The sequence below is a fragment of the Centruroides vittatus genome, unplaced genomic scaffold (assembly GCF_030686945.1).
Source record: "Centruroides vittatus isolate TY-2023 unplaced genomic scaffold, ASM3068694v2 contig_1113, whole genome shotgun sequence".
Classification (NCBI taxonomy): Eukaryota; Metazoa; Arthropoda; class Arachnida; order Scorpiones; family Buthidae; genus Centruroides; species Centruroides vittatus.
The window spans coordinates 1-231,607 of record NW_027120715.1 but is presented as its reverse complement, the minus strand read 5'-3'; the positions used below and the strand labels follow the sequence as shown (position 1 = coordinate 231,607).

The window sequence follows — 231,607 nt, the reverse complement described above, 5'->3', positions numbered from 1 at the left end:
GGCGCGAACACAAAAACTGGTTAAAACTTTGTTTTAAATTAAAATGAACTTTTTGGCTTTAATATTTAATAACAAGTTAAATTTTCAAGCGTTTTTTTTCCCGAAACAGGACACTAAATCGGTTAACCAATTTTCATCCTCACCTCTCGTACCGGAAATTCGATAACAATATTTTTTTCAATACGTTGTATACAGAGTCGCATAATAACACGGAAAAGAAAAATTGTCCATACAAACAGCTCTAAAAGTTGAAAATTCAGTAACTTCTGAACTTTTAACTTTTCAGAATAGTCGCGTTAGTCGTTCCTACTACTTTCCTGTGTAAATAACAAAAGTAGTGAAACTTCAATGACAATTTCTCGAATTTCGATAGAATAGTATTAATACATTTTTTAAGTAATGACAAAAATCTTTTGAGGTATTTGATTAGAAATCTTCTGTCATGATAATTAATTGTCCATTCAGGATAATTTCAATGTTGCTTGGCTTTGACGACGGTTATCAGCACAACTCGCTATACTATGGAAGAAGAAGGTGATGAATGAAACGTCGGGCCTAGAATATGTTCAACTTCTTTAACAATAAAAAAAAAGAAAACAATTAAAAAAATATTGTGACAGTAAAAAAAATCTTCAATAAAGTCAATTGAAAATAAACAGTTGAAATGTAGGTCGTAACACTTGAGTCACAAAATACGCTAGAAAAGCAAATAAACATAAAAATTTCATTGTTATTTCTTTTTTTTTCATTTTCTGCACAAAATTTAACCAATGGTTGTTGATATTTTATTTTATTTTTCTAAAGAATAGTTTGATCCAAAAACTTCTCCATCTTAATCGTTTTCCCTAATACAGGATATTCTTCATTCGATACATAGCTAATACAGATGTATTAAAATTTAATCGTAAATATATTTCCAGGTGGTAGTCTGTCAGAAATAAAGATAAGAAAAACATGTATAAGGATTTGGAATTTCTAGATGCATTAGAGCAATGTTTTTCAATTGGTGGTCTGTGGACCGGTGCTGGCCACGAAAATTTTCTGCCGGTCGGTGAGAAATTAGCAGTGTCGTGGCTATAATTTGGCTATGGGAGGGCGGCAAATACATCGCGGATACATCTCTGCTGAGAGGGCGTCTTGGTAGCTTTGGAGCACGAGGTGTGCTTACTTTCCATGTAGAGCTTCTGAAACCTTTGTAGTTAACAATAAAGTTCTTGTGTTGTTAAAGGCTTAGATTAATTGTGAATATAGATATCCTATCATGCGAGAATAACGCAAAGCAGTCACTATATTCAATGTCGCTTTTTTGGAAGACAATTTTCAATATTTTACGCTTTTAAATGACAAAATAATTATATCTATACCCACAACTGCAGTAAATTATCGGGTTATAGTTTGAATATACCTTTGGATATACAGGTACACCTCGCTTACGTCGGTAATTGGTTCCAGGAGAAGCGACGTAAGTCGAAACTACGGTGGAAAACGCCAATAATGAGCACTTAAAGACCGCTAAATAAGACGGCAACACATAAACAAAGATGTTTTCGTGTTTCGTTTTCTAGGATTTATGATGATTATATTAACATTTACTGTAAATGTACATATTTTAATATGATTTTATGTGCTTTTATCGCTTTTTTAGTGATATTACGACTTCAATGTTTGTAGCGGACGGATGTAAAGTCGAATAAAATTACTTAAACTTGATTTTCATTTTTCCATATAATTTTTTGACAAACGATGTATAATCGAGAACGACGTAACTCGAGGTATACCTGTAGTTTGAATCCAGATTTCTTTTTATATGAACAATTTGCTAGAAAACTAATTGGTCCTAGTAGTTCATACGGTAGTGTAATTATTGCAGTATTTTATAAATTAGATTTTTTGAATCCGTAATTATTTTAGAACGTCTGTTTCGGTTTTTCTGTTTATATATGTTCAACAGGTAAAATCTATTTTCATAAACATAGTGAACCATTGTGCAAAAATGAATACGTAGACATAGTACAGTATAGCGTCGTTTATCCGAATCAAATGGGGACTGGGTTTGTTCGGATAACCGATTATGTACCAAAAAATATATTAACCTATCCCATGTTAAAATTTTTCTCTGTTGCGTGTCGCTTCGCGTTGAATTTTCGTCGATTTTAAGCCTAACGAAAATTTTTATAATAATCGTGGATATTGTATCGTTAAAAATTATTTCTTTATTTTGTACAAACAAAATAAATATATTAAAAATATAAAAACAAAAAATACATATATATGTTAGGCTCAAAGACCGAAATCGCTCAGTGAGCGAAAAAAACGACCACAACGCGTTGTGGATAATTCAAAACGACCACGAAGCGAAATTTGTGTCGTGGCTTTCATGATATTTGACAATTATGCGTTGTGGTGATTAAGAAAAGCCATAACACGTTCTGAGCGTTAACTGATGCAACCACGATACGAAGGATAGGTTGTAAGTTGTCAACGGGCGAATTGCAAACACTAACCTAACCTAACCTATTGTAATAAATTACCTCTATTCTAATAATTTTGTTGGAAATAATTATGGTAATTTATTAGAATAGGTTAGGTTAGGTTAGAACGTGTGTCTCTACTGTTCCTTCTATTTGCTGGAATCAGAGATGAGCCGCCATTTTGCCACCATAGGTAAATTTAACCAAATAAATAAACTTGGCGTTATCTCTAGCTTATCATATAAGTACTTCTTACGTTGATGATTTGTTTTTTTCTCATTTCACGAAACCAGTTTAGAGATTTGATCAAATCACCTCATTTAATTAGGGAAATGTCAATATCGAACCTTTATTTTAACATCTTCAGTGAATTGATCAAATCCCCACTTTTATCATATTCCTGCAACCAGTGATGATATTCGAAATAGTTAACAAAGGGTTCGCTAGCAGAAAATATTTCCTTGAAAATCAACGACAAACGAAATGGAAGTTTTGACTAGAAATAAATACAATACCTTTTCTTGCGATATATCTAATAATCAGTGGCGTATTTGGAACGTAAGGGGCCCTGGGCGAAGACCAGGTAACAATAGTATATTAGTGCTGTCGACCTTTTTTTTTTCTTCTTTTTCTTTTAGGCAGAGAAATTTTTCACCCCGAATGGCACTGCTGATAATAGACAGATGTCATCATCTCTCGAAATACAATATCCTTTTTATTTTGCTGTCCATAGCCCGACACGTGTTCCACAGCCATCTTGTATTATCTCGCGCGCGTGGGATTGTGGGATCTCTCTTATAACTGGATCTAGTTTCAAGAACTCTCTTGAATCGATCGCGATTAAACCTCGTTTCGGTCGAGATTGAAACGATCGAGAGAGATCACACCAAGACATAGTCCCTGACCTTGCTCACAATCTAGATTGAAATGCTCGGTGCGAACGGGGTATAAGGCTCTAGTTTAGTAGTATTACAGAGTATAATACGTATATTCTAATATGTTTTTTTAAAAAAAACAAAACCACTGAGAAATGTTACGTGTGTTTAACAAGGTTCAGAAAACTGAAAATTTTAACAATGGGTTCGGCCGAATCTGTGCAAACCCGCTGAATATCACCACTGCCTGCAACATATAAACAGATCAGATTTATTTATTTATTTTTTACTTATATATATCTTATATTTTGTTTATTTTTACAGTTATATATACTTATTATTCTTCTTTGTTGTTATTTTATATACACAAATTTCGTTTCGTGGTCGTTTTGAATTAGCCACAACGCGTTGTGGTCGTTTTTCGCTCAATGAGTGATTTCTGTCTTTGAGCCTAACACATATATACTTTAGAAGTTAATTAATCTAGTATCAAACACGTTCGATTCAGCACGACAGCTGACTGGAAAGCTTTCGGTTAACCGACGTTTCGACTGATCGACTTTCAAATAAACGACGCTTTACCGTATAATGTTTTATTTTACAATACAGTTGAAATAAATATTTTTTTCATTTTTCTTAATATTTCTTTTATTTGTTATTACAACGAATCGTCATAATTTGTCTTTTTAGACTGGATTTTTTAAAAATATTCTCGTTTTCTCATTATTTCATTAAACAATGCAATTTTAATAATTACATTTTAACAATAATAACAAACTTTGTCGTCTTTTTCAAACAACAAATTGTCACAGTTCAAGCGAATGGTAAGTGTCATTACTGAAATTTTTTCAACTTGAAAAGATCTTTCGTATTCTTAAATTATGCTTCTTCAAATAATGGAGAATAAAAAATTTCACAAATATTGTTAAGCCTAACCAATTTCTATTGATCTGGATATTCTAACACAAAAATATAAATATATGTGATTATATTGATGTATTTGTTTATAAGGACGTCGCTTCAAGTGACAAAAACGGCACCATTAAATGCGAGCTTTGCAAAAGTGAGTTTTCAACCAAAGTGCAGTTCGATAAGCATCTGAAGGCGAATTCGAAATGCGAAAAGTTGACTTGTAACGTGTGTCGGGAACAGTTTAAATGGATCTCCGAGTTGAATGTTCACAAGTTAATACATTCAAATGAAAAGAAATTTGAATGCGACGAATGTGATTATTCTACTAGGTATAGAACACATTTGAAGAGACACAAGAATAAACATTCAAAAAAAGAACTTTTTAAATGTAGCTATTGTGATTTTTCAACTATATGGAAAGATAATTTGAACAATCATATGTTAACACATTCTAAAGAATTGCATTCTACTGAAAAAGTATGTATTTAAAGAACATTTTCTAAAGGAATTTATATCTAGAATTGCACAAATAAATAACTGTTAAAATAACTATCCGAAAATTTGAAATTAATATTATATTATTATAACAATTTACTTTTTAAGTGTTTAGATTATTTTTGTTTGTCAGATATTTTTATTGTTTTTCCATTAATTTAGAAACAATCATTAAAACTCTGTTGCTTGAAAATTAATTATTCTACTAATGTTTGTATAAACGAATGCATATTAATTATATATTTATAAGTTATAAATTTTTTTTATTGTTTTATCTGAAATTAGTACAGTTTTTAAAATCATTTCTGTGGTTAGCTTCCACAGAGATATCAGAATTTGGAGAAGTATCGATGCAAATTTTGCCAGAAACTTTGTTTATGTCCAAGTCGTTTAAAAGTGCACGAAAGAAGTCATACGAGGGAAAAACCTTTCCAGTGTGATTATTGCCCTAAAAGATTTACAGAACAACGTCATTTAAATAATCACAAGCGAAGGTTTCATTCAACACAAGAAAAACAATCTTCGTTTCAGGTGAATAAACGTATATCTAAATAAGAAATATATCGTATTTTAATCGTTTGATAAATAATAGTTTATAAATATGTTATGGTTTTCGACAGTAACATATACAAGGATGTAGAAAGTACTGTAATTGCAGAGGTGTTTATTTTGTAACAATATTCTTCAAATATATTCTATTATAATAACGTTGCGCTTGACATTAATATACACTTTTAAATTTATTCAACTGATATATCATAATTCCGTTTACTTCTGAATATTTTAGGGTAGTTAATATCCACATAACTAATTAACTAGATATTTGACATTGAGAAACTCGAGACGATGTTTATCGATGTAGTTAGCCTGCGCGAGCAGTTTGAGCTCGGATATGTCACAAATGAAAGATAATAAATGATTTATTGTTGAGAAAAGAAGAAAATATGATGAAAAGTAAAGATAAAAAGAGAAGTGTAATATAGAAATTAAAGTAAACGAAAAAACAAAAAATAAAAGAATAATAAAGTAAAATCAGTTGGAATTTCAGTGGGACAAGTCTTCCATAAATTAGAGGAGTTCGTTAAAAGCAGCCGCAACTGAGACTTTGTCCAGTCTCCACTGCGTCTGGAACATAAAGTCGGTGAGTTGCTTGACACGAGTAAAAAACATGTATTTTAAATACTTACATAAAAGTTAAAAATTTCCGATGGGACAACAGAAAGGAGTTGTGCTGGTTTAATCCGGAGTAGGGTCAGTAACTCATGTTCAGTTCCCGGTGTGACCCACTATGTGCCAATATGCTGATTCATTGTGGTAAAACCGAATCTCCCGAGCAAAAGACGAAATTGCTTTGTCTCTGCCCTGTTGCTTTGTTTCTGTCTGTGCTCTACAGTTAGACCTGCAGGACATTAGTGCTGTGATCTCCAAATGGGATAAGCAAAGCGATACTTAAGGGTACGTCAAGTTTCCGTAATATAATATAATATATCACATTATGGCTCTCCGAGTTGAATGTTCACAAGTTAATACATTCAAATGAAAAGAAATTTGAATGCGACGAATGTGATTATTCTACTAGGTATAGAACACATTTGATGAGACACAAGAATAAACATTCAAAAACAGAACTTTTTAAATGTAGCTATTGTGATTATATTACTTTATGGAAAGAATGTTTGAACAAGGATATGTTAACACATTCTAAAGAATTGCATTCTACTGAAAAAGTTATAATTATTTTCGCTTAGAGGTACGAGTTCAAACATGTTCGAAAATCACTGAATTAGTATATACGTGGAGTTGACCTATATTCGGAAGATCCCTCAAATATGTCAAAAATTGTTAAATTCCTTTTCTGCTACTGTCTCATATAAGCGAAATATTGTCCCAATTAAGCGTTCAAATTATTTATTTCTGTTGTTAGAGCTAGTTAACGTGGCGATTTCTAGTGAGAATGAAGGTTGTTTTTTTTTTGAATTCTTACAACTATTCTGTAGTTCGACCGAAATTCACAAAACTGAAAAAATATCGAGAAACTCAATACTCCAGAAAACAGCACCAAAAAATGTCAAAATGCTTTTTTGATATTAAGAGTGAAATTGGAGAGAGTCTGCACTTTCGTTTTTTGAACATATCTTTTTTTCAGAGTGGATTTTATTTAATAAAAAGTTTTTTGCACGAAGGCAGCGTCATCCTAAGCATTTTCACACAAATATTGCGAAAATTTAACATGGGAACTATTTTTGAAAACTCGGACAAGAAAGTGAAATTGATACCCCTGTAACTTTTGCTTCACCCAGGAAATTATTTTTCATTAAATAATTTCTATTGAGTGAGCGCAGAAAGATGTACACGAAATTGCATAATTAACAATATTTTTGAATTGTTTAGCAAGTTGGAAAAGAAGCTATGTCAATGACTTTTGAAATCTCTGAACAAACTATTAAGCACTCTTCTGACATGTCGACCTCACAATCAATGCAAGAAAAGCATCTTAACGGGAACGAAAAAGACATAACTTCGCAATCTTCTGAACCATTACGGCAATGTTCTCAATGTCGCTTCACCGCAAACTCCAAGCAAGAATGGTGTCTACATAAACAGACACATATTGATGAAGCCCCATCTACATCGATGGTATTTATTTATTGTATTCTGTTTAAAATTCACTGTTGCATGAAAATATTCAGTTTAACGTTTGAAAATATAAATTTTTAATTATGTTGAATATTACAGTATTTTATTTAGGAATTAACGTAACATTTAGTTCTGTATTCATAATTGCTTAAAATCAAAGACAGAAGTTAATTTTGTTTAAATACACATTTGAAAGACGAAATTTAAATTTTTTGTTCGTATAATAGAATTTTTCACAATTTTTAGAAAAATCTCCGAAGATGGTAAATTGCTATTGTTATTGAAAACATGTCTAGGATTTATTAATGAACGGCAAAATTAATTTTATTTGCTTTGAACATTGATTGACATATTTATTCCTAAGTATAAAATTAATAATTTATTAAAGGATATTCATCATTGCAGGAAACGGAAGAAACAGACCCAGAAGTGTTGAGAGCAGCCGAAATTCTCGTCGACATTAGAAGGAAAAGATTGGAGATTATAAAAGATGAAAAGAAATGTCCTGATCGCGATACACCGCCAAATTCACAATAACCTGCAAATATTCAATATTGATTGTTATCTAATCCATTTTTTTTTTCAAAATTGCAAAGATGAGATTTTCAAACTAGAATATTTTTATGCGAAATTCATACGATTGTCTTCTAAATTCTAATCTTTGAACAATTAAATTTTTTAATGTCTACAATATTTTGACAAAAAATTTTCGTCAGTGACAAGAATTTATTAAAATGTAAATTTCATTTTTTACCTATTAAAGAATATTTTCAATCGTGATAATCGCTAGATTGCATTGTATAATATTCTTATATCATTAGAACGTTAATGAACGTGAATTTGCTGAAAGTTTTATTGCTATTTACTCTTTAATTTGTTTTGTAATTCGTGTTTTAGTACGGAAGAGGATACAGGTGTAAAAGTAGACAGTGATAATAAGTTTTTTTTAAGTTCATCTTGTTTTCACATCTAGAACAAAAAACGTATGAATGTTTTATGATGCTATCGTTGAAAAATGTAAACAAGAATGAAATTTTACAAATTTTCTGCTTAATGTTCGTAAGTTTCCCACAAGAAACAGATCTAAAAGTGTTGAGAGCAGCCGAAATTATCGTCAACGTGAAAAACAAAAATTGGAGATAATAAAGGAAGAAAATGAATCTTCTGATCACCATTCTCTAATTCATTTTTTTTTTTTTAATTGTAAACGGAGATTTTCAAACTGTATTTCGTTCATGTGAAATTCATATGAATGTCCTCTAAATTCCAAGCCATATGTCATGGACTATGTGATTCATACGGGCATTATTCAAAATGCCCGTCATTGTGTATATTGACAAACAAAATCGGACATTGTAATAAATTTTAGTTGTTTTAACATAATTTATCAAATTGATTGTCATTATAAATACTGCTATCACCTGATTGGGCAAAGTGATAACAATATGTTGAGGAGTTATCATCCAAAATACGCTAGCCAATCACCACTCGCATCCGAAATTCGCTTGTGCCACTAAATATAGGTTGCGTATAAGTCGACCAAAATGGCTGCCACAAAGGGTATAGCGTGCTTGACAACGTACGAGAGTTACTTGTGTGTTGTCTTTTTAATAACTTTTCTCTCTGTAGTCAAAATGTTTTATTCGCATTTGTATCCGACATTAATCCTAGTTGATTTCGTAGTTGTTTAAGTCACGATGATTACACTTTGTGACATTTTAGAATATGTGGCTGATCGAAAATGATGTCTTACAGAAGGAGAGGAAATACTAAAACTGATAACTTCACATCTATCCAGCTCTTTCTCAGCAAACAATTCACTTCAGTTTCACCACAACTAATTTTACTGAGTTTAAAATTCTTTTATACAAATGTTTTCACTCTATCTAATATAGGCCATCGTCAGGTTTAATGTTATAAATATTCCAAAATGGAACGTACCGTTTTCGAATATTTTACATATTTAAAATTCAAAAAAATAATTTAACTTTAAAATAAATTGAAAGAAGTGTGTATATTAAATAAATAAACAAACAAATAAAACAGAAAACAAAGCTAAGTAGAAAGAAATGATTTAAAGGTTTTCAAGTGCCATTCTTTTTTCTAATATATATTTCCACGCTGTTGGAAGCGCATTAGCATCCATAGCATTTAGGCAACGGTGTTTAATTTTACTTTTATAAATTTCCACCTTTTCCATCTCCAACGCAATGGATGGAGAGTGCACCGTTTAAATGATTTTAGCCTCTTCCCATTTTACAATCGTTCCTTCAGTCTGTGCCATAATTGCTAGTAGTGTTGTGTCCTTTGTCAAAATTGTATGTGTGTTCTCGCAGACGTACCGCCAGGTTTCTTCTAGTCACACCCACATTATCTTTTTCGATTCCTAACTGTTGATTTTCAAATGGAATTTTATATACCCCTGCTTTACCTTCCTTTTTTACGCTGTCTTTATCGTTCCGTAGCAAGCTACAGATATTAGCTGCTCTTTTATAGATCATTCTCGATTTTTATAAAAAAAAAAGAGCATTTGATACAACGTTGACAAACGACACAACACAATATTATCAATTATAGCACAGACTGAAGGAACGATTGTAAAATGGGAAGAGGCTAAAGTCATTTAAACGGTGCACTCTCCATCCATTCCGTTGGAGATGGAAAAGGTGGAAATTTATAAAAGTAGAATGAAAAACCGTTGCGTAAATGCTATGGATGCTAATGCGCTTCCAACAGTATGGAAATATATAATAGAAAAAAGAATGGCACTTAAAAACATTTAAATCATTTCTTTCTACTTAGCTTTGTTTTCTATGTTTTATTTGTTTATTTATTTATTTAATATACACACTTCTATCAATTTATTTTAAAGTTAAATTAATTTTTTAAATTTTAAATATGTAAAATATTCGAAAACGGTACGTTCCATTTTGGAACATTTATAACATTAAACCTGACGATGGCCTATATTAGATAGGATGAACACTTTCTATTCTAACAAACTACTTTATACCCATAGCAGCCGCCATTATGTAGTTCGCGCTAATACCGCTAGATGTCAGATCTATCGTTGGCACAAGCGAATTGCGCGTGCGTATTGCGTTTAGTACCGAGTTTGGCGGCGATGTAACTATCTGTGCTTCCGACTGATTGCTCCCGGAGGGGAGTAGCCGACAGGACGCCGATTGTTTAACGTTACTAGTTATTGATACATACAGGTTATTGATATGTGTACAAGAACTATCTTGAATCAATAAATAGTGACGTTAAACAATCGGCGGCCTGCCGGCTGCTCCCCTTCGGGAGGAATCGGTTGGGAGCACAAACAGTCGCCGCCGCCGCCGCCGCCGCCGCCATGATGGTGCACATAGGTAAAATTTACCGGTTTAATTAATATAATTGATAGTACTTAGTTTTCAAAGATTATATGTTCTTTTTAAAATGCTTTGAAATAATTCACAAAAAATAAATAAAAACTAATATAATATGTATCACAAATTAATAGTATTAAAAAATTATTTTAAAAAAAATATTCATTGCAACAATCACAAACTTTATTATACATTTCAAAATGCGAAAATAGAAATAAAAACTTATGCTGCCGATTAAACAATGCAGATTAATAAATGTTGAGCAGTCAGTCAATGATAGTGGGGATACCATTATGCGTAATTAGTGATTATGCTACGGACTTTTGATGGTGGTTACCGTTATTATTATTATCATCTCTCAACAATATCTCCACGTGTTGTTTCAAAAAAGTATTTTTTTTTTATAAAAAGTATTTTTTATTGTTAGCAAGGAAAGGACATAGCTAGTTTCTCCAGATTTTCTCTACAAGCGGTAATTTTTTTCATTATTTATTCAGTATTTTTATTAATTTTTTATTGACAAGATTATGTCTTGTTTATAAAATCCTACTGTCTGCTGTGTTACCAGTTTACAGGTATGAAGAAGTACATGTCAAAAGTTGCAATTTGGCACAAAGTATTAAGTGCTCAAATCATGAGCGCATTAAAAAAACCAGACCTGTAGGTACTGAGGGGACCGAGAACAGTCAAAATATAATTCAAAATGGAGACACTCTACAAACAGGCAGTGCGAGATTTGCGCATGTTTTGCTCGTTAGTTAGTTGGAAATACCACAGGGTACGCTAATGAAAATAGGTTGAGAACCGCTGCTTTATGTCAGCACAAATCAAATTTATTTATTTTTAAAAGTTTTTTTGTTTCAATCGTTAAGTGAAATAATCAAAAATTGTACATGACACTATTTATTTACACTTTGATTTATTAGTTAAATTTCGTAATTAACAAAAATATATTTAACATTAATTACACTTTGATTTTTTAAATGGTATTTACACCAAGTACAAAAATAGGACTAAGAATAGAGGTCAATTTTAACATTACAACTTTACAACATAGGATTAATGAAATAACTACAGTTTTAATTCTTAAATATAATATTTAACTTAACATTTCACGCATTCAAATTTATCATTTTCAAACTAAATATGCACTAATGTTACTTTTTAGAAATGACACCGAAATAATTGCTGAGATCTTCCGAGAGTACTCACTCCAACACAAACAATTCACTACAAAATTGAACTAATGTTAAAACATAATTTAGCCCATTTCAGAAGAATGTACATTGATGCAAAATGATTTAATTTGCTTTAAGATAAAAAATATTGCACTCTATTACTAGGTTTTTATTCGTACCATACAAAAATTATTCTTGCAAATTGTGTAACATAAGAACCTACTTCCACACAATCGAAATTGTAGTTTTCGGGTGGGTTTATTATTTCAAATTCAGGAAAATAGGTAAAATCTACAAAGGCAACGAAAGGAAATACTGCTTTGAAGGCATTTAGTATTTCGTTGAACTTGTACTTATCTCCTATATCGTATGAGCGTATCTTACAAAAAATGAATGCAAAACATCTCTTTTGCACCATTTTCGGTTTCAAATATTTTAGTCTCTCTAACTTTTCTTTAACAATATCAACTCCGTTTGTTTTTTTGATAGATAAAGAAACTGCCTGAACTCTCTCACCATAAAAAGCAATGCCTTTTCTTACATTGTTTAGGAGCGAGTACATAGTGTTTGCGCCAGCCCGATTGAAAGCGATCTCATAATTTTTAATTTGGATGACACACTTCAATTCTTTTTCAGGTATATTCATTATGTGATCGTCGATTTTATCTGAAAAATGATGAATGTTGAAGCCTGGAACTGATGGAAACATTGCGATATTTATTTCGATCTCATCTTCAATTGATCCATGCTTATTAAATAGTAGTTGGGCGCATTCTGTAATTGGGTAAATTGTTAAAAATGAATACTTCACCATAGCAGCGATAGTTGTAAAAAATGCAAGTACTTACTGCATATATTTCTGTATAAGAAGGTAACTGGATAGATAAATACTGATTTATCTGTACGTACGTGTCTGGGACAATGTGGACATGGACAATGATAAAAGATATATGGATCCGAATTGAACCAGAAGTATTGAAAGTTATCACCATATCCGACGAAAGCACGTAGTTCTTCAGAATCGTCTGCTAAAGTGTTCAGCATGGAAATTGGTATTTTCTGTTAAAAATAACAAATTAATTAGACAAAAGTTCTATTCATTTATCTAATTTACCACACCAAAAAATGGTATGTTTATCACACCACAAGCACGTTAATTGTTCAAATAGCTGAATAGTTTAAATGGAATAAAGGCAATAAAAAGAGCAATTTAAGTATGCATTTCTTTGTTGTTATTGAATGTAATTTGTTATTTTTATAGTTTGTGTGTGTCTATTATGAATCCTTATTGCAGTCTGGTGAAGGTGAAGCCTATAAACTTCTCGGAATAAAGTGATTTTTATTATGTGATTTTTGTTGGGTTTTCTCTAATAGAAATGACATACTAACTTTCTGCTACTATCATTTCAGTTTGCTGGGTGCATTAGTAATTAAAGAAATATTAAACTTCACACAGGGAATAGTAAAAAATAAAGATGTAGTGTTTCTGAAACTAGTGTCTTCGTGAAGTTTGATGATCTCCAGGTTAACAATATCCTATACTGAAAAGAATAATTTCAGGAAATCCTCGTGTAGGAGACATATAAGGTGTTCCTCAAAATACAGCTCTTATTAAGTGGAAATTAAGCGAATGATTCAGGACACTAAAGAAACAAGAAGATTCGACATAATCTAAACAAAATATAACATCGATTAGACAGCGTATTTTGAGAAAAGCAAAGATCTGTGAGTATTGCACGCAACTTTCGATAGGAGGAGACAACAAGAGTGTATATAACAAACGGAACCAATTTTACAATTAGAAAACCTAAGCTATCGCCTAAGGCACCAACATACGGAAGCACCAGCCTTACTCATATACAAAGAAAAATAGATTGTTGATTACTTTTAATCTAATTTTGTCTAATTTAGTTACATAATAATTCGAAGTCTTGCTGTACTTTAAAAAGTGTATTCGTATTCTTTCCATTAAAGGAGTTAAATTCAATAACCATGTCTGGTGTATTGGTAAAAATGTAAACAATTATTTAACCGATTTTAAAAATAATGTTCCAGAGTACAAATTTAATAAGTAGTATTTCAATTGAATAATTGATTGATGGCATGCCAACATACTTAAATTTTGTGAAACAGTTTAGGGTGGTTTTAGAGGTATTGCATATACGTTTAATATGTTAAAAATATTACTTCCCCGAGAACGAAAAATTGTTAATTTTTTAATATACAAGCTACTATTGATGAAAATCTACCACGTGGCATTAATTATGTGCATGATGACTAGCAAAAATTGACAAAGTTATTCACTATATCGAGTGGTCACTGTGTGAAGACTCTGCTGTATTTAGGTACAAATGGACAGTTCAACTTGTACTCTAAACCGCCTATGCATGTATAAATAGATCCTTGAATAAAGCACACATATTCAAAACTCATTTCATACATTTTCATGTAAATATATAAAATGCTTGATACTCTCGTAAAGTTTTAGTACAAAATATGGAACATACGTCCTGTACAATTTTCTTGGAGTTGCATTCAAATTTTTTCTAACTTTAAGCAGTGGCGTAGCGAGGAGGGTGCAAGGGGGTATATCATGCACCGGGCGCCACTCGCAGAGGGGTGCCCAAATGGCCACTAAGACAAACTATATGTGTATCTGGAGGAGGAATGGAGCGCCAATAAAGTGTCGTGCCCCTGGCGCCAGTTATGTTCGGGCACCACTGACCTTAGGCATATAATTAAATCTATCGTAATAATTAAAATTAAGCAAGTTGTCAGTATATACAATAAAAAGTGTAATAATAATTACATGTATAAAAATTAAAAACATAATTACCTTACGAAACACTGCTATTTTATTATAGAAGATGCCTTCAGTAATGTCTTTCCAGGAAGTACAGACTTGGCCACACTGTCGTAAGTCCTGATCATTTAAATATTTAAATATGTTTAGTACAATTTCTGGTGTTTTCAACACATTAGAGAAAATTTCTTCAGACATTGACGATGTCTCTGTCGATGCATCCTCATTTTTTCTTGTTTTCATTTCAGACGTTTTCTATTAAGAACAATTAATTTTAAACGAATAATGTGTCGTTCTCAATATTTAATTAACTATAAATAACAGTATAATTCTTTAAAATAAAAGCAATTATATACATTTTATACTGGAATATAACAAATCTACAGGGCAGTACTTAATACTATTGGTAACAATGTCAAGTTTATTACTTAAGCTCGTTTACATCGTGGAGTAGCAAAATGAACGGCAAAGGCGCGCAAAACGTGTCACGTGACTACCTAACACTTCACTCACCTCAAACACGTGACGTCTCTGATCTGTTTCTAAGAACATTTCGGACTCCGAAGAGTCCACGGACCACAGTTTGATAGACATTGCATTCGTTACGTTTCCGGTAATACCGTAACATTCTACAACAAAATTCAACAACTTAAGATTTGATAACGACAATTTATTTTTCTGGATTGACTTCGTAAAAACAAAAAATAAATTATTAAATTACTTTTGCAGAAGCCTTTAAACTTTTCTAGAATTTTTAGAATAAGAACTATTAAAATTTTAAGTATCGTGTACGTTTTCCCTAATGAATCCTACTCTTTTCCGGTTTATTCTTGTATTATTACACAATATTTTTGCATATACAGTTTTATTTTAACTTGTTGGATAAACGTGTCAGCCTTAAAGAGAAAATAAAGTTATTTTAAGTTCTTTAATTAAAGTTTTTGAATCAGTACCCAAATGACATAATGTTCGAATCACAAGGTAAACTGCTCTATCACGAAACTCTACCGTGTCTATATACGCTTATTTTATTCGTGTTGAATTCTAATTCTGGTGCGTTATCTGTGTAATAAGTAAATTTCGCCGATGTTATTTAATGTTTTCATGTTATAAAAATACCATAAGTAATTGTATAATATTCAAAGATAAGTGGAAACAGAGTGTTAACACTATTCATTATTTTAACTGTTCACTACGAAAAGATTTTAACACAGTACATACACTATGAAAATTAATAATTCATTAAAAACGCCGATACTCTTTACCTGGGACCGACTGAACTTCGCTTTCTGTGTGCTCTAACACAAGTGCCACTCAAACTGTGGTCTGAAGACCGGCGCCGATGCGTTTTATGCAGTATTTTTATTTAATTTCACAAAAGCACCGGTCCGTGAACATAAAAAATTTCAAAACAGCTTCTCAAACACACCTTATATCTACTGTTTCGAACGAAACATTTCATTTCCAAACAGAAAAGTCTTTATATTATATAAATTATTGCAAGACATTCATAGACTATTGAGTGTGGATGAAGAACGAGGGAGTTTGCATTGCGTTGTGTGCAAGACCATAGAAAGGTATATCCAGATTGCAAAAATAAAGAAATATCGAAGAGAAATTATGTCTAGCAGATTCTAATATTGTAATTGAATGTTAGAGATAACTATTTTATTTAAAAAACTTTAATATTTCTTCTGATCGAATGCAAAAACTTTAGTAGATGGGCGAAAACGTTTGATAAAACTTTTTTCGTCAAAATAAATGAAACCCTAATATACAGTATTTATATACTATAAACATTAACAATAACTATATACTATATATATAACAATAAACTGTACATATAACAATAAATTATATACTAATATGTAATTTATTGTTACATAACTTTACCTTAGACTTTAAAATAAAATGGTTAAGACAAATACAAGACATATATATTTGTATTGATAAATTTACACAACAAATCTATAATTATTTATTGTTTTTTCGAAGTTAATCGTCACGAAATCTCAAGTCGATAGGTTTTGTTGAAGGATGGTACGGTATTACCGAAAACGTAAAAATGCTGTGTTTATCAAACGGGTGCGCTGACTCTTCGGAGACGTCACGTACTTGACGTGAGCGAAGTTTCGAGGTAGTGTCACGTGACACGTTTTGTATGCCTCAGCCAAGGCCACTTGATGGCTTTACTAGTAAGGCCGATTGGTCAGAAAAGGCTAAGCTCGTTTCTGTCGTGGAGTGTGACAATGGATAGCTGAAGCAAGGCCGCTTGATCGCTTTGCTAGTAAGGCTGTCCGCCGTAAAGAAACTTGCCGTATTCACACAGTTTCCATTTTTCGCCTCTGCAAAAAATTTTGGCGCTAGTTATCGGTGAAAATCACATGTTGAGTAAATTGGTCGTTTCATGTGCAGATATAACTATTTTATGCAATTGTAATAGTTACATAAAGTTATAGTTGTATATAGTTATACTTATTCGCGAGTTATATACGGTTGACAGGACTTTCTCTTCAACAGCAGCTTGGGGTTGTATGGATATAAATACATTTATTGTATAGTTCAAACATTATGCCTAAAAATTGTTGCGTTCCTTTTTTGCACATCGTATGCTGGATCTAAAACTTTTCCTGAAGGATTAAAAATTACATTTCATGACATTCCATCAAATGAAGCACTGAGACAGAAGTGGTTAAGTAATGGTGGCTGGAACATTAAAGAGTCCGTAATTACTTTTACAATTTTTCTGTTTATAGCGCTTTTTGTATCGGTCGGCACCAAATAGTTGTATCTGTTTTAGAAATTTCTATTGAATATATGTCTGTTAAAACAAAAATTCAGGAGAAAAGCCATAATGGTAAGAAACTATAGTTTTACCGAAATTCCTATCAAATGTGTGTCTTATATTAAAAAAAAAACAAACAAACAGAAAAAGCGTAATTCTAACAAAGTATAATTTTACCGCATTTTTCTCTAAGTGTTTAATCTATTACGATTTGAACAATAAATGACATGTCCACTGTACTTATCGTTCGAATTATTAAGCGTTAGATATAGAACAGAAAATGAAAATTTCGCGATATATAATTACATTACGTACATAAATTCCCTTATAAAGTTTAGTAAACATTTCTATCTATAAAATGTTAAAAACACACGTACTTACCGAGAGTAACGAGCAAACGTCTGATCCAAAAGAATGACAAATCCAAACTGAACCCCAACTCGTTGGTCACTCACTATTCGACCCACCTGAGTTTCTCACTGAATTTCGGGAAATCGACTGGCCCAGTTTTAATGGTTCCTTAAGCTCTTATCACTTAAACAAATATGTATCTTATGTTCAAATTATATTCGGTCCTTAGACCTTCCAAATAAACAACATTCACTTAAAACAACAAAAATTCCACAGCACGTTTACTCATCGCCCGCAATCTTTAACGGGAATGATTAATAAATTTTAAATAACAACATTATTTAAACATTACAAAGTTTAAGTATACGCTTAAAGGAAAAAACTTCATCTTTACACGTGAAAGAAAACTTCTCTGAACAGCTAAAAGAACAATACATACAAAAATTATCCTAAAGTTTAAATTAAAACGTGTAAAATCATTTGAAGTAAATAAAAATATTTTAAACATTATGTTTAAATATACGGTTTACTTTTAATATTAATTTTACCCCAGAGGGCACCTAATAAACGGGTACAGAACAAGGCGATTGACAATTCGCATTTTTCACCGGATGCTCGCCCTCTGGTGTTTAAAAACATAACTATTCTATCTGGGTGGTTTGATTAATTCTTGTGTATTATCAGCAGTAAATATGAATATCAATAGAAAAAGCAAAGGTTTCTGTTGCGTTCCAAATTGCAATTTCAAATATTTACGGGAGCCTAATATAAGTTTTCTTATATCCCTATTCTCACACGAAAAACAGATGATTATTCGGAAATCGTTCGGTTATATTTATGAGCTTCTCCGAATTGTGAAAGAGTGAATTAGACTTAAGAATTGGCAGTTTCCCGATTGTCCAATTTTACACGAACAAGTTATGCTGTCAATTTTAAAAGATATTTTCTTAAAGTTAAAATGCCAGTTATTTTGTGTGGGACACAGGGTCGGATTTAAGCATTTCGAAGCCTTAAGCTGAATGTAAGTCCCCTTACCAACCCTTCACAATTTTAGAAGTCAATCATAAAAAGAAAAAAATTAAATCAGACTATCTCTCTGATTCAATACGGTTATTGGAAGAAAAAGATGTGAGGTTTCACTAGTCTTCTGTTTTATAACTGAATTTAATTAAATTTTTATATCAATTCCTTTAAAAATCTTTTTTAAAATTGATTTTATCATTTTTTTTTAAAAAGACCTTACGTTAATTCTTAGAAAAAAAATTAACGAAATACTACACAAAATAAAAAGTAAAGTATGTTTTGTTGGTTTGTAAAAAAATGTTTATTACAAAATTCGACTTTAATTTTTTTTATTTTTTTTTTTTTTTTTGTACAAATGTTTGAGGCTCCTTGAAAGTCGAAGCCTAAGCAACAATTTACATAGCTTTTTACTTGTAAATCTAACCCTGATAGGACAATGTCAAAGCTGATGTTTTTAACACAAAGGGCACAAATATGCATAGAACGATCTCGCTCACTTGCTTCGATACCACATAATGACGTATCCCGCTAGCAATAATTCTTCTGCTACTATAAAATTTCTCGATAAACAGCTACAAGCAGCATATATCATTATATTGAGCAGTAATATATAATTAATTTTACATTACTAGTTACAAGCGACCCAGATAAAGTAGCCATTTTGTAAAAATTCAGCGCCCTCTATAGTTCATGAAAAACGCGAATAGCATAATGGGCGATAGATAACTGGGAACAGAAAGTTTGAAATTTTTGCACGCTCAGCAAGATATGATTTTGCGGATATTTATTATTTATTTATTGTAATTATTGGTAAGATAATATATATAAATATAACTATGTTTAAGAATTACGAGGTACAAGTTATAAGCTATGAACTACCAGTTACGAATTATTTTCAACTTAGAAATGGAAATGTTTTCGCACAACGTTAATTATTTTTTACAAAAACGGTTAACAAAAGGCATCAAAGAAAAGCATTTCTTCGAAAAACTTTAAATATAATATATATTAAAACAAAAAAGTATCAATGTATAACGCAAATGTCGTCTTTGTTTTTATGTACAGGTATATCTGTTAATTTTGTAGTGGATATCAACTGTCCTTTGCAACGTTTTTATTTACTTGTAAGGGACTTTCCGTATATCACGTCCACGTTTTTCTGTCCGCTATTCGGAAGTGTCCGTTAATGGAGGTTTCACTGTATTTTTATTTACATTTAATGATTTTATAGTTTTTAAAATTTAATCTTTGTGTTTTTTTTAATGAAATTAACAATTCTAAAAATCAAGTTTTATTTTACAAAGTAATGTTTCTCTTATCCCATCTGAGAACCTAAGTACAGAGATAAAGCTTATCCCTACAGGGTACAATTAGACGCCCGGTGAGAGGTATTGTCCTGACTAATCTTAATGTTTTTCCAGATATAGATCACTTTGTCAACTAATTATTCATTTAAAATCTTAGCATCAGTCTAATGAGATGTTGCTGGAAGTGACACTCTTGCAACATAAAGAACCGCAGTCGTCTGGGCAAAGGGTATAAAATAAAAGTCCGAATGTAATTCGACCACGAAGAGCTGAAGTAGGATTTCAAGCTACACAAGCCATAAGTGCTCTCTGATTCTAACACTGGGCGAGTTCATTTTCTAAGTACCAATTAAGAACAGAAGTGGGCATTAATACGTCAGCGAGCTTATTGTCTAGCTTTCTTCTGTTCTTGATTCTAGTCAGACATTTCTTCTCTTGGTAAGTACTATTTGCTTTGAAAATTTTATAAATACAAATTTATAAGTAAATTTTCCAGTCATTTTCGAAGAGCAATCAGTTTCGTTGACAGCAATAATATTCGACCCGATTATGTCGCGCTGATAACGTCACTATAAGAGAAATTTTGAGGAATAAATTAAGTACTGTACATACATTGAATTCCAGTCATTGCATGACTGAAATTCTTATTTTGATCAGTTGAAACGGTCACATTTCTTCTATTTTTGTAAACAATATTTACGTTAAAGTTGAAAGCATTGATGTTTCGATTTATTTCCGGTTCGATTATACTGTTAAAAATCATTGTAATTTGTATTTTTGAATTGTATTTAAATAATGTCGTACTTATGTAATGATGCTGATCAAGAATGATTTGATATAAAACTCTAGAGCAATGTTTCTTTTAGTGGTTCCAACTGACCCCTGTGGTTCTTGGAATCGCTGATTGGACCCGTGGCAACTTAAAATTAAAATGTGAGTGCGTGGACAACGTCAGCGAGGTTTAATAAAATGTTAAAATGGACTCTGAACTACATAAATTGCATACATTATGACACTTTAGAATTTATTTTGTTTGTTCATAAAATTTTATACATTTAATTTTTCTTTTTAGAACAGTGATAATTGCTGGTTGTTTTACATAATTATACAAACTATTTAATGAGAAAAAAATACAAATAATTCATTTATTTTGATCAAAAGTAATACTTTTTTGTGAAAATTCTATAGATAAAATAGAAAAATTTATGAATTTTATATTTTTGTAAAGTAATTTATCACCCAATTAGGAATAAATCATACATTTTGTTGTTTTTACTATATTATACCCAGTTTTTAAAAAAATGGGCAAGCTTTAGCTAGTAATTTCAATAAATATTACTTTAAATATCAAAAGTTTTTATTTATTTTTTATTCATACGTCACCATTCACCATTCAATACATCAAAGTTAAATTTCTACTTTTGCTATTCGCATTTTTCACCGGATGCTCGCCCTCTGGTGTTTAAAAACAAAACTATTCTATCTGGGTCGTTTGCTTAACTCTTGTGTATTATCAGCAGTAAAGATGAATAGAAAAAGCAAAGCTTTCTGTTATGTTCCAAATTACAATTTCAAAGACTTACGGGAGCCTAATATAAGTTTTCGTCTATTCCCACACGAAAAATAGATGATTATTCGGAAATCGGTCGGTTATAATTATGAGCTTCTCCGAATTCTGAAAGAGTGGATTACTGTTAATAATTGGCGGTGTCCCGATTGTCCAACTTTACATGAACAAGTTATGCTGTCAATTTTAAAAGATATTTTCTTAAAGTTAAAATGCCAGTAATTTTATGTGGGACAAAGGATCGAATTTAAGCATTTCGAAGCCCTAAGCTGAACTCTAACGGCCGATTGCAGAGACAGCGTTTACGTTAAACCACATTTAACAGCGAACGGCCTATAGACGTCGGCTGGCTGAACTGCGGTTTAAAATACGTTGCAAAGACGACGATCGTCTATTTCTGAACGTCATCTAAACAAATTTCGGCAAAACGTTGACTCTTACTTTCTTCACCATTACTCCCTTGTTTTAGGAGTCTTTCAGCCAATCAGATTATTCGTGTGACGTCAGAAACATGGCGACTGTGTCGAAAACGTGTAGGAATTTTTCGGAAGAAGAAAAGAACGTCCTGGCGGAAATTATTAAAAATTATCTCGTAGTTGAAGAGAAGGGGTATGATAATCGTACTCTAGCGTAAAAAAAACCGCATGGGAGAAGATTCAAAACAAATTCTCCTCGTCATTTCCCTGTGGAGCAGCTCGTACAGCCATGGTTCATTAGACTTTTTTTGTTCCTATCAGTATGCTCTACAGCTCTGTTAAAGTCCCAACCGCGTCATTCGGACCTGTAATTGTGTCAAAATTACTTTGTACAATCTATATTTATGTGAAAGAGTAAGGAGAAAAAAGCCCTAATTGTAGAACTCTATTCTGAATAAAGATTTCATATCCTACTAATCCCTACTTCTATTTATTAGCTTAATAGATTATGTAAATATACAAATATTAAAATAACATATTTAATTTAAGAAAAGTATAGCTTATGACTTATGTTATAGGTTGCTGGAAGCGATTAAAAATAGATGCCAAAAAAGAGACAGATAATAACCGACGTGCTGCACATATAACAGGTGGAGGACCAGCACCGTTATCATTGAATCCCTCCACACAAGTGGTTTTATCTGTTTTGGGTGACAGTATTAAACCGTCACCAGTTATCGTTACATATGAAAATATTGAATTACTTACAGCTACAAAATACTCTAATTCAGGAATATTTTTACCTGTAATGATAAGTGATGTAGCTGTCAGGGAAAATATGGAAGTGGCAGATGATCCACCACCACCCAAAAGACAATTGTAAATAATATCCAGATAAAATAATACTAAATATTAATAATTACTTTCTAAAAAATAATTATTCATATTATATTTATAGCATTAACTCATTAGAGAAAGCCCAAATCCAGCTAATAGAGGAGGGCATAAAAACAGAGAAAATGAAACAAGATACAGAAAGGAAAAAGCAAGAAGCAGAACAACTTAACATAGAGTTATTAAGGTTAAAAAAGTTGAAACTTCTGCAAGAACTAAAATTATCAGAAAATAAATAAATGTATTTATTATAAATATTAAAACGGCCCTTTTCAGGGCCAACAACTTTAGTTAAGAGTGGTCATATCGTATTAATAAACGATTAAATGATGGAAGAATATCAAAGAAAAAATATAAGAAAATAAAGATTATAATTATCATTACTAGGGTGAGATGTCATCATTTTTAACTGTCATGGTGGCTTTTTTGGCTATTTCGAATATTATGTACAATTAACTAATTATAATTTAATGTCAGTTTTTTCAAATATAATAGTAAACTTCAATATAATAGACTTTTCTTATAGACAGAAAGTACTAATTCGTGTATCGCCATCTAGTGAAGAGAGAGACAAATAGACAGACAAAAATCCGTTGCAGTTTTATTTAATTACGATAATGGAATTATGATAACTGCATGTTTATATCCTATAAAAAGGAAATTAAATGTAATCTGATTTAACAGACTAAACTGTTTAATCTTAAACAATATTTCACCGAGTAGAACAATAAAATCGTAATTTGAGTGACTTCTGATAGCACCGGCAATGTGGGTCACGGCTCCGCTGACAACCTCCGGCTGAAATAGTAGTTAAAAATCTATTTTTCTTTGTATATAAGCAAGGCTGGTGCCTCCGTATGTTGGTGCCTTCAGGCGATAGCTTAGGTTTTCTAATTGTAAAATTGGCCCTGTCTGTTAGGATAGGATAGGAAGAAACGACACTCGTGTTGTCTTCTCCTATCCTATCCTATCCTATAAAAATGAACAGGTTGAGACAATTAATAATTAATAAAATGAACAGGTTGAGACAATTAATTTAAACGGAAATTATCGGACAACGTAACAAATTCTTGTAAAAGAATAATCTCAGTGACTAATCAAATGAATAATGCAAAATCGTTCAATCGTTAATAATTGCTTGTTTCTTTTATTTATATAGAGCAGCGGTTCCCAACCAGTGGTCCGCAAGAGCTAAAATATGGTCCGCGAAAGATTTAAAACTTTTATTTATTTTAAATTATTATTTCCATATTGATACAAACTGAATTTAATTTTTACTAAAAATGTTATGTTTTCTATTATAATGGTACTGTTAAAGCAAAAGTCTTGAGTTTAACGATTACTTATATTAAAAGTTTTGATTAAAGTTTATTTTTCTTAAACCTTGTGGTCCTTGCTAACAACAATGAAATCAAAGTGGTCCCTGGTCAAAAGAAGGTTGGGAACCACTGATATAGAGTAACATAGACATCGCCATAGATGGGAGAGGTTCCCAGGAGATGAATCTCAGTAGGACTCGATGTAGGTAATGATGAAAACTTATAAAACTCCAGCTGAACATTTCATTGGCTAGCTGCAAACGAAGATGGTTTTACCTCCCGGAGTGAGTAAACCACAGGTGTGCCATTAATAACGAGGCCCACTCGAAATACACTTTCAATAATCACGAATAATGTTATCATTCTCATATTGTTTACAAAACAGTCGGTCCCAAAACATTGCATATAAATATTTGAAAGAATAATCTGCCTATTTATAATTTAACTCTTGTTATTGTTGTTAACTGTGATGATTACACTCGAAGATAAACAATAGGTTAAAGTTCACAGGATTTTTCCATTGTTATTACTCTTCTGTCCTTAATTTTATGCTTCTAAGGAATAAATCGCTTTGAAAGGAATGATTTTCATTGAAAATTTTATCCAGAATAACCAAAGCTAAAATTTTTGCCAATTAAAACCTTTTATAGCGATTTTACTAAATGACGTATCGAAAACGTTTGTTCGGCGGTTGCTGTCAAGTACGTAATGATTTTAGATCATGGTTTAATAACACAATCATTAGCCAAATATAATTGATATTCAAAGATTATGCTAATTTGAATGAACTACGCAAACGAGGATGTAGTATTAATACAAACATCGTTAAATACGACTTCTTTTAAAGATGGGTGTAATTTACGAACTATTTCATAAAATATTTTCTATTTTAACAAACCATCGCTTTAGTTGCCACATGAAGATGATTTTATATAAGGATTGGATTCCTCTGTTTCCTCGAAGTAAGTATGAAGTGTTTCTATAAATTATAATTTTCAGCACTCTGAATAATAAAAATAATAATAATCTGAATCATTTGGATTCATGTTGTTGAATATTTAAAACCTTTTTGTCACCAGATTGTGGTCATTTTCCTGTTTTTTCACTGGGAATTCCGATTATATTCTTGTGCGTTTTGATGTGTTATTTGAAGAAATCTGACGGAATTCTACCTGATGAACAAAATAAGAAATCCATGGTCTGGGAAAGTAACAAATCTTCCAATAAGCGGAAGAATGGTAAGAAGGGAAAGAAAAATAAAATTGCTATGAATCTGTCTTATTTCTTCGTAAACAAATTAATTACATCTAACTTTAACAATTTGAGATAATTTATTATCGAATCTTCGACTTAATTTTAATTGACTTTCCGGTAATTAGTTAATATAATCAATCAGTGACTTTTTTTACTTGGCGGGAAGTGACTCCTGATAGTTATTAACAGTAATTACTTCCTTTGTTTATAATTTGTTTGCGTTTAATTTAACTTAACGAATGTTCTAATTAGAATTTTAATAATATTTATAATTTAATAACAGGAAATTTATGAAAATTTAATAATTTATAATAGATCATTATACGCATGTAATGTTTATATTTTATCCAAGAGAAAAAGTTTTAAGAATTTGATATTATTGTTAGATTTTTGTTTTTCCGTACCCAATGCGTGTGTGTCGACTTTATACCTTCTATTTCGTCAACTTTCTACTGTTTAGGACTTGAATTCGAATAAAAGTCAGGAACCTTGAAATAGAGTATGTTCTAATATCATTCCTATCTGACTGTTCAAAATACACTGAGATGGCACATCCATTACAGACTTGACTTAGCCTAATCCATTATGGGTAGGATTAAGAGTAACACTATATTATTAATCCTGCTATAGTGATGGTCGTATAGGGTAGAAGTTAAAGTGGCAGCTTACTGTTCTGGACTACCCGGAATCCAATCCTCCAGGACTCGTCCGTTATATTGTAGGGTCTCGTCGAATCCATAACGGGCTGGCTAAAAAGAAACTTCTTTAGTGTCCTCGGGATAGAGAGAGTTAAAAAAAAAAACCTTGTTACGATACTGCTTTTAATAAATGGTGTGTCAGAATAAGATGCTAATAACGTGATTCTGGATTTAAAAATATAATAATAATTTTTATGTTGTCATAAAGTCTTGAACGGATACTTCTAACGGAGAACGGAATATGTTCAATTCAAAGAATTCTTTTAGTTTAGAGAAAAAGATATGTAGAAATAATGTATAGCGGAATTTACAATAGCTATTCGGAATAGAACCCCTATGATCGACAGAATTGTACAAGAAGGTCATAATCCAAACAAAAACATCTGAAATGTAAAGCAATTACGCCAAGTAAAAATTTGACAATTTAGACGAGGGTAAAAATTTTTCTTAGCAGTTTTTATTTGGTAAAAATAAGCTCGGCGCTTGAAGGCGAAATGTAAGGTAAATGCAGGTAAAAATCTTGTGGATATCGCTTCCAAGCGCCCAGCTTATCTTTACCAAAGAAAAGTTTTGACCATCGTCTAAATCTGCAGGGTTCTCAAACTTTTTTAAGATTTCTTGCGTGATCTCTTTGCAATTTTATATTGTTCGCGGACCCTTTAAAATTAACTACAATTAACGTATAGGCTACTGTCACCAAACCATTTTTTGACAAAATTATTTACTCAGAAAATGGCAAATCTTAGCCACCTGGGATGGGTGCATCTACTTTGCCTGAAGTGACCCCTTCACGGTCCCCCAGAAACAGCTTCCAGTTTCCTAGAGAACCGCGGACTCCAGTTTGAGAACCACTGGTCTAAATTGTGATAAATTTTTACTTTCCGAAATTTTTCTTATATCTTACATGTTTGTGTGTTGATATCAATTGTTTTTTGTTTAATAATTGTATTATTACGTCAAGACATAAGACGATGACGTACAATTCTGCGAGTGAATGCGCCGTAGATAGTACGATCCACAAAAGCGAATCAAATATTTTTAAAATAAATTTATTACAATAATTATTATTAAATTAAATTTATTAGAAAATTTAATTTAATACAATATACTAACCGGCGGTAATTTTTACAATATACTACAACACAAATCATAAAGGAAGGAAGTAATATCTCTATATCGCAGTAAATTAATTAGAGGAAATTCAATTAAAATTAAGTCGAAAATTTGATTTCTTTCATCGATAACACGGCTATAAATACATAAACTTAGACTATACAATTAACTAAGACGACAAATCTACTCGAAAGATGAATTCTTTAATTATATTTCCAGTGATTTTCTCTATTATTATAGGAGATATTTATGGAAAAAGTTTCGATTTCGAACAATTGCGGAGTAAGTATATTTTATAATTTCTCTTCTAATTAATTTTATATTGGAAAGGTAAAATAGTATTATTTTCATTAATTAATTATTTAAATTTTATAAATTTTTAAGAATAATACTAGAATTTTGTCTTCTACAAAGATTAGAAGCGAACTTATTATGTAAAAAAGTGATTGACCCTTGTACAAGATTCTGTTAATCATCGGACGAGGAGAGAAAGGATTTATATTAATTCAAGAATAATATAATTAATCCGTCGTGCCATTAGATTAAGACATTCAAAAGTTGACATCCTTATATTAATTGACATTTATTAAAAAAAAATTAAGTTATGCTAAAATGACTGATGAATTACTTTGCATATTCCTTGCTCAATGCTTGCTCCCCCACATAACGTATATTTATATCTTTGTATATTATTGAATGATTGATAAATACTAAAGAACGAAGTAACAAATATTGCCGTTTCCTAACTTATTATTTATAGTTTACATTTATAAAATTCTTGAAAGTGCAATTAAAGCCATTTTGTGTATTATACTATTTTGATTTTTGAAGTAATTTTAAAGAAGTATCCGTTTTAATTGTAATAAATCTTAATTATTTGTCAGATTAAGCTGGCACAGTTTATCTATATAAGATTTCGATCGAAGACTTTGTTCATTTCTTCCTCCTAAGAATATTAACAACATTTTAACAATAACTATAAATATAAAAATAATAAGATTTAATATACTTTGGCAGAATTATCTATGATTAAGAAGAGAACTGCAGAAGATGTGGTGGAAAATCAATTAGATTCCACACCATGCCCCGTTATTGAATGTCTGATATTGACAGATAGTGCCTTCTCACCAAGATTTGATTACGAAGAAGAAATTATCGATTATATAAATGACATAATTAGTGCAGTAAGCTTTAAAATCTTATTTTCTTGCGTAATCGTACACATTCAATTGTTTATTATATTAATTGTATTGCGTTTCAGACACAGGATCGTTTCGATGGATTAGAACTTAATATAACAGTTCGTTTGATTGGACGTATCTCGTATACAGTAAGTTAAACAATGTGTTGAAAAGTACAATTTATTTTTCTCTTTGTTTTTGTTTATGTGTATTAACATTTCAGAAAGAAACCGAACCAGATTTCATTAAAGCGGGTCTGGATTCAGAAAAGCCCAATATCATCTATGCTAACGAAGTCATTTTTAATATGCGTTATATGGAGAAGACTCCCCTTGTAGAAAAAGCCGATATTATTGTTGTGATTACTGGGTAAGAATGAATAAAAAATGTCTGCTGTATTTTAACGGCAGAACTCAAACGTAAAAGTTACGGAAACATTGATTTCTTAATTGTTTAATATTACTGTTTATTGCGTAGAAAATCTTTACGATCTACTGTTCTGAATGTAACATGCTATTGTTACGTAAAATACTGTAAAGCATACATTCGAGCCGAATTGTTGCTATATTTTCATTTATTGCAATATGCTTTTCAACAATATGAATGATTTTTAATACGGTGTATGATCTCTCTGTCAACAGTCAAAAGTGCTGTACTGTACATCTGTGTGTCAAGGTATAGATGAAGTTTTCAACGAGGTATTGAAAAACTTTTTGCCATACCTCAATAAGAGCACTCACGTACTCTCCTAATTGTTTTGAGTAGTGTAGTTAAATATATAGAAAGGTAAAATATATTATTAATTTTAATATATTTCAATATTAGGAGAGTGTATTTATTAAATTTCAAAAAATATATTTTTATTCTGACGTTCTATTTTCTCTGTTTTCTTAAGAAATATATTTTTGTTGCAGACGTAAATTATTTGCAGCTCCTCGAAAACCAGGAGAACGAGAAGAAGATTATGCAGAAATCAATGGTAGTAAATTTAGCATTTTTTTAATTACGTTATTCACTTCAAGAAGATTTCTAATTTCATGTCCTTTAAAAAATTCTTTGAAGGCATGGCTTGGGGGACAGGTGGTTGTAATCCGGTCTTAAAATTTGCGATTGCGAGCGATGACCGTCATCTGTCTTGGACAATTGATACGTTTGTTCACGAAGTAGGACATCTGTAAGTAATTTCTCGAAGTTGTTTGCAATCCCGACAACATTTTTTAATAAACAAATGATGTTTTTAGAATCAATATTTATCATTCCGATGCGGAAGAAAAATTCGAAAATTGCTCCGCCGTGGTATTACCTGGAGAAAAATATTCTTCTTGCTCTAAGAAAACCGCGAAAGAATTTTTATAGTAAATTTTATAATTTTATTAAATTTGAAATTAATTTATCATAAACAAGTTAACACTTGGATTTTGTTTTTTACAGCTCACCATCTGGTGCTTGTATGTTCAATAACTGTGACAATAGCCACAAATGAGCAGCGAATTCTTATATAAATTTACTACGTTCATCGATCCATAATAAGTGTTTTCTATATTAAAATAAAATTGCAATTAATTCAACGGATTTTATGTATTAAATATAAACATTTCATAATTGATTGAACTGTAATGTTATATAGATTCAATTAAAATAAAATAAAATCTAGTTAATCATTTTATTTAGTAGTAACAATGTAATAACTTTACGCACGGGCATTTAAATAAAACAATAATAATACAACCAATGTTAGAGAAGTAGCCTACAAATATAAATTTTAAAACGACTAAGCAGAAGGTCTTACGATTTTCGAAGACAAATTTTATATGAAACATTAAAGATTAGGTCGTAATTTGGTGCCCTTTAATACATAGGTTATGTAACGAATTTCGGTTATAAAGAATGACTTAGGACGTCCTTCATAATTTTACGACACATAATTTCACTTCAAAATCGCGCTATATTCGATCTGTTTTCTGTGTTTGATTAAAAACATATTACAGTTTACGATTGTTTAATTTTTAGTTTAATACAAGTTTAAAATAATATTAAAATTTGAAGTTTACGAACAAAAGAAAAAAAAATTAATTTACAGACATTCGCTGAACTTTGTATATCTGTTAGTTAGACACATCTGTCTTCTTTTATACAAAATAAACCGCAGCTTTCTATCTATAGCGGGGGAGAAGTTATTGCCATTATTTACACTACGTCTCAAATTACTTAGCCGGAGAGGAGTCGATTGTTATTGTGAAGCGAAGAGTCAAAGTTTATCAACATATATTTCTGCTTCAAATAGTGAATATTTGACACTTTTTACATATTTTTTCAACGCTTTATACAATAATACACTATAATAAGCGATTAGTTAATTTTTTCCTGCGATTACGCAATATCCGGAAGTAATGAGTTTCCCGGTAAATTTTTCAGCTGGAAGCTTTTCATACGAAATCTTCTTGTCTAAGTAGAGTCAAATAACATGAAAACTAGTAGAATTACGCTGTAAAATAAAGAATATAGCTATTTTTTAACGTTTGTTTACATTATGACTTCAATCACGTGGATTGGTTCTTCGCAGGAAAATCCAGACCAGACGGTTCTGATAAACTCTCATTCGTCGAAGTTGATTCAGTCATAATATAAATGACCAATTAGAGCGTAATAGGCGTATAAAACAAGAATTTTAAAGCCAATTAACAGCAAGATCATCTTCCATAGACTTAGTGTAGGGAGGTAGAGTTTTCCGGGAATATTTATTGCTAGATAGTTTTAAAAACATATTTACTTGCCTAAATATTATCGAATTAGCTAATTTAATGTCTAAGAACGTTAAATTAGTTAATTAGAGCTAAAAAACGATTTAAAAAGCTAATTTATTGCGATTGTTTACATTTTACTTCCAAGGTTGGAGGCGGGGATTTTCGCAGCAATTTTTTCCTTTCACAAGTCTGTGATTAGTTAAAGTATTGTCAACAAAGAGAAAAGATACCCAATAAAACTTTAGAAAGAGTTTCCCTTTGATTGTTTTCAGCCAACTGTATAGTTAACTGCGAAGATTTAGGGGATGTATTTACCGAAATATTTATGGCCTAGGGGTGGTAACAAAACACTTATTGGCTTAAACAAAGTCAATCGACCTACAGAAGAGCGAATCAAAGCTACGATAGCTGGAAAACTAACGTAAATTAATCGAATTTTTTAATTAATTCTTTAAGCATCCCATAAAGAAAAACAAAGTAAAGCTCCGAGAAAACATTTAAATAAAGAAAACTATTAAAAGTTGTGGCATAAGAGTGGTAATTGCCTAAAATCACATAATTCTATTTTAATGTGACAGATACGTGATAGCCTGCAGTACGTTACGTGAGTGATAATTGAATGACTAATAATATGCCAAATGTTAAAAATAGACTATTATTTATAAATATTCAGTATTAAAAGGTCACATAGGAGGCTGTTAGCTCTAGAATGGGCTATTAATTGAGCTTTTTGCCATTTTGTGAATGGAGATGATTTTTGTAATAAAAATAAAATTGTAAAGACTAATAACGAGTAAAATCGTCATTACAGCCCGACCCAACTCGAGATATAACACACGACTCCCCTTTATTTCCCCACCCCCTCGACCTTAACCACCAAAATTTACTAACACCAATCCCCTAATACATAAAACTTCCTGCAAAATTTCAGAAATTAACGATGAAAAGCACGGGAATTATTAAGCTTCAAAGTGAGTGAAGAAACATCCATACATACAGGAAAAAAATCCCTGACATGTAGTGCAACCAGCTTAAAACTGAGAATCGGCCCGTAGACTTTACGTGGTGAACTTTGACCTGGAATATTTCAACCCGGGGAAAGAATTTTCCTGGGTCTGGATTGATAGGGTTCGGATATCATCCCGCAACTTGATTTTTACGCGCTATTGTAATATAAAATGCTTAACAATAACTATTGTTGTTTATTTTGTAAAGAAGTTCGTAAGAAGACTGAAAATTAGATTTTAAGTGATTTGTTTACTTGGACCTATGTAATTTTTTTTGGGGGGGGGTTTGTGGACGTCTGTCGACTCCCGTGACCACAGACACTGATGGCAGTGGCGTGCCGTGACATTTGATGATAGGGAAGCTGTGTTTCTGTAAAAAGCCGACTTTCAGGGGCAATCAGTTAACTGTGCGTCAGTGATGGCCTAGGGTCCATTCGTACGTGCGTGGTGGCAGGAGAGACGTACAGTACCTGACAAAAACCGACAAAAAAGAAACATAAAATAAACATATACTATGTACAAAATAGTTTGCTTTAGGACAATCAGCCGTTCGGACATCCTGGGCGTCGATGTGGTTCTTCGATGGTCGATCGAAGGTGGCCCCGAGACAGTGGCGTTGACAAGTCTGTAGGGCACAGGGAGACTTCCTTTGTTGGCGTCGGGGACACGGTCTAAGTCCGAAGTGGCACGGGTTACAGGTTGGCACAATAGACGAGAAATTATTTTTTTCTTTTTGCGCGTTGACACACGGCGTTTTGGTTATTCGGAACGTTAACCGAGTGCTAGGTGTCCTCGATTGTCGGGGATTATATCAATCTCCGTTCTTTCTTTCGTCCATTTGATTGGTCGTTCTCCCCCAATCACGCTTCCCGAGTGGTTGGTACCTGGTTACTAAACGTAACGAGACTTACCTGGAGCGGGAGAAAAGTCAAAATCGAAGACAAATTCGATCTTCCACCGATCATAGGACGACTTCCTTCCGCGATTTATGGTTTCTGCCTGGCAGTTTGATATAAACAATGGGTGTCCGACTATAAACGACTTTTACCTATGTTTTTTTAAACTAATAATTTTTTCTCTAAATTAATCGTTTTTTCGCGTCTTTCGTGACGGGTCAGACCCGTCCGGTAACAAGACATTTCCATAAAAGTTTTAAACAAATACTGGAAATGACAAAAATAAACAATTTATGTATTTTAGTTCTAAAATACAAATAATACATACATAGTACAAATTGATACGATACAAACAATGATAGGAAAACTTGTTTTTTTAATTTTTTTATAAACTAACTCTATTCGCGATTTTTTCCGCAAAGTCGTTAATTATTATACTTTATCATAAAAGTCGTTGGTCGTCGACTCCATCAGCGTATTTAAAAGCTCTTTTTCTATCGGAAGCAACGCTAGCGCCACAATTTTTCCTCTGACCGAGTGTTCCTGGCCAATGTATGAATTCGCTCCGTGGTCGAAAAACTGCGCTCAATAGACGCACTGGTAGAAGGTACCGTAAAAATTAATGATATTAAATCATATAATTCTTTTAGTACGTCTTTGTTCCGATCGACATTAATTATAATATGTTTTATGTCTAAGAGTTACTTGTCAATGTAGTCCGGACACAAATATAAATATTGCGATTCGCTACGTAATTTAGATAAATCAAAAAATTTTCCATAACATTTACTTAATTTATAGAATTAAAACACGCTTGGTAAAATTGTTTTTCATAATATTAAAATTATTAACATCTAAAAGTGAAAAAAATTCTAAAGATTTTATGTCTGAAAATCTGTCAATATAATTATAATTTTCTTTTAATTATACTGTAATTAAATATAACTTTGCAAAAAACGTACATAAAAATAACATTGAATACTCTTTACTTTTTAAATCTTAAACAATTCACTTAGCCAGATAGCTCCCTACCCAGTGGCTAAGGGATAGAATCGTTGGAAGCGTTACACTTATGTAGCTTCCACCAGCTAAACCGGCTGAGGTTGGTGCTCTGTAAAGCGCATGCGCCAATGCCCTCTGGCTGCTTTACCCCATTCAGTTATTCTCGCCGTGGAAGCTGTCTCGTAAGCGCTTCCATTCCGCCACTGATATTCGAATATACAATAGCAATCTTATCGTTTTTTTCACATGTAGTATAGAAATTTGTAATAAGATACATAATGCAGTTATAATAAAATATCAATTTTAATTAATTCAAAGTACGTTAAAATATGAAAATTTATATTTTAGAAACTACAAGGGAAGGTCATTGGAAGGTGGAAGCGGCGCTCCACCGCTTCCAATGACGGCATGCCACTGACTGATGGCATAAAGGAAAGAAAACCTGCATCCTCCTGTGTTGTTGCCTTTTTCAACAAGGCTACAGAAAGCTACTTGCTATAATATTGTGATTAGTTATTACCTCAGTTAATTGTCTCATTACATTACTAATAAACTTCCATTCGACTTCAACGCATGTTTTTTAATACGTACCTTTTTGTCAATGAGTGTTTATTTAAACAGTGTATTTCCCTTAGTAAATTGTCATTATACAGTATTGCCAAATTGTGTTAATTATCTTCAAAATACAGGATAATTATATAGACTTAATCCATTTTGGTGAAAATGGTAATAAAATCATTTGTATGCAGGTCGTGTGAATCATGCTGACACAAGAAGAGAGAATCGCTATTCTTTGTCCATGTTTTAGTGGATTAAAATAGACAGAAATACCATCAAATCCTTCTGTTGCATAGTCTTCAAGGGAGCGGTGAGTGGGTGACAATGGTTGACACTAGGGTTTCTCAAACGGGATCCCGGGAAACAGTTCACTTTTATCTCGGAATCCCGGGACAAGCAAAAGACCGGGAAATGAGAAACCCTACTACTAATGTAGAAAAGCAAGAATGGATGAATAAATTGATAATTAATCTCACAAACGTCGAGATACCACGTGATTACTTGCGGCTGTTGTCCTGGGGGCATAATATGAATCTCCCAGTGTATTCAAAATCGTTTCCGACAGTAGCTGAAATTGAAAACGCAATACGGAAATAATGAAGAAAAAGTGAAATTAAGAACTGCTTTATTAGGTAAAGACTTGGCAAAATACAAAGGTAAAAATGTTATTAAAAGTGGTTATATAGTAGATAAAAAAGCAACTAAAGTAATTAATAAATCAAAAAGACTAAAAAGAATAATCTTTCATTAGTTAAAGCAGATAAATCGCATCAATTAGTTATATTACAAAGAGAAGAATTATTGTCCAAGAAAATGGATATAGTGTCATCTGAGCAATACGAACTTCTACCAACAGATCCCGTGAACAGTCTTCTAAACTAATGAAGAAGTACAAGAAGGAACTTTCAAGCCAACAAATAAAGAATATCTTAGTCTTTAATAATGTAAGAGAGCCTAAATTAAACATAAGACTCAAAGCACACAAACCGGGAAACAAAACCAAGAATTTTCTAGACGTTATTATAAAAAGAGAAGATACATTACATAGGAGAAACGGGAAGAAAATTGGAAATACGATTAAAAGAACACGAAGCTGCTATTAGGTTAAAAAATACAAGAATCGCCGTGGTATTTACATTGTAACAAATTAAATTGTATAATAGAAATAACGTTAAAATATTATATAAAGTAAAGCACGAAAAACGTTAACGGATTTATTAAAACACAACATACAATAGAAGTAAATACAGCACTTAATTTAAAACAAGAAAACATTGTGGAAGAAGGTAATGGTAAACAAATTAACACATGTATTAGACAGAAGTATGGTATGGGATTATAGCTACTTAGTTTTTCTACAGGAGCAAAGTAGAGTTACCATATCAACTATGTTGCATACACCTGATCCAATATAACCATGATTATCTTCTGAATATTTTTATGTAGCACATCTTTCTCTTCTACATGGATACAGAAGTCTTTATATGTGTTTTTTTTTTATTTTGTTACATATTTAGCCATTACACAAATAATATATGAAAACTAAAGTAATACAGTACCTGGGCAATGGCACATTATCCTGGGGTCCCCACCAATGGGGGTCCCAAATCAATCTTTTTATAAACTCATTACTGTAGTTGAAGTATCAAAATTAAAATTTAGGCCATGTCTGGGGACCATAGATTGCCGGTGTAGCACAGAACTTGACCCACAAAAAGTCACGTTAAAAAACAAACAAGGATATTGGGGAATTTTTCCTGAAAATTCCCCAAAGAAAACTGCTTGAAGTCAACACTTTACCCACTAATTCAAATTTGTCTGGTCCCATAAAACAATATGTCACTGTTCCTGGTGGAATACATGGGCAATCTGCCAAGGGGATGCCTCCTGGGAGGATATTTCTATGGGAAACCAGTCACGTTTAGGTGTTAGACACATGAAGAAAAATCAGAAACTTCACATAGCCAGCCCGTCGGTTGGGTGCAAACCGACGGGCTGGCTATGTGATGTTTCTACAACCAACTACCAGTGTTTTCGGTGATTTTATCTATTTGGTCACTTGTGGGCCATTTTTGGTTAAGGATTTCTAGGTTAATTTGTAGAAAAATTTACATCTGACAACATAAAATCATTTAAATTCAGTTTATTTAAAATTTACAAAGTAAATAGTTAAATACAAATTTCTCTCAACTGAAATATTGTTAACAAATTAAAAAACAAAAAGTCATTTGCAACAGAAAAAAAACCGATTTTATGGAATGTTCAATACAAATCTGATTATACAGATTTTTATGTAGCTATATTTTGCAAATGTAATACCTTAAATTGTCATTTTAACATTAGTATAATTAAGGGATGGCACTTCATCGTGGATGATTCGTAGGAACATAAAAATATGACTCGAGGATAACTTCCTTTAACATAAAAACACATATTAATAATTTGTTTATTTACAAATGTTTGCATGTGTTCTATTACTAATTTTCTTTCAAATAAGGTTTTATTAAACTATATAAAATAACAGGAAACAGATCACAGTTTTGTGTAAAATCAGAATTTTTGGCTCGTTTTTCAATTACTTTTTGCACTGAAGAGTACTATCGACACACAACTGTATGATGGGATTTTTTGATATATGGTTGTGATCTAACCCTAAACAAATCATTTAGCTCTCCAAACAATAAAAAATTCCTTCTTAAACTGACAAATTAAATATTTAAAATACAATAAATTACATTTAATGATATTTGTAAGAAGTTATTATTCTGTGCTGCAAAGCCAGCAAATGTGTCTTAAGGAAAAAGCTAATAATTACTGATCAGAAGTAGTACTGTGTTTTCGGGTGATCCACAAGACCTTTGATATAGCAGCATTCCTGGTGACAAGAATGTAAAATTTTCTTTATTTTTTTTATTTAGTTACAAACTGGGTTTTCTCCTTTAATTTGGTATGGGTTGTTCTTAGTTTTTGCTTATATATGTTCATACATACAATTAATATGCACATATTTAAATATCTTCAATGTAGCAGTGCAAATGACTATTATGTCAAAAGATCCTTGGATCATCCAGTATATTAAAACACATTTTAAATGTCTTAAAATAAAAATTTGTTTTTCTTTTTAGTGTTTTTGGCCTCAACAGAGTGGATATTTATGAAGGACCTGTGAAGTCCTTTAGGAAAAAGAATAATGAGTAGGCAACAAAAAAATAGGAACGTGGACTAGTATAATTTGAGTTTGATGTTATTAGAATGGCTACTATATAAAGGTGCTACCTTAATACGGTTAAGAAGAAGGTTGACTCTGTACTCCTATTTGTTCTAAGCTGGAAAATCTTGATATATCTGCGGAAATTATTTTGACAGTGCCGATTGAGAGGACCTGGTAACGTATAACAATATTTTTTTTGTTGCTTTTTATCATTTAATTTGCAAAAAATCCAAAAAACTTTACTTTGGAAACAGTAAACAGTTCACATAAATTTAACAATCACAAAAACATATATAAAATCCCATGATAAATCTGTGCCAGTAGCACGCTTTAATATTGTTCTAATATGACAATTTTACTGCTATTCCCACAAATGAATTTAATAATATTTTTTCTTTTGCACAGAGATGAATGACACTACAACCTCTGTATAAATATAAACTATATTAATTACAAACTGTGTAATTTTTTTCTATATTAAACTATATACTAGATTTCTTAATCGTATGAATTTATACATTTGCTGCATACGTTGACCTTTGCAGAATATTCGCATATGAATAACAAACTTCATTGGACTAGATTGCACTATGTAAATTTTTGTACACGTGCCATCCCTAAGATGTCATAAAAAACAATTACCTTAAATTTGGAATATTTAAAAATTATAATATAACAAAGTATAAATTGAAGATATTGACATGTTTGTAAAACATCTTGGCAAATATAAGTATTTACTACTGTATATTAAAATATATATACAGTAAAATTAGGGTGTACTTTTCAATAATTATATCAAACAGATTAATAACTAACACGTAAGTTTATAATTTCTATGATAAAAACTAAAATATAAAGGTAAACAACATTTAAAACGAAAAGTTCATCTCTAATTCAGACCTTATATTAAATTATGATTTAAATTTTAAAAAATTCATTCTTAAAAAGTATTCAGACAACAAAAACTCGAATGGTCCGAAAACAAAAGAAAACAAAGATACAAAACGTTCGAAATTCCAAGGATGTTCAATAATCACAATTTGTTTATGTAATGTCCCGATACTTAAGCAGTTACTTTGTTTAGATCTTTAACTAATCCGTTAATCGGTTTTGTGTGTCCATTGGCAATATTCGAAAATGATGGCTTTCGCCGGAGATCAAACAATGCGTCGGATTCGGAATCCGACATCAACAAACTCGATCTTTGGGTTTTAACTGAAAATTTAATGTTTGTGAAATTAGAAAAGATCGTGTTGACAGGCAAAAATTTATTTACGTTAAAAAATAATAACGGTTCTTACCTTGCGGTAGAAGTTCACGGTTATCTTTATCACTAAGTTCTTCCAATAACATATATTTATGTTTCTTTTTAGGTTTTCTGAACGACATTCTGTTTAAAATAAAAATAAATATTTTAATGTGGTATTTATGACATCAAAACGTAACTGCATATTCAATGTGAAACAATTTTCATATTGAACATAATTATTTTATTAAGGAAGCTTATTGCAAAATTTATTTATTAACTTTGACAATAAAATAATGCTAAAATTATAAATCTTTTATATTAATACTCTGAAATTACTGAGTAAAAGATTGTTGCTGATTTTGTAGTAAATCTTCAATTCAGAATATGTGTGTCTTCATTATTCTTTTATAATTCTGTCCATCAATCAGATAACTAGCAAATGTATATGATACAATTTACGAGAACCTTAAATTTAGAATGTAAAAAAAATGTCCTTATAAACCTTTTTAATCATACTAATTATGTGTTCAGCCAGGTACAAAATGTGGGGCAGCTGGATGTGATGAATGGGTCCTTACAGGGGCAGATCTAGGGATCTAGGGGCAGATCATTTTTAGAACCTAGGACTTATTGAAGTTCAACAGAATCCCATTTTTTGTTAATACAAACAATACTATGAATTATCATTATTATTATATTATTAATATTAACTATTTTTACTATAAGATAAGTGCTCATTGTTAATGTAAAATTATTAAAAATTTATTATGATAATTCAATTTTTGTGGGCCCAGGGCTTAAGCCCTATTAGTCCCTACATAGATCTGCCTGTGTCCTTATATATCTGGGACAGACCACCTCCAAAAAATTTTTGACTATCTGCATTCAGTCTGGGTTCCCAGAGCAATAGGCTGATCCCATAACCACCTTGCATAGGTGGGCATTTTTGTCAATCATAAAAATATTTGATTAATTTATAACTGTTATAAATTAATCAAGTATCTGGTTTCATTGATTAACATAAAAGAATGCATTTGTGATTCTATATTTTTGCTATATTTTTTGGAAATTCAGAGTTCAGCATTGATAAACACACATCATTTACTGTAAATAAAAGATTATTTTTCTGTAAAGTTTTATTTCTTTAAGGACTAGTTGTACAAGTTACTGTTTATACTATCAAATAACTATCCACGGAATAAATGTAAACCCTGTCACTCATTGCACAAATTACTTTAACTTGACAGATAGCTGAAACATCCTTCCAGTTGGGTTAGTACAAGCAACAGTAAAAAGATAGAAGAGAGAAATGCAGTGGCATGTGGTGACATTTGATGATAGAGAAGCTGTGCCAGCTCTGGATAGAATCATTGGAAGTGTTATACAATATTTTGGTGTTTAGCATCTATTAGCTAAACTGCATGAGGTTGGTGCTCTGTAAAGCACCTGCGCAAATGCATATAATCTGGCTGCTTTACACCATTCAAATATTTTTGCCGTGGAAACTATCCCGTATTTGACAATACAGCACTTTCATTCGGAATACGCGTATACAAATTTATATTTGATTATACAATAGCAATCTTATTTTTTTTTACATGTAGTATAGAAATTTGTAATAAGATACATAATGCAGTTATAATAAAATGTTAATTTTAATTAATTCAAAGTATATTAAAATATGAAAATAATCACACAATATGTATTTATATTTTAGAAAACACAAGGGAAACAGCGCTTCCACAGCTTCTATGGATGGCACACCACTGGAGAAATGAGTAAGTTAAAGCACATTCGAATGTAACTGTTCTTGAGAAAGGTTATTAAAAATAACCGAAAACGTTCGAATATTAGCAATAAACGGCTGTGTTTAAAAGGTATACTAGAGTCTATAGTGTAAGTTAAAGCATGGGACAGATTGAAATGTAAATGAAAACACACATCAGTAGATTTGCTAAATATTATCTACAGTATTTTAATATACACACTTTATTATGAAATTGATTAAAAAATTACATTGTATAACGTAAGAGTCATTCAGCTCTTACAATTAATGTAAACCTGCACCTTTTTAAATCAACATCTCTTCTTGAAACTTACAATTGATGTAAATTATACTGTCTTTTTTTTAATAGTCTGCCGATATTAGAATAAACTTCATTTATATAATCTAAATACAGGTTATCTATATTGGAATCAGAACTGATCATTCATCTTATTTCTTTGCTAACCCACAGAAAAATTTAATCATCGAAACTGGCCAGTTATCTAGCAATTTTTCTTTATAATTTACACTCATCAAGGGTAATCTTGCAGATTAAAATGCATTTAACCTTGAGATTAAAACTTGTGCAACTGTCCCTAAAATTTTCAACATTCCTTAATATACTTTTAACATAAATTTTAAAATTATCCATGATTTTAAAATTATCTCAAATACCAACTTGATTTTCTGTATTTAATTTTTGGTTTATTTGTAATTATTTCCCAGAACATAATGATAATAAATATTCATATTTACCTATTGCAAAATGATGCAATTCCCCATAGAACAGCAACTATTGCCATGAGGATAATAATAGGCACAATAATTACATATAAGACACTCCAATCTAAGAAAAACGAATAAATAAATAATTCACTTTTTTATATTTTAAGTAAAATTTAAAAGTATCAAATTAAGAAATTTAAAAACGATACCATAACTTACCACAGTTACTTTCTTTGTCGCCAAAATGAACTCTGAAAAAGTCTTCCATCCAAAACGTTTTACAGATGCAACGTTTAGTGTAAGAATCGCAAGATCCTTTGCCAGAGCATCGATTCTGACAAACTGTTATAAATTAAATAATTAAAGAAATATTTTAAGAAATGGTTGAATAATCAACAAAACAATATGAAGGAATTTTTGATTAATGAAATTATTTTTATTTTGAAATTTCTATACAGAAAAATAGAATTTCTTACTTATACGAGAACATACTTTAATTTATACATTAATCATATAATTTATTAGCTGCATAATAAATTTATAAATCTTGGGTATGGCCAATGCACGAATGGGTATGGCTACTGAAGCAAGATTTTTGGTCAATCTAGAGTTGAGTAAAAAGCAGTGGTGATATTCAGCGGGTTTGCACAGATTCGGCTGAACCCGTTGTTAAAATTTTCAGTTTTCCGAACCTTGTTAAACACACGAAACATTTCTCAGTGGTTTTGTTTTTTTTTTTTAAATATATTAAAATATACATATTATACTCTGTAATACTACTAAACTAGAGCCTTATACCCCGTTTGCACTGAGCATTTCAATCTAGATTGTGAGCAAGGTCAGGGACTATGTCTTGGTGCGATCTCTCTCGACCGTTTCAATCTCGACCGAAACGAGGTTTAATCGCGATTGATTCAAGAGAGTTCTTGAAACTAGATCCAGTCATAAGAGAGATCCCACAATCTCACGCGCGCGAGATAATACAAGATGGCTGTGAAACATGTGTTGGGCTATGGACAGCGAAATAAAAAGGATATTGTATTTCCAGAGATGATGACATCTGTCTATTATCGGCAGTGCTATTTGGGGTGAAAAATTTCTCTGCCTAAAAGAAAAAAGAAGAGAAAAAAAAAGGTCGACAGCACTAATATACTATTGCTACGTGGTATTCGCACAGAGCCCCTTATGTTCCAAATATGCCACTGATTATTAGATATATCGCAAGAAAAGGTATTGTATTTATTTCTAGCCAAAACTTCCATTTCGTTTGTTGGTGATTGTCAGGGAAAAATTTTCTGCTAGCGAACCCTTTGTTAACTATTTTGAATATCACCACTGGTAAAAAGGAAAAAATTCAAATTATTTTGGTGGTGTGGACTATAGTCAGCATAAAGTTGCTGAAGAGTTTCACAGGATGTATCAAGAATCTCCACCAAACATACACTGTGTTCTGAATGCAGTCTGTTAACTCTTCGGCATTCTCTCGCAGACTGGTCTCCACCATCAAAATAACTTGAAGTTTTTCGTCTTCGCATGACACCATGTTAAAAAATACACAAAAATTAACATAATTTCTAAGATTTCAGAGTTATTGGAGAACCTATATACATAATAATAATAAATCAAAATAAAATAGCTATTGTTTAAAATAGAAATGTTATGATTGTAATTTTCAATAAGTGATTTTAATTGGAAGAAAATATATATGTGTATATATATAAATTCTGGTTCATAAAGGAAAATCATAAAAATTCTAAAATAAGAACATATTTTGCTTTTGTGTTCTCGACCAAAATTTGTACATAGATGTTATAATTTTATTAAAAACTTAAAAAGTACTCAAATTATGTTATCTAATTTAATTTTGAATTGTGAAATTAAACGTTTTATCCAAAACATCAAAGCCAATAAATGTTTTAGGACTAAAATATTTTTAAAAAGAGTTAGTAAAAATTATATTAATATATTTTATTATCCTTATGATTTTATTCTATTCTTTTTGTAAGTCATCATCTACAGATCAATCATTTGGTACATTGATAATAAATACATAAATTAAATAACTTACCTACAGTATCAATACTTAGTACTGATGTTTCTAACAAACTATTGTTAGTTTTTAACTTTTTCTTCAATCGACTAACAACTTCTGTGCCAGGAACTAGCAGTGTCTGGCCGCTAGGAGATGTTCTTTCTACCACAAATATCATTGTTACTCTAAAACAAAGTATAAAAATATGCTTTATAATAAAATAAAAATTGTTAAAATTAGGCTTTGAACAATTAACATTTCAAATTCTAAAAAAGTCCAAGATTTTTATTTATTTATTAGTTGAACTGTTTTCAAACATGATAATATAAGTATTTTTAAACATATATATACAAAGTAGCCAAGTCTTGTCATAACAGGAGCTACATATCACCTATCAGAATATACATGACAACGGTATCCTCTATTGCAGGGATGGCCAACACGTGGACCGCGGTCGACCGGTTGACCGCAAAGGTTTTGAAAGTAGCCTTTAGGTGCGTCTTATAGTCCGTAGCATCTTATAGTCCATAAAATACGGTATTATACTAAAATTACAATTTTTAGTTAGTGTGACATCAGTCTATAAAATTTTATGTGGAATGGCAGGAAATTTCTGCGGACCAGTGTTGGTCTGTTGACCAAAGATTGAACAACACTGCTGTAGACAGTTTCAAATTAATGCAATTCAACTTAGAGAGGTTTTACTGTATTATATATATTTTGAAACATATTGTAAAAAATATAAATAATAGACTTATAGAAATATTGAAGTCTTCCTTGTCATCCTTAGTTGAATTATATAATTGAAGTACTGAAGTTATCACTTTTCTATAATAAATCTCACTGTTACTTTAATTTACTATTGCTTTATGTCCAACTAGATAAGTATTTATTTAATTCTCTTGACTTTATGAATGTACACTTAACCTTTAAACAGGCAACTGAAAACTAAGTGCAAGTTACACTTACAATCTGTGTATGCATCACACTACATAATAATTAGCAGACTAACAAAAATTTTACATGTGTAAGTAGTATATACTAAGTTTATACAAAAGGTTGAATGTGCTAAAACAATGTATTTGTGTGTGTGCAACTGTGTAAAATTTAAATTAATCAAAGGACAAACATAATGCATAAAGTAATGAGTTCATTAAAATTTTATGCTTTCATCTCACAACTTATTTATATAATTCATGGTAGAATGTAATATAACATAATATTCTTGACTAAATCGAAATAATACAATTATTTTTATAATAGAAAATTCCTTTTTGCTTTCTTTGCAGCTCACGTTAATAAAGATTTTTAGTAGCTTGTAAATATTTCAAAGAAAAAATAAGCAATAAGAAATTTTATAATAATAAATAATACTTCTAGCCCATGACTTTAATTTTATATTAATAAATTAATTTCTTAAATAGATATTTTGCAAAATAACTCTAATTAAAATCAATTTGAAATAATGACAAATAATTTCATAAATACCTGTTAGATTCTTGTCCGGCATACAATCGTAAGAAACGTACATGAACAGAATCACCTTCTCTTATCAGCAATTCAAGTTGTTTTAAAAGAGTATCCTTTAAAACATAAAATATTCATTTTACAAAACATCAATATACATTCCATATTCAACTTTCAAAATAGCCAGCCTCGATATTGTAAATATGTATCCATTGATTACGTGGAAAATGATCAAAAGTAAATTAAAAAGTATTAAAGTAGAGACAGAAATAATAGAACTGATTGAATTCTCTTACAGCAGTAACTAATTCGAAATAGATGGAAAATACTATACACAGACGGATGGGGTCCGTGATTGGACCAAAACCAGCAGAATTAATAATGGTGGATATAGATGAATTAATTAGCAGATAAATGGAATAAAATTCTACAGGAGGTATGTAGATGACATTTTTATAATATATAAAGAAACAGATATTACAATCGAAGAAATAACTGAGCAAATAAATGACATAAATAATACAATAAAATTTAAAATAGAAGAAAAAGATAACAGTAAGCAAGAAATAAGTTATCTAAATGTCACAATAAAAAGACGAGAAAATAAACTGGAGTTTAGATCCTTCAAAAAATCCTGTCCAATACAAACATCTGTAAAATATAGCTCTAACATACCACTATATATAAAACAGAACATATTTCAAATGGAATATAATAAAATAAAAAAGAAAACCAGTAAAAGCGTTAACATTCACAGGAACAACAGTATAATTGAGCTAAAAAGAAGTTCCTATTGGATGGATACCCAAGAAGATTAATAAAAAGTTGGGAAAGAAAAATAAACACACCGAGGATTCCAGCTGTTACAAAGCTATAAATTTATTAAATTGCCCCTTAATAAACTTTCCATTTTATAAAATATTAACATACTTGAAAAAAATTTAATTGGTAATTTTATTACACTATCAAAATTATTAAAATAAAAATTGAAAAATTATAAATAGTGTCATTTTAAATTATGTTTATCATTTTTTTCACTTGGTTTTCATTTTAAGACTAGTTTATTAACACCTGTCCTCAAATTAAAGGTGTGAAGGTTAACTGTGAGGGAATCGGAAGGAATTAAAATACTATACATCGAAAAATATTTTGTCGATGTTAGCCCGTGTGCTCTCAAATTTATGATATTGCATAACTAACATTTGTAAGACCTCAAAAGTCATGCAATAACATGAAATTTTCAATGTGTGACAAGAGAAAGACACTATGGGCATTGCAATTTAAGTATTTAAACATTAATTAATGAAGTAACATATGACAGCTTTGCGACACAAAAATGTCATTACCCATAACAGCAGAAAAAATAAGAAATAGTGATATATCGCCGAAACAGTTGAGAAAAGTGACTAATTTAAAAACAGTGAGAATAGTAATCTGTTTTGAGGCCTGAATAAATTATAAGATAAAATTACTAATAATTATATCTTAAATAATAATTGTAAATTCTCAATTAAATTGGTCACCTGCTGCCCTTGCGTATAGCTTTTCATGTCTGCATTAAGAACAATTTCTACTTGATCCATTAAATTTGATGGGTCTTTCACTATAAGGGATGCCGTGTCGATGGCAGAGGCACCCTGTGAATCCGTCACAATAAGCCTGAATAAGTATCTTCCGGGTATCATATTGATCAACTTTAAAACTGACTGGTTGTCGGAATTTTCTATAACATCCTAAAAATAACAAGAATAAAAGCTTAATTTGTACATAATAAACATATAATTATGATATACAATGTGAAATAGTTAGACTTACACCTGCTGCAAGAGATGTTTGATCACGAACCCATTTATATGATACTATACCGACATCATCGCTCGACTGATTTCCATTCATTATGACAACATCGCATGGAAGATAAACTGTTCTATCGCCACCCGCATTTGCTTGTGGAGGAGCATTTGCAGCTAAGCATTTCAAATTAAAAAAAATCATTACAATAATTTAATTAAAAATAAAAATTATATAATTTAACTTCTTAATAAACCTAATAATGTACATGTCATACTGTTTTCAAAATAAATTAAATTAAAGCAACTATAGAATAATGTAATTTTATCAAACCCTTAATCTGCATGAAACTGCAGAGTTCTGTAATGTATTGTTTGATTTAAATATAATAGTCACACATTATTATTAATTATATATGCAGTGATCCCTTAATTATGCAAACTCTACCGATGCAAATCTAAATGGAGGATGCTAAGTTTCATTAATTATATCTCAATAAGTGTGAATATTATAAATAAAAAATGTTAAACAGCTATGCCCTTGAACATTCATAGATACTAATTTTTAATCACACTCTTAAAATCTTAGTAATGCTTATTAATAAATTACATTCGGATGTACATTTCAGAAAATGTTGGATGCTTTTAGTACTCAAATCTTATTGAATAGATATTGAAACTACAATATTACAATGAGATAAACTGTCGACTATGAACTCTGTGTGAATTTTTTGACAAAATATGCCCATAGTAAAAAACAGTAAACAATATTGATATTGTAGTGATCCATCACTTAATGTAACCGTATTTCTCTCCGCATTATGGATGTTAGACTTTCTTTTTTTGTCAGGTTGTATTTTTTGTATAATTATTCGCACCCGTTTCGTTTTTTTGTTTTTGTCGAGAGTTCACCTTTTGTGTAACCTCGCGGGTCTCTTACTGGTTATGTGAAAGTTGACGTATGCAAGTTATGACGTCAACAATGGTATAAAAGGGAGGAGCTTCACTGGAAACGACACCTTTTTTGTTGGCCTTCGAACTGAACGTGTTGGATATCGTCGTCTACGATAAGAAGAGAGATTGGAGACCGTTTGAATGTGTGAAGCAATCTGCTTTCATCCAAGGCCTGCCTGAAGACGCGTGTATGAATTGGGTATATATTCCTTATTAACTACAAAAGGACACATGTAAGACTGTTTTGTTAAAGTTTTTGATTTGTGTTGTTATAAAATTTTTTTTTACCCCACAGAGAGGTAATAGAATAGTTTGTAAATTTATGTTCATGTTATCTAGAATTTTGTATGTATATAAATAAGCCTGTAGGGTCCAGGAATAAATTTTTGTTAATACCTCACTGTATGAGAAAGTGTGAAGTCCTTTGTTTTTCTTTATATTGTATCGCCTGTTTCCCAACCTTGTACCCTGTATACCCAGGTATATCAGGATCGTAACAATATCGAAATTTTACATTCAGATATAAACTTCAATGTGAAAGGTTGTGTGGCAAATAATTAATTCGTATAGTCGAATTACACTGAATTGATAAGTGAAGACCTGACTTAAAAATAGTCATTGAAAAAAAAAAAGAAAAAATTTTTCTTTCTGGCCATCTTCAGGTTCTAGAATATGAATAGAATATGAATAAACAGAAGCACATTTGAAATCAAAAACATTCAAAGTTACAGATTTACGTAGCGAGTCACATGTGCACAAGCATAAACATATTAAATAATACATAGAAAGTAGAAATAAATAATTAACAATAAAATATTAAATACATAATGAAATAATTAAATAAATACAGCGATATATACAAATATTGTGAGTAAAAACATAAATATAGAAATATGGTAATACACAAAAGTATATTTTAACTTTAATATTATTCCACTAACGACAGTTAACTTACTTTGTATCACATTAACTTTTGTTTCAGCCGAACTACAAGTTTGTTTCTCGTCACAAACTGTAAGTTTAAATTTATATTCGCCCGGATTCGCTTCTTTTATTTTTGCATAAGATGTATTAGAATCGTCGATCTTTAACAGTTTAGGTCCTCTAAAAATATAAAAACAGAACAAAATATATCAGGTCAGTCCATAAGTCCATGCCCATTTTTATGACCTTGAGAAAAATCTTGTTTTGCTGTTAAAAATGTCAGTCTAATGTGATAATTTTTACACTGAAGTGTTAAATTGGATCTCATTCATATAATACTGTTCAGAATTGTGAACATTTCAGTTGTTTATTTTCGTTAAAATGGAAGTAACCGATGAATATAAAAGACATGTTTTATACTTTTTATTTTTAAGTGGTGAGAATGCTACAAATGCAGCAAAAAAAAATAAATACTGTACATAATCAAATCGTAATTAGTGCAAGAACTGCGCAGAAGTGGTTTGAAAGATTTAGAAACAATGATTTTAGTGTGGAGGATAAGGCTCGTACTGGAAGACCCGTTGACTTTGACGACGATGCTCTCTCTGCACTAGTTGAAGCAGAAGCATCTTTAACAGTTGTTGAAATTGTGGAACGTTTAAATTCATCCCACGGAATCGTTCATAGACACCTACAACAAATTGGAAAAGTTTCAAAGCTAGGAAAATGGAAACCACATGAACTGTCAATAGCTAACCGACAACAACGTGTAAACATTTGCACGTCTCTTTTATCCCGTACTGCTTTAGAACCTTTTCTTGGTAAGCTGGTTACTGGAGACGAAAAATGGATCCTCTATAATAATGTGACAAGAAAAAGACAATGGATGGATCACGACAAGCAGCCAAAACCGACTGCAAAAGGTGGGTTGCATCCAAAAAAAATTCTTTTGTCTGTTTGGTGGGATATGTCAGGTGTAATTCACTTTGAGCTGTTAGAACCTAATCAAACAATTACAGCTCAAATGTATTGTGAGCAATTAGAGCGTTTAAATAAAAAATTGAAAAAAAATCGACCGTCGTTAGTGAACAGAAAGCAGGTTCTCTTGCAGCATAACAATGCCAGACCTCACGCTGCAAAAATAACTGTACAGAAACTTGAAAGCTACAACTGGGAAATTTTACCTCATCCACCATATTCGCCAGATATTGCTCCCAGTGATTATCATCTTTTTCGCAGTTTGCAGAATTTTTTAAAAGGGAAAACTTTTGAGGATGAGAACAATGTAAAAAAGGCTATTTCTGAATATTTTAATTCAAAACCGAAATCATTTTACGAAGACGGGATTAAAAAGCTACCATCAAGATGGCAAGAAATTGTACAAAATAATGGTGAACACATTATAGATTGAAATAAAATTTAATTAAAATTTATTGCTGCTTTTTTTGTAGATAAAAATACGCATGAACTTATGGACTGACCTGATAGTTTTAGAAAGTATTAATTAATGTAATTTAAAAATATGGTAATAATTACTCAATTTGATTCCAATGCCAACTGCTAATTTTTATGTCATCTTTGCTGTTATTTCCATTTAATATTATTGGGTTAGAGAGTGGTAATTTCACTTCTTGATTGGGACCCGCATCAGCCACAGGAGGAGTGTTACTTTCTGGTTTTACGAAAACGTGCACCTCCGTTTCGGACATCTGATCGGCCGTGTCTGTAATTTTCAGGATAAATTTATACACACCCACTTCTAAATGAGATAGGTGTAGATATGGACTAGTAGTTCCCTATTATAAAAGTAAAATTGTATTATTACCTTATACTTATGAAATATTTTGTCTAAATAATTATATTTAACGAACCTCCATGTCGACGGCTTTATCCGTATCAGGGCTTTTGGTCCATTCCCAACTTTTGATGCCTTTATCATCCGTGCTCAAATTACCATTTAAAATAACTGAATTCTGTGGTATGTTGATGATAACATCAGGACCTGCATTTGCAGTTGGCGGATAATCCATTTCTGAAGATATTAAACAATTTCTATATTATATTCTTTCATCATTCTAATAATAATAATTGTTATTATTAACATTTAAATATTAATATAGCTCATAGCTCTATAATATATCTGTATCACAAATTCATTATTTTATACACTTTCTTCAGTTTTATCTAATTACACTGTAAAGGCACAAAATGTTCTGAAAGAAAATTAAAATTTAAAATTGCTCATGTTTCATAACAATAAGACAAACACAATTGTTACAGCAGTTTCAGCAGAATTTCAACTACAGAAAGAGTAAAATCTCCAGGTCAGAGGTCAAACCAATGATAGTAAGAAAATTTTCCCGTTGTCATTTTAAGTGGATATAAAAAAATAAAGTGTACATGTTATGTATAGTGTACCCATTTCTACTCCTAATGTTTGTAGTGTTGTATAAAATAAAAATATATATGTATCTTAAAAAGGGAGACAATCAAGTGGTTCAAAAATATATCTGTCTCTTATGAATTGACACATGTGCACAAAGGAACTATTTTATAAAAAATTTGTATTTTAGTAGTTTACAAAATCTTGATGAATTTTGGTGGATGGATGTGGAGGTACAATACATAATATGTCCAGTTGCATGAGCAAGAATCAGAGAAAATTAAATTAGTTCCAGGAAAATTTGTGGTAGAAAAAGAATAACATGGCAATAGCTGCAAAAATTTTACAATAAAATAGAACAGCATCTTGGCTAAGCCGGTAGAAATTAATTGTGGAAATTTGCCAAAACATAGTAAGATCCTGTACTTTAAAAGTGAAATTTGAATGTTAAATATGCAAATGCAGACTTATGGATACGTGATCATAATTCTCACATGAATTATGAGTGTGAGAAACATGTCAGTATGAGGTTTAGTTCATGGATAGCATTTCATTGATAAATTCCCAACCCTATAGCAGATTTCTGGTAGAGAAAAATGGTGGATGGAGTGTTGCTTACTTTGTTTTTTTATCAATTCAGTCACCTGTTACGTCACTACAACTTGCATGGCTACATGTCTACAGTAGGGATGACTCTGTCTCGGTTACTGAACCACAATTTTGAATTTTACAGAAATAAAAACCAAAGTATTAGAAGAAAGCAAGAAAGAAAACTTGGGTGCATTCGTTAATAGCAGTTGCTCTGCATCTCCACTACTACGGGAGTGCACTGCTGTTTGTAGGCATTTAGGAACGACGGTGAAAGAAAGAAAGATGGCAGCACCCACACTATCGATAATATCGTGATAGAAAAATCTATAATTCTAAAATGTAAGCTTTTAAAGGCAAAAGAAAAGTCCCAATTGTAAAATTTAACCATAAAATGGATTATTTGTTGAAAGAGCATTCAAAATAGCCATGAAAAAAGTAGAATGCCGGCTACCATTTGAAAAAAATTTGAAAAGACACTTACATCACCACATGCACTAACTTGCAGTTTCACAACTTCTAAATTTTCACTCATAAAACCACATAATGGACCCCGAAACAAAACTATCTGAGCCATGGAGGACACCATATTGCTTTCCACCATAAACTGCTGCTACAAGCGACCAGTTTTGCCGTTCAATGGCGCGCACTCTGACTGGAATTTAGGAACATGTTCCGCAGGAATTTTTAAATTGATGTCGCTTGCGCGGAGTTACGCAGAGGAATAAAAGAACGCACCCCCTCATCTTTATTTCAAAATTCTTTTCAACACTATTTAAAGGTTAAAATTGTTTAACGGTCAAATTAAAACAAAATGTTCACTTGTCCCCCATATGGGAAATTTGCAAATTAATAAAATTAATTTTAAAACTTTTTCTAATTTGTCTTTATTAAATAGATAAATAACTTAGACATTGTATTATTTTTTTGTAAACTTCTGTAAGATCCTTTCATTTTCATAATTTTTCATAGATATATTTCAAAGTTAATATTTTTTATTTTATAATAAATTTTAAATAATCATAAAAATATGCTTGCATTTTCAGAGAGAAAAAATAACGTAAAAGTTAGTCAAAAATTCGAAGAGAAATTATTACCTTTTTTGCAAAATATTGGTCCATTTCTTAAATAAATTCTCAGAAAAAAATGACATGACTGTTATTACAAAGAAATTTTGCATTTTTGAACATTATAAAGTTTGTTAATTAGCATTCTGTGCTAAAAATAGGTCATCCACAGCATTAGTGAACATTTGACTTTATTTCCAATGTCCAATGTATTACATCAGGTTTATAATTAGTATATGCTATCCTACAATGATGATATATGCTTAATTTAAATCGGTCTTTTAATCAAAAAATTTTTACATTAATTAATTTAGAAGTTTAGTATTGTGTGGCAAATTATATGATAGGTGTATTTAATTATTTGTACAATTTAATTAAAATATTTCAAACTATGTATTAATTATTATTAATCCTTTTGTAAAATATTGTTTTCTTTTGTGTGCCAATGTGCAAAAATTTTGTTTGCAATAGTCCTATTCTATTATTTGTATGATTATATTTGAATTTTCCAAATTATGTAGTAGTAATTATTTATTTATAAAATGTTTCATCTCATGTGCTAGTGCGCAACAATTTTCAAGGAAATTTTGTATTTATTTCCATTGAAACCATGTCTTTATTTTCGTTTTGCAATTCACAATGAAGTGACATCCTAATACACTATACTTGAGAAAACCCAAAATGCATATTGACAGGAAAATTTACAAAAAAAAAAAACAATTAAATAAATGGCTGTATAGAAATTATAGTGTCTTAGAATAGCACTTCATAATTCAAAAAGAAATTTTGTATGTAAATTTATATTCTGGAGGAATTTTAAATTCTAAAAATATTCTGCACTTCCGGCTGAAGTAGTTATGACAATTAAAAGGTAGTAAATTATTAAAACACTTTTCGTTAAGACATCAACAATACACATTTAGTTTAAACATTCCAGAAGATTTCTTGTAAAAAGGAAATATTCCCTTCGGCACAAAAAGAAAAACAAAGAACAGAAGAAATGTAGTTTATTCAATTCATATACACGTAGCACCAAAAAATATTATATAGGAAAGACTAAACGAAAAACGAAAGTTAGACTTAAGGAACATATAGCGGATCTAAAATAATGCAGGAACAACTCAGTGTTCTATGAACACTGTACACTATATAACTGTAACATAGACAAAGACAATAGATAAATGTTACAAAAAAAAAAGATGCATACAGTATAAAATTTAAAGAAAGCAGAGATTCTGAATAATAAAAACAGTAAAAACAAAATTCTTAGCATCAAAATAAATGAGAACTGATTACAAATATTGTAAAGAAACTGAACAGAAAATTAAATAAGTATAAGCTATAAGTTTTATAAATTGGAAATATTAAAAATCGTAATAAAAAGAACTATTGTAAAAAAGATTATTGTATTTTCATCATAAATGTATTTAAAATAGTTATGTGTTACTAAAAATGACCTGTGAAAATTGGGAAAGAAAAATATTGAAAGATGTTATTAAAAAAAAATAATATCTCTTCATGAATTATAATTTTTTGATAATGAAAAATTCGGAAAACCTAGCTATAGTCTAATCCTCTAAAACTAAAGTAAATTAGAATCTGGAATGTTTACACTATTGTTGATGTTTTAACAAAAATTGTTTTAATAATTTACAACTTCTAATTGTCTTAAAAAAACACAACAGAATGAAAGGAAAAGAAATATCTGTAATCATGCATACACCTAATTTTAATAAACTATGTTAGAATATCATTCAAAATTAACTAATGTGTAATACAGAACAGAAGTTGACTGAAGAGAAGCATTGTGGGCCCAAATGCATATCAACTAAAAAAGAATAAATAAAGGATAAAAAGCTACCCGGTGTCTGAATGAATGCACTTTATTGTGCTTGTGAAACAAAAACAATATCCTATCATTGTTATAAACATCCTAATGAAATAAATTCATTAATTAATCTAATACTATACTACAAAAATAACTGGAATTATACAAACCTTTTAAAACAGTAAGATTAGCAATGGTAGAATTCAAAACACCATCTGAATCTTTTACGGTCAGTCTAATTGAAAATATAATATAAAGATTACAAATCTAAACCATTGTTTTAAATAAGCAATACTAATGATTTCTCTTACTTAAATTTATAAAATCCCGGCATCAAATTTTTTAACTGTAATGTCGGTCCTTCATTGGACTGAACCGCGTAACCAATCGGAGCGACTACAGCCTCCCAGTGATACTGCACAATTTTATCGTCGTCGGTACTGACTAAAACATCAAAATATATTTTAAAACATTTTAATTTTGAATGTAAAATATATTCATGAAAATAATTCTACTTACAGGAACCGTCAAGAACGGTATCTTTATTTGGTAGTTTGACTGTTGCGTTAGCAGGTTGTATAACAGCCACTGGTGGCTTGTTTTTCCTTTTAGCTTTAAAAAACAAAAAAAGATATATTCTTTCATAAATTTGAAAATATTGCTTATTTTATTTTACATAACTGAACATTACATTTACATTTTAAACAATAATATAATGATCTGTTTGATGAAACCGTGTCTTGTTCTATAATTTAGACTTAATAAACACTAGTGTTGCGTGTTTTTTCTCAAAGACACTTGGCAAGTTTTCTATCAAATATCTTTATTCATTCTGGTTGATACGGTACTTTGTCTGTACACGTTTCGGGCTTTGCCCCTCCTCAGTCAACTGTTGGTTACTTTTTATATAGTGTAAAATCTTGTAGACTGTATACATATAATGTACTTCTTACAGTCGATGAACTTCTTAAAATCGTAATGTATACAGTCTACAAGATTTTACACTATATAAAAAGTAACCAACAGTTGACTGAGGAGGAGCAAAGCCCGAAACGTGTACAGACAAAGTACCGTATCAACCAGAATGAATAAAGATATTTGATAGAAAACTTGCCAAGTGTCTTTGAGAAAAAACACACAACACTAGTGTTTATTAAGTCTAATAATATAATGAATAAGTACTATTAATAATATGATACTTGCATAACTTTTAATTAATTTGCAAATAATACTTATCCACAAAATATAATATCCTTTAATACATAACAGTGAAAAACTAAAACTTTTGAATATCCAATTCTTTATTGCTGAACAGTAAACATTTTTTATTTAAAGTTTTCTTAATTCTAATATATGTTACCCTTGATTTAAGCAATAAATATTTAATACCTATTTGTTAAATCAAGTATTTAATAGACAAAAAATTTCGATTCCAAAGTAAAAATTTATAACTAGTGTTTAATTTGTGAATAAAATGTGCTAAAAAGTTGGGTGGAGTTGAGGAGTATAAATTACTCTGTGTACATTTTAATACACATGTATTTTATGCTTCTCCAAACGACCTATGTATTCACATGTATTTTATGCTTTGTCAAGTCATAATTAATCATTTGTTGTTCTCCTTATATAAAATACCCAAAATTTTGATATCCCCAGATTCAGTATTTAGAAAATTTTCCGTATACATACATACATACATACATACATATATATATATATATAATAAAATTGAAAAAAGAAAATAAAATTTGTTATAACCCGTTTTTTCTAGTTAAAACTAGAATTTACTGCTGTACATGTTTTGATATTAGATAAAACTAATTTTAGCTACATAAATATGTTTGGGGGAAATAAATAAAATGATGATTGGGATTAAAACATTTGTATTATTTAATACGATATTTATTGAAAATATTGGTCACACATCTATATTATTAACATTAATTAACCCTTTGTCCCTGAAGGCACCGATCGATCGGTACCCTGGCTTTTTAAGCAAAACTTCGAGGGTACCGATTCATCATTACTTTGGTAAAATTTTTGTAAAATTTATTAACAACAGATATAATCTTGTTCGATACGAAGTGAATAAAGTATAATAATTCATTATATTAGTTAATAGCAGTATAAAATTTTGATTTCAAACAAATGCTTGATATAATGTGCGATAATTTCACAACGAATAAACATACATGCATGTGTTATATCGAATTGTACAAAACAATATTCTGGCTGAGTGCCAGCAAACAACTATGTAACTAGACAATGTTAATTTTCACAAAATGTTACAAATTATCAAGTTTATGTGTCAGTTCTGATATATATATTATTTTTTTCTTATAAATTTTTCTAATAAAATGTATTGAAAAATATCGTATTTAAAACTAAAGATATTAATAAATGTAAGTGATTTTTTTCATATAGATATAATGATAATTTGATTTTTGGTGAACTTTTAAAATAATATGGCCTGACTGACCTATATTGCCTTAGGAGGGATCGCAAAATGAACGTAAACAAGATGTCGGGGAAAAGGGTTAAAGCGATACGAAATTCATCATACACTATAGGAACGTGTTAGCTGAATGACCTTGGTCGAAACAGTTTTTACTAAGCCATTTTGTTAAAACCTATTTTGTCTAGTTAAAACTAGTTTTAACTCAAATTCATTTTTGACTAGCAGTAAATTCTAGTTTTAACAATGACATCCAGTAAAAACTAGTTTCAACTAGTTAAAATGGGTTTTTACTGTAACATATATATAACAATTTTCTTTTCTTTGTATATATTAAATAATTAATTGATATCTAAAAATATATTTTGCTTTCATAGTTATAGAACAGGGGTGGCGAACCTATGGCACATAAGAGAAATCATCTGGCACGTAATATTTCATATGATTTCTGTCCTTTTCAATCATCCTTTCTGTTTATCACCTGATCATCCTTTTTTCAATCAGATTTTTTACATTTATTCGAATTAAAGCATATTCGTTTAATTTCTTTAAATATCATTATTCGAAGTCTAAGACTTTGGCACGCATTAACATCTTTTAAGCTAAGTAGGCTTACAATATGGCACGCGGACTCAAAAAGGTTTGCCATCCCTGTTATAGAATATAGTTTCCTTTCAAACAATTCAGTTCATATAACTAAGACTTTATTACAATGTAACTTACGTGGAAGGACTGTAACATTAACTTGTGCTTCTCCAAGTACTCCAGTACCGGTAACAGTCACTCGAAATGTGTAAACACCAGCTCTAAGCTAAAAACAATTTTATTATTTTTTAAAAAGTTACTACTACTCTTCGCTAGTCAATAAAAGATAAATTTTCATATTAAATTAGACATATACTATGGCTTACAATATTGGTTTTAGAATAGCTGATAAATGGCAGTGGAAGACAAACATGGTGTGTAAAGTGTAGGCTTACTCACAATGCAACATACCAAGTTTAGACTCACATTTCAAGTAGAAATTGATTTTATTTTAATTATTATTTAAAGTATTATTGCTTCGCTTTTTTGCTGGTTGCTTCAGTTCTGGTTAACATTCTACTGTTTTATTTTAATTTTTTTATTCAACATTTCAAGTAATTTTATATAGAACATTTGAAGTAAATTTAACAGAAGTATTGCCATTTTGTTAACTTTAAAACCGTCTGATTTGAAATATTTTCAAAATACAAAAGAACAAAGATAAAATTAAATAATATACTAACTTTTGACAATTTTAAAGTTGGAGTGTTTTGATCTTGCATAATACCAGTTTCATCTCCATCAGGATGAGATAACAAACTCCATTCATAATTATAAGTTTCACCTTCAAAAACACAATAATTTGTAAAAATTGTCAAAATTTTCAAAAAAGCATGAGATATACTAAAAAAATACCTTCTTTAGGTTTGGCAATTGCATAAGCAGAAAGAGTAACTTCATTTTCAGGCAGTTGAATAACTTTATTATCACCAGCAGACACGACTAAATGCTGTATTGGAGGCGTAGTAGAAGAAAGGATTGATGGAGTATCCGTAGAATTTTGTTTAATCTAAACAAAATTAAAAAAACAAAAACAGCAAACTTAATATAATAAGAAAATTTAAACCAAGTTAATAAATTTGTTGTTGTTATTTAAAACATTGCAAATGTAACACAAAAAGAATTAAAGAAATGTCTTAAATTACAGCTTCTAAATTATACTTAATAAGTGTGTTAATTTTTAATAATTCTATATGATCAAATTTAACAAATTTCACAATTGATATCCATTCTGAATATGAATATTTTACAATAATTAAATTTTAATTACATTAGATATTTAACAAATACCTATGACTCTAAGATTTGTTATGATGTGTGGTATTAATTTTTTCTAATTTTAAGAAATTTATATTTGGAATATTTTTACTTACCATGAAGTAATTTGCTGTACAGATAATTATCAGATATAAAATATTCTTTGCAAAAGATATTTTTATTTCCTATTAATCTGTAACCATCGGCCATTTTGTAATATGTATTTTAGTTATATTTTTTTTTTATCTTTATATTTAATTCTTCCCTTTTGTCATAAGTAACTTCTAGAAGCTTCTGTCTTAAATTTCATTGCCTTAAGGAGAGATTACCCCTTCTCAGAACTCTTGGTAGAACAAAAGGGTAGGGGAATTATCGTTTCTCCGAATTTTCAGGGGAAACAAGAGGAAGGTAAGGACCGGAGGCAAAACTGCCAACAGAAGAGTCATTCTTAGTCAAGATCTCAGAGTAGACGTCAGGACAAGGAAGTGCTCCAAACCAGAAAAAGGGACAAAGGGGATTGCAAAACTGAAGTAAACCATAGAGGTCAAAAAGAACAGAAAGACAAGGGTTGTAAAGACAGTGAGTACAACTAGAGATCTACAAGGCAGCGTTTTTTTTTGTTTCGAAGTAAAGAGGCACCCAAAAGCATGATATTGAAGAGACACATTCCACATTGGTACCTACCACTTAAGACGACTCAGATATTTTCTACCTTCCTCTGTCTATCTGATATACTTTCCTAAGTCTCTGTTTCTTCCTTTTCTTTTTTCTTAGATTTAAAATAGGTATAAGCTTAGTTGTAAGTCAGTCGGGTTGATACTATATGTATACGCGCGCGTTACATATATGCTTAAGAGAAGACAATAGACCACCCTTTTGTTAATTAGTAATATTAATATTTGTAAAGTTGGGATCTGTACTAAAAGAACCGGTTCAGAGAGAAATAAAAGAGATTTTGTTTGTATATCTGTTTTATGTATCCCTCCTAGTAACTATCTCCTGCAGGCATTACTATCTCTCAGTACAAACAACCACAAATCAATAGAAAATTTGATCAACAACCCTGTGTTCAGTGACAGTGACAGTAACAGTGACAATGAGGTGAGGATATTGTTGTTTAATTCTATGGTGTATATGTTGTCTGTATCCTGTCATGTTTGTTTTGAGTCGTGTGATAGTGTAGTAAGTATGAATGATAAACTCATTTGTTTCTGATGTCCATTTCATCCATTGGCATTATTTTCCGCCCTTTGTGGTCTGTGGATGCATTGCCACAGAAACACCAAGGCTAGGTTGGTTCCTCACATCTGCCAAGGGCATTGCAGTAGCCATGCTTGGACTGGCACTGCTTTTGCCACTGGTAGCCAAAAGAAATTGTGGCCTATTTTTTGATCATCTGCCTAACTCACGAATGCAGACCTTGTTAACCCAGGCAATGTCCAAACCAGTATCACATTTAGATCTGGTTACTACCATAATAAATATCTCCACTGAATGTGGGTGTGGTCACTCTTAGCTTCATTTCTCCCCATAGACCTTACTGGCATGGGTGTCCCTACCAGGAGCTTGTGCTCCAGCCTGCATTGCTCTATGGATCAGTAAAATTACTGGGCTCTCCCACCACAACCAGATGGTGACCACAGAGAGTTATTATTATTATTATTATTGAATAAATCAGCCAGAATTATCAAAATTAGTACTTATATTTGTTAATTAAATTTGTAATATTTTTGAATAGTATAACAAAGTATATTCTGCTGATTACTGTGAAATAAATTTATTTATTTCTTAAGCTACAGTCACATGCATCTTTTTATAGGATTGTATGGAAAAGTTGCCAATTTTTCACAGCAGTTTTTTGAAAGCCCATGATAAGCAGAGTATAATTTTTTCAAGCAAAATTTTTTATTAAATGGATAGAAAGTAGCATGAGGATATCATGGAAGTACAGTTAAGTAAATCAATATAATGGAAAATGCCTGTGGATGTAGAAAAACTGGTAGGTGCAGAAAATCAATGAACATCATGTGACTGCAGGTTAAAACAGACCACTTAAATTTTTTGTCATAATAAAATGACAAAGAAACGATGTCAACCACTTTATTAACAATAATTAGCAATAGGAATAAAAGGTATAATAATTCAAAAATATCATATTTAATTTTACCTGATTGTTAGAAATATTTGTGGAAGAAGCACTGAAAGGTATACATTTTCCAGAATTTTCATCACGAACAAAACCGTCATCGCAATAACATAAACCTTGGCGAGCTCTGTGATTTTTTGGCTTGCAATGTTCGTGAGTAGGACAATCAATTCCTATACCATATATACAAGTTTTTATTTTTTTTGCAGTTGATTTCAAAGTTTGTGAAGAATCTTCTCTTGAGTTTAAATATTCGGAAGTCTGAGATTTTATATTTCTTGGTGAATTAGTAAATAGAGGTGTTCTGTAATAATAAAAAAACAAAATTAATCAACAGTTATCAAAAATACATTAAATTATATATTAATCATTTTTATAAGATCAATTAATTGACATTGCTATAGTTTTATGTCAAATTAAAATGTTTCTGACAATGTAAACATAGGAATACTGGAGCTTCCCTTACTTACGAACATTCGACTTACAAACTTTCAGACTTACAAACAATTGACCACAATCTAAAATTTAAATTTTGCACAGATTCTGAAGTTCAGTCACGGCATGGTGTCAAAGTCAATCTTTAGCCAGTAATAAATAATTAATGTGAATTTATTTCTATCACATTTTGTCATTTTTTGTTTTCATACAAATGTTGACATTCCATTACCACTCATGAGGTGGGATCAAAGTTGGTAATGTTGAAGTAACAGCATATTTTGCTATTGTTTGCAATTCTTATAATTAGTGCTTCAAAAATACATACAAAATGTAATAGTAAATCTAACAGATGAGATAAATGCAAAAAGTATGGCTCTACTACTGTGGAACTCAACTTGGCATTATAAAACTAAGCACATTAAGTGAAAAAAAAACTGCATTTAAAATAATCACTATTAAACAGTAGCAAGCTGGTAAATGAGCATAATGTATTCTATTAAGTACATCAAAGGATCAAACACTAACAATATGTGATTTTTCTGTATACAAATGTACTTTCTAGATTAGTTTTAGATTTATGACAAAAACTTGAACCTGATTTATTTGTAAGTGATTAATTTTATTTAATGACAGTTGAACTACAGGCGCTCCGCCTGTAGTTCAACTGTCATTAAATAAAATTAATCACTTAAATATCTTATAAATTCCTTTATGTTGGTGATGGATGGCCAAAATGGTTAAGGCAATAGCTTACTGCTTTGTAAATAAAGGACTAAGTCCAAACAGTATAAAAACTCCAGGAATTTTTCAAAGAGAGTCTGACCTTAATATGTCAGACCCCATCCCTCACCCTCTTAGGCTCGGCTGAGCCCATGATGTGCATGAAAAAAAGACAACACTCTTATTGGCTATATGAGGGAAAAAGTTTTAAAAATATATTATTTTATGTAAATAATTTATTTATTTAATTAATTACATAAATTATTAATTATTCACATTACTAATTAAATAATTAATTAATAATGTGAATAATTTATAATTTATATATTATGAAATAAAATTATCAGTATTGATATCATATACTTGCTTTTGTTAATTCTTTTTTCCATCACATTGGTACTAAGAAGCCTTTTTTTTTTTTGAAAATCCAGCTAAGAGTATATAAAAATCATGTCTAAACCTCAAATCACAACATACATAAACATGAACTTAAACTGTTAAAAAATAAGGCTCTTTCAGACTTGTATAAGTCAGAATTATATAATTATTGATAGTAGTCTGTTATATATTTTATAATGAGAAATTGTCGATTGTGTAATTCAGAAGAAGGTTTCAGTAATTCATGTTTTGGTCAAATGTAAAAATATTCACATAAAAGTATTTAAGAAAAAGTATTCATCGGACAGCAGAACTTTGTAAAATTATAATTAGTTGTTAAATACTAAAAATATTAATATTATGTATAACTTTCTGATAAATTACATCAAATATCAAACAATGGATATTAATTTTTATATTGGTTTACATTTTGTTGTAATCGTAGTTTGACCAACTCTGTCACTCCTTTGTAATAGATTTTCTTTAATACGAGAAAAAGTTTATTGTATTGAACTAATGTTTTTTAATACTCACTTTAAAGATCTAAATGATCTGAAATCATCATCATCCCATCTATAGTCTTCATCTGTACTATGCACAGCTGCAATAAATGTTAATCATTATTAAAAAAAGCTAGTCTTTATTGAATTTTTAAAAAATACTCAATTAAACAGAATTAAAATAGTATTTTTGATAGAATCCCAATGAAATAGAAGCATAGATTATTAATATTGATTAATTTTCAATAAACTAGTGATTGAAATATTCATAGCATTATAATTTGATCGCTACCTTGTAATAGTGTTTTGCATTTTCTGAAAATTTCATAAAATCAAAACAATTTGAGTCTAGTTTACACAATACGACCACTGCCAACATTTTGTCACATCTAAAAATACATCAACAAGATTTATCAACAATTCAGATGTTTACACAATGTATTGCAAAATGACTAGCAAGTCATTCATAACACATGCAAAAAAGCATCTATGAAAAATGGTAAGAATGTAATCAAACTCATGTTTCCAATCTTGTTAACGACTGGTTCGACATTGCAACAAAGAACAAAAAATATGAATGATTAGATTTTCTGCAACATAGTTGAGATTTGTTGAGCCGACATCCTTGTCGATAAGTTGTAAGTGTGTACAAACAAAATGTGTCCACTGTATCGCGATTTCAAGAGAAAATATTGGCATAGTCATAACATGTAAATCAGCCTTTAAAATTAATATGTACAAATAAATGAAGCATAATATGATTTAAACATATTCTTTAATGACAATCTTAGCAATAAATGCAAAATTATGCATATTTATAAAGCAATATGATATTTAAACTACAATAAATATTATTATTTTGAAGCATTAAGAAATTTAATGCCACATTTATTCAATAAATATAATTAACCCTTTTACTGACAACTGGTTCTACTGTGCTTGTAGCTTGAAATGCTCAATCACTCAAGCTCACTAGACATATATTATTTAAAAATTTGTTAAAAATTCAACATTTATTGTACTGGTTTGGAATAAATCCTGTATACACCTGTTTGCATAGTTTATGATTATTTGATTTTTATTTGTTAATACAGTAGAGAGTCGTTAATCGGAACCCGATAATCAGAATCGCCAGTAATCGGAACGATTTTCAGTCGGACTGTGTCGTGCCGAATCGAACGTTTTTGATACTAGATTTACTTCTAAAGTATAATTTTCATGTTTTTATATTCTTCAATATATTTATTTTGTTTGTACAAAATGGAGAAATAATTTTTAACGATACAATAGCCTCGATTATTATTATAAAAATTTTCGTTAGGCTTAAAATCGAAGAAAATTCAACACAAAGCGACACGCAACGGAAAAAAATTTCAATATCGGACTAGTTAACATATTTTTTCATACATAATCGGTTATCCGAAAAATCAGTTATCTGAACAACCCCAGTCTGCAATTGATTCGGATAAACGACTCTCTACTGTATCAAAAATTAGTTACAAAAAAATTAGTTTATTGTCACCTATTGTTTGTTTGTAATCTTATACTACACTTTGACAATAGATAAAATAATTTATTTTTATTCATTCAACTTTGTTATTGAGCTAGCTTAAAGCATAAGTTTGTCCTTTACATTTTGGTATAAGATTTATACATATTGACATAATTAATGAAAAGCAATTCTTATTTATATCAAAAAGTTAATGTTTACATATTTTATAAGTCTAAAATTAACTGACACTTTAATGGTTATTGTGAACCTGTTAAATGAGATTGATATTTTAGTATAAAAAGTAGTTTTCATGTATATTATAAAAATAAGCATGTGTTTAAAAAACATAAATAATAAAAATTGATAATTTTCAAAAAAATTTGAGTTTTATACAAAACTTTATAATTTTTCCAAGCAAAGGAAATACGTGTGTTCTTTTATTTTTTCAGGTTTGTTTTATTGTTTTATAATCCTTATGTTTTTTTTTTCTTTTCATAACTCCTAAATATATAAGTTGATTATTTGTTTAATTTTTAGTGTAATTATATTCAGTTATAATTTTTTAAACAAAGAAAAACACGTGCAATGTTTTGTTTTTACTTAGTTTACTTTTGTTTATTTGATGTTTATTACAGTTTTGTTTATTGCTTTATCAATAAAACCTACATATATATATATATTTATTATTTATATAATTTACTGTATTGTTTTTTATTTATTTATAAACAAAACCATAAATTATATAAATAATAAATATTTATGTAGGATTTACAGATATAACAGTAAACAAAAGTATAATGAAATAGCAAAACAGAACTAAAAAAAAATAATAAAATACGAAGAATAAAACAAAAGATTACACGCATTTTCTTTGTTTGAAAAAATTATAAATAGAATTATAAAATATATTACATAAATCTCAAATATATATGTAGGACTTGCCAATTTAGCAGTAAACAGAAGTATAACAAAAAATAAAACAATACTAAAAAATAACATATATATATATTAATTAATGACATTGCCATCTAATTAAAGATATGTGAAACAGAGTGTAATGATATGCATGTACTGTAAAGAGCTGCAATCTAGATAAAGATTTTTCATTAAAATTAAAGAAATTTGATGTTGACGATATATTGTCAAGTTCCGATTTTTGTACAACACTAAGGTGACGAAATATCGTCAAGTGACTGTAAAAAAGTTAAATTTCTTAATTATAAATTAATTATTTCTAAATTATTAATAAAATTTATTAATGTACCTAAACTAAAATTTATTTATTTAATTAAATATTTTACTTTATAAATTTTGACATTTAAATTTTTTAAGTTGCATAAATGAATATTTAATATTTCATTGAATAAGTTTTCGCAATATTTATTAAAATTACAACCACTCTAGTTTATAAATGTTTGTGCTATATAATATTCCTATTTTTTATTTATTGCCTAATGTAATTAGTGAATGACTTTCTAAAACTAGCCATTAACATCTCTTAAAATATTCAATATATCAATTTTAAGCTTTAAGTTTAAAAGATAATTTCCATTTACAATAGAATTCTGATAAACCGAGGCATCTTGTAAGTGAATAAGCTACTGTTCTTCTATTGTAATTCATAAAAGAAAGCTTAAAATGATTGCATGTGATTTGTTTCTGTTACAATTTATCATTTTATTTCAATGTGAGACAGAAAATTCGTAGTAAAACGTAATTACGTTAGTACATATTTTATTCTTATTGTCTGTATTTTTTGTATAATAACTGATGTAAAAATTATTGCTCTAGTTATAGTCAGTCAGAACAAGTAATGTATCATATAAATCTAAATATATAAAATTACTTGTCCTGACTGATTGACTGATTCATCATTGCCCAGAGAAAACCGCTGAACCTTGAGGTGAAATTTGGTACACAGTTAGGGTACTTCATGAGAATGCTCACTAAGAAGGGATTTTTCAAAATTTCCCTGCAGGGGGAGAGGGAGAGCATTAAGGCTTAACCGGAAAAACAATTTCTACTGCACTATTTTAGATGCAATTTTTTGTTTTCAACTATGTAGTTTAGTCTTCATTGAGTACTTAAGTGTATTAAATTGATAACATTTCAGACATTGTTATAAATATTTTTATATATTTCGATTTTTTAAGCAAATGTTTGAACCATTTTAAATTCGAATTTGTTATTGCATATTGGTTCGATTATAGAACGATTGTAAACGTTCCAGAAAATTGATCAAATTGAAAATAGTTTGTTTGATTTTCAGCAATTCTCATCATTCTCAGCGGTAGGTGTTATATAGTTGTTGAAAATATAAATGGTGTTTGCTTGCAAAATCCATGCGGGCAAAGTTGCAAGCAACAGCTAGTCTCTTATATTTGTAACTTATAATATGAAATTGCTGTGGCTGTTTTATTCAACCTTTAGTTTATCTGAGGTAGCATCAATCCACATTACCTGAGATAATTGAAATTCTACTGTATATAAAAACTGCTGTAATTTCTAAGTTTACACACAAATAATCTGAGTGTGCATTTATATATTTCTAAATTATATGTACTGAATATAACACTGTTAATAGCTCTCTCCATTTATTTTAATTTGGTGTTTTATTAACCTATATCATTCATCAATATGTCACATTTAATGCAATTATTATATTAAATCTTTCTAATACAAAAGAAACCAACTCTACCAGATAAATTTCAAACAATTCGAAACAAAAAGTCTCAAATTTTAAATAGTAATAATTTAATGAAAGAAATTTAAATAGTTAACAATTAAACAAGATAGTCTGAACTGGGATATAACATAGATAACTAAGATACCGAGTAATTTGAACTAGAGAGAGGTAGTTAAGACACCTTCTCACATTAAATTTAATTATTAAAAATAATTTAATTTAGAATATTCTGGAAGAAAAGATCAATATGGAGTGAGACTCAAATCTACAAATCTTGCTTCTGTGCAGTTGCAATGCCAGTTATACTACTCAGACCTCCATCTGATTTTCACTTCCAAACCAATTCGAAAGAATAATAAAATAGAACGACACTGATCATTCACCATACTTAGTTAATTTCCACATTTACTTCTTTTTTATCCTTGTTATTTTATTGATTTGTTGTTAATTTTCATATTTATGTTAATATTCAAATGTTTATCTTTGTTCTATCAAACACCTATAAACTGTGCTTTAAGTTATGTTCTAGGACCTAAAGATTGCCATTTAAGTTGGTTGAATATGTTTGTTCATTATATTATTAAGATTTTTTGATTTGAATTGTTACTATATCAATTTTCATAACTATAAATGCTACTATCTAACTATAATTATTAATCATTAAAAAAGTATATTTAAATTGAAATTAACAGTAAAATATAAAGAAAAACTGATATTCAACATTGAAAAAAGTAACATACTTGATGATCTTACTATAACCATATAAGACTCTGAAAATTTTGTTCCGCTTCTTTTCAATGGCTGACAATCCTGTTTGCTATTACATTCTATTAAAAAACATGTTCCATTAAAGAAAAATACAACATTACAGGTATCTTCGACACAACATTCCATAGTGCAAGACGTCAAAGTATTTGCTTCTTTGACTTCGGTGAAGTGACCGGCGGTCGTATTACCCCAAGGAGTAACATGCTTATGTATTTTTAATTCCTCAAAATTTGGACACTGAATATCAACAGTTTCACTTTCTAAATAAATAAATAAAATAAAATTATATTTTAAAAAAATAAATAACTGATATAATCGACTGAAATTTTATAAATTTAATTAGAAAAATTTTATTAATTTTAATTTCAAAAATTAATATTTAAAATTAAAACAAATTTCATAAATTCCACGAGGTTTAAATTTTAATTTTTTTGCCCGCGATATATGTATATCTTTAATGGAATATGTCTGCAAATAAAATATTAAAGAACAACGCCGTAACACACACTATTAATCGCGCACCATTGTATGTTAAGGCACTGTTTCTAATATATAAAACTTAATTCAAACTCTACTTGATCATAACACTTTAATTTACTGCATTTTAATGGGATAACTGTTCAGAGATTAAAGTATACCATAATTTCCTGCAGTTAACCCATAATGGCAAAATGTTGCTAGAATAGAGAAAAATTTTCACATAATCTGCAACATTGTGTATTGTGTGCTGCCTTTAAGTTTACTTTGATTCAGATAACCCACAGGTTATATGCAAAAAATTATGATAATAATTGCAGAAAAACTGAGCTACATTGCAGTTATTCAGAATTAACATAATATTATTTCTTATTTATTAAAAAAGAAATATATTAAAAATAAATTACTTTATATAATGTAAGCCAAAATTTAAACTTAATGATTAATTAATTAATGCAAAGCATCAGCACATTAAAACTATACAATTGGTTAGATGTGTTTGTGTCTACAATAGATGAGTTTGACCTGCAATAAGACCAATACAATCAAACAGCACAAGGAAACTTGAGTGCAATAGTGACAAAAACAAAGTGAAAACGTGGTAGGAAAACTCAGCAAAATAGCAGTAAAAGTTGTTTTTTTTTTCTTTTTTTTTCTGTTATGGTTAAATACATTTTAAAAATTTCTTTGAACTTAATTTCTATTCAGTTTAGAGCTATACAATTCTAATCAAACAAATACAAAAACACTAAAATAGCAAGGTTGAGGCCAAAGTTTTAAACGCAAAAACGTGTATGTCGGATGTTCAGTGCCGATTTCCTGTAAGCCTAGAAGTTTGACAATGGTGTTTGGAAAGTCAGGGGAATCATGCTCGATATTCCAAACTTCTAGGCTTACAGGATATCGGCGCTGAATGTCCGACGTACACGTTTTCACATTTAAAACTTCGGCCTCAACCTCACTATTATTAAGTACTTGAATATTTTAGTGTTTTGTATTTGTTTATACATTCAGTTTAAAAAATTATTAGCAGTTTATTTATTCATTTTATTAATAAAAAATTATTCATCTTGAAAAATCTTTCTATTAATAAATTTAATTGCATAAAAATATCATACGACAATATTTTATCAAGAATGGAGTCACTAAATCGTTCGAGATTTTTGAATTTTTAAATTTTAAGCGCCTAATTAAGTATTCGTCGACAGTATCTATCAAGGAAAAAATCCTCAAAAAACATTTAATACATTAAATGTTCAAGTTTGCGACTTCCTTATTAATGACTGTTGTTTTTACAAGAATGTATTTAATTCAATATATTTAAATAAATTTAACAAAAATAACATACAATAATAATAATAATAATAATAAATAAAACTTACCTGCTAATATATGAACTATAAATGGTAGCAAAATAAAAATTGCCGCATAAAGATAAATCCATTTAATGTTTTCTAACATTTTTTATTCCAAAAACATTGACGAGCAAAATATTCAATTGAGATTCAGGAAAATTGTTCATTCAAACTTTTAGTACTTGATTGTATACAAAGACCTAGAAAGAAGAATAAAATATATTTAATTTTTTATATAAATTATTTATAGCATTTACAATCCACAAAAATAATCTATCACGCAGAGAAAATAATGATTTAAAAACTAATTTATCAGTAAAAAAAATCGGAAACGATATCCAAACATGTAATTCTTTCAAATCATGGCGCTACATTATTAATTATCAGAAAACGCTGAATAAGATCAGCTACATATTTATAATATAAGTGTTATCATTATGAACTTATCAATTTGATAATTCAATTTAAATTAGTGAAATATTACCGGGTTTGGTTTATTTTTAAGTCGAATGCAACAATCTATGTTAAGCATTATTCACGAATTTAATCGTAAACTTGCTATAAAAACTTGCCACTTTAACCTATTTACTTATTTACTACTAGAAACGTGACCCTATTTCACAATTCAATCAATACGTGGTTAAGTATTTTGTACTGAGCCTTGTATTTTTAAATCTATTAATGCTATAAGTAACGCAAAAAATTTATTTAGAAACTACAGCAAAAAATCTTATAAATAAAAGCGAAATTCTTTTTATTTATGGCTTTTACAGACGTGTTTAATTTTGCCTTCTTTACTCTCAAATTGTTCTTCAGAAAATTTATCTTTTATTTTATTTATACACTTTTTTACAAATCCGTTTGATTATACTTTATAGAAAGATTTATAGATTTATAGAGTCCATAAATTTCTTCCAAACGATCATAAAATTCCATTTCACCAAACAAATCCGTGATGATGCTATGGACTGATCTGCATCATAAACACAACACATTTAACTTTTCGCATTCAATTACTTCCAGTTTGAGAAGAGAAAATTAATCAGACAATTTAATGATTAAAATACATGATGTAAAGAAAGACGTCAATTGGCTGAAACTGACTTCACCTGAATAACAGTAATTTATTTTATCACTTCCGACATAAAACCTAATGAGAATTTTGAAAGTATTTTAAAAATTTCATTGATATTATTTTCCATCTACTTTCAATGTTTCTCTGAAATATATCACTTTAAATTGTTTCATTAATTTGTTCATGGCCAATTTAATGGTGGAAAGATACTACAAGAAATACAGTTGACTCCGCATAAGTCGACACCCGGATAACTCAACACCGTAGACAAAAAAGTTAAATACCTTCTAAAACCGATAACCGGTGCGAACTATTTTTCGAAATGGCGAACGTTTTCGCTGCCCCTCCAGGGCTCTTCCTCAGGCCAATTCTGGATTTGATAATCAAACAGCATAAATAAATGGAACGTGTTCCGTAATTTAAACGATCGAGTACATTTGGGCAACCGCGTGCCGTTCTCGTACTCGATCATTTAAATTACGGAACACGTTCCATTTATTTTATGCTGTTCGATTATCAAATCCAGAATTGGCCTGAGGAAGAGCCCAGGAGGGGCAGCGAAAAATAGTTCGCACCGGTTATCGGTTTTAGAAGATATTTAATTTTTTTGTTTATACAACCCGGTGTGGGAGAAGCGTTAGTTCAACACCGTAGGTTAATTAGTCAGTTTTCTGTGGTCCCGGCCGGACTTACATAGGTCAATAATGTTATTAATGTTAAAAAAAACTCGGTTTACTCGACATCGTTTAACTCGTCACCACTGGATAAATCAACATACTTTTTCTGTTTCACACTTTTTAGACGTCTGATAAGTCGACTCCCCTCCTGAAAAAATGAGTTCACACTGTACAATAAACTGTATGGTGTGAACTCATTTTTTGAGGGGGGAGTTGACTTATCAGAATTCTAAAAAGTGTGAAACAGAAAAAGTATGTTGATTTATCCGGTGGTGATGAGTTAAACGATGTCGAGTAAACCGAGTTTTTTTTAACATTAATAACTTTATTGCCTACGTAAGTCGGCTGGGACCACAGAAAACTGACTAATTAACCTACGATGTTGAGTTATCTGGGTGTCGACTTATGCGGAGTCGACTGTATATCATTACATTAGACAAGACTAAATGGTATACTTTATTATTCATATAGACTATACGTAACAATTATAACACAATAATAAGTACCGTACTTATTCTAATAAACAGCATATTGTTTATTTATTAAATTTTTCAGTTTGCAGCTGCACTATTTATTACATAGCATTTACTGTTAGAGGGTGTCTATTATTTCTATTTTTTATAAATTGGGTGTGATTATTATTCAAAGAAAACAATTAATGAAATAAACCCAGCAACTTTTCACCTTATTATTATTTAAACAACAGTGCAACACTCACATTTTAACATAAGGTAAGATTGACAACATTGAACAGAAAATGCAATTTTTCAGTTTGCAGCTGCACTGTTTATTAGGGAGTGCTTACAATTAAATGGCAATGTTTACTAGAATAAATATGATATTTATTTTCTTAAGCGTAAAATAGGCAGAGCAGCCACAAACTTTTCAGCTCCATTACATTCTTATGGGCCTCTATCATATATACAGCCTGTTGTTAAGTGACATGTAACTGTAAATTCAAAATATGCCAAGTTTACAATTTTTAATCGTTTCAAATTAATAATTTTTATTCCGGAAGACTTTCAATACATAATTCACATCCCGATCAGGATAACATCATGGAATTTTCGCATACCAAATAAATTATTAATTCAATAAACAACAACCTTTCATCCAACAGCTAATTAGGTTAATGTTACCTATGGTTCCAAAATGGTGGCTTGTCTCTGATTCCGGCAAATAGAAGAAAGGAAACAGTGGGGATGCACGTTCTAACCTAACCTATTCTAATAATTTTGTTGGTAATAATTATGGTAATTTATTAGAATAGGTTAGGTTAGGTTAGGTTATAACGTGCATCCCCATTGTTTCCTTTCTTCTATTTGCCGGAATCAGAACCACCATTTTGGAACCATAGGTAACATTAACTGCTAATTATAATATCAAAAAAAAAAAAGAAGGCTGGGCTGTATTTATTATCCATCTTCAAGTTTGAAATATAGAACAAAAAACAAAATTAGCCATTGAAAAATGAAAGGTGGTGTGTAAGTTTGATTTAAAACACATTTACATTTAAATGCTTAATTAGGATTAATTTAAATAAATATGAAGACCGAACAGCTGCAAATTGCAGTTGCTATTGTGTGTGCACAGATTAACTGTATACTAATTTTTGTTTGCAAACATTCATTTTTCATTCTATTAATCAATTATAATTAACTGCTGGATTAAAAATTGTCTATTCTATTCTAGTCATACCATTTTATTCTTCTGCAATTTGAGAGGAACAATTTTTAAACTCAAAAATTACACAAAAATAAAGAACTTTAGTGTAATCAAATATATAAGTTAGACAAAGAAAGCAAATGAACAATAACACAACACAAGGTTTAGTGTCTTGATCCGAATATGAGAAAACCACATATTTTACTATATAGATATTATATTCTGTTATAAATGTCATTTAATGCTAATTTATTATTTCAAATTTTAAAATTAAAATTTATATAATTTATAAATATAGTAAATTTTTCTTTGAATGTCTGTATTGGACACAAGAAGGCAAAACCCACGGGCAAGCGAGTGGGCGGTGATTGGATCAAGAGGAAAACGAAGCAAGTGGAGAAATTGGGATGAGAAGGAAGCGAAACAAGTGGGAGTAGAGAGTCGAACTGAGGTTTGGTTTATTTGATTATGGCAACGTGACAAGTGGGTGATCTGCTGAGAGGAATGCTTCATGGGAGGACTTTCGTGAGAAACTGGTCCCTATTTAGGTATTACTAACATGAAAAAAACCTGGAAAATTCTACCTGGCCAGCCCATTGGTGAGGCACGAACCCACAACCAACTACCAGTGTTCAGTGATTTTATCCACTTGGACATTGGTGGATGGTTGAACTGAGGGGAAGAGAATCAATCAAGGGTTGGACCAAGAGGGGAGTGAAGAGGGTTGAATTGAGAAAAACAAGCAAAGAAGTAGAGAGTTGGAACATTAATCTCAATAATTAATACAGGATAATCTGTGATTTAAAAAATATAAATTAAATTAATAACTAACTCAACTTTCTTAGCTATCACACATGTAGAAGAAACACTAAATTAAAAAAATAAAAGTGTCTTCGTATTTTGTCCTTCGTTACACCTTTGAGATCCAAAAATAATCCTATGAGGGCTTTAACAGTATCAATTTTTTCATTAATTACACATTTTTTAATACCGTATATCTCGGCGGATAAGACGACCTTCAGATAAGACGATGTATAAATTTCCATCGAAGTTCTATAGTTTTAGCATATATCTGTCCTATAAGACGACCCCCAAACTATCAACGGCCTATGAATTTAGTTTAGATCAGCAATCATTATCTGAATAATAATACTGTATAGCGTATATGGAATTATGTCTTATTTGTAATTTTTCGAATGAACAAATTTTATTTTCTTGCATCTGGTGATTTTTTGCAAACATTCGCACTAATTTGGGCATTCGAGTAATGACCTTGACTATTTACAAAAACATCCTGTGGGCTATTCTATTTTGTGCAAATACCCTACTCTCTTCTAGTAAATAATTATGGTTTGTCTGTCTTTTTATAATGGTTTTAATTTACATAAATTTCAATCTAATTTTTTTCTATCTGTCCTATAAGACGACGCCGGATTTTCGGGGCCATTTTTTATGGTTCAACTATCGTCTTATCCGCCGAGATATACGGTATTTTTAATTATAATAATTCTCAGACTTCTAAATTATATTAAATCACAAACATCTAAATTATATTGTAAATTTGAAATATATATTAACATTAAAATAGTGCACATCTTCTAGTGATCATCTCCTACATGACTAATGCTGAGCACAACACAAAGAAAATAATATTTGATCTATAACAATTTTACTTTAAATTTCAGCTCCAAAGTATCAATAAGAGACTTTAAAAATATAAATATTTGTTATTAAACTTAAAATACTTTTTAAAATATGACAAAAAAATTGCCAAAACTACATAAAGCAGACATTTTTTAATTCAGTTACAAATGAATGAATCTAACTGAAAGAATCGATGGCTGGACTTTGGAGTGGTTAATTAAGGCATCAGCCTTTCATTCTGGGAATTTCGCATCAAATTCGGGCGGTCAAAAACTTCCAGAAATTTTTCATAGGCAGATCTGTCGATCCCCATGCCTCTCCATTCAATCACCTCCTTGTGGGCTGTTTGTTGACTTTCGTGTACTGAATACGGAAAAAATTCACACAACTGTAGTATGAATATCTAATGGAAACTAAAATACTGAGTACAACTGCAAAAAAACCATTACACTAATAATTCTCAAACACATACTTCTTTTTAAATTTTTAAAATGATAATTGTTACAGACATGCAGTAGTACTTGAAGTACCTATGTGAGCTTGGCCAAACCAACAACAAGTATAGTAATGCTAACAGGATGGGACAACCAAATCTACAAGCATAGAGTGTCTTGTAAATTAAAATCTTTGTAAATAGGTACGGGCTTATCCATAGTTTCTTATGATTAAAATTTATACTCCATTCCAACATAACCCAGTCATCCTATCAGATATTCCCCAAAAATATGAAAGTGCTACAAAACATCTATTTATCTATCTACTGACAATTCTTAATAGAATATAATAAAATAAAAGCCAAACAATTTTCGGATTATATCAAGCTATATTACTGCTACTATTAATAATTAAATGCTAAGTGTTGATTAGGTTATTTATTAATATAAAAGGAACCAATAAGAAATGAGAAAAGGGAATACAACAAATAAATTATCATAATTTCTTTATCCACTAAACAGTACAACAACACTAGATTGAATGGCACTGTCCATGAACATCCAAAGAAAATTTTCCATGGGGACAGAGCTTGGAGACAAGTAATTACATCAATAAATTTTTATTTATTTATTTAATTTTTGGAGAATTCTTTTCACAAGTAGATTATAGAATACGTTATTGCATCAAAGTGCCCTTGGTCGACAGTATAAGGTTACATATCTGAACCACTTTTACAATTTTAATTTATGGAATTTTTTACCCATTCCCAGGAGGCCAAGTGCCCCATTTTGCTATCTGTAGATACCTATGGCAGTATTTCTAATAAACAAATACACTGTGAATGAAGCAAAAAAATATTGGAGATTGGAATATACAAGCTATTTAATCAAAGTTCATGAAAATTTCAATCTTATTGTAATAGTAATTAATTAATTAGACTACTCTGTTCTTATAAATATTAGTTAATGTTCATTGTTGTAAATCAGGGACAGGAATAAAATAAAACAGTTTCTTGTATCAAATTCTTATATTTTGTTATATATATAGTGTGACCCATAAATGAGGGTCACACTGTATATAGAGCATGATAAAATCCTTAAATACTACATAAAAAATTCATTATATATACAAGAAACTAAACTAGATAAATTTCAAATAATTCGAAACAAAAAACCCTTACAATCCAGCAATAGTTTTCACTGAACCAACAATTTAAACCATCTTAAATGGCCATTAAGTTAGATATAAATAATTTTAAATAAAAAACTATACAAGGTATGAGTATGCAGTAAAATTGTTTTAATTATTAATTATATAAATAATTTTTCTTTTTTACTTTAAAAATCTAATTAAATGACATTCAAAAAACGTTCTGATTTATCATTATTATATTTATGTGAAAAATAGGCATTAAAAACAATTAATAAACCACTTTAAATCTTAATTTATTATATTTGTGTTAACATAACTTCTCCTAATTTGACAAATTTGTTTTATTTTCTTGAAATGATATAACACTTTTACTGGAAATATAGAAAACACATTTTTGTATAAAAATAATTATTAATACGAAAATTTACTCAGTTTCCAGCATTAATTCAGTATATCTTTTAATAAAATTATGAAATTTGAACATTGTTACATCTCATGTTATAAAGCATCATAATCACAACTGAAGCAACATTCCTCTCTATACTCCATATAAGGTTAAGAAATTTTGCATGAATAACGTCTGAGGTTTCTGGATACAAACAAAACTAAACAGTCTTTCATTTGTAAAAATGACGGTATTGTTTAAAGAGTGAATGATTCTCTAGTGCAAACAGATCATATCAAGTTACAATTTGATCCGTTAGAGTATTTACTGTGAAAACTAATAGAATTACTAAAGTCCATGAAGCTATCATTAATAATTATTATCAACTTTAAAAAGATTAATATGTATGGAAAGATCCTCTTGTACTGCTTTATAAAACTTTGATATTTATGCTATCCCTATCTCCCACTGTGCCTTTTACTGATTAAATATTAGTGTTCCTGTTAACATGATTTTATCTAGGAAGATAAAATCATGTTTAGAAGAACATTAACATTCCATCAGTAAAAGGCTTGCTCATACAGGACTAGCAAAATATGTTCTAGATGAGTTATTCGGCACATTGAAAAGACATTATGTTAGTTAAGCATGTGTCTGACCCTAAACAAATACTCATTTTGGGAGATATAAATGGTTAAGCAATTGAAACCCATTTATCATCCCACCATACCTGGGTCACTGGTTAATTTTACATGATCTACTAGGTAATAGTTCAGATTTTTAGTAGGCCTATTTATTTTTAATTTTTAATAATTCCATTAAGTAGTGTCATGTTGAAATATGTACTATTGACATTCAAATTTCTTAATTTTATTAAAAGATGCATTTAATTATATCAGAAACTGAGAACTGAGTAAATTTTCTTATTGAAAAAACTGGAAACCTATAATTTCCCACTGTCATCCATCCATCTGTTCTTAATCTTGAGAATGGTGTTAGATAGACCAGATATGGAAAGCTTAGGGACAGGAGGCTCCGATTAACTATATATGAACTTATGGTCTAGACCAAAAGTCACACAAATTCCCCTGAATGGAGTTACAGAGATAAATGGCATGACTGTTGATATCAGGAAAAGTATGATGTACAGGGGCAAGACACCATAACTTTAAGATGGAGAACATACATTTTAAATTAAATAAATTAAGAATATGATTAAAAATGGTAGCCCAGCATTGTCATGATGTCAGAATAAATAAATGCTCATTTTATATACATTGCAGTGTATGCCTTATAAATCAATAAAAAAATAGTGATGAAATATGATGAAAGTTTCAGGCAAGTCATCCTATCATTAATAATTATTATTAATACTGTATTAATATAGGAATGTAAATGATATCAATTATATGTAACTTTCACATATTTTTATTCTAAGTGAATGTCATATCAGATTAACAGTTCAGCTTTCATTAACTACAACATTACTGACAATATAAATTATCTGATGTGATAATTTATATGATCTGTAATTTATTATCATCTTACACACACACATACGTATTCATATATACGGAAAAACTCCCAAATTTTTTTGCATTTCTCAACATTTCAAGGTTTCCTAAGTCCAAAAATGTAAATATCTTAGGGGGGTCATTTTTTGACTGATAACCATACTCTCCCTCTGTTATATATAACAAAAATGGGAAAGTAATAAGATAATTATTGACATAAGTTTATTTAATCAAAATATTGTATCAAATTCATAAAATATACACAAACAAATAGTATAAACAATTGCTATATAAATTCAGAAGTGCATCTATTTATTTCTAATTAAATATTTTTCAACTAATTGTCAGATCAAACACTTAACAGAAGTTTAAATTAGATTTGTGTAAACTCTCTTCTTTTATACTCTAGTCACAATAAGTCTCTTAACAGCAATCAGCAGCTATAACCAATTAATATTTGTAGTCTGAACTTTCTCAGTTAGGTTATGTTCAGAAATACTTACCAGTTATAGTTAGACCTGATGTCATTTAAAAATATCACCTAAAAACTTTCCAATGATATACTGCTTGCTACAATACTCACCGATCTTGAACAGCGTGTTAATGAGTAACCAACCAAATACTGATTACATCTTTTACAGTTGCCAACTAACTAATCAGTAAACATTTCCAAACAGACCTTAGGTTTGCCAAAGTTAGGAAAGCCATTAAGCTATGTGTTGTAGAAAGACGGTTTATGATGGTACAATGCCATTATCCAATTGCAATTCTAGGATTTGTGATATCACATTTGTTAAAATCAATGTTGAAATAAAATGATTATGCTAGAGAAATAAGTAAATTAAAGCAATGTTCATTATTTAAAAACAAATGTACAGTACAACAGACACAGAACAAATTCCTAGTGTGTACAATCCAGAAAACGAACACTGCACAAATGTTTCAAACTCCTTCCGAGTTCTTCTTCAGGTGCAACAGAATGGTCACCCGATGGAACGTTATTGAAACAGACATTAATTTGCAAAATTTTTTAAAACAACATAATTCAAACAACCTTTCGAAACTATAAATATAAATTTAATGCTACATAGGCATCGTCACATGCATAACGATAATTCAGTTAAAGACTATACAGTAATGTTGTGTCGAACAAGGCCTGCCAAGCCATCGACAACACCATTTCCTCCTTAAAATTTATACATGACGACTCAAAGTTAGCTTTAAAAAAACTAACTTTTTTTAAGGTTTGACACAACATTATAGTCATAAATTAATAATTGAATGATCATTATGCACATGACAATACCTACATACCTAACCATTAGCAGATAGTATGATTAGGTATTACATTACATCTAAATATAAATTTTAAAAAAATAAAATTAGTGAAAATGTTTTTGTATCATTTATAGTATTTATTTGTGTTTATTTTGATATTTGATACAATATTTTGATTAACTTAACTTTATTATATCAATATTTACTTTAATATCTATAAAACAATTAATTTAATTCATATTATTTATTTATAAACATTTCAATTTTATTAATTAATCAATAAAAAAAAACTTTAAAAAGTTGTCTGTCTGTCTGCCTTTAAAAATTAAATTACAGGCAGACACTTTTCTAACTCGTAAAGGTAGAATATATCTAGTGAAAGGCAGGATAGGATTTATTTCTCATATTATATTATATTCCTTTAAATGCTACAATTACATCTCTGACTGAGATGGTTGGGACCTTATCAGAGCCATAGACCAAACCCACAAGAGCAAAAAAGTCAAAGAAACCATACCTCTACGCGCAACCCTCGGCAAGATACGGCCCCTGAAACCGACCTACTTTTGGGTCACACACGACCACGAGTCACATAGCTCCACTAAGACTATCGCATTTAACTATTTAACCCAGATGACCATGCCAGCTTTGAGTAGCCCACTCGACCGTTTGTGGACTACTCGACATTATATAGTTTTAGTGGGTGTGGGACCGAGGCAGTTGCCGTCACTTTACATCAAAGTGCACAGCTCCATGCTCCGCATCAGTCAAGGCAAGCAATCGCTCACCTCGACCAACACGGAGTATAGGTGAGTATAGGCAGTATACCAGTTCACGATAAAAATTGACCTTTGGAGGTAAAAGGTCACACATACAGGTATGGTTTCATAGACTTTGTACTCATACAGTGGAGGGTCTATAATTCTGAGGATGGCAAATCTCTCATTCAGAGTTCATACATTACTCAATTCATTTAAAGGAAAACAGATAGACAGACAAACAACCTTTCCAACTCTTTAAAGGTAGAATATATCTAGTAAAAGGCAGGATATATTATTTTTGTGAGGTTTAAATTAATAAACCTAAAAGACTATAAATACCACATACCTAACATATGGGAGACTTTACACGAAATGCTTTACTTCATTCCAATTATAAGTCTAATTATATAAATATAATCTGAATCGATAGAAAAACAAAAACGTCAGAAGCATTCAAAGATCAAGCAAAACATATAAAAAAAAAAGTTTGTTTACCACAGCTTGTGTTTACATAAATAACATCAGTTTCTATTAAAAAAGACAAATTCAATGAGGCACTCTAACCAAATCATGTTCGTTTATGTATTTTGATGCATATTAATATATAAAAGATTGCATTATTTTAATAAGATTTTTTCATAACTCTTATCTTATCTGGAAACAAACGTCAAGTGAAACGCCATTTGCTTTTCCTGTTTTGGAATTTTCCGCCCTCTAATGGTAATTTGACAAATTGATTATTAATCTTATTATAATTTTTTTAAAGTGAATAATTTTTAATTATTTTAATTTACATAATTTTTAATTTTAATAATAATAATTAAAATGCTATAATTATCGGTAAGCACTTTTCGACATAAAACTGTCTCATTCCTGCACGTAGGGAAAGCTTCCCTAATGGCTGGCACGTAACCCGTCTTCTACTGCTCCTTAATAGCGAGAGTTGAGGCCGAAGTTTTAAACGCGAAAACGTGTACGTCGGACGTTCAGCGCCGCTTTCCTGTAAGCCTAGAAGTTTGATAAAGGCGTTTGGATAGTCAGTGGAATCATACTCGACATTCCAAACGCCATTGTCAAACTTCTAGGCTTACAGGAAAGAGGCGCTGAACGTCCGATGTACACGTTTTCGCCTTTAAAACTTCGGCCTCAACCTCGCTATTATCTTACTCCATTGCTCTTGAAGACATTCGCACTAGTGTCCTCCAGTAAAATTTTCTTTAGACACATAAAGAGTTCACATTTCATGTGTCTAACACCTAAATAGGGACCAATTTCTCATAGAAAGTCATTCCTGCATCCCAATGGGTTTGCTAAAAAGGCCCTCTTAATGGGCAAAAGAATAAAGAAAAATAGATAATCTACCAAAATTTGTATTAATTATGAGTATTTATAATAAAAATATAAGGAAAAATATTATTGTTGATATGATTTACAATAAATTAACAATTCAAAATTAAATCAAATATAATTTAATATATACGTTATCTGTTCTGATAGGCGCTAAAACTTTTCTATCGTAACAATTCTTGTTCTCCTTTTATATCATTTAAGATAATAACTAAGATTAACGATTGAATTGATTTTCTGATAGCCGGGAATGAATCATTATCATAAGAATTATATAGAACGGAAATTGTTGCTCGAGGTTACTATACAAGATTTTAATTATGTAAATGTTTCAAATTTATATATATGTATTTACGATAAAGCTGTGTTGTTATATTATTCTAAATCCAATTCGTTGTTTTAAGTTAGTTTCTATGTATTTATAACTTCTTTCATACCGACAAGCAAATTACTTGTAAGATCAGAATGGTAATCGAACTCGGATCCCTTTATGACATTTTTCTTTGTTATAAATATAGAATATGATTTATTCAGAGTTACTAGAAATATCTGCCCCAAACGAAATTCGAATTCGGACCCTATCTTTCTTCTTCTTCTGTTGGGTGTGGACCACAGTGGTCTCATCATCCGTGTTATACCAGGTATAGTGACAGCAGAGAGTGATGAATAGAAGTGAAAGCATATTGGAAAACAGTAGGTAAGGTGTAACTAGGAGCAAAGGGCCAAGCGTAGAGATGGGTACGTATTGAAAGAGAAACTATAGGGAAAGATTGGGGTAAATCAAAAGTTGAGAGAGTGTGGGAGGATGATTAAGATAGAGCTAAATTGTGATTATATTTGAAAAAAATGATCATGGAGATGAAGAAAACGCAAAAGATTTGGAGCACTGGGAGAAAAGTGTAGCAGAAGCCATGGAGATTAAGCCAATGGAAATTGTTTAACTTAAATGTATTGAAGATAAGCTATTTATTAGTACAGTGAATAATATTATTTATTAAAGCACGATCACAAGAGCATTTATCAGAGAAAGAAAGATGGTGATGGCAAAGGAAAGAATTTGTGAGAAGTACTCGAGACGGGCTCTGTTTGACAACTCGGAAACCAGATTTTAGGATAGGTGTTAAGCCAAAAATAGTTAAGGAGGCGCGAACTTGCCACAAACTGTTAGTGTTAGGATGTTTACTCCAATCGACCACTGGCGGGTATATAAGGTAATGTGCAGGAACCCATAGGATGGAAATTCAAAAGAACTGTCTTAAAATAAGAATTTTGTTGCAATTTCCACCACACAAAGAAAGTACTGTTTGAAATAAAATTCTCCATGTTCAATGCATTGGGATAAATTCTCGGTTATTTAGGGCTCCTATATGTTTTCTTTTTCCACACGTCCTCTTTTTAAACATAAAGTTTTCGTTTTGGTAGATATTGTAAATCCTTGTAATATAAAAACAAAAAGCAAAACTGATAATATATGTATTTTTTCATTTTCTTGTTCTTCACTATAAAATAAATCTTGTAAATATTGCTTATTTGTATTATATTATATTGTTTTTTTTAATCAAAACTATTTTACATGTCCTCCTTTTTATAATTTAATTTTTGTTACCCCCTACAGTTACTACATTTTTCTTTTGTATTGATATGAGTTATACAGTCTAAGTTGTGGCTTCTCAGTAGGGTAACTAGAACCAATATTACGTGGAGTCTCGAATTAAAACATGCAACCTACATTCTCCTCTACTTGTATCACTGTGGATGTACTGTAGCTACTAGAGTATTGTACTGTATATATGTGTATAAGTGGTTTGTCATATTAAAATCTTTTTTTTTTTTTATTTTAATTAAATTTTTATTACTTTATCTACTTCCAAAGATAACCTATATTAATATTTTTTCCTCTGAAAGGTTAAACTCTATCTTACTGCGATTATTCATAACAAAATTACAAGGAAAAACATAGAAAAGTTACTCGTTTTACAAGTTTTGAACTTATATTAAATGTTGTTCCAAGCTTAATGATCCGAAGAAATAAATAAATTATGTCCCTGAAAAGTAGTATTTTCTAAGTAATAAAAAAAAATATAAAACACACACACACTAATTAAATAATTACATTAATTAAAGGACATGAATGTGCCACGTATGTATAATATCTAAGAGTTTGCTCTTCGGGCACAGCTGAATGGCTAGGTCCACACTGGTACAGGGGTGGATGTAGGCTTGAACGTTCTAATTCATGCTCCCCTAACATCGCTTCTAGTTACGCTACCGTAAAAAAAAAATATTGCATAATAAAACAGACCAAAGCAAAAACCAATTAGAAATTTTGCAGCTAAAGCTTTAACTAAAATTAAATTAAATTATAACTAAGTTTTTGTTAATGACTTTCCGAATTTTACTCATTGCACGTATGATTATATAATTTACAAATTAATTTCCTAATTTTTATAATAAATCCTTAGCAATATTATAATATCTGTACTTACGAAAAATTATCTTTATTAAGGTTTTAATTATCACTTAAAACATTCCCGTGCACCTCAAAACAAATGCAACACATATAAAAATGTAAATTATAGCTAGAAAGTATGTCAACCGGTTTTAGTTTTTACAGTGCATATAAGTACAAGTTTTAGTAAACAGAATGAAGTTACCATGTTATAATTACTGTTGTAATAAAAATACTTTAATTATTTAAGTTTATTTTATATTTTATATGTACGAAAGAAAGATTACCTCGGAAAATTGCCTTCTTATTGCTTTACCTAATCCAGATAAACAAAAAAATCACGTAGGATCATTTAGCCTACATTTTTATCTGAATAAAACCATTTTTTTTCTTTGCTTAGATAATTTCCTTCCTCCTCGAGAATTATATTTTATATATATTAGGATATCCATTATCTTTATCATCATTATTTACATTTATTATTACTTTCGTTTTTTTTCTGTGGGTGATAAGGGAAACTTTTGCCATGCCCATCTTGTGGTGAAAAATGGGGTTCGACGTATCCGGGAATGATCGTTCCTGAAAATTCCAGGGGAGTTGCTCGCCCAATTCAATTCATGGTTTCCCGGACAGATAGGCTGAAGCTGACACCTAAACCGCCTCGATCCTCTTCAGTTTTTATTAATTTAATGCTGAATACAAGCCTTCTAGGTTTAAGCCATCTCACTTTTGCTTTTCCGCCTGTTATGTATATAACAGGGGGAAAGTATGGCGATCGGTCAAAAAATGACTCCCAAAATTTTTACATTTTTGGGCTCAGGACACCTTGAAACGTCAAAAAAAATGCAAAAAAAAATTGTGGGATTTTTTTCTGTATGTATGAATTTGTAGTGGTACAGGGCCGGTTCTAGTAGGGGTGCAATGCGTGCATGCAGTCCTAGTAAAAATATCATTTTGAAATCACGTTTTATTAGCGCATAATTTCAGATTATATGACATGATATCACTTGTTAAGTGAAAGTATGAAATGACAACACTTGACACTACGTTGCGCTTGATGTCAAGTATGGTACATTACAACATAGTGTCAAATCGTAACTCAGAGGTCTTATTACTGTAATGTTACATAATATCAGAAACGTAACTAATGCAATTATTCTCAAACTTCAGTCCGAGGACTCTTGAAAGTCCGAAAATGTATTGGTTTTGAATAATTAAAATGGAACATATATATACAACTGTACGTCTTTTAACAGAGAGTTCATTGAATCTCTGAAAGTATCAATTATCAGTAATGGTGTGATGGCTGATACGGTAAAGTTTCCAGTTTGCTGTTCTGGGGATCCAAAACAACAGACCAAAAGTACCAAAATTTTATATCCACCCGGATCCACCAGGCCTTCTTCCTCGCCATCTTTTAGAAATTTTCCCGCTGGTTATTTCCGTTAAAATCTCAAATTCTCTTTGGAGCTTCAATGAATTTTTTAAAAAGTCTTTTTGCGGATACCAAAAAGGCCTTTTTTGTTTATAAGGGGTTAGGCCAAATTTACATTAGATATTTTTATTTATTTACTATTATTATTTCTTAACTTCGCCCTGTGGGCACTAAGAGAGTCTCTTTTAGCAAGCCAATTATGGGTTCGGCCAGGCCCACAATGGGGCGGCCGGGTGGTGAGGGACGGAGCCCAACATTTCGGACGCCGAAATCGAACCCGGGTTCCCAAAGCGGAAGGCTGCCACCTTGCTAGCTCGGCCATCCGGCCACGGTTTAATTTTATTTTCAGTTATTATTATTATATTTTGAATTTTATAAAACGTGCTATAAAACAGGTTCTCTACTTATAGAAATGGAAATAATATCCGTTTAATAAAAATCGGACGCCATTTTGAATTCAGATAATTACTGTACAGTATATCGTCTGGGACGGCCGGATGGCCGAGCGGTAAAGGTGGCAGCCTACCGCTCTGGGGGACCCGGGGTCGAATCCGAACGGGTCGAATAATCCCCAGGATTTTTTCGGGGGGTGGTCCGTTCGGATATGTCGGGCCCCGTCCCTCACCACCCGGTTGCCCCATTGTGGGCCTGGCCGAACCCATAATGGGCCTACTAAAAGAGGCCCTCTTAGTGCCCACAGGGCGGAAAGAGTTAAAAAAAAAAAAAAAAAGTATATCGTCTAGTCTTAAATTAAATTAGAAAGATTTTCAAATATTTATTATTTTCTAAATTAATATTTTAATTCAAATTCCCAAGCGACTCCATATATTTTGAAGAATTTTAAAATTTATTTTAATTTAAAAAAGTCGAGAAAATAACTAAACTCTATCGGTAAAATTTAATATTTCGGTCATGTTTCCCAATTTTCCATTTCTAATCGCCAGGGGGCACGAGGGGATGTGACAATGTTTCAGAAGATGGTTTCAAGAGTTGCGAAGTTGTTTAATTTGTATAAAATAATGCCGTGAAACGCTTTTAAATATTTAAATCGTGAATTCTTTTTGAATTATTGAACGTTATACAGATTTATAAGATGGTAAATATATAAAATTCCTTCTTAAACTTTCTCTTTTAAGTATTTGATAAGTCAACATCTATTATATTGTCCAAAGGAATTTATTAAATTATGAATTTTGGGTTTATTATGTGAATTCAATGAGATAAACAGAAAATAGAAGAACATTTAGAGTTTATAAAGGAAAAATTACAATATTAAATCAGTAATTTTTAGATAATTCATGAATATTTTCATATATCAGCTCACATACTGCATGTATAAAGGGGCAAATAGCTTAAAAGTGGGTTGGGTTGAATGTATTATGAGATATCATTCAATAGCATTCTATTGAATGATATCTGATAATACTATTTAAACATTTAAATTTCCATTTAAACAATTTAATTTAACTGAAATCTGGATTGTTGCAATAAAGGCTCACACTTAATTGACCGGTATTTGATTACCAGTTACAATCTCGTAACTTTTATGGGTGCTCTGATTTGAAAAGGCTTCACTCCTTTCCACCTAATCATGTTACATATCAGTTCTGCTATAATAGACAAAATTGAGGTTAATTGTCTAGTTTGTAATGTGTTAGTATTATGTTACAATAAATCGGTTGGTTAGCTAATTAATTTGATTAAGTGTTTCATAATGAATTTATGGGATGCTGTTTTTATGTGAATTAATATTTGTGTATTCACTAGATATAACATCTAGTAGGTAGCTAAGAATTGATAATGATTGAATTTTTTTATTACAGTTTCATCAAAACTATTAATAATTAGTCTTTTTTGGAGTAAGAATGGAGCCAATGTTTATTAGTCTAGGTATGCAAAGGAAAATAGTTGCATGTTCATCATAAAGTAGAATGTATATTATACTATATTATGTTTAAACAGTTAAAATCTACTTGAAATTTCCTGCATTTTTGCAAGATATTTGATAAACTTTGAGAGAATAAAAACAGTTGTCATATGATGCAATGTTTGAATTTTCAAAGTTTTTTCAAAAATCAAAACATCATATTTTGGAAAACCATTGTGGCTTAGTCGTGGAGGAAAAATGAAACATGTTAAAGATCCAGTACACAAAGTTTCATTATTCTTATTCGAGAAAATGTTGTAGAAATAACTCATTGTTATAAGTAATATTTATGGTCAGTAATACAAGTATCCCTTGATTAACATGGTTAAATAATCCCTCGATGCTATCGTGTATATCAAAATTGCATTAATCAAATATGGAGGAACCTGGGTACTCGACTAAACTATCGCCACCCACAACAAAACATTTCGGTTAATAAATATTTTTATTCTAATAAATGAAAATAGAAAATTTATTAACACCTTATTTACCAAGAAAAACATATCTATATTAAGTAAAGATGGTTGTTAAAGCCGTATTAATTAAAATTTTTGCTACATATTTTGCATGTTAAGCAAGAGATACCTGTACTAATCATTCAACTGTGTATAAAATTTTGTTTGAATTGAAAAGTTTATAAACAAGAATAAGGTGAGATTGTCACTTATCAATAGTATGGGTTGTTTTAATAATTGATGATATACTATGTTTGTTGGCTTATAAATACATTGTAAATATATTAAAAGGTTGATGTTAAAGGTGAAAGCTATACAGCACCTACAGAAAACTGAGAATTTGGCATGCAGTTAATGGATCAAAAAGGCAAAATTATATTATTAGATATAAGCTAAAAGTAGGATATACCAAAGAACACAGGAACACAGCAGAACAAAATTTCATATCTCAACTGAGATGATTTATCAATGGAAGAAACAGGAAGTTTCATTACAAGAAGTTGATAAAGCATAATCTTCTTAAATTTTCACATAAATGACAAAATTTGAGAGAACTTATATAGTTGGATAATGAATCATACACAGTGAACTATATTAACAATAAATTTTTTAAAGTTTTGTTTTTTGTTTGTTTTGTTTTGTTTGTTAAATTATTTCTCCAAAGTTAGGGTTTTTGTTCATCGGTGTGTTGTTATAAGTTGTCAAATGTATTAAATAATTACTATTTTTTCTATTATATAACTTAGATTAAATTTAATTACATTAAAAATTGCTTTATTGAAGGAAAATAAAAACATAAGAACCAGTCTGATAGTTTTCCCAAGTAGTTTTCAGCTTGAGTTCATCATTGGGCATTAATTCATAGAAATTCTAAATTTTGTCAATTTAAAAAAAATCCAAAAATCTAATTTAAAAACTGTTATAGCCAAAGAACTCTGATTTGATACAACTCCATCATCTAGACTTTCTCCTTTACTTAAAAATAATATTTTTGCTATAAATCTATTCAAATTTTTATTACTGGGGAGGATTGTTTCTCATTTCCTGTCTCCTACAATCTTCATTGTTCCCACAATGCTTCTAAACTTGTGCTATATTTTATTCTCTAAATTTTCTTATTCTGTTTTACTGTACTGTCAATTTTCATACTTCATGTAGCATTTCTCTATCTTTTGAATTCTTTACTTTCAAATCTAGATTCTTCCTCTAAATCCACACACTTTTTTGCTGTTGCAGTTTGCTTCATCCTTATCGTTTCTAACAGCTGTGTGTCCCTCTTGACTACTAAATCTTTTCCAAGACTGACTCAAGGCAATCATCATTTCTAGCAGTCCTCAAAATGTTCTTTTTAAGCCTTCTTTTTTATGTTCTCTTTGTCATACCTACACAGCATCTCTTCTTTTCTGATGTTTGTTTCACTGAATGAGGCCTGAAGAACATTTTGAGTACTGCATGAAAGGAAGGATGACTACTGCCTTAGCTGAGATTCTCTTGGAGAAGGAAGTAGTGGTCAAGTGGGAGGGGCATATGGCTGTTAGAAAAAATAATGGATGAAGAAAGAGTATTTCAACAACAGAAAAGTGTGTGGATTTGGAGGAAGAGTCTAGATTTGGAAGTAAAGAGTCTAAAAGATAGAGAGATGCTATATGAAACAAGGAAATGAAAAGACACAATAAGTAGGAATAATTAGGGGATAAGATAGTAAAAGTTTAAAAGCATTGTGGGTACTTTTAGAGTTGTAAGAGGTAGGAAATGATAAACATGCCCAGTAATAAAAAAATGAGTAGATTTATACTAAAAACATTAAATGATTGAGTAAATAAGAAGAGTCTAGAACAGTGATTCTCAAACTTTTTCGATCCACTGCCCCCTTTGTCTGTAAAGTTATACCCAATGCCCCCTAACTCATTTTCTCTTGTGTGAGAAAGAATCTCACACTTTGTGCCTTACCGTACATTGTTCTCAACATCTGGAAACCATTAAACGCAATTTTTCCTCTTATCCGTTTAACAGAGGAAAGGGAACGGCTGTCAGTGACCCCGACTTTTGCCTTTGGTCACCGTTCAGTACCCTGCCTCCAGTGCCCCCCTAGATTTACTCACCGCCCACAAGGGGGCATTATCGCCCACTTTGAGAAACGCTGGTCTAGAAGGTAGAGTTCTATCAGAGATCAGAGCTCTTTAGCTATGGCATTTTTCAAATTAGATGCTTTGAATGTTTTTTTATCAACAAAATTTAGAATGCGTTCAAATGATGGTGATCATAAGAAACTTGTGACATTTTACCCAAATACTTTTATTAGTTTTCATTGGTTTTTCCAATAAAGTAATTTTTGTTGTAATGAACACAATATTGATAAAATTTTAAATTTTATTAATATAAGAGATTTTTTTTTTTTAGTGTTTTATCTTTAAAACCATAATAACTATTTTAAAAATTTGATGAATTTTATTCTTTAGACATATTCAGTTTTGTTCATTAACATGTTAACTGCCATGAGGTACCACTTGTGTGATTTGCTAAAAATTTTCTCTGGTGGTTCAAATATAAGGATTGTGTCTTATTGACTGATTACACAATATATTCTGTGGACTGTCTCATGTAACAAACTCTGAGTAAATTGCCTCTGCTCTGCCAAATGGCAGTACAGAATACAAAGAGACTATGTCTTAATCATAGGCCTGGTATGGTATCCAGCAGCTACTGGATGTCTTGGACTCTTTTAAGTCGAACCTGAGATAAATGCTCAGACTCTGGCTCCGGTGTAACAACCCAAGAGGGGACTAACCTTCCTTGCCTTTCTCACTCTCAGTCCAACCCTCTTACTTGGATATATGCTTTGGTGCAGCCTGTACTGCACATAGTTCTCTACCAAAGAGAAACCAGCTCTTAATAATGGTCAGTGGGGTCCCCGCCCCTAGAAAAGGGGGCCCTACCCAGTGCGACCGCTGAGCTTAGGTTGAGGAGACCTATTACTTTTCCCATCAATTCCTTTAGTTTTGATACTAGCTGCAAGCATTTGAAGTACTTGTTCAGATGGCTTAGACCAGTCGACTTTGTGAGTCCCTTGGCGGAAGTCCTCAATAAGAGGACAGTCAAGTACATAGTGCCTCGTGTCGCCGCGGGGACACCCACAGGAGCAGCTACCATCTCCTTGTCTGAACTTGGACTTGAAATGGGGAAACCTCTTGTGTCCAGTCAGTATTTGCATTGTAAGCCAATCACAACACACTGGAGTTTGGTCAACTTCAGGCATGAAGGCATAGATTGACCTACCTACTATACTTTGAGTCCAGCGCTCTTGCCAGTATGTCATCGATCGTTGCAATAGAGTATGTTTTATGTAAGTAGCCAAGGGTTCAACTTTCCTCGTTGTGACTACCAGTAGTACCTCTCAGAACTTTTCTGTAAATGTAGTTTAATTAAAAAAATAATGCAAAACAAACTTGTACCAACCTGCAGATGATGCAACTTGTGGCCTGTACATGTAAATTCGTTAGTCTAATCCTTGAGACAAACATATTTTACCTCAAACAATGCTTTCAAACTTACCATAAATGTTTTCAAAAAATTGATTCAAAAGCATATTTGGATTTTCTGATATGAAAAGAATATAAATATATAGAAAAAAAGAGTTGCCTAGGGAATGCAAAAATTATTTTTAATGATGCGTGGTTAATGTGTTAAAATACATGTCTACTCTTTCATTGCATGGACTATATATGAGTCAACCTGAGCTAGAAGGGTCTGTCGGATGGAAGGAAACATGGGAGTTGACGCATGGATCTGATCTCTTTCAGCTGTTTTGTTTTTTATATTTTTAAAACATTTTTATACTATACGTAAATAATTTTATTGGTTTATTTTTTTTACAAAGTTTCTTACTGTGATCCATATGTCAACTCTCATGTTTCCTTCCATTCCTTTCATCTGACATAGACCCTTCCAGTTCAGGTCTTTCAATGTGTAGACTGCAGTGAATTACTTGATAGTTTTATTTATTTTATTTATTTATTTATTTGATAGTACAAGGAAGGCCCTGTATGTATGGGCAATAAATGAACCAAACAAAAATATATTACAATCACACATAATAGTATAAGAATACAATTACAGTATCTTCTACCAGAGACATGTGGTCACAAATTGTAATTATTAATTTAATCAAGAGATTCCTTCCTCTAGTAACAAATTGCTTTATAATAATCACTTAATTAGCCAAATTCTAGCCATTATTCAGGCAATTGTTTGTTGTATCTAAAAAGTAACAAATGCATAATGCACATATACTATAATCAGTTTCTAATTTAAACTGCCAATGGCATGTGAAAACATCGTTTATATTACTGCATATCTGCAGCTATGGTCATGACGAACTTCCGATTTGTAACGGAAAGTCATGTTATTTCAAATCAAAAATTGCCTCTGAAAGGAGTTAGATAGATGACCAACACGATTCCATTGCTAAAGAAAGATATAATGTACAGGGGCAAGAGTACTAACTTGCTTGAATGTTTTTATTCTGAAGCTGTTTAATGAAAACAGTGCTGATGCTGCAAGTGTGCTTCAAAAGTTAAGAAATTGTGCTGAGTTTTTTTTTTTTTTGGTCACTTGCAACAGAATAAGTAGTTCCATAGTGTTGAGGAACTAAACTTTTTTCTTGAAATATTTTCCATATGTCCGGTGACATCAGGATATAAAATTTGGTTGAGTTTAGACTGCTATATAGCCCACCAGACATCATTAAACAGGGATACAGTAGTCCTGCAAACTTAATGTGGATTGAAAAGGCAACAAGTTACCAGAATAATGAGTTTTGCAGTATAATGGTGATGCTAGTCTAAATTGTGGAATTTTCATAAAGGTATTAATGTGCAAATTCACATATGCATTGTGTGTCCCAATAGTGACTATTTCTATTTGTAGTTAAATTTTAATTTAAAAAAGTACTGGATATTCAGTGGCTACTTTCGAGTTAGTGACATTCACCTTTGGTGGTTTGTAGCGGTACCTTGGAAAAAGGGTTATATTCGTTGTTGGGCTGCAATTTGAAAATATTTTAGGCCTATAAATTCCTACTGTCATTCTTCTGTCTTTCCTTAATCTCAAGAATGGAGTTGGTTAGATAAAATCCAATACCAGATATGGAAACCTTGGACAGGAGACCTCTATTTGCTATATATGAACTTCTGATACAGATCGGAAGTTACATTATTTCAATTCAAAACTTCCCCTGAAAGCAGTTAATAGATGACTGGCACGATTCAATTGTTAAAGGAAAAGTATGATGTACTGTACAGGGCAAGTCACTATTAATATGAGGTGGAGAGCATATATTAATATTTTAAATTAAATAAATTAAAAATATAAAAATTGCAACCTGGCATTGTGGTGATGTCACAATAAATAATTGCTTGTTAACACACAATTTATGTTATCGTGTCACCAGTGAAGAGTGATAACTTACTTGGTCTTAGTGTTAAGTGTTAAATTTTACAAAAAAAATTCTTGTATTGTGAAAACTTATCATGCAAAGTTACAAGTTTTAGTTGGAAATGAAGGATAAAGTTATGGAAAAATTAAATTTCAACTACAGTAGAATCTGCTTATTGTAATTACTTTGAGACTTGTTTATATTGATAATGATCACGTTCATCAATTGATAACATTAAGTGAGATAAGTAATAAAGACTACAATTACAGAACACTGATTTTGTCTCTTATGGGTCTCCAAATTATGGCCTATGGACCAGATGTGACCTCCTGAAACATATTTATCCAGCCTATGTTTTAATTACCATGTTTTATTACCTGAACTAGTTTAAACCATATAAACTTTTGAAACATCAACTAGGATTAATAGAGCTTGCTAGAAATTATTTTATAAAAAGCAGTGTAAAGAAGGGAGTTTGTTTTTTTTTTCTTCTTGTTTACAAATCCCTGCCAGAGGAGAATTTTAAGTCTTAAGGAGTTTGCAATGGGGTTATTTTCTATTATTGCTTCTATATATCTTTGTAAACAAACCTTTTGGATAGTGGAATATATAAAATCAAAATAATCACTCAACTATCAGCCAAATTAATCAGGCAGAAATTATGTAGTAAAATACTATTTGACATATTAGAAATTCTCCTGACGGAATATTTTTTATGAGAAAGTAGAGCTTAAAGAATTGAGAAGAGTTTCAAGTTGAGCTTGACATCAAGCTCAACTTGAAACTCTCTCAATCTGTTTCTGCAGTCCTTGACAAAGCCATTCTTCTCAATGTTGCTCAAGTCGGAGTTCACTACCTTCAGGGATCTCAATTGTTCTTGTTCTTTTAGATCTAGAATTTACCTGACTAATTTTATTCTTATGTTTTCCCCTAGGCATTTTCTTTTCCCAACAAAATAGCTAGTCTTTTTAATTTCACATTGATAAAACAAAGATGAATTGTATGTATGTTAATTAGATGAGCGATAACACTTTAAATAACAGGCTTGTTAGATCGTCACTTCTGATTGGATAATAATAGAATGACACATATGGTCACTATGAAAAGGTTTTCTAAAAAATTTTTTATAGAAGTGACACAATGTGGCTATCATTTTTAAAATTTAAATTTTTTATTTAATGAAGTGAGTTTAAAATAGGCCATTTGCCAAAATTTTTAAAAGTGCAACTTCAGGGAAATTTTCTCATCAAGCATGAACATCACGTAGTCACTGACGTCACTGCGATCACCGATCCAAAATTGATAAACTGTTTATTCCATAGCTAATATTTCCACAAAATAAGTAGCCTATACTTTGTCAGAACATACAAAATTTCATCTGGATTGGACAAAAATTGCAGATGTTATAAGGATTTCGCATGCATGCACATACGCACATGATGGCTTTTATATTAGTAATTATTACTGATTATTAAAGTTACTTGAGAGCTGTTTTTATAATTGAAATGCTGTAATATTAATATTACTAATATAAAAGCCATCAACTGTGTTTGAATGTTCTTAACTCCTGCTATTTTTGTCCAATCCAGATTAAATTTTTGTTCTTTATATTTTGATGGAAAGTATAGGATACTTAATTTACAGAAATATTAGCTGTGTATATAAAAATGTTTTATCTATTATATTGTAAGTAATGTTACTTGGGTTGCAGTGACATTAGTGACATCGTTTACAATTATTATTAATGCAATTTAAGATATTGTGTTGCTTTCACAACAGACTTTTTAAAACCTTTCCATGGTGACTATGTGACATTTAACTTTATCTTAGGAAGTAGTCTGTCATTCTTAAGAGATGAATTCTTAGTATCATATAAAAATTATAACCTATTTCATTATATTAGTATTTCATGTAGTAATAAAAATTTTAAATTAACATTTTCACTACTTTTATGTGTTAAAATATAGAGAATTTGTTCAGAAACTTAATGGGTCAGGTTGAAACTATGCATTAGCAAAGATACCATTGTCGTAAAATAGGTGACAAGTTTAAAGATAGGCAGTGCATCTTAGTTTTCTATGTGATCTGATAAATATACATTGCCATCGTATCGATGATAAAACAAACTAAATGTGATATGTTGGATACTTGTAGATTAAGCAAATAAAAGATACTTTGAAAAGTTACCAGGCCATCATATAAGCTTGCTTACAATGCATTTTTAATTATTAGAACTGTAGGAATTGCCTGGTGCCATTGTGTAGTTAGCCCCATTTGTAACCTGATGGCTCCAGCTGATCCCAAGTCCAGATAAAAGAGAGAGTTGGTGACAGGAAAGATATCTGACCTGTGAAAATGAAACCTAATCAGGATAAAGGTGAATGCATAGAATGTTGAATTAATAATGCTAAAGTAGGAAGAGATTTTAATTAGTTCATTTATTAAATATTAAAGTGTGGAAGAGAATCATTCACAATATTAGTACATTCAATATCTACTAACTAAAAACAATAATTATTTCATATGATAAAACTGTGATATTGTCAGAAAGTTAGTTGTTTTTTTATTGAGTTCACTTACTGAATGTGATAGCTAGAGACACATACTTTGATTACTTTTACTTGTAATGGTTTTTCTTAAAGTAAAACCGTGATTTTGTTTCTGTAGAAATAGAAGTATGAATTTTATTTGTATGTTTTAAATATTCTAATACAATTCTAATAGTTAAAATTTTATTTTTCAAATTCGAGAAGGTATTTTCATTCTAGAATATATCATAATTAATACTTTCTTTTCACATTTTTCTGTTGTGTAGTAGACGTAAAAATGTAGCTTTTTATTTATAAATCTTTGATCGTGAAAAGAAAAATAGTATTCTTTAAATGAATTTACATGCATAATAAGTGCATAGTTTTTATACAGACTATAGAACTTCCAATTTGTTGGAAATTGTAACAAATCCAACGGAAGAATGCGCCAGGTGAGAAATTAGATCATCACCACTGTTTTGATAAGAATCTGATGGGAAAATTGACACATAAGTGCCAACTCAGTGCTGTTGTGTCAACTTTTGACGGTCATGTGACCCCCTTTCCCACGTTAAGGAGATAAAAAGCAAGAGTTGCCGGAACTCTAGGAGAGCGATTCGACGGGAAGTTATATCGGGACATCGTGCCATCCCATCTCCCGGGCCTCCATGCGTCAGACTGGACCCAAGAAGAGGAGAAGACACCCATTGGAAGAACATCCATGACAACAACCCTTCCATACATTGAAGTTTGTCAAGTCGACTCTCTACTATGCATAAGAGAGGTATTTAGGGGGACTAGAAACTTGTAAACTCTCTCCGCGAGCAAATCATTAGAACTTGGAGAATAGAACGAGCACGTGTTTCACAAGCAACGTAGAACTATTTGGCTCTCCTCCCGATAGGAGTATTTGTATTTAATTACATATTTAACCACATGTATTTAACCTGTATATCTTACCTTTAGTTATAGAATAAATGCTGTTGTTATGTTAAGACCTGTCTCCTGTCAATCTAAGGACGCCTGCCAACTTACCGACGACCTCCCCACTCACGTTTTGCCCTCCTAGCCGTCCAACTACACCGAGGTCGGGCTTTACCAGCCCGTGCAGATTAAGTGGTCAGAAGGGATTAACCCCTGACCCCCTGCATATCTCACATATAAATATAAATCTACTTTATGCGTATGATCTGGACTGACAATAGTTGTGTAAGGCTTAAGGTCAAAAACTCTATATTGAGTTTGTGCATGATGCATTTTATATTATAAAAACATCTGTTTATAACTTTATGCATAATGTATTAGTATAAGAAAAGTTTCGCCTTAGAGGTTTATTTCATAAAATTGCAGAACCAATCATATTTGATCTTTTATTAATGTCAATGCATTATCATCGTTATGCACGCCCATGTAAGGTTGTGCTTGGTGTTCGTCAGCCATATTGGTTTTATTTCAGTAGTGTTTTACAATCTTGCTTTTAGTTATGGTCTGTTAATTATTTAATTGTTAATGCGAAGGCATAATCTTTGATATATCTCCAGGAGAAAACAAAGTGAGAGCTTCAATGGTGCTCATGTTTGTTACATTTTTACAATATAATGGACTTAGATGGCATTTGTGCATCCAACGTCATGTGTTTATAATTATAACATCCAGTAAATATAATGTAAGATATGTCACATGCAAACTCTAATATTAATAATAGTGTCTGTAGATAATCTAAAGAAATTATTTGATAAAGTCATAAGAGAATTTTGATGAAAATGGATATTTTATTTTAATTTTCATACACCATTAAAGAGTTCTTGAGATAATGACTTTCCTGCATTCCATATACTAGTGTAATTACAATAATAATTGAATTACAGTGTTACAAAGACATACTTTTAATGAGCAGTTATATATTGTGACATCGTTACAATGCCGGGCTGCAATTTTTAATCATGTATTAAGCAATGTGTTACGAAAAAAATTAAGAGATGATACATAATGGATAGAAAATTGGTAATATTTTATATACAAAAATAAGGTAACAAACAATCATATGTGAGATGGTGTTTTAGTTTTAAATTGGCATATGGTAAGATATGGCAAGATGCCACCGGTATTCCACAAAGTCACTTCTACCTGTCATTCAAATGCCACCACTCATTCATACATACATGCATATTTTGACGTCAAATATTTTATCTCATTTTTCAAACAAACCAAATACTTTTAATGCAAATTCAATAAAATTTCCATCTTATGCTGTTAATTCATAATTAGTATAGAAATAGAAGACACTACACAATAAAAATAAACAAATGAATTGTAATTAGGAAAATATTTTTGGAAAAATTTTTCCTCTTTCACTTTGGAGGATGTCAGGGTCCCTTGGTCTTCCCTCTGGGTGAACCACTGTATAAATTATTATATTTTATAAAGTAATATAATATTTGAGTAAAAATTTTGTTTTTCTGTTTAAATAAATAAAAAAAATGTATATTTTCAGTGTTTAAAGGGTCTTCGTTCAACAATTTCTGAAATTGTAAAAGAATAAACATGATTACATATCCAGATTATAGTCAGAGACCAGAAGATCATCAGGCTCTGTTAATTTTAGTCAAACAAATTGGTGAGTTTATGCTTTGTTTTTCTTTATTATTAAAACATTACCATAGTATTAAATATTGTGTTGTTTGATAACTTTATTACTCAAAGTTCTGGCAAAAATAGTTCTTTAAAAAATAAAATACATGGTGGAAGATAGAAAATGTCTTCACAAATCAGTCTTCTCAATCTTGCAACAAAAAATCCTCACCTGTAGAGACAGTCTTTTAATGTAGGCTACATCTCTGCAAAAAATGGAAATTGATTTTAGGTGAGGATTGTGTCACTCCATTGCCTTATTTGTTATATTGGAATATGTTAAATCATCAGTAAGCTTTAATGTCTTGTTCAAGTAAGAAAGTGAGAGATATTGGATAAGAAGTTACTTAAAACACTGTATTGATTCACTTAAACAGTTCTTTTTTTTTTAAAGTTATAATTTTAGTATAATTTAAACATTTTAAAAGCTGAATTTAACACACACACATTTAATTAGGATGTGTATGAAGTATCAATTAAACTTCCATTGCACTTTTGTTATAAATTTATTTTTGTCCATGTTATCTTGTACTCTATTTTTTCTATAATTTTAATCATTATACTGTAGTTTTAAGCATATGATGTATTATTTGTACATTTACATTGTCATGTTTTAAGTTTCAAAAGACAAAGATTCTGTTATAATGTATAACATTGTTATTTTATGTGGCCGAGTTGATCAGATAATTACCAAACAATTCAGAATATTTAAGTATATCCAGTTGAGTGCAGTAATTGGTTTATGTGAAGGATTTTTTTTAACTTTAAAGAAAAGTTCATAATTTGTTTTATATTTTTGTAAATTTCAGTAATATTTGTGAATGTATTAATAATAGTAAAGAGTTTTTATCTTGAAATGTTAATAGAATTATAAATTTGGTGTATAAAGCAATTACTACAGTTATTCCAGTATGAAATATTTAGTTTATAAAAATGTAAACAATGGAATTGCTATATTTAAAGGTTGCATTTCAAAAAATGGTAAAAGTTAAAAACCATAAAAACTTCTTTAAAAAAACAAACAACCACAAGAAAATATCCTTCTCCAGTCTTTACAGATTTTCGAGGAGACTTAATTAAAAACTATAGACTACAACTTTCTTCTAAAACAGAACAAGTTTTATTTAATATTACCTCCAAATGCATTTTGTCCTGGTTGTAATAGGACCTCTTCAATGGATATAGCGTCCAAGCAATATTTACATTACAAACATCGTGATTTTGAAAGTTTCTATAGTTTTTAACTAAGTCGTCTTGAAAATCTGTAAAGACTGAGAAGGATATTTTCTTGTGGTTGTTTGTTTTTTAAAGAAGTTTCTATGGTTTTTTTAACTTCTCCTGTTTTTTAAAACAACTTCTTAACTTATAAAATATTTAGTAATTTGCTGTGAAGTATTGGATTAAGTAGTCTTCAAATATTTTCATTTAATTATTTGGATGATTTAGCACTGAAACACCTTTCATTATTTTATTTTTAATTTTAATGATTAATTTGTTAATAAAGTCTGGGAAAAAAAAACTTGGAATAGAATTCACCTCTATATTTGTGTGTATTATTTTCTGACTGATGTATGATTTATATAATAATCTAAAATGAATATATTTTTGGAAGAACGCCAACTGGATAATGTAACTGGCAGTGTACTATCCAAAGGTGACGTTTCAGATTCCAGTTCCATTCCAGGTTTTTTCTTTTAGATGTTTACTAATTCATACATTTAATTACGTTTACAAATTTAAATTTATTTTAGATTCATATATATTAGCTTTAATAATAATTAGAATTAACAACAAATAGTAGAGCACTTAATTAATCATTTAATAACTTAGTCAAAATATTAATTATATATCAAAATTATTAAATATTTGGTATATATAGCACCAACTTTTTATGTACATTTTTAAAAATATAATAAATATTTATTATTAAATGCCAGTTTTAGTCTATTAAATGCCACAGTTTGTTTATTCATGTTTGATTTTGCTGTGCAGATTGAATTTATGAGAAAAGTGTTATATTTTCAGGTCCTGAAATTAAACAGAAAACTTTTAATAAAATATTCGAACAAATATCGCGTGTACAATATTTAAAAATTCAAGACCCGAATCAATCTAATAATCACAGAGGAATATGGTTAAGATACAAGAAATCATATCCAACAGAAAATAACGAATGGGGAGATTTTCAAGCACATCGCAAAGTTTTAGGTCTTTTAAGTTTAGGTGAGTATTTTCGAAATTAATACAAAGTTATAAATTTATAAATTAATATTTATGCACAGTTTTAAAATGAAATGTAATTTTTATAAACAGGAAAATGTGTTAATTCTTCAGAAATTGAAGAACTGCACAGACAGCATAATTTAATTCAAGAAAAATACAGTTCCACATTGTTCGATTCTCGCTGCCTTATATTCGGTGTAAATCCTAACAGCCAGACTTCAAAAAATTTAGTCAAAGATAAATCAGAATGCAATAATACTTCAAAACAGTTAACAAATGACTGTACAGATGTGCCTGATTTAGAAAAATGTTCAAATAGTGTTGGAAAAAGTAAATGTGTTAATGACTTAGAATTGAATAAAACTAAGAAGGAAAGTAACGAAAATATTTCTGATGATGAACAAGAAAAGAATGAAATTTCCTCTTCAGATAGTTTGCATGTTCAGTCGGAGAATAAAACCTCACCTATGGGATACCTAAATTTAATGATACCATTAACGGTAAAATCTAGAAGCACACACTGTATCTTGTATTCGGGTATTGACGATTGTGATCAGTTAGAACAGGATTTAATGGAATTTGGCTCTTCGTTGTTTTGGGTTTTAGAATCAAAAAGACTGGATCGTTCATTTGAAAAACAGGATAAAGTAATTTTATTAACTGCTCCTTTTGAAAAGAAAGACTTTGTTGGACTCGATACGGATTCCAGGTTTGCTAGTTGTAATAATAATAATTTCTGATTATAATTAATATCTCGTGTATACTAAAAATTAATGTTTTAATTTTGAATAAGGGTGTATAAGAAAAGATGTATAGGACGTATGAAAAAATACATAGGTGATCTTTCACTTCAAGCCGGAATGCCGGTTGAGGCGCTTGTACATTATTCTTCGGCTATCGACAATTTAAGATCTATCAACGACTGGCTCTGGTTAGCGTCGGCTTACGAAGGCCAGTGTGCCGCATCAATCGTCTTACAGTATCCACCGCAGTTTAGCCCTGCATTGCATCGCAATTCGTCTTTTCCAGTTGGAAATTCAGGAAATGTAAAAATAAGATCAGGTAATTATTTTCAGATTTTTCTTTCTGTTAGATTTTAAATTTGTCTCTTTAATGGCCACATAAAACACATATTTCATAAAAAAAAAAATAAATAAATACATTATGTTCCATAAAATTATTTTTGATGAGTTGAAAAAGCTTCTAAATAAAAATTGAAATAAAAAATTCAGAGTAAAATTAAACTGTTAATCTTGTATAACTAACTAATACTAACAAAGTTTATATTAGTGTGTCTACTAGAGTTGGAGCTGAACATCTTTTTATTGCAGAAATTTTACAAGGAAAACTTAAACTGTCTGAAATATTTATCTTTTATAAATGTTGAATTATTTTCAAACTATAGTGAAGCATCAAAAATCTTGATTTGGTGGTTGAAAAATGGATACTAATACTTTTGATTGTAACTTTGTTATTGGCATTCTTTCATCCTGTATGGAAGGTTTAGCCTGTTTTCTGATCAAACCTTTATCCACATGGGTTAAATTAACACAAAACTTTGTTTAAAATTTATTTTTATAGTATATAGATTATGATATAAAAAGCAAACACCTATCTAAAATATCTTTGTAAGTATACCTACATTCCTTCTTGAAATACTGTCTTGAAGTTAAAACACCTAACTGGAATTATGGTGTATTTGGAGTTTACAGTACATAAAATGCTAAATTAAACATACTCTTCTGGAAATCTGGACAGGGTTCCCTCCCAATTAGCCCTGATTTTTGATTTTTCATTGCACTGTTGTAAAAATAAGAACTGTATAATGGCTACTACTTGAAATGATGATAATAGTTTTGGAGGAGAAGACAACTTCATGTGATTATAAAAGGGATTTAACACACATTGAAATATTATTAAGTACTAAGAGAAAACCCTTTACTAGGTGAAATTTATCTTTCTTACAAGACTGTCTTAACAAAGTTATTTTTGGACTCTGAGCTTTCTTTGCATAGTGGATCTTTAGCGCACTACATATTCAAAGAAATTCCAGTTTATAGATTACTAGCATGCCATGTTGTTATTGGACAGTTCTGAAATATCAGCTATTTTTCAGTGTTTGCTGGAATATGGGATCTTCTGGATTATTGGGTAGCAAATTAACAAACTTTTACTGTATTTATAATTTATCTTACAACTATATCAGTTATAATATAACCATTTTTATAATGTTATCATTCGTTATAATATATATAAAAAAAGGAAGATGTTTAATCATATAATTTCATTTGCCTCAAATAATTTTTAACAAGCAAAAATCAATATTTGCATACTTAGAAGAATTTAATGTTTTAACATTTAAAATATCACACTTTGAATTTTGATCTTTGAACTGTAAAAAGTCTTACTAAGTTAATATTTCAAATAATATAAAAGTAAATTCTACCTTTGCATTATTTTGAAATCAGCTTTAAATGTTACTTATTTATAAAATTTTGAATTTTTATCAGTTATATAAGATATTGAGTCAATGGTGCAAAAAACAATTTGTGTGGATTACTAATAATAGGTTTTCCACTTAAGTGTTTGAAAAAATAATTAGTAACTATAAGGAAAGTTAAGGAAAAATATTTTTCTCTTAACTTTCCTTATATAATAATAATTTATTATTATAAATATTTAAATATTTAATTAATTTTTAGAATGATGAACAATGGTCATGTAGAATGATGAATAATTAAAAAAATTTTATTTTTAAAACTTAATTAAAGCATTTATTGCTTGGGTTTAAAACATAAAGTATAGGAAGTATACATGTTTATTGTATGTGTATACTTTTTATTATTATTAAAATACATACAGATTAAAATACACAGATTAATGAATTTTGATTAGAGAGGATTAAAGATACATTGTGCAATATTCGTGTTAGCATTCACTCATTTTTAGAATTATTAATAATATTTTTACAGGTGTAAAAAATAATTATTAACTATAAAAAATTAATGTTTGTTTTTAAATAATTATCTATTTACTAACTACTATGAAGAACATAAACTTTAAATATTTACATAGAAATAATCCTTCTGATAAGAGTAATGTTCATGAATATGTATATACAAGTAAATATATATTTCATAGGTATTAAAATAGTATAAAATAATAAATGACATACACTAAATTTGTTAAAATTGTTAACATTACCAAACTTTCATTGTTTGTCCATATTATTAAGAAACTAGTGGAAAGGATCAAGTAAATAAGTAATGTTAGTCTAATTTCACATGTATCTGATGCTGGGTCTCCCATTGTTCTTTTAGTTTCACATGTCTCTGATTAACATCCATTTTAAATGCTGGGTTTGATTGTGCAGTGGTGCAGAGCTGTATATTTTTGCTGCTGCCATAATGAGATGTACATAAATTCACTGCAATCTTTCATACAATCCATTCAGTAGTTGGATAGCAATGCTGTGATTCTGTCCAGTTATCTTCAGCAAGATATTTGGTGTCCAGATGCCAGATGAATATATGAAATTCTCTCATAAGATCCCTTGCACTTCGTAATTGAATAGCTGATGCCAAATGGTCTCATCTGGTATGTGTGAAATGGTACTTAGGCTAATTTTAAATGTTCAGTTATGCAGATACTGTCTCTAAAACAATTTAGTGTAAGATAATGACAAGGAATTTTTTAAAGTCATATTTATTTTCTGTTAAACTTTTAAATTGAAAATTACTTTTATTATTGGATGCATAAAAGATCAGCAATTGCAATTAAACCAGCAATAATTGTTGTCTAAACAAAAGTTTTCTGCCTTTTAAACAGTCATCATCAGGTTTCGATGTAAATGGAATTTTACATTCTTTTGCTAACATTCCATTTACATCGAAACCTGACGACGACAGTTTAAAAGGAAGAAAATGTTTGTTTAGAAGACAATTATTGTTGATATAATGGTAATTGCTGATTTTTTATTTAAATATATACCAGTAGCATCGTGGTGATTTTATTGGATGACTTTTAAACATAAGAAAAATAGCCAAAAAAAAGAAACTGTCTTTAAAGAGGTCGAAGGAAAAGAGATACATTTTTTCCAAACAATTATTTTGATAAATTGTAAATGTTTTAATTTAAATAAAAATAAAATTATCAAAAACTAGCAAAGAATGACTAATGTTGCCTGGAGACTCAGGGAGAGGGTTGAGTTGTCCTCATCATAAGGTGGCATATGTTTCCCTCAAGGTGGCAGAGTGTAACTATGCAAAATTTGGTGCAAATCAAAGGTTTGGCAATTTGTGGGGATAAAATTAGGGGAAAGAAGTGAAAACTCAGTTTATATAGAACTCAATGATATCTCATAAAATATAACTAATTCTTATGTTTAAATAAAGGTATGGTAGGATTACTACTAAAACAATGAATACACACAAATACTGTGTGTCTGTGTACAAAAACTTTCCCTTACATGAAGTAAGGGAAATTTTTTCTATACAGACCTATAGTATGTAAATTTGAAGTAAACTTGCTCCTCATAAGTATCTGATAACATAAGAGTATTACAAAAAAAGCAAATGACCAAGAAAATATAAACAAAGCATACACACAACTACCCAAACTACTTGAATTGAAACCAAATAGATAAGATGATAAGTTTAAAAAAGCCCACCAGAATGCAAAGGGGATTGACCTTGAACAAAGCAGACAAATCATGTGATGATGTAAGATGAATGCTGTGGTAGAAACATCTTTATTGTGCATTTTCCTTTTTTAATATGAAAATAGAATGTAACTTATGTTCTTCCGGACAGAATAAGCTTTCTATTAGCAAAACAATTTGAAAATTAGTTTAGAAACATATATACGGTCTTGCTTTATGTATTAGAACAGATTGTTTTTGACTAATTTCCATTATTTAATATAAAACTTAGATATATATATCTATATATATAAGTTTTATATTAAATAATGGTAATTGATTATATATATATATATATCAATATATTATAATTATAGAGTATAAGTGTATAATAATTTTTTTTAAAATCTTGTACTGTATATGATAGTCTCTCATAGCCGAAGTTTGCCCAATTCAGTGGATTCGTCAGATTTCAAGAATTTTGGAAAAAATGTTCTATCTCCCGAAGAAATACTTGAGAAATACAAAGAAGTTATATCTCATTATAATAAGGTAAGTATTAATTTTAATTATTTTTTAATGTTAATTTTTATCTATGTGTAACTATATTAGTAATAAAGTGATGGTTTTTTGCAAGTTGGTTTTTTTATTTTTAATGGCAACAGAGGGAACGGAATACTGAAATATATATATTATATAAGCCACAGATGCACTACCATGTTCACTTTGTTGTTGTGAAATCTTTGTCCTTGCAATGTTTCCTTTTGTCAATGACATTTTAAGGGAACATTGCATGGACAAAGATGGTAATTTGTCAAGATTTTGCAACTCTGCATATGGTTAAATTTGGGTTCATCAGTCAACTATCTCAGCTCTCATCTGGGGTACCAATAGTGATATCGGTTAATGTTACCTATGGTAGCGAACATGGCGGCTTGTCTCTGAAACAGTGGGAATGCACGCTCTAACCTAACCTAACCTAACCTATTCTAATAATTTGGTTGGCAATAATTATGGTAATTTATTAGAATGGGTTAGGTTAGGTTAGGTTAGAATGTGCGTCCCCACTGTTTCAGAGACACGCTGCTATGTTCGCTACTATAGGTAACATTAACCATGATATCTTAGTATCATGAATATGCAGATCCAATGTTTGTATAATTTAGTGACAGTATCCATAGAAATCCTTCCATTCTCACAAATAAGTTCTTCCACACAAGCAATGTTGGCATCACCAATGGTTCTGATGCTCTGAGATGTATAGTGTCTAACCACTCATCACAACAGCTAGGCTTTAATGCCAAATATAAGCTACCATTTGAATAACCATTTGAAGGGAAGACCTCTACTATTTTAATGACAGTTTGGGAAGAGCTACCTGAGTAATGATCAACAATTGATGTTTGGACTTGAAATCCTATCTGCTGGGACACTTTCCTCTCACTTATACAGCTTCCACTATACCTGTGAATTTCCTTTGGTTTCAGTTCTGATCACAAAAATCTTTTACATATGCAGGCAGTTCCTTAATCCAGGCAGACATCTTGCTTTTACTGAATTATGCTTTAACTATCTGAATTCTTATTGCATTGTATTTTTTCTTTTTTTATGCTCATTTATTTCCATGATTCATCCAGTAACCTAAAAAGGTTAATTAATTAATTTTTTATTATTATTAATATCTGTACTTTTTAAAATGAATTTTATTAATGCATCTTTAAGTAGATATATTTATTTAACTTAATGAAGAACATAAAAAGGAAAACATTAAAACAAGTTAATATATCTGTTAAATTTTCCTTGTAAGAATTTATTTAAGTGAAAATAGAAATAAAGGAAAATAACTTACTGAGCTAAGAATATTAAAAACAAAATTTTAACTTTATAACTCAAAACTTGAATTAATCAATTAGTTAAGTTTTGAGTTATAAAGTTAAAATTTTGTTTTTAATATTCTTAGCTCAGTAAGTTATTTTCCTTTATTTCTATTCTCACTTAAATAAATTCTTACAGTTGAGTTGTGTTTATTTAGTTATTGTGCACTAATAAATTATGTATGGAAAATAAATGCATTCTGTGTAAAATTTTTAATATTTTTTAGAACAGTTATAAAAAATATACTAAAAATTTTACACAGAATGCATTTATTTTCCATACAAGTGATTTTGTATATGAATTATTAATTTCTAATTTTATAATGTTCCTTCTTAATTTAGTTCCATAATGCAGCTGTGATTGAATTAGAGTGCAATCTTAAAGCAGCCAGAGTACTTATTTTGCAAGAAGTAAGTTATTTTCATCATCAAAACAGTTTATATAATTTTGAAGCAACTATTATAAGATTATTAATTTAAATTTCATTTAAAGTTTAACTAAAATTAATTTTGATGCTCAGAGTTAAACTCCTGCTTAAAAGCTTTCAGATTTTGTATCTGTCAAATGTCAAAAGACTGATACAAAGACCAAAGTTGAAAAATTTAATTTGTATAAAAGCATTGGAATTAGTTAACATGTTAACTTTTTTTTTTTAAATTTTAATGTTTTTAACATTAGATACAAATTAATTTTATTAATTGTTGGTTTTTCAGAAATATCTTCAAGCATCAGAATTTGTTCATAATGCTCTCAATATTAATCTTCAACAAAGTGAGGATGATAAAGTATGTTGCATGCTTTCAATTACAGTAATTTTGTACTCAATTTTTAATCTGAATATTTTATAAAATATATTTATATATATGTATTTTTTAAACATAGATCAATCAATTTGTTACATTAGCTCAGTTATATGAAGAAATTGGTTTTCATAGGAAATCTGCATTTTTTAAGAGAATGGCTGCTCTCCAGTGTGTTTCTCCACAGAATTCTAAATGCAACTGGAATAAAGTAAAAAAAAAAAATTCTTAAATATGTATTAAAATAATAAAAACTTTATAAATAAATAAATTATATGGATTTATTTAAATTTTTTTTAGTGTTACCATCATCTCCTTCAGACATTGGATGGCTATAAATTAACTCTTGATCCAAAGGATGTTCCTCGAGGTAAACTTATATAGTGATCTTTTTCATATGACAACTCGATTAGTATTGCCGAATGGTCTGCCATATTACTTATTGAATTACATTAATGCTGATTTAATAATTAAATATTAAGCAATTTGGCTAGAGGTAGAGGATTAGGACACCATCCATTTCTTCCAGAATATTTGACGAGACTATGTCTCATCTCTAAAATCATGCTACTGTCAATGGCTGCACACCTTAGAGGTATGAAGGAGTACCTGTCAGGAATTGCAATTTTGCACAGAATATTTGGTGCCTAAATCATGTGCACGTAAAATAAACCAGACCTGTAGGTAGTCAGGGGACTGAGAATCGGGTCAAAAGAAAATACAAAATTCTGAGACTGTTTCTACAAACAGGTGCGAGTGCGAGATTTGCACATGCATTGCTCGCACTCTCCAAGACTTGGTCTCGTCCCAAAAATAGCTTTGCCGTTTTACTTGTTTAAATTAAAAAAGATTTAATAATTATAAATAAATCAAATCATGAAATAATTATCATTGATAACGGTTGTCCTCTTCAATGATATTGAGGCTGTTGATGCAAAAATGACAGCTTAAAAATGTCTGTTTAGCTGAAAAGAAAGATAAGTGTAACTAAAACTGGTTATGATAAACAAAATACAAGGTTGCAAGAATATTTATAAAGCAGTAACTCAAAATCTGTTTGGCTTTGACTATGGAAGATTTGCATGCATCTGCAAACCTAATCTTGAAACATGAAAACAAGATGGTCTACAAGTAATAAAGTTATAATTTTGCTGAAATTATTTCTATTTTTGACAGTTACCTTATGACAGTTTCTTTGCTCATTGATTAAAAAAGAAAATGAGAAAAAGTTATACTCTAAAGTTAAAATTGGGAGCAATAACAAAACAATTCTGCAGAAAATTTATTATTTGTCACTTGCTTTTCTACTTCTTACTTGTCTGCAAAATCTTACTGATGCTTAATTTCTTGTTATAAATTTTGTTTCTTCCTTAACAACAAAAATCTTAAAATAACAGAACACTATATTAATATTTTCATATGCTAACTCCTGTATTATGTGCTCCCCTATAATGTGAATTCATACACCACAATGAAAAAATTCTAACAAGTACTCATACAAAATTCTGAGTCATAACTTTTATATTAAAACGAACTTTCGAAATATTATGTTTTTTGTTTTTATATTTTTCAATATATTTATTTTGTTTGTGCAAAATAAAAAAATAATTTTTAATGATACAGTAACTACGATTATTATTTAAAAAAAAAAAAATTTCATTAGGGTTAACATTGACAAAAATTTAACATGGCAACCACACGCAACGAAGAAAAATTTCAACACGGAATAGGTTAATGTTTTCGATCTACTCTGAAGGTCTTTGTCGGGATATATGATAATGGAATGCTCATTGAACTGCTTGACTAATTTATGAGGTTAGAGAGATTTTATGTAATAAGTTGTTCAGTTACAGCTTGAAGAAGTGTTAATATATTTATGGGAAATGTTTGTAGTGTTGCAAACGTGATCAGTTTGTAAGAATAGAAAAATTTATTTTTAACTCGCAAAATGGATATTTAGCTTTCCCATGTTTGTTAAAAATATTTTTAGATTAACATAATTCATTAATTAAATAATCTCTCTCATAACCATTGAAATTGTATGTCTTTAATAAATCATATAAAAAAAATTTATTTACATAACTGACATTGATTTCCCTTCCAATCAGATCTAAACAGATAAGCAAAAGTATTACTGTGATTGTTGTGTGTGTATAAAATGTGATCATAAAGTTTGAGACTTGGACTACAGAGCTTGTGAAAATCATCTGTATCTTTATCATTCTAATACTGCATTCGCACACAATCCATGACTTATTTTGATCTCAATTTACTCACAATCTCGATTGTAACTGTTGTCAGTCGAACGTTGAGCAGTCCGCTTGAAAAGAACCCGGCTATTACATGTGATGATAAACTGACATAACTATGTGGTAAGTCACGAACACCAACAAACAAAATGAAAGTTTTGGTTCGAAATAAATACTTTTTCTTGCCATATATCTAAGAATAGCCAGTTCTCATTGTTTCCCCAAATATCTTTTTTATTTCTCTGTTGATAGCCTGACACTTGTTCTGCAGCCATCTTGTTTTTTCTTGCGCATGTGGGATTGTGGGAATTCTCTTTATAACTGGATCTAGTTTCAAAAACTCTCTTGAGTCGATTGCAATTGAATCTCGTTTCAGTCGAGATTTAAATGGTCGAGAGAGGTTCACCACAGCATGGTGACCGATCTTATCACAATCTAGATTAAAATGCTCAGTTGTGAATGGGTATATTACTCTATCAATTTCCTGCTACATATTTCTAGACTTTTTCAGTGATTCATCCACTAGTATTTGAGTAACAGTTGATTAATGATTCCATTGATTTTTTGCAATTTTCAGTTTAAGTGTGCGTTGTTAAAGAACAAAGAACCCACATTAAATTTTGTTAGAAACTTGGTAAAAGTGGTGCATTTCAAGTACTGCAGCCTTTAGGACACTGTCATGTCTTTCAAAAGATCATCAGTTAATGAAATGTTTTATTGAAGCATGTTGTAACATAAACATGAAGCAGTTCAGTTGAAGAGACCAGATTTATGAAGAAAGAAAATTCCACCTACAGAACACACTACTAATTCAAGAATTTCTGGTGTATTTACTAGACTTTTCACTAACTGACTTTTTTTCCTTACCTTGAATGAGCCCTAAAGGGATGATATTTTAAGATGTTAAAGGAAATGAGAATGAAATTAAAAGAAGAGCTGAATCGAATTTCTGCATCTGCATACCATGCTGCCTTAAGGATTGGAAAAAAGTTGTTGCGTTGTATAAAGTCTGAAGTAGTCACGTACTTTGAAGGTGATATTATATAAATATTTTAAGTTCAATTTATACCAAAACTCCCCAAACCATACCTGTTGCAGGTTTGGCCAGGTTCACAATGGGAATGGTTGGGTGGTGGTGGACAGTTTGACATACCTGGAAGAGACCATCCTTCAAAAATTTTCTGAAGTGTTTTGGCCATCGAGCTTCAATTCCGATTCTGTATGTCTGGAGAGGTCAACCTCGACTGCCTCGGTTATCTAGTTGTGTAATAAAAATATTAGGAACTCCATCCCGATTGCTTTTAGCAGTCTGATGCTGGAGTTTCGTGTTCGTTTCTTCTACTTTTTTTGAGATTTCTGATTTTCTGGTAACATTGTGTTCTTTCAGCTGTATAATTTGTATAAATTCTGTTTCTACCCAAACATTTCGTGTCAGTGAGTTAACAGTTGAGGCCAATATAGTTTTATTATATTGGATCGTAGTTTGAAATAGATAAGAGAAATTTCATAATTTATCTAATTTTTATCATTTTGAATAATTTGAAAGTTAAATTTATTAGTTTTTATTGTATTTGCATAAATAAAAGATATGTAATTTATTATATTGCAGATATTATGAACGGATGGCCTTGCTTACAGATTCAAACTTTATATGAACTTGTTACGACTGCAACAAGAATGGGTAATCAACCGTTAGCTGTTAGGTAAATATTTTGTACTCGAAATAATAAATGCTACATTTGAATCTGATTAATTTGAACTCAAATAATTTAAATTATTTGATAATTCAAACTCTATTTTCCTTTCAAATTCATATTTAAATTAATATTAAAAAAATAGTTGATTCAAACTTTTCTAGTAAAAACTTACTTATTTTGAAAGCTTCAAATTATTCATCATATTTTGAAAGTGAAATTATAAAAGACAGAGTAACACACAGTTAACTTATTTATAAAATGTGTGATTCAGAGATTCTCCGAAATGCACACATTCTGTAAATCTCGGAGTAGAGAAAATTGTGTATTTGAGTTTTTCTATATTCCAGGAATGGTTTTAATAATAATTGCACTTATTCACACTGTAATATGGTTGCTGTCTATTGGTTCTTGTATGTAAGTGTCTCTTTAATCCAAAAACTTGTTCGGTAGACTATCTCACAGCATTTCGGTTAGAAACATCTTTATTTTAAAAATTGAATTACAATTGCATTTTGGGTTGGTTTACACTTCCGACTTCTCTTCAGTGCTGTATGAAAAAAAAAAAACAATAATATAAGTAGGGTACAACATTATCTAGATATTGTGGAAAGAGTATTTTTATATGACATAATCATTTACATACCATATAAAGGCATAAATTTTCTTTATCACGATTATATCATCCATAAACATACGTAACAGTCTAGTATTTTACATAAAAAAAAACTGTAAAATTTACAATGGTGTAAGATATTTAATTACATAAAAAACACATAATTCCAACATTTATTATTTGTTTTTATAATATCTAAGTATGGAACAGACATGAGTTTATCTTTAGGTAAAATATTGAAGTTATTAAAGGAATGGAAAAGAAAATATGATACTGCCAAACAATAAAGAATATTGACAAATGCTAAATTTACAAACAATATAACTTGAATTATCTGCTTTGGAAAGCTAAAAGTTTTTGGATTAACAGAACTTCCCCGTGTTTAAATTAAACCAATTTGACTGCAGATAAAAATTTAAGATTTGCATCTATAGTCATAAATACAAAATTACTTTGTACGTGTACTACTATAAATTTCAATATTCTTAATACTCTTCTGTACATTAATCATTATAAAAGTCTCTAAACATACTGCTATCTAAACCATTAATTTTCTATTCATTATAGTATTTGCTAATATGAACAGTTGATTTTGTTCGTTCCTTTTTAAATCAAGTTTTTTTTTTTATTAATTTGCAGACATATGACTTTCCTGTTGCACGTTTTACTGGATTATCTAACACCCGCAGAGAAGGAAGAATATTGTTTACAATTAGAATCGCTAACAAGTAATTGCGAAGGGTGTCCTAAACCTCTCGCACTAGACAGTGGTGTAATTATTCCTCCTGTAAATTTGCTCACTTTTCCACAAGTTAGGTATGAATATTTTAAATATTAAAAATTTATTGAATATGAGTTTTCATCTAAAATGTAATTTCTCTTTTGTTAAGATCATTTAAGTTACAGAATTTAGCACCTCATTTACGCCCTGTTAAAGTAAATTTTAAACAGACAACGGAACAGTGTGGTCCTTTTATTTTCTGTCCTATTCAGTTAAATAAAAAACCAAGAGGTAACACTAATAAAATAGGTAAGTGATTTAAAGGGAGATTTTATCAGTTTCGTATGTATTTAAACTTTCAAGCTAAAAATTTAAATATGTTAACTAGATTTTAAGTGGGTAGAAGATGATGTTTGTGAAGTTGCATTACAAGTATTCAATTTATTACCATTTGAATTGAAAGTTACAAATATGGTAAGATTATCTTTTGAATTTTTCTTGTTGTTATGATTTCTGATTATATTAATACGGTCAAATCTCAGTTTTTGAACTTACTTAATTTCTAAAAGTTGTTTGAAAACCAATTTTTGTTTTTCTTTCTCTCTTAAACCAAAAATTTTTTCTATAAGAAACAATATAAAATGGATTAATCTTTCCTGACCCCTAAAACAAAGTTTTTTTTACCTTTTAGCTGTATTTTATGCATAAAAATGCGTACAAATGTAATATAATATCATATGTATCTATCTATATTCATTTTATATATACAGTAAAAGCAAAATGTTCCATCACTACCAACTGAAACCAAAATCATCACTTTACAGATAAGGGCTATAAATAGACACTCAACTGCCTGGATGAAATATAACTCAATCAATCAAGACAGACAATTACTTTATCCACACACTTTCCAAAATATTGTTTCAATTGCTTTAAATTAAATTAATTAATTTTGATTTTATTTTTAATTTTAGTTTGTTTTGGTGTAAAAACCAGAGTTTTAATTAACTAGCTACCTAGGCCAGTTAATACAATTAGCCCAGGATTACTTTAGTTCAATTCAAAATGTGAACTTACAAGGTAATACAAACAAAGTTTGAGTCCTTAAAAATTATTAAAAATCCTTCACAATAGCAGTTTTTAATAATTTTTAATGTATTGTAGATGCCGTAGCCTACAAAAACAGGTCGGCGTCAAGATCGGTTTTAATTGTGTGTTAATCGTTTGATAGTATTACGTGTTTTTAGAAGTGTTTTTTACTTCAAGTTGCCTGCTGTGTTTGTGGTTCCTGGATGGAATAAAGGATAAAAATTGATAAGGACTCAAACTTTGTTTGTATTACCTTGTAAGTTCACATTTTGAATTGGCTACCTAGTATAGTTGTAAGCTTCTTGCCTCTAAAACATCAATTTAATGATCTCAATAGCCAGTTGGTAGAGATATGAGGCTGATCAAGCTGCACTGGTGCCAAGTAATAGAGATCACGTTGAAAAAAGACTTTTAATGGTGGAATGCATTTCGGTCCTAAGTGGACTCTCCTCAGCCACAATATGAATATACAGTAGTTACCTACAACAGTTGCAAAAACCCATATATAACATTTTAGCTTAATTATTACATAAAAATTTTTTTACAAACAGAAAAAACAAACCTGGAATATTTAAAACAGTAGTAACATGTTACATGGTTACACTAACCATTCATATATTCATCCAATTTCATTTCTACTCACTCACTCATTAGTACTTTCCCATGTGTGCATTGAAATCTAATTTGAATAGCAACATCATTGACGATTCATTTCGTGTCGTGACGTTTAATGATCTGAGTCAATCTCTGCGCCACTAACTTCTGAATTGGTAGTCCATTATTGATTGGTCAGGCCATCAACTTTCTTTAACGGGAAGTATAGGGAGTTGACAATTTGTGTCTTACTAATCTGTAGCCGGCTCTTGTCTAGTAGCTTGTTCGGCAACTGGAGCAAATACGGCATTCAAAATTTTTTCAAAAAGCAAGGCATTCGAAACCCGAGGTTTGACTGTACTTTTTCTGTGTAACTTTATATTTTGAGCCATTGCCTATTCTATCACAGTCTTATTTATTATTGACATAATAAAATCATTTGAGTAAAATTCTTAGTAAAACATGTACTGTGCAATTGGATGTTAGAAGTAACTTAACCTTTAATGTCCAGAAAAAGTTTTCAATTTAAACAATTTAAAATCCTCTATTCTTATTTGAAGTTATTGAAAAAAAACCAAATTTTTTCATAGTTTGTTCATGTATGTTGTATCGAAAGGAGTTGAATTTCCACTATAAAAATTACAGAGAATAAATTAAAAGCTGAAAGAGAGAAAAAATATCTGCAAGTGTTTCAAACAACTTGCTGACAATCTCATATTATAGAAGAGTACAGATTTGTATTTGTGGAGACTGCAGTTTATTTTTGTCATCTTATAATGTGATAAGGATTGAATAAGCCGATGCAGCTTCTATCACTAAATAAAGTACTAAATATTAAAACAAATGATTGCCAAATTATATCTAAATATATAAAATTACATGTCCTGACTGACTGATTCATCATCGCCCAGAGCAAACTGCTGAATCTAAAGAGGTGAAATTTGATACACAATTAGGGTACTTCATGAGAATGCACACTAAGAAGGGATTTTTCGAAATTTCCCTGCAGGGGGAGAGGTAGAGGATTAAGGCTTAACCTGAAGAACAGCTTCTACAGTACTGTTTTAGAAGCATTTCTTTTTTTTGTTTTTAACTACGTTTAGTCTTCATTGAGTTTTGTTTTTATTGAGTACTTAAGTGTATTAAATTGATAACATTTCAGACATTGTTATAAATATTTTTATATATTTTGATTTTTTAACCAAGTGTTTGAACCATTTTAAATTCGAATTTGTTTTTGTATATTGGTTCAATTATAGAACGATTGTAAACATTTCAGAAAATTGGTCAGGTTAAAAACATTCTTTGAAGCAGTAAAATGATTCTCAGCAATAAAGGGTATGTGTTATATAACAATTACTATGGTTGTTGAAGATTACCATTGATAGTAATAACTTAATTCCAAACGAATTGTGTAAATTGTGTACAGGTAAAACAGGCAAACAATAATGATTTTTCCTTTTTTCTCTGGATATGTTTCCTCATTTTGCAGGACTTGGGACATCAGTATAATAAGTCCTAGTAATACAATCTGTCCTAGTAGACATTTAAATAATAAAATTCAATGTAAATAGTTTATCATATTTCTTTGCTAGTGATGCCTTTTTCTCTGTAAACCAATTTAGCTGCATTAGACATAATTAAGTACATTTTTGCTCGATTTAGAAAAATTTCTACATTTTTAATGAATTTAATTTTTTTTTTATAAATACATACATGAATTGTTATAATTGAATCTTTAAATAATACTCAAAAATTTTAGGGTTTACTAACAGAGGGAATTCCTTTTGAAAGTTTTCCTGCTTGTCTATCTCTTCCGGCTCATTCGGGCCCATATCCTGTAAATTTATTTGGTACGCCACGTGGAAGAGGTGAATTGCGCATTTTAGGTAAATCTTATCATTTTCTTTGCATTTACATTTTTACATAAATATTTACAATAAAAAATGTTTTCGACAGGATATACAACTCAGGTTTTGGGTGTCAAAAGTAACTGCAAATTGAGAGATCTGAATGGGATCAAGAGACCATTCTATTTTATCGATATCATTCCGGCACTTCCTCAGTTACAAGTTACAACTTCGCTTCCCAAGGCGAGCACTTTTTCTTCACTTGCCAATTCCAGTGCCGTCGTAATGAGTGCCGCGGTCACAATATATGCCGGCGAAAGGTATCGTAGACTCTTTGGTTTCTCGAGTAACAATTAGTTTGTCTTAATTAAATAGTTATTATCTTTCAAAGTCGAGAATGCACGATCACTCTGACCAATACTGGAAAAGAAATGGTTGAACGAATAGACATCAGCGTACAAGTTAAATCAGATAAATGTGAGTATTGTGAATTTTTGTAAATAATAACAGATAAATGATAACAAAGTACAATTAATAAATATATTTATACTTTCAGCTAAAGAATCATCTTTTTTCACTTGGAGCCAAGAAAATTTAGCAATGCAGCTTCCGATCGCTCCGGGAAGTTCGGCTTGTTTTACTTTGTACATAAATGGTCTCGGAGAATTTGTATATCCGACACACAAGAAACCAATAGAAAGAATAGGTAAGTATTATTTAAACAATTAGTTTTCTTTTAGTATAGTTAATAAGATCTGTATCCTCTGTATAAAACAAATAATTGTGATAGGTTAACAAGTAAAGAAATTCATTGTTAAATTTCTTGATTCACTTAGTTTTGGTCATTAATTCACACACAGAATTGTGGGAAGTTTATTTGAATATATGAAATAAACCACCACAATCCTTCATATAGCCAGGACAAGAAGATTAATATATGGTCCTGTATCAGTCCTTTCCAAACTTTTCCATATTAACCAGTAGTTTTCGGTATTTCTTTTGAGACCTTCAGATATAAGTGTTGCATATGTGTGATAGTTTCCGTCATAGCTAACAACAGCTGTGATATCTTGTCAAGATAGATCAGTACAAAGTTCATCATTATTATATAATAATGTAGTTTAAATTAGTAGTAATAAAGTTATAGAAATATTAAATTTGCTTTATTATAAACTTATTTTTGTTTATTTTCTAATTCTTCAGTTTTCCATTGATTGGAATTCTTTCAGGAATGTCATGAACTTCAAATATTCTGATGTTGCTTAGAATTACTTTACGTTTTAGTTGAACTTAAGTAGTTTTCACATGTTAAGTGGATATGACTTTACCTGTTTATTACAGAACCATGACTTTACTACAGAATCATTGCGTGCTTATATTGGAAATATTTTTTACTGCATCTACAAAGGCATATATATACATACAGTTAAAAAATATTTTATGTAGGTGAATATCTTCAAATTTAAATTTTCACTTATTAAGTGTAATTGATTTTCTACCTTTTACTTTTGTGGCTGTTTTGTATATGTAACAAGGGAAAGTATTGTCAGATTGACCCTCTGGGTTTTTTCAAATCTTTGTTTTGAGACCCTGAACATAAAATCATCATAAAAACAGGGAAAAAAATTCCTTGGATGTGTGTTGGCATCTATTTTATTTTATATCTTAGGATGAGGTAAAGATTAAGGAACATAAAAACTTGGCATGAGAGTTTGGGCAATAGGGGCATTGATGCCATTAAATTTTGGTGGTTAAAGGTTTTGAGGGGTGAGGAGATGGGGATCGTATGTCATATTTGAATAGGGTTGACTTAATGAAGATTTTACTCATTGTTAGCATTAAAATATTTTATAAAACTTGTCTCTACCTTCAAAATTAAGCTTTTTTCCATTTTATAATAATTAATATGAACATTATTTCTTAACAAAATCTCATAACAGATGACACATACGTGTGTTGGTTTTTTTTTCCAGGAAAGTTATGCAACTCGTTGCTGGATTTATTTTAATAATTTGTTACAGAATATATATTTTATTCAAACGTTTTTTTCTACATTAAACTTTCAGCAAATTTCTGAACTTTTAAATATTTACAACTTTTTTTTTTCTGAGAATTAATGACATTATAGTTAAATAAACATTTTACTTACAGGAACACCTAGCAAAAATACCCCTGTACATATTTCTTCTGTTGATCCTTATCCTCCAAAGGTAAATGCCATATTCTAAGGTTTTTTGTAAAGATTTTTGACAAAGTTAATTTAAATGCTATTTTTGCAGTCAGTCGAGGCAATTTTACAAATACAGTATAGCGGTGGACCCGGCATGAGAGAAGAATACTGTCGCCAGTGTTCTGTTGCCATCACAGTCGAAATTCTTCCTTCGTTGGTGATAAGTAAATGGGATGTTCTTCCGGCAGATATGTAAGTAAGTTTATATATTAAAAAAGGTAATTTTAGTGAGAATATAAATGATGATTAACTTTCCTACTGAAAGCTAAATGATTAAATTAGCTGGTTAAGTTTATACAGTAGATATATTGGGTTGTCCGGAAAGTAATTTCGTTTTTTTTATTACTAGAGAAATTAAATGTATTTTTATCAGCCAATTTGATTTTAAACCACATTTTCATTATATAATTTGACAGTTGACATTTTAAGGCTTATTTGTAAGAAATTTTGTTTGATTCTGTACAATTTTTATTTTTTTTCGGTGACCCATCAAATATGGAAAATCAAAAGCATCATTTTCGGTACGTTTTGCTTTTTTATAACTAAAACACCAAAATGCTGTTCAAGCAAGAAAAAAAATTGTGGTGCATGTTTGGAGAAGATGTGTTGAGAGAAAGACAGTGCCAAAACTGGTTTACAAAATTGCATTCTGGCAATTTTAATATCGAAGATACACCACATTCTGGATGACCATTTGAAGCCAATAAAAACAAAATAAAGGTACCAATTGAAGTAACCTGCCGTATAACAACACGTGAAATCACTACGAGATTATATCTGTTAAATTGAACCGTTTATTATTACTTAAAACGAATTGGTTTAGTTTCAAAGTTCGATATATGGGTTCCACATGTTATTAAAGGGAGATGCTCTCTATGGTGGAATTTTAAAGAAATTTTTTTTTGAGCTTTTACTAGACAATTTAACAATTGATTCGAAAGTGTACTGCCATCCAGTAAACAAATTGAGTAATTTCATCAAACAAAAAAGGCCAGAATTGATCAACAAACAAAGTGTAGTGTTTTACCATGATAATGCCAAATTTCACACAAGTTTGGTAACTCGTCAGAAACTGTTATAGCTTAGATGGGATGTGTTATCACACCAACCCTATTCGCCAGATTGGGCACACTCAGATTATTACTTGTTCCAGTCTATACAAATTTTTTTTAACTAAGACATTTACTTCAAATGACAATGTCAAAAATCACTCGAATCAGTTTTTTGTAAACAATGATGTAAACTTTTACGAATGTGAAATCATGCTATTACCAGAAACAATGACAACAGGTATTTGACCAAAATGGTCAATATATAATTCAATAAAATATTTATTTATTATAAGAATATTGCGTTTATTTTTCTATAGAAAAAACGAAATTACTTTCCAAACAACCCAATAGTGTCCGTAATTCTGTTGAATTTGTATCAATTACCGATCTGACTCGGAAAAAATTTTATTTTTCTGTGATTTCTCACGATCAGATGCTGATTACTTTTTTACATTTAAAAGATGCAATTAACACTTAACAAATAATACATTTGACTTATTTCCTCATAGAAAAAATAATTTTCCTTCATAAATTTTATACCCAATAAAAATGGAACTACTGGATATTTTTCACATACGAAGAAAATTAAAGTAGTGCCATTAAATCACTATAAACTTAACATCCCTAATTAGCATTTCTGATACTGCAATGTTTATAAGAATTTAAAATATATTTTATATCTAGTTAAGTTAGAATAAATTGAGATAAGTAAAGTGAGGAATATAAAACTTAAACAACAGGCATCAAAAGAATTGTCTTTTTAGAAACAAGTAGCAATTATTTTGTTTTTAAACACTAATTAATTCTAAAAATGAAACTGTAAACATGTTTACATTTTTATATTTAGAGTTACGACATTTACAGATTTTATTTAAGCTATTTTATTGTTATAAGATCAGCAAGCTTGCAAGGGAATTTCTTTTAATAGATAAAAACTTAAAAAAGTTTTTAGATGATTCTGATGTTTTATTGTAAAAGAAATAGTCTTTATTAAATTAATGCAAATTTACATTTTATTCTTGTATTTATTTGACAATATACTGTACTAAAAGAGAATATTAATGCTAAAAATTGTTCTCTTATTCATGTGTCAGGCTGATTAATAGTTTTGAGTTCAAGGAAAATTACAGTGTGTTTTGAAGATGTTTGTAAATTCTCCACAAATAATTTTAAAATCTTTTTATTTTTAAGTATTTAATATTTTATATAAAGTGTGTGAATTTTCTTATTATGAAAAATAGCATATTTCAGAAGAACAAAATATATTGTTATAATCTATTATTATAATATGCTTGCAGTGTGGTAAAATATTTTTCCTTGGAATCAAATTTATCAATGTCGTCATTACACAAGGGTTTGATATAAAACAGTGGCAATACTTTTTTCACATTGCTTACAAAGAGATGATAGTACCCTATTTCTAGCACTGATGAGTATACGGGGAGAAAGTGACACACAATTGTGCATGTTCTAGAGATAGAAAGAGAAGATTACAAAGCATTACAGTAATAGTTTCAAACAGGATTGCCCTAAAGACATGTTTCTGAAGTTTGAACAACATTCATGGATCAGAATCAAGATGGTGCATGAAAGAAACATTACATCAAGGTCATTGGGAAGCATATGGTAATCATGCATTACCACGTGCTTCAAATGGTGGCAAGATGGTATCATTTCACTGAGCTTGTGATACAGTACAAGATGCAGTATTTGGGTTGGCCTGGTGTGGACAAGCATCAGGTGAAGTTGATTTAATTACTGATGGAGATGGATTAATTGTGGACAGCAAGATGTAAACAGTCAATCCATCTCCATTTTAATTATTATGCCCTTGTGTTCTTTCTATCTTAATTTAAATTTATTTTGTATACTAGTACTTTTTATATATTAACAGGACTTATTATACTTTTCTAGTATAATAAGTCCTGTTAATATATAAAAAGTACTAGTATACCTCTCCATTTTAGTTTTGCATGTGTTGAAAGATGTTTGGTTACTGCAAAATTGCATCATATTGGATATTTTATTTTCTTGCTGATATTCAGAAGTGTCACTACTATGCCTTCGTCAGTGACCATTTGAAATGACAGAGCCATCACGCAGGTGATCTGTCATTCTGGTCACATGATCCTGCATATATCTCGTCCATGTGTGCAAGACCATATGATCAGAACTCAAATGACAGTTCAATGAATGGCAGCACCCATCATCTCCTCTGTCAAAAAGTTGCACGAAGTGTCAAAGTGATACTGCTAGCGATATATTATGTGCATTTGATACTGCAGTATAAGACAATACCAACTTTTCTGGAAACTTGTATTTATCCTACTCTGTGTGAAACGTGGAAAAAATTTTCAATTGTCATTGTCTTGCAGTGTCACCAGGCTGTTCTCACAAAAAGTTGTTAGCACAATAACAGTGGAAGGTGCTCAAACATCCAATCCAGACATCAGCTTGTGCAACTTTCATCTTTTCTGTAAGTAAAAAAAAAATTTCACAAGAGGAGAAATCCTCTGAGCGGTAGTGTGCTTAGTTTGTAACGTTAACTAAAATAGCTGTGATGATGGTATCTAACACTTTTCACACACAGGAAGATTAGAAATTTGGGAAGCAATTACATTGAAGAACTGTAAACATATTCTGTTCTGTGAATAAATATTTTGTCTCACATACATATGTTGTTGCTATTTTACATCTAACCCCTATATAAATGAATACTCCAAAAATTATCAGAAAAAATAATTTTACGCAGTTCTGTATTTCTTAGCTTTCCATTATTCTGAATGTTGAAGGAATCTGTAATTAGAAAATATTTTGTGGATCTCCTTTTCTAGGATTTCTAATTTTATATGGAACACCTTATTTTCAGTGGCTTTAAAATGTATCCCCAAACAACAATCCCATTAAAATCTGACAAGGAGAATTGGTAAATCTTCAAGAAAAATACTAAAATTTGATTACTGTCTAGTTTTAGTATGATTTCAATTAGTGATTATATACAATAAATTAAATTTTATTGTTCTAGAAGTAATGGCAGCAGATAATTTAATGTACCTGTGGTGTAATTAATTAATATTCTCACCGTAAATGACCTTATATTCATAGAATTCAAGCAAAAGTAACTAACCTCAAAGGTTTTCGGAATTAATTGCCATGACTAGTTTGCCTGTCAATGAAGCATAACTGCCAAATATTAGTGTTTTATTTCAAAATAATTACTGTATTCAGAAGCATTCCTAAGTATTTTATTTATTATTTAAAGTCTATTATTATTAGTTTTTAGTTACAAATAATTCATTAAATTTAAAATTCTTACAGAATATGATTTAAATTGTTTTAAATTAAACAATCAATTTGCTAAAATTTATCCTAAATATGAGAATTAAGCTGTTTTTAATTGAATTATTTTTAAAATGTTTTTCTTTTAATTAACAATTATTAATTTTATTTTAATTCATAAGTTTTTTAAAAATTAAAACAATTTCTTGTTCATTTCAGGCCATTGCAGTGTTATCTTGTATTAGACATTCTCAACGCTTCCAATTACGAAATGGAGCTTCAGTATTCTACCAACAAGAAGATTTTGATCGAAGCCAAAGATACGTGCCGAATTCCCGTTGCCGTCGAAAGATGCCCACCCGTTGCTTTTCACCAAGACGGCGACGGAAACGAAACGACCATTCAGTCTCTGTGTCACCAGCATTTAGTAAATCTGGTCGACTTAAATTGGACTCTGATATCCTTTTTTATGTATTTTAAATAAATTCTTCATTTTAACAAATTTAATAAATATAATTTTAGTTTTATACGACACACGCATTCTTTTATCCTTGACAATTACATACCCGACAATAGGAGTTTCGGGTCGTGCTTCGATCGTAGACGTAACTTGGACGGAAAGTATGATGGACGTGATAATGATATCGCCAATTCATTGGGGTAAAAATAATTCATTTGGAGTAAATTAAATAATTTTAATATTAATTAATAAAAGCATCAAACTGTACTTTACAGAGATGATGTTGAACGGACACGAATTTAAAGTCGAAGAGGAATTTAATTTTATCGTGGGCGAGTTGGTAGTACTTAATATCACAATACATAATATTTCAGGTAAGATGAATGTTTTATTCATAAGACAGGAAATGATTAGTTACAATAAATTTTTATTCATACAAATTCTTTCAGATGCCATTCTTGAATCTGTTCAACTTTGCATCCAAGGTTATCAAGACCATCAAAACGGACATTATAATTATCGATTAGAAAATAAGAGAGCCATCATAGGAAGCGACAAAGTTCTAATTCCAAAGGTAGAAAAAAGTCGCAAGCGTCTTACCAAATTTTCTATTAAATTTTGCTGAATTTCGTAATACTTTTTCAGGTTTTGCCGCACGATCACTATCGCCACGAATGCGGCCTCGTGTTTTTTCACACGGGCGTGTATAAGTTTGACGTGCAGTGCAGCAGTTACGTTCTGAACAAATCGAACACAAATAGAAAATCTATAAAAAACTTACATACCTGGAAGTGCACCCCGTCTATAGAATTAACGGTCGTAGATTAAGTTTAGATCGGAAACCGAGACGTTCGCCCAGCAAATTTTTATCCTAGAATTTATTCCATCCAGAATGAATTTGAAAAGATTCTTAATTCTGTGAATTATTTGGAGATAACGAAATTCCAATGTTACAAAATTTCCTGATGTTACCGAAGTGATTGAAAGTGATAAGATTACCAAACACTTCTCCACCTTGAAAAAAAGGGGGGAAAAAAAATCAAACTCTCAACTTTTAATGTATAAAATTGTGTAATATAAGAAAAAATATAAAACAGGATCAATAATTTGCCCAATATTTTAAGAAAAATAAATAAATAAATGTACAGAAATGCAAATAGATCCATGTATTGAAAATTGTATAATTAAGATGTCATATATAAATATATAAATAAATATATATATATATATATATATAGATATATGTACAGAAAATTAAAAAAACAAACCCACAAATTATAGATTTTATTGTAAAGTTATCGGAAGAAAATAAGTGTTTTTTGTAGACGAAGAGAAAACAGTTTTATACATGATCTGTTAAAATTTTCGTTTCTGTACGAGTTGTTTAAAACAGTTCGTGTTTATATAAGAGAAAAGATTATAGTAAGTTCCATAATTTTTTACAAAATTTTAAAATGTTCCCACAATGCATGATTATTTAGTATAAAACTTTAACTTATTCATATTTAAATATATTAAGAAAAAAAAAAAAAATGTAGCTTTTTCAATTGTTCTAACTTAAGTGTTTGGGTTAATGTTAAAGTATTTTTAAATTAAAGAAAATTGTGTCTACAGGTAAATATCTACGTGAAATTTTTTACATTTTCCGAATTTTTGTTGTTTGTAAAGTATTAAAAGAAAATGTTTTTGATAAATTCTGAGAATAACATTGTATAATTTGAAGGTAATTTCTATCCGCAGATTGGTTTCTAGAAAATAAAAAAATGTCTTCCAGATCACTCCGGGAAGAGCTGCCGTCGATAAATGATTCCCGTAAAAGAGAGTTAATTATTCATTCCTGCATATTTTCCACCTTGATGACCTTGGGTAATTGTATATATTAACGATAAATTTAGATCAAATACAGATGTTTTTTTTTCTTTTTTAAGTTGTGTTTATGAGGAAAGTATTTTTAATTCTCAAATAACAAAGTGAAGATCAATCAAAAAAAATTTTTTTCTTTTTTAATATACTGTATATAAAAAAGCAAATTAGTAAATGATTTTTTAAAATATTTTATACATAATTCAAAAAATGGGTTTTCTAGATGAGCACATTTAAAATTAGCATAATTAAATATTAAGAGAAAATTAATGAAGCCTTTCTTGATTGAGTGAGAAAATAATAAATAACAACGAGTGACGTAAAAATATGGATTTGTCTCTTAAAGACGATAGAATTTCTGGAATTTTATGTTTGTCGAATGCAAAGAATGGCCATGGAGCATTATCTTCCGTGACGTCTCGATTTGTTTTGGCAAAAGTTTCTGTGTCTTTTATCTATGATTTCTTCGAATCCAACATCCCCGACCTGGACGAAGAAGAAGAAAGATTTCAGATAATGTTTTATAATCCCAGAATCATTTGTGTCTGTGATAATATACATTTATATACAGTAGACCCCCTATAACACGGAAGAAAAGTTCCGTGTTATATGAATCCGTGTTGTAGGGGGGTCTAGTGTAATTTGCATGTTACAGAAATGGTAATCATAGAAAATTGATCCATTTAGGACTTATTTTTCTGCAATAATAATTATGTATTTATGAATTTCTTTTTTGTTTTTATTTACAAATCTTTACCTCTTACAATTAAGAATAAAAGAAAGTTTTAAAGCAAATATTGTAAATATTGATTTAAAATAAAAAAAAAATTAGACCCGTCCTTTATTATAATAGCTTGAATGGGCTTTTCCAACTGTAGTTAGTCGTGGGTTCGCGCCTCACTAACGCTGACCACGTGGATTTTTCCGGATTTTCTTCACGTGTCAAACCTAAATAGGAGCCAGTTTCTCGTAGAGAAAAGGCAGATTGCCCACGTGTTGAATTGCCTTCTATTAATCCAATCCTAATCCCCCCCGTCCTAATAATTAAAATTTGAGAAGCGTAAAGGAGAAACTTCCACGTCGGAGAACTTGAATTGCATGATTTAAAATGTTTTTCTCCAAAGCAATTATTAAAAAATGTCGTTAAAATCGTATTTTAATCATGTAATAGACTTCATTAAAATTGATTTGTAATTTATAAACAGTAAATAATTCTAACCTGTTTTAACAGGCTCCAACTGGGATCAGTACGATGCTTTCTCTCTTCTGTGAAAGAAGCAATGGTAAATATGGAGCCTCGAGATTCTCCAAATCTAAAAATTAAGTACATATTTAATAATATAAATCATGTATATAATTATACAGAGAGAGAACGTTTGGGAATCTTGTTTTACTGTAAGTAGATTGTTCTAGTTTAATATGAATCAAGTGTTTTCATATTCATAGCGTGGGAGAAAAAAATGGAAGTTTGAAGATCATTAAAATAAGAATGGATTATGAATCTTTGGAGTCATTCGCCAAAATAAATTTTTCAAAATTACCAAAAAACAATGACATATTTCACTGGCTGTTAAGTGAGATTAAAATAAACGTGATATTGTTAACTAGGAGTGGTTTTTTTTTTTAAAGTTAAGTGTGAATGTTTCGATCAACTAGGAGCGAAAATAGATTGCAATCGTGTATGTTATAAATGACCTTTAAAGAATCGAACAATGGTCTTTCTGTAGCTCTATCCTTTAACGTTACCAATTTAGTATTTTACAATATGTTTAAACGAGGATAAACTAATAGGCAGAACTTCATTCTAGTGATTAAACTATTGTTGTATTATTTCTACAGCAAAGGAAAAAAAAGAAGGTTTTTCCAGTTCGGTAATATTTCAAAACAGAAATTAATTTACCCGTTATGTTATCAAAATGATTGCTACATTCGTAATTATAGAGCGACGGATATCCTTTATTATTATTATTATTATTATCTGCATAAAGGTGTACTGTGTGTTAGAGAATACTACGGTAGCTTTTCCTGTTTACAACATACAGAGATTCATTCCCTATCAATTGTTTAGGCGTATATGTAAGAGACAGACCTAAATAGTCGCTTCGTCTTAATATAAAACGGATGGATAAGCTATTTAAGAGAGTGTATTAGCTTTTAAAATAGCTCCAATTAATTTATTTATAGCTTTAATAATCATTTAAAATAGCTGTAAACTTGTATATGTGTTGGCTTAAGGAAGAATGAATAAGATGATCTCTTACGTTTAAGTTCTATCGCATTTAACGTTTTGCTATTCTTTACAACTAGTTTTATATCGAGGTCAGCGATCTTTATATCAGTAAATAATTGCTATAAATAGATAAATAATTGCAAACTTTAAACCATTCATTAATTGCCATTTGAATGATATTTTTCCTCGTCAACAGAACATTTCTATGTGACATAGTGGGTGAAAATAGAACGGCAATTAAAATTACACCAAAGTTGCTTATTAACATAAAAAGAAATGAAGGTGGAGAAATTTTTCTAGATTTTTCAGGCTTTTAATTCTTTCCCTGCGGTAATTGATGTCGAATCCAATTAAAAACTGATTTATTGTTAACGAAATTTGGAGTATGCATGATAATTTTAATTAATGAAACTAGTTAATTTTTATAGTTTTACACCGTTTACGTATTAATATAGATTATAAGTATTTGGGACGTTGTAACTGTGACTGAATTCGAACACGCAAATCTTTATAAATTGCAAGTTCTCGAATACGTTTGCAATAAATTACACGAATATTCTTAAGTATTACTTGCATATAAACAGCGATTAAGTAACTTCCCATGCTACCGCATGTTATATAGAGAACTGCATGAGGTTATGATACAGTTGCAACGATAAAATTGTCTTATTTTTTCAATTTCGGGGGCCTTAGGCCTAAACTTCCCATGCCTAGTGGGCAATCTGGCACTGTATAAATATATCAATTCAGTATACATATACCAAAAAAGTATACATAAATTGTAGTTAGATGACTCTCTTCATTGAAAAAGAACAGAAAACGTGGGCCTACATTCATAATTCCAAATTCATGACAGCAGAATTAAACTTTTACCATTTTATATTGTTCTAAGACCGCAACAGAAGTAACAAATGACCGCAGGTACCGAACCCACCTGTAAGCAATCTAGGCTTTTCCTTAGGGCCTCGTGTTTTTAGGGATCCGGACCCTTATAAACTTGTTCTCGATCTAGTGCTAGCTAAGATACTAAGCTTTGTACATTAAGTATTGTGTGAAATGAGATACACAAGTTCTCGTACAAGCTAAAACTGTTACCGATGAATTTTGTGTAAAAAGAATTGACAAGTGTGTTGCAGGTTCTGCAAATCTGACTTCTATTATTGCAATTAATTTATGTTACGGTTAAATTAAAAAAACTGTGCATTGTGGAAGTTAAATTACGGTCGTATGAAGATAAAATTTGAAATGTACTCGTAGATTCAAAACAAAGGTGTTGCGTGTTATGTATACATTCTGTCTCACCTGCAACAAACTTCTTTCGGATCTATCCACACCGTAAACTCTAAAGGTAATTTTAATTCTTTATATTCTATACCGGCTAACAGGGCAGCTTCGCACAATACCGGATCATTTCGATATAACTGATTAATGCGAATACAGCGATAGGCTTGACCCTTCCAAGGTTTGTCTTCGTACCAATGTTGTGCAAATTTGATGGTCAAGATGTCGTGTAAATGTTTTTTGAATTGCATAATTTGTTTGATATTTAATTTGCTATTCAATTTGATAATCAAACGTGTTAGAAATGCTGTGGCTGAATTCACTTCCGCTTTCATTCCTACCGCCTTGAAGTATGTGAGACTTGGATGACGCTGGACCTGAAACGAAAATATCAATTCTTTAGATATTTTAATTTTCCTCCTTACAAACAACAACTTAAACTATAATTTTTACATAAAATGCCAAGTTTTTGTGTGCCTCTCTACGCCCTGTGCCCCTGTTTTTGCTTTCCTCTACCAGGCTCATATAATACCTTCATAAAATTACCAATCTTAATGTAATTCTAGTTAAAACGATTTAATAAATAAACTACTATTTCCTTATTTGCAATTCTAATCTATTTTACTATTTTTATATAATTTAATGAAAGTTATTCTTATTCTAAACTTCCGTTTATAAGCTTAAAATGTGAACTGCACGTAACATTTTTAAATAAGGACAGGTCAGACTGCAGTTATACAATGAATTCCAGTTTCGTTTCATACTTTGGAAAATACAGGAGAATCATTCCATTTTATAACCAGTTTAAATACACGTCACTTTTGAAAATAACTTTTATACTGATACGCGAGAAATAAATTCTTCCATATCCTTTTATTTCATTCTGTGGGGAATTTAAGTTATTTTAATATCGTGCAGCTACTTATAATTTAACGTCATCCTTGAATATTTGTCATTTTATGACATCATTTTGTTATATACGGATTTTCACACGAAATATTATGGCTATGAATATTCTAACGATAGTAATTTTTACATATTTTATATAGTTTTCTGTTTACTGAAATTTACTACGTTAAAAAATAATAATAATAAATTTAGCTACTGAAGAAAATACAATGTAACAGATAATTCAAAAGTCATGACTATGTTTTGTAAATGTATAAAGAAAATCTGAATTTATAATGAGGAAGGAGTATGGAATTAAGTTAAATAATGACTGGTAGCATCACTATTTTATGCAAATATCCATGTAAAATTATCAAATTTTCTAATTACTAGTTGATTGATAAATTATCATAACGCCCTTGTACATTATAGATTATATGAGGGCCACGATTACACACATTACAGTCTGACCCGCAAAGGGGCCAGGGTTATGGAATATTGCCCTACTCCTGCTGTCCATAACAAATTATGAGGTTCTAGACCAGGCTCGAACTCTGATCTTTCATCCTATTGCGCGATTGTTTCTTAATTGATATTTTTTTTTATGTATATGATAACCCGACACGAGGGCGACCTCCCAAAGGGATGCCTCCCGGGAGGATTTTCTATGGGAAACTGGTCCCTTATTTAGGTGTTACTAATGTGAAGAAATCCCGGAAAGGCCACGTGGCCAGCCCGTTGGTGAGACACCAGTTGGACGTGGGTTCGAAACGAGTGTTCAGTGTTTTATCTATGTGGCTTTACTTTATAGTACTTTTATTGATAAGTTCTTTAACATAGAAGTAGTATTTATCAACTCTTCTATTAATATATGTCTCAAAAATTAAATTATTTTCTTATATTTGCAGAGAACATCGCTGAGTTTGAATAAATAAATTAATTTTAATTGCATTTATTTAGTAAAAATTAATAAATAATGGCATCGATAGTACAATGAACAATAAATTAATAGTAAAAAAATCAATTTGGCATATCAACGAAAACTTACCGAAAATAATGAAAGCAAAATATGCAATTAAAAATAATTATAATAAAAATTCTCATTTGATTTACTTGTACAGAGAAAGTAACCTACTTATTACTTTTTCTCATCGCTTGAAAAGCTACGTAAGTTAGTAAATTGAAGCAAGAATAGAATGAAAGTACTTAATTCGTTATTATTATTGTCATTATTTCTTATTTTCTACATTATTGAGGACTAAACGTAATAATAAAAAATGCGAAAGTTATTATAGAGAATAAGTAATTAATCATAAAGTAAATTTCTTCCCATCTTTATATTTTATATACAAGATTTTTGAATACTTTGCAGTGTGAGAAAATATCTTGGTGGGCCTACTGTAAACTTTTCTTTATAACGGCCGGATAGCCGAGACAAGCAGAGAAACCAGACCTCTATTCTGGAGGATCCGGGTTCGAGTTCGAGTTGATTCAGATATGTTAGGCAGGACCGAATTTATGAGCGGGCATGTGTCCAGGGGCTTCCACAGAAAGAAAATATTAAAAATGAAAATAAAAACAATAGGCTATACAGTATTTATGAATATCGTATAAATCTAAAGGAGAGTATAGTGAAATTTGCACAAGCGTTAGTTGTTACAGGTGCTTCTGCAAATGTGTCTTGGGGGTCCCATACAAATAAATAAATTCCTGATGTTGAGCCCTATTGCTTATAAACAATAAACTGAATACCAAACGATTTTCAAGAGGACTAAGGAGAGAAGATCCTTCACTATCTATCTGTCCTGTTGGAGGATGTTTGGAACTCGTATAATAATTCTCTTAGTACTTCAAGGAGGAAAGAGTTAAAGAAATAATATAATGAAGTAAAGTTTTTCATTATATTCGAAACGTCATTATGAATATAATAATTACATTTTTTCAGATTTGTAATGAAATATTACGAAGTTTATTACATCATTTTTTTGGAATCAATATCTAAGCCGAAACTTCTAATCTAAAATGACCTCCGTTCTGTACTCATTATCCTAAAAATACAATCAAATAATTAAAATTATTTCTAAGAAACACAAGGAAGGAAAATCCGGGCGTGTTATTTATTTATTTAAAAAATTAATTAATCTCTACGAAAATCAGTAATAGGAAATCCACGAAATGACCATGACTGCCTTTACTCTCGCTGCAAATGAATATATGAAGAATTATATTGAATATTCAACAAGTGAATAATTTAAACTAATTTAAATAAAAACTTTACACACTAATACACCTGGAGAACAAATTCTGAATTTTTAAGTTCATTAGGAGTAGAATACAGTATATAGAATTTGGAACAATATCCTCATATTGACCGTACAAGGTCGAACTCAGCCAGAAGCAATTCAGATTTGTCAATCGTGAGAAAAGGGAATGCGAAAAAGGATAGCAGCTTGCTATCTTCGACAAGATCTTTGCACGGGGGAAAATAATAAAAATATATTTTGTTGATAATATAAATGAAGTAATTCATTATATCTTTTGAAAAAAAAATGTAATTAAATGCTATTTTATATTTCAATGTATTTTATTTTGTAATTTTAAATTAAATTTTTTCTTATTTCAGATTAAATTGTTTTAAAATTGACAAATTCATTTTTATCTTATAAATTTTTACATAACAGAAGGTTTTCGTAGGAGGAATTTATTTGTAAACCATTGGAATTTACAATCCGATTGCAGACATTAGTTTTCTCTTCTAAACTAAGATATCCTTTCTGTTTACTTACTTAATTGAAATAAAATGGGGATTATATAACTAACTTGTATGACCTATTCCAATAAATATTATTAGGACAAAGGGACGAGTGCATAAACGTAAGAAATGCAAATTTCTCTTACGTTTATGCACTCTTCCCTTCTCTATCATATATTTGGAGGACGGTATAGATTAGTCCACAAGTGGTTGAGCGGATAAAACCTGGCGGGTTCGCACCTGACCAACAAGTTAACCAGGTTTTATTCGTGTGCGTAACACCTAAACAGGGACCAGTCTCCCATAGAAAGTCCTCTCTGGAAGAAGAAGAAGAAGAAGAAGATTCAAAACATTAGTATATTAAACATATATCTGTGAATATCACTTAACTACTTCTTCGTAATTAGCCTAAATTTTGGACCCATCTCCTAATAAGATAATGAAATTTTTCATAAAATATTGTTAGAATTAAGTTATTCATTTAATGCAATAGAATGGAAATTTTTAGTTCGGTTTCCCTGAAGGAAAATAAGTTTTAAAAAACGTTTGATTTATTCGAAAGATTAGAACATTTGATTTATTATCAATATAAAAAAGATTTGGAATCATGTCTACAGCTTTAAAAAGTAAAATTGATGAAGCGTCATTATATTATCAATCACTGTCATCACATAGGTTTATAAGTCTGCATATTAACTTGATATTTGAGAAATCAGTCTTATTTAAATATTTCTTTAAAGATATTTTGAGAAAATAATAAAAGGAAAAATATACTTTAGACTGGTCATTATTTACGTCTTGCTCGTTGATTCATAGCGCGATTGCATATTATTGATATCATGAAAAATTCTCTTCATTTATGTTAATTTTTAAAAATCTTTCCATTCTAGAATATTAATGCTACCATTTTTATATATTCTAGACTTGCAGACTAGATGGGAGACATATTTTAATGCTCGCATCATTTGTAATCGTATAAAAAATAAGTTAAATTTAACAGAAGTAAAACCTGATTTTATAAGCCACTTGTCAAAATAGTCATGTTATTCAATGATAAAATATTCTCAGATGAAGCATAAAAACATTTTAGATCAATCTTTTAAAGTAATAAATAAAATATAATTAAAGTTTTATCCTTGGTAACTGTCGAGAAAATAATAAATTTTATCTGAAAAGATTGTTTTTCAAAAACAAGTATTGTTTAGCTCGCATAAAACAATTATACTCAACAAACGTGAACAGAGATGACCACATTTTTGAATTTGGGAAATTAATATAACATTAAAATTCTGTTTAAAATAATATAATATCTGTATAACATTTAGCATTATATCAAAAGAACAAGATTAAAACGTGATAGTTTAAAAACTTTAGGTGAGGGGACTGAAGTTATTGCTTGTCATATCTCAATTGAGAATGAGAACTGATGAATTAGATAAATTATATATAAGTTTAAAATGAAAAGAAAAATTGATTATTAGAAGTAAAACAATGCTCACATTTTATCTATAAATTACAGATTTTAAGTTAGGATTAAATTTAAGGAATCTGTCATTGATATAGAAATGGTGTCCCAACCAAAGGGGTCGCGACTCCCAGGATCAACAACCAAATTCCAGGATAATGTCACGGCCTTCCACTACTCCAAACGGGGGTCGCAAACTAAAAGAATTGGATAACACCCTTGCAGATAAAGAACAATATAAGCCTGCACGAGTGTCCACGAAATTAAAAATTTCTAAAGTTATAGCAAACCATTTAATCAAATTATAATATATTCAAATATGAATCAATCCATTTAGAGATATTTTAAACATTATAAATAATGAGATTAAATTAATTAAGTCGTGAAAACATTAAAATACGATAACTAAGTGTTTATATATTAAGTAATATTATAAAATAGGCTTACTATTATACACGAAAACCATCAGAAACAATAGAAAAACACTTACTGTCAAGAATTCTTTGAAATGGTTTTCTGTATTGATAAAAAAAAAAAAGAAATATAAAATAAATAAATGTTTAAAAATTGAATCGTTAAATCATAATAATTGTAACAAAAATGAGAGTAAATTCGTTTAATCATTACGTGTAAACGACGATATCTTACCTTGAAACACTTGCAAATCCTTTTTGTCACTCCATGTTTTCGAATCACTCAATTTTTGATAAGTTTTTCCAAATTTCCCATGAATGATGAACTTGGACATTATTTGGTTTAACTGATTAGGCAACTTGTAACAATCGTTTTATTAATTTGACAACAATAAATCCACATTGTACGTCACCCGATTGTTAGAATAATTTAATGTTTAAAATATTAAAAAATTCATTCAAAAATAACTTAATTATAATGTATTAACAGCTCGACACATATTTCAGTGTAAATTCGGTTTAATCAACACATTAAAGACTTGATTAAGAGATTTGGAAAGTATTTTATTTAATTTTCTTTTTAATTCAGAAGAATTGATAAAAATAATCTTTAATATTATTTATTTAAATAAGCAGGAAGAATATAAAAATAAATGTAAAAATGTAATTATTCATGGCAGTACTTTCTCACACACTAATTTATTTCATAAAAGCTATTGAAATATTCAGGTAAAAGTAGATTTTATATAAAGTAAAATTATCTATTAGATTTTACAGACTGGAAAAGAACAGAACAGACAGGTAGTACCTGCTTAACACGAAACGAAACTACATTAAAATAACCTTATCTTTCTCTTCATAAATCAAGATGTACCAAGTTAGAAGTAAGGGCGGTTCTGTAGAACGAGAAAGGTGAAATGCCAAATGCAAATGAGAACTAGAAGAGAATAGAGAGAAAGTATAGAATTTCTCACGTGTATATTTAAAGATTTTTATAGAAAAATCTCATATATTTAGTTATAAGTGTACCTTATGAGGCGAAAAAGAAAAGAAACGATATCAAGGACGTTGTGTTGGCCAAACTTTCCAATAAGGCGCAACACCTTCTCAAGGCAGACAAGCAAAACGGAGTCAAAACCAGTTATAAGCCAGTCGATGCCTCGAGCCACAAGTAACGGGAACTGTGTCACAACCCATGCACCGTTACGTGGATGCCGGTTACCTAGATCGCGCAGTTCGTCTTCTGCTAGTGAGCGGGTTGAGTTGGGCTAAGTATCGTTCGGAAATCTATAAAGGAATGAACGTTACGTTTCGTCCAGCTCTCTAGCTGTGGAGGGTTTGGGTGTTTAGTTTCATACCATGGTCCGGCAAATCGTCATGTCGTATCTATGGTCCAACAGGTAGCTATGGATTGGTGTGAGAAGTGGTATCGGGCCATTTACGTGACCCTTTTATTCACAGGTGAGTGCGTATCTATTTTCGTTTCTTGCCCTTTTTTAAATATTTTTAGTAGCATTCTCGCTCGATAATAATTTCTAATATTTAGAAAAATTAAAAAAAGAACAGTTAAGTCTTTGGGTCGGACACTTACGAGCACCCTACACGCTATAATTACTTGGATTTATTATTAGTCTACTAGACCTAATTATAAATTGCAATTGCTTTAATTGTCAAAGTTTATTTTTCTGTATCACATATTTTTGTTTCGATATATCGTTTTAACTATTTTCTCTCTTTTGTATTTTCTATAATTAAATTGTCATAAATAACCGTATACGAATATTAAGTAAGTAAAAAAGAATCGGCCCCGTAGCCTATAGCGAATAGGGTGAATATTACATAATCCGAACAGGGAAATTTTTATATTATAAATATTTATTGGAGAAAACCGTTCTAGAAAATTATAAAAATTCTTTTGTTATTTGTAATAAATTCGTTTACAAACATTGACATTAATATTTTCTTTATATTAGTACTGCTTTGGATATCGTCTCTAAAAATAATATATATATATATATATTTTAGTATATATACTAAAAAGTTATTAAGTAAATAGGAAAAAATGCAGTTTATCTTTATAAATTCACTAGTTAAGAGATAATAAGAAAGGAAACTCACCAAACCTACGCCATCCATTAGACTGGATATTATTGAATTTATTCATTCACCAGGCGTGTTTACTGTAATGAAGTAGATAAATTTTATTTCTCTTAATAGCTTTATTTAACTATTTAATTTAATTTACTAATTTGCATTTAATTAATTTATTTACACAATTTTATCTTTGTTTTTTTATGAACTTTTTATTTATATATTATCAATAAACTATTTTCTCCCATATTATAGTATGCATGACAAAATATTTTTATATTTAAGAATAATTTTTTTTTGATCAAATCAAAACGGGATTTAAACGTATAAAAAAAAATATCAAAACACGTGTTCTATTTAAAATACAAGTCGCATTTTTTTTTTTTTTTAACGAAATCAAATGAAAAGAGAACAAACATTTTCTAAATAAAGATTAATAAAACACGATCTAAAAATGTATAAAATTAATGTTAACGATATTATTTTTCTAATAGTAAAAATACCGTATTTTTTCTAAGGTTTTAGAAAGTTGAATTTAATATAAATTCTAAATATCACGTATAATAAATTTTAATATGATAATATTTGAAATAATTAGTATAAGCGCCATAAAAATTACATTTTTATATTTCCATGATGATTATATATATATATTAATTTTTAAATTGATAACGTACACATTATCAATTAAACTCCATTTTAAATTTAATTAAGATTGTATTGTAATTACTTAATAGTTAAAAATGTTATACTGTCAAATTGTAAATTCTTCAAGACGTTTAATTTGTAATTGTAAATAATTTCAAAGTATAAGGGGGAAAAAAGTGGTTTTAAAAAAGAAAGGAAAATTTTTGATGCTCTTATGTTTATTTGTATTATTGCACAAAGGAATGAAAGCATAAATTCCCTAAGTAGAAGTATGTTTTGTATATATATATATATATATATATAGTAGACTCTTGCTAATCTGAACTCTCAATAATCTGGCACTCTTACTAATCCGACACCCATTTGCTGAAGGAATGGCTGGATTAGCGAGAGACTACTGTATTTAGTCCTGTAACGTACTGTACATTACATATGATCATATATGTAGTTATGTAATATATATGTGTGTAGACAAGGAAAATTTATTATATAAAATTTTAAAATATTACTTAAATAGCTTGAAATTTAGTTTAATGCAAGCATTTTGTTTAATAAAATTTAATAATTTTCTCTCATAAATAATAAATCCGTTCAAATTTTCTTTTAATTTTTTTAAAATACTTTTATTGTCATTTTTCCGATAAAAATGCAGCATAAAACTTAATTTTTTAAATATTTTTCCTTTAAATTTAAAATACAAATTTAGGCCTAAAACCTACTCTTGCTTTTTTTAAACTGTTACGTTGATAAATAACAATTCATTAATTTTAAACTGCTGCTGATAATAAAAGCTTACAAAATTTTCCTTAAATTCATCTTAATGAACGATTAAAGTCCAGTTTTTTTTTAAATAAAGAGAGACAAAAGAATAATTAATCTCAGATAACGAAGATAGCCGCTTTGTTCTGCTTCTAGGTCGTCTGCTACAATTATCACGTGACGATTAAAGCGCCCCCTAAAAGTGTAACATGGCAATATGAAAAAAAAATCGAAAATTATTATTTTTTTTAAATTATAATTTTTTTATATTTTTGCCTTATAAAACATAAATTATCATTGGAAACACTATTTAAGAATATTTTAAGAAATAATTTGATATATACGATGCTACTTTTGTAGTTATAATAGAGTACAGTGACCTCAGCCCGAAGGCCTGGTAGACACTTCCTTCCTATTTTGTGTATTTACATGTTAATAACATCGTCCTACAACTTTCTCTTATCCATTAAGCCGATTTAAAATCCAATTCGTACTTTTAAACTAGACAAGACGGCTCTGTCCGGTTTTCTTATTGTTTTTTACCTTTTTATTCAGCATGGTTAGCGGCCTTGCGTCCGTAAACTAATGTGATTTTATCAACAGGTTTAACAGCTTCGGAGACCGCTAGGGAAAAACAAAGGTAGTAAAAGAATTGGTAAAATTTATTTTTCGAATATTAAATTTAGTAAAAAAACAAAATTTCTCTCCATATGACTAGAAAAACAAAGCGGAACCATTTTGTTTCTTGGTTTATTGTTATCATACGAGATAAACTTACTTTTAAATGAAAGATTGAAGTCAATTGTTCTATATAATGTTATTAAGTTACTTTAGCTAAGTCACATGATTATGATTTGTAAAATGGAGCACCTATCAGTTGTAGGTGGAACACCTGTTATGGGCGTGCCTCAAATGCATTGTTTGTAGAAAAAAAAAACAGCGAAAGGGGGTAAAACTCCTTAAATTTTGCGCACTACTATGTCTTACAGTCTATTGTCAAGTGCACCGTGAATAAATGAAATGTATCATTACTTAAAAAACCGCTTAATCTATATATCCCATTGCACAAAATGGGTTAGTAACCCACTCGATCTCTCTAAGAGTATGTTTAACATTTTGTTTCGGAGTTCTGACTTAAGTTTACTTTTTTTTTTTTTTTTTCCCACCTTCCCATTTTCGTGAATCTTCTACTTCGTGACCCGGAAACATCGTATCTGTCACGCAAAGTCACGCAACAAACGTGGTGATGAACGGTATACATGACCCTTTAGGTTACCGACCAACCAAACTAAAAAAAAAAAACAATGAAGGATTGAAGAGAGAAAGGACATTTCTTTCTATATTATTCATATAAATTAGAGCTGTTTTTATTCAATTATCGTGCAAGAAGACAATATACAATTTTGAAAAATATATAATCATCGAAGCTACTGTATTGTTGAATTGTCATATTAAACAAAAATGTCCGTGATAAATAGGTTTTTCGGTAACACCCAACACAGTTTTAATTCAGTAAAATATTTTGAATGAATCGAACCAAAAAAGGCGTTTTACACATTTTCATTCATAAAAAGATATTCTTTTCTTAATCAATTTAAGCGCGTGCAACCTTACTCACGTTTCGCCCGTCGTGAATGAAACTGTTTAATTAATTAATTAATTAATTAATTAATAATTTAATAATTAGATTTATGTAGATGAGGATGCATATTTTAGGGGAGACTAATTAAGAAAAAAAAAAGTTCGTTAAACCCTGTAGAGAAAATGTTGATTTGTTTTGTATAAAAATTTTCCTAAGGCAATAACTGTTCTACTTCGTTCGATATCTTAACATTTTGTAGTCGTAGAAAATGTTTAATACATATAAAATACTGTTAAGAAAGCAAACCTATCACCTGGAACAAAAGTGACTCAAAAATAATCGTTTTTCTAAACAAACAGACCGTTTTATGTTAACAACTGTTATTAAATGAATAGTTTTCTACCATCATTTACCAAAAATTTAAGCATTATTTATTTATATATATATAGAGCAATTCCTTCTAGTAAAAAGCGCAGAAAAATCCATTATATATGCATTAAAAATTAGTATAAAGTCCTTAAATTAATTTACAAAAAAAAAAAAAAATATTACAGAGTTAAAATTAAACTAATTTAAATGCTTTCTTAATGAAGTAATTGCAATTATCGAACGAATCACATTCATTATTACTTACTTAATAGTGTAATTGAAGGGGGTTCTTTTGTTATCGTTACGTCATTAAATATAACAGAAAAAAATAAAATAAAATAGGAAGAAAGAGGCATTATACTATATGTTTTTAAGATTAAATTTCTTTTGTTTGATTTTTTATAAGGCTTGTAACTGTTTAGAGACAATCTTTGATTTTAAGGAAAAATTTTTCAAATAAGGAAATTTGTTTTTTTTTTGGACGTGAAGAAAAATTATAATAAACTTTATATTATTTTATTGATTTATGACGACGTTATTAAAAAAACGATTCACGAAAAATTACACAAAATAACGCTATAGGGACACGACACTAACTTAGGACAATAGAAACATTGTTAGCAATTACTAGAATTTTGTTTAAAGTCACGTCAACAAATAATCAGGATGTTTATAAGATATGTCGTCCATTGTTTTCACTTATGATTGAGGTTGGGAATTTATGTCGATCGAAAATGCTGTGAGAATTGAAATTCGTATCGTATTATATAGTAGCAAATAGCTCAGAATTGGATACTTGAGAGTGAAATGATGTTAGGAAAATTGATAGAAATTGAACCTGACCAGTTCTTAATCGTTTTAACGTGTAGTCTACTAGGATTGATCCCTCTTGTTTTGCGATTTCAAGCAATTTTATAGACATTTCCTGATGTTTCTAGGCTACAATGTCAAGGAAATAATTCACATACTGTTCTTTTCGCAGTTCTAGTTCGTGTTTTTGTTATTAGAATATATTTATAAACATTAAAAACGGAAACTTGATCTCATTTTCCGTGTTTTTAATGCAATAAACTTCATTTACAACTTAAATATTTATTCTAAATTTAATTATTTTCAGTTCTAGTTCAATAGTAAATGTTACAAATAGTAAATACATATTTAACATAATTTTAATTGTTATTTTTCGTATTAATTTCCTTCTAAACTATTAAAATATACTTTTTTTCCTCGTGATTTCGATACGTACTGATGCATTAAAATTATTAGATTAATAAAAATTGAGTCGTCTTCACTCGTGTTTCAAAGCGTGACTTAATTTATTTGATGCGAAGAACAAAGGAAAAACTATTAAAGATTGTATCAAACTAAAACATTTTTGGAATAATAATAAACTTACGTTAATACGTTTATATATATACGTAGTTTAAATATTTTTAAATCGCAAAACGGAGAAAAAACGGTCGCGTGGCCTATATCAGGTTTTGAAAACCATGACAGTTTCGCCTGAAATTTTACATTTATTTTATTTATTAAATCTAATTGAGTATAAAACAAGAAAATAAACCGTTCCTCTTCATCTATTTAACCATAAAAATATCTTGATTTGGCAGTAGATATAAAATTTTGGTAGATAATAATTTTATAACAAGAGTTCTGCATCGTGTTTTCAGCAATGATACCAGCGAACACGCCTCAATTAGAGAAAGCGGCATTTAGTAAAACCATCAAGGAAAAATCCACAAAGCCCTTAAATTAATTTTTAACCACCGAACACAAATCGCATGTTGATCGTTTATGTGAATTGTGGTCGAATTTATCTCGTTACAAATGCTGTATTCATGTTCTATCCGTTAATAGAATACAAAGCATTACAATTAGTGGTAAGACATAATGGTTAAGTGTCCTCTATCGAAACGGTGACTACTAAATTCTTGTGCAATCCTCATTTAAATTTTTCTGGTCGAGTTGCATAAACATTATTTACTTTTTATTTATTTTTTTTTCTCTCGTCGTTTCGTTAAAATACTTCATTTAACAGAAGAATTTTTTTCTTTTATCGCGATGCTTAATCGATATATACCAGCGGATACACCCTGATACCCTATGAAATCAATTATTTTAAATCGTAAAAAAACATTTAAAATAAACGTCTTAGATTCAGGAGCAAAGTTTTTTAGTACTTAATGTATAATTTAAGCTTAAAAATACCCTTAAATTGGCAGTAGATATAAAAATTTTGGTAGATAATGCGAGTTCTGCATCGTGTTTTCAGCCATGATACCAACGAACACGCGTCTATTAGAGAAAGCGCCATTTTGTAAAATCATCAAGGGGGAATACTAAAATCAAGTAATCGAAATGGAAAATGATAACATTATGACGCGATAATATTATAATTTCATGAAATTTTAGTCCCGTGACAAATTTCAGTAGAGAAATCATTTAAATGAAAGTTGAAACCAGAGGTAAACTTTACTTTCAGGCTCAGACCCGTCGTAAATTTACAAAGCAGTTTTACTACTTTCTTCTTCTTTTTTCTTTACTTTCTTTTCCTTTCTTAGTATCGCACAAATGCATTATTAAACAGGAAATCGGCTATCATCAATTGGGTCATTCCTCTTGTAAGCGTCCTGGAACATCGACCTAGCTAGTTGGGGCCTTCTATAAAGCAATTTTTCAAACTAACTTATTATTAATATCAGATATTCCACCGGTTTATCTATTTATTCTTCGCATTAACCTATTAAGTGTCGTCATGATTAGCGTCAAAAAAACGTTTGTTTATTGTTTCCTCCGTCAGTCGTGAGGTGGAAAAGTGAGATTCGTGGGCGAAATTCGAGCAATAATCCAAAATATGTGACCGGGAAAGAAAGAGGTCAGACAGACATGGCGACAGATGGACATTTCCTTGCATGGAAGCTAAAGGGGGACATAAACAAATGGCCTAGTTTAACAATGAGTCGCAGGCATGCTAGTGCTGCCAATGAACTTGTGAAGCATTTCACTTCCTTCACTAATAAGATGTCGCTGTAGTCGAAGATGTCGCTGCAGTCGCCTGGCGGAAAACAGATGCAGCGACACCTGGCGGTAATCGTTAAGGTTAGCGCCCTCTGGCGTCGAACGAACGCTAAGCTGATCTTGTAATTGACTCTTCTATTGGAATTCGATCTAGAATTGATATAGTACGCAAATAATTGTATAAGAAATCGTAATCAATGAAACAATCTGACATACAGATACAGTATTTTTTTCTTTTCCTCTTTTTATATCCGGTTTGGATATAAATAGAAGGAGTATCAGTCCTTTTATAGATATCGGAAGTTTGTAAGTTGTTATATACCGAATATAGGCTAACAGAGACTGACACGATAAGAACAAACATTAAAGAGTTTATTATAAAACAAAATTTAATTAGTTATTTTAAAAATTATGAGCTATTTTAAATATAAAAATCGGGAAATTTTCCATAAATATTTAGACAGATAAATAATATTTATAAAACTAAAAATTTATATTCATTTTTACATGCGTTAGTGTGATCAACCATCTGTTATGATGATCTGTTATATACTACAGTTAGATTTAAATCAACAATAATGTAAGAAATAAATGGATGAATTAATTAGAGTAGATAATATTTTGTAAGCTGTTCCCAAAACTTTGGAAACTGTTCTCAATGACACTGCCAGATTCCATACAATTACAGAAGTGGATTTTTAGCATGCACACAAGTAATACACAAACAGATTTTTAAGGCATCAGAGATAATAAAAATAAACATATAAATGCTAATATTTATGCGTTAAGGGTTATAATACATGGAGCTAAGACATTTGTTATTCTGAACCAGTTCTTTAATACCAGTTTGAAAATTGGTCCAAGCGAGGTAAGCCAGTATAAATCTAGTTCACGTTTTGAGATAGGAATTTATGCATTTATGATAATTGATTAATAATTTGTAATTAAATAATCTAACAAGTAAGATAGATAAATAATTAATTCATTTAAAATTGCTACCTGAATTATAGATCTGTAGAAATAGATAAAATTCTAGAATTCGACAGAATGGTGATCGAAGTAGTTAAGGCTTCAACCTATCGCTCTGGGGAACTGGATTATTTGTATATGGCAACGCAACACGTGGGCAATCTACCGAGGGGGGATGCCTCTATAAAAATAATCGATTTTTATAGAAATTAATTATTAAAAATCATTTATTTAGCTTCAAAACTTTATTAATTTCGATAAAGTGCTTTAAAAAAATCGATTTTTAATGAAGGAAAAACCGATAATTGGTGAACTTGTTTAATTAAAATCGATCTTTCATTAATTAATTTATAATTGATCAAAAATCCATTAATTTCTCGATTTGTTTTAATCCATTGTTTAAAATCGATTAAAAATTTAATCGATTTGTTGTTAAACTGAAATCGATTCGATGTTCGTTATTTTGAAATCGATTATTGATGATAAGTAATCGATTATTTCTGACTTATTTAATCAATTTTGACAAATTATAATTTTTAAAATATAATAAATTATGTTAATTAATATCAAAATGTGTTATATTAAATTTTATAGATATTAAGTTATCCGAAGATTATTTTAATCTATATTTTTAAGGATCGAAGGCTACGAAATATTCATAAATTATCGCTATTATCTAAATTTATCATTAAGGAAAAGAAAATAAAATTATCTCGAAAGAAAGAGTAATTATGATATTTCTATTCAGACGAAGTGTGCGGAGAGAAAGGTGTCAACAGACCCGTTTGACACGACCCCCGGATGAAGAGGGCCCCTAAAATTTATTCTTTTAAAATAAAAATAATTGATATGAAAGTGATATAAAGTTTCTTTTCATATATGGTGAGAAATTTCTTATTTATTTTACTAATTTATTCATATACTTTGATGACTTCGAAATAGAGGTCCTAAACGTGTGATGATTGATCCAGATCATCTGTTTAACTATGTAACAACTCGATGATAATCAATGCTTCTTTAAGGATCGATGGGATAAGGTAACAAATGGAAATTAATCTGAAGTTTATTAGTGTTTGTGATCTTTACTAATGACTCGTGTTTAGATGTTAGACACGTGGAGAAAACACGGAAAAACTACACGTGATGCGCGAAACCGCGATCAACTACTAGTGTCAGGGGTTTTGTCCACTAAGCCGCTGGTGGGGTCAGCGGGGTAATGCTTTACGATCTCTCGTTCCGTGCAAGTTCCGTGTAGAATTCAATAGAAAGTTATTTATGTATAGGCTAACTATAATTATACGAGGTATCTAGAATCTCAAGAATATAATTAAGCGTGATGAATTTCCTCGATAAATAATAGAAAGGAAAGATTAGGAGAAAAAAAATAGGTAAAACCTAGAAAAAACATTTTTATTCATTTTTCAAGGATGAAAACTCATTATTCTGTTAACAGAATTTAAAAAAAAAGTACAGAAATGGTTTCGAATTAAAGGAAACAACGCGATAACAATAGTTCCAGTCGACAAATTTAAGACAAAAGAGCAACAGAAAAGGGTTTTATTATTCACCAATCTAGCAAAACTCCTAAATATTTCGCATTGTTACAGCTTTAGTAGTGTAACCAGAAAGGTGGCCCAGGAAGCCCGGGCCGTCTTACCTTGGTAAATAAATAAATTAAGAAAAAAAAAATCAAATGAGTAGAAGTAAAGGATTTGAATGAGGCCTACACATGTATATACAATATGTAAGAGTTTTTACTCTACATCAATATCGCTAGTGGCAGGAGTGAATGTTAGCGTGCACGTTCCAATTCGGCTCCCACTAATAATGGTTGTAGTTACCCTATTGTCAGCGATTCTTACTACAGAAAGCGTCAAGGAATTAGTCACTAAAATTGCAAAAACTTTTAAATCCGATATGGTGAACAATTTTATTGGCTTTCGTTGTTCTTTATGTGCAGTAGACATTCGTTAATCCGGCGCGTACGAGGCCAGATTACCGACGTTTTCGTATTTTCACAATATTCCATGTTATGCGCGATCTTAATATTGCAGACTATGCAGTGGCGTAGCGAGGGGGGTGAAAGGGGGTGTATCATACACCGGGCGCCACTCGTAGAGGGGCGCCCAAATGGTCTTCAAGACAAACTACAGTATATGTGTTTTGGAGGGGGAGGGGCGCAAATAAAGTGTCGGGCGCCAGTTATGTTCGCTACGCCACTGAGACTACGTATAGGTTTAGCTTGAATTGGGTAATTTGACGAGAGGGATGTCTCTCGAGAGGACTTCCTATACGAAACTGCTCCTATTTAAGTGTTACAACGTGAAGAAAAAACCGTAAAACTCCATTTGGCCAGCATGTTGGCCCACGACCAACTACAAGTGTCAGTGGTTTTGTGCACTCGGCCACCGGTGGGCAACATTGTGGGAATATCTATACATTTTGTACTGGTATACACTGCAGTATGCTTCCGACTTGTTTACGCACGCTCTTTAATCAATCTGAAGATGATACGGCGAATGGGTCTACTGTGTTAATTAAAAAAAAAAAACCCGCAAAAATGTAATGAACGTATAATACGATTAAAAAGAACTACACGTGAGCGAAATACTAGCATGTCGGATTACCGAGAGTCAACTATATTTTTGCACTGTTATAGCGATTATTATTATAGAGCATCAGAAAAAGATTTTTGAATCCACCGAAACTAAATTATTTGCATTGTTACAGCGATTTCACGAGTTAATTTACTTATTTTCCTGTACAAATTCCAACAACACAGAAAGTACGTTTCGACAGTTGTAACAAATTTTAGCCTGGAGTTATCCTATAAATTAACTCTATTTTTTAATATATATACCAGTTATAAGTAGTCATTCCTCTCGAAATTCTTTTTTTTTTCTTGGCATCTTGCTAATCCTGATGACCTCTTTAAATTCTGTTTGCAGTCTTTGCACGCTTGAAGAAGTGCCGACGCCTCCAACGTGTAACCAAACAGGAATTGAAGATGAACCCATTATGACAAATATGATTATATTTAGCTAATAAAAAAAAAGAAAATTAACATTCCTACATAAGATTTTTTCTTCTTGAAACCGTATCAAGGACTCGTTGTGGGTTTTATTTTGAAGCGACTTCCTTCTAAAAATTGATAGTGTAAAGAATTAATTTCAAGTTTCGTCCTTGAACATTAAGATTTAGCATAAATTAATCCTGTTCTAGAATATATTAAGCTGATTTCTACGGTTGTTTATCGAGCTTTTAGCAATCTTAAGTGGCACAGATACTTTAATTTCTCTCGAAAATATAAGCACTGACATTATTTAATTCCTCTATATTTATAAAGTATGCAGATGAGGAGGAGTTGAAACACGTTTTGGATCATTGCCATTAACACGCGAATAGTAAGACGATGATGATGTTGATGGTGGTGGTGTTTCTAGAATTTCAGTGTTTTATAATGCACAAAACAATATAAACACGCATTGCAAACACTTTCGTGACAAACCCAATCATTTGGGGATTATAGAAAAATTCGAAATTTCTATAAATAAAACTAGGTTATAGATGAAAAATGACAAAATTTTTGAATAATTCTATTAATAATATACGATTTCGAAGATTGAATTACATGTTATTTTCTAAGTTGTATCCACTTTATCACGCTCCATTTCATAAGGCGTCCATTGTTTCTCCAGCGATATCTATCATACACCCAATTGATTTATTTCTATTTGCTTACCAAAAATAACCACAAGAAAAGTTGACCTTTTATTATTTTAAATCTGTAACATATAAACTTATTTAAAAAAAGAGAAAAATTATAATTATAATAATGGGAAATTTTTAACTTTGTCAAACGGGTTTTTCCATAAATCGCCTAAATACAACGATATATTTATAGTTCCATATATAAAATTATTATTTTTGATAAGTAAACTCCTTATAACTATGAACTGGATCCTAATACAGGAGGGACTTATATTTTGAGGCTGTCGAAAAGTGAATGACTTCTAAGAGGCTTGTTACAAAACATGCACTTAGAAGTCAAAGAACACTACTAAAAACATACAGAAGACATAACTTAAAATATACTGAAAACAGAACATACAACATGGAACATACGGAACACAATACCTTAAATACATAACATATAAACATAGGAAAAAGTAAGCGTGTGTACACGTATCTGTATGCACTTAAACATACAAATTTTTAACACATCTGTGAGTTATATACATCTCTCTATTGGTACGTTTATGTCTATACTCACAATGCTTATGAAAATGTGTGTATCTCGATTTAAATATGTAACATATGTTACTTATACTGATAGTTAGCACTGTCTGTATATTTGTTACAGAGTTAAGCACACACAAACTCATTCATATTTTCATTTATAGAATAATTTCTGTATCAAGATAATATGATAAAGGTTTCTTTTCCATTCAATGACCCACAAGATCAAAGAACAATGGGATTTCGAGCTCCTATTTCTGAACTCTCTGATACCCAGCAGGTGAGTCTAGTCAAGGTCGACATCACCCGCAATAGAGAAGGGTCATTCAGATAAAAAAAAAAAAAGAAAGAAATATTTTTTGCCTTGACATCAATAAATTCAACAACACCCATTGCAGATTTTCCAAAATTCTTTCAATTGCCGTAACAGGATGTGTACAACTATTAATTAAAGGTTTATACAAGGAAACGCGCCGTTACGCTACTTTTATCCTGTATATCACGGAATATATATATATATTTATTAGTAATTTATCAGATAACGGTGGCAAACAGTGATACGTGCAAGAAACGTACCGACCATAAAAAGTAACAAGATTATTTTTCCCTATCTAGACGTAACGTTACGTTCGATCCAGATATGCAAATGAGATATACAGATATCCTCAAACAGAATTGGAGTGAAAATAATATCCGTAACGCGGGGGTATCTTAGAAAATGGATACCTTTCCTCCCTCGTTATCCTAATTTTAAAAACCTCCCACACTCGAAAGTAAGGTGGAGTGGGTGACGAACGATGACGTAAGCTGTCATCTGTCATCCGAATAAAATGTTAAACGTGAAGTTCTGTAGTGTGACCCTCGTCGAAGTTTAACAGAAAACTAGTCAAACATTAAAGTGGCTCAAGGACTACCTGATAGATCGAGTGCTCCAAGGAAATTCCGGCTTCTAACTGACCCTCGGATCATTTCGAACGTGGACAATGCCCCTTCTTCTGCACTCCTCGATCTTACATCATCCTACAAGATGGAGGAGTTCAGACGGAGGGATCAAAATCCGTGATGAAAGGGTTCGTCCTTCATCTTGTAAGATATTACTCAGCCTCACTAGAACTTACAAAAGTTTGAATTTTAGAAGTGTTAGTTTAATGTTTTTGTGTAAAGTTACATTAAAAAAAAGTGACCAAAGACATAAAAATTCGAGTCGTAGAAGACATTAAAACAAATGTAGAAACTATAATTTTCTGCATGGTTTCATCTAACTTGTTTGGTCAGTGAATTTATTTATAAAATATCTTTGCTCCGTCGAACTTGTTACTGCTTTTTTTCGACCGATTAGAAACTAGTAAAACAATTCCAGTCAGGTTAGAAGACGTTGAAGGTAAAATTCCACGAGAATTTCTTGCTTAATTATTAATTTTTTCGATATTTTCTGATCTAGTTTCTTTACCTTTATACACAAGAAAATTAGCTTATTACTCACTATTAATTGTTAAAGAGAAAACTGTTAACAAAAATGTTAATTTTATTCTTAAATTAACGCAAAATTTGACAAGTTATTACTTGTTTAATCTTGCAGAAACTGTCATTTTCTGCTTATAAATTTCAATTCTTTTCGATTCTAGCCGCAAAATAGTATAAATTTACGTGTTTAACGTGTATAAAGCATGTTAATTATGAGCGCAGTACGAAAATTATGTTTAGAAGATACCCAGTTGCTGCAGAATTAACCATTATTGGTGCATAAAGTCGATGAAATATCCCAAAAATCGAATTATAAATTTAAAAATTGAACCAAAAGAATTAAAAATATGCTAATAGCACGAATAAAAAGCTCAAAACAAGCACTAAATGTGCTCCAAATATGATAAAAATTTGAAGAATAAACTCAAATCACGCTCAGAAAACATTCAAAACACATTATTTTCAGCTACTGTATACTTATTTAAACTAAACAGATTCATTTGGTTACATAAGAACACATTATATGCAAATTTTAACAATGGCTGCATCAAAGTAACCCAGTTTTAATCACTTTCACGTTGCTGCAACTCTTGTTAATTGGAACTAATTAAAGGGCCCTGAATTTAGTTTAATTTAGCAATTATAATTCTAAAGATATTTCCGATAAACGCATTATATAATATAAAATGCCGATAACGATCACGCACCATCCTGCAACACGCGGTATAAACTTACAAATCTGCAGCAGTGCGTCGAAACAGAACCGATGTACGCGTACGAAACAATTCAAAAACTATCATTTGTTCCACACCAAATGTTTTTTAACTAGCATTTAAGATATTTATTTACAACTAGAAACATAAATTACGTAGGTATAAATATGTATAAGGCTCCATTCTTATGAGGAATGTCAGTATCCATCACGGCAGGAACACATAAATTGGACTTAACTCTTTGACACTGGAAACCGTTCCGGTAATTTAGAGTTCATAGAAACGATCAGGCCTACTTGTTAAACCGGAACGATCTGAACAAAAAAAAAATATTAATAATAATTTGATATAGGGGTGTGAGGCACCAACACCCAGCCTTGAGGGTGAAACGTGGAAATTTCAGGGTTCTCGACAATGGATCTTTTCATTGTTACTGTCAGTAACCTTTTATCAAACCATCGATATTATTTTTCCTACACCTAATCGAATTTCTTTACGACCTTGATTATCTTGAACAACCTCCACCCCTTTGTCTACGTGTTTCCTGAAGTTTTGCCAAATTTTTATCGCAATTGATCTTACTCACTGACCTATATCCGTTAAAATGGATTCGATTTCTGTGATTTATACATTAGTAACTTGCTGTTTTCGATTTTATACACAAACAAATCTGTTTCTTTAAGTCACATTGTTTGAAGAACGTGCCATTATCTTCAAAACTTCGTATAAACAATACCACAAATAACAACAATAATTGGCTTTAAGTAGCGGCTAGGATTTAAGCTGTCTTCAGATAAGGATTAGCGATCAGGATAAAGGATAAAGCAATAATTTAAGAAGAATCTTCAGAGAAATTAGGGCAAGGATGCGATAAATATCACCCTTTCTTCATATAAAGTGAAGGAACCACTCTTGCAAAGTGGTTTCTTCATCATATTGCAGATAGGTTTTGCGTAAAAATCATTTAATATGGTTAAAAAAAAAGGAACCAAACCAGCAGAACATCCTTAAACTACATCGAAAGGAAAGTATCATAGGATAAGAATGTAAACAACAAGTTCAGGATGTCATTACTTAATGGCCGAACTATCATTAAGGATGCCATTGTTGAAGAAAAGACAAATCAGGATGCAACCAGGATAGTTAAAAAGATATTTTTATAGTCACATTGGGGTATGCATGCCAGAGAAAGAGCAGCACTATAACCGAGATAATCAGGCAAACCATTGTTACAAACAGGATAATGGAAGAAAAGATAGAATCAGGATAATTAAGCATATCATTATTAGTTTTACGGTAATTAAGTATTGTTATCATAGGTAACATGACATTAGTATAGTGTACAGTGTTTAAACCAGTATTTTACATTTAAAAAAATGGTGTAATTGGCCCCAAAAATTATATACATAACAATACAATTCGTCAGAATATCTGAAAGATCAGTTAATCGTCATGACATTCCCACGTATCGAAACTTTTGTTTACATAACATATAATTTTCCCTATGTCATCAAAACTAGAACAAACCTTTCTCTAAGCATAGAATATATTAAAAACTATAACTCATAATTGTATATTTGCCAAGAAAACGTGAAAGGTAGCATCGTGCAATGACCAAAACGTTGAAGAAGATAATGTTTTCAGTAACAGATACGATGATTTACATCAAATTAACCACAAAAAATAGTGATTTTTATCACGTTTTAACCGCAATCCGAAGCTTATTTCTCTATTTTTATTACTATTACAGTAACAGGTAAAACTGTACATGAGTATTTTTTTTTCTTTTATCATTAATTTTTTGATAAATGACTCACTTGTGCCTGAGGGTACGAAGCTTTGAAGTAACGTACTTTGGAGGACGTTCATAAATAGGACGTTCGTGTAGCGAAAAATCTACTACTAACGCTATTGTTCGACTCGATTTAGTTATTAAGAGTTAAATAATAGAATTCATTAAGTAAGAAAATTAATTTTTAAATAAATACATGCAGATTATGTGTTACGGCGTGGGTTCTTCGCGTCACGTATCTTCAACGCGTGAAAATATCAATGTTACGCATGACTTTACAACAATACTTTAAATAAACAGTCAAACGGGTTAACACGATTGGATTTTTACATAAGAAACCAGTATTATTTGACTGATATTCTGTGGTAAAGGGCTTAAAGTATGATACACAAAATTCGACTTTGTAGCGTGCCAGTTTTGATTAACACGCTCTGTTGGTTGTGAAACTAATTCGTATTGACACAATTTGATTAAATTTACCTTCAGAAACATCTTTATCCCAGTTAAAGAACAGTGACATAAGTTACCACCGTGTGCCTTTGATGAATCTATATTATATAATCGGGGTCGAGTTCCGATGTTTCACATTGATGCAAGATGAAAATGCATTGAACAATGCAAAAATTTAATTAATTTTTCAGTAAAGTACAATATATACTACCATCTTAAAGAATACATGGCATTCTGAAGCGAATACAGGTATAGTACATTATATGTCATCATGCTGAAACGTATCTTGAAGCGCACACAGCATTATCTCGTAGCACTTATAGTAGCATGGCCTCATATGGTAACCAGTACAGTAGCATCATGAAGCTGTGCAGTAACAAGTTAAAGCATTTAGTAGCACCTTAAGCTGATTCTTGAAGCATACACACGGCGAAAAGAAGTTAAAATCACTAACTTATCTTCCCATTAAACTCGTTTTTAATGCATTTCAACGACCTTTCTCAAACTAATCTTCATATTAACACACTTTTTATTATTATAACTATAAATAAACACTATTTTAAACACCTTTAAAAGTTAAGTACCTTTAGAAAAAAGATAATTTATTACTTGATGGAATATTCTTGAATGAATAACGCGAGTCAACGTACAATAAATGAGTAATTATAGTATACAAGATTTAATGCCTTGCCCGTGAATTATTATTAGTAAAGTGTACTTAATGCATCAATGCACACTCCAGCGATTTAAATTAGAGTGGAACTGTACATCATTTATATTTATATAAATGACTTTTGTAAAAATCGTTTTCACACTATCAAGTGTGAAAACGATTTTGTATGGATGAATAATTTGATACAGAAAAAAGTAGAATCGGTGTGATAAATTTCTGCTTATGACTTTTATACTATTAAATTCTTTTTGTTTGCTTATTTTCATGCTAAGAATGGAGGTGAATAGTAAAAAAAATAATGGTCTAAACATCTTTTAATTTAATGAGATTTTTCGATTCATTGTAGTAAATATTTGCGTACAATTAGCACTAAATGATGTTTAATGCATTTTATTCAACCTGAAAAGTTTGATTTCAAGCTCCTAAACTACATAAAACTTAAGGTTTTTTACATATTTAACCCTCTAAACCTAAAAAATACTAGATTTTAAGCTCATAAACCTCAAAAATGCTAGATTTTAAGCCTCTAAACGTAAAAAAATGCTAGATTTTAATCCTATAAACCTCAAAAAGGCTAGAATTAATCCTATAAACCTCAAAAAGGCTAGATTTTAATCCTATAAACCTCAAAAAGGCTAGATTTTAATCCTATAAACCTCAAAAAGGCTAGATTTTAATCCTATAAACCTCAAAAAGGCTAGATTTTAATCCTATAAACCTCAAAAAGGCTAGATTTTAATCCTATAAACCTCAAAAAGGCTAGATTTTAATCCTATAAACCTCAAAAAGGCTAGATTTTAATCCTATAAACCTCAAAAAGGCTAGATTTTAATCCTATAAACCTCAAAAAGGCTAGATTTTAATCCTGTAAACCTCAAAAAGGCTAGATTTTAATCCTATAAACCTCAAAAAGGCTAGATTTTAATCCTATAAACCTCAAAAAGGCTAGATTTTAATCCTGTAAACCTCAAAAAGGCTAGATTTTAATCCTATAAACCTCAAAAACGGCTAGATTTTAATCCTGTAAACCTCAAAAAGGCTAGATTTTAAGCCTCTAAACCTCAAAAATTCTAGCTCATAACCTGAAAAATATTAGATTTTTTAAGCCTTTAAACCTCAGAAATACTCGATTTTCGAGCTCCTAAACCTAAAAACGACTTTATAAACTTTTTGAGGCTTCAAGTTTTTTGAGGGTTTTTTTGAGTGTTTACAAAAAAACCTGTTTTAAAAACTTTTATAGCCCGAAGCTAAAAGAATTCATTAAATCTTATAATTTGTAAAAAGTTAAACTTTTTGGGACTTAATTTATATGCTTTAGCTTTAGGCTATGAAGTATAAAAACGTTTTTAACGAGGGTAACACTTCACTAAATTACACATCTTCAATCGGAAAATTCTTTAAAAAGATGAATTTTAATTAAAAATTGCTTGTTTAAAGGAAATTTTGGCTTAAAAGTCGCATTGTTAGTGCATTTCTTTAACTTAAATTTAAATTTTTTTAAGTAATCGCACGTTATCTTTCAGTTTAATGATGTATTTTAAGCACAAAAATGTAAGATTTTACGCTAAAATACTTTAAAAAATTAAGAATTTAACCTATAAAGTATTAAATTTAAGCAATTTTCTTACATCTGGAAGCTCCTAACATAATTTTTTTTTTAAACATCTAAACAGCACTGTTACTATTTCAATACATAAATCATCCTCGTAATACGAAATAATTTAAGTTTAATGCTTTGTAATTAATACAAAATTACGTAAACCTAATAATTTACGTATTTAATGTCAAATTTTACAGGTTTTTTAATTCAAAAATGCCACGGAGAACCGGACAAGTCGTTCAAATGCCCAGAACAATTCGGTTACTTCGCAGATATGGACGATTGCAGCAAGTACTTCGTGTGCGTGTTTGGTGATGCTTTACACGAAAGTTGCACGGGTGGATTGTATTTTAGTGCAGAACTACAAACGTGCGACTGGCCTAGGAACGTCGAATGTGCCAGCGGTGAGTGTTAACTTTAATTAATTTGACACGAAATACGTAAATAATCACGTGAGAAAAAGCATCCCTCTTCAATTCAATTTCCTTTTATGAATATAATGCTTAGATTTTTATCGTGTATGACATATGGCTGGTCACGTTTCTGTACTATTCCACAACTATTACGCTATCTTACAATACTCTTTAACCTGGATATGAAAGTCCTTGAAGTTTATACAATGTCGAATGCTTAGCAATTTCCTCAATTCCACTTTCAATGCCTGCGATTGAAAAAAAAGAAGAAAAATATGTCAGCGATTTTGCCATTGTTTGTATAATAAGAAAGCTCTATTATCCGGATATGATTTTTTATACACGCGTATATAAATGACTTGACTAATGATTTGTATCTAGAACACCATTTTAAACTTATCCCCTTTATTTTTTTTTCAGGTGAAAAGCCACCAAACCCAACCGAAGAACGTCCTACACGAGATGGTTTCGATTCAAACAGGCACCACGCAAACATCACAATCATCTCCACCCCCAACGATAATCAATTATCCTTCCATAACAGGAGCAGAAGCCCCACAAACAGGCCAACTACCACTACAACAACGGAACCCACGACTATAGCAATATATAAATCTCCACACGATTACAAAAAAGAGCTGAACCTGAAAATCTCAATCCCTATAACCTCAATCCCCTGATGTTAATGAGTCTTACGAGCCCGACACACCCGATTCGGACGAGGCTGCACCCCCTACGTCGATTCAGAAGGTGGTATATACGTCAATGACGGACCCCCGAAAACTTCTGGAGTGATTCAACGAATACCAGGTGTATCTGATTACGACGTATTCATAAAACAGATTCTGGTTAAAGACGAATCGACAAACACCAATTATCGCAGAGATAACACCAATAAATTAAATGGCTATGGTAAAGAAATACGCGATCTACCTCCTCTACACTCTAATAATGGTAAATCTTACGATCACGATGCGGATCACAACCAGACAACGATTTTAGGTGGGTACGATGATAACTTCGAAGCCACTCGTAAGACTTCGATCAAACAGAACAACCAACCACGAATATACGAGCCACCACCAGCGCAATACGATTATCCACCCGATTACAGTAAGAAACACCTGAATTCTACCAGAACGCCAACTATCTATCCTACTAACTACGATACATCACCCGTCCAAGATTATCCGGATTACCAATCCAGCGATTACGATTACCCTACCAAAATTACCAACAGAGGACGTGTACCAACAACCACAGCATCGCCCACAGTAGCCACGACGGAGAAGACGACACTTAATTTAAGAAACACCCCTCCATCGCGCCCAAAATCCGTTTACTCTACTCCACCCCCTTTCGCTCAGGCCGTTAGATGCGATTCTTATTCGTGTGCTCTTCCAGATTGCAGATGTGGTGGCACAGATATCCCTGGAGGATTAACTGCCAATCAAGTGCCTCAAATAGTGTTATTGACTTTCGATGATGCCATCAACGACCTAAATTATGATTTGTATAAAAGTATTTTTCTGACGGGGAGGAAGAATCCCAACGGGTGCCCTATTTTAGGAACTTTTTACGTTTCTCACGAATGGACGGACTATGGTCAAGTTCAAACACTCTACTCTCAGGGACACGAAATGGCCTCTCATTCCATCACGTAAGTACAAATTTTTGTCCACGTAGTACAAATTTTACTAGAATTTTGATATAAAAAATACCTTACAATGACCTTGAAGCTTCTTGAAACCCCTCTTTCCAATTACTCCACAACATACGTTTTCATTGACCTTGAAATGTTTGTTTAATGGTGGCCTTGTTGCGACCTTCACATTTTACCGTTAAATTTCGAAATTTTAGTCACGTTTCTTTAATCTACAGCCTAAACTAACTTAGATTTGTTGTATACATTGTTGAAAATTGGGCAGATTTTCTGGCAGATGCAGTGCATCCCCTTCTATATTGTACTAACTTTCACGGTGAATTACGTGATTAGATGATGAATTACATCGGTTAGAATCACCTGGAAACTCAAAAAGGCAGAAAATTTTACTTCTGAGAAACTATCCATAGGTTAAGAGGGTTAAATTTAATTATGATGTATCACGAGATAGAAGATCAATGTATGGGTATACAGTTCTTACAACTAGTTTAATTATACATTTGTGATATATAATATTTTGCAAAACTTTAACAATATTTTCTTACAGTCACAGTTACGGAGAGAAATTTTCCAAATCGCAATGGTACAAAGAAATTCAAGGTCAGCGTGAAATCTTGCATAAATATGGAGGAGTGAAACTTGAAGACATCAGAGGGATGAGAGCCCCGTTTCTACAGATAGGTGGCAACAAAATGTTCGATATGTTATACGAAGCCAACTTTACCTACGATGCTTCCATGCCAATCTTCGAGAATAGTCCACCCTTTTGGCCCTACACCCTCGATTATGCCATAAATCACGAGTGTATGATAGCTCCCTGTCCTACTAAATCCTATCCCGGACTTTGGGAACTCGGTCTGGTTATGTGGTTGGATCTAAGAGGTGGTCGATGCTCTATGGCAGATGCTTGCGCTAATCCGCAAGACGAAGAAGGTGTTATCAAGATGCTGACGAAGAACTTCAATCGCCATTATAAAAACAATAAAGCTCCCTTTGGGTTGTTTTACCACTCGGCATGGTTCAACACGGAACATCACCGTCGTGGATTCCTCAAGTTTCTGGACAATATTTTGGATAAACAAGACGTATGGTTCGTTACTAACTGGCAACTGGTACAATGGATGAGAAATCCTACCCCTTTAGATAATTTAGCAAATTTTGAGCCATGGCAATGTGACAAATCGAAATATACTGGACTACCCGAACCCTGTCCCCATCCTACAGTGTGCAGCGTTTGGTATCAAGGTGGTGTTCGTTATATGAAAACTTGCCAGCCGTGTCCTACAGAATATCCATGGGTGAGTCCTGAAGACAAAGGATGAACTATCGTGTGACACTTTATCCATATTACATATTTAATTCTCCGCACAAGACTTGTAGATACAGCATTCCCCCGATCAATAAAAGAAAAATCTTCGCATTGTAAAATCCAGTGTATGATCATTTATTTTGCATATCAAAATTTCCAACACAACAAAGTATATCCTTAAATTACCTTTTAAGACCGGAATTTGCATAATTTAATACATAATTCAAAGATAAAGAATGGAAGTTTTATGTTTTGATGCCCTAAATTTGCATTCAGAAAACAAAACAGACAATTGAAAAATACGATTATTGTGTTTTCAAAGATCAAACTCCATAAATCTTATACAAAGGACAGTGAGAAATAATACAACAATTGTGCTATTAAAATGCAAATCAGTAGAATTTTCAATATTTAAAACGTAAATCGTTATGTTCTAAGGGCAAAATTCATAAATTTTAGCCGAAATTTGCATACTTTAATATATAAAAAGGTAATAATATAACAGAATAGCATATAAAATGGTTTTTCTTAAAATAAAGGTATTACGAAGTTATCTCGTAGTTGGCTTATGTAACAGAAAGCTCTTCGCTAAAGCCAAACTACGAGTTAATTCGTGCACAGACACGATTCGTCCTGTCACTTCGCTACAGCCAATCGGAGATGTGCGTCTAAATTCATTAGTAATAAATCGGATATAGAGGCGAGCACATCACATTTACGTCTTTTTTGAGAGTGTTATTTTTTATTTATTTTTATAATCAAATTATAAATATCCCAAAATGGATAAGAAAAGACCACTGACTAAAAAACAACTTGATTACTACACTAATCTAAGTGATTCAGAATCTGACAAAATTTTTGGTGAGGATGGGGGAGTTTATTTGGCAGCGAAATGGTCCTGTTACTGTATGTAAATGGAAAGACAAACGAGAAGTCCTTACCATTTCAAACATGCACGTTGTTGAAATGGTAGAGGTGTTCAATCGCAATGGAAAATGTTCGACGAAACCGAATATAATTCGAGATTATAATCATGGAACGTCTGGCATTGACGATCAGATCAAATGCTATCGTACTACACAGCTCTAAGAAAGACTATTAGATGGCTCAAAAAGGTTGCATTACATATTATAGAAATATATATACATAATGCACACAAACTCTTTCAAAAAGCAACTTCTTCTAAAATAAAACTTATGCTTCTCTATAAGCTAACTTATGCTTCTCTTTTTCTCTAAAATAAAACTTATGCTTCTCATTATGACGAATGCTTCTCTAAACTAAAAGTTTAGAGAAGCATTCGTCAAAGCGTTGATTGGAGAAGAGATTCAACCAGTTTCAAAAAAAATTAAATTGCAGAAGCTTCACTATTTACAGAGTATCCCATCTACTCAGAAAAAACAACATCCGACAAAGCCATGTCGAATTTGTACCAAAGCTAAAAAACGCCGAGAAACGCGTTATTTCTGTCCAATCTGTCTTGAGAAGCCAGCCCTTTGCGTAGAAGATTGTTTTAAAAATTATCACAAACTATAAAAATATCGTTTTGCTTTTGATTTTGAATAAACATTTTATAATATTTTCTGTTCGTTTAAATTTATATTTTTGTTTTATAAATTATCACAAACAATAAAAATATTGTTTTGCTTTTGATTTTGAATAAACTTTTTATGATTATATTTTCTGTTCATTAATTAATAAATGTTCTGTTCATGTAAGCCAAACTTGATTTTTTGTTCTTGCCCCTGAAGCTATCTATTCATATTTACACTGATATACTACGAATTACATCGTAGCTGCACAAATATGCACAGAAAACAAAACAGACAATTGAAAAATACGATTATTGTGTTTTCAAAGATCAAACTCCATAAATCTTATACAAAGGACAGTGAGAAATAATACAACAATTGTGCTATTAAAATGCAAATCAGTAGAATTTTCAATATTTAAAACGTAAATCGTTATGTTCTAAGGGCAAAATTCATAAATTTTAGCCGAAATTTGCATACTTTAATATATAAAAAGGTAATTTTATAACACATAACGATCAGAAAATGATTTTGCGATTGAAATTCGCGAATTTGTGGTGAAAATTTGCTTATTCTAACAAATAATCACTACATTACAGCCAAACGTAACAAAGATTAATCGTAAAAATCATCCAACTACCGTGCGTAACGATCAAAATTCTCACAGGATCTTTAATCATAAAAGGGTTTTTGAGGATGTGGGATTATTATTATTATTATTATTATTATTAAAAGACTAAATGTAACATCCCACAACACTCGACTCGAGTATTGTGTTAAGTCGCTATCGGGTTCAGAGGTCAAAACAGTCTAGACAAATGTGCACGCTCGACCGATTCCCAGATCAGTATCTGTCAGAATCGGGACAGATGATGATGTGGCTGCCATATTGTTCCATTTCTTTAACCGCGTTATACCGAACTTCAATGGAATTTGGGCTAACCAAGAAAAAGGGGAGAGATGGAAAGAAGAGATTATAGAGTCCAATTCACCTACAAATCGCACAGGGGATAGTTTATAGATAAGTTTGGGTGTAGACGGCCTTAAAATTGAAAACAATTGTTTTGATCCCGACCGAGCCGCTTGACAATGTGTTATAGAAAACGCTCCGATGATTATGCAGAACGAAACAAAATCGTGCAGTTTTTTTTATTTATTTATTCATTTAAACAACCCCACTGTAGATTTTTCTGTACCCCAAATACCTAGAAAAATATTGATTTCAATGAGGTGCATTCCTGTGTGATTGCTCAATCGAAGAGCCTAAGGAGAACGTGTGAAATTCTTGAATATTTACGACCTTACACCCTTTCTAGAGTTACTATAAATCAAATTATGTTATTGATACAGTCATTTACCGTTAGACAAAGGTAATACAAGAAAGTGGGTGGTACTTTCACTGAGTGAGGGGCAGATTAGGGATAAGAGTTCAACAATCGAGGTCATATGGAGCTAAAAGATCGGACAATTACCGATTTAAGAAAAACTAGGGTGGAGTGTTTATCACGTTTATCGTGGCGGTATTTGTTCTAGTTTTTATTGATGGGTGGTACTTATTCAAATTTCTATCTTACTTTTGATTAATTGTAGTTTATTTTAATCGATAAATTACACCATGGTTAGAACAGGGTTAAGTGAAATTAAACATGGGAAAAAAAGTGTATCAGATAGTAGAAAACTGCTTAAGTTCTAAGGTGAATTGAGAAGTAAACATGACACACTTATTATAGTACACTAAATAATTATATCTTATTCTGTGGTGCCGTCCTTTAATTCTGTGTTTTTTGAGCAAATTTTGATCCCTCCTCCGTACTGTGCACTTTTGGCAAACCCTCTCCCCTTTAATTAGGTGTACAATAGTTCACAGACCCTCCCAATAGTAATGATTTTAAAAGTTTTGTAAACATTTTCTGATAGTTTATGCACATGACTAGTAAATAGACTTATAAGAACAAATATGTATGGCACTAAATACCACTAAAATAGTCCAAGTAAACAATGCCTCAACTCCTTCCTGTACTTTTTGCGACTCCCTTCTCTCCCTTAAACGGTATACGTAATTAATGAATGGCCCTGTTTAATGTTTTTATTTTTATTTTGTTTCTCCCTTTTATGTTTATTTTTAATTATATAAATAAATACATACCTGAATCCTGATAGAAAAAAATGAAAAATCACTAAAAATATATCAATCTTCTTGCTTCAGTTCAAAGAAATTCTAAACATTCAATGGGAATTTCATAAAGAACAGTTGTTTGCTAAACAAAAAAATTAATATTATTATAAATGATTATAAACAATGAGGAGTGGATGGTTGAAGCCCTTAGGTCTTGTCCCTTTCCACCCAGCTGACCTACTGCTGACCAGGCTGAACCAACAATGGGTAGAGGATAAGACTCTCTTAATGCCCATAGGAGGAAAGAATTGAAAATGAAAAAGTATGCTGTCAGAATAATAGAAATATGACATTAATGTCATATTTTTGTTCTTTCTAGAAAAAATTCTGCTTTTAAGACCAGAATATTGGTTTTACCTTACATTTTCCAGTGCCATTGTGCTATCATTTACCAAGTCTCATCCCAAAGTGAATTTCCCAGGTCGTGCCTCCCCTTGTGAGATTAGCTTTAGATAGCTAAATGGAATTTGTTGACATAACACAATACACAAAGCCACAAGTGAATATCATTCACAGTTAAATTAATGTAATTTTGGGGATAATTCACAGAAAATAAAATATTCATATAACCTACCCTACTGTATACCTTGTGATCCCTTTCAAATTATCTTTCAAAAACAGATAACCAGCAGGTTATCCACTGAAATTACACTAGCTAGCTTGTTAGGCAATCAAATTCAATACGTCTCATCAACTAGGTATAAACTGTGTTTTGTTTATTTGTTTGTTTATTAAGTTATGGCAATCTGCCTAGGGGAAATCTTTTTAAGGGTAACTGGCCCCTATTCAGGAGAAAACCTGGAAAACTCCATGTGGCCAGCCTCCTGTCCTGATGAGGTGTGAACCCACAACCGAACTCCCAGTGTTCGGGGAACGGAACCACTTGGCAACTGGTGGGTCATAAACTGTCTTTTATCCAACCCGAAAAGATTCAGAGGGCTAACATAGTTAGTTAAATACAGATGTGTAGAAAAACCCCAGGGATTTTTTGGAGGGATAGACTTCAACATACGCAGACAGAGCCCTGTTCCTCACCATCCAGCTACTTCACTGCATTGCTAAACCCATAATGAGCTTGCTAATAAAGGTCTTTTCAGTGCCCACAGAGTGGAAAAGTATTATTTATATTATACAAGTATTTAAGAAATTTTAATTTATATCTATCATTAAAAGTTAGAATTTCTTATTTCACAATGTTCAGTGTACTTGTAAGGTTAGAATAACAAGAATAATGGCTGAAAACATTTCTGATATTGGTAAATGTAGTAATAATTTTAAATTGTATACAAAATACTTGATTTAGGCATGTTATATGATTAATTAATAATTAATAATACCTAAAAAAAAAAAATATTTTTTCTTCGGAGTAGCATTAAAAGTTGGAAAAATATAAAATATTTCGTTAATTAAGCATCAATTACTGCTGATTTCATAAATTAAGGATAAATAATTGATTATTTCAGAAAAACTATGTGTTAAAAATTAATTAATAAAGTGAGAAAAGACTTTTTATGATAAAATTTAGCCAAAGTAGACTAAATTTTATCATAAAATTTATGTAAAATCTTAACATAAAATAAAAATCTTACATGTAATGGGGTAACTGGATATTAAGGTATAACACCCAACATATCCAGGGCAAATCACTCATAAAATATTTCTGGAATCTGACCTGGGCTTGAACCTATGTTCTCTATGGTAGATAGCTATAACAGCAGATGAACCCACCCGTGGCCGAGTAAATAAAACCACCGAACATCAGTAGTTGGTTTTGGATTCTTGCCTGACCAGTGGGCTGGCCAAATGTTTTCCAGTTTGTTTTCACATGTATAACACCTAAAAAGAGACCAGTTTTCCTTAGAAAGTCCACCCGAAAGGCACCCTCTTTTGGCAGATTGTCCTTATATTGTAGCTTTTTCGTCTCAGCTACGTGGCCAACATATTAAAAGTGTTAACAATAAAAATTCCTTTATTCATTTAATAGGAAATTTTACTATTTAAACAAAATATACTTAAAAACTGCTAAAACGGTGACATAAAGAACAAATATTTGTAGTAAAACTGCATATTTACAGTGTGTTTAGTCATCAAATTAAGTTTGTAAAGTATTTTATGATATAAAAATCCCATAATCTTTAATTAAAAATCAAAACTTTACACTATTATTTGATAAAATGATTCAGGTAATCCTATTGAAAATTTTATTTACGAAAATATACTTAATAACGTTTGTTTCACATACTTTTCCAATACTTTATACTGACTATTACATTCGGTCCAGGTCTTGATAGTTTGCAATATAATATCTGATTTCATGCAAATTCCACAAAAGTATTGCTTCATCGATGGACATATTTCAACATCAGACAATTTCAAATAAATATTTTCAATTTTTCCATGATAAATAATAACTTCAACAATTAGTTTCTTGGTCTCGTAATTACTCGAGCAGTGAACAGGTAGATTTATAGTTTCTTCCGCTATGAATTCTTTACGGAGAGTAAACCGAGGTGTTCGTCCATAAATCCATTCCCAGCTCTTCAAATTTTTCATATTCTCCTCAATTCCGCTATATATTTCTTCATTTGGATAAATGTATTCAACTCTGTCTTCTTCGATCTAAATAAAATATTTAAAAATTAATTAGAAACAAGTCGAAATTTATACGAAGGAGTACAATTACTTCAATTATTGTCCAAAATTCAACAAGTGTAGAATTTAATATAATCAAACTGCAATATAGCACTCACCTAAATAATACCAACCTCGTAAAGTATCAATAATAACTTCACTATCTATGAATTACGGCAAATGACATGTTTATCACCACATTATGTTACACTGACTCTCAAATTATTGAGTCTTATTGTTGAAATTCTTCAGTTCGGCAACACAATTTAGTGCTAATTTCAAATTGCGGCATTCAATCGGTTTGACCGCGTATGAAATTTAAACAATATACAATCATTTTGTGTTTATTTCGAATATTCGAATATATTTCTTTTCTTTTTTTTTAATATTACTCTAATTTTTAATATGCCAATTCAATGACGAATGGGTGGATTTTTATATCACTTACTCAAAAACTTGTATTGAAAGAACTGATATAAAACAATTGAATTTCAGTATTCAGATCTGTGTTTCCCAATCAGTGGGTCGCAACCCTTTCGGGGGTTGCGACCAGTATTACTGGTTAATGTCACGGTCTTCCAGTATACTAAAAGGGGTCACCGAATAAAAAAAGTGGGAAAGTACCAAACGAGACGGTAATGTTCACTAGAATTCATATTAATGCAATAAAAAAAATAACCTGAACTGGTTATTTCATTAAATATGTGAAAATGAACAATTTATATACACCAGCAATATGTTTAATAAGCAAATAAACATTTCCAATTGTCTTCAATGACTATCATCAGGTTACAATCTCAAATGTTAATGTTATAATGTGATAACAGTCACTGAAGGTAATCAAAAATGCTTGTTTGCTTATTATATGAATTGCTATGTAAAAAAAGTGGTTTATTTATACACAACTAGCAATAAAAAAATAAATAAAATAAAATAAATGAAAGAATGTATACATTCAAATTTGAATTGGCTAAATTACTTGAGAGATATGGCTAGATAAAAAGAATACTTCAATAAATCTTAACAATTACATATGAACATGGGTGGCTGTACACAGGGCAAACGTGGCACTCGCTCCTCCCCGGGATAAAGTAAAAATTTCCGCAAATTATCAAACATAATTGAAATAGGTAACCTTACACCCTCGACCATGAAACACTTTGATGCAATACCGTATTCTATAATCTACTTGAGGGAGAAAACCCCAAAAAATTACCGTATTTTCCGGTATATAAGATGACTGGGCATATAAGATGACCCCCGACTTTTGAAAAGATTTTCCTGGGTTAAAAAGTCGTCTTATGCGCCGGAAAATACGGTAAATTAAAATTTATTGATGAAATTATTTGTTTCTAAGCTTTACCTCCCCTGGAAAATTTTCTGTGGATGCCCGTGCATATTAAGCACGGACAAGCCGTTCTGGTTTGACCAGAAAGGCTTTAGAATGCTTAGAATGCAATTATTAAAAATAAAATACTCCTATAAAGAGTATCGGGTCATTTATCCCTCGTATATAAAATAAAATTAAGAGAATGCGTAATAAATTTTCTATATATGTTTCCAATTTATTCAAATTGTATCAGCTTAATACTATAGTAAAGAAATTCATTTAAACCATTCTATCTTGAATTCATCTAACAACAAGACTTTGAAAACTGCATTTATGTCTTAATTGAATATTTCGGGAGTGTATTTCCTTAATTATGCAGATACTTTCAGACTTTCATTACACACTAAAATATTCTTATGAGAAGTTTTATAAATTAAGATAATTTATAGACGCTGATTGATTACTTTCTACACACAAAATATTTCTTGGAATCTTATATCGTTTCTTTATCAGCTACGTAGTAAAATTAAGCGGACTAACTGGTATAAAAAGCAATAACCGAGTACTAGAACTTGCTGTTTTGACAGTGCTTTACTGATTAACCTACATGAAAATTTAATTATTTGACTGTTAAATTCCACGCAGGACATCCTTAAAAAATAAAGTTTGTAAAACCAATATTTACAGAAAACAAATAATTTTCTTATATATTTAAATAAAAAATAATTAAATTAATAAAACATTTATGCAAATTAAAATCCTGTTTAAAATGTGGAAGTATATGTTCATCAGATTCTAGTACATATTCATTAAAGCTTGAAACAATGCCATAGTTAAAATTAAAACTTGTTAAACAAGGTCACGTCAATTTTAATGCAGAGAAGATTCTCCATTAATTGATTGATGATGTATCACCACTCGTTTTTAAAAATTATATTAAAACACTGCTCTAAGCTGGAAAATAACGTAACAACTCGCAGTCACCTCCCGTAGGTACGGAAGGTGTCTGCGAGTGGTTAAATTATTTTCCGGCTTAGAGCTGTGTTTGAATATAATATAAATAAAACGTTTTATTATAAAAAGATTATTTAATGAGCTAATTCGACTCCTCTCAAATACTACTATCATCTATCAATGGCTAGGTGGCCGAGGGTGTTAAGGCATTAGCCTACTGCTCTGGAGACTTGGAATTAAATCCAAGTGATCAATAAACTCAGGAAATTTTTCAAGATATATTTGGTTTCATCCCTTGCTATCTGGTTGAACCCATGATAGGTACGAAAAAAAGGCTCTTTTAATACCTGTAGGGAAGAAAGAGTTTTAAAAAGTACCTTTGTATCTACTATCGCTTGTGTCTGCATAGTTGCAACCTCACAAGCGCGACTATGCAGATGCTAGCAAGCGAATTTTCTGAGCGAGCGAGAATTTGTGGCGAGAAGAAGCGAGACGTGATAAATATGTGCGTGCGAGAAGCAGAAATTTGCTCTCGCCAGTGTTATTTCTTGCTTCTCTCGCTTGTGCATGGTCTTCCTTTGCAGAAACTAAATCGCTCGCAACCTCTCACTCGCTCTAAATTCGTGTCTGCATAGTCGCACCCTAACAGCACAAAGATAAAAAAACATTATTTTAAAGTTAATAGCGAGGTTGAGGCCGAAGTTTTAAACGCGAAAACGTGTACGTCGGACGTTCGGCGCCGCTTTTCTGTAAGCCTAGAAGTTTGAGAATGGTGTTTGGAAAGTCGGTGGAATCATGCTCGACATTCCAAATGCTATTGTCAAACTTCTAGGCTTACATGAAAGCAGCGCCGAACGTCCGACGTACACGTTTTCGCATTTAAAACTTCGGCCTCAACCTCGCTATTATATAAGTTTAAACTTGTAAACTTTCAATAATAATGATAAATATTCTTAAAAACTTTTTATTTTTAACTCCATTATGTGAACAATTTTGAATTTCACAACAGTTAATAGTCTCTGTAATACTTTTAGTGATAAAACCTATTAAAGATTGAGAAATATTTTGAACAATTATTGTTCAACTACCTACGAGTCTGTCTGCAAGGAAACAATTAAATAGCTGTATTTCTTAAACAATAAGAATGCGTAGCCATATGTAGAAGTATAACATGATAAAAGATAAAATTTAAAAACCTTTCAACAGATTTTGATAATGTAAATCACATTAAAAATCTTAATATAAATGAATATTTATGATATTCTGCATTATTAACCCATTAAATAACAGACTGCCATTAACTTATCTCTAAGATGAGAGGTTAATAAAAGTCTGAACTCCATTCTTCTATGATGTGGTATAACACTTTCTTCATATAAATCTTTATCAACTTAATGAACCCGAAAGTTAAATAAACAAACTGTAAATGATGTTATATGTATTATGGTAAAAGATTAAACAATACTACATAAAAAAAATATGGTTTAACGAACAATACAATGTCGGCATTATCTAAACAACAATCAACCAAATAAGTTATTAGCACTAAGATAACACACAACCATCTGCGCAAAGATTTATGATTTCCAGTTTAAAAAAATGAATGAATACCTTGAAACAAAAAACCTTCTGATGGTTTTTTTGGAAGTTTAATTTACATTTTTAATATATAATGTCGTGTCGTAAAATATTTTATGTTAAAATTCACGACTTTTTTATTTAGAAATGTAAATTTTTACGATTAAAATAGGAAGTTATCTATTTTTAATTCATTTATCTCTTACTTAATCAATATAGATATTGGCCAGATGGCTATGAAGTAAGGAATCCATCTATACCATAACAGGATGTGAATCAGATATAAGATTTTGTGATTTTTTAAGGCAAAGAATGCCTCGTATTAAAATCCCAGCGATACGATGTTACAATGTTTCCGAAACACTGTAATGCAAAATGATAATGTTGAATTATATAGTTTCAGAGTCCATATTTTAATCATTACAAATGTATAAATATGAGTGAGAATGTTTGATCTCTGTAAATCAAGACACTCAGAAAAAGAGTCATCTACCTTTCTCTCACATTCATTTCTTTCTAAATTCAACCGGTCTAAGTAAATATATGGATTCTGTAATAAAATTACAAGTACTTATTATCAAACATTGCAGTGCCGTAACTAGGCAGGTGCAACAGGTTCACCCGCACAGGGCCCACTTGGAAGGGGGGCCCAAAATGCATGCATTTGTTTTATTAATTTCCCATATCTAATTAGTTAAGGGGCCTAAATACAAATTCTTGCACAGGCACAGGAATGGCTAGTTACGGCACTGAAACATTGTATACTATCCATTACGAAGGATGGAGAAGCCAATGATTCCCATGTCTTTACCATCCCTCTTGCATAGAAATCTGGTAAATCTATTCATGAGCAAGATTCATTTACAATTGTAAAATTGAAGCTAATAATATGGTTCAATATGCGTTGATATATCTCGAGAAAATTCAATTTAATCTACCGTATTTTCCGGTGTATAAGACGACCCCGACCTCTGAGAAGATTTTCCTGCATTAAAAAGTTGTCTTATATGCCGGAAAATACAGTAATACTTTACAGAAATGTACATACACCGTTAAAATTTAGCTATTTTTTTCTTTAATGTCATAATTTATAATTTATATGTTGCTATAAAGTATTGAATTATTATAACAATATAAATCGAAATTACAATAGATTAGACAATAATGTTTTCAATAGTAGATTTTTTTTTTAATGTCTACGGTTACAGTCAATTAACCTCTATTACCAATGACTGTAACTATTTACTTGTGATAAAACGTTATGAAATTTTGAGAATAAACAAATGTTTTGTAATTCAAATAATTACCAATAGAAATAAAAATTTATTTCTAGAATTACAGATTAAAACTGGATAAATAGAATAGAATGAACAGCCATTTTCATTTAAAAATAATACAAATTAAAGACTAAATACAGATAAGCTTTGCTGTCCTTTTACATCCTTTCCAACTGCACAATTAATACTTGTATTTAATTCAGAGGAATTTTTAATCAACTTACATAATTGTAAGCAGGGAAGGCTTCAGAGAAAATAAATAAATTTCTGCGACAAAAATAAAATTATACTAATCTCTAATTGTTTTAAATACGTGGACATTTCGACTTCTGAACAGAATTTTAGTAATGGGAATGGAATTATATGTGTTACGTAGTCCCAGTTACATTTCCTTCTCTAGGTACTCTCCCTCCACATGCTGACATTCTTCATTGTTTTGTCAATGATGCCATGCCTGCAGAACAGGAGTCTTTTAGCTGATCTCTGAGTTTGATCCTGCACAAAATGGAGGAGATCAAAGGACTTGATTCATAAATTCTGGATCACCCAGTCTACAATCTGGATCCGTCACCATGCAATTATCACCTGCTTGATCATTTTTTAAAAAAAGACTCCTCTCTCTCAAGACGAGATTCAACAAGAACACTAAAGTCAGAGAGCCAGCCAAAAGACTTCTATCCTGTTCTATTATAACATCATTGTTAAAATGATGAAAGAATTGTCAGCATGTGAAGGGGCCTATCTACAGAAAAAAAGAAAAATTGGAACTATGTAACACAAACAGTTCCATCAACACTACTGAAATTCCAGACGGAAGTCTCTTATATAAGTTCTAACTCTTTAACAAACAGTACTCCATGACAATAAAAATTATAACATAAAAGATGAATTAACAGAGCTAAAAAATATAAATAATGAGCCATTCTTTAGGCATTTTTGGGTGTCAAAAAACTCAGAAAGATGGCATCTATAATAGAATACAATTGTGTAGAGATCTCGTACAGCCATTATAAAGAAGACTGACCGAGGAGGAGCTGGAAAGACCTGAAATGCATTTTCATATCAATGATGTAAAAACAATATGCCTATAAAAAAATTCAGTTTATATTTCTTTGCTTAATTTTTGTAAAATCCAATTCACTGGCCGACAAATAAGATTTTATTTTATTTACGAAAAAAGAAATTCCGCATCCGGGACGAAAAGCCACAAACTTTACACTTTAACTTGCACTCGAATGGTTCAAAAATTCAACGAAAAAAAGGTTTTAATTGCCGCAAAGCAAAATTTTAATTAAATGAATAATTTTCTTAGTATGTAACAGAAGCTCTAAAAAAGATAAGTAGGAAAACAATTTAAAATTCCAATTTAAAGAGCTATTTTATATGGATAGCAATAGTTAATTTGATTATAAGACAATACAATATATTTTTAAAGGCATTGTGTAAAACAATAGTTCTATAAAAACAAACAAACAAAACAACTAATTTGTTGGATTCTCTCCAAAACAAGATTCTAATTTTCATTACCAATTAGCTAGAATTAAAATGGTGACGACTAAAGTAAAAACTAGGTTCCAGCTGTATTTAGTCCTTGATATATAAAACAAGAGTCAGATAAGAAGACGTGGGTGTCCTTTGTAAGTAAAGTAAGAGATACAGAGGATGTGATAATATCTACAAATGGGTTTCTCTGACAGAGTATTGTGTTTATATATGAAAAAAATTTATTTATATCGGCTACTGTTATTGTTCTCTTGAAAACAGTAAGCAATTAGTTTGACGTTTAGATTTGTTTTATTGCATTCGGAAGTGAATTATTTAACGAATAAAACTTAATTAAAAAGTTATTAACAAACATAGAATATAACGTTATTAACGTTATAACGTTTATTTTTTAAATTGACTGATTGATTAATGGATTACAATTTGACCTCAATTTTGTCCATTATGGATTAACCCTACTGTTGACTAGACCAACAATGGGGTCAGTCAGAATGGATGAGGAACAGGATAACTATCCCATTCTTCATCCACGAGGAAAAGATGAGGCTTTCTCTCTCATCCAACAATGAAATTTGCCAAAATGAATGAATGATGAGATACTTATCCCAACTCTCATCCATTCATGAGGGATGAGGTTCCCTCCCTCATCTATGGATAGCTTCAGATGCTGTTCTTCTTCCCCGAGGGATGAGACCTGGAATTTTCTAAATAAATTCATGAACAGGATTTGATTTAAACTTGAATCCCTCATAATGATACGCTATTGTATAGCAATCCAGCTAACCTTGTTTAAATTGGATTAATATACTTAAAAATGAGTTTTCGTCAAAGAAAAATATATTATTTTTATCATTTATCTGTGTTCTATACTCTTTTTTTTTTTTTTTTACCCTGTGGGCACTAAGAGGGCCTTTTAATCACACTCGTCATTAATTCAATCGGGTTCTCAACGGCAGGGCTTGTTGGTGAGAAATGGAGTTTGACTTATCTGAACAGACAACACCCAAAGAATTCCTGGAAGTCGCTCGCTCGGATTTAATCGTGGGTCCCCAGATAGGCAGACCGACGCCTTAACTGCTTCGGCCATCCTCCCATTTATGTTTTGAAATTTCTGTATAATTTAACCAGTGCTATTGTCTTTAAATTAAATCCATACAAATATTTAAACTGAACAAAATTAACAATTTTAAAGTCTTTTGGAAATAAGAATAATAAAAGATAAACTAAAATATATATAGAATAATAAATAGTTGACACAGTTTTTAAGTACGGTGGAATATTTTCTATTGTGTACTTAATTATTATTTTCTTTGTTGTATGCCAAATTATTAAATTACAGAAAGGAGTTTAGAAGATTACAATTGTTTGTTCATATTCACTCTTAACCTTACAAAAAGAAAACAATTAACCTTGGAGAGAATGTATCCCAATTACCCCAATTAATATCCAGGAGAAAAAACACCACTGGCGACTGTTTTAAAATACTCAAGTATTATAAAATTATTTTATATTTCAATAAAAATATTGCTTTTTTTAAAGATTATTACGAGATGCATGATTTAGGATTGATGTAACGAATATTTTTCTTTTATTTCTATTAAAAAGATATAAAAGATTTGTATTTTTATCATTTATATACATCAGAAAACTTGCTGATAACCTTAAAGATAAGTGTTTTTTCCTCTGTTTATATATTTTGAAACAATAAAGGCATCAACCTGCTGCTCTAGGGATTTGACCCAGATTTAAACCCAGGACCTCCCAAAAAATTTCCAAGCACATATGAACCTAGGTCAAAACATCCAAAAAATTTCTCGAGTCTGCTCGGAAATTTCAAGGGTGGCTTGAACTGGATAGATCGGGCATTGACCCTCACCACCTGCTGGCCATCTTTAGTACGGGGTCGATCGAACCTATAATGTGTATGAGAAAGGTTCTCTTAATGCTCATATGGTGACAAGAGTTAAATAAGTACTGTTAAAAATAAAATGACACAACATTTAATCATCACAAAGTAAATTCCATTTACATATGGCAATATTATATTGCTACAGTGCCAGATTATATATGTACGGAACTGCAAGGGAGGGCAAACGGGTCACTTGCCTTCCCATGGGATCGAATATTCTATAATCTACTCGTGACCAAAAAACTGAATAAAAATTAATCGACAAAATTATTTGTCTCCAAGCTTTCACCTCCATTTTCTGCAAACACTTGTGTATATGTATGAGCCATATAATATAGCAATACTGTTAGATTTTGTACACATGTATTCAATATTATAATTAAAGTTATAATTACAATAAGCTTAAAAGTAAGAAAACATCTTCATGATTATACATAAAATTAACAAATAACAAAAACTTTTACTGATCGGCACTTATATTGCATAAAACATCAAGAAATTCAAAAACTTTGGAGATTTTATCTGTGTGTATGGATGTTTGTATGTATGTGGCACGAATTTCTTCACCCTTTAAAGCTTAACAACTCAACTCCTGTGCATTTTTTCGAAAATTTCGGAAATTTTGCAGGGAGTTTTGTGTATTGGGGATTGATGCTATTAAATTTTAATTGTTAAAGGTCGACAGGGAAGATAAAGGTGGTTGGGTGTCTATCTCGAGTAGTGTCAGATTTAATAATGATTTTACTTGTTATTAACCTAGCATTTACAATGTTTTATAAAACTCGTCTCTACCCTCAAAATAAAGCTTTTTATTATTTTATAATAATTAAAACTTCTCTTTTGCCCAAGCAACACCAGGCTCATCTGCTAGTATTATTATAATTATTATAGTGAAGGAATTTAAATAAATTTGGCACTTGAGGTAGGTGTTAGACGCCATCTCTTATAAGAGATGGCGTCTAACACCTACCTCAAATGCCAAATTTATTTATAATCTTTAATTGCATATATCCAAAAGTTAGCCCGATTATTTACAGTAGTTGGTGATGTATTAGCTTAATGTTATCGGGTTTAGTGAGTGTTTATTTGTATATATATATATATAGCTTGCCGGGTGTTGTGATGGCCGACCGAGTGTCTTGAGTTGATCTTTCTGGCTGTGGGCACGGAGGTGTCCCCAGTTGGCACTGTAATAGCCGTCGATGGTTATGTCTTTGGCTTACATATGCTAGAAGAGGAGATCGGACCGAAGGTCCGGGTAGTGTAACTGGCAACGCGACCGCATGGTAAGCGGGAGTTGTGGGTTCGATCCTGCTTCGGGCCGATTCTTTTCACCCAGTTTAATCTAAATTATTTAAATTGTTATAATTTAAATAAATAAAACTGACAATGAAAGTTGAATATATACAATATATTATTATACTTATTATGAAGAAAATTGGCATATAAGAGCTAAAAATGATTACATTAAAGATCAAATATAGCAGACTACATAAATAAAAAATTAACTTTGTTAACTTTTAACTAAAATACACATTAGTTGTATTTATAACTTTCAATGTTGAGTTCTTATGCTAGATATGAAGTAATCTAATTGAATCTGATAAATTCACAAAGGATATTTAAGATAGCATCTCCCAAACCGACCCTTTTATCATATAAATTTGTCAAGTAAATGTTAGATAAACAAACAGGATGAGAAAATGTTTCGCAAGTCCTATAGCTTTTGATTAATTACCTTTTAAGATAGAATCACAGCAGTTACGCAAGACAAAAGACACTTTATATTAACGGATGTTGGCTCATTCAGTCAAATGCAAAAGATGTTGACTGTGATTCTTTCAAAATTTGATTTTTATTATCTACTTAATAGCTAGACAGTAGTTAATGCCCTTGTAACATTGTTTTTTGAGCATTTTAAGGAATTAAAGTAAGTTGCGATTCACCAAACTAACCAATACTTCAAGAGTTATGTAACTCAGAATGAACTTGCACATTGAAAATAGCCAAGTATCACATTTATTTAATCATTTGATCAATTATAATTAGTAGATACAAGTCCAAATTATCTGAAACATAACTCTGTATAGCAACATTTTCCAAAGTGATATGCTTACTTCTAGGAGTATATGGTAGTTTTTATCTATGTATCACATACATAGAATCATTATTATAGAAAAATGCTGGCTCGAAGTTAATAATGTGTGGTGCCATCTGTTATGACAATTTTTTATAAAATAAGTTTTCATATTATTATTATTAGCGAGGTCGAGGCTGAAGTTTTAAACGCAAAAACGTGTACGTCGGATGTTCGGCGCCGCTTTCCTGTAAGCATAGAAGTTTGTCAATGGCATTTGGAAAGTTGGTGGAATCATGCTCGACATTCCAAATGCCATTGTCAAACTTCTAAGCTTACAGGAAAGCGGCGCCGAACGTCCGACGTACACGTTTTTGCATTTAAAACTTCGGCCTCTACCTCGCTATTATAAGAAAGCAAAGGATTTAATTTTGCAGGAAGAGATGAGTTTTATAAAAAAAATTGTAAACGTCAATAACAAGTACAATTTTCATTAAGTCTGACCCCATTTGAGATGCAACACGTGACCCACTCTATCTCTCCATCCCATTGACCTTCAATTACCAAAATTTAATAGCATGAATGTTTCGTATACAGAAATGATCACGCTGAGCTTTATCCTGAGATATAATACAAGATAGATGCTGACACATGAAATTTTGTAAGGGGATTTTTACATTTGACAAATGAAGAAAACATCAGATAGGTAAAGTATTGGTGATATTTTGACCTATGTTACATTCCATAACACCTTGGAATAAAATATATTTTTATTGCAGTAACAAATTACTTTAAATATAATATATATATATATACACATTTCCCAATAAATTATAGACTACTAATCACATATTACATAATCTATTACAGTGTTAAATTAGAAGAAAACAATAAATTCAAGTACTTTCATTGATTTTAATGTCAATGTCTTCAGGAATATATTTAAAATGAGAAGAATTGGAACACAGAAAGGATTTTAAAAATGTGAAAAATGCTATGTTTATCTAGTACACGGATGTGGATTTTCTACTTTTTAATGTACGAAATAATAAACAATAACAAACTAAATGAAAGATGAAAATAAAGAAAAATAATAATAATACTTGAATTGAAACTTGTTTCTTTGTCTTTTCTCTAAATTTATCACCAGAAAAACAAGTTATATAGTACATATTAGTTGTTCATTGCCATCTAGTAGCATTCGTCCCTCTTTAACGGAATCACAAAGTTGGCATTCAGTTTTTATACAAGTTTTTGGTTATTTTGGTTCTAAAAGATTATTTAAAAATCATCCAAATAAATAAATTGTTTCTAAAATTAAACAAAATAACTTGTTATTTATGACTAACACTAAAATTAGTATTCATACAACATAGAATTTATAATTTATATACATTTTAAATGTTCATATATTGCATAGACGTATAATTTTATAGCATGATAATGAATGTAATTGTGTACTTATAAGACTTGACAATTAAGTTTTAAAAAGTCAAGTAAAAATATATAAAAGTCCTCTAGAAAGATACATTCCCCTAAATTTATTCCTACATTTCTATAACAGAAAGTTTAGTTACGTCAAGAATTTGTAGAGAAGTTAGAACAGTTTCAAATGTTTTGTATTTATATGAAAATCACATATTTTAACTTACAGGATGATGTTTATATCATGGCAATTATAACTTTGAACTGATAAACAACTGTCTGTTGAATTTATGATTAAACATAATGTTTAAAGAGCCAAAGTGCAAGTCACATGCCTGTTGGTCCCGAAAAGTTTGCTTTTTTGGCATTTAAACATTACAGCATTGCACGCTTCATATATAGGATACACATCCAGAGCATTTAAAAATATAATAAAGAAATACAAAGGTGACATAACATGAAAAATAATGAATGTGTCGGCATGAAGATTTGCAACAATGCAAGAGAACAAAATATATTGAAACTAAGCAAAAATTGCTAAGAAATCCTGTATTAGTACATAATGTACAGATGCTGAAAATATGTAAAAGTCCATTAAGGGCAACTGTCTTAACCGGGAGTCACCAAACTACGGCCCGCAAAGTCAGTTCGTCTGGCCCACCCGCACACTGCCACTAATGAGCTAAAATATAATTATTTATATGGAAATGTCATAGATTGTAGACAAACTTACTATGTAGAAAAAATCAAAATAAGTGTATGTAAAAATGCCAAATTTGATTCAATCTGATTTTTGTATCTGACTGTTATATAATATTTAGGAAAATCAGTGAAACAAAAAATTCAGTGACTTTTTGCGAATTTGGATAACAGTGCTTCTTGTGTAAGGACTTGCAATGGAGTTTCTAAAGAGATTACAAGCTCGTGCTTGTATATTGGTAAATAAATATATTGGTTGTCTTTATTTTTTTGCGCATTTAGTGTACTGTATCAAACAAAATGGTTATGTGGTCCACACTCGTCATTTTCTGAGTTATGTGGCCTGCTGTGAAAAAAGTTTGGTGACCCCTGGTCTTAACAAATGGATTAAGACCAGGAATTTGTATCAAATACATGGAGGCTAAGTAAAGTTTCGGGATTTTACAAGTAGTTAAAGTTTAAAAAGTATCTAAAGTCGTATTACTATTTTTAAATATGTCCATACGAAGGTATGAAAATGCCTTCACTGTGCTTGCACTGTGCACAATTTGCACAGTGTTGAGTTTAATTAATTTTAAATATCGTAAGTACACGTTCACAAAAAACAAATTCTTGAAATTATAGGTGAATTGTATTTATTATACAGGCTATCTCTCCTATCTGTGGAACATTAGTTACAAGACTCTATACACATACCAAACTCCATGTGTAGTATTTGCATATAACTTATGCATATCCTCCTGTATAGTTTCAATAGTGTCTAGATTACTATAATACTTAATGCATCATAAATACAATATAAATAGTTGTTATACTGTATTGTTTAGAGAATAATGACAAGAAAACAATTCTACACATGTTCAGTATAGTAATAAAAATAATAATATGAATATTAATATTGTTATAGAGTTACTTTTATGAGAAATATACAATTATATCTGATTTCCAGAATAACTGTTAATATGATCATTCTGTTTTTAAAAATCTTTAAATGTTTGTTTTGTTCAAAAGATTCTTATTCTGTATGTTGCCTTTTGGATCAGATTAAATAGTTCAAAAAACTGTTTGGTAGCTCTAACATATGTAAAACATTGATTTTAAGAACATATGTAATTGCCTACTGCTATTGCAGAGTTAAGAAAAGACAGAATTTGATCCAGTAGGCTACCGGTTAGACAACATTGACGGATTCCCATCTCCCTTTCTCTTACTCTGGTTAGAATATATACTTTAAATTAAAATGATTTAAACATTTACTTACAAGTTTCATCTTTGAAATAATTGAGAATAACGTAGCATTTGAGGAAAAAGATGATAAACTTTAAAAAACACTTACTAAATAGTGCAAAGATTGTTTTTGGTGGCTTTAAGTGTAGAAAAAGTCAACTTACGCCATAAAAATTGTGAAAACATTTTGCAATTTCTTGCGCAACGTCTTCGACTTCTAAAATTGGATACAACTCTTGCAAATTGATAACTTTTGATTTTACACTTTCGGTGGCTTTGTTGATGATTCCATCCTAAAATTAAAATAAATATAACATAAATTATCTTTAACATTGTTTATATTATAAAATTTAGGTCAATTATAATATTAAAATATCTACTAATAATGGACTATATACTGTAGCTAGCCTGAATTCTATTCATTAAAGACAGAACAGACTCAGAAAGAAATTTTCCAGCATGAGAAGTGACGAATAGTTTTGATTGAATTATTCAAGAAAAATTACAATGCGAGACGTATTGAGTAGGTTTTCTTCTACTTTTATACTACGAAAACATTACACTATTCATTTTGTATTGATTAAAATATTTATCTGTTTAGAACTCTTTCGAGATAAATTCTTTGTAGTAAAGTTGATTTTTCTATTACAAAATCTACTTAGTTACATATGACTAATGAACAGGCTTAAATAATATTAAATAATAATTTACTGTGCAAATTATTCTGTGCTATCACTTTAGCAATAACATTGTCATAGTCGAGCGAACTTATCCCGAAATGCATTTTGGCCTTACTATCCATTATCAATTGGGTGACACACAAAACAGAATCTATGGTGACAACTGCTGACATTACAATATATGTTAATAGTACAATTATTACAAGTTATTACATACACATTATTAATAGGATTGATTCAATTTAATTTTCTGACACAGACGCCAGCATGTTGGCCTCTATGTCCAATAGAAGAGGCTCAGATTTGCAGTGGAGTCAGTCAATAAGTTGTGAAAGATGCCCCTAAACCAAAACTATCCTTAATAAATCATAATAGTTTAGATTGGATTAGAACCTTAATCTTATAGCATAAAAATACTGATTTCTCTTTATTGCACATCCACTAGTATTATAAATTATTTTGGCAGAAAAGAGTAATATATATATATATATACAACTCTTCTTGAATTTCTTGAAATGTCTATTCTTCTCAATTCTTCAATCTCTACTTTCATAAAAAGTACTTCATTATGCTTGATGGGGAAATTTGGGGAATTTCTAGTATATGTACAATGTATATACATATATAACAACACTTCAAGAAGAGTTGTTAATATTTCTACAAATTAAGTAGTTTATACTATCTGTTAAAACATAAAGAGCAACAAACCAACATTTCACTTGAAGTGGACAAAAATAGCAGGAGTTATAGAGAATTCACTTATATAAACATACAGATTTGGACCTTTACATTAAAATAATATTAAAATTTCTTTATATAGTACATTCTGAATAAACACTATTGTCTTTTAAAAGATTTCCTTGCTGTCTTTCTTTAGTAATAGACACCTTAATATTGTTTTGATGATTGACGTTGTGATGCTGTTTCTGCAAGCCCTTGACAAAGCCATTTCTTAATTCCATGTTGATAAACCAAAGATAAAGTGTTTGTACAGCAATAACACTTTATAAATAATGGGCTAATAAACCCATTATTTATAAAGTGTTATTGCTTCCAATTGAATAATAGAATGTCATGTGGTTACTATGAAAAAATTTTAAAAAAATTTGTTATAGAAGTGACTAAGCGAGACTCTTTTTTAAACTTTAAATTTAATGAAGTAAGATTAAAATTTGCCAAAATACAGTCGATTCTGTTTAATTGGGCCACCGATTAATTGGGGCGGCCACTTTATTGGGCCAAATCTCAAAGAACGAAAACCAAACTAATAAATTAATACATAATTTAAATGCTTAATAGTAGCAGAAAAGGAATTTAGCAATTTTTGATATATTTTAAGGATCTTCCGAAAATATGTCAACACTACGTACACTAATGTTGTGCAGGCCTAATGGTTAGCAGAGACAAGCAATTTTGTCTTTTGCTTGGGCGGTTTCGATTTTCCAGACGGGGTCAGCATAGTGAGACGTATCACACTGGCATCCCATCTGAGGCAGACCTGAATGTGAGCTACTGATCTTGCACTGGATTGGACCGAACGATACCCTTAAAAATGAAAGGACAAAAACCCTGGACAATTTTTTGAGGTTTCTCGACCAAGTCGGAAGACAGCTAGAGGTTCTTTGGAAGGTGTTGTGTGCATGATTACATCTAGATTTGGACAGCAGCCATCTGATTGTTGGGACCAGCATCCAGAGCTGATGGATTCTACAGACACTCCTGCTGAAGTGACCCATCTCCAAGTAAAGGAAACTGGGCTCAAAGCAAGGCTGTAAGGTGACTTTTGGGTGAACCTGGACATGTTCTAACTAAAAAGGGAGAAAGGGAAAACCGTTCAATCTGTTCCTGATTGAACAGTTAACCCTTGTGTACGTCACTACTAATATTTGGCAATACTAGCGTGATGCAAATCAGTTATTTATCATCACGAGTCTGGCTAATTTATAGTACAAATATTTTCAGTATTTTGGTTTTATAAAGTATTAAAATAGGTACCTAATTGATAAATATAACACTTACTTGAGCCTGTGACCGGTGTGAAAATAAACAAAATCAAATCAACAAACATTTTCCGGACACCTTCCATGTCTTTCTTCAGGTTAAAATGGCTGGATTCTTTTTTTATAACACTGTTCCAAACTTTTAAAAAACGAATTTGAACGATGGCAGTTTGATTGTGTAATGTCCATTGTGCAAGCACTGTATCCGTCGTGTTCCCTACTGTTCTGAATCGTATTTCTCATGCGTGTTTAGATATTCTTATGTTGCATTCTTTTTTTAATCTTAGGGTCATGTGAATCTTCATGTGAATTAATGCATGTCGTTGTAGTTTGCGCTTTATGAATCTCTATCGCTTCTAGCCATTTGAGGTGGTCTATCCGGGGTGTTTTGATTATTAGCGTGGCTCCCGCAAAGTCCACATTAATGCCCGGTTCAGAAGCATACATCGCGAGTGACGTGGTAGCTCTGTTATATCCTATATCTGCCTTGTGCTCTTTAACTCTGATTTCCATTGAGCGTTTCATTGATCCTATATAGATCAGATCCCTATTAAACCTCTCATCTCTCATTGGGATTCGGCATTCTATGATGACCTCTATACGCATCTATCACCAAAAGCAATGATGACCTCTATACGCATCTATCACCAAAAGAAGTAAGGTCATCATTGCTTACAGGAGAGGCCCAACTATCTATAGTATGTTACGTAATGGAAAGGACCCATCTGACCCGAGTAGAATGCCAAATCCCAATGAGAGATGAGAAATTTAATAGAGATCTGATCTATATAGGATCAATGAAACGCTCGATGGAAATCAGAGTTAAAGAGCACAAGGCAGATTTACGATATAACAGAGCTACCATGTCACTCGCGATGTATGCTTCTGAACCGGGCATTAATGTGGACTTCGCGGGAGCCACGCTAATAATCAAAACACCCCGGATAGACCACCTCAAATGGCTAGAAGTGATAGAGATTCATAAAGTGCAAACTACAACAACATGCATTAATTCACGTGAAGAGATGGCTCTTTCGCTTGCTTGACAAGCTTTATTACGAGATGATGCCTGGAGATTTGATTGAGGTCCAATGACACATGGGGTCATGTGACCCTAAGATTAAAAAAATAATGCAACATAAGAATATCTAAACATGCATGAGAAATACGATTCAGAACAGTAGGGAACACAACGAATACAGTGTTTGCGCAATGGACATTACACAATCAAAATGTCATCGTTCAAATTCGTTTTTTAAAAGTTTGGAACGGTGTTATAAAAAAAGAATCCAGCCGTTTTAACCCGAGGAAGAACACGGAAGGTGTCCAGAAAACGTTTGTTGATTTGATTTTGTTTATTTTCACACCGGTCACAGGCTCAAGTAAGTGTTATATTTATCTATTATACACCCCAGTGTGTATGAGGAGGATAGGTACCTAATTATTATTTTTTTACCTACTTATTTATTTACCTACGTATTACATATTTTATTTTAGGATTTATTGTTAGTTTGTTTAATTGAGGGAGCCGCTTAATTGGGCCAAAATGGACTAGTCTCGAATGTGTTCCAATTAAGCAGAATCAACTGTATTTAAAAATGCAACTTAAGGGAAATTCCCTCATCAAGTATAAACAAAATGAGATCATTGGCATCACTGCAACATAAGTGCAATCACCAATCCAGAATCAATAAAACATTTATTCTATAGCTAATATTTCTGCAAAATAAATAGTCTATACTTTCTGTCAGAACATAAAATGAATTTAACCAAAACTTCATCTGGATTGGACAAAAATATATATTCAGGAGTTATAAGGAATTCACACACACGGCAGCTTTTATATTAGTAATATTGTTCTTTATCCAATTATCTAGTTATGGACAGGCAAGGTAAGAAAGTATAAATTCCCTTTCTTTCTATTTAACTAGCATTTCTCTTGCTTAAACTCCTACCAATTTCCTCCTTTCTTCTTCACATTATGCTTAATTTTGTCCATCCATCTATATCTAGGCCTCTGCTGAGGATCTTTTCTTTACATGTTTATTTCAAAAATTTCTAGACCCTGGTACTAAACAACAATACACAACACTGGGGTATAGTCAACAACGTACCTCACCAGTGTGCAAAGAAAAAAACAAAACTTTGATTTTGTTTTTTTCTTTGCACACCGATCATCAGTTCGTAAGGTATGCTGTCGACCCCGATACTATCACGTAAGTTATAAAAATGAACAGGAACCCCAAAATTTCTGGCAAATGGGGGCAATGATGAAGCTATAACAGGTCTTACATGCCGACAGCGTCGACTGCTTGAAAATACCAATAGAATACCAACTGAACTGTAATATTTACTTTTATGTATTTTTTCTTAAATCTTCTAATTTTAAATTTGAAAAATTTCTATTTTTGTTTTAAATTTAGCAGTATTAGGGCACTAGAATGACTCCACTTTCATGCTCATCATGTGTCTGGCTTGACCTGTGAAAGAAAGCTATATGATAACAGACAAAATTGACATTTCCAATTCAAACAATCCACAAAAATTTCAGAGTCTGACTTTGACTTGACCCAATTCTCCAGAGTAGCAAGCTGAATCCTATTGCCTAAACCATACTGGTGGTCTTTCCTGTATTTAAATGAAAATATTACTGTGCCAACATTATTATTTTTTGATAAAATGAATTATATGAAAGTGTATGACAAAAATATATTAATTTGTAAAAAAAAATTAAGTCGAAAACTTGAAAGAGACTCGTGCTTTGTTTGCATTAAGTGGCTGTCAACAATCTAATGTGTCATCAGTTTGTGACTTTATACAAAAAAATATATTACATTTATTACTTTAAATTTTAAGATACTTACTCTATTCTTATTCAAAACTTCTTTCAGGATTTCTGACTTCACAGAAACTAATACTGTGCAATGGTGATAAGCATTATCTCTGCCTAGTTTGGATGCAGTACCCGATATCTATCAATAAAAAGCAGAATTATATTTTCAGCAAAACAAAATTTTAAAAAGTATGTATAACCTTATTAAAGCATATAAAAATTTTTTCAAAAGCAATCAATTTATTAATATTTATATATAATTTGTACAGGTTTAAGTCATTCTTTTATTTAAAAACAAAAAGTGATATATACGAGTTGGGTCAAAAGTCTTTATATGCAGCAAACAAACTCACTTTATTATATAGTAAATCATAAATTATGCTCTCTACGAACATCATTTAACTGAATATGCACACAAATACATTCCTCCATTCGTAGCAAATGTGTGTTACTATGATTGAAATGTAGACAAATGCAAATATACCTAGTTTCGTGCAAAAATTATACATCGCCAATATTAATACGTTCCTTTGAGTAGTCTGTTTTGTAAATCCATCTTCAATACCATACTTTTAATTGTCACCACAAACTAAAAATCAAGATGATGTATTCTATCCAGGAAACTACTTTAGGGAACCTGGTCCAGTATATAGAGACTTTTGACTAATTTATATATGCAAACATAAATAATTAATGTATAAAAATTCACTTCATCAGTTAATAAACAGGGTAAATTAAACATATATCAGAGATGCCAACCATCAACTTTTTGCACAGACAATAATGTTCTTGGAGAGTCCTATCAGCTTGTCAGTGCATTGTATAATTTATTAGCTTTTTCTCCACTTCAGGTTTGCTTTCTCTGTTTTTTATTCTGGTATCTTCAAGTTAAATCCACTTTAAGTTAGCTGAATTAGGATTCATCCAAATTTTCTTTTGTATGCCTGCATAGAGTAGGGTTGTCGAGAGCTTGCATGGGACGCAACAGTAAATCAGGCCTCTTTCGCCATATTTTTGTTTTGAACAAATGAAACACATTGATTTTTATTAATGGAGAAACATTCTATCTTAATTTATTTTCCGTTAGTAAAAATAAAATTAATTCTATAGGGGTAGGAATACCTAAATTTTCTCTGGACTTGAGGAAAATCCCCAGCTCTCCCCATTTGACAGCTCTCATTATATACCCATCACTAAGCACAACGTATAAATAATAAATCAAATGATTTCCATAATTAATCAGGCCATTTTTTGCTACTATTAATAATTATATACAGTGGAAGCTCGGTATACGTCTGCTTTAGAATACGTCCTGTTTGGACGAAACAAATTTTGCTCGGTATACAACTTAATTCAATTATACGTGCCATCTACAAACAAGTAGCACTATCAATGTACTAGACCAGACTAGACGTTTGCGGTGCCACGGTTTATAACTTTGTTAAATTTCTTCTCATTTTAATTTGTAAGTAAAATTTTATTGTTTTTATTAATCATGAATGCAAAGAGGCAAATGAAAAGCAACAGAAAACTTAAAAAAATGACTAGAATCAAAATGGAACCGAAAAAAGAGATCGTTGAGAAATACGAAGGTGGCATGCCGTATTCCGAGAATGACGATATCGACAATCGTGAAAAATAAAGACATTATTAAATCTGCTAACGTTGCGAAAGGGGTTTAATCAATTTCTAAACAGATTATTAGTATTAAGGAGAGTTTGATTTGATTTAATGATTTAAATAATATAATACAATATACTGTAATAACTTTAAAAATCTATAATAAAATTTATTTTTTTATTACTGTGCTGAAACAGTGTTTAAATTATTTTACAACCCCACTAATATACCATATCAAGAGGGGTTTTTTTTTTACATGAGAACGGATTAATCATTTTTACATTACTTCTTATGGGAAAGGTTGGTTTGGTATACGTCCTATTCGGTATAAGTCCAAACATCGGGAACGGATTAAGGTCGTATACCGAGGTTCCACTGTATTAAGTAATTTGGTATTCGAGGTAAATGTTAGGTGCCAACTCTTATTGAAATTAATAATTATAATAATTTATTAAATAATTTTAAAATAGGACTAGCAAAAATAGTATTGTTATTAATATTGATAGTAGCAAAAAATAGTCCAATTAATTATGGTAATAGTTTGATTTAGATCTCCTGATATTCTTGTGCCTGGGTTTTAAAACAGAAATACCAAACATGTCTGGGGTCAAGGTTCCAGATTGGACAATTAATCAAAAACTGAGAGTGAAACAACTAAATTGCATTTTCTTAACATATTTGTCAGCTTTTGGCCCAATGTCAGCCTTCTTAACATTTTGAAGTTTATTGGATCTGTATTGGAAGGTCTGAATATATTACATGGAACATTAATAATCTTAACTATTTCTTTATATAGCCTGAATTTAATATTTTTACTATTAAACTGGTCACAACTTTATTAGATCAAGCATTTGTTGAGATAGCTCCTCAGATATAAATTCAACTTGAGTTGTTTTTCTTGGAGTGAAGAGTTTTTAGAAAATTCCAAATACACTTAGACTATCAACCACAAGAAAACTAAGAATTGAAAGATAAAGCCAAGAGTAATGTATCATTTAAAATTAGAATTGATCTTAACATTAATCAATATCAGACCTTCCTTATGTCTTCCAGCAATATTTCACTAGAAACAAATGTTTTTGGCTAATTTACAGGCCTGTTTCAGGTTCTACACCTTCAAATCGAATGGTTTACTGAAAAAAAGCACTGGTAACTTAGCTTAAAAATTATTACAACTAATCAATTAAAAAACAACAACTTTAAACACAAATTACTAAGACATCCTTCTACTGTAAAAACTAAAAAAGTAATGAGCAAAAGAACACCAGTAATCTTGGAAATATTTCTTCCCTTGATTATTTTTATTATGATGATGATGAGACAGACAAATGGCAAAATAATTAAGGTGTCAACCAACCAGTGGAGATCCAGGAATAAATCCAGATGGATCAGAAAACCCTTGCAATTTTTCATGGATGATATGTTGAACTCATAGTGACTGACCCATTGTTATCAAGATGAGTATGATTAAAACAGGCCCTCTGTTAAAACGAAAATAAAAATAAAAAAAACAAACTAATGGGAATAAAAATGATTTGAATTACAATTAGGGTACCTTCTCACGAGGAAAGAGGACAATTAAAAAATATCCAAAATCCCATACAGTTCAGAAAATTCTGAACAGTTAACAACTCTAGTTGTCAGTGGCGTAGCGTAGTGGGGGCAGCAGGGGCAGCACTTCTAGAGGGTGGCAAAATTTCACAATAAATAATAATACAATACACAATAATGATGATTGTTCTTGCCGAAAAGTTCTTTAGAATTACTGTATATTTTAGTCTTTTAAATTGAGATACCTAAATAAGGGGGTGGTGAAATTTTCCTCCGCCCCGGGCAGCTGACAACCACGCTACGCCACTGCTAGTTGTAGATGAAGATGTGCGGAATATGAGGAAAAGCTAAAATAGGTGCAGAGAATGAAAGGAAGCATATATTATAGCTAACCTCCAGCAAACATGGAAATTTTGAGGTTTATTTGTATTTATAACTAATGAGATATCAAAAGAACAAAAATTATTGGTAAAATTATAGTAAACTACCAAATGGATACTTTATATTCTCCTTGAATAACAATATCTTCTCTTTCTGATATGGAAACATCAAAGTTCCACTTTTGTAAAGCCTTACACATGATTTCCAAGTTTGTTCTACGTTTATATTTAGAACGTGAAGTTAAAAAGGAACAATTAAGATTTCCTAAATCGTGATACACAGTTCCACCTCCACTGTTTCTTCTAACTAACATTATATTATTCTCTTCGAGAACTTTCAAATTGCATTCGACCCACGGGTTTTGGTGACGGCCAATAATTACTGCAGGACGATTCCACCACATTAACAGAAAACCAGGATGCTTATTCTTGAAATCTATCTTCGAATAAATCCAATCTTCGAAGGATAAATTGCGATAAATGTCTCTAGATTTTGAGAAAATAACTGTTCCAGATAAAAAGTCAACATAACTGTTAGTCGATAGCTTTCTTCGATGAAACGTTAATAATTTTAAGAATGTTTTAAATTGTAAGATCATTTTTAATACTTTAAAATACAAGATTTTTTGGTGCGATGAATGAAAAAAATTCAGTTTTCCATTGGCACGCTTAACGAAACTGTTGAATCAGTTTTCCTGCTTTATCCACGGTTGTATTTCCTCAATCAACTTCGAATTTTAAATATAAAGCTTACAAAACCAACTGAAAAAATACTGAAATCTTGCTAATACAACACAACACGTGGCCAACACTACACTCAGGAAAAGCACGTGGAACTAATCATAAGACATTAAATCTGTAAACATTCATAAATTATTAAAAGTTTTGTAAACAAAATATTATTTTATATAATGTTTTTAAAATAATTAAAATATTATTAAATGTTTATAAATATAAAAATTAATTTGCAAAAAATCATGATGACCACATCTGACGCCAGATTGTTTATCCCAAATCATTTTCGCTATCGTTAGTCGTTTGGCTTTAGAAAAATTATTGTATTTGGTATATTTATACACAAAATGACATTTTAAAATAATTATAAATTAAATTTATGTTAAAATTAAAAATATATATATTATTTTGCATTCTGTATTTAGAAAAAAAAATTTAAGTTTGTAAAAAAAGTTATATTTTCAGAGTTGCCAGATTTGGCGAAAAATCACCTATTAGCAATGAAATGACACACAATTCTTGTTATCTAAACAGTTTGGACATACAATTATTGAGCAAGTGTTGCAAATTGAAATTTTACAAGAGGAAAAAACACTGTTTGTTTTTGATCTTTTTTTATAGAAGAAAATGCTGCAACGCTTTTTTTAGATGCAACATCAGAGACAGTTGGAACAGATCTTTCAGGCAGCGGCAGTATGAACATCCTTAATGTCATCATACGCAATCGCCGGGGTATCTTTTCATTGTAAATTCGCTGTTGAGCCTATGGTTGAAATAACTCTATGCCAAGCCCTACTTTAAATTATACTAATTTAATAGTAAAATATAATTTTACTATTTACGACTGTAAAATTAACTATTGCGTAAAATAATACCATTGGCCACCGTCGAGTGGCCCTGGCAACTGAGAAGTTAGCATACTTGGTCCGAGGTATCAACCCCGACTTTTGCCTCATTGTAAAATGTGATCATCTCCGGTTTATTGTGTTGATCACGAATTATTTTGCTATCGTGATGATTTCAATGGACGAGAACCAATTGTCGCCAGTGATATTCCGATTCGAACCCAAATGAAAAAATGAAAAAACAAACAAACATACAGAAAAAAACTATGCTATAATGGCGTATAAAAACCTCTTAAAATAATATATATTTTACACTAGAGAAAACGATTTAAAATAAAACAATAGTTTTCACTTCCCGACATCGTTGCTATTCAAGGGTCAACGTGACCCTGTCACTACTGTTATGGCGCGAAATATGCACAGAGCGGCTGAGCACACCCACCATGGGCAAGAGCGAGCACAATATTAAAAATACATGGGCGGGGGAGCGGGGTTGTCTAAGAGTTATTGTGCGAAAATTGCGTTTCTAAAGTTTACAGGGTCGCGTAGACCCATGTATAGCAATAGAGGGTTAAAATGAAGTCGATCTGGATAATGTTAGAAACGTGGGAGGCTCACGCAAACGCAGTATTACAGTAAGACTTAAACGGTGACCTGAGAGCTTTATAGTAGAATTTCTCTTGTACAGATTTGTTTGTTGTGGTTATTGAAGATTATGTGTTTTGTCTCATTAAAACTGAATAATTTACATATTGCAATAAAAAAATGGTTACATTAATTATTACATTCACTGGACTTAGTAACACAATATCTGTAATAATAAACACGTATGGCGACATTCCGCGAAACTCGAAACATTTTCATCATACCGCAAAAATACAGAATAAAAAGTAATCACGCCATTTCGATTGCATTTCTATGTGGTAGGGTCCAAAAGTTAAAGGACCGCTAATAGTTCCTTACTTTGAATAGTTTAAAACACCGATGCACTCTCACATTGAAAGTAATCCTTTTGGTTGACGATACATCGTTTTCCAGCGCTGGTACTGTACAGCTTGTGGAAGATTTAAGGAAGATGCACTCATGCGGCGCGGCAAATGGAAAGCGGCAGAATGACGTCACTTTTTCTCGCTGCAGAAGTGGATTTTGTTCCGCTTTTCTCGTGCCACAACAGTTGGTTGAATTGTATTTTTTGCGGCGACCGCTGCCAAGACGCGTTACTATCAGCCAATAACAGTTCGTCTGGTAGTCACATGAAAAAATACAATCACGTGGTGTTTTATTGGCAAAAAGTTCGACGCGGTTAACCGAGATAACTAACATCACAGTATAGAGGAAAAGATAATAAATTTAACACAAATTCAACGCAAGGAAAAATTTAAGCTCCGAATGAGGGAGTCGGTTATCTCGGTTATAAACCACCATATGGGATCAAAAAAGTCATAAGAACCTTTACGCGCAACTTTTCAAAAAATGTAGCCCTGTCATGCTTACAGTCATGAATCTCCTACATCATTTTCGTTCAAAGCGCACAAATGCAAAACAAAAAGCGATGAACATTCACATTAAACTACCAATTCAAAAGACTACTTAAATTACACAAGATACACTTAACTCTTGGTATTTGGCAGGGTTAGGTTTATCAAAAATTAGGTGAAAACGAAATAAAAATGCCGATGAAGGAAATTTAGTTCGGTTTTATAGTCATTTCAAAGAAACGTTAATTGTAAAATATTACAAATTATCTAATATAAAACGTTTAAATCATTTCTAAATAGCAATGAATAATTTTATTAAATAATACAAAAGAAAACAAAAATACCGAGTAAATGATTTAATTTCAAAATTTTTGCGCTGAATTTTCAAAGAATTCAAGATGGAAAGTTTACATATTCATTGGAATAACTTTTATAATATACTGTATAATTTTAAATAATTTTGATAAATATAATCAACAATAGTCATCTTTTAAAGCAGTGGTCCCCAACCCTATGCCCGCGGGCACCATAGCGCTCGCTGATCGTTTTATGTGTGCCCGCCGCTGTGCGACCACGATAAAAATAAAAATATTTCGGTTTTCAAAAAAATGCTATGTAAAAGTTTTTTTCGTTTTTAATGATTTTTCTCTTAACTCTTTCCGCACAGTGGGCACAAAGGGCCTGTTATAGCAAGCCCATTATGGGTTCGGCCAGGCCCACAATGGGGCGGCCGGATGGTGGACGGGGACCGACATATTCTGACGGACCACCCCCCGAAAAATTCCTGGGGATTTTTCGACCCGTCCGGATTCGATCCCGGGTCCCCCAGGGCGGCAGGCTGCTAACCTTGACCGCTCGGCTATCCGGCCGCTCGTTTTTAATGATTAACCACTCAAAAGTAGAAATGGCGTCCAACACAGATAAAAGCACAAAGCGAAATGCGACCGATCTCTTTTTTTTCTCCACCAAATCTTCAACCAAATTTCCCATACCTGAAATGAAATAAACCGGTTCGTTCTGAATATCATAAAATCAAAGTACAGATAACGACTTACAGATGAACACCTTGACGATTGCTTACGAGCAGGAATATCATCATACTCTCCTAATTACGAAGCAATTAGGCCAATGAAATGCAATGCCAAAAATCATTTACTTTCAGATTTATATTTTTTATAAAGAATTTTTATACTCTGTAGATTTTGTATGCATTGTTTAGTAATTACTTGTTTTGTAAAAATTATTGTTAATAGTCTTGTGTATGTTTTATTACATTTTTGGAATTAAATGTTTTCTGTACATTATGTGTATGTGTTATTAACTATGTCCAAGTATAAATTCACCTTGAAAAAATAAATGGCGCCCGCCGTCCGGCCGGTATTTTAGAATGTGCTCTTAGGTACAAAAAGGTTGGGGACCCCTGTTTTAAAGCTACAATATAAACATTGAATATTAGACAAAAGTCAAATTTGCCGTTTAAGAAATGAACAGGAACAAATTTTGTTTGTAATAAGTTAATTCTGACTGTAGTCTATTTACACCGCTTGCGGTTCTGACACATGGTTCAGTGGCTTACAATATACCGGAAATTAGAATTACACTTGTCGAGTTTCTTGTCCTCACGAAATAGAGACATCTTGTGGTAAAAAACAGAACTACGGCTACGGAATCGTTCTGTAATTATCCGCTAGTTATGCAGTGTGGATGGTCCCAGTTTTAATCTGTGCTATTGTTGAAGTACGATTTTCTGTAAACAAAAGTAATAGTATTACCCGAGTACATTACATTAGCATTCACTAATACTTACGTTAAAAATTCTAATAACGTCTCTAAGAACACCGAAAGAGAATGAAAGAAACATAGAACAAGTGAGAAGTTTGCAAATTTTGACGTAACACTCAAATGGAGAAATCATATGCATTTTATCTATTTATCCAAATATCGATTATCCACGACTAAATTATTAAGAAAGCACGTTTCACGAACGAATAACGTTCGGGTCTTCAATAAAGGAAAGAATTAATATTATTACACGTGTATACAACGTAAGCATTCGAAAACACTTACTAGTACAGTAGAGCGTCGTTATCCGAATCAATTGGGGACAGATTGTTTGGTTAATTGATTTTTCGGATAACCGATTATGTACGAAAAAATATATTAACCTATCCGATGTTGAAATTTCTCTCAGTTGCGTATCGTTTTGTGTTGAATTTTCGTCAATTTAAGCCAAACGAAAATTTTTATAATAATCGAGGCTATTGTATCGTTAAAAATTATTTCTGTATTTTGTACAAACAAAATAAATATATTGAAAAATATAAAAACAAAAAAATTATACTTTAGAAGTTAATGTAGTATCAAAACCGTTCGATTCAGCGCGACACAGTCCGACTGGGAAGCTTTCGGTTGACCGGCTTTCGGATAACAGGCTCTACTGTATATACATCACAGAATAAAAGGGGATACTATAGATTACCCTCAATGATATTTCGGGACTTTGAGTATATATCTTAACTGACAGGACGAGACGAGTTCAACGATACTCTCCTTTTGTACTGGAGACGAAAAATAAGAAAGTTATCATAATTTTTAAGTTATCATACTTTTTTAATGTTTTCACGCAGACGGCACCGTAGTTACTGCTGCATCTCGCGGTAAAGTCTGCAAACAGATTTAAAAAAAAACACTTTGAACGGCAAGAAATTGCACGAACAGTCGAATGCCACTTCGTCTTTTTTCTTTTGCTCAAGAACTACCGTGAATCAATAACAAGTGACGTTAAACACTCAGCGGCCTGCAGACGGCTTTCCTCCCGGGGGAGTCCGTCGGGAGCACGAACAGTCGAACGCCAGTTCCTTTTCTTCAAGCGTCGCGACTAAGTACTAAGTACTCCAAGTAAAATAATAAAAATTTAAAACGTAACGAATAAGCGTATTGACCGTACTCTTTTATACAATCTTCTTTCAACCAGACGGTGATGGTGGATGCAAAATTCTATTTTATAATTCTATTTTAGATTATAAAAATAAAAATTAAATTATTTTATATTATAAAAATAAAATTCTATTTTAGATTATAAAATTCTATTTTGCACATTTTTATATGCAAAATAGAATTTTATAATCGAAATTGTTTTAATTGTGTTCCGTAATTAATTGTAGTGAAAATTAATAAAACAAATTATAAAAATTATCGAATGAATATTTGTAAAGAATTTCTTCGACTAAATGAGATATATATGTAAAATTCTCAAAGAACTTACAGTGGTGCCTCATATAACGTACAGTACTTAATCTGTTCCAGGTGCACATCCGTTAAGTGAAACGTCCATTATACGAAACGCATTTTCCCATAGAAATACATGTTTAAACATCTAATTCGTTCCGCAGCATAAAATATTCGTACTGTATCATAAAAAATGAACATGGGATGCGTTCTTTTATTCCTCCGCGTAACTCTGCGCGAGCGACATCCGTTTAAAAATTCCTGCCAAACGAGTTCCTAAATTCCTGTGGAAAGCAACGTGGCGTCCTCTATGGCTCAGATAGTTTCGTTTCCGGGTCCATTATGTGGTTTTATGAATAAGAGTTTAGAAATTGTGAAAGCGCGAGTTAGCGCACGCGGTGATGTAAGTGTCTTTACGATTTTTTTTCGAGGCTATTTTGAATGCTTTTTCAACAAATAATTCATTTTATGGTTTAATTTTACAATTGGGACCCTTCTTTTGCCTTTTAAAGCTCATATTTTAGAATTATAGATTCCTCCATCACGATACTATCGATAGTGCGGGCGCCACCATCTTTCTTTCTTTCACCGTCGTTCCTAAATGCCTGCAAACAGCAGCGCACTCCCGTAGTAGCGGAGACGCAGAGCGACCGCTATTAAAGAACGCACCGTTGAAACAGTCACCAATTATGCTGGAAAGTTCGTTGTTCGCAGCGTCCGTTATTCGAGGCGTACGTTATACGAGGCACCACTGTATAAGGAATATCGCTTGAAATCGTAAGTTTGATAGTATCTTTTATCTTCATAAATTTGATACAATTTTCAATAGCAATACACAGCGTAACGTAAGTAACTTAGTATTTTTTATAATATCGAACTGCAAAATTAAATTTGTTACATTTACATTGAGCGCCGCCATTTTGAAATAGAAAAAATTTCGCTGTAAATCGGAAGTAATAGTTTTTGTTTGATTTTTATAATTTTTATAACAACTTTAACAGCAATAGACTGCGAAAAGTAAGAAACTTAATATTCCTAATGATATGTTATGACAGATTTGAATTTGTCATATTCACAATGGGCGCCGCCATCTTGGAATATAAGGAATTTCGCTGAAAATCAAAAGTAATCGTTTCTTCTTTATTTTGATAATTTTTATATCAACTTTAACAGCAATAGACTGCGAAACGTAAGTAATTACGTATTTTCAATAATATCGTATTACAGATTCAAATTTGTTATATTTATAATAGGTGCCGCCATTTTGAAATATAAGGAATTGCGCTGAAAATCAAAAGTAATCCGTTTTTCTTCATTTTGATAATTTTTATATCAATTTTAATAGTAAGACTGCGAAACGTAAGTAATTTCGTATTTTTAATGATATCGTATTACAGATTCGAGTTTGTTATAATTGCAATGGGCGTCGTTATATCGGAATAGAATAAATTTGCTTGAAATCGTAAGTTTGACAGTATCTATTATTTTCATAAATTCGATACAACTTACAATAGCGATAAACAGCGTAACGTAAGTAACTTAGTATTTTTAATGATATTGTACAGTACTACAGATTCGAGTTTGTTACATTAATGTAACAAATTCGAATCTGTAGTACGATATTATTAAAAATACGAAATTACTTACGTTTGCAGTCTATTGCTATTGAAATTGATATAAAAATAATCAAAATAAATGAGAAACGATTACTTTTGATTTTCAGCGAAATTTCTCATATTCCAAGATAGCGGCGCCCATTGTAATTACAACAAACTCGAATCTGTAATACGGTATCATTGAAAATACGAAATTGCTTACGTTACGCTGTTTATTGCTATTGAACATTGTATCAAATTTATGAAGATAAAAGATACTATCAAACTTACGATTTCAAGCGATATTCCTTATACAGTTGTGCCTCGTATAACGTACGCCTCGAATAACGGACGCTGCGAACAACGGACTTTCTGTTTGGCCGTTACGTGACTCGAGCAACGGATTTTCCAGCATAAAATGAATGAATGAATATACAGTAGAGCATCGATTATCCGACTCAATTCGGGACTGGAGTTGGTCGGATAACTGAAAAGTCGGATAACCGAAAAGTATGAAAAAATACATTATTAGTATAGTGTATTAGGCCTGGTTTAAATACTACCCTCCCTTTCATGGTCGAGCCAGTGCTGCCAGCTAAAACATGCACAAATTTAACAAAAATAATATTAAAGTAGCCAAGACATAACCAAATATTGTAGCGCCACATCACTAGCGGACATTTGAATTTGCCGACTAGAACGCGGTCGGTTATCCGATAAGCCGGTTAATCGGGGGTCGGATAATCGATGCTCTACTGTAATGGATTTTGGAGTTAATTGGAATTTCACAGAGTAAAGTGGGAGAAACCAATCCGCATGATCTCGCCAGAAGTAATACTAATAAGCTGAATAATAATAATAATAAAGCTTTATTTAATCTGCAGAAATTAAAGATTTTGTGTGAATTTCCGCTTGGACAACTTTGGGCTACTTTAGCGCCAGATTTCGGTGACTTTTTGTTACGATTGTTTGGCAGCATGTATAATGCCAGTATTTGACGCTAGGTGGTTCCATTCTGTTTACTTCCGCTATCGTCTGGTTTTAAATCAAGGAAAAAGAATCGTCAGTTATTCGTAAACATGACGACAGTTTTGCCTAAAGTTTCTCAATTATCGCAAAGAGTAGTGAGAATTTTGGGCTGCAATCCAGGCCCTATGACGCTTCAAGGTACTAACTCTTATCTTATCGGCTACGGGAAAAGGTATATTGAGAAAAATTCATTAAAGTTAGATTTGTATGTGTTTATGACGTGATATTTTTTTGTAATTTTCAGACGGATTCTGTTAGACACTACGGAACCAAATAAAACTGAATATACTAAACTCTTGAAGCAATATTTAGAAGAACATGATATTTCCTTACAACATATCCTTGTCACTCATTGGCATTATGATCATGTTGGTGGAATTAGAGACATTTTTGAAATTATCGAGCCAGGTAAATTCTGAAATTAATATTTTACTGTATTTATACTTTATTTTCAGGGTATGGTAAGGGGAAGATTATGCCTCTGATGGTTCAGACTTTATCAGAGTCGTAGACTACTTATAGGAGCATAAAGTCAAATGAATCATATCACTATGTGCGATCCTTGGTGAAATGTGGCCTCCTGTTCTTGGCCCTACTTCCGGGTCGCAGGCGATCGGGAGTCGTGTGGCTCCACTAAGACTATTGTGTTTAACTATTTAGCTCATGTCATGGTTCAATCTAAGCTCTGAATGAGACGTTTTGGACCTTATCAGAGTTGTAGAGCATACCTATAGGAGCAAAAAAGTCAAAGGAACCATACCTCTAAAGGCAACTCTTCATGAGATACAGCCCCCCAAAATTGGGTCGCGTCACTGCTAAGAATAATCACATTTAACTATTTAGCCCATGCAACTATGCTGGCTTCGAATTGCCCACTTGACTGTTTGTGTAGTACTTGATGTTATATAGTTTTAGGGGGATGGGGGCTTCCTTCACCCGGGCACTAAGGTGCGAGCACTGAGCACATGCCTACATGCGAAGCATGAAGGATAGTGGGTAGACTGATACGTATTAAAAAACTGATCTTCAGAGACAAATATCTTGTTAAGGGTCGACAATTGTGGGGGTGGTGTGATTTATGTAAAAGATACAAAATAAAACATCGATTTCACTAAAAAAATAGTGAAAACGACCGTCGCTCCGATAATGGAGGTACCGCCATTAGGGCTACCTAGGTGAACATTTACCAAACTGACCTTTGGAGGTGAATATCTCACAAAGGATTGCATGTACAGGTATGGTTCCTTTGACTTTTCTGCTCGTACAAGGGGTCTACAATTCAGAGAGGTCAAAAAACCCCTCTTTCAGAGCTTGAATTTTACCTGTGCCATTATGCTGGCTTTATAGCCCACTTGACTGTTCATTAAGTACTTGATGTTATAGAGTTTTAAGGGGGTGCTTCGGTGCTAGATGTCAATTGCATCAAAGGGCACAACTACATACAGAGTGTGGAAAATAGGCAGTATACTAGTCCTGGTATGTGGTAAAAACTGACCTTTTGAGATGAATATTTTGCAAAAAGTCACATATACAGGTATGGTCATTTGACTTTTGTGCTCATACAGGGTGGGCAAAACCCCTCATTCAGAGTTTACATCTTACCAAGGACAGAATAATGTTGTAGTGATTTAGGCTTGAATTAATCTAAAGGAAGCAGAAATTCTGTATTTTGACTCCCTGCACTGTTGTCACAACAGTTTTGGTTGGGATGTTGAAATATTCCATATTCCAGGATTTCCTGGGAAAATAAGGAAATTAATGAAGGAGCTGAGGAAAAACTGGATTTTTCTGAATTTCTTGGTTGATTGCTAGTATTTCTTAATTGATTTAATTTTTTGTTAAATGTGTGTTAATTGTAATGGATTTATGTATATAAATAGATACATTAAATATGTATAATAAAAATCCAGCAATGAGATGCTTAACTTTCCTGGCAACATTTAAAACTGTATGATTCAATCTGTTATAAAAAGTTTTTTAATAAAATATTGTATTTTTAATTATTATAAAATATGTATCGGATTTAGTAAGATGTTTATATTTATTATAAAACAGCAAAAAGCTTAATTTTGAAGGTAGTGATGAGTTTTATAAAAAAATTGTAAATACTAATAACAAGGAAAATTGTCATTAAGTTTAACTCTACTCAAGATATGACACACAATCCCCTTTATATCCCCATTCCCTTGACCTTTGACCACCAAAATTTAAAAGCATCAATCCCCCTAATCCTTCCTAAAAAATTTCTGAAATTTTTGATAAAAAGCACAGGAGTTATTAAGCTTCAAAGTGGGTGAACAAATTTGTGCCCCCTCCCACACACACTAACATATTCATACATACAGAAAAACCCTTGAATTTTTTGCATTTATCAACATTTCAAGGTTCCCATAGTCTAAAAATGTATTGGGAGACTTTTTTGACTGATCATCGTACTTTCCCTCTGTTACATATAACGGAACTGGAAAAGTAATGAGCTAATATTTATAACACATTTATATATATATTAAACATTTAGATTAGATTTTATGCATACAAATATGAAATGCATTTAATTTAATTCAGTAATAGTAGTTGTAATAAATTCCATCAATTAAATCATTATTGTATTTCAATCATTCTATAAAATCATAGAGTAAAATAATTCTTGTATTTTTACTTATTAAAGTTTCAAGTTTATTCAAAAAATTGTATTTTTTTTTATGAAGAAAGTATAAATCATTGTTTTATAATAAATTAAGTAGCCTGTTATATATGAATAATAATCAGTAGTTTATATTGAAAACACTGTAAATAAATAAATGCTTATATTTTAAAAATAAAATGTTTGTTTATATAGCATTATTTACTTTCGCTTGCATTTTTAACAGGAAAATTTTATTTGTATTTATATTCACTACTAGGTGTATTAAGAGAGACAAGGCTTTTTTACATCTTTATTTCTGGTTCTTCCATATGCCGAATACACCTAGTAGTGAATATAAATACAAATAAAAAGAAGACACGGTCTCGAAATACATATTTATAGGAAAATTTTATATTAACTTCATATATATATTATGACAAGGAAATTAATAAATATACTAACATTAACTCATAAATTTTAATATATTTTCCTGCACAAATTCTATCTAATAATACTAAAAATAATTATTTTTTGTATTATTAAACAGTATTTATTAATTTTGATGTATACATACTTATATCAATTAATTAATATCATTAAAAAAATTATTTCAAAACTCATTAATTTTAGTGTAGGCTATTTATAAATTTTTTTGACATAATATATAAAGTTAATATGAAAGTTTTCCGTTAAAAATTTAAGTAGAAATAAATAAAGTTAGTATTGTCATGTAATAGGTTTTATTGCAAAATATTTATCTAAACTAAAACATATACATATGTTTAGGAATATATTTTTATACATTCAAGTTAATAAATCTTTTAGAATTTTGTAGCTACAAAATAATCTATAAAAATAATCTATTAGATGCAGTGACCAATAAGTATAGGTACAATCTTGCATTAAAGTAGTTGATCTAAGACATTGTTGGTGTTGCAGTTAGCGTTGAGCATCTCTTGAGTTGTTAAGAGCATGTTACATGTACATTGGGACCTAGCTTCTCTCTTCTTTGAAGAATGATCCAAGGATAAATGTGGTTGCAAATCCACACCAGACTGTAGATAGTTATCAGGAAATAATGCCTGCACTGATGTCTTTTATTGGAGACATATGAAATTGTATACAGAGTGGTCTGCCAGAGTGTATGCTGGTGTGATGCTTTAGTGATCTCTCTTTACATGGCCTTAAACTGCCAGTTACGCTTATGATCTTAAAATCCTCTTGGTCTAAACTTCACATTTCTTGTTGTGGGTAGTTCTTGTGACTGTCGCTGAAATTTTTATGGTTTAAGATTGATAACTGTATTGTTTGGCAAAAGACTATAGCCAAACACCAACTGCATGTTGGCTAAGCTAATGTGGGAATGCTCTGCTACTAATGAATTGAAACACATTATGTCACATTAAACTGTAACTTTAGGTGGGTGTAGTGGAATCAGGTGGAAAACATGAAAGGTTTACAGAGCCCAAATGTGACAGTTATAGGTGTTTAGTATTCCACAGAGGTGAAAAGGAGTTAAATAAGTTTCAATTTATGTTTTGTTTTTATTTGTAGGGATGACACATTATACAGGTATACCTCGAGTTACGTCGTTCCCAATTATGTTGTTTGTCAAAAAAGTATATGGAAAAATAAAAATCAAGTTTAAGTCACTTTATTCGACTTTAAATCCGTCCGCCACAAACATTGAAGTCGCAATATCACTAGAAAAGCATTGAAAACACATAAAATCATATTAAAATATATACATTTACAGTAAATGTTAACATAATCATCATAAATCTTAGAGAACAAAACATGAAACCATCTGTGTTTCTGTGTTGTCGTCTTATTTAGCGGTCTTTAAGTGCTCATTATTGGTATTTAGTTATGACGTAAGTCGAAACTATGACTTATGTTGTAACCACACAAGTAAATTTGACTTATGTTGCCTCTCCTGGAACCAATTACAGATGTAAGACGAGGTATACCTGTATAACTATATTAATTTGTACTAGTATAGATGATTTATTTATGATTTAGAAAAGTGATTATAGTAGATTGACTTTTATATAAGTTAATGAGTAATAATCTTTGTCTTCCCTAGTACAAACATCATTTTGATGTCATTTAAAATAGCATATTTATTATTAGTTAAATTGAGATAATTTAATATGAATTATTGAATGAATATGTGGACTTTGAAATAAAACAACATAGATATTTTATACCGCTTGACATTTAAACAAACTTTATTTACGATAGATGAATTATTGAATGAATATGTGGACTTTGAAATAAAACAACGTAGATATTTTACACCACTTTATGTTTAAACAAAGTTTATTTACAATAGATGAAGCAATTGATATTGATTTGAAAGTTTTAAATTACAGCATATTGATATGAATAAACTTGAATATTTTTATTGTGAAATAATTGCATCATCATGTAATATCAATTTGTATTATTTATTATTAGACTTTTAATATTTGAATTAATATCATTGTAAAATATTTAACTTATTAAGCTGAATTAATCAATTCATCTTTAACATCGAGTAAAGTTTAAATAATGCTAATGTTTCTGACTCAAATAATGAACCAAGATTAGGTATGAACAGTTGAAAGTGGAATGCCTCTCACATTCCACAAGGTCATTCCATTTTCAGCTATCTACGGCTGAATATGATCGATTAACTAGGTTGGAAACATTAGAGTTTTTTAAATTTCATTTACTGTTCAGGGTGCATTGATTAATTCAGCTGAATAACCACAGTTGATCTTTATTAATCTACTAATGCTATCGTTTTTAATTATTGTAATTTTGTTAATTATTATGCAAGAACATCATAATACACTGTACGGTACATTAAAATATTGGAAAACTGTCCAAGTTTCACATTTTCCCACAATCTCGCACTTTACATTGCATAACACACACAAACAAATACTGAAATTTTTCCTAAGTTTGCTACAGCATATTCATTGTCACTCCTTCCACAGCAATCACAATTCTACAGCTTCTGCAGATTACTCATCTTCAGAATGACAAGTGATTCCATCCTTACAAGCCACAGAACACTAAACATCTCTAACGTTGAGTCTCCATTTTTGTTTCCAGTGTTTCCTAGAGGGGAGTAGAGAACAAGATGTTCAAATGCAGATGGGAGATGAAACTCGGGTAGTTACTCTATTGATTGGTGTATGTTGCATACTTCTCAGTTAATAATTAACATAATTACAGTAATTTAAAATGACAGCATTCATTTTGGACCTTTAATATGCTATTGTGTTGGTTTATATTATTTAATAAATAAAGTTTAAAGTTTTGTAATTATATATTAGTTAATTGTAATTCCAAAATTACAATAATTTATTATGTTTTAATTATGAAATTAGCATAAATTTTCTTATGAGAAAAGTTTAATTTACAGTTCTTTATTATGAATTACATATTGCTTTCATTTAAAATTGTAATCAAAATTTTAAATTAAAAAAGTGTAGGATAAAAATTTAATCAAAAACTTAATTTTAAGGTTATTTATTTTGAAATGTTATTTTTGATGATTAATGATTTAATTGCTTTTTATTCATTATAAATTATTTCAATTAATATCAAATTATTGTAGTTGTTCCTTATTAACATTAGTGGATGTTATAATATATTTTCCAATCAATTAATTAACCAATACTTTGTTCAAGATAGGTTTTTTTTCCTACGGGGAGAAATATATAAATTAAACAACTCAATAATTAAACAAATTTACATCTTCTATAAAAAAATTAAACATTTTAGTAATATACAATTTTTAAACTTATTATGAAAGTTTATGTTAGTAGAATTCTTAAAGAATTGGTTAATATGAAATATTTCTCCATTGATTTCAAGATTATGCGTTCTTTTAAAATGTGGAACATGTTAAACTTATTATTTTTTCACAACCTCTATTGAGATTCATTGAATTATATTGATAAATATTTAGAATTACAATAAAGAATTTTAATTAGTTTTAATTGTAATATTCTTTTCGAATATTAATATTTAGATTTACCATGGTTTATTTTGCTAGGACAGAAAATATATCAATATATCAAAGATGATATGTTGAATTTAGTGAAAGATGTTGATGCTGTAAGCATATTATGCAATAGAATTCCATAATTTAAATTCCAATTATCTTCATCCTGAAAATTTTCAAAGCAATTTCATATAATTTTGGTATATTGTGATGCATTCTTAGCCAGGTTTTGGTGCAAGAATTCTTCTTCAACCGGTAACATATTATTCTAAAATTGGTGCAATAACCTGTTTATCTGTACCTACTATTCACATTTAAAACTTAATAATACACTTCAAAATAAAGGCATTTCTAGATTCCTTTTCTTCTTTTCTATTGAATGTTCTATGTATATTCTTAATTAAGCTCTGCAGTTTTCTGTTAATTTTTTCCTGTCTTCCTGGACATAATTTTCAGCAATTAAATCATATACCAAAAATTCTGTTCCTCTTAGATGAGTCAAAAGAAGTTTTGAAATACTTTTTCCTCCAAAATGTTGCTTAAAAACTTAATGTAATAATCAGTCACTTGCTAATATGATACCTGAAGACATATTTTTAAAATTAACTGAATATTGTTAAAAATGTAATATTTAAACTGTTAAACCGAGTAATTTCTAATGTAATTTTATTTAAAAACTGATTACAATTAAATGAAGGAATTTAAAGTTTAATATTAATTTTTCCTTAATGTTTAGACTGCCCAGTATCTAAACTTCCACTTTTGAAAAAAGAAGATATTAAACCTACTTCAGATGTAGAGTACGAATACCTAACAGATGGTCAGAAAGTTCTGACTGAAGGTGCAACTCTTCGGTAAGTTTAAAACCATTATTTTAATGTTTTAATCTAGGAGTGTGTCAAGATTATTTTATAAATTATTAAAAATTAAGCAAATTATTTTACTGTCATTCTTCTGTGCACTATTAATTCTATATTTTAAATGAATGCAAAAGACACTAATAACAATCATTCTTATATTTTAAGATAAACATTTGTATAAAAGTTTCTTTGAACAATAAATCTATGTTGGAATATTTATGTAAATTTTAAATGAAAGATAAGGTATTGAAGAATTGCGTATGAATTTTTATATTCAATATTGGAATATACTTCAGACGTAATTTTAACTATTATATATTATACATTTGAAAAAAAGCTGTCTTTTATGAAAAAATTCTAACAATTAATTCATAAAAGTAAAACTAAATTATTTAATGTTTGAAATGTTATAAAATGTTTAGTCTAATTAATAAAAATTTTGTTAAAGAATTTATTCAATTATTTAACAAAATTTTAAATAAAACTACTTTATTTTATCAGATGCATTTTGGAAATTATAATATTTTTCTCCTCAATGGATTTTTTTTCCAAACAAGCTAAACAAAGGACAATTTTCTGATACACTTCCAATTTCAATGTTCCAACCAGGTATGAAAATAGTTAAATTGTTGAAAGTGTGAATGAAATTGTTGATTGGTTAGGTGATTACAACATCTGTGGATGTGATAATTCCTAGAAAATTACAATATTTTGACCATTTATATATTGATAAAAAAAAAATTTGGGTTTATATGAAATTTCTTAGAAAGAAGGTTGCTATTAGAAAGATTTGCAAAACACAGGTTTGTAACACATTGAATTATTAAATTTTATAGGTTTCATGTGAGGATTTAACATGGAATCAGTAAAATTGAAAGGTAGCTTTACTAAAAATTAAATGTATTATATGTGACAAATCATTAATTGAAAACTGATGTTTTTTTCTTCAGTTACATTATTTGCTTTGTTAAATTTAAATTTGAGCTTTTTGGTAAGAAAGTTGTTTTGAATTATTCAGAACTGAGTAAATATCTTGATAAACTTAATATTTTTTAAGTTAATGTTGAAATACAATAAATTTTTAAGAAATTAATAAGGAATTATAGAAATCAGATAAAATTAAACCTGAATATTATGTATATAAAACTTAATATTTGTAGAAAAATGAAAATGTCTTTTGCATTCAGAATGATTTCATTACTTAAAAATTATCATTATTATTGTCTAAATTAAGATTTTCTAAACTGATAACAGTGGCTAAAGGTCAGTAAAAAAGAAATAATTTTATTGAATTATTGTAAACTGGAATACTTATTTTCTGAATTTTAATTATTTGAGTTGGTAATTTATACTACTATTATTATTTATGTATAATTATGTAAAAAATAATAAATTTATATATTTGTTTTTTATTAAGAATAGTCCATACTCCTGGCCATACTGAAGATCATATGGTTGTAGTGTTAGAAGAAGAAAATGCATTATTTAGTGGTGATTGTGTATTAGGGGAAGGTACTTGTGTAAGTTTTCTAGTGTTTTTATTAAATTAAAATTTGAATTTCTTTTCATGATTTTTCATAATAAACTGAAAGCAGATTATTGGAAAGTATTCATAGTATTAAATGTTAAAAGTAAAAAAACATGAGCATATAACATAATAAATACAGAGTTATCCATAATTGCAGGACTGATTTTATTCATGAAATACGTAGCAATGATTAGAGTATAACAATACACCCTTTGAAAGATTGCAACCAAAAGTTTTTAAAGCAGTTTTAAATGCATAATGTGGCTGCCCTTTATGATCCTGCAAATGTCAAGATGATAATCCATCTCGGACAAAATTTATTGTATAGTGTCAGAATTAAATTTATTGATAATTGTGGTAACTTCTGGCATAATTTTGGCAAATTATATGGCAATGATGATGTAAAGACATTATCTTTGATCTATTCCTATAAGAAGTTACAGAGTTAGATTGGTGACCATGGAGGCTAATAAGCATCTCACTGTTGTATTTAAATGTTTACTTCTAACTATTGGGTACCTTTTGGAACAGTCTGTCATGTGCAATTTTGAGAATTTGTGGTTATAACCTTTCAAACAATACATTGTTCTAGATTGTCTTCTAACTATTCCCATGTATTTCATAAATAAAATCAGGTCTGGAATTATGGGGATTGTTCAATGTATCTACATATTATCCAGATCATTATTATAAAGTTAAATGTCAAATTTTATGACAAAATGTATTATAATTTGAACTGTAAATACATATAGCAGTAAAATTTTTTGATAAAACATTTAATACAATAATAAAGAAAACCAGTTTTAACTTTTCTAGAGTAGTGTAGCACTTTTTTGGCATTTGTAGTTATTAATAGTTTAATAATAATAAACTGAAGAAAAATTATAATATTTGTAAGACAAATACAGTATGAAGGGTGGTCCAAAGTTAGTTAACTGAGATTATTTTAATGTATTATTTGTGATTTTCAACATGCACACACAATATTTGGCAATTAAGTTTCACAACTGATTCTATTAAATCATCTGACTATCTGATTGTTTCCTTCTATATCTTATTCTCATTCACTATTAATAAGGAGTTGTATTAAAGAGTTTACAGTATTCATTGATTATTATCATTATTTCTGATGATGGAACAAAGTGTAAACAAAATTTATTTCAAACTGAATGAAAAAAATGCTGTAGATATAATATGTGAACTAATAAATAAAATTTTGAAATGACAAATGTAGATTTTTTGAGACATTATTATATATTAATTTAGTTCTTGATTGTTTATTGGTTTCTGATGACTAACGAATTCATTATAAATTTGTTTTACTATAACAAGCATTATTCAAATATATTTTGTGTGTAAACTTTGAATAAATTGATTAGGAATTCACCAAATAAGGCCCCAGTTTCTTATGAGGGGACTGTTTCTTTGCACAGCAAATGCATCTTACTTTTGCACTGATAATTAAGAAAGTTTTGATTACATGTATCCATATAGAATTAAATTATTGCCTCATTCATTGCTTTATTTCTTGCAGACTATTTCATGTTCTCTAAAATAAATTCATTACTAAAAAAGAAGGTGATTGGAAGCTGCAGAGAACAATTAATATATTTTATCAAATTAATAGAAATTAATGAATTTGATAGACATTCTCAATAGTTCACTGAGTGAGTGGAAAATTGTATAGCTTCTCAAGATGACTTTTTATACAATATTCAATCTAATATGAGATTTTTTCAAATTGATGTTATTAAATCTTATTTATACTGAAATAATAATAAAATCATTAAAATTAATAAATATTTTAGGTATTTGAAAATCTTTCTCAATACATGAAGTCTTTAGAAAAGCTGTTAAATTTGAAATCAAGTATTATTTATCCTGGACATGGACCTGTTGTTGAGAATCCGGAAGAAAAGATAACATTATATATACAAAATAGATTATCAAGAGAAGAGGAAATAATAGATGTACTGAAAAACAATTCATCAAAATTTTTAAGTATTATGGATATTACAAAAGTTATTTATTTGGTAAGTGGGTCTTTTTTCTAAATTTGTAGTTTAAGTTATTTGTATAAATTTTCCTTACTGCTTTATATAAAAATTAAAATTTTGTTAAATTATTTATTTGGGAATTTATTTCTAAACAAGAAATTGAGAATTGAATTTTTGATAATGACAAAACCTATTTATTTGACAATTACAAAAAATTGTTAAATAAATAGGTTTTGTCATTAACTCTCTAAGTAAAAAGAATAATTTACTTGAAAAAAAAATTATGTTCTGTTAGTTAATTGACAAGAAAATAAATAAATTTAGACTATTATATTATAAATTTCTTTTCTTTCAAGAAGGTATAATTGTTAAATGATTAGCAGTTTCTTTTTTATTTCATATTTCAGTTCTATCTAATTGAAGTGTTGCTTTTCAAAGGAGTGACTTTGCAAAAGAGTGACATAAATACTATACCGTAGTAGTGACAGCTAAGATGATAAAAAAATATTTTAAAATTACAAGTTAATGAAATAAGAATTAAAAATGATCACACATGACTCAAACTCGCAAAGTTGCGTTATTATTTCATCATTGAAATTGTCTCCTAACTTCCGGTTAATAATTATTATTTTTTTGGGATTGTTAATGTTGGCAGATGCCAGCCTGTCTAAATACCAAATGGGTAACCATTTGGGATTTTATGAATTGATGTTCATTCATTACAAGTTAGAAAATTATATGTTCTATATAAAATAAAAATTTGTATTTTACGCTTATACCACTGCAAAAAATTTACAATCTGTTACTTTTGTACAAGATCATATAATGTGAGATTGATTATGAACACTAATAATCAAACTGACTTAGTTAGACATTGCCAAAGTTCAAAAACAGAATAATGTGTTTTTGACAAGTATTTTAAATGTCACTTAGATGACAAAAAGACACTATTATTTAGGGTTTAATGAGAAGTATTTCTAAGGATTTTAAGGTTAAGTAAGAACAGGTTATGAAAATTAAATTTAAAATTAACCAAGTTCTTGCTATCAAGTGAATGCATTTTATATATTTAATTACAATTAATAAAGTCACTCTTACATGTCACTTTTCTGTTATGGTTAATATTCTTAATATTAGTATCAATGCTTTGAAGTTCATATTTGTTTTGTCATTCTTTTGTTATGTCACTTCTTTGAAATTCACACACAATTCAAGACATTCATTAGACAGAAATTGATAGTAATTTAGAAATAGGAGATAAATCATTTGTATTTTATATGGTGATAATATAATTTCTTATATATAGCAAAAGTTTGTTTTAATTACGGTCTAATTTCATAAAGCCTTATAATAGTTTTAATACTTGAAATCATAGCTCAAGTCAAAGACTAATTTATGCTAAAATATTTAAATTAGATCATTTAAAGATGTAATTGAAATACTTTTGAGAAGTTTATTTATTGTTAATATTCAATCTTCTTTATGATTTTTTCTGACATCTGTATTATTAATAACACTAACAATTTTTATTTTTTAAATACTTGGATGAAATCTAACATTGAATTTATTGTTTGCTTCATCTAGTGTTGTAATGAAAATCAATATTTTAAATTTTATAATTAATTTTTAGTTTAAAAAATTCTATTATACCTTGTATACTCTAGATTAAGGATGGCCAAACTTTTTTACAGGCATGTCTAAAATGGGCACACAGTTTTTGGCCTACCTCCCCCTACATCCAGTTTAAATTAGTAGTTAAAGATAAACTAAATAACATTAAAAGTAAACAAAGATAATAAAAATATTAAAATATGTTGTTAGGTGGATGTAAAAAGAAATGTTAAATAATGCACTAGAATTAGCTTGAAAGTGACAAGATATTAGAAACATTTTTTTTGAATGGAGAACAAAAAAACTTGATTTTTTTTGAAAAACAGAGAATCTGAATTTAAAATCTGCTGAATGTGGTTTCTGAACTTGCTTTTCAGTTAACAGTTTCTCAATATTAGGATTGCTTTTTGAGGTTGATAACAGGTGGGCCATTCCAAATGAATCTGCAGGTCATTTTGTGGCCTGCAGGCCTTGGGTTGGCTACCTCTGCTCTTGATTAACAACGTAATCTAATTTTATTGCCTTGTGATTTGAAGTAAGCTGGAATTACTTAAAATGAAATCCGAAGTATACTTAAATTCAATATTATGATATAAGATGGAAGAACATCATTACATTCATTATAATGATTATATAAGTTTTTAAATATATAATTATTCATTTTTATAAATTAAAAAAGAAAATTTTTTGTATTTAATTACATATATTAAATTTTTATAAAGAACCATATGATCATATTTAATAAAGCTTTAGTTTATAGATGCTAAATACAATTTCATTCTGATTTAAATAAAAACAATAATAATAAAAATTTCAAAAAACAATTTTTCTTACTATTGTTTTTATGTATATCAGAAAAATTATATAATATTTTATTTAATAATTCAAAGATAACTAGCAACTAACTTAATTGTTTTGTAGAATCTTTCTCCCAAATTATTATATGCAGCTGCTAACAATGTTAAACTACATTTGAACAAGTTAACTGAAGATGGAAAAGTTGGTAAGTATTCAAAAATATATTTAAGGAAAATTAAATCAAATTAATATGCAACATGTAATGAGAATTTTTAATGTTCTTCAATTATAAAATGAATATATGTATTTCTAAAAATAATTATTTTGTGCATTTAATAAGGATCAAGCTCAAATGTTAAAACTAGATTATATCAGTCTACTTTATATCTAGGCATTAATTGAATTTATTTCTAAAATTAATGTCAATTATTAATGTTAGCATAACAAACAATAATAGAATTTTAATACGTTCATAGTTGCTGCCAAACAAAATTAGTGAACTTTTTGAATATTTTAAGAATTGAACAACATTTAATTACACAGTTAGTCCTTATTAGCTTAAGAAATAACATCCTAAAACAATACTTTATTAAAAAAAAACCTGATAAATATTAAGAAGATATTAAAAACATATCTATACTTTAATGAAGTTAGACCAAAAAGACACTTTAATTAAAATTTATTTTATAGTAAAATGTGATGGAAAAAGTTAGCATATCTTTGTCATCTTATTCTAAATTTACAGATTTGAAACAATAAGTTTTAAAAAAAATTTTTCCAATCCAAAGTGACATGAAAGCAATTAATTAAATTATGTTTGTAATGCTCTATGTAAAGTGATTAGTTTTTTTGAATTTAAATTTCTGGACCCTCAGAGATTTTTAGCTTACATAAAACGTTTTTAATATATCAAATGATGTAGGTTTTTTTCTATAGATGGATTTATAATAGTATGAAAATGGTTAAACAAATAATGACAAAATAAATAACTTTTCAAAATGTTAATTTATTTATAATATAAAAGTAAGGTATAGGAGTGAATACAGCAATTTGATTATTGTGAGCTCCATTCCATTATTAGGTCCTATACTAACTGATAATATTTCGGGTCTAATCAGTTTATATAGTTTTATATATCTACTCTATGGTATAAAGAGTTTGGCAAAGAAAGGTCACTCACATAAATTCAACATTCTGTACTCACTGCCTGATGAATTACAATCTGTTAGGTAGAGAGAAGCTTGTGTTTCTATATGATTTTTTAGATTTTATGTTATAAGATAGAGCAGGTTTCTTTTTGTGAAAATTTCTCAAGAAATACATATATAACTCTTGAGAAATATAACTTATAGAACTTTTAATATGTAATTCTCCAGAAAACATTATTTTCTTAAATTATTTAATATAATATTTTGTTTATTGCTTCGTATGATAAAGCAGACTGTTAAATTGAGAAAAGTATTGATTAATGATAATTTTAATGAACATTTAAGTATAAATTTCAATTATTCACTAAATTTTAGTTAATTAACTTATATTATTTGTAATTTTAAGAATTAATGTAGAATTTTTTTTAGAAACTAGCGAAGAAAATGGAGAAAAGAAATACAGACTGCTATGAAATTATATAGTGAAAGTAAGTCGTGATATGTAATTATAACAAAATCAAAATGTAATAGCATTATAATGTGTTGATGAAAAGTAATGTTAAAGTCTTCATTTATAAATTTGTTCAGATCAACATCAGAATTGAATATGTATAAGTTAATTATTTTATTTTTTTACCTTTTTGAAGTCTCATTTTGAATGAACTGCACAACAAAATTAAATACAAGAAAATATACTGCAGCAAAATGTTGTTTGTATAAATTGGTAATAAATTTGTATCAATTTTTCGTAAAACGAGTATTATTGTTAATGTTAGATAATGTTGTATAGTGTAATATAATATTTGTATATTGTAATCATGAGAACTAAGAGAAATTATTGAAAAATATGAAAAGTTAATAGAAAAAATGAAAACAACCAAGAAAACTTGATTAGTATGTAAAGTATATATATTTATTTATAACCTTTTTAATACTAAATGATGATATATAATGTAAAGTTTTTTACTACAAATTTACTGTTTACATTAACAGAAATCATTATCCTTATAAGAGATGAGGATAAAAAACATGTAAACATGTTTATTCTTACTTTATCTTCATCTGGTTTCATTATTTTGTGAATATCTACACCCAAAAACTCTATCTACCCTAAAAATTAGTTATGTAGTTATAGTGCCTGCATTAGACCTTAACGACAAGAAGAATAATAGTGTGTCATTTACCGATTGTAGTTACTTCGGTGTAATGACAATTCAAATAAATTTATTTTTACAAAAATAAAAATGTTTTTAAATTTTCGACTTTGACAAAGAGCACCATAGAGAAGAATCAAGAGGAACAGTCTGTGGCATTTTTGTTTAAATACGGGTGAAAATGACGTGAATCTCGCACGAACGATCATAATGTCTGACTCAAGTTCGAATCAGGATCTCACAGTAAACTATTATAATATTTCATTCGTCTCAAATCCATGATATCATCTACGAATTATTCAGCCGTAATACCAAATTATATTAACTCACGAAACGAAACTTTTAGACTCACACACGTGCACTATAGAATAATAACAATACTGATTTTAACGGACAAAGTATAAATTGACAGATGTGAATATAGGTGTGATAAGTCATTGTGAATGCCACAATTAAACAATTTTATCAGTATAAATTATAACTGGACTTGTAGTACGAAAGCTTGTTAGTTTTAAATGATAATCCGTAAAGTAAAAATTTATTAATAAACATTTTTCTTCTCAAAGTTTTAATGCAGATCTACAGATTAGCGCCTATATATTGGAACACTTGGGCACGTTTCTTTTTTTCATGTGTCCTTTACCGAATTTCGAAAGACTGCAAATTCCAATATCAGCAAACAGCAAATTTATGACTTTAGCCTATTCTGCAAATATAAAGGGATTGAATGATATTCGTCCATTGTTTCATTATTACTCATTAGAATGTGTTTGCAGTCAGTATAATCCAGGTATAATCAGTTATTGCGGAAAGTGTTGGGTGTACGCCTCGGTTCAAAATGAATTTTCGTCTAAAGTAGGCGCAGTATAACTTTAATAATAATGATATAACTATTTAAAATATAACGGGGCTGTTCGTTTGATTATTAACATTAACTCAAAAAGTCTTCAGTTTGAAAGATTTCTAACAAACGTGCTGAATGTATCGCGTTGTTCGCATGCAAAATCGTGTATTTGACAGATATTTTCCACTGCAATGTAACGGAGATAATTACTAGAAAGTATTTTTAATCTTTGAGTTTTGTCGCTATTAATTACAATAAACAGCGTAATGGCATTCGATTAATTGTCTGGTAATGACTTTTTTTCTGTAAACACTGGGAAAGCCTTGTTTCGAGGTACTGTACATCGACAGTTCGACCAGACACACAATAGAGAATCCGGGTAGTTTGGGGAGAGTCCCAATACATAGTAAGAAAACATTTAAAATTCGATATTTCAATGAACTTTCGTGTACTGTAAATAGAGTTGCATGCAAATGCATAGAATTATGCGAGCTTCCAGTAAGGTGTCAAAATTAATTCCAAATATGTCCAACAGATGGCACTTTGATCTGTACACCACTTGTATTAATAATTCGTAACTTTTGTGAAACATGCGAAGGAATAGGAAGATAAGAACTCTGGCAACGTTTAAAAGGCTTTAGAATTAATGGCAAATTATTGTGGTTAGTGTTGTGTATTATCTGCTAAAAAGATTAAACGTCATGGCCAAATCCACTCCCTGCATTTACTTAAAATGTATGGATGTGGATGCGAAAAGTGCTGTTGGAGGAATTAACGAAACTGATCTCGAAGGAATGGACTTTTCCGATTATGAAGCGTTCGATACTACTGAAGAATACGTGGATTGGGACGAGGGAACCATAAAAGACTATCCAGACGAAGACGTCGATAAATTATATAATAATCACGTGCATGGGCCTAAATGTAATGTAAATTGTGTGGATCAAATTGACAGAATGGAGGAAAATAGTATCAAAGAAGTTGAATGTACAATGGATAATTTGGTTAATAATGTTGAGTATTTGGGTGGTGAACGTGCTTTTGAATCAAAGAGCATTGTATCAAAGCTGATCCCAATAACTCCTTATATAAAGAACGTTTCATGGTCGAATGAAAGTAGTATTAAACTGCCTATTCAGAAGAAATTATTTAATCAATTCGTGGCGTAAGTTGAAATTTTATGTCTTACTTATAGAATTATCGGTTAATGTAACCCTTGGTGCCAAGATGGCGGCTCGTCTCTGATTCCTGCAAGGAAACAGTGGGACGCACGTTCTAACCTAACCTAACCTATTCTAATAATTTGGTTGCTAATAATTATGGTAATTTATTAGAATAGGTTAGGTAGGTTAGAACGTGCGTCCCACTGTTTCCTTGCAGGAATCAGAGACGAGCCGCCATCTTGGCACCATTAACCGAATTGTCATCATATCTAATCCCGTTTATATCAATTGTTCATATAATTTATTCACAATAGAATAAAATACTACTATAGTGTTTATATATTATTAGTAATTATCTATACTATTAAATTACTAATCAACACTATCGTTGTTTTTGGAATTTTAATTGCAAGTTAATTTTTATTTTATTTCCACAGGTATTTGTCAAAACGACAGGTCCCATTGGATTCAGTACAGGATGCAATAGAATTATACGAAGAAAGTAAAAAATATAATATTGAAAATTTAGGTACAATTTGCCGAAATTATCTTATTAATCACGTCAAGATTGGAAACGTTTGTCAAATACACGATTTTGCGTGCAAACAAGCGGACGAATTTATTCAGTTTTACTGCTGGAGGATATTCAGTGACTTTTTATTGCAGATACTTAAAACTGACGACTTTTACCATTGTAAAAATACAACAATCAAAAGACTCGTTTCCAGGAGAATATATAATTCGATAAATGAATATGATTTGTTTCAAGGTGTACATAAATGGGTGGAAACAAAGTGTAACAAGCACGAAATAGTTGCAGATGAAGGTATTTGCGTAAGCTGTCGTTCCATTATAGAACCTTTCCTTCCCAATATCAGATTTTTGGCAATGTCTTCTAGCGACTTCGAATCCATTGTTGTTAATTCTAGTATCTTAACCTCAACAGAGATTCGTGCCATTCGAACTTACCACCGCAAACACAATTACTCAGATGTTGTAGCCACTACATTAAATTGGGTGACAACTAATAGGAAGGGTGAATATTGTGGATTCTTATATCGCTATATAAACCGCGAACATTTTGCATTTAATATTAGTAGATTAGTGAAATTTGTCGATTATTTCGAATGTGACATAGTAGTGAATGAAGATTGTTTTTTCACCTACTTACACCTTCCAATAAGTCACGTTAAACAGGGAGATATTAATATCACACTTAATATTCGCGTCAATTCTTACAGTTTGAAACTTCTGAATCTTAAATGCGATAATCATGGGTTTGCTGGCATAACAGAACCTATACTCCTGACAAAAGATTACTTGTATGAAATAGTTGTGTTAATTTCGAATGATGAACTGAAAGGTGATTACTGCGTTACGATTCTACCCATTGCTGATGCATACGTACCTCCAGGCAGAGAAATGTGGGAACAAAGAGAGAATAATTTGAATGTAAGAAATATTTGGAATTCATTTTATTGTAATGCAATTTTATATTTTTAAATGCTTTTTATTAGATTTAATTGTAAGTCTTGGTTACGTTTAATATTGTTGCAAACACAGTAATGATACGAACCGTATTTTTGACTTTTTTTCTGATGTGATAACGCCAAAAACAATGTAAAATTAATTAAGATAATTAATAAATTTTCTAAACCAATTTTTTTCGATTTTATTTAATCAAGCAAAGCAGGACCCATTTGTATATTTTTAGACCTTAATATGGCGTAAATTTATAAATGTTAATGAAATTCATAAATTTTAATTTAAAAAGTTACACCAATTGATATCGGTTTATGCTGAGGAATTTTTGATTAGTTTGCATTTCACAGAAGGAAATCGCAATCTATTTTAATCATCCTTGTATCAATTTAGTGGATTCTCTTAAGTTTTGATCCTCGTCTAACGCCGTCAGTCAGTATTGCCCGGTTTTAATGATACAGACTAAGCATATGCTGATCTATGCTTAAGCGAAATCGAAAGAACAATTGATTCAACCTTTCTTTTATTCTCAAGTACACACGCGGTGTAGTAAACTGTATAGGTGAAGGCCATTACTAACATTGTCTTTCAGAAAGTTTCAAGAAAATATAACTAAACCGAGCCGAATTTGCATTAAAAATTTCAGAATTTATTCAAGTTTCGATGTACATAAAATGAAAATACTGTCATGTTCTTTTACTGTACCTGCATAGAAGCTAAAAGCACTGAACATTGGTGGTTGGTCGCGGGTTTGCGCCTCACAAACAAACTGCTAGCGTGGCGTTCTCTAGGGTTTCTTTACGTTTCTGACATCCAAATAGGGGATAGTTTTCTCATAGATTTCCTCTCGTAAGAACATTCTCCTTGGAAAATCGCCCTCTTGTTTCTTTTCTTTATCCCATCAAATCCCTCAACCCATTGTGACCAATAATAATGTGTACGAATAATAAGAAAAGAACTCGTTTTCTTAACAAGGAATTACCCCAAGGATACAAAAACACAGATAAAGTGTTCCAGGGCCGAGGGTTTAAGGTAATATATTATAATCACTTTTATGATTATAATGTATGGAATTCTTTATACAATATCAGGGATGTGCAAGTACTCTTATCTGCCCCCTCTGCAGACTCCTTATGCGCATATATCGCGATTTTAAACTCATGTAGATCCGTTCATTAATAAGAGAAAACAGAACGAAAACCCCCTATTAGATACTAGAAAAAGTATTTTTCTCGGTGTACCAAAAATGATATGGGGAAAATTATTTGATATCAGAAACTCAGCTTACAAGGTAGGGAATAACTAAAAAATGGTCTTGTCGTTACGAATTACAAGTCTACAAATTTAAAAAATTGTCTCGATTTTAATATGGAATAACAATACCATTTACTTCAGCGTTTCCGAATTGAAATACGTGAAACGAGAAAGTCAATGGAAAAGAAAAAAAATTAACACTTTAGCAGAGAGTGGTTTCGATCCACCGACGTCTGGGTTATGGGCCCAGCATGCTCCCACTGCGCCACTCTGCTTCTTGTAAACCATACTGGCTGTCGCCTCTTATACTTTGCACATAAAGTACAGTTAAATTAATTCTCTGCCACTATTATAAATAATATCTGATAATGAATATCTACAATTTTACACAATGTAATGACTGAAACTAACAGAAGCTCCAACTAGCATAACTTGATATTTTTAACTACAGTTATTATACTTCGAAGAAAAAGCCTAGAACTTTGACATTAAGCGTAGAAGTTTGACAATGGTGTTTGGAACGTCGAGCATGATTCCACTGACGTTCCAAACGCCATTGTCAAACTTCTAGGCTTACAGGAAGACGGCGCTGAACGTCCGACGTACACGGTTTCGCGTTTAAAATTTCGGCCTCAACCTCGCTAATAACTCATTGTAAATACTGACATATTAGGTAATTTCTTTTATTCCAATGAAATCGTGTTTTATACTTCTTTGTTTTTCACAGACACAATGTAGTGACAGTTTTCAAAAACTCTGCAGATTATTCATCCTTTATTCTTATACCAACCGAATAAAGGATGAATAATCTGCCTAGTGTTTGAAAACTGTCACTACATTGTGCCTGTGAAAAACAAATATTAGGTAATTGTTTTTCTAATAAATTGTAAAGTAAATTTCAACTCTTTGTTGACTGCGGCGTATAAATACGCCGAAAGTCCTGCTTTAAAATGTTTTCGGCATAAGAATACGCCGGTGAGCTTAAATTGAATTTTTGTTGAGAATATACATGAGAGACACAAGCAGTTTTCGCGATCGTACACTTCCGTTTTTATTTTACATAGTTATTTTTGATTTGGATTTTATTTTTAAATAAATTCGTCATTTTCGATTTTTTAAATGAACATACTGCTTAGATAGAAGTTGGTCATGTTTATATTGATGTAAGTGTTTCATTTTCTGTCTGTTTCTTTAATTTTTTTCGCTAGTTTTGTGATATCACGTGTTTATTTAGTTAATCACATATTTGTATTATACTTTTCGTAATTTCTGATGATGATGATTATTATTTTTTTAATCGTAAGTGCAATGTATAGAAGTCACTTCTGTTATTTTATATTGTAATAATTGAAAAATATTGTTCTACTTCAAACTAATGATTATAATATGTTTATAAAGGTCAGGATTATTAGCAATTGCAGCTGGAGGTTACGTAGAGTCAATTTGATACCAATATAAAAGTACGAAAACTGTTTTTTTTTCTTATCAATAAAAAGCTTATTATTTTATTAGGAGTCGTTTAAATTACAGTGTAATTTTTACATTGTACTTGGGAAAATGTTTCTAAGACTAAACAATTCGTTTTGTCAGATTAGAATGTACTTTTTTAAAATTTTATAATCAAATTCATTTGCTGTAATTAATGTAAATTTTTTTCTTTATTTCGTTAGTTTTTGTACTAATTTATGCTGTTATACATTTGTTATTCATCTCTCTCTGTAATTTTTGAAATGTTATTCGATTTTGTTAATTAATTTACAAAATATAATAGTCAAAAATATTGTAAACAAAAACACGTGTTTCCGCTTCCGCGGTCACGTGACAGGTCATGTGACCGCAGGGACACCTGCAGCAGGTAAGGTGACGCCATTCTATTTCCTGTGGCCTACTTATGACGTATTACGTATGACGTTGAGCTATCTAAGAAATCAAAATAATTTAAAATATTAAATGTTTTCTATTATTTAAAAGCATTATTTCAGTAAATAAATTCAGTTTTTATTGTTTAGATATTAATGATAAATTAAACTTAAATATATTAGAATTATAAATGATGAATTTTATAATAATATTAATAATAATAATAAATTATCAAAATAAGATATACAGGTAATACATTCTAGTTATTATTTTGTAATATATTAATAAGTTGATTTTTTTTATAATATATAAAATATATTATTTGTGTATGTAACAGATAGTTACTATTGTGATCGCCAGATGACAGAAATGTAAACGTAATATACCAATTCTGTTCTCATTTTTTTTAATTAAAAAATTCAAATAATTCAACATCATTCAAAATATGTGAAAATACATAATTCTAAACGTTAACATTTTTTTGAACCAAATTAGAAGTAACATTTCTTATATATATATATATATAGATTATAAAAAAAAATAATATACTATATATATATAGCATATATATTTTTTATTTTTAATATATATATATATTTTTTTTAATATATATATATTAAAAAAATATATATATATATATAAAAAATAAAAATATATATATATAATATATATATATATATATATATATTTTTTTTCATAAATAGTAACTTTATATATAGCATATTTTTTTGTTTAATAAAAAGAGAGGCTGTAAAAATAAGTGTATAAATATTTTAGTTTTTTTTAAAGGCGAACACACAAAATTTACACTACAATGTATTAACAGGTAAATAAATAATTTGGGAAGGCCTTTAGTTTAAAATTTCATTACAAGATGGCATACATATAGCCTGTCATAAATGGTGATGTGGAGAACCCGATTTGAATTACGGATTCTGCCCTGCCGATACGTCACAGAGAACTCGAACAACCAAATATCATAACACAAAAAAACTTTATTACAGTTCTCAATTTCCCCACCAGTACTGTAATTCCCACCGTAGTTGCCTTTATATCATATTCATATTCTCAGGATCATATTCATTTCTTCAGCAGAAAACCAACAGCAGAAAACGAATATACAGTATATGTACCGTCGAACTGACGATAATCGCGCCATCGGAGCGAACCTGCTACTTCGACCCCCTAAATATTTTCTTAGATTATTGGTCCTTTGTTCAACTTGTCTGCTCCGATTGTCATCGTACTCAGAACGTTTACTACCGTTTCCGCGATTCCAGGCACTTTTACTTCCGTGATTACCGTCGCAAAATATTATACTTTTATAGTATCTGCATGACAATACACTCGAGTGAAAATGTATATGTATAAAGCCTGGACTCCACATTACCTGAAAACAGAAACTCAGAAACAGAACTGAAACATACAAAGTTTTCGTTTCAGTTATGTTTTCGTTTTAACTTGACTCCACTAGCACCGAAATGAACTTTACGTGTAAATGCGCCATCTGTTGATTAGTTCGGTAATTGTCGTAAAGTTACAAACATGGACGACGCTATGGATTTTGCCATGCTTTCTCTTCATTTGTTAACATTGCAATTGTTGATGCATTCGAAACCTCGCCGAAATCATCGTTTCTGGATGAGGAAAATATTCCGCGACGGAGAGAAATATGGATTGAATTCTTCCCTCGTTAGAGAGTTGAGGTTTCGGGATCAAGAATTTTACTTCGAGTAAATATGCAATTTAACTATTATATTTATCATGTGTTGAATAATATGTGTACATATATTAATATTAAAATAATATTCCGTTCAGTTTTATGCGGATGACTCCGGATGTGTTCGATAATATATTGGAGAAGGTTTCTCCCTTGGTAGAGAAGAGAGACACGTTTTGGCGAAAAAGCATATCATCAAATGAAAGATTGACTTTAACTTTATGGTAAATAGCCTATACGTTGTTATTATTTAATCTGATATTTGCCAACATTTAGAATAAAGTCACAAAAGTTTCCGTGTGACATACCCTTGTAATTGCCTTAAATTTAATAATTGTTCTGTTATTGATGATTTCTAGCACAAACACTGCTTTTATATTTTTCATTTAGAGATATAGTTAATTTTTTAAAATATTTATTTTAACCTATTGCAGTAGCTTACTTAAATTACTACTACCTTAATTTTTTCTTTGTATATTTTGACAAAAAACTATTTTACAGGTTTCTAGCAACCGGAGAGGCCTAACGAAGTCTGAGCTTTTCATTTCGAATTGGAAGGCAGACTATACGGAAAATTATACCTGAAACATGTAAAGCCATTTGGAAATGTTTCCAGAAAGAATATATGGCATTTCCATCAACTCCAGCAGATTGGAAAAAAATTTCTGATGGTTTTGAAAGAAGATGGCAACTACCTCACTGCTGTGATAATATTGATGGAAAGCATGTTGTTAGAGAGTGTCCAAAGAAAACTTGTAGTCTGAATTATAACTATAAGGGAACTTTTAGTACGGTGTTACTAGCCATATCTGATGCACATTATCGGTTTCTGATGATTGATTATGGGCATTATGGTAGTGAATCAGATGGTGGAATACTAAGAAAAAGTGTATTTGGTCAGCATCTGATCAATGGAAAGTTAACCTTTCCAAAAGAAGATGCTTTGCCAAATTCAAATACACTATTCCCTTATTTTATAATTGGGGATGAAGCCTTTCCTTTAAGGCATAATTTGTTGCGTCCCTATCCCAGACATTCTGAGTTTAGTCGCTCGGAAAAATATTCAATTATAGATTAAGCAGAGGCCGGCGTGTTGTAGAGAATGCTTTTGGTATACTAGCAGCACGATTTCGTATCTTAAGGAGACTGTTAAATTATGACGACGAATCAGTCAAAAGCATGGTGCTTGCTAGTTGCGTTCTCCACAATATACTTATTCAGAAATCTGCAGCATATTGCCCAAATGGATATGCTGATTATGAAGATTCTGATCATAATCAGAACGAAGGTATATGGAGATCCGAAAATATAACTCTCGAAAATCTTAAAGTGAGCAGCAATATGTACAATAAAGAGGCAAAAAGTCTCAGGAATGTTTATAAAGATTATTTATGTAATGAGGGAGCTGTATTTTGGCAAGAAAAATTAATTCAATCTCAACCTAAAGTATAGTATACTTTATATAGGTTGTATTAGCTCAGAGTAAATATTACTCCTCTGAGCTAATACAATATATTTTTATTGAGTAAATACCCTGTAGCTGTAATGTTTTAAATCTGTTATTTTGTGAAAAAATAAAACAAACACAAGTATCTTGGAATTGTTAATCTTAATTATATATATAGTTTTTAACTTCTTAATGTAGACAATTCCTATTATTAGTCTGTTACAAAAGAACAGGAACACCACTTAAAAGTCTCTTAAAAATTTAATTTATCATAATAATAATTAAAATTATCATGACTAGGGTGAGATATCATCATTTTTAACTGTCATGGTGGCTTTTGATGTTATATAAATATTTTTAATAATGCTATTCAAAATGTTTTCCAACAAGATAAAAATTATGGGCAAAAAAAAGGAAGTCAGGATGGCCTAAATGTTTAACATCCAGGAATGAGAGAGAAGTTTTGAAGCTTATAACTAATAAAAACATGTCAACAAGGCTAGCTGCTGCTGAATTACCACTAGATGTATCTCATACAACTGTTTGGAGAACTTTAAAAAACAATGACAATGTAAAATATTTTAAAATGAAAATTATTAAATTATTTAAAAATTTTTCAACTTTTGGAGGTAAAACTGATTTAGTATTTGTTAACAAAATATGATTACATTTGATGCATTAATTGGAGGTCATAAATGGCAGTTTCAATGAGATAATGCACCTGTTCATGCCTCAATGTCAACAAAAAATTGGGTTAAAAAAAGAAAATATTGATGTAATTGACTGGCCTTCATGTAGTCCAGATTTAAATCCCATTGAAAATTTATGGGGGATTTTAGCAGCCATTGTTTATCAAAATGGGAAACAATATGAATCTGTAAATCAATTGAAAATTGCAATAATGAATACATGGGATGAAATTAGGAATGAACAATTAATAAATTTAATAAACTCCATGCCTGACAGAATTTTTCAAGTAATGTAGCCAAAGGGGATGAAACCAAATATTAAAAGTGTTTAAAATATATTTAACATTTATTTTTCTGTAATTTTAGAAAGTGTACTATACTTTTGTAACAAGTAAAAAGTGAAAAACTGTGATAACTTATTATTATTATTATTAAAAGATAAAAAGCTTGAAAATGATATTTTTGTTATTTTTTTAAAACATATAAAACTGTTTTCTATAAAAAATTTAAATACATTTTGAAAAATCACAAAATTTGTGTTGTTCCTATACTTTTGCAACACTGTATAAAAACTAATAATTTATGCAGGGAATATTATTCAGGAGGCCTTTGAATTAAATGAAACAATATCATATGGATGTTATATGTAGATGAAAGTTATATGATTGCACTTTATATTCTACATTGCATGAATCTTGGAAAAAATTCTAGAGGGACAAGGTAGAGAGAGGGAGTGTGAAGTGCCAATGTCCAAGAGTGAAATAAAAGATTAGAGGTTTTTTTTGTGTAGAAATTTTTGACTATTCGAGTTCTGTATGTCGAACCGGTGGGGCAGAATCCGTTAGATCAGAGTGGGTTCCCTACAGACAGTATATAATATTTTCAGACACATGAATCAAATTTAAATAAATTATGTAAAGAATGAAATGAAAACTTCATTGAAGTTCAATTTGAATCAACTGCTTATATTGAAACATCTTTTATTAAAAACACTATAAACTACAATAATTATTAAAAATCATCATTTGCTTTTTCTTTCTCTTGCATTAACAATTCAATCCCATGAATTGCCTCTTGCCTGTTTCGAGGATTCAAGTTCCTCAATCTGGCATCAAGGTATTCACAAAACCTTGATACTAGATCTGGTTGCTTCTCTTCTTTTGTTTTTTTAAAAAAATACTCTGATATATTTTTTGTCGTCTCTTCCAAGTCCTTATATATACTTTTTTCTTTTCGAGATTTTTCATAATTATTACTCTTGCTTGAATTGAAAAATTAGATTCATCAGCACACACATTATACAACAATAAATTATATCTTATATATAAAATTCTCGTGTCACAATTTTTGTTACCGTACTCCTCCGAAACGGCTTTACCGATTTTTACCAAATTGTATATGCATATTCAATAGGTCTGAGAATCGGCTACTATCTATTTTTCATACCCCTACACCATTTCCCCCTTTCAAAAATATATTTATATATGGATTAAGGCTTTTATGTCCAACAGATGGCGCTAACTTCCGACGACCTAAGTTTGCTTTTCTGTGAGGCATTATGCTTTTCTGTGAGAATGGACTGAAGCAGATCATTTTCTATCTATCTATATAAATAAAATATAACGTTCGTTTGTTCCTACTGATTCCTTTGAAATTTTGACACAACGTTGCATTCGAATACGCACGTGTTTTTATATAATATACATATCGAAATTTCCCCCAGTGGGGGGAGATGGACGGGATTAAGGCTTACCGTGGAGAACTCGGCTTCTATTATACTATTTTACATGCGGTTTTTTGCGTTTTTAATTGCGTTTTAATAGGTTACGTCAACAGAATATACACTAAAAAGGGATTTTTCGATATTCCCCAGCGGGAAAAGTGACGGGATTAAGGCTTACTGTGAAGAACTCGGCTTTTATTATACTATTTTAGATGCGTTTTTGATTGCGTTTTAATAGGGTACGTCAAGAGAATGTACACTAAGAAGGGATTTTTTTGAAATTCCCCCCACGGGGGAAGTGTTATACATTTATAATAGATACATTTTGAGCCACAACAACGCGTGGCCGGGTCAGCTAGTATTCAATATAATCATACCTTGGTATATTAAAAACATCTGAATTTTCTGTTTGTGAAATGCTGAAAATAATTTATAATAATCAGTTGTTTAAAAATTTATAGTACATTATATAGGTTTATTATATTTAAAGTAGTTCAAAGTGTACATACTTTTGCATTTGAGTTTCACTCATTGGAATATCTTCATTACTAAAAATAAGTGTCTTATTTAAGTATACCAATAATAATTTGTTCACATAAATAATTATAAAGCATAATAAGTATATTACTTTGATTGAGAGAGTGACGTGCAGGATACTATCTCAATATTATCTTCATCTTCAAGTATGAAATTTGATATTTCCTTTAATGGGGACATATTGCTAACTGAACTGTAGAAAAAAAAAAAATTAAATTCTAAATTGAAAACAAATCAGGTAGATAGTAGTTTAAATTTTAGTCGAAAAACATAGATACTAATGAAAGAATAATAATCCCTGCAGCTATATTTTACAACCAAAAGCATTTATTTTAATTATTTTTTGTTAGATTTTCTTAAAAATGCGTTTTTAAGGGGTATTTTCTTCACGGCAATTTTTTCGATAGATGTTTAATATTCCGATAAAATCGTCTCTAGATAGGCTACTAAATATCTACGTATCATCAATTAATGAAACTGTGACATTAATAAACTTACCTTGCACATTCACTCGAATAATCTCTCAGGACGCTATCCATGGCATCATATAAATGCCATGTGGTTTTATATATCTCCCTTGTCTCACTACCACTGGCTAAACTCTCTCGAATTTTTTTCCTCTCCTTATTATAACGGTCCCTCTGCACCTTCCACTTTTGTTCTGCTTCATTTTCTACTTAAAGCATTTCATAATTAAACGATTCCACTTTAGGAGTTCAATGCAGTATATCAAACTTTCTTACCATTCAATCCAAATTTCACAGCTATCGCACTCCATATCGTGCGTTTCAACCCTATATCTTTGAATTCCTTACATTTTTTATCGTACAGACATCTGTATTTTCTTACTTCTTCGATGAATAATTCCATAACTATTTGTTTCCTCATTCTTTTCGCTACATTTTCAGCCATTACGACAATCAATCTACACGTGCTAATACACGTGACTACGCATCACAAAATCCTCGTGTATTTTTTTTTTTTTTTTGGTTGCAGTGCGACAGAAGCGCGGAACGAAAACGGAAAAGTTAAATAATTTTTAACTCTGCTTTCAGTCTTGTTTCTGTCCAACAGAACGTTCCAAAACCGGAAGTTTCGTCAGTTTGGCTTTTAGTTTTACGATTACGTCGCGGATTACGGTAATGTGGAGTCCAGGCTTAATATTGATATGCTTTATATATTCCGATTTAAAGTGATATACGTCTAATAGAGATTTTATATTACACGTAGGAAAACTGTAATGACATGTATAAGAGTTAAATGCCTTATATAAATAAAGCCAATATTTGCAAAAATTAGAAATAAGTTTTATATATTCACAAATATTTATTTTCCCAAATAAAAGGATTTTTGATAAATTAATTTAAGAAACAATTATAATATGATTCTAGGTAAAATTTTGAAAAACATACAGCAATATTAGTGATATATTTATGATAAAAATTAAGAAACAGATCGATTCTAAAAATTATTATTAAATTATGAAATTTATAATAAAATAAATAATTGATCAAGAAACTACTGTTTTAAACGTTATTGTTTATTAAAATAATAAACTGAACATATTAACATAATTTTAACCCTACGTTAGTCAAATGGGCAACGTAGAAACGGAAGATATTGAATAATTATTATTATTAATATTCGAAAAATAAAAGGTAATTTTTTTGTTAGAAAAATAAGACAAAATGTACGTACTTGATTAGTAAATTATTATTTTTTTACTTAAGTGCTCTGTGTTAGTTTTTTTGTTTATTATTGTTTTATAGTTCATAGTAATAAAATAAATGACGAAAAAAATGTTATTGTTTATTTGCAACCCCCTTTCTGCCACAAAAAGTCGATCTACCGGAAACTACCGAAATCTACCGAAAATTGCCTAAGGAATCTACCGATGGCAAGCAAATCGGCGTAGCAACATTAGATAGGAGTATCCGAAATAAATATCAGCAAGTGGGAGTGGAGGAATCGTTATTACTATATTTATAATTCATACTTAAATCTGTAATAAAATGCAGATAATGTAAATGTAATTTTAATGATATATAGTGTCCCAGTTGTTATAGCCTTTAATGGAAGTAATAAACCGTTGTACATTTTTGTACGCCAGATGTTTACTGAAATAATTGTCATAATGTACATTGACGATAAGTAAATTGTTTGCATTACAGTTATATTACAAACTAGTTTCGGGTTTTTATTAATTAAGATGGAATGAATTTACAGTGAGATTGGAAGGAACACAAAACTCACATACCACAGTTACGTAGCAAACTATTATGTATATTAATCATTTTTATACATGACATTTGATAGTTACTATAGATTATTAGCTAATAGTTAACTACAAAGATGAAATTTCAGTCAGATAAAAATTCCTATAATTTATCTATTGTGAAATATTTTATTGCGTATCTTGTCAATTAAAGATACAGTAGTTTTGAATGCAACTAAAATGTAGAATCATATTTACGATCAATATTGATATTAAAAACGTTATAACAAATTACATTACTCCGATTAAATTATCTTTCGATAGTTACAGTTGCTGTTTTCCTATATTTATATAATTATTATTGTTTTTCGTCCAATAAAATTTATTTGGAATATAAATGTTTACGACTAGAAAACGATATAAATATGATTAGTTCCGACCTATTCTGAGACGAATTTCCGACATGAACTTCATATTCGCAGTTGCTTTGCCAATTCTAGTCTTAGGTAAGTTGATGGACTGTTAAAATTTGTACAATTCTATCCAGAACTTAAGTCAGATTTTAGAGAATATCTAAAAATAAATCGTTTTCTATTTAGGAATAGAAATAAGAGCGTTGAGAGATGGTTATCCTTTAGCTTCAAATGGTTGCAAATTTGGATGCTCGGGATTAGGTGAGAACAATCCGACTTGTAATTACGTTTGTGACAAACATGGCGGAAGTGACTATGGCTACTGCTATGCCTGGACATGTTACTGCGAACATGTTGCCGAAGGTACTAAGCTTTGGGGAGATTCTGGTACCGGTCCTTGTAGGTCTTAATAAAGATAGTCCTTTGGGCACAAGCTGTATCGAAGAAAAAATTTCACTATATGTTGCCATTGTAACACATTGCTATATTTAATATAGAAAAGCATGTATTGTTTATGAATTTATTAAGTTGAATGCATATTGATTATATCCGTATTGCTATAGTTATTCATTATGTAGGACTATATCTAGTCCATGACAAATTATTAACACTGAACTACCAGATTAACATTAAAATATTTATCACTATCAAATGAAATTAGCAATACAGTGGTGCCTCGTATAACGTACGCCTCGAATAACGGACGCTGCGAACAACGGACTTTCTGTTTGGCCGTTACGTGACTCGAGCAACGGACTGGCTGCGAACAACGGACTTTCCGGCATAATTGGTGACTGCTCCATGGGTGCGTTTTTTAATAGCGGTCGCTCTGCGTCTCCGCTACTACGCTGCTGTTTGTAGGCATTTAGGAACGACGGCGAAAGAAAGAAAGATGGCGGCGCCCGCCCTATCGATAGTATTGTGATGGAGGAATTTATAATTTCTAAATATGAGCTTTAAAAGGCAAAAGAAGGGCCCCATTTGTAAAATTTAACCATAAAATGGATTATTTGTTGAAAAAGAATTCAAAATAGCCTCGAAAAAAATTCGTAAAGACACTTACAGCACCTCGTGCGCTAACTCGCACTTTCACAATTTCTAAATTCTCATTCATAAAACCACATAATGGACCCGGAAACGAAACTATCTGAACCACGGAGGACGCCATGTTGCTTTCCACCGTAAACTACCGCTACAAGCGGCCGTTTTTGCCGTTCGAGGGCGTGCACTCCCATCGGAATTTAGGAACGCGTTCCGCAGGAATTTTTAAACGGATGTCGCTCGCGCAGAGTTACGCGGAGGAATAAAAGAACTCACCCCATGTTCATTATTTTATGATACAGTACGGTTATTTTATACTGCGGAACGAATTAACTGTTTTAACATGTATTTCTATGCGAAAATGCGTTTCGTATAACGGACGTTTCATTTAACGGACGTGCACCTGGAACGGATTAAGTACGTTATATGAGGCACCACTGTACATGAAACTGATTATTCTCTTATTCGAAGAGAGTACACAGAAAATAATCCTCTTTAAAACTGAAACGTTAATTTTACTTAGAGTAATCATTTTTAAACGATTAAAAACCTACATATCACGTGCTAAACCAGGAAGCACCATTTTACTTTCAATTCAGCGCATCATTTAAAGGAAAAAGTTTATTTTACATATTTAAGTTTTTTTGCCATTATTAAAATTATTTAAAATATTTACCTTTAATTTTATTTTATTAAGTTTTAATTAATATTAATAATTTGAAAATATAACATACAGTACACGAAATCTTCTATATTTAATTATAATACGCCTAATTAATAATTAAGATTTAATATTTATTAAGGAAAATACGAGCCTTGCAACTTTGAAATAGTTTTGGCGTGAATCTTGAATTCCGATCGGAAGCTGTCAAAATATCTCATATAAACGAAATACGTTTATTAAAATTAAATATCTTCTAGTATAATTCCTCAGCATAATTTTGAATTATAGATAATGATACAGTAGAGCATCGATTATCCGACTCAATTGGGGACTGGGGTTGGTCGGAAAACGGATAACCGAAAAGTATGAAAAAATACATTATTAGTATAGTATATTAGTATGTCGCTATTAACCTACTTCGCGTTGAATTTTCATCGATGTTAAGCCTAACAAAACTTTTTAAAAATAATAATCGTCTCTATTGTATCGTTAAAAATTATTTCTTTATTTTGCACAAAATAAATACAGTACTGTACTGTATATTGAAAAATATAAAACAAAAAAATATATATTCGGGTTACATATTTTACATAAAGTAGACCTATACATTAGAAAAAGAAGTCGAAAATTTTCTTTTGTTTCACAGCTGACACCGTTTTTTTTGCCGTTAAATCTCGCACACGTTTTAAAAACAGCAATTGGATAGCGTCGTTAAATAAAATTAAGCCTCGTTTAAATACTGGCCTTCCTTTCATGATCGAGCCAGTGTTGCCAGCTAAAACACGCAAAAATTTAACAATAATAATATTAAAGTAGCCAAGACATAGCCAAAAATTGTAGCGCCACATCACTAAGCGGACATTTGAATTTGCCGATTAGAACGCTGTCTCAAAAGACCCTCACAAAAGACATTCTTTTAAAAGATACATTTCACTGTCATCAAAAATTGTAGTAATGTCTTACTTGGCGCAGTTCATATTACACCCGATATTTGAATTTGAAGACTACAAACATGATAACATTTTCGAGTCTTTTCTTATCCGTTTTCACACAACCACAGAACTAACAGTATATCGGCTTGAAAAAACTTCATTAAATGACAATAATAAATGATTAAAACATTTTACACAAAGTTAAAACAGATCGAAACGCCCATCTATTATTTGAGGATTCGTGCAAATAAATGTTTGTGAATACCCGAAATTGTCACCAGAGGGCTAGAACCAGTTGTATGGGCTGTGTTTTTTTATGCAGCGCTCTACACCATTTGAATGCACTCGAGAGCTATATTTCACGCACAGGCCGATTTACTTAGGTACACAGTCAGAGAGAAAGCGGTTTGAGGCTACAATCTTCATATGAACCCGGAGGAGGAGGAGAAAGAAGAAGATAGAGCGCTTTAGAAGCGCTTTACAGCGAACACTCTGAAACTCGTTTCTAAATGCAGCGTTGCAATGTAGCGAACCGTTTCTGAACGTTTGCTGCAAGAGGTCGCTGCAGTGAAGTAAAGCAGCTTTTACGTCCATTACACCTGTTAAGCAAAATGGACGCTTGTGTGTATAATACGATATTATGCTGTGAAAATAAAAAAGTCGAAGTGACTGTTGATAAAAATATTATGGAAAGATTAATAAGA

General features: G+C 30.5%; 7 protein-coding genes, 2 long non-coding RNA genes and 1 pseudogene across 11 annotated transcripts; 6 read left to right on the top strand and 4 right to left on the bottom strand.

The window, feature by feature from the left end:
* Positions 1–27,634: 27,634 nt before the first annotated feature.
* Positions 27,635–29,047, top strand: LOC136977349 (venom metalloproteinase antarease-like TpachMP_A). Its single transcript, XM_067272810.1, has 4 exons — positions 27,635–27,751; positions 28,487–28,653; positions 28,731–28,799; positions 28,874–29,047. The coding sequence occupies exons 1-4, from the start codon at positions 27,664–27,666 to the stop codon at positions 29,021–29,023; spliced, it is 474 nt and encodes a 157-aa protein (XP_067128911.1). The 5' UTR covers positions 27,635–27,663; the 3' UTR covers positions 29,024–29,047.
* Positions 29,048–29,717: 670 nt separating this feature from the next.
* LOC136977340 (uncharacterized) lies at positions 29,718–30,293 on the top strand. Its single transcript, XR_010881074.1, has 3 exons — positions 29,718–29,824; positions 29,892–30,005; positions 30,082–30,293. It is a non-coding gene; the product is annotated as an uncharacterized lncRNA (long non-coding RNA).
* Positions 30,294–36,984: 6,691 nt separating this feature from the next.
* Positions 36,985–81,388, bottom strand: LOC136977398 (dyslexia-associated protein KIAA0319-like protein). Of its 3 annotated transcripts, XM_067272869.1 has the most exons (23): positions 81,180–81,388; positions 81,031–81,102; positions 70,126–70,298; positions 68,239–68,526; positions 63,355–63,421; positions 61,306–61,588; positions 58,737–58,890; positions 58,565–58,665; positions 58,020–58,107; positions 55,361–55,453; positions 55,153–55,285; positions 55,012–55,076; positions 50,847–51,007; positions 50,512–50,771; positions 49,007–49,155; positions 47,123–47,274; positions 46,831–47,040; positions 45,329–45,423; positions 43,877–44,025; positions 42,028–42,150; positions 41,839–41,929; positions 39,370–39,458; positions 36,985–39,283 (listed from the first exon to the last, which is right to left on the bottom strand). In XM_067272869.1, the coding sequence occupies exons 3-23, from the start codon at positions 70,202–70,204 to the stop codon at positions 39,132–39,134; spliced, it is 2,982 nt and encodes a 993-aa protein (XP_067128970.1). In that variant the 5' UTR covers positions 70,205–70,298; positions 81,031–81,102; positions 81,180–81,388; the 3' UTR covers positions 36,985–39,131. The 3 variants fall into 3 exon arrangements, with proteins under 3 accessions (XP_067128970.1, XP_067128985.1, XP_067128977.1); XM_067272884.1 differs by lacking the exon at positions 68,239–68,526; XM_067272876.1 differs by lacking the exon at positions 81,031–81,102.
* Positions 81,389–86,862: 5,474 nt separating this feature from the next.
* brun (trafficking protein particle complex subunit brun) lies at positions 86,863–126,068 on the top strand. The gene is made up of 25 exons (XM_067272838.1): positions 86,863–87,011; positions 98,754–98,876; positions 100,916–101,113; positions 101,204–101,822; positions 101,907–102,175; positions 106,180–106,304; positions 107,969–108,037; positions 108,341–108,412; positions 108,510–108,638; positions 108,728–108,797; positions 112,286–112,379; positions 113,626–113,802; positions 113,877–114,016; positions 114,096–114,181; positions 117,153–117,279; positions 117,350–117,560; positions 117,632–117,717; positions 117,797–117,946; positions 119,392–119,450; positions 119,520–119,662; positions 124,021–124,263; positions 124,373–124,461; positions 124,537–124,635; positions 124,711–124,835; positions 124,907–126,068. The coding sequence occupies exons 2-25, from the start codon at positions 98,804–98,806 to the stop codon at positions 125,087–125,089; spliced, it is 3,636 nt and encodes a 1,211-aa protein (XP_067128939.1). The 5' UTR covers positions 86,863–87,011; positions 98,754–98,803; the 3' UTR covers positions 125,090–126,068.
* A 268-nt stretch (positions 126,069–126,336) lies between these two features.
* Positions 126,337–135,535, bottom strand: LOC136977392 (protein BTG2-like). The gene is made up of 5 exons (XM_067272857.1): positions 135,389–135,535; positions 135,231–135,256; positions 129,657–130,012; positions 127,344–127,437; positions 126,337–126,610 (listed from the first exon to the last, which is right to left on the bottom strand). Exons 1-5 carry the CDS (start codon positions 135,486–135,488, stop codon positions 126,527–126,529), a joined length of 660 nt encoding a protein of 219 aa, XP_067128958.1. The 5' UTR covers positions 135,489–135,535; the 3' UTR covers positions 126,337–126,526.
* Positions 135,536–136,080: 545 nt separating this feature from the next.
* On the top strand, positions 136,081–159,024 carry LOC136977367 (uncharacterized; annotated as a pseudogene).
* Positions 159,025–164,803: 5,779 nt separating this feature from the next.
* Lipt1 (Lipoyltransferase 1) lies at positions 164,804–188,940 on the bottom strand. The gene is made up of 4 exons (XM_067272798.1): positions 188,407–188,940; positions 184,768–184,875; positions 179,388–179,516; positions 164,804–165,232 (listed from the first exon to the last, which is right to left on the bottom strand). The coding sequence occupies exons 1-4, from the start codon at positions 188,884–188,886 to the stop codon at positions 164,819–164,821; spliced, it is 1,131 nt and encodes a 376-aa protein (XP_067128899.1). The 5' UTR covers positions 188,887–188,940; the 3' UTR covers positions 164,804–164,818.
* Positions 188,941–197,156: 8,216 nt separating this feature from the next.
* LOC136977383 (endoribonuclease LACTB2) lies at positions 197,157–212,651 on the top strand. The gene is made up of 7 exons (XM_067272844.1): positions 197,157–197,369; positions 197,442–197,605; positions 204,560–204,677; positions 206,101–206,203; positions 208,020–208,244; positions 210,741–210,822; positions 212,195–212,651. Exons 1-7 carry the CDS (start codon positions 197,248–197,250, stop codon positions 212,236–212,238), a joined length of 858 nt encoding a protein of 285 aa, XP_067128945.1. The 5' UTR covers positions 197,157–197,247; the 3' UTR covers positions 212,239–212,651.
* Positions 212,652–221,867: 9,216 nt separating this feature from the next.
* On the top strand, positions 221,868–222,320 carry LOC136977357 (uncharacterized). Its single transcript, XM_067272820.1, has one exon. It carries the CDS (start codon positions 221,868–221,870, stop codon positions 222,318–222,320), a length of 453 nt encoding a protein of 150 aa, XP_067128921.1.
* A 2,021-nt stretch (positions 222,321–224,341) lies between these two features.
* LOC136977323 (uncharacterized) lies at positions 224,342–225,454 on the bottom strand. The gene is made up of 2 exons (XR_010881071.1): positions 225,424–225,454; positions 224,342–224,639 (listed from the first exon to the last, which is right to left on the bottom strand). It is a non-coding gene; the product is annotated as an uncharacterized lncRNA (long non-coding RNA).
* Between the last annotated feature and the right edge of the window lie 6,153 nt (positions 225,455–231,607).

Coding starts and splice junctions, on each gene's coding strand:
- Lipt1 (XM_067272798.1), bottom strand. CDS start 188,886: ATGATCTTACAATTTAAAACATTCTTAAAATTATTAACGTTTCATCGA. Junction 179,517..184,767: donor AAGTTTTGAATAAGAATAGA/GTAAGTATCTTA, acceptor TTTTAATTTTAG/GATGGAATCATCAACAAAGC. Junction 165,233..179,387: donor GTTTTCACAATTTTTATGGC/GTAAGTTGACTT, acceptor TATTTTATTTAG/ATCGAAGAAGACAGAGTTGA.
- LOC136977357 (XM_067272820.1), top strand. CDS start 221,868: ATGGCATTTCCATCAACTCCAGCAGATTGGAAAAAAATTTCTGATGGT.
- LOC136977349 (XM_067272810.1), top strand. CDS start 27,664: ATGAATTCTTTAATTATATTTCCAGTGATTTTCTCTATTATTATAGGA. Junction 27,752..28,486: donor CGATTTCGAACAATTGCGGA/GTAAGTATATTT, acceptor ATACTTTGGCAG/AATTATCTATGATTAAGAAG. Junction 28,654..28,730: donor TAAATGACATAATTAGTGCA/GTAAGCTTTAAA, acceptor ATTGCGTTTCAG/ACACAGGATCGTTTCGATGG.
- LOC136977392 (XM_067272857.1), bottom strand. CDS start 135,488: ATGTCCAAGTTCATCATTCATGGGAAATTTGGAAAAACTTATCAAAAA. Junction 135,257..135,388: donor GGATTTGCAAGTGTTTCAAG/GTAAGATATCGT, acceptor TTATCAATACAG/AAAACCATTTCAAAGAATTC. Junction 127,438..129,656: donor CCGAAAGAAGTTTGTTGCAG/GTGAGACAGAAT, acceptor CTTAATTTTTAG/ATTTGGAGAATCTCGAGGCT.
- LOC136977398 (XM_067272869.1), bottom strand. CDS start 70,204: ATGTTAGAAAACATTAAATGGATTTATCTTTATGCGGCAATTTTTATT. Junction 55,286..55,360: donor TACCGTTCTTGACGGTTCCT/GTAAGTAGAATT, acceptor TTGATGTTTTAG/TCAGTACCGACGACGATAAA. Junction 44,026..45,328: donor GCCGGACAAGAATCTAACAG/GTATTTATGAAA, acceptor ACTTTGTTTTAG/AGTAACAATGATATTTGTGG.
- brun (XM_067272838.1), top strand. CDS start 98,804: ATGATTACATATCCAGATTATAGTCAGAGACCAGAAGATCATCAGGCT. Junction 117,947..119,391: donor GAAACCAATAGAAAGAATAG/GTAAGTATTATT, acceptor TTTTACTTACAG/GAACACCTAGCAAAAATACC. Junction 124,636..124,710: donor CACAATACATAATATTTCAG/GTAAGATGAATG, acceptor AAATTCTTTCAG/ATGCCATTCTTGAATCTGTT.
- LOC136977383 (XM_067272844.1), top strand. CDS start 197,248: ATGACGACAGTTTTGCCTAAAGTTTCTCAATTATCGCAAAGAGTAGTG. Junction 204,678..206,100: donor ACTGAAGGTGCAACTCTTCG/GTAAGTTTAAAA, acceptor TTTTTTATTAAG/AATAGTCCATACTCCTGGCC. Junction 208,245..210,740: donor TTACAAAAGTTATTTATTTG/GTAAGTGGGTCT, acceptor ATTGTTTTGTAG/AATCTTTCTCCCAAATTATT.